This window comes from Leucopleurus acutus (genome assembly GCF_964270905.1).
Source record: "Leucopleurus acutus genome assembly, chromosome: 12".
Classification (NCBI taxonomy): Eukaryota; Metazoa; Chordata; class Mammalia; order Artiodactyla; family Delphinidae; genus Leucopleurus; species Leucopleurus acutus.
The window spans coordinates 34,512,253-34,796,118 of NC_139154.1; the positions used below are offsets into that span (position 1 = coordinate 34,512,253).

At 52.5% G+C, this 283,866-nt stretch overlaps 3 protein-coding genes across 6 annotated transcripts; 2 read left to right on the top strand and 1 right to left on the bottom strand.

Moving 5' to 3' along the window:
- Positions 1 to 49,608: 49,608 nt before the first annotated feature.
- LOC309969576 (uncharacterized protein) lies at positions 49,609 to 64,086 on the top strand (the record flags this gene model as incomplete). Its single annotated transcript, XM_082851422.1, has 5 exons — positions 49,609 to 49,768; positions 49,876 to 50,043; positions 50,620 to 50,671; positions 62,399 to 63,198; positions 63,884 to 64,086. The coding sequence occupies 5 exons, from the start codon at positions 49,609 to 49,611 to the stop codon at positions 64,084 to 64,086; spliced, it is 1,383 nt and encodes a 460-aa protein (XP_082707548.1).
- Positions 64,087 to 64,423: 337 nt separating this feature from the next.
- On the top strand, positions 64,424 to 176,235 carry HPCAL1 (hippocalcin like 1). 3 transcript variants are annotated; one of them, XM_082851594.1, is made up of 5 exons: positions 64,604 to 64,685; positions 143,950 to 144,036; positions 169,990 to 170,385; positions 172,957 to 173,062; positions 175,419 to 176,235. In XM_082851594.1, the coding sequence occupies exons 3-5, from the start codon at positions 170,008 to 170,010 to the stop codon at positions 175,514 to 175,516; spliced, it is 582 nt and encodes a 193-aa protein (XP_082707720.1). In that variant the 5' UTR covers positions 64,604 to 64,685; positions 143,950 to 144,036; positions 169,990 to 170,007; the 3' UTR covers positions 175,517 to 176,235. The 3 variants fall into 3 exon arrangements, with proteins under 3 accessions (XP_082707722.1, XP_082707720.1, XP_082707721.1); XM_082851596.1 differs by lacking the exon at positions 143,950 to 144,036 and having other exon boundaries at positions 64,424 to 64,685; XM_082851595.1 differs by lacking the exons at positions 64,604 to 64,685; positions 143,950 to 144,036 and adding an exon at positions 169,715 to 169,789.
- Positions 176,236 to 183,397: 7,162 nt separating this feature from the next.
- Positions 183,398 to 191,891, bottom strand: ODC1 (ornithine decarboxylase 1). 2 transcript variants are annotated; one of them, XM_082851482.1, is made up of 12 exons: positions 191,727 to 191,891; positions 188,992 to 189,138; positions 188,770 to 188,901; positions 188,325 to 188,498; positions 187,969 to 188,141; positions 187,559 to 187,693; positions 187,348 to 187,429; positions 187,061 to 187,144; positions 186,239 to 186,401; positions 186,045 to 186,157; positions 185,742 to 185,956; positions 183,398 to 185,022 (listed from the first exon to the last, which is right to left on the bottom strand). In XM_082851482.1, the coding sequence occupies exons 3-12, from the start codon at positions 188,869 to 188,871 to the stop codon at positions 184,878 to 184,880; spliced, it is 1,386 nt and encodes a 461-aa protein (XP_082707608.1). In that variant the 5' UTR covers positions 188,872 to 188,901; positions 188,992 to 189,138; positions 191,727 to 191,891; the 3' UTR covers positions 183,398 to 184,877. The 2 variants fall into 2 exon arrangements, with proteins under 2 accessions (XP_082707608.1, XP_082707609.1); XM_082851483.1 differs by lacking the exon at positions 188,992 to 189,138.
- Between the last annotated feature and the right edge of the window lie 91,975 nt (positions 191,892 to 283,866).

A 283,866-nucleotide genomic window follows, 5' to 3' on the forward strand; every position in this document is an offset into this window, starting at 1 on the left:
AGAGCCCAGCTGCAGCCACGCATCTGGCCTGTGACCGCCCAGTTCCACCCCGGGGCCCAGAGCCGTGATGCGACTCTCCGGGAAGGTTTGACCTTCACACAACTCAACCCCAGTCCCCTCAGCTTTTGGCCCCACAGTGCTGGGGCAGCTTCCCCAGGAATCCTAGGTTCCTTACACGTCCACAGCCTCCATCTGGCGACCTGGAGAGTCCACGAGGCAGGCCGAGGGCCCAGCAGTCTCTGAGTCTCTCTGGGCCTTGGCTGGAGACTGACTGGGTCTGAGAAAAGCTCATCAAATGCCTGACCATCCCATGAAATGCCCCTCGCGCTCTGGCCCTTCTTCTTTTTTTTTTTTTTTTTTTTTTGCGGTGCGCGGGCCTCTCACTGTTGTGGCCTCTCCCGTTGCGGAGCACAGGCTCCGGACGCGCAGGCTCAGCGGCCATGGCTCACGGGCCCAGCCGCTCCGCGGCATGTGGGATCCTCCCGGACCGGGGCACGAACCCGTGTCCCCTGCATCAGCAGGTGGACCCTCAACCACTGCGCCACCAGGGAAGCCCTGGCCCTTCTTTTAATTTGCTTTAGTTCCTTCCACATCCTCCCCCAGGAAGCCCCTCGGAGCGCTAGGCTGGGGCAAGGCTCTCCCTGTCCCCTCTGCTCCCCTGTCCCATCAGACCCCAAATTATCCTTTCCTGTCATCATCAGTCTGGGTTTGCCTCCCCGGCTAGACTGGGAGCTTGCTAGGGGGACCGTCTCTTACTTTCACCCGCCCTGTGCCTCAGGCCCTAACAAGTCAGCCCCGTGCCTTCCAGGTCTGAAGCCGGGCACCCACGTCAGCATGGTTCTTCCAGATCCGGCTTCTCTCCCCTGAGAGTGCCACCCCCTGCCAGGGTGAGGCGACAGGACCCTGCAGTGCAGGAGGAGGCCGTCCTGATGGGAAGGGTGGCTCTGGCTGTGTGGCCTGGAGCCGGCTGTACCTGCCGTGCTGGCCCCTCTGTGCGGGATCCCAGCCCTGCCTGCTGGCCCCAGGCAGCCTCTCTTTCAGCAACGCTTCTCCGAGGACCCGGGCCTCACGGCAACTTGCAGGACGGTCACACTGAGGAGCGCTGGCACTGGGCGCGGCCTTGGACATCCGCCTGCCATCACTCCAGGGGCTCCTACTTAGGAGGTGAGCCTTGCTGAGCACTGGTCCTCTTCCGTAAGGGTGTTGGGGGCTGAGGCATCTCTCAGAACGACCCCTCAGGGGTGCTGCACAGCCACCATGTACTTGGCCTTCGTGACCAGCAACTCATGTAATCCTTGCACAAATGCGGTGAAATGGGTGTTGTCTTCCTGTTTCCAGAAGAGGAAATTGAGGCACAGAGACGTTTAGGACCCAGCATCCCAGAGCCAGTGGGTGGCAAAGCTGGGGTTCAAACCCACCTCCATCTGTCTCCTGCTTGACGCACGTGTCCGCTCCAGCAGAAGCTATTTGTGGATAATCTCTCTGATGAGATCTCACGAAAGCCTAGGAGAGGGGTACACTTACTGTCTCTGTTTCATAGGTGAGGAAATTGAAACTCTGAGAGGCCAAGTGACTCGTTTAAGGTCACGCAGCTGAGAAGCAATGTGGATAGGACCCCATCCCAGTCCGTCTGGCTGGGACTCTGGCCATGCTCCCTGCGCTTCCAGCCAGCCGAGGGGCCTATAGGCATTGTCGTCAGGGCACCAGCCTTTAGAAGGCCTGAGCTCCAGCCTTTGGAAGGGCTCAGTACCACGTGATGAGCTGCATTTTCCTTCAGAGCGAGCCCCTGTCTTCACCGCAAGGAGCCAAGCCTCTCCTCGATGAACCTTGAGCACAGCCTCCTGCTTCCCTGTGGCAGGGCTGGGGCCACGCTGGGTCAGGTGTGGGCTTCAGCGGAGGACAGTTATTGGGCCTCTGAGCTGTTTGTGCTGATTTTCCTATTAAGCCATTGTTCACATCAGGGTGAGGCAGCCGGGCTTGGGATAATTACTGGTTTTGCAGATCAGCAGAGTACAAAGGAAGGTCTGCTGTTGGTAAACAGTTCGGCAATTTGAAGAGCAAATTGTGGCTTGTATGAGCCGGGGGAATGCCAGGCTGCTCCTCTGGAAACGCCGGGGAAGGAAGCCAGTGTCTGGAGTCAGAGGTGGGGGCCGGTGGGGAAGAGGCGGTGGCGGCAGAGCTGGACTCAGCATGGACCCTCACTGCCGCAAACGGCCACCCCCGTGGCAGGCGCCCCACTGGCTGTGGAGGGGTCTTGCCCCAGGATTTTGGTCCAACAGAAGAAAGGCATGTAGGCAGGTCTTAAAACAGTGAAATACCATCTCACACCCTCTAGGATGGCTATCATCAAACAGGGGAAAATAATGAGCGTTGGCCAGGATGTGGAGAAACCAGAACCTTTGTGCTGATGGGAATGTAAACGGGTGCAGCTGCTGTGGAAGAGAGTAGGGTGGGTCCTCAGAAAGTTAAATATAGAGCTAGCATAGGATCCAACCATTCCACTTCTGAATATGTACCTCGAAGAAATGAAAGCAGAGACTGGGATGGATATTCGTACACCTGTGTTCATAGCAGCATCATTCACAATAGCCAAAAGGTAGAAGCAACCCCAACGTCCACCAGTGGATGAAGGGGTAAACAGTAAACATGGACTATTATTTAGTCATAAAAAGGAAGAAAATCCTGATGCTTGCTACAACTTGGATGAACCTCGAGGACATCATGCTAAGTGAAATAAGCCAGTTACGAAAACACAAATACTGTATGATTCTACTTCTGTGGGGAACCTAGAGTAGTCGTCTTCAATAGAGACAGAAAGTAGAAAGGAGGTTGCCAGGGGCCAGAGTGAGGGGAAGATGGGGAGTTGTTTAATGCGCAGAATTTCTGTTTGGGAAGATAAAATCCTGGAAATAGGGGTTTCCCTGGTGGCACAGTGGTTAAGAACCTGCCTGCCAGTGCAGGGGACGTGGGTTTGATCCCTGGTCCGGGAGGATCCCACGTGCCACGGAGCAACTAAGCCCGTGCGCCACAACTACTGAGCCTGTGCTCTAGAGCCCGCGAGCCACAACTACTGAGCTGGCGAACCATAACTACTGAGCTCGCGAGCCTAGAGCCCGTGCTCCGCAACAAGAGAAGCCACTGCAATGAGAAGCCCGTGCACCGCAACAAGAGTAGCCCCCACTCGCCGTAACTAGAGAAAGCCCGTGCGCAGCAACGAACACCCGATGCGGCTAAAAATAAATAAAATAAATTTATTTTAAAAAAATTCTGGAAATAGATGGTGGTGATGGTACCACAATGTGAATGCACTTAATGCCACTGAAATGGGCACTTAAAAATTCTGAAAATAGTCAGTTTTATGTTAGATATATTTTAGCACACACGCACAAATACAGCAGTGCTCGGGTGGGGATCTGAGAGCACAGACCTGCTGGGGAAACACAGCAGCTAGGCGGTAGCCCATTTCCCCCGAAGCCACATGGGGGGTGGGAGCAGGGGACCACGGGTCCTAGTAACAAATTTGGTAGTGAGGACGGATTAATTCATTAATAATCCAGCAAGCATTGACGGCACCTGATCTCGCATTTGCTGCCTGTGAGACCCAGGACACGGCCCTCTCTGGGCGACCCCAGACACCAGGAGACGGCGCAGGCAAGGAGGCACCAGGCCGTGCGGTCCGGCGGGCTCTGCCTGCCGTTGGGGCCACAGTGGGGCTCTCTGCGGGGTATTTGTGCCCATTAGGCCCCCATTAACAGCGCAGTAATTTCAGGTTTGGCTGAGAAGAATGCACTCCATCAGCCGGCGTCTGTCATTTCCAGTAATGACTGTGTTCTGCTCTTGCTGCGAGGTGCCCTGAAGCACTTATTTTCGTGAACTCAGGAACAGCTGCCGGCCGGCTGTGTTGGTTTTGTTCCGGGGGTCGCGGCTCAGGCCTTTTCCCACAGGAATTTAACAGTCAGCTCGGGGTGAATCGGGGCCCGTCGTGCGTTCTGTCTCCGGAGACACTGGCTTCGCTGGCAGGTCAGAGGCTGGCTGGCTGTCACCTGTGGCCTCCCTCTGAGGGGGGGGCCCGTTAATCAGGACGATGACATCGAAGATGGTGATGACCGCTTTCAGGGGCACAGCTCTTTACAGTTTATGCCACACGTTCCCAGTCAATAACTCAATTTCATCTTCATAGCCACACAGGAATGTCCTGATTTTCCACGTGAGGCTCAGAGAGGGTCAAGAAACCCATCACCCAGTTGGTCACCAGTACAGACCACACCCCTACCCCGATGAGACTGGTTCCGGGGCGGAGATCACCCCGCCCACGGCTGTGGGGTTTAGAGACTTTGCGCCTCAATGATGCGCCTTTCACCCTCCATGAAACGGCGGGACACAGACAGGCATGACGAGGGGAACTAGAGATACGGTGGATGGGACGGGACGGGGGCTGCAAACCGTGAAGGGCCCTGAGTATGGGAGAAAGGTCAGGGTGGCGTGGGTCGCTCCCTCCACCTCTGCCTCAGGACAGATCCGCGTGCTGGGAATCATCTCACTCAGGGAACTGCGGCTCGGGGCCCAGGAGTACAAAGTGGTGGGTCAATTCTCATCGGCTCTAAAGGGATGAAAACGAATGACTCTTCCTGAGACACAGTCAAGCAAGTTTCCAGTAGGAGCTGGTGTCACAGGTGGGGCTGAGCGGAGCCAGCGCTGGTGACACAGATTGAGGCTCTTGGGGAAGAGGCCGGATGGGGAGCGTTGACAAGCTGGCCGAGGGTCGACTGGCCGCCAGCCCGGCCTGCGCCATCCTCCAGGGCTGGGGTCAGCAGAGCTGGTGACCTTGTCTTCACAAACCAGGGAGACCTGGAGAGGTTTCACACATTCCCTCGGCTTCCAGGAATTGGGTTGAGTACAGGCAAAGCCACTGCATTGACTCGTACCCAACACAGATCCCGTGCTGGGGCGAGCTGCTAAAAGCGTCCTGGCTCGACCGTACCAGAACCCGCTCTTCTTCAGGGACCGGTCCCTCACCCACTCGAAGTCCTTATGTCCTGTTCCTGCTCCGAGCGGACCCCATTCCCCCTGGCCCTGAGGTGTTCCAGAAGTGGGCACGGAAGCAGGTCTGGCCACCGAGAGCCTCTGCTTCCTGGGTCAGGATGGCAGGGACCCAATGTGGGGCTGGCGGGACCGAGGCCCGTCTCTCCCTTGGGGTGGCTGAGGTGCTGAGTGAAGGGCTGGCAATACCTTTGCCATCACAAAGAACGGAAGCAGCTGCCAGGAGAGCAGTTGACAGAGGAAGACCAACCCAAACATGCCACTCATCTGAGCCCCTGATCCAGCTGAGTCTGAATCGCAAGGCCCCCCTGCCCCCCGCACTTCCCGAGCCGATAAATTCCCTTTTCTGCTGTAACCAGATGCCGCTGGGCTCCTGTTGTTAGCAACCAAAAGTGCTCCAACTAAAAATACACTAGGTATTTTAACTTCTTTAAACCTTGTTCTAAATTATGTATTGCCCTTTTAAATATAATCATTAGTGGTTGGTAATAATTTACCTTCAGGTCTTTTAATAAAATGTTCTGCTCCATAGAAAACCCTAATTGAGTGGAGAAGCATTTAATAAAGGTGGCCTTGCTGTGGCATGCCCCGGGGAGGCCTAGCTGGTGGAGAAGAAGGCTTTGCCAGCCCCTCTTATAGTCATCACAATGCCCACGGGGAAATAAAGCACCCTTGGGTGGCCAACCTCACAAGGCTGGTGATGGCAAAGTACCAAGGATGATGGAAGCCCGTGCAGGGGGCTGTAGGGTAGGTGGTCCTGGTCCAGCAGGGAGGAAGGAATGGGCTCAGCTCTGTGTCTCAAGCTTCCCCCTGGGTCAGGTACCATGCTGGGCCCCTTAGATTCACTGGGTATTTTCATGCTCAACAGCTAGGCTGCAAGTAGATGTTATTGTCCTTGTCTAGCTACCGAGAACCAGAAGGTCGGACCCCATTGATGTCTTCAGCTAGTCAGTGGCCAAGTAGGAACTTGAGCCCCAACTGTCTACCCCCTTTCATGGACACCGTCATCTCCTCTGATCTTCGTGAAGTCCTTCAGCTGCTGAGTGGAGGTGACCTCAGTCCATTGAGGAAGACGTGGTCACCAGCTGCCCGCTGCCTGTTCCTGCTGTGACCAGCCCAGAGCCCTGGTGGCACCTGTCTCAGCTGGCCCTTGAATTGGGAAATGATGTGTCCCAGCTGCAGTGCTGGGGAGCCGGAAGCTCAGGCATCCTTTCAGAGGTTGGAGGTTGTCACCCCAAGAAATACTCAAGTGTTCATTAATCAGAGGTGGGAGGTTGTGATCCCAAGAGATACCCAAGTGTTCATTAAGCAGACGCCCATGCACCTGGCTGCCAGGGGCGTGGTCGGGCTGTAAGGACTGAATTTAAGGCTAGTTTGCACCCCAAGCAAACGCGCCAAGGGGCACAGGGCACGTGTCGGGGAGACGGAGGCCCCTCCCCGGGGAAATGGGGCCAGGACGACCTCTCTCTACAGCTTTGCGGTCAAAGAGCTCTCGCGGCATCACCGGGTGCTGTGAGAAATGCAGCAGCTCAGGCCCCACCCCAGACCTGCTGAACCAGAATCTGCATTTTAACCAGTTCTGCACATTTGAGAGGCCACGCACTGGAGACGAGGTGAGAATCAGTGCAGTTCCCCGTTTACAGCTGTGCCGTAAACTTTGGACGTCCTGGGTAATGGGGAGGGGCAACTATTGATAGTGATCTTTGAGGCCCCTCCGAGGTGGGTACAGGCAGGGAATGTTATCCTCACTTTACAGATGAGCCCACTGAGGCCCAGAGAGGACAGGTGACAGTCTGAGGTCCCAGGCCGGGCTCTGGGCACCACACACCCGGAGGCAGGTGTGGCAGCTGGTAAATGGCCGAGTGAGATGCTCACCCAGGCCTGTCTGTTGTTCCAAGACGCCTTCTCGGTGGGTTCCTTCCCCAGACCCTGTTTGAGGGATTCTGAAGGCCTTGAGAGTAGGTCAAGAGTGGGTGAAGGGTCAGAGCAAGGAGGGGTAGCTGGGTCTGAGAGGGGCTGTGCTGGGCTTTGAAAACATCTGGGACCAGGGACTTCCCTGGCGGTCCAGTGGTTAGGACCCTGCACTTCTACTGCCAGGGACGCGGGTTTGATCGCTTGTCGGGGGACTGCAATCCTGCACTCCTTGCGGCGGTGGCCAAAAAAATAAAGAAGAAAAGAGAAAACCAGGCACAGCCTCTCAGGGCTCTGGATGCCGGCTGACAGCATCCTGGGGTGGGGCTGGGGGGCAGCCAGGCTGATGCCGTGTTGCCGGAAGCCAGCAGGGGAATGAAGAAGCCATAACTGAGGCCCCCTCAGCTCCCTCCTTCCTCCTTCCTTTCTCTTCCCCTCCTTCCTTCTACGAACACTTTCTCTGCATTCCCTGTGCTAAGCTCCGTGCCCACGTCTGACCTCAGACCCTTCTGGATGCCGCCGGGGAGACAGACAGTGTGTCACCGTCGCAGGTTCCAGGCTGGGGCAGGGAGCAGGGGCTCCGGCCCGGGGGGGCTCTGGGCCCGGGCCAGGTGAGGCACAGGCTCTGGCCACACGAGCCACACGGTAAGTCGGACCCCAGCTTTGTCTGACTCAGCAAAGAGGGAAGCACACGCATGATGACTGGACAAGTGGTGTCGAAAACCCAGAATGTGGTCTGAATTAAAAGATAATTTCCCTTAGGGGCCTCCCTGGTGGTGCAGTGGTCGAGAATCCGTCTGCCCATGCAGGGAACACGGGTTCGAGCCCTGGTCCGGGAAGATCCCACATGCCGCGGAGCAACTAAGCCCGTGTGCCACAACTCCTGAGCCTGCGCTCTAGAGCCCGCGAGCCACAACTACTGAGTCTGCGTGCTGCAACTACTGGAGCCCGCCCGCCTAGAGCCTGTGCTCCGCAACAAGAGAAGCCACCACAGTGAGAAGCCCGAGCACCGCAACAAAGAGCAGCCCCCGCGCGCAGCAACGAGGACCCAATGCAGCCAAAAAGAAATAAAGAAAGACGAAAAAACATAATTTCCCTTAGCTTTGAATTTCCAAAGTGGATGCCCACCGAGCTGTGAGTCTTTCCCCGTGTCGGGGCTGTGGCCACACCCACCCCATCAGGGCCACTCAGTTTTCAGAACTCTGGGGGAGGGTTCACCACCCGCCTCCCTACGCTGCACCCAGAGAGGTTAAGTAACTTGGGCAAAGCTTAAAGGACGGCGTCCAGATTGGTCAGATTCATGCGCAGCCTGCCTGAGCCCAAAGCTTGGCCCCCGGCCCCCGGGTGGTGTTAGGGGCCCGCGGCGTCTCAGTTCTCTCACTGTGAGCGCCTTCCCTCAAAGGAGTGGGAGTGAAGGAGGACGCCTGGAATCTTCCATGGCTCCTCCTGAGATGCCCTGGGGGCCTGTCCGACTTCATTGCATTGTGTCTTCTTCTCTCTCTGTACTACATTAAGAGGTTGTTTTTTGCTTTTAAGTCAATTTTCTGTTTGAAGCCTAAGTGTCTGAACATGGCATAACGTGGCAGGCCTGGTCCCCAGGACCTTGATCCACCTCTCCTGTGCCCCTCGCCTCTCCCTGCGGTTGCCGGCCGCTGTTTTGTTCCAAGACCAAACCCCCCTTGTCCGCAGCCCAGCCGTCTTGCCGGGAGGCCCCGGGCTGAGGCCGCAGCCCCCCACTCCCATCGCCACTGCTCCACTCCAGGTGAGGATGGCCGGTACCCAATCAGGTTTGCCAGACCCTGGGTCACCCCCTAGGCATCCCCCCCATGAAGGTCAGGGGGCTGCTGCTGAGTCCGGCCCCACGGTCTCATCTGTGCCTCTGGAATATATAGCTGGGTGATGTTCAGTATGGCCCTGCATTTTGCAGGCCTCCGGTACAACATTTTAGCTGTGACCCAGAAACTTCTGAAATATTAAAATCTCATCTGCTCCTGAGCTTCTCCAGGGCTGCAGAGTCCACTGACTTCCTGCGGTTTCACGGGTCGATTTTGGACCACGGCTGTTCACCTCCCTTTACAGAGTGAGTGGGGCTGTGTGCAGGTGCCCCTCTCGGACTCCATCACCTGCCCTCAGCCCTTGGCTACTGCCCCGTCCCCTCTGCCCAGTGAGGACTCGCGGGGCCCTCCCCTGAGGCAGCTCACTGCTCACTGGGCCACCTTGCCTGGCAGACAGTTCTGGAGCAGCAGTGACCCCCACGGCAGCACAGCTCTGACCCCTGACCTTCATCAGTGGGATCTGGCCCCTAGAGGGCTCACACCCCAGTGTTCTCTTTTGCCCAAAGCCCTCTGACTTGGGGTTTCTGCCAGCATTCTACAAGTCACTCAACAAGGTATTCCAGTTATTTACTGCTCCGTAAGAAATCACCCCAAAACGTAGTGGCCCAAAGCACCACCAATCATTTTATTATCTCTCGTGGTTTCTATGTGTTAGGAATTTGGGAAAAGTCCAGCTTTTCAGTCAGACATGCCGAGGGGCTGAAGGCCTTCGGGGCTGACCAGGCATCTCTCTCTTTTCTTGAATCCCCAGGGTCCCTCCACACAGGTGAGTTTGGGCTTCCTTACAACATGGCGGCCTCATGGTAGACCAGCAGCTTATTGGTGGCTAAGCCTTCCAGAGCACATGTTCCAACGAGCAAAGTGGAAACTGGTGAAAGAGATGCTTGGAGGGATTTGGGACGAGACAGGCATACCCTGAGGAAGGTGAGCTTGCGCAAAAGATGACTCTCCAGGACAGCCTCTGGCCTCTCATCCCCCTCCTGCGATAGCCATCATTGGTGCCTCTGCTGGGGAAATAATGGTGTGTGTCTTGTCCTGGCCCTCTGCCTCTCTCTCTCTTTCCTTAATCCCAGGCCTCTGGATCGCTCTTCAATTCTTTCACCATGGACTCTTTCTTTTCTTTTTTCTTTTTCAGATGGGCAGGAGTAGCCACTATCCTTACTTCTATCCTTACTTCTTACTTTACTTCTAGCGAATCACATGGTGTGTATTCTTTCTATGTGTTCATCTCCTCTGTCTGGACTCTCACCAGCATGCGTTTGCGGGATTCCTCTATTTCGTTGCACGTGGCTGCAGTTTGCTCTGTCTCATCTCTGTAGCGTATTTCGTTGTATGCTTGATTGTACTGCTGTTTGTTCATCCATTCTTCTGTTCTATTTCTGATGGGCATTTGGGTCATTTCACTTCTTCAATACAAATAGTGCTGCTAAGAACATCCTAGTGCATATTTTTGGTACACAAATGTACATATGTCTGTTGTACATAGGAGCTAACTGGGGCATAGGTAGGCATATATTTCAGAAGGCTCTTGCAGGATCCGTAAAGATGAATCACCTGGTTCTGGGGCCACGCTGGAAGCCCCAGCAGGTGTGAGAGCAGGCAGTGCACCACTGGGCCACACCCCAAGACCACCCTTCACCTCGACCCCAAGACCCTTCGGAGAAACCCCAGCTATTCTACACCTGGCTTGGACGGCCTCTGGGTAAACAGGGCTGTCTGCCGCCCAGGACCCTGGTCACTACTGTTTCAGTGGGTGAACTAGCCCACCAAGGTGATGGGGGAATTGAGATTTTGATTACAGATTAATAACAAAAGTTGTTACAATGAAAACAGAAGCCACAGGAGAGCAGGCCCGGGATGCCTGAGGCTTTGTCCTCTGAGTCTGCCCAGTGAACCCAACCTTGTGAACTTTCAGTAAGGGGAAGGGTTCTCCCTTCCTGGGCCCAATCTGAGCTCCCAGAAGGCTCTGGGGCTGTAGCCTGGGGTCTCTGTAGATTAGCCAGTGGTTTCTACATACTGGAATCATCTGTGGGGCTTCAAGGATACTGATGTCTGGGTCTCACCTCAGAGGTTGGGGTTTAATTGGTCTGGGGTGATACCTGGGCTTGGAATTTTAAAACTATCCCCAGGTGTGTCAGTCAGGGTCAATGGGAGAAGCAGAACCACCTATGCATGTGGTATGCATGCGTGCATATAGGTAGGGGCAGTAGATATGCAGTATGTATGCCTGTGTGTAAGAAGCATGTGGTGGGCTATGTAGGTAGTATGTGTGCATGTGGTGGGCGTGCATGTGTGTGTATGTATACGAAGAGATTCATCGTAAGGATTTGACCTTGTGCAACCCTGGAAGATGGTTAAGCAGTCTCTGTAAGGCTCTTATCTTCACCTGATGATGCTGGAGTCCCCAGGACAAAAAGGTGGGAGGGAAGTGGGATGTCAGACAGAGAGAACACGAATAAGCTGGAACCCTGGAACACAAGCTGGAGTCCATGAGGATGGACTGAAACACACTTCAGTCCCTGTTGCCTCTGACCTCAGGGTGTGGGTGTCCCCCAGAAGCTGGGCCCTTGTCACAGAGTTAAGCACACACACCTGTTTTCTTAATTTCCTCTTTGGACTGTACACTGTTAGTGTATAGAAACACAACTGTTTTATGTGTTGATTTTGTGTCCTGCTACTTTGCTGAATTTGTTTAAATCGTTCTAACAGTTTTTTGTGAAATATCTAGAGTTTTATACATATAAGATCATATCATCAAACAGAGATAATTGTACTTCTTCCTTTCCATTTTAGAGGCCTTTTCTTTCTTTTTTTTTTGCCTAGTCTCTCTGGATAGAACTTCTGGTACTATATTTAATAGAAGTGGTAAAATTCCTTGCTCTGTTCCTGACCTTACAGGAAAAGCTTTCCATCTTCCACTATTGAGCATGGTGTTTGCTGTGGATTTTCCATATATGGCTTTTATTATGCTGAAGTAGTTTTCTTCTATTCCTAGTTTATTAAACATTTTTATCATGAAACTTCTATTCCTGGTTTACTGAGCATTTACTGAGTGTTGAATTTTGTGAAATGTTTTTTCTGCATCCGTTGAGATGGTCACACGTCTTTTTTCCCTTCATTCTGTTAATGTGAGATGTCACATCAATGGATTTTTGTACGTTGAACAATCCTTGCATTCTAGGATAAATCCCACTTGTGGTCCTTTTAATATACTGCTCAATTCTGTTTTCTGGTATTTTGTGGAGGATTTTTGCATCAGTGTTCATAAGGGATATCTTTTCTTGTATTGTTTTTGTCTGGCTTTGGTATCAGGGCAATGCTGGCCACAGTGTTCCCTCCTCTTCAATTTTTGAGGAAAGTTCGAGAAAGATTGGTGTTCTCTAAGTATTTGATAGAATTCACCAGGGAAGCCATCAGGTCCAGGGCTTTTTTGGTTGGATTTTAAACTTTTAATTACTGATTCAATCTCCTTGCTACTTATAGATCTATTCATATTTTCTTTGCTACTCAGACTTAGTAGGTTTTGTGTTTCTAGAAATTTGTACATTTTGTGCAGGCTATCCAATTTGTATACCTTTGTTCATAGTATTCTCTCATAATCGTTTTTATTTCTGTAGAATTTAGTAGTAATATTCCACTTTTATTTCTGATTTTAGTAATTTGAGACTTCTCTTTCTCACTCTTTTTTTTAAAAATCAATCTACCTAAAGGTTTGTCAATTGTATTGATATTTCGAAGAATCACCTTTGGATTTCATTGTTTTTCCCTATTTTTTTCTATTATCTGCTTATCTCTGCTCTAATCTTTATTATTTCTTCCTTTTGCTAGCTTTGGGTTCAGTTTGTTCTTCTTTTTTCTAGTTCCTTAAGTTGTAAATTCAGGTTGTTGATTTGAGATCTTTCTTCTTCTTTACAGTAAGTGTTTATAGCTACAAATATCTCCCTTAGCACTGTTTTCACTGTGTTCTGTAAGTTTTGATATGTTGTGTTTTTGTTTTCATTTGTCTCTAAGTATTTTCTAATCGCCTTTATGATTTCTTGTTTGACTCATTAGTTGTTTAAGACTGTGTTATTTAATTTCCACAAATTCGTGAATTTTCCAGTTTTCTTTGTGTTTTTGACTTCTAACTTCATCCTCTTGTGGTCAGAGAAGATACTTTGTACAATATTTATCTTTTAAAATCTACTGAGACTTAATATGTGGCCTGGCCTATGGTCTATCCTGGAGAATGTCCCGTATGCCCTTGAGAAGAATGTGTGTTCTACTGTTGTTGGGTACAGTGCTTTATATATGTCTGTTAGACCTATCTGGTTTATTTGATTGTTCAAGTCCCCTGTTTCCTTACTTATCTTCTGTATGGTTTTTCTATTCTTTATCGAGAGTAGGATATTGAAGTCTCCAACTATCACTGTAGGATGAATGTATCTTTGGGGGAGACATAATTCAACCCATAACACCCCCCCCCAAATATATCCACATCAACATCCTTAAAACCTGCAAGTGTTACCTGACATGGTGAAAGGGACTTTGCAGGTGTGATTAAATTAAGGAGGGGAGGACTATCTTGGATTATCCAGGTGGGTCCAAAGTAATAACGAGGATCTTACAGAAAAGAGAGGGCAGGAGGGTCAGAGCCAGAGACAGAGATGTGAGGACAGAAGCAGAGGTCAGAGTGATGCAGGGGTGTGAGCCAAGATCAGGACAAACACTGGAAGCTGGAGGCCAGGAAGTGGATTTTTCCTTGGAGCCCCCAGGAGGGGCACAGCCTGCCAGCCGACTTCAGATTCCCACCTTCCAGAGCCCTCACGGAATAAACGTGTGCTGTCTTCAGCCACTCTGTCGGTGGTCATTGGTCACAGCAGCCTGTGGAATCTGATACAGTGCCCAGGCACCAGGGAGGTCTCAGGGCTGGAGGAGCCAGAGCCTGGGGTCGCCCTATGTTCTTGACCCCGAATTCCAGACTGCGAGGACTTCTCTGTGTGACCTTGAGCAAGCCACCCCCTCTCCTCTACCCCTCAGTCATCCTGCCGGTAAATGAGGGAGTTGACCCACATCCAGCGTTTTGAGGTTCTGGAATTCCCACCCATGATATCCCCCTCCCAGCCAGGTAGGACCCACAGAGAGGCACCCATTTCTCATTACATCAAGGGAAGACATTTAAAAAATAAGCAACAGCAATCCAGTCTCCCATCGTTTCGTGAAAGAAAGGACACATTTATACATCTCAGCACAAAGGCCAGAACTTTACATGGGACACACTTGGCTTTAGGAGAGTCACCCCACAAACACTGTTGTCACTTTGTCACAGACAGGCCACCAAAGCTCTTCTTCCAGAGGGTTGGAGCAGGACTCTGAGATCAAGCTTCCTGGTGGCATCGCCCAACCAGCCCCAGCTCCTGCCTCGTCCTCTCCTGCCTCTCCCGTCCCCTCAACCGCAGGTTCAGTTGCTCCCTCCCAGCAAAAATCCAGTCAAGATGCCAATTTTAACAGCCAGAAACCCATCAGGAACTGTTAACCTGACTATGGGGAGGAACAGGACCTGAAGACACAGCATGCGTGTGCTGGGCGTCGGCCCCCGTGACCTCCGCTGGCCTGGGAGCCTGCAGGCATCGTGAGTGCCTTCCAGAAGGTAGCTGTTTTGTCTCCTGAGACTCTTTCCTTAAACCCATCATCTTAGAACCGGTTTGCAGGGCAGAAATAGAGACACAGATGTAGAGAACAAACGTATGGACACCAAGGGGGGAGAGTGGTGGTGGTGGTGGGATGAACTGGGAGATTGGGATTGACACGTAGACACTAATATGTATAAAATGGATAACTAATAAGAACCTGCTGTATAAATAATAAATTAAATAAAATTCAAAAATTCCAATAAAAACCCCAAAACCCATCATCTTAACTTGCCCCCCTCCTCCCGCGACCCCAGGCACCACCGGGTCGTCACTGGCTGTGCTGAGCCGTCCACCTGCTTTCCAGCTGAGCCGTTTTGCCCCAGCACTAGATGACCCCGACGCGTCCCCTGCTTTGTCCTCTTGTCTTCCATTGTCAGGAAACTTTTTACTTTCTGTCTCCCTTTTTGTAAAAATCGGATCTCACTTTAGGACACAGGCTTTCTGCCTTTCTGTTTTGACAGCCTGGAAGTTTCCCTTCTTGTTGTGCCGCGTGCCGGCCAGGAGAGGTCGTTGTACAAGTGCCCTGGGGTGATGAGACCGTGCGGCAGAGCCCAGTTTGATTGGAGGGGTTTTGCGAGCTGGTTGTTCAAATGTGGTACCTGGGTGGGAGCGTCGACACCGCGGATATCGGGAGCACTGCACGTGGGGTGTCTGGCCCGCTTACAGCGACGGGGCTCCGGCAGCCTGGGGCCTTCCTCATCTAGCTCAGGGGGGCTCGGCCCGGGCTCACATGTGGAGTTGCCTGGGGTCTTTTAAGTCAGTTGCCTGGGCAGCACTACAAACCAACTAAATCAAAATCTCTGGGACCAGGGCCTGTGCATGGACACCTCCTCGTCTTCCCCGGAGATTTTGATGCACAGCCAAGGCTGAGAGCCAAGACTGGAACCTTCTTTTGAGAGCCGCTCACTCCCAGGGGACCAGGTGGATGGACCAACTCCGTCCAGTCCAGGCCCGGCTCGCTGCCCAGAGCAGCGCTGGGGTCTGTCTGGGGAGCAGAACAGGCTGCTCCTTCGCTGAAGAAAGTGTGTTCATGCCACAGACCAGCCCTGACTCCAAGCCCGGTGTTTACCAAGACTTAACTGGCTCTTATCTCACCGCGGAAACTCCGGCAGGCAGCTGGGGGGCACACCTTTGGGAAGCACAAACACACTTGTTTGTTAACCTCCCTGCTGACCTTGGGCGAGCCCTGCCCCTCCCTGGGCCTCTGCCCTTCGTGGCGGGGGTGGGGTGGGGGGGAAGGGCTGCGGTTCCAACTTTGCCCCTGCTGACAGCTCAGGCTGGAATCACACGTTTTCCTTTCCAGCAGATGCACTCAGAGAGGGGAGGAGATCGCTAGCATCCCAAACAGTGGGTCTGGACACCACGCTGCCTCTGAAGTGTGGGCTCCAGGGTCCCTGTCTCAGGCTTCCTGCAAGGAAGCCCCAAGGCTGTGACTGTAGGCTCGGAGGGGCAATATGCACAGGAAGGATGGGGGGCTCTGAGGGTGGGAGGATTCGGGGAGCAATTCAGGAGCCCACCATTTAGGATGCTTTTGCCCCTTCTCATTGGCAGAACCTCAAAGGTCTGGGTGGGACCAGCTCCATCTCCCTCTTTGCAGTGACCTGATCGAGGTGGGAGACTTTGCTGGGGAAATGGAGTCCCAACCATTAACAGGCAGTCGCTCCCAGGAAAGAGCTGCACCCCCATTAATATCAAGGCCAATCCTCCTTCCTCCTTCCTACCTCTGGAATTATTCAAAGATGTAAGACGGAGGTTATCCCTTAAGAGCCCAGCTCAGGCACCTGCTGGGCGCTTATTTCATGCCCCGCATGAGCTCGAGGCCGCCATCCCTCCTCCACGCAGCACTGGCCAACCAGCCCAGCATGGCCTCACCCTCTGACCTCTCATTGTTTGACCCGTCCCACTCTGTTATATTCCATTGGGAATCGTCCTCCCAGTGTTTCGGGTTTCCCCATGGGACTGTAAGCCCCACAAGAAGGCCACCGCTGCTCTCCCAATCACCGATTCGGGCAGCAGGGGAAGGGCGAGTGAGTGACCCATAGGGTCAGACAGACTCGAGTCCAGATCCTGACTCCGTCCCTCACCAGCCAAGTCTCTCATTGTTCATGTTGGAGCAGGTGACACTGTTGTAGGAGACACTGCAGGCTGTTCCCAGGCCCCTGTCCTCGTCTTCCTGGATACACTTCCCAGCCTCTTTGCAGACCTCTGTGGTTATCGAGCCATCATTCATTTGCGGTCTATTTGTTACAGCAGCTGGAGTTATCCCAAGTAACACACTGCCTCACAGCTGTTGGGGAGATGAAATAAAGCATGTGAAAGGGCCTGGCCCAGTGCCTGGAACACAGAAAGTGGGGGTCCTTACTAGATATCAGTTTATTTCTCTCCTAATTAATATTAATTGTTCCCAAGCATGTGGATAAACATGGCCTCAGACCTTTTCTATGACTCTGGATTGGTGGCTTAGCTTGTTTTAAATTTATATTATTAATTAATATGAATTATAATATACACGATTATAATTATTTTATAAGTACCATAAGCTTAGGCGTTGTCAGGACCCCAGTTTTTAAGGTGCCACCATAGGATACTTTGTGCTCACAAAGCCGTCCCAGTCAAGGAGCTTTGGGTTGCAAGTGACAGAAAACCCTTTCACCGGCTGAAGCAAAATCAGTGGTTGACCAATCAGTGAATACACCAATAGTGACTGATGGGCTCACAATGTGTCATGCAGGTATGGCTGTATCCAGCACTCAGAAGATGCCTCAGAGAACTCGTCCCTCAGTTGCGGGTTACTCTGCACAAGAGTTCTCACGTGAGGGGGGGTCGAGACGGTCCCCAGCAGCCCCCCCGCCACACCCCACCCCAGCTCAGAAGAAACCGTCTCTCTCCAAATATTGCAGTTTGGAGGTAGGTGTCTGAATCTTGAGTATCATACATTTGGCTCGCGGATTGAGACTGTCCCTCTTGTCGTGAGGCAGTTTTACTGGAGTCTCTGGGCCCTTCCTAAAAGACCAGAAATACCCGCTTATTCGCGTCCTGCAGGCAAGCCAAACGGAAAACCAGATCACAGGGAACAAGCTAAAGGAACTGAGAAAATTGCAGGCTGGAGAAGGGATGCTTGAGGAGGTCACGAGAGCCGTCTTCAGGCTCTGCCGAAGGGGGCCCTGTCCGTGTGCCACGCGATTCTGGAAGGGAGAGGCAGGACGGGCACAGGGGGCGGCTTTCGCGCTAACTGAGGAGCTCCTGTGGCACGCCAGGGCCTGGTGCTGGAAGGGCTCCTCGGGGGTGAGCGGTGCTGGGGCTCTGAGGATGCGCAGCTTGCAGGGACCCTGCGGTGGGAGCCAGGAACCTGGGGTGGGACCCGCATCGTGGCTCTGCCCGGACCAGGCCGGCCAGCGGGTCTCCCAGGCCCAGCATTCTCGTCTGTCCAGAAGGGGTGCTGAGGCCTTCCTTGCAGGAGATCAAATGAGGGCAATTGGGGTGGAGCTCTCTTTGCAAAGAGCAGCACATTAAACAGATGTGACCACGCTCAGCCCAGGAAGCTGCAAGGGCTGTGGGCGAAGGGAGCGTCATGACTAAAGTGGGGTGCCAGGGAGGGAAAGTGTGCCCCTGGCCGAGAAGGGGTGTGCCCGCCTGTGTGCAGATGGTGGGGTGCCCTTGACTGGAGCTCTACACAGGCCTCTGACGAGCGTCTTCAGATCCCTACAAAATGCCAGCGATGGGCTCCCCAACCCCAGGGGCTCACAGCGCCATGGAGAGCGGGACAGAGACTGAACAAGGGGAGTGATAAACACATAAGGTGATCAGTGTTATGGAAAAAGGTGGGACACGATAAAGGCAACTGAGCGAGTGTGCGTGGGGGGCTGGACACTCACCCCAAGGAAGAGGAGTTGCAGCAAGAACACGACGGTGTGAAAGGCAGAGTCGGAACCCAAGCTTCTGACTGAGCTGGGGTCGCCGCCCTGGGGAGCCCAAAGCCGCTGCCCCCAGTCATGGGGCCCCTTCCCCCATGTGGGTGAGCTCAGGAGCCACCTGGACGAGCAGAGATGGGGGTGGGAAGGGGCTCTTACCACAGGAGGGGCAAGGCCAGCTGTGCCAGGATGAGAGACACCTTTCCCTGATGGATCCAACAGAGCCCCACCCTTGCAGGTAGGAGCCAGGCCCCCAGGTCTCCCCAGGGAAGGGGAGGGCCTGCAGACTTCATTTTATCAAACTCCGATCCACGTAGGCGTCCCTCTGGCTGCTTCCTGTCAGCTGGGCTCCAGGCCAGGCCCAGTTAACTTTCCTGGAAATGTCCTAGCGGGAGGCTATGGGCTGTGGAGTCTGGTGGAAGAGGGTTCTAATTCCACTGGACCCTGGAGCTGGGAGTCAACTCTGGGGGAGCCTTTGATTCCCCTTCTGAAAATGGAGAATGTGCTGCCTCCTCTTAGGGTCAAACGGGCCAGTCGCTGAGACATTTAGCCAGTGGCTGGCTTGCAGGAATTGCTCGGTAATTCCCAGTGTCTGGGGTCGTGGGTGGAGTTTGTAGGCCTTGAAGCGCCTCTGAAGGTCTGCATTCCAGCTGTGGGGCTGCAGGCCAGCCTTGTGATCTCTTGGGGGCTGAGTTTCCTTGTCTGCAGTGGGGAGGTACCAGCTCCACCCAGCAGGACTGTTGGGGGTGTCCTGAGAGCTGTGATGGGATGGGGTTCCTCAGGGGAAGGCGAACATTTTCCAAAGGGCTCCTCACGGCCCCCCTGTCCTCAGAAATGTCCTCCCCTTTCATCCCAGGACCGTTCCTGAAAGGGTAGGAAAATCGTCCCATAATCACCTTCCAGTCCTTACCACCTGGGAGCACCTGCTCATAAGGACATGGCAGTGCCTTGGGACTTCTGATTAGAGCTGTAATGTTTCCAGATTAAAGCCACATCTGTTCTCTCATTTTGCCCTCAGACACCCATGAATGACGTCCTACTGTACCTATTTCACACACGAGAAGATTGAGGTCTGGAGCGATCAGGTGCTGTGCTCAGGGACACACAGCCGGCCATTGCCATGTCGGTGTTAGACCAGGTCTTCTAGAACAGGGCAGGCACATACCTGCTGTCTTGGACATTCTGGTGTATGTCTGTCACCCGGGACAACAATTAAGAGCACTCTCTTTGGGTCTTCCCTGGTGGCACAGTGGTTAAGAATCTGCCTGCCAATGCAGGAGACTCGGGTTCGAGCCCTGATCAGGGAAGATCCCACATGCCACGGAGCAACTAAACCTGTGCACCACAACTACTGAGCCTGCGCTCTAGAGCTCGCGAGCCACAACTACTGAAGCCCGTGCCCCTAGAGCCCGTGCTCCGCAACAAAAGAAGCCACCGCAAGGAGAGGCCCACGCACCGCAGCGAGGAGTGATCCCTGCTCACCGCAACTAGAGAAAGCCCGTGTGCAGCAACGAAGACCCAACGCAGCCAAAAATAAATAAATTAAATAAATTAAAAAAAAAAAAAAGAGCATGCTCATTTGCTCTCAAACATACCCCGTTGGATTCTAAATTTCATGGTCTGAAACGAGGGTCATGACAGTTTCTACTACATCCCAGCTGATTTGAAAGGGTTCAGCCTAAACGGGGCATCACAGCCACCCTGTAGAATTGGGGGGTGGGAAAGGGGAAGAGGGGTTCTCTTCCCAGGTGGTCAGCTGCCCCTGGCTCTCCTTCAGCTGGGTTGCTCTCAGTCTGGCCTTTTCCAGTACTGGATGTGCACGGCTCTTACCACCGCCCTCCCCTCTACCCCTTCCTCTTCTCCTCCCCCCTCCCCCCACCAGGCTTCCTGCAGCTCTGGCCACCTGCTTCCCACAGCTACCCCAGAGTCCATAGGCAGGCATCTCAGCAAATGCCCCCCACTGGGCATTCTCCAGGGACAGCTCTGTCTAAAGATATCAATGTGGTCCATCTGGTCCTGACCTGCCCTCATCCCTCACCACTGGGGACCCATCTGCACCACCCCCATCCCTCACCGTTGGAGGGATATGTCCTCACCCCCCCTTCCAATCCCTCACCCCTGGGGACGCATCTCCATCCATCCCCAACCCTTACCAGTAAGGGGAATCCGTCTTCACCCTCCATGCCTCACCACTGGGGACCCGTCTTCATCCAGATGCCAAGCTCTAGGACCCCCAGCCAAGTCAGCCAGACATCACCAGGTACCACTCTCCTCCCTCCTTTGCAGTCACGTCCAACTCACTCATGGTCCCATAGCACTGATGGACCACCAGACAGATGTTCTAGGTCCAGGGGGTGCTGGGGAAAGGAGGGGGGAGCCCCTCAGGTTGCAGCCCAAGCCTGTTGGGGGTGTAATGGAACCCAAGACTCTGTCTGTTGTGGAAAGTGGTTGGTCCCAAGTCCACAGAGAACAAGGTTCACAAACAGGAAGAGTCCTGTGGATGGCTTGGCCCCTGGCTGAGCTCAGATGATGGGCTGACGTGGGTGCGGGTGAGTCACACATGGCTCTGGGACAGATCCCCAGGAGTGTCCTGGAAAAGTACAAGCCATTATTTACAAGGCAGCAGGACGCCGGCTTTCTCCAACATCGTTTGTGGTTGGAAAACTGCTGCGGCTGCATGCATTTCTGAAAATGCCTCCGGCGGGTGACATTTATCAAATCAAGTGCTTTTTAGTTCTATTCCCCAAATACGCAGACAATTCTCTTCGTAGATAATGTTGCCAGCCCGCCAGGGCCTGTGCAGCTGACTGATCTGATTGCAGAAGATGTCATATCTCCTGCCTCCAGAAGGAAAGGAACGGCGAGGGCGCTGGAGACCTTGTGTGGTGTAGAAGTAGGTCCAGCCCGTCCTCTTGCGCCTTTCTCTGTTTCTGTGGGCTGCAGCATCAGGTGATGGGCGTGGGCGTTGCACACAGATCTCTGAAAACACCCAGGCCTCCGCGTGCCTTCCTGCAGCCATCCCTGCGCGCTGGACACCAGGCTGGGAGGTGCTGGGACGTGTGGGCTGCAGCTTCCCCGGCATAAAGTGCTGCTAGGCGCCCACAGCAGCACGAGGAGCGGTCAGCCCTGTGACCCTACCCAGAACTCACCCTCCCTCGCCACCTTTTGGAGGAAGAGCTGACTACAGTGAATGTTCGGGAACCGGCTGGCTGCCCTCTTAGGCCCCGGGCACAGTCCCTGATTGACACAACAGAAGTGTTTACTGCACTCTGTCTGTGTGCCAGGCCCTGTGCCAGGCTTTATACGGTTGTACTGTTTAAAGATTTTGGTCTCCTCCCATGTTACAGGCAAGAGTGTTTCCTTGCCCAAGGTCACCCATCTGGTGCTGGGCAGAGCTGGGGCTGCATCCCTCCTCCATCAGCCTGTGCCGAGCACTTGACCCTGATTTTTTTTTTTTTTTTCGATACATGGGCCTCTCACTGTTGTGGCCTCTCCCCTTGCGGAGCACAGGCTCCGGATGCGCAGGCTCAGCGGCCATGGCTCACGGGCCCAGCCGCTCCGTGGCATGTGGAATCTTCCCAGACCGGGGCACGAACCCACGTCCCCTGCATCAGCAGGCGGACTCTCAACCACTGCGCCACCAGGGAAGCCCTGATTTTTTTTTAATATAAATTTATTTATTTTTGGCTACGTTGGGTCTTTGTTGCTGCGTGCGGGCTTTCTCTAGTTGTGGCCAGCGGGGGCTACTCTTCGTTGCGGTGCTCGGGCTTCTCACTGCGGTGGCTTGTCTTGTGTGAAGCACGGGCTCTAGGCACGTGGGCTTCAGTAGTTGTGGCTCGTGGGCTCAGTAGTTGTGGCTCACGGGCTCTAGAGCTCAGGCTCAGTAGTTGTGGCGCACGGGCTTAGTTGCTCCGTGGCATGTGGGATCTTCCCGGACCAAGGCTCGAACCCGTGTCCCCTGCATTGGCAGGCGGATTCTTAATCACTGCGCCACCAGGGAAGTCCCGACCTTGTTGTTTTTAATGCCTGCTCTTCCTCTGTGTACACAGGGGCTGCTCTGCTGCCCGCCCCCTTGGCTGGGCTCCTCTCAAGGCTGCCCCTGGTTCTCAGAACAAGTTCAAGGGCCCTTGGCAGGATATCGGGATGGAGGAAACCATCCTGTCTGAGACTTGGCTCTCACATACCTTGCCCCTGACCTTCGGGAAGGTATCTCCTTCTCTGGGCCCCTCTATGGGAAGGGCACAGAGAGGTCAAGGTGGTCTCTAGATCCTAATGGCTCCGGTTCCTGCAGCTGTAGCTTCTCTCAATGTTCTGGGAGAGGCAGGAGGCCAGTCCTTAGAAGGAGGACTGTAAACAGCAGCAGTGGCAAAGCTCTCTATCCCCCTGGACAGCACGGCAGGTGGACAAAGCCTGGCCACGCGCTGCCTCATTCATCGGCTCTTCTTCACCTGTGCTGCCGGGAGGTAGAGCTGTACCTGAACACCGGGTGAAGCAATGAGAGCAGACGTGGGAGCCAAGCCCACTGCCCCTCCCTGGAAATGAGAGCTCCTCTCTCCCATCTCCGTGTGAACACAGAGTGGGTGAGAACTGTGGCATCTCAGATGTTTGAGGTCATCTAATTCCGCCCCCCTCTCTGCTGGTGAGAGAACTGAGGCTCAGGTCGGTGATTACTTGCCCGGGGTCTCCCAGACTTGGTGGCAGGGCCATCGAGAAGTTCTGCCGTCTTGGACGTGTATGTCTGTGGCTGGGTCAGTAATGGAGATGGGCTCTGGTGGGTGTTGAGTTAATGGCCGTGTCCGCCCTGGCATCCTCCCAGCCTGGACTGCATTGTTGGCCTTGGTTTTCCCAAGGCTCCCTCATCGGCCCTGAGCCCGAGAGAGGCCTGAGTGTCCGGATTTCCTCGGGGCTGCTGTGCCGGCCTCTTCCATCACCTGCCTTGCAGAGGAAGGTCAAACGGCCTGGTGCTCTGGACCAGTGGGAGGCAAGACGGAGCCCCAGCTCCTGTGGCAGCCCCACCCAGGCCTTGGGACCAGGGCTTTCTACAGCCCTCCACTGGGGCACAGTTTTCTGGACAGTGCAGCTGCCTGATGAGACATCTCTGGTCTGTTCCCATAAAGCCCCATAGAGCCCCCTTCCTCCTTGGCCTCGCCCTGTGCAGGGTGTCCAGTCAACCCCGGGAAGCAGGGTGTGGCCTCCTGGGCCACGCTGGGGGGCGGGGCGGGGGGGGAAGGGAGAGGCAGTGCCTCCAGGGCTTCCCCACCACCACCCCAAGGTGCTCAGGCTGCATTTTCCACACCAACCCAATTCTCCTTCAGATGGAAGGGAAGCAGTAGCAAAGGGGAGGTCCCAGAAGATCTAAGAGGCTTTCACAGGCCCTGAGCAATCAGGCGGCTGAGCTGTGAGAAATGGCCAGAGCTCCGGGAGGAGGTGATGGGGAGGAAAAGCCACAGGCAGAATTCTCCATTGCGCTCTCCTCCCGCCATGTGTGTGAGTCCATGTGAGGGGTCCCCTGGGAGGGGGGCTCTCGACCCTTTCTGCAGGTGCCCGGGCATGATGGCCCCGGGCCCGGCTGGCGGGGGGAGCCCTTCGGAGCCTCCTTCTGTTTCCTTTCATGGGAATCCCTGACCACCTACTGGGTGCCCTGCCCCTGCTGGGGAGGCAAGGGGACCCTGACACGGAGGGCGAATCAGAGGTGGGCCGGGCTCGATGCTGGGGACCGGGCAGGCACCCACATGCCTAGACTCACCCCCAAGCTGTTGGGGGCCTGCAGGAAGGAGGGGTCAGAGGTGGCAGTGTGCCCTGCCCTGAGGATGGCCTTTCTGGGGGGAAGTAGCTAACAGAGACAGAAAGCCCACCCTTGAGGAATAGTCCCCTTGGGTGCCCTCGACTCACACACAGGCAGGTTCCACAGCCCTGTAGGGACCCGGGCAGCGCTGGGCCTGCCTGAGAACAGCGCACACGCACACCCACCCTCACCCACATGCCCCTAACCTCCACCTCGCGGCCAGGCGAGGCTGGGGGCCTGCAGCACGTTCCCCTAAGTTCCCTGAGCCTTGGGGTCGTCGCAGCAAACAAGGTGGTCGTGTCGTCATCCTGGGAAGCCCAGGCCCACGTGTGCAGCCGGAATCACACACGTCTACACACGTGCGCACACCTACACACGTGCGCACCCCTACACACATGCGCACACCTATGCATACAGGCACACATGCACACACACGCGTACCCAGCTGGAGAGGGCAACTATTGCTGTCACACACGTCTACACACGTGCGCACACCTATGCATACAGGCACACATGCACACACGCGTACCCATGGGCACCACGTTCGTCCGTGTACTCACACCTACACACGTGTCCACGTATCCACACACATCTCCTCACATGCACACACATTAAAAACATCTGTGTCTGCTCAGAGGGCTGAGCGGAGGTTTGGCAGGAACAAGGAATTGAGCGAGCACCTGGGGACCCAGGAGGGTGGGGCTGGAGCCTGGAAAGAGAGCAGGGGGGCTCCGGCCTCCCCGGCGAGGACCTGCCCTGGCCTCCCTCCGAGCCCGCCGGCTGCTGTGTGTCCCTGGCCCCTTAGCTACCCGGGATCAGCCGCCCTCCCGCCCTGGTCCAGGTGTGGAGGGAGCAGTACACGAGCTGTCCTCAGCGCCAGGTCCTCCCCACGTCCCAGGAGGCAGCGTCCAAGGACAGCCGGCTGGGGCGGCGCACGGCGGCGCCTGTGGAGGCCAGTCCCTTCGGGGGCATCTGGGCCCCTCCACCCTGCCCTCTGGTCCCCTAGGGCTCTGAGCGCTCTCTTCAAGGCCATGCCTGGGAATGTCCTGCCCTTACAGACCCCGGGGAGACCCCTACACACCCAGCACGGGGAGAGGGGGCGACAGGCCTCAGGGACGGGGTCCTGAGCTCAGGGTGTCTCCTGGGAATGGCTGTTTCCTCCCTCTTTAATGTCCCCGGTAATTACAAGCCCCAGTCAGAGGCCTGCAGTTTTTACTTTCCAGAGCCCTGGGCCTTGGAGATCAATCATTACCTGCAAACACTGCCTACTCGTGCTCATGTCGGGTATGAGCCACGCAGCTGGCAAAGCGGAGGGAAGGCGGCAGAGGCGCGAGGGCAGAAGGAAGGGGCTCTGGCCCGCAGCCACTAAAGATGCTGGAACAGGGCTGGGAGGAGGGTGGGGAAAGCCCAGGGACCCGTGAGCCTGGAGCTGGGGAGCTTTGGAGCCAGGGGCGGGGCTCACAGGGGCACCGGGGGGAGCGTAGACGGTGGGTGAGCAAATCCACGTTCAAGTCCAACTGGCCACTTGATGCAACCAGTGCCCTCAGAACCCTCCCGCGCGGGCAGCCACTTAACCCTCCACCCCTGCAAGCGTCTCCGCGTCCACTCAGGTGGCCTCTTCTTGGGGCACAGGGATCTTGTCAGCCACAAGGCAACCAAGGGCACCTCTGACTCGACCTTGGGTATCTGAGAGACTCAGAAGTGCAGCATTACCAGCGGCAGATCTGACGCGTTGCCATTGATCGCTGTCATATGCGTACAGGGAGTGACCCCACGAGCCCTTCTCTCTCCTTGGTGCTGAACTGTGGGATGGATTTTAGCCGAATCCTCGCCTGGTTATACAAGCCGCTGCCTGAGCCTTGGGTCCCCCGCCGCAGGGGAGAAGGTTGAAGCAGAGACCACTCGGGCCTTGCGCAGCTCTGAGCCCTTTAGAAGGACGCTGAGGCCAGCGTTTGCCAGCCAGGCCTCTGCGTGGCAGTGAGCTGAGCGACTCCTTCCCAGACAGAGAGCATCCAGCCGCCGCCCGGCCAAGCCCGGATGCCCCTGCCGCAGAGCCAGGCAGCAGGAAGGCCTGCTTTGCAGAGATGGGTGTCCAGAGGGGCAGCCTGAGAAACTGCATTTGGCCTTCACTAAAATTAGGTCCCAAGTCCCAGGGGGCAATAGAAATGAGGATGAAAATGAGAAAGCAAATTGAGGGCATTGGAGGATGTTAAAAATATGTGCATGTCTTAATGGAAGTGGTGAAAACGAGGCTCCAATAGGCAAGGGAAGCACTTGTGCGACTGTCATTATTTTAGTCGCAGAATCAGATGGTGTGGGCCTGGAGGGGCCCCAAGGAGCACCTGCTCCACCACATCCCTCATCCTACAGACAGGAAAACTGCCCACAGTGGGCAGTGACGTGTCCAAGGCCACGCACAGGGCAGTACCCGAGCCGCGCCAACAGTGTGGGCCCAACCGACCCTCCAAGAAGCCCACCAGTAGGAAGGACCCCCGGGGCCGGGCCACCCCTCACTACCCCCTGAAGGAAAGGGGCTGCGTGGGGCATGGAGGGGTCGCCCCTCGGCCCCTCGTGGTTACAGAGTGCTTATCACATAGCCTGGCATCTGAGGTGCCTCACGAACCTCGGTGGTTACTTTCCTTATTAATATTGACCAGTGCGTGGAGTGACGTGAGAGCCACGTTTCCAGAGGAGGAGAGAGAAAAACCGGGCTGGACCCTCCAGGGGAGGCCCGAGCGTGTGGGAAGGGTGGGAGAGCGTGGAGTGGGCAATGGGGGGGCGTGGGGGAGGCCGAGGGATGCGTGGGGCTCTCAGACACACGGCCACCGTGGCCGTGAGAGTGCCTCTCATTAAGCACTTACTACATGCTGTACCAGGCTGGGCTTTGGCTTGAGTATCCTACAGTCCTCACAACAGCCCAGTTAGCAGCCCCATTTCACAGACAGCATCCCGACTGGGGGTCAGGCCAGCGCTGGGCTCAGCGGTCCTCCTTCTTCCCGAGCTTCGAGCTGTGCCCTGGGGCTCCCTCCCTGCCCTCCGCACACGACTGCTGCCTCTGGATCTGAGCCCAGATGGTCTCGCCCCTCCAGCTGAAGCCCCAGCCTCAGTCTTTCACCTCCTGCTTTGTCCGCAAAACCTCCCCTGAGTCGGCCCCTCTTCGGGAGCCCACGTGGGCCCGGCCTTGGTGAGCAGTTCACCTGGCGGGGGAGAGGGCTGGGCGTCAGGCCTCGGGGCTGGGCCTCGGCTTCCTTATCTGGGACACGAGCCCACCAAACACTCCCTAAATGCTGCCGCTGGGGAACAAGCCCAGGAGTCTCCAGGCAGACTCCCCAGGTCTGGTGCAGGCTCTGAGCCCTGTGTGATGTCCTCCTGCTGCGGCTGGGGCCCTGCCCCTGGGAACTACACATGGGAGATACCAGGAGACGAGTGGAGAGGACTCCTGTGGGCCCCGAGCACCCGCCTAGGACCCCAGACCCCGTGGGCTCAGACCCACCAGAAAGCCCAGCTCCGGGGCTCCGGGGGAGGGGCAGGGAGGTGGAGGAGAGAAGAGAAAAGGGGGGGAAGATGGAGGGGAGCTCTCTTTCCCCCTCTGGGCTGTACGATCTGGAGCTGTATTGGGGTGATTTTCACTGAAAGTAACAAAACAATGCTGAGTTTCATGACAAAGTTAGTTCACTGTACTGGTCTCTATTTGAAATATTTCCTAATACAAATTCAAATACAAAAATGAATGCTAAAGGGGAGAGCCATTTCATAGGACAAACAAGGAGACGTAATAGAAGCCTAGATGTAGCCATTTCAGGACTGGTTGGAGGGGTTCCGGCTATTTCTCTGCAGGTCTCTGGGGCGTTGCCCTCCCTATGTGCTGTCACAAGAGGGCTGCTCTCAGCTGCTGGAGAGAACACGTCCTCACCCGCCCTCTGGGGACAGAAGGGCTTTCCCAACCCTGATTTGGGGCAGAGCCCTGGTGAGAGGTGTCCCATGGGCCTAGGACAGCCCCGCCGGGCTTGGACAGGCTGATGGAAGCTGGGCTGAGCTCCAAGGCCGGGCTTTGCCCGCTTGGCTCCGAGAAGATACGGGAAGTACTGGTCCTGCTCTTCCCGTAGTGGTGAATACACTCGAGCTTGGCCACTCCTGGGTGCCCAAAGCTGCTCTCCCACCTGGGACCTGGGGAGAGTGACCGACAGGCTGCTGAGATGCTTGACCCATTTGTTGATCCCACAAGCCAACTATCTGACCCCACGCTGGTGCCAAGGAGAGGCAGAAGCCAGACAGACCCCGGCCAGGGATCACAGTCTAGTGGAGAAAGACAGACTCAGCAATGAGCCAGACCCAAGGCAGAGTCATGGAAGGAGAGGCCCCGAGGGCGCTGGTAACCAGGAGGGAGTTCTGTCCAGGGAGGGCCCTGGAGGGCTTCTCAGAGGAATGGCCTTGGCCTTGGGCACCTTATCCACGTGTTACCTTTGGCTACTATTCCCGTGCTTGGAGGTTCCCCGACTCTAGTGTGCGTGACCGTCCCTGGGGCATTCTGGGCCCCAGTCCCAGGGATTCAGATCCAGGAAGTCTGCGTGGGCCCAGGACTCTGCAGGCTTAACTGGCTTAAAGGTGAGTCCGGTGCAAGTGGGCTTTGAGTCAGGTCTTCTGAGTCTTTCTGCGCAGTCCCGGCTGCTGCAGAAGCCTGGGGGAGGGTGTCAGAGCCCTGAGGCCCGCGGGGTGGTCCCGGTCACAGAGAAACAGCCGGGGGGGGGGGGCGGGGTACTCGTGGAGGGAGAAGAGGTCTGGTGTCCATCCTTAGTGGAGAAGCACATCACCCTTGATGACGTGGAGACCTCAGCCCCTGGTGATGGCGAGGGCAGGGAGGGAGTGTGATGTGGGGACAGTCCCCTCAAAGGCCTTGCGAGGTTTCCAGGGTGGCCACCACATTCTGCTCCCCAGGGAGGAGGGCTGAGGGGTCCCTTCCAGGTCAACTTCCAGGATTTTCCTACCAGTGGCTTCATCACACTCTGATCTCGAAGGCTCTAACCGAGCATCTGGCATCCCACATTCCAAGCAGAGTGACAATGCTGGCGACAGCTGCAGGGCTGGGTGCAGGACATAAGCCCACGGGGCGTGAGGCCCCAGAGAGCAGGCCCGACACCACGATTCCCAGCACCTACTCTGCGGACGCTGCTCTTCATGTGCGGTTGTCCCGGTGGGGAAATTCAGAGCCTCTCAGCGCTGGGTCACGGGCACCGCGGGTCACTGTCCACAGGGAGAGAAAGGCAAGGAGACAGAGTCAGAGCAGGGGGCTATGCAGGTTAGGTGGCCAGATAAAATAGAGGACATCCAGTTCAATCTGAATTTCAGATAAACACCAAATAATTTTTTTGTATGTGTCCCAAGTGATGCTGGATTCTGTGTTTTTATTTGCTATATCTGGCAACCGTATGTGCAGGTCCCAGCCAGAGCATCTATTGATCACCTTTGATATGCCAAGTACTCTGCTGAGTAGACAGTTTCTGCTCTTTGTTCTATTAATAGATATTGGTTGGGCACCTGTTACGCGGCAGGACAGTTCTAGTGGGAGACAGGGATTCCGCAATGAGGAAAACAGACACAAACCCTGCCCCCTTAGCACTCGCATTCGAGGGAGGGGACAGAAAGTACATAAACAAATAACAATATAATGCCAGGTGATAAAAGGGCTAAGTATAAAATAAAGCAGGCTAAGGGGGGTGGGGTGGGCTTTGTTGCTAACCTGTGTGGGGTGGAAGGAGGTCCTCTGAGTAGAGACAGGCCAGAGGTGAGCACATCTGGGAGAGGCACTGCCGCAGAAGGAACAGCACGTGCAAAGGCCCTGAGGAGGCCGTGCTGGGAGAGTTCGAGGCACAGAGAGCCTGGAGCCGCGCGAGCAGGGGGCGGGTGTTAGGGGTGAAGTCCAAGCAGAGGCCGAGCCTGGCAGGCCGTGTTGGCCACGGCAGGGAGTTTGGTCTGAGCAAGATGAGAGCCGCCAGAGGGTTTCAAGCAAAGGAGCGACAGGACCTGCCTTGCCTGTTCAGCCTGTGCACCCTTTACAGGTGGCCAGATGAGGGTTCAGCGCTGCCAGGGAGCTGCCTGCCCTCCCTCCTCGCTGAGCTCCAGAAGCCAGTAAAGGTCAGGGACTTGGGGGCAGTGCCTGTTGGCAGTGGGAAGAAAGGGTTGTCAGAAAGCGGCTTGCTCTGAGTGAGAGGTGTCACTGTCCCCGTGCCGAGGAAAGGGGGCGGGGCACCTCCGTTACCGCTCCAAGGACTGGGCCCTGTCCCCACCGACAGCAGCCTCGGGCTCCAGAAGGCCTAGCGCCGTTTCTCCCACACTTGTGGCCAGATGCTGGCTGCGGAGCCCCAGCAGCTTCCAGACGCAGGAGGGGCTGGACAGGTGGTTTTCTTCTTCCTTTGTTTTCTCACCCACTTTTTCCCCATCCCTCCCCCGCTCCCACAGATGTTCACTGAGGGCCTGGCAGGGTCTAAGCGCTCTGCCTGATGGCGCACAAGTGATGACATGCTGTGACTGTAGCTACGAGGCGATGGACAGGGTGGGGTGAGGGAGCAGTTGGGTGTGTCAGGTGGGGTCGGTCGGGGAAGCCCTCCTGAGAAGGTGGCGTCTAGAACAAGGAAAGAGAGGGCTGCGGGGAGCGCCCGGCATCTGTACCGCAAGTCCCGGGAAGAGGCGGTCCTGACACCCCCACCTGCCCTCCGGTGGCCACCCCGGCCTGAAGGGAGCCTGCTTCCTCCCTCCCTGGTGCCAGCCGGCGTTTTGAACCCCTTGGAAAACCTCTGCCTTCTGGGCCCCTTCCCGGTTCAGCCGGGCCTTAGCAGAGCCCCTGAGGCCTGATGAGCACTTGGCTGGAGCCTCCCCGGGCAGGGGGCCGCTGTCCCGGCAGGGTGGGGCGTGGGCTCAGAGTGGCCTCTGGACACCCCGCACCCCCTGTCCCGGCCATGCCGACTCTGCAGCCGGCCTCCAGGATGGCTTTCCTCTCTCTTAACGGGCAGGCCCGCTGCCAACTGCAATGGATGAGTTACAGCCGTGCTGCGGGGAGCCGGGCATCCACCAGCCACCTGCCAACGGCCCTAACACCAGCTGGGCTGCGGCGCTGATCAGACCTGGGAGGAGAGTGGGGAACTGTCCAGTTTTTCTTGAAAAATTCTCCAGCAGGGAGCTGTTTGCTGGGCTGTGTGTGCATGTGTGGTACGTGTGTGTGTGCGCGGTGTGTGATGTGTGTGTGTGCACGATGCGGTGTGTTGTGTGATGTGTGTGTGGCGTGTACGTGTATGGTGTGTGTGCGTGCGGTGTGTGCTGTGTGTGTGCTGTGTGTGTGGTGTGCACCTGCGGGTGGGAGTTTTGCCTGTGTGCCCATGTAGTCCTGCGGCGCCCGGGGTGGGGAATGAGGTTCTGTGCTGGTGGGACAAGCCAGGGACTCCCCCTGGGTGCTGCAGGTTCTGTGCCCTTGCTCCCGACCTCTGTCCTTGACACCCTCATGTTCATCACGGCCACCCCAGCAGGAGACAGCCAGGTCATACCTGCCCTGTGCCCCCGTCCCTGAGGCCGATCCTGCAGCCACTTCTCCTCTCTCGGATGTCTCCCCACCCTGGGCGGCAGGAGAAATGGAGGTGGCAGCACGGAGGCCACTGCCTGGAAGGGCTCCCAGGTCAGGGGTTCGGGGGCTCTTTGGAGCGGCCCCCCTGAGTCTCCTCTCCCCTGAAGCCTGAGCGGATGTGGGCTGGGAACGTTAGCTGAGTTCTGAGAGATATATGACGGGGCTGCTTGGGCAGAGAATGCCGTTCTCTGACACATGGCAGCCCCTCCCGAGTGCTGGCTGGCTCAGGGCTCTGCGAATCGTCTCTTGTGGTCCCCTGGTCACCCTGGACACAGACGCTGGCATGTAACCTTCGTCTGCTGACAGGGAAACAGAGGCTCAGGGAAGGTAGGTGGAGGTGGGGTGGCTGACGGAACTGGCCCTTCCCTCTTGTCACGGCTTCAGAACCGAGATTCCTGCTCAGCGGACCATCACCCACGGTGCACCTGGCACCAAGGCCTCGTTACTGTTAGCCCACTTCATGGATGAGAAAACTGAGGCTGAGGAAACTAAGGAATCTCTTCCGGTGACCACGCTAGGAAGCAGGATGTAGCCCGGGGTTGTCTGACTCTCAGTCTGGCCCCCTTCAAGGTCCTCTGGACCAGGTGCTTGTGGGAGGATGGCTTGTGTCGGGATGGGTGGAGGCTGATGGGGTGGGAGAGGCCCACAGCTGTCTGGGCTCTGCCAGGTAAGTGCCGGGAGGAGCGGGGGTTCCAGGGCACCCAGGCCCTGTTGGGGTGTGCAGGGGACGGGGGGATGAGTCAGAGATGTCACTAGAAAGGATAAATTCTTCGGCATACGGTGCTACCTTGTTTTGCTTCTAAGGAAAAAGAAGTAACCTTCACCCTAGCCAGGTGCACGTTTCTTGGGAATTAGTGACAGAGCTGGCCACAGCCCCCCAGCAGGAGGCCACACCATAGTTACACACAGGAGTTCAGAAGCACCTGTCAGCACCTCCATCACAGGACCAGAGCCCACATTCCCTCTGTAAAGCTGGCCCTACCCTGGTACAGCAGACTCCCCCATCAGCCTCTGGGTTCCAGGAGAGGCACATGGTTCTCAAGGCAGCTGGGCTGGAGCCGGGGCGTGGTGAAGACGCAGAGGTGGCCCTTCCCGCTCCTCAGACGGGTCCTTGCCCCTGTACCCCATCCTAGGGGATCTGCTGTGCTCGCCCCTGCAGGGTTTGCCCCATCACTCCATGCCATGGCTGGGACCACAGGGCAGCTCCCAGGTGTGGGGCAAGGTTGCCATGGCGACCCGCGTCATGGGCCAGCACTCAGCTCTGCCGACAGCGTGCCGGGCAGCGCCTCCGGAGCACGATCACAGAGATGTGCTTTGTGGCAGCTCGACGTTCAGCCCGTTCTCCCCAAACGTGGCTCTCCAAGGGGTGAGCACACGGTGGGTTCCAAGGCGAGGAGGCCTTGGGGACCCGCCAGCCTTGGGCCATTACCAGGAAATGAACGGCAGGAAGGTGGTCTGATCTGCGGTGTCTCCCGGCGTGGGCTCTGCACGCCCGGCGCTCACTCTCCTCCGCGCCCACACCCCTAACCGCCAAGGCAACCAGCTCCCAGGCTCTGAAGCTAGGCTCCCCTCACGCTGTCGTTCCAAAGGCCCCAAGTGGAAACATGTTCTTCCTAGAAGATGTTTTATGATCACGTGTAGCATTTGACAAGGGATGGACTGAGCCAGGCTGTGGGTTGGGCAGTGACTGATTCTGTAGCTGGGGTACATAAATGTGCTGGAGTCTGCAATGGACACGTCATCACAGGCCCAGATCCGCAAAGCCAAGGGCAGACCTGTTTGACTCCATCTGCTGGCTGAGCTAGAACTCCCTGAGCCCTGAGCGTTAGCGTCACCACCCGCATCATCTCCTCCATCCCTCCCCGCGCTCCCCACCCCATGGTCCTCGCCAACACTTCTGCCACCTTCCACTTCTTATTCCTTATTTGCTGGGTCCTGCCTTGCACCCTCCCATCAGCAAACACATCTTATCAGGTGTGGCCGAAGCAAAAAAAAAAAAAAAAAAAGCACAACAGTGAAAATATATGGCCAGTGACACACAATACAACTGTAGCCTTACCGGATGCAGACCGCATGGGGACATCATGGAGTGACAACAGAGAGGGAAGGACGGTGAAATGAGCCTGGCTACCCAAGGCCTGAAGGAGGCAGTGGGGGAGGGGCACAGAAGGGAGGGCAGAATTCTGCTGCAGACCCTTTCAGTGGCCACCCTGTTCTCACCCCCTCTGGGTCTTCCCACTGCTTCCCAGAGTCCCTCACGATGTTTCTGTGCTGAGCCAGGGCCCCCAGACACCCAGCCAACAATAGCTTCTTAGAAGCTTGTGTCCAGTGTGCGCTGGCGTAATGGACTCACAGAACGTCACAGCCTGCGGGGGATATCCGGAATATTCCCCCCAGAGTACAAAGATGGATCTTACTTTCCTCTGTGTCTAGGAAGACGGCGACCCTCTTGCTACCTGGGGCTGATTCTCTGCAAACCAGGAAGGACTGATACGTGGCCAGGGAGGTTTTGTCTGCTCTTCTGGAAACGAGGGAGGCTCCGTCCAACGGGATGACTACAGTTGCTGCCCCTGTGGTTTCGTCATCACAGTGAGTGAGTTCATAGTTTGCAGGGAGGGGAAGCAGTTTAGTCTCTGCTGAAAGCGGAATTGGCCGGGCTGTACTCGGAGCTCTCTTGGCATCAAAACCAGAACTTACGAAAAACCAAACCAAAACAAAACAGAACTTACATTCCTGGCGCACGAGCACACGCGGCTGGGAACAAGTCATGTTCACACTTGTGAGATGCGTGTTCCCGCCACCTCCCTCGGCACTTTGAACTCCCCCCTGGCTCCCCTCCAGCGTGCAGGGCTGCCGTTTCCTCTGGCACCCACTCCCACCTCACGCTCTGTCAAAATGCTTTCAAGAAACGTGAGGACGAAATGTAACTAACATGTACCTTCGTGTGAAAAAGGACAGCAGAGGTCTGAGCAGGCCCTGGGAGAGGCAACTGCACAGGAAGAGAGGAAGAGCCTGGACTGGGAGAGTCACACTTCCGTCGAGTCCTCACCCTCCTCCTGGGGCCGCCACCACCATGCTGGCCTGGGGGAACCGCTTTGACTTTTAGCTTCTCTGAGCTGGGAAGTAGGCATCAGTGGCCTTGGTTTCCTTATGAGGGATACCTACCTCTCCATTCCCGAGACCGCCTTCCAGGAACAGGAGGAGATCAGGTCACAACCGTTAACAGAAAGGAGTTTTGCAGACTGCAACTCAGGCCACATTGTTATGTATCTGTGTGAGTCTGTTAGATCAGATGGTATTAAATTTAACTGAATGGCATTTATGTGTTCATGCAATGAATATTTGTTGAGTGTCTACTATATCGATATATGTATGTGTCACGGGCTGACCAAAGCAACCACCATCCTGGTTTGCCCGGGACTGAGGGATTCAGCAGGACTCAAGACTTTTAATGCTCAAACTGGGACAGTCCCACGCAAACTGGGACCGTGGGTCCCTCTGGACAAGGTAGAGGCCTCTGTCCTAATGGAGGGGAAAGGTGAGCAGGAAGAAAGTAACCCTGGCCACCACCACCAGTTCTAACCTTCAGGGTGATGGTACTAGGAGGTGGGGTCTTTGGGAGGTGCTTAGGTCATGAAGGTGGAGTCCTCACGAATGGGGTTAGTGCCCAGAGAGATCCCTTCCTCCACATGAGGTTACAGAGCTGTGAGAAATACATTTTGTTGTCTATAAGCCACTGGTCTGCAGTATCTCTGTTATAGCAGCACGAACAGACTAAGACACACGGCCAAACCCAAAGGATTCATGTGATGGGAGAAACCACGAAGCCACGTGGCAGAAGCATGAATGTAGCGGGGTGGGGGGGGCTCACGCACTGACCTTGTGGACACAGCCACCCCACGGTGATGGGCCAGGCCTAGGCGACAAACCCATCCCAGGGCCAGGGAGAGGCTCAGACACTCTGCCAGACACACCCCAGAGCTAATTGGAATATCAGGAAAACGGGCACCTCCCCAGCTGGAGAGGGGTGCTGGGCAGACAAATCCCCACAGACATCCTCTACAGACAGGAAGGCAACTAACGGCTCCCGTGGCCAAAGGCCACCAAGGGGCGTGAGCACGGGCTGCGGAGCTCAGAGGAGACAGTGCAGCCCGGAGTGGCCAGGAAAGGCCCTTCTGGAGCGCGGCACACACACTGAGCCTCGAGTGTGCGCGGAGGGGCATTTCAGGCAGAGGGAACCACTGTCCGCAAGCGTGAGGCAGACCTCTGCTCAGGGAGGTGAGCGGCTGCAGCCCAGGGTTGGGGGTGTGGTGAGGCAATGAGGCAGGAGACAGACAGGAGAGGCAGGCAGCCCGCAGACCACAGAGCGGCCTCAGGCCAGGGGGAGGGGTCTGGAGTTTGTCCCAAAGGCAATGGAAATCCCTCATGGGCTTTAAGGAGGGGCGTGACGTGATCCCCCCAGCAGATGGGCAGGTGGCACTGATAGCAACATGGGGAAAAGTGGGAGTGGGGGCTCTCGTGTCAAAACCGGAGACCATTGGGAATGGAGTACTGAGGCTGGAACTAGTAAAAAGAGGACACACAGAGAGTAAATCAGGAGACATCTAGCACTTTGAAAGAGTAAGGATTGGTTTCTCTCTGATCGGAGATGAGGCAGAGGGAGTGTTCAGAAGGAAGCCAGGTGCCCAGATAAGGAAAGTCAGCTCACACATCTCAGCAGCTCAACACAGCAGAGCTTACATCCCGCTCAAGCAGGGCTTCAATCTGGGTGTCCTAGGGAGCTAGCTGCAAGCAGAGACTTAGGGATCCAGGCTTCTTCCCTCTTGTAGAGCCACCCTGTATGACACGTGGCTCCCCAAGGTCACCCTGGGGGTTGCCCTGCCCTCTACCAACTAGAAGAAAAAGGAGGGAGAGGAGGGGGAGGGTTTTATGGGCCAGGACTAGAAGATCCATAGATCACTTCCACCCAAGTTCCCTGGGCTCCGTCTCCATCGCATGTCCACACCTAGCTGCAAGGGAGCCTGGGAAACACAGTCCAAACTGTGTGTCCAGGAAGAAGAGGCAACAGACTTGGTTTTTGGCCTGTCCCAGACCAGGTTTGGGGCTTGGGGGAACCCAGGCAGGGAAGACTGGGGGGGCAGGAAATGTGTGAAGGGATGGTCTGGGTGGCCTTAGGGACATCTCAGCTTGTGTCTACGTGGATGCATTGGCGAGAGTTGAGGCCATTAGTGGTACAAGGAGCAGAGGTGACAAACCTGGGGAAGACCTCTCAGGAGGCTCTGAACAGAGGAGGGACTTTGTACAGTAGTCTGAGATTTCAAGTCCAGAGAATGTGACTTTTATTCTAGGGACAGTGGGGAACCATGGCAGATCTTTAAGCGGAGGGGTGACCTACGCAGAACCGTTTCTTCATAGAAGATAACGTTTGTAGGTTTCAGGGATTAAGACACGGATGCTTGTGGGGTCCTGGGCCACACAAAAGCCTGACAGGCTCAGAAGAGCCGGGGTTGCCCCTAATCCCCCCACCCCCTAGACATACACACACTAGAGGTGCCGGCCTTGCCCAGGACTCGGCCCTCTGGGCTTTCAGGGCCTTCCTCACTCGGTCACCTCCTCTGGAGGAAGAATTCAGCTCACATTTGCCGAGAATCCCTGAACATTCTAGCTGCCTCGGCTGCAAGTACCCAGTGGGCTCCATTTGAAGAAAACCCAGGATAGAAAACCCCACGTGTGTCAGCGCCCTTGCCGCTATTCCTGGTCCAGATGAAACAGTCGCAGGGCAGCGAAGTCACCTTGCAGATCCTTTCAATACATGTCTCCTGGTGCATTTGGAATATTCAGTTCCACAAACCCTTATTAGGTGCCAAGCGCTGTGTTGGGCACCGAGCTGGGGCCCCGGAGACCGCACGCATGAGAAGAACTCCCCAGTGACTCTGAGAAGGCGGGGCTGCATCCAGGGCAGGGAGGGGCCCGTTCAGCGCGACTGGAGGGCACTCGCCCGGCGGAGGACACCCCTGCACGTCCCTGGAGCCATCAGCTTCCTGACTTGCCTAAACTCAGCAGGATTTCCAAACAACACCTCTGTGTGGAGCGAGGCTCCCTGCCTGCTGGCACCATCAGCTTATCTCTAGAGGCTGGAGGAGCTGCCAGAGAGAGCTCCCCTCTGTGTTGGGTTACACCCTGGCTTTGCCCTTTAACAGCTGCCCTGCGTGAACCAATCCCTCTGCTGCCTCTGCCCTCCATCTGCTCCCGGGAATGGGTCTGTGGGAACTAAAGTTTCCCTAGCTGTCGGGGCGGAACCTGGCAGCCTCCTTTCTCCTACGTCTGAGAGGAGGCTCGGTGCCAGGACCTGAGCTCTAAGGATGGAAAAGATACTCCGCCTCCCTCCAGATGCCCCCAGCCAGGTGGGAAGGCAGGCTCCTAGACACTTAGTGCAGCAGCTTGGTCCCCGGACAGAACACACACCCTGGAGGGGCGGTGAGGGCAGAGGTGTCCTGGGGAGGCGGTGAAGCCAGGCTGGGGCTGGACGGCTCCTGCTGCCGGTGTGCGTGCTGACCGGGTCAGGACTCCACCTCCACCTCTGCCCCAGTGCCCACCTCAGCCTGGGCTCCGTTTACGTGCCAGCTAAGTGTGCCAGCCCTTGTGCTGAGAGCAGTCTGCAGAGTCTCCTGCCAATGATTATTATAATACATGCCCCTGATTCAAAGAGGCCACCTGTTAAAAGATGTACCTGCAATTGCAAAAGAGCATGAGGGGAGGGGATAGACCAGATGCAATGACAAGATTCATTAGAATTTCACACATATTATCGTGTGTGTGTGGCTGGGGGTTGGGGGGCATCTTAGAATCAAGGAGATGTAGTGAATGAAGATGATGCATGAGGCAAACCGTACCTGAGAGTGTGCAGTGCAGCGGTTCTCCAAGTGTGATCCAAGGGCACCCCAGGGGTTCCCCAAGACCTTTTCAAAGGATCTGCAGATCAAAACTATTTCCGTAATAATAGTAAGACATTATTTGCTTTCATTGTTCTAGTTCACTTCTGAAGGTACAGCGGAGTTTTCCAGATGTGGGCACTATTATAATAAATGCAGAAGCAGGTATGTAAATCCTCGATCAAGCCAGACGTTAAAGATATTTGCAAACAATGTAAAAGAATGCCTGCCACTCTTCTCACTAAATTTGCTTTATTTTAGAAAATATAGGGGGTTTTTTCATGTAAAATGTTATGATATAAAGGACTTATTATTTTTTTTTAGGACTTATTATTTTTAAGTTAATTAATAAAAATATCTCTGAAATTCGGAAGTTTTAATTTCGATTACAATATATTGATAAATATAACCCCATACACAGAGTATCTCTGGCGTCCTCTACAATTTTTAAGAGTGGAAGGGGTCCTGAGACCACAAAGTTTGAGAATGCTGGTCTAGAGCCAGCCCTGCAGAGCATGGAAGCTCCTGAGGTGTCAGGTGGGGACGCTGCAGACAGCTCTGAACTTGGAGGAGGAGACAGGGCTCGTGGCAGGCTCTGCAGCGCCAGGCCCACGTGGCTCTGGGCAAATCACATTGTTCCTCTGGACTCCCATCTCCCCTCCCTGCCGAGGGGAAAGGGAAATCCAGCCCGCTCCAGAGGCAGCAGGACCCAAGAGGAGGCCAAACGTGGGGAGGGGAGCGTGGCTTCGAAGCTGTAAGCACTGCAAATACCGGCTTCATCACCGTTCACGTTGCTCCCTGGGCATCAGGGGCGTGTCACCAACAAGAAGCCAAAACTACAGAAGCTGTGTCCCTGGCAGGCAGGGAGTGGTTTCTTATGCACACGCACACGCACACCTATTGCGGGAAGCACCCAGGTGCCGGCCTCTTTCTGGCCCCCAGCTCCAGCATAAGTCAGATGAGCCAGGTTTTCTGACTTTGAAAGGTGGAGAGGGAGTGAGGGCGGAAGGCAGGCCAGAGGCGTTCCTCTCTGCTGGTCCTCAGTCCTGTTCCCAAGCAGGTGGAGCTGGGTCAGGTCTGGCAGCGAGAAGGATCCCGCCCTGTCAGCTCCTGGGGTGGTTGAGCCCAGCCCGTGCCAGCCACTCTGTACCCCCAGGGTCCTTGGGCACGCAGGGCTGGACACACGGGCACGGAGGGCCGAGGATGGAAGGTGCTGTGGCTGACCGGCTGGGTGACCTTGGGCACGTCCTTTCTTCTTCCAGGGCCTCAGTCCACCAGCTGTGAAATGAGAGGGCTGGAGTCTGCTGGGGGTCTGAAGCCTCCCACGGGGGGACCTCACCCAGGTTTCTAAGGGCTTCTGCCTGAGGAAGGTGCCCAGGGACCAAGCCCTCAAGGCTGCCTGGCGCCACCTGGTACCACTCCGCTTCCTCAGGCCAGCCAGGAGCCTTATCGGGCCAGCCTTGCCCCAAACACCCCAAACCAGATATTGCAAACCTGGTATCCCGCTGAGTGGGAAGCGTGTGTGTGTGTGTGTGTGTGTGTGTGTGTGTGTGTGTGTGTGTCCCTACACTCCCTCTGCTTCCTGGGAGCACTTCCTTCCATTGTGAGACTTAGGTCAGAACGATCATGTATGACCTGCCTTCTCCTTCCCAGGAACAGGAGTCAAACGCCCAACTGCAGCAAAGCTGGCCTGAGGAGACCACAGCCGGATGGGGAAGGTTCCTTCCAAGGAGGACAGCGTCCCGCAGGGCCAGACCACACACGCCCCCTGGGCTGCACACACAGGCAGGGGAGGGACTCGCCTGGCCCTGCTTTTCTTTTTCCTTCAGACTGTCGGGCAGATTCATATTTTCCAAAAGCCTTAGTGACCTCACCATCTCTTTATCATGCCTGTGGTTGAGTTAACATTTTTTTTTCCAACTTCCTTTTACTCTTTCCAACTGAGTTAACTTTCCACGCTCAAGGCCACATTACACACCAGAGACTCCCTCCAGGCAACAGTGGCAGCGCTGGTTCAGGCTGGGCTCTGAGTGGGGGACCCTCAGCCCTCTTTCCCCAGAGCTGAGCCCCAAGAAGGAGAAGGTAGGGCTGGGGGGAGGGGGCCCAGGGACCCAGTCTAAAATAAGGAGGGCTTAAAACCAACAACAACAACAACAAAAAACGGACTTCCCTGGCGGTCCAGTGGTTAAGACTCCACAGGGGCTGTGGGTTCGATCCCTGGTCAGGGAAGTTCCGTGTGCCACGGGGTGCGGCCCAAAAAAATAATATAAAAAAAATAAAATAAAATAAAGAGGGCTTCTCCTGCTCAACCCCACACTCCCCACTGAGTGGCTGTGGCCCCCCCTCCCCTCCTACTGTCCACGCAGAGCTCATGTCCCCAGCCCGCCCCCTCTTTGCCGGGAAAACCCCTACGCATCTGTCAGGACACAGCTGAGGCAGTGTCCGCTCTCAAAGCCCATTTGAGGCTCCCAGTTTGGAGTGGATGCCCTTCCCTCCCTGGTAGGGTTGAATCGTGTCCCTTCCAAATTCATACTGTCAAGTCCTAACCCCCAGTAACTCAGAACGTGACTGTATTTGGAGAAAGGGCCTGAAAGAGTGAAATGAGGTTGTGTGAATGGGCCCCAATCCAACATGATTGGTGTCCTTATAAGAAGAGAAGATGAGGTCACAGAGAACTCAGACAGAGGGACGACCCCATGAGGACACGGGGAGAAGACGGCCAACTACAAGCTAAAGGGGGACACTCGGGAGAATGCACCCTCACCGACACCTTCATCTCAGACCTCTGGCCTCCATTTCTGTTGATTAGGCTCCCCCCCATTTGCCCTGGCAGCCCCAGGAGACTAATATACCCCCCATGCTCTCCCGCCTCCCCGATTCCCTCCGTGTCAGCGAGCACTGTGTTGAAGTGCTTTCTTTACCTTGACATCTCCTGCTGTGGATGGTGACGTCCCTGCAGAGGAATTCATCTCACCATCAGCGCCTGGATGTCTAGGTATTCAGGGAATGCTTATTGGAGGGAACTAAACTTTTCTTAAACCAAATACACACTTTCTACAGCTCCTAGGTTCATGGAAGAAATGAAGAGTGGGCCTGGGCACACAGACTCTTCAACGCTCTCGAAGGTTCCGGGGGCACCTGACAGTACATTAGGCTCCATTTAACTGATGCTCTGCAGCTCCAGGTGATGCCCACTGGCAGCATCTCCAGTGGGCAGCACCTCCCTGGTGTGCCTGCGTCATCGGGCTGCTACGGCCGTTTGTACCTGTCCCCCCGTCAGTCTGTTACATCCCCAAATCCGCTTATGTCAGTTATGCTTGTTATTAAGCATACATAAAATGATAAAATGTGGATTTAAAGAGTTGTTTCTCTGAATGCTAAATTAAATGCTTTGAGAATGATTAATTCTAGGTGAGCTGCCTTAAATAGATTGCTGTTGAATTAAGCTTGGTGCCGTAGCCAGTCTCCAGGAGGCCCCTTGGTGTTCACACCTTGTGTAAGCCTCCCCCACGCTGAATCAAGACTGCTGCGTGAGGCCGAGAGACTGCGGTGTGACACTCAGTGCCTTCTGAGGTGAGGTCACAGAAGGGATTGCAGCTTCTGCCTGGTTCCCTTGGGTCAGTTGCTCTGGAGGAAGCCGTCACACCACGAGGACACGCAAGCCTCTTGGAGAGGCCCACATGGAGAGGGGTGAGGCCTCCTACCGCCAGCCGGCACCAGCCCCGCGAGGGAGCAGATGCGGACGTGGACCCTGCAGCACCCCGACCTTCTCGCGAGGGCAGCCCTGGCCGCCGTCTGGCAGCAGCCTCATGAGAAAACTTGAGCAGACCTGTGTGGATGAAAAACATGTTGCCTGCCATTTCAGTTAACAAAGAGCGTTACCTTGGGACTTCCCTGGTGGCTCAGTGGTTAAGAATCTGCCTGCCAATGCAGGGGACACAGGTTCGAGCCCTGGTCTGGGAAGATCCCACATGCCGTGGAGCAACTAAGCCCGTGTGCCACAACTACTGAGCCTGTGTGCCACAACTACCGAAGCCCACGCGCCTAGAGCCCATGCTCCGCAACAATAGAAGCCATGACAATGAGAAGCCCACACACCGCAACGAAGAGTAGCCCCCGTTCGCCGCAACCAGAGAAAGCCTGCGCGCAGAAACGAAGACCCAACGCAGCCAAAAATAAATTAATTAATTAATTAAAAATAAAAAGAACATTACCTTCCATCAAGCCGTCAGCCGACGGTGCACCCTGGTGGGAATTCGGGATGGAGAAAAATAGGATACTGGCCCTAGATAGTTAAGATGCATATGAAAGGGATAATTTCAATGAGCCCTGGCTCTGGCCCCTGCCCATACATAGAAAAGCATTACAATCATTAACTCGAGATGTTGGTTCTTTGCAATTAACAGCAATCTGTTGATTACTTTTTTCTTTTCTTTTTTTTTTTTTTTAACAATAAAAATCTCTTATATATCCTGGCTCTTTCCTTACCTCTTTGGCACCATCCTTCAGAATTCTCTGAGAGGCTGTCTCCCGGGCTGTGGTCCTTAGTAAGTTCCCCAAATAAAACATAAGTCGAAACTTTCAGGTTTTTTTTTTTTCCAGTCAACACGTGAATAATCCAGTTGCTCCTGAATTGCTGGTCGCAGACACTGAGACAGAATGAACGATTCTCATTGCTTCCGAGCACTAAGTACTGAAGGGATTTTTTACATAGCAGTAGATAACCAGCACACACAGGGAAAAGAACCACAGAAAAAAGAAGAACAATCTAAACGGAGCCTGCACTCAGGTTGTTTCACAAATGCTTTTCAGTGTTTTTCAGATTTTAAAGAAACAGGAAGTAGGAGTCATGAGTAGTGCGGTGTGGGGGCCGCCTGTGTGAGAAGAGCCACTCGTGCTCCAACCACGTGACCCAGGCTCAGAGGAGGCTTTGCCCCGTCATCACAGTTGACTGATGAATGTACTTCTATATGATTTAAGTTAAAAATGTTAAGATATGTTTGAATTTTTTTTTTAGGCTGAAGAACAACTTTTATTTATTAAGACTTAATAAGACATAACATATATAATAATGAAAATAATCAAGAACTAATAATGTATCTAGAAAAAGGATTAGTACTGACTGATACACATAACTGAAAAGCCCAAGCATGGCTAGATTCCAAGACTCAGATGATGCTGTCAGGATTCCGACTCCCTCCATCCCTCGGTCTAGCTCCCTTCCCTCTAGGGTTCACTTTCATACAGACGCTCCACACGTGGTAATAAAAGTGCCATTCAGCAGCTCTAAGTTTAAATCCTACCAGCCGTAACTCTGAGACAAATAGCTTCTCTTTCTGAAGGGTTCCAGTACATTGACTAATTGGCCTGATCCGGTTCAGGCACCAACCTCGGAACCAGTATCTCTGGGCGGGGAAAGTGTGATGCATCGAACCTGGGCAGGGTCACGTCCCACAGTAACCACGCTGCCGATTTATAAAGGATTCATTTTCCCCAGGAAAATTTCAGATACTGTTGCCAGTTGAATAGGGTAGATTCTAGGAAGAAAAAAATGGCAGATATTTATTACTATTATCTTTTTTTTTTTTTTTTTTTTTTTTGTGGTACGCGGGCCTCTCACTGTTGTGGCCTCTCCCGTTGCGGAGCACACGCTCTGGACGCGCAGGCTCAGCGGCCGTGGCTCATGGGCCCAGCCGCTCCGCGGCATGTGGGATCTTCCCGGACCGGGACACGAACCCGCGTCCCCTGCATCGGCAGGCGGACTCTCAACCACTGCGCCACCAGGGAAGCCCCTGAGCCCACTTTTTGATTAACTAAAACAACACTGCTCCAGAAAGCTTGGAGAGAGAGTGTTTCTATGGAGAAGAAGCTCTTCCTGAAGGCCAAGTGGGAGATGCTGGCAGTGGTCATGGGGATGGAGAGAGGCAGACAGATGCAAGGAATATTCTGGAAGCTGGACCATGGGGACTTGGTGGTGGACTGGATAGAGGAGGTAAGAGAGAGGGATGGATCACAGATGACGGCCACGTTTGGGCAGGAGGCCTCAGGTGGAGGTCAATGCCACCTTGAACCTGGAGCAAAAGGAAATGGAGATGCATGAGTGCATGGGTGGAGACCATGAGTCCTTTCAAATTACAACACAGTTGAAACAGAAATGAAAGAGAAGGAGGGCAGTACATGGAGAGGAGCATGGAATTCTAGAAGGGATTTGTTGTTATCGTTTTATTTTCAGATCGGGGGTAGTAGAGGGTGCTTATCCATTACAATTGGGTTTGCTGTGAGCTTGTTGTGGACAGAATGCCTGGTCCCCTGAACTTCGTATGTTGAAGCCTCAGTCTCCACTGTGATGGTATCTGGCGGGGGTGGGGCTGGGGGGTGGGGTTGGGAGTTGATTAGGTCATGAGGGTGGAGCCCTCAAGAAGGGAATTAGTGCTTTATAAGAAGAGGAAGAGAGACCCAAGTCCTCTTCCTCTCCCTTCTCCTCTCCCACCCTCTCTCCCTCCACCATGTGAGGACACAGGGAGAAGGGGGCCATCTGCAAGCCAGGAAGAGGGCTCTCACCTAGAGCCAAACCTGCTGACATAACGACCTTGGACTTCCCAGCCTCCAGAAGTGTGAGAAACAGATGTGTGTGGGGTAAGCCACCCATGCCATGGTGTTTTGTGACAGCAGCCCGAGCTGACTCCTTCTGACACCGACCACAGGGTGTGGTTGTTCTGTCAGGGAAGTTTAGAGGTCGGCCATCCAGGGTGGGAGTGACAGCGACCCCCTCACGTCTGCCCTCCTGCCGGGAAAGTCTCCTGGGCACTTTCTGTGCCTCACACACACGGCTCAGAATCACCACCACCTCCCGATTCCCTCCTGCCTTTGGATGCAGGAACAGGGGCAGCGCGTGCCTTAGCCGCAGGCTCTAGGAGTCGGGGCACAGGGCAAAGATTGAAGAGCTGCCTCTTTATTTGGGAAGTGAAAGCCGAGGGCTGTGAGGGTGAGGAAACACCAGAAATGAGAGGACCGTTCTTCCCCAAGGGGCAGTAAGGAGGCAGCAGTGGCTCCCCAGGTGCCGGGCAGAGCCCAGAGACAAAGGAAGGCGATGCATCTGCAAACCCCCTCCCCTCCCATTGGTGCAGATCAGTCAACAGGGAGCTCCCCTGACCCAGGGTGCATGCTCTGGTCCCTTGGGGAGCTTTAGGGAGAACCACCTCACTGAAACCAAATCTCCCAGCACCCTGATCTCAGACTTCGAGCCCCCAGAACTGTGAGAAATTAATGTCTGTCGTTTAAGTCACCCAGTCTGTGGTATCTTGTTATGGCAACTTGTGATTTTGAATAAGAAAAGTATATTTCATCTTCAGCCCTGCCTCCCACTTCCTGCCACAGAGCTCCTAAAACCTTTGGAATTTCCTAAACGTGGGAGAGAGAAAGGTATCTTTTGTTATTCATAACAAGCCCCTTTCAACCGCTGAGTTTATGTTAATGAAGTGACTTTGGAAAGCCCCCAGGGAGACCTGAGGGGGGCGGGGCTGGAGAGTGAGTTCCATCACCAATGGCCAATGATTTAATCAATCATGAAGTCCATAAAAATCCTCAAAGTACAGGGTTTGGAGAACTTCGTAGTGGAGCTTCCAGAGGGTGGCACCTCTGGAAGGGGCAGGGAAGCTCCTGCCCGATGCCCAGGTTGCCCTGGCTGCTCCGGAGTTATATCCTTTGCTCATGAGCTGGTAATCTAGTAAGGAAACGGTTTTCCTGAGCTCTGTGAGCCACTCTAGCAAATTAATCAAAGCTGAGGAGGGGTCATGGGAACCTCCAATCTACAGCCAGTTGGCCCAGAAGCACAGATGACAAACTGGACTTGCGACTGGCATCTGAAGAGGGTGGGGAGTAGTCTCGTCAGGCTGGGCCCTCACCCTGTGGGATCTGTCCCTCTCTTCAGAGGATAGTGTCAGAATTGAGCTGGAGGGCACCCAGCTGGGGTTGTAGAGTTACTTGATGGGGAAACCAACATATGTGCACTTCAGAATAGTCTGTGAGTAGAAAGAACACAGGCGCTTTTCCTAGACGCAGTTAGAGCAGACTAACAGGCCAGCTTTGTGCCCAAAACTATGAGCAGCAAGTCGAATTCACCTTTGCTTCCCGCACAGCCGCTGACTGGGTGCCTGGCCCCAGAGCCCACAGTGTAAGCATCCCCAGGAGGGGCCGAGTGAGCCCGGGGCCGCAGCCTCCCGCAGGGAGGGAGCAGCAGGGGAGGAGGGAGCTATCCATGTACAGTGAGGGCAGCGAGGGCTCACGGCCCCCTCTCTCTGTGGGTTCTCAACCTCACACCCGGTGGGGGAGGTCCTCGGGCCCAGATGGTCTGGCAGAGGAGCTGGGAAAGGTAGGGGAAGACGGGGTGTCATGGCCATGACCTTGAAGCGAACAGAGCCTTGGGCTGCCTCCCAAGGGCTTGCACGTCCAACTCTCTGCACCACCCTTTCCCCACTATTCTTTTTTTTTTTTTGGCCACGCTGTGTTGCTTACAGCATCTTAGTTCCCCAACCAGGGATTGAACAGGGGCCACGGCAGTGAAAGCTCAGAGTCCTAACCTCTGGACTGCCAGGGAATCCACCCTTTCCCCATTGATTCAGTTATTAAAGGGTGTCACCAAGTACCACCCAGCTCAGAGGCTTCCCATCATCGGCCCAGCCCTGCGGGCCCCCAGGCCCCCTCTTTGGCTGCTGGTATCCTGGGCATCACGAGGAGGCTTCTGTAAGTGCCAGCCTGTGGGGAGGGGTTTGTTCAATGAGGGTTCACTCCATGGCCAGCTGCTGGAACCCCCGCCCCGAGTTTTGCCCCCCAAGTAGCCTTTCTCAAGGCCCACTCACAGCCCCTCCCAAGCAGCTGTTCATCCCTTCTCACCGCTCCAAAATGGAACCTCCCTGGTAGGACCAGCTCCCAGCCTGAGAAGCTGGGGGCACGGCACCCCTTCTCTCCTCTTTCACCCTCACCTTCTTTATTCTTCCGCCCCCAAAGTGCTCTCTCTTTTTCTTTCGGTTAGATCCTTTCTGCAAAGGCCAGGCTAACTTAACTTCCATGTACTTCCTGGGTGTAAAGGAAAATATTTGCGTTTTTCTCCTGGGAGGTGCGTTTAATGCTGGATACTTTTTAAGCAACAAAGAAAACTAAGAGGAAAAAAAAAATGTAGTTTCCATTTCAAGCCAATCTGTACGTTTATTTCCTGTCTCACGTCACGCAGACATTTGTTGTCTGGGCCCCCCAAATGAGCCTGGGATGCAGTGGGGAATAAGATGGTTCCCGCCCTCAGCACTCCTTGTCGGGGAGTCTGAGCAAAAGACCCAAGTCACAGAGCAGAGGTAGTGCTGGCTAGAAGGGTGCTCAGGGCCCCAGTGACTCCAGGGCAAGGGTGGCAGCTGGCCCTGCAGAGAAGGGGGGAAGGGTCCCCAGGCACCTCTCCATCACCCAGGTGTTCAGGCACAGAAGCGGGCTGGCAGGAGGGGGCGTGGTTCAGCACCCCAGGGAAAAGGGAGAGCTTGGAGATAGAAGATGCCCCGAGGCAGCTCTTCAGGAAGCCCCAGGGCTCCCATACCTCTGGAGCTCTGAGACACAGGGGGCTGAGTGGAGACTCCCCACACAATTCTCCAGGCCCTCTGCCATTAGAGTGTGGGGACCTGAGGCCTGTGACGTTTCTCTGTCAGAGGCAGGTGCAGGTGCCAGGTTGAGCACAAGGACACACCGTGTCCTCTGGCGTATGTTAACTGACCCTAGGCAGCCAGCTGAAAACAGGCGCAGCTCTGAGGATGATGCCTCCCCAGGCTCCATGGGGGGCTGTGCAGCCTCCCTCCCAACCTGCACTCCTGGCTGACACACCCGCGGCAGCCCCGGGACCCAGGTCCTCCTGGATGAGCATCCTTCCCCACCGTCAGTCTGGGTGTCCTGATTTTTGGAAAATATGACCACCATCCACAGCAGACTGTACCCCAAGATGTCTGCAGGGAAGCAGATCACGTGTGACCTTCATGACCTGTCCCATCCCAGCTGCGCTAACATCTGGAAGCTTCCGTCATACGGAGCACTTCCCACAGGCGGACTCATTCACTCCGCTTGACAGCCTGCGGTGAAGCCCAGACAGACAACCTGCCTTCTGAGGCTGGAGACTGGCGTCCCGAGGGGTGAGGGAGCTACCTTGGGGCACGCAGCATGGGCAGAAATGTGTGTTTGTGTCTGAGCTTCAAGCGGGGACCTGTGGTCCGTTGCTTTTCCGTCGTCACTACTGCGCTTCTCTTGCAAGAAGGAAAACTTGCCGAGCACCTCTCTGGGCTGTCCCCGGGGAACCCTGCAAGGACTTCACAGGGCAGAGAGTGGGGAGCACACAGAGAGCCACCATGTGTGCCTCGACTGCCAACACGGAGAGGGGAGCTGCAGGGCCAGACCTCCTGCGGGGACATTGAGCTGGGAGGAGGTGTCTGCACAGCCTCGAGCAGGAACAGCCCAGAGAGGTAAGAAAGGGCGGGGCCTGCAGACAAGGGGCGGGACTTTCAGGGTCACTTTATTTTTAAAAAATTTTATTTATTTATTTATTTTGACAAGTGATATTGCTTTATCTTTTTTTTCCTTTTTATCATTAATCATGAATACTACATTTTTTAAACATCTTTATTGGAGTATAATTGCTTTACAATGGTGTGTTAGTTTCTGCTTTATAACAAAGTGAATCAGCTATACATATACATATACATATATCCCCATATCTCCTCCCTCTTGCGCCTCCCTCCCACCCTCCTTATCCCACCCCTCTAGGTGGTCGCAAAGCACAGGGTCACATTTAATTCTTGAATCAGCTTCGGAGGGAGGAACGCTGAGTTCCAATCCCTGCTTCTCAGAGATGAAGAAACCCAGGTTCAGAGAGGTTGTGCGACATGCCCAAGGCTACACAGCTGCAAATGGATTATCAGAAGCCCAAGTCCCAAGGTCTGACCTCTGGTCCGGGGAGGGCACCTCAGAAACACCAGCCCCAGGCGCTGGCAGGCACCGAGCTCCCTGCCGGCTGCCCAGCCGGCAGAAGCGGTGGCGCTCTCGGTAGGAAGCCTGCCTCCAGTGCTGAGTCACTCTGGGCCCTGGCTGGTGTGGGCAGGAGGAAGGTGGCTGCCCGGGCTGTGGTGACCGCTTGGCCCTTTGCTCCCCAGGGTTCCCAGCAGCCTGGGTTCACGTGGCCTGGCCAGCTGTGGACAAGCCAACCCACCGACCCCTGCAGGGCCTGGCGAGGCCCCAACCCTCACTTGTCACTGCATGTTTACTGGGCTGGGGCTGCTCCATGCCCCTCAGCGTGCTCACAGGTTGGGCCGTGCCGGCAGGTAACCCATCATCGTGAAGCCCCGCCACAGTGCTGTGAGGGAGCAGTGCAGGGCCGGAGGGGCTCAGGGAGGCCACAGTTGAGCTTTGAGATGAGCCTGAAGGGTGAGAAGTGCGTAAGATAAGTGGAGAAGGTGAGAAGGGCCTTCCCAGCGGGGGTGGCGTGGGCAAGGTTGCCTGTGGGGATGCTGGAGGGATCCCAGGGTGGCCCGTGCAGCCTGGCTGATCGGGGGAGGCCAGGGAGAGGGGAGGCCGGCTTCTGCTGTTAGGGGCCTGCCGACTTGCGGTGGGCCCCGATTCCTCAGCCGTCTCCACTTTGATCAGGCGCTGGGTGGACTCGTGGGCAGGGAAGGCTGGCCGGGCTGGCCGAGGGGTCCTGCCTCAGGAGCAGCCGGTGGTGAGGACGGCTTGCAGGGCTCAGTGTCTCCTGTCTTCACTGAGATCAGAAGATGGGGGTCTTGGGCGCAAACCCTGTGGGGAAGGTCCCCACCCTGTATATTCTCACCCAAATGCACATCTCTGACGGGGAGTCCCTTCCGAGAGCAGGCCTGTCAGGGCCTCACCTGACTTCCGCACAGGCAGGCCCGGCCCTCGCTTGCCTCTGCCCTCGGCCGGGGCTGCAGAGAGTCGGTGAGCTCAGTGCTCTGCTCCCTCTGAGCTGACGGTCTTTTCTGGCAAATCTGGACAGCCTCCCGGCAAGGTGGAGGAGGTGGGAAGAGCCCCTGAAGCGATCCAGCAGATCCCCCCCGTCCCAGAGCAATGGCCAGCACCACTGCAGCCTCAACCCCGAAAGAGAAACAACAAAGCCAGGTGCTTTACTGTCCGCAAAGCGCTTTCAGCTTCCTTTTCTCGCTGACGTCCTGGCCCCCCTCCACCTGAAGACAGTGATGCTGAGAGCTCCTGCTCTGGGAGGGGGAGGCGCAGTGCGTGTCGGACCAATGGAGGGCTGGGTGGGTCCGGAGACCCAGGTTCTGGAGCTGCCCGAGGCTCAGGGCATGGCCCAGGCCTGCCTCCACCTCCCCACACCTGTAACTGACACATGGGGGCGTTGGTGGGGGGATTATTTCAGACCCTGTACCCCTGGAGCCTCCCAGGAGCCTCTAGACCATGCGCCTGAGAGGCTGGGGGTAATGCTGGGGGTTCTGTTGGCAGCTGGTCTGAACTCCAGAGACAGCGGACAGAGAAGGAACCATGTTCTCCCCAAGTCAGGACAGGACGCTGCCCAGTCAGCCTGGGTTAGCCCATCGCCAGGACCAATTTTAGAACATTTTTATCACCCCAAAAAGAAACCCTTTAGCAGACACCTGCCCATTTCACTCCAACACAGCCTCCAGCCCTAGGAGACCACGAATCTACCAAGAAAATAAGATGCTTATACATTGGAGGTTAGATCTTTGCAGATCCTAAACCTGTCTTAACAGTGTAGATACGAATGTATGCTGACTTTTTCTTTCTTTTTTGCCTTTTTTTCTGCCATGCCGCACGGCTTGTGGGATCTTAGTTCCCTGACCAGGGGTTGAACCTGGGCCATTGGCAGTGAGAGTGCAGAGTCCTAACCACTGGACCACCAGGGAGTTCCCTGTGCTGACATTGACATTTCTTTTCTTTCTTTCTTTCTTTTTTTTTCTTTGACATTTCCTTTCACTGGAAAAGCCCTAAGACCCCCCCACCCCCTGCCCCCAGTCAATATTCCATCTTGACGCTCTCCCTTTAAAGTATACAAAGTATTTTTTATTTCAACTGCTTTTTCATGGAAATCTTTCTAAGATATTGTGAGAATTGCCCCAACAGTCATCCTCTTCCTGTTCCTTAACTACAGGATCTCAAATTTATTTGGAGCTGCAAAGATCTCATTGAAGGACTACACATTTTCCAGCTTCCTTATTGGAAGGTGTAGCTACACATTTTCCAGCTTCCTTATTGGAAGGTGTAGCTATAACAAAGTTCTGGCCAGTGAGATGTGAGCAGAAGTGTTGCGTGCCACTTAATTTCTCTTTAGAAAGGAGGGAGCTGCCTCTTTTCCCTTTTTCCATCCTTCTGCCTAGAAAAAGTATGTAAGTGTTGGAGCTTTTGCAGCCATTCTGGGCCATGAGGGGACTTTGAAACTAAAGATGATGCAAGGAGGAAAAACACAAAAATAGAAGACCAAGTCCCAGTCACCTGGACAATTTTAATCCCAGACTTCCTGTCTTTGGGCTATTTCCTGTCTCTGGGTTTCTCAACTTTATTGAGTTATAATTTACATAAAATAAATTGCACCCATTTTAAGTGTACAGTTCAATGAGGTTTGATGTATGTATATACCCATGCAACCACCATCCCAATCAAGATACATATATATATCCCCGTTACCCCCAAACGTTTCCTTGTACCTTTTTGTAGTCAATCCCCACCCCCTTCCTCCATATACCTACTCTACCTCCTTTCTGTCCTATAGATTAGTTTTGCCCTGGTCTACTTTTATAAGAGAAAAAAACTAAATGTTTACTTTGCTGAAGCCAGTATTTCTTGGGCCTTTATTATTTGCAGCTGATTCTAATGCAGAATTGAATATAGATATATTACACAGTCTCAAATAGAGGCTCCTAAACACATTGTATGTGACATGTTTTTGATAACTTCAGACCATTGTTAGATATCCTGTATCTTTGATTGTTCCCTGGGAAACAGATTTGGAGGTGAGATTTTCAGGCAGGAGGTTTATGAGGGAGTGCCCTTGGGGACACACCTCTGCAGGAAGCAAGAGACACAGAACGAGGCAGCTACAGCAGAGCCTCAGCCATCCTCACAGGGAGCTCTGAGGCTGGGGAGACCTTCAGAGACGTCCTGAGCTGTGTCCCCAAGCTAACAGTTACTGGATGTGGGCTGTCCCTGGGGAGCGGTGAACCTCAGGCCAAGCAGCTCTTTTCACTCAAGGCAGTTCCCAGGGAAGGATGAGCCGAGAGCCATTAGTAGCCAACACTCCCAGCAGCTGAGGTGTGCGTGTCTTGGGTCTGATGGGGAGTCTGGGAGGTGCATCACAGCAGCCACCATACCGCGAGTTCTGGGTGGTATCCTCAGGGCAACTCAGGGGCGTGCGAGCGGCTTGCACTTGCCTGGCAAGATCTTACGTCCCTCTTGGGGCAGATGCCTGGCTCTGTGGGCCCTGAAGCTCTCAGAACAGCAGAGGCCTGATCTTGGGGGCAGGGCCATGAGTTGTCGAGGAAGCTGTCTGCTCTGCTTCTGCTGGACCTTCCGTGCGCTTCTCCTCCTGGATCCCTCTGGACAGCCCCTCCTACACCCCCTCCCCGGGGAGGCTGTGGCATCAGATGCCTTCCCTCACTGTCTCTTAAGCTTCCCCTCATAGGGGCTGTCTTTGCACACCCTGACTTTGGCAGTGCCTCCTCCTGTCCTGGCCCTTCCTTAATTTTGAGCTTTACGGTGACTTTGACCCTGCTCGAAAGACATGAAATTTTAACATCCTTCTGAGCTACTCACATTCCTCTGTTGTGAGAATTGTTTCTAATAGCCTGCTTTATTTTACCAACTAAGGCTGAAGCTTCTATAGAATTTGGCACCTGGGCTTCATAACAACTGTCTCCACCACGCCAAGGGCCCTTCCCTTGGTTTGAGGGTTGCATTCCAAAAAGCTGAGGTTCCTGGCACTTTGACTTTTAGATTAGCTGGACTTTACCATAGATCAGAACTGGAGACTTAGCATCAAATAAAATGTGGGTCAAGGGATACTATTCATGTTACTTTTTAATGAGAACTATTTAAAATACAGGTAAGTACTGGGACTTCCCTGGCGCTCCAGTGGTTAAGACTCCATGCTTCCACTGCAGGGGGCACAGGTTCAACTAAGATCCCGCATGCCACGTGGCGTTGCAAAAAAAAGTAAACAAATAAATAAAATAAAATAAAATACAGGTAAGTACAGAGAATATCAGATACCTATGCATCCACAACAGAGTGGCTGTCAGGACATAGTGGCTTCTTTTTTTTTTTTTTGGCCATGCTGCAAAGCCTGAGGGAGCTTAGTTCCTCGACTAAGATCAAACCCGTGCCCTCTGCAGTGGAAGTGCAGAGCCCTAACACTGGACCGCCAGAGGATTCCCTTCTTATTTTTAGAAATAATGTACGTCAGGTATCAGTGAGGCCCCCTTCCACCACTCCAGTCTTCTTCCCACCCTGCCCTGTTCCAGAAACAATGCTTAACATGAATTAGTGACATTCTTTTTCAGTCCATTTCAATACTTTTGCTATATTTGTATATATTTACACAGATATACATTGTATCGTATGTTTTAAATAAACCTAGACAGTAACATACCATAGAGTTTCCATTCCTTGCCTTTTTAAAAAATTCAGTGCTGTGTTTTAGATCTGTCTACGTTAATTCAGATACATCTAGTTAGCTGATTTTAACTGCAGTTTATAGGAGCCCATCGTGTGACTCTAACGTGACTTTATTTACTCATTCGCTGACTGCTGGACATTGAGGCTGCTTTCAATTTTCACTCCTCCTTTGTTGCGGTGATGTTCTTGCACATGGACTTCTGGCTTCTGCACAGAGGTTTTCTTGGGGTGGATAACCGGAGGGGGCGACAATTGCTGGACGGAACGGTATTTGCCTCTCTGCTTTACTAGATGTTGCCAAATTGCCCTCCAAAGCGATTGTCGCAGTTTCCCCTCCGTGTACTCGCGTCCCTCACTCACATCCTCTTTGCTACTTGGTACTGGTAAGGAGTAACCCTGTCTCTCTCGTGGTTGCTTTATTTTGTCTCAGCTGCTGAGGAGGCTGGACATCTTTCATGCTTATTGGCCACTCGGATTATGTCTTCTGTGCAATTCCTTTTTCACTTTATAAAAGGATTTTGCCCTTCAAGTTTCTTTTAATGTCATGTTCTTGCAATACTAAAAAATGTAGCCCCACAGGTCACGTGAAGCTGCAGGGGAAAACTCTTATGTAGGAGTCCAGGGCAGAGTCTAGCTCCCACCTCGATGTTATTATTTATATAATTTGGGGCAAATATCTTCCTCTCTGATTTTTAAAAGTTTATTTTTCAAGTGTACAGTTCAGTGGTTGTAAGTATATTCACAAGGCTGCACAGCCATCTTCCCTGTCTAATTCCAGAAAGAAACCCCGCGCCCACTGGCAGTCAGGCTTCCTCCATTTTCCTCAAGTCTCAGACCCTGGCAACCACTAATCTGCTGTCAGTCTCTACGGATTCGCTTGTTCTGGACACTTTGTGTAGCTCCTTTCACTCAGCACGTTGTTCTCAAGGTTCAATACGCTGTAGCATGTATCAGTACTTCATCTCTCTGTAGGGCGGAATAATATTCCACTATTATGGTTAGACCACATTTTCCTTTTTTCCTTTTTTTGGCCGTGCTGCACTGCACGGCTTGTGGGATCTTAGTTCCCTGACCAGGGATTGAACCCGGGACCTCAGCAGTGAGACCGAAGAATCCTAACCACTGGACCACGAGGGAATTCCCAAGACCACATTTTGTTTATCCATTCCTCAGTAGGTGGACTTTGGGTTATTTCTACTTTGTAGATGTTATGAATAGTGTTGCTACGAACATTCATGCACAAGTTTTGGGGTAGACATATGTTTTCAAGTCTCTTGTGTATATACCCAGGGGTAGAACTGCTGGGTCATATGGTCACTCTGTGTTTAACTTTTTGAAGACGTGCCAGACGCCACAGCCATCACACCATTTTGTATCTGCTCCCCACCAACCGGCAGTGGACGGAGATTCCAGGTTGTCCCCATCCCACCAACACTTGCTATTGTCCATCTTTTTGACAATAGCAACCCTACTGGGTGTGGAGTAATCTCACCGAGGTGTTGATTTGTATTTCCCTGATGACTAATGATGTTGATCATCTTTTTCTTTTTTTTAATATTTATTTATTTGGCTGTGCTGTGTCTTAGTTGCGGCATGTGGGACCTTTAGTTGCAGCATGTGGGATCTAGTTCCCTGACCAGGGATCGAACCCGGTCCCCCTGCATTGGGATCGTGGAGTCTTAGCCACTGGACCACCAGGGAAATCCCTTGATCATCTTTTCCTGGTGTATGCTTATTGGCCCTGCATATCTCTTCCTTGGAGAAATGTCCATTCAAGTCCTTTTCCATTTTTAAATTGGGTTGTCTTTTTATTGTTGAGTTGTAAGTGTTCTTTATATATCCTAAATAAAAGTTCCTTAGATATTTAAGTTGCAAATATCTTGTTCCATTTTGTGGGTTGTCTCTTCACGTTATTGAGAGTGTCCTTTGAAGCACAAAAGTTCTATTTATTTATTTGTCTGTTTGGTTGCGCCGGGTCTTAGTTGCGGCAGGTGGGCTCCTTAGTTGCGGCTCGCCAGTGAAGCACACAAGTTTTTAATTTTGATGTCTAACTTGTCAGTTTTTTCTTTGGTTGCCTGTGTTTTGGGGTCATAGCTAAGAAACCATTGCCTGATCCACAGTCAAAAAGAGTTATGCTTAGTTTCCTTCTAAGAGTTTTATAGTTTTAGCTCTTACATTTAGGTCTTTGATCCATTCTGAGTTAAATTTTTGTAAATGGTGTGAGGTAGGGGCCCAACTTCATTCTTTTTCAAGTGACTATCTAGTTGTTCCAGTACCATTTGTCGAAAAGACTATTAGGCCCTTGAATCGCATCTAATCCGAACTGAGATGTGCTGTAAGTACAGAACACACGCTGAATTTCAAAGACTTAGTATGAAATAAAAAGAATGCAAAATATCTCATTCATAATTTTTAGATTGATTACATGTTGAAGTAATAGTTTTTATAGATTGGATTAAATAAAATGTATCAATAAAATTAATTTCATCTGTGTGGTTTTACTTTTAAAATTGTGCCTGCGTCTGTGGGTTGTGCTGTCTTTCTGTTGGGATTTGGACACTGTTGGCTGCAAGAAGGTACAGGACTGCAGGCTGTTCCTTGCACCCCACAGTAGCTGTGGAACTGCTGCAGGCACACACCTATTGTCCTGCTCAGGGCATGTACCAATTTCTCAGGCACCAGGAGCTCTATTTCCCAGAAAAGAAGCCATCAGGAGCAGAGCTGGAAAGGAAAGCAGCCTTTTCCAGTATGAACTGGTTTGAAACAGTGGTCAAGCCACTGTTTGTGTTTGGCTTTGGGTTTTGTCCTTTCGAGGGAGCCTTATGCAGCCAGACAGACTCTGGGCTGCTCGCCACTTCATTCACTGACATGGAAAAGATGTCAGGCCTGGCGGGCAGAGCCCTGGGCTGGGGGCTTCGGCTTGCGGGGGCTGGCAGGCTGCTGCCCCGATGCCTCCTCCTGCACTGGGTAACCATGTTATCCACAGCCGTGTTGTGCATGGACACACGCCCTGGCCCATCTTGCTCTGCAAATCAACAACATGCATCTGCCCTGGGGGCTCTAGAGCAACCCACCCGCCTATCCTTGCGAGCTACCGCTTTAAGATCAACACCCTCGGTCCTTGGTCTGCACTGCAACAGAGGACAAAGGCATTTCCCATTCCGAGGTGCATCTGAATGCAGCTCTCCCTGTAGCCACCTGAAGGCAGAGCACTCGTGAGGAAACAGCTCAGAGAGGGTAGCTGTTCTTGTCCAAGCAGCACAGCTAAAACCTGTCGGAGCTGGGACCGGAACCCAGGTCTCTTGACAGACTCACTGCGATGATTTTCTTTATACCTTTGTTCTGAGTCAGCTCGCCTTTGATGTGATGATGATGTTGGTGCTGATGAAGGTATCGTACTGATCATTTATTGAGTTTCTCTCATACCATAGGCCCTTGTACACACATTTGCCTCTCTTAGTGCAGGGGAGACATTAATATCCACATTTTACAAATTAGGAAATCAGAAACCTGGTCTATCTTGACCCCCCCGGAGCTTGCAAGGATGATGGGGAAAGGGGGATCCATCAGAACGTGCCCCTGAGTCACATTCCCTGGGTGACCCATGGACCACAGCATCATCTTTGGGGGCCGCCACAAACACTGGTGGACCTCAGGGCTAAGCAAGATGGGCTAAATGGTTCAATTTCCCCACCTCTGAGCATCCACTGACCAGAGGCAGGTCCAGTGATTCTTACTGTCGGTGCTGCCAGCCAGTTCTCTGCCTGTTTCCTTTGCCAGAGCTTCTGGGGTCAGGAGAAGGGCGGGCAGCCAGAGGGGCCACCGTCGCCCGCTCTATTCCTGGCTGTCACACTGTAATTACCAACGAAACAGTGACAGAATAAAAAGAGGACCCGGAAACAAGCGGGCCTCCACCTTCTCAAACATTCCGGAGCAGGGGTTTGTGAGCTAGAACTTCACCTATTTGAAAGGACCTCCCTAGTAAGATGCACATTCAAGTTCAGCAAAGTAGTACAGATAGTTTTTTTAAATAGTATTTTTTCTGATGCCTGTGTGGACCCAGCACAGTGACACCGAGTCTGGCTTTAAACCTGGCTGTCACTGATTCTAATATACAACCTTACACACCTCATTTCTCCAAGCAGAAGTGTCCTCACCTGTAAAATGGGGGGGAAATAATCTCAAGAATGTTAGATGTGGTCTATGTAAAAGTGCTTCCAAAACAACATCATACCCCAGACATAGAAAACAAACTTACGGTTACCAAAGGGGAAAGGGGGTGGGGAGGGATAGATTAGGAGTTTGGGATTAACATATGCACACTACTATACATAAAATAGATAACCAACAAGGACCAAAGGGACAAAGTACCCGTTGTCGTACCCTAACCTGTACCCTAAACAGTACCCGTTCCCTAACCCTAACCCTAACCCTTACCTATAGCACAGGGAACTATACTCAATATTTTGTAATAACCTATAAGGGAAAAGAATCTGAAAAAGGATATATATATATATATATATAGATATATATAAAACAATCACTTTGCTGTTCACCTGAAACATTGTAAATCAACTATACTCCAATAAATTAAATAAATAAAAAGAAGACAGACTAAAAACAAAATTTGTACATAAAAAATCAAATAGATGAAAATATTTAATATCTGTCTCATGCAGAACATGAATGGTAATCTTCATCTCCAAGGAGATTTTAGAAAGGATAACAAAAAGGGAAGTATTTTGTAATAACCTATAAGGGAAAAGAATCTGAAAAAGAATACGTATATATATCTGAATCACTATCCTGTGTACCTGAAACACAGCATTGTAAATCAACTACCCTTCAATTAAAAAAAATCATAAAAGTCAGATATTATTAAGAATAATCAGAGTCATTCCTGTTTTCACAGCTATCATATGGAAAACAAGTCGTATGACACCCGTTATGCGTTGAATTGTTCCCCTGTAAAGATGTTGATGTCCTCACCCCTGGTACCTGTGAACGTGACCTTATTTGGAAATAGGGTCTTTGCAGTTGATTAAAGTGGGGTCATGAAGATGGGCTCTAATTCGATGACTGGTGTCGTTATGAAAAGGGGGAATTTGGACACAGAGACAGACACACACAGAGGAAAGCTGACATGAAGATACAAGGAGAAGACAGCCACCTGTGAGCCAAGAAATACCCGAGGCTACAGAAGCTCGGGGAGGGGCCTGAAAAGACTCTCCCTCACAGCCCTCAGAAGGAATCCACCCAGCCGACACCTTGATCTTGGACACTCAGCCTCCAGACTATGAGACAATGAATATCTGTAGTTTAAGCCACCCAGTTTGTGGTACTTGGTTACCGAAGCCCCAGGAAACTAACGTAACACGCTACTCTGAATTTCTTGCTCTATTGATTAAATCCACATGTGCTTATTTATTATTTTTTTAAATTTATTTATTAAATTTATTTATTTTTGACTGCGTTGGGTCTTTGTTGCTGCGCGCGGGCTTTCTCTAGTTGCGGTGAGCGGGGGCTACTCTTCATTGTGGTACGCAGGCTTCTCATTGCGGTGGCTTCTCTTGTTGTAGAGCACCACGGGCTCTAGGCGCGTGGGCTTCAGTAGTCGTGGCTCGCGGGTTCTAGAGCACAGGCTCAGTAGTTGTGGCTCCCGGGCTTAGTTGCTCTGCGGCATGTGGGACCAGGGCACGAACCCGTGTCCCCTGCACTGGCAGGCGGATTCTTAACCACAGCACCACCAGGGAAGCCCCACATGTGCTTATTGAGTGACCACTGCATGCTCTCCACGAAGCTTCATAAGGGGTATTGAAGGAGCTGCAGACACAGAAAGGAAGATTCTTCGTTTTATCTCACCTGAGGGAGAACATGCATTCCTTAGACGTTCAGGGAAGGGAGAAGTACATCTGAGCTGAGGGATGGAGGGCCAGGTGGGAGCTGAACTGAGCCTCAAGGGACGGGTAGGTGCCAGATTGGTGGGGAGAAAAGGGGAAGCCATGCTGTGGGAGAGAAGAGCCTGGGCAAAGGCGGGGGAGTCCAGGAACGCGCCCCGTCTGCTTCTGTGCCTTCCCAGGGCTTTTTCATCCTCCAGCCTCTGCTTCTCCCCTGGCTCTATTCTCCCCTCCTCATCTTTCCAGACCCAGCAAGAATGTCACCTGCTCTGTGAGCCTCTTCTGAGCGGGTTTTGTGTGTCGTCATAGGTGGTCACAGCTCAGACCTTGACGACAGTGATTACCGTGCTCTGGTGGACATCTGTGGCCCTGTAACTGAGCTTCAAATTGTGTTCCGATTTTGTAGCAGAGACTTTGCAATGAGCTCACCAAAGTGACTGTTTTTCTTCTGGGCACACAGGAGACTGTAATTCTCAGACCCCGTGCATTCAGGTGGGACCAGGTGGTTAATTCCGATCAGTGAATGAGGCGGATGTGCTGTGTGCCTCCTCCAGGGCTGGCTCCTGAGGACCCCCGAGACCCCCGGCTGGCGCTCTCTCTTCTCTCATTGCTGGCTGGTAGCCGAGGGGCCAGTGGAGGCCTCAGAAGCCCTGAAGGAGGGTGGTGGACTCTCTAGATGGAAGAGCTAGGGTTCCTGAGTGCCTGTATGGACTCTTCTCCATGCCCCCCGACCTGCACTGAACTGCACCCTGAGTGAGAAGTAGGGTCCTAAGTGTGACCACAGCAGAACATAACCTGCCCCCACTACCCCAGGCTGATAGGCCTGGGCTGGGCATCTGAGTCAGGGCAGCTCAGCTGTAACCCTACCCTCTGCGTGGATATGCTACCAGAAGCCTAGGCAATGACCTTGGCCACTGGTCTCTGCTGAGAAGGAAAGACGGAGCCCTTGGGTGCCAGAGCTGGATCCCGATGACGTCACCACAGCCCAGCACTGCCCCTGCTAACGGTCATCACCGCATTTAATGCTTGAAGCAGGGCCCTAGGAGACGAACTCCCTGCAGGTTTAGTTGCATCATTTGTCTGCAGAGAGAGGGGTCTGGGATCAGACCACCTTCTCTGCCAGCTCCCAGCCAATTCCCCCCAAAGCTGCCCATCACCATTTCTCTGTGCAGCCTCCTGTGTAGTGGGAAGTCACTTACTGTGCTTTTGTGGGGGAGGATTTGAGGGAGGATTTGAGTTCTCCCCTGGAGACGCTAGAAAGACAGTTTGTCTCAGCCTAACACTAACTCCCAGCTCCACATTTATGGCTGTTTCTGTGGTTACATTTCTTTGGGGATGTTTGGGGTGGGTGGTGATGGTAGTGGAGGGGGTGGTGGTGATGGTAGTGGAGGGGGTCGTAGTGATAGTAGTGGTGGTGGTGATGGTAGCGGTGGTGGTGATGGTAGTGGAGGGAGTGGTGGTAATGGTAGTGGAGGGGGTGGTGGTGATGGTAGTGGTGGTGGTGGTGGTGGTGATGGTAGTGGAGGGGGTCGTAGTGATAGTAGTGGTGGTGGTGATGGTAGCGGTGGTGGTGATGGTAGTGGAGGGAGTGGTGGTAATGGTAGTGGAGGGGGTGGTGGTGATGGTAGTGGTGGTGGTGATGGTGGTGGTGGTGGTGATGGTAGTGGAGGTATGGTGGTGATGGTAGTGGAGGGGGTGGTGGTGATGGTAGTGGTGGTGGTGATGGTAGTGGTGGTGGTGGTGGTGATGGTAGTGGTGGTGGTGGTGGTGATGGTAGTGGTGGGGGTGGTGGTGATGGTAGTGGTGGGGGTGGGGGTGGTAGTGGTGGTGGTGGTGGTGATGGTAGTGGAGGGGGTGGTGGTGATGGTAGTGGTGGTGGTGATGGTAGTGGAGGGGGTGGTGGTGATGGTAGTGGGGGTGGTGGTGGTGATGGTAGTGGGGGTGGTGGTGGTGATGGTAGTGGAGGGGGTGGTGGTGGTGGTAGTGGTGGTGGTGGTGGTGATGGTAGTGGAGGGGGTGGTGGTGATGGTAGTGGTGGTGGTGATGGTAGTGGAGGGGGTGGTGGTGATGGTAGTGGGGGTGGTGGTGGTGATGGTAGTGGGGGTGGTGGTGGTGATGGTAGTGGAGGGGGTGGTGGTGGTGGTAGTGGTGGTGGTGGTGGTGATGGTAGTGGAGGGGGTGGTGGTGATGGTAGTGGAGGGGGTGGTGGTGATGGTAGTGGTGGTGGTGGTGGTGGTGATGGTAGTGGAGGGGGTGGTAGTGATGGTAGTGGTGGTGGTGATGGTAGTAGTGGTGGTGGTGGTGGTGGTGATGGTAGTGGGGGTGGTGATGGTAGTGGTGGTGGTGGTGGTGATGGTAGTGGTGGTGGTGGTGGTGGTGGTGGTGGTGGTGGTGGTGGTGGTGGTGGTGGTGGTGGTAGTGGAGGGGGTGGTGGTGGTGATGGTAGTGGTGGTGGTGGTGGTAGTGGTGGTGGTGGTGGTGATGGTAGTGGAGGGGGTGGTGGTGGTGATGGTAGTGGTGGTGGTGGTGGTAGTGGTGGTGGTGGTGGTGATGGTAGTGGAGGGGGTGGTGGTGGTGATGGTAATGGGGGTGGTGATGGTAGTGGTGGTGGTGATGGTAGTGGTGGTGGTGATGGTAGTGGAGGGTATGGTGGTGATGGTAGTGGTGGTGGTGGTGGTGATGGTAGTGGTGGTGGTGATGGTAGTGGTAGTGGTGATGGTAGTGGTGGTGGTGGTGGTGATGGTAGTAGTGGTGGTGGTGGTGATGGTAGTGGTGGGGGTGGTGGTGGTAGTGGTGGTGGTGGTGGTGGTGGTAGTGGTGGTGGTGGTGATGGTAGTGGTGGTGGTGGTGGTGATGGTAGTGGTGGTGGTGGTGGTGGTAGTGGTGGTGGTGGTGGTGGTGGTAGTGGTGGTGGTGGTGATGGTAGTGGTGGTGGTGGTGGTGATGGTAGTGGAGGGGGTGGTGGTGATGGTAGTGGTGGTGGTGATGGTAGTGGTGGTGGTGATGGTAGTGGTGGTGGTGGTGGTGATGGTAGTGGTGGTGGTGGTGGTGGTGGTAGTGGTGGTGGTGGTGATGGTAGTGGTGGTGGTGGTGGTGATGGTAGTGGTGGGGGTGGTGGTGGTAGTGGTGGTGGTGATGGTAGTAGTGGTGGTGGTGGTGGTGGTAGTGGTGGTGGTGGTGGTGGTAGTGGTGGGGGTGTGGACATATTTGCTCTTCTACGACCCAGATTTTCTGGGGCTGCTGGTAAGGGGTCTTGGGAAGCACAGACCCTGATGTTTGTCTGCTAGCTGCTCACGCGTGCCATGGCAGGCAGACGGGAAAGTCTGCAGGAGACACCAGTCCACCTCCCCGAGGGCCAGGGATTCTCAGTTCCTGGGACTAACGTGGCAACCAAGCCCTTTCCTGAGCAGAGACTGACCCCCCACAGCATGTCAAGGAGGGAAGGGCCCGAGGAAGCCCGCTCCTCGTCCTGTCCATTTTATGCGTGGGGAGACCGAGGCCGAGGGAGTCCAAGGGATTTGTCAAAATGGCCTAGAGTCAGCAAAGGCAACCAGAACTGGAACCCAGGCCTCCGTTCTCCCGGCCCCGGGCTCCTTCCCTGAACCAGGCGCGGGAGTGCTTGTGGCATCTGCTCACGGGACGGGTGGTGAAAGGGACCAGAGGGACCAGGCAGGCAGCCTGCGGCGACTGAAGCCTTTTTCCCTTCTGGGCCACCCGGGCCGCACTTCCGGAAGAGGGCTCGGGGTCGGCCCCTCCCGCGTGCCGCCTCCAGGCCTCTCCCACACCCTCAGGCCAGAGGCCAAAGGTTAGGGAGGCGGAGCCGGTGCTTGGCTCCGCCCCTGCCCCGAGATCCGAGCGGGGCTAAGACCGGGTCAAGGCCTCAGCCGGGCAGAGCGTGCGCTAGAGAGTAGCGAGGGGCCGGCGTTGGAAGAGCGGAGGCCGGGCGCTGCAGGGCCATAAGGGGGGCGTGGTTAGGGACGGGGGCGTGACCTGAGTGGGTTGACGGGCGGGGCTAAATTGGGGCGTGGTCGAGGCGGGGGCGGGTCCGCAGGAAACTTGAGCTCCCACCCCGGCCGGGCGCCCCGCCTCCGGGCCCCGCCTTCGCGTCCCTTCCTTTCCCGGTCTGGCAGGCGGGCCGCGGCGACTGCAGACGGCGGACTGGCGGATCGGCGGACTGGCGGGCACCTCCACTTCGCTCTCTCCCTCACTGCCGGCTTCCTTTTGTCTTTCTGCGAGGAGATGAGCGCAGGGCCGGCGCGGCGGCTGCGGGCGCACGGAGGCCCGCGTTCCTAGGCACCCTTTCCGGCCTCGGCGCACTCGCCCCTCGTAGCGGCCCGCGCCCGCCCCTGCGCCGGTGGCTCGGAACTTGGGCTCGGGGAGCCGGCGGATCGCGTCCTGCGACGGAGCAGGTAGGAAAGGGGCGGGCTGCGGGGCTGCGGGGAGTACGGGCGTGTGCACCGGCGTGCGCTGCGATCGGGCTCTCAGCGTGTGTGTGTGTGCGTGTGTGTGTTGAGGGGTGATTGTGTTTCTTTGCGCAGTGGAGTTGTGGGTGACTGAGTACGGTGGTGTGTCCCTGGAATGGCGTGTCCTCGTGCGGATCCGTGTGTGCAGTTGGATGTGCACATTTGGGGCTGCGTTTGTGGAATTGTGTGTCGGGGCGCAGTTGCTGGTGGGGACCGGGGCGGGGAGCGTGTCGTGTGTGAGCGGCTGTGCGTGAGGCGCGTGTGGCAGGGTGGGCGTGGGCGGTCCACCCCGAGCGCGGAGCCCGGGGTCCCAGCCGGCCGGCCCAGTGCGGATGGAGTACAGAGCCCCGGAGGATAGCTGGGATCCGAGGGGGCTAGCCCGGGCTTAGGGGGCAGCCCTGGCTAGCCCTGCCCGGGGACAGGTCCGCGCGGCCCACGTGAGTCGCCTGTGTGCTCTGGCCAGGGGAGGGGGCCCTCGCGGCGGCCATCTGCTCCCTCTTCCCCAGGCGGAGGGGCGACGTACAGAGCCCTGATGCGGAGTTAGGAGCCCTGGCATCGCCGTGACTCGCACTGCGACCTGGGCCCGACACGCCACCTTCCCGGGTCGCGGTTTTCTTATCAAGTGGGGACAGTTCCTCCCTCGGGGTCTGTCGTGACGGTTAAAATGAGAACCACTAAAGATGGCTCTCGGCCCAGTGCCTGGCACATAGTAGGTGTTAATGTTACTTGCATTAGCGTCTCTCTTTTAAAAAATCCTTTTGTTTTCTTTATCGTGGGTGGGACTCTTACACCCCCCCGCCACCCCGCGCGTGTTTTGTGCCTCACTCGCCGTCCTAACTTAACCGTGAAGCTCCGAGATTCGAGAAAGTTTAGGCTGCCTGCTGCGCCGCCTCCCCGCCGCAGCTCCCGGGCGGCGCCGCCTCGAAGGTGCAGTAGCGCGCCTCGCGGGGCGCCGGCCCTTCTCCAGCTGCGAAGGCTCTGGCGCCCGAGCGGGGGGTCCCTCTCCTGGCCGAAGGCAGAGGCTGAGTAAGTCAGGAGCCCTTTCGTTCAACAAGTGCCTAGTCCCCGGGGCGTGCACATCTGCAATCTGAGAGCCCCGGTGTGAAGTGGCGCTCCCCGCAGAGACGGATCTCGGGCTCCCAGGGCACCCTGGCCAGGCCTGGTCGCGCCGAAGGCTGCCCCCTTTTCCTCCCCGCCAACACTGATTCCCCCTAGAGGAGCATGATTGCCGGAGAATGAGTCCTGCCTTAGGCCCTGGCATTGAACACCCTCTGGGTACCGGCCCCCATCAACGGCAATCCCCTCTCCCTTTGATCAGCCTTACGCAGGAGTCTGAGGGTCTGCATCCTAGTCCCACGCCTTAATTTTTAAATTGCTTAGTTTCAAACCTACTACTCATTGAACTGCAGTGAATGTGCACGCAGCTCTAACCATGATTCTCCCTCTGGCGGGGTCCTGCCAGCAGCGCCACAGCGCTTGCTCAGGCCCAGCAGGGTGAGCTGGCCAGGGCTGCCCTGCCGCGTCCTGCCACAGCCAGTGATTCCTTCCCTCCATCTCTGGTTTCTTCGTCTCAGGACCCTTCCCGGTAGGGAAAAAAAAAAGCCCTTCGCCAAGGGAGCAGCTGACCTCATGGTACATGAGGTTGTTAAAATGAAGCGCTGGCAGGGAGTGGGCAGGGCCTGCGTCTGCGTCTGGGTGCCTTTCCAAGTATCAGATGCTCCCGGTTGGTGTTCTCAAGGGAGCTTGTTCAGGCTTTTATGACACAGTAGCAGAAACCTCTGGTTTGTCTTCCACCCGGACCGAAGCCCTGAGATCTCAACAGTGATTGCATGCCAGGGGAACGAATAAGCTAATTTGTTATCCTGATTTGGTGTCAGGAGCATACTTAGAATGGAACCTGCTTTTCGTGTTTCATAAAATGATTTTATATCCTAGAGGAGACAAGACTCTTGATCTGAATCCTATTCTCTTCCCCATAATCCAATTCAATAATAATATTAAAAAAAATCAGTCTGACTTTCTCTGCTCAGAAGACAGACCAAAAGCTGGGATTTTTTCCCCCTTAGTTAAAACCAGCCCTTTGCCTTAAGGAAACCAGTGTTTTGGCCCTAGATCTATTTCTGTTTCACTTTTGAAAGGCCTGTAATTACCGAGCTCTTGAGGTTCTATTGGATAGTGTGCCAGAGGGAAGGGCCAGGGGCTCTGCCTCCTGCTTGCCGGGGGTCGTGGTGCCTTGTTCTCGCCTTGCCTGCTCCATTTGCATTCCGATTTTTGTAAGTTGGAAAATAGATGTCAACGTGCGATAATAATTTGGGAGACCTGGCTTTGGGAATCAGATGTCCGGAAGGTCATCTCTTTTGTGGAGAAACAAGAATAAGTCAAAACCCCAGAAGAACAAAGATTTGCCCCAACTCTAGCCAATGACCCATTCATTTCCAATAAGCCCTTCTAGAGAGAGACTCTAGAGAAATAAAAAGCTTGGACGAATTCCTTCAGAATTTGTCCTAATGTCCCTTTCTGACCTCAGGGCTGTGCAGAATTAGAAATACAAGCGACAGAAGGGCAAGGAGTGGGCCCCCGTTGGCCCACACTCCCCAGCCTGGGCCTTGCACTCACCAAGCCCCATTTCTACTTGGAGCTGCTGTGCAGTTGCATCTGGTAAAGAGGTAGTGCTATCATCTGGGGCTGGCGCCCCCCTCTTTTCAGGGCTCTGTGTGCACAATTCCCAGGTCACCATTCACATAAAACAGCATGGTGAGGGACTTCCCCGGTGGTCCAGTGGTTAAGGCCTCGCCTTTCAACGCAGGGGGTGCGGGTTTGATCCCTGGTCGGGGAGCTAAGATCCCACGGTTTTCTCGTGGCCAGAAAACCAAAACATAAAACAGAAGCAGTATTGCCACAAATTCAATGAAGACTTTAAAAATGGTCCACATCAAAAAAGTCTTTAAAAACAAAAAAATCCCATAGTGAGTGTTCGTCCCTCAAGGTACTCTATATTCCCCTTATTCCCACAGGCCTCCCCGAGACTTACTCTAAGACCTTGCACTGCCACTTGGAAGTGGTAGAGTGCCAAGGTCTGATAATCCAGGGTCATAGTAAGGAGCCCCAGACTTTATTTGGCATCAGACAGCAAGCTTCTTGGCGGCCAACATTCTATCTAGGTTGGGGATTGGGTTGGTATTAGAATTTAGCATTCCACCAAGCCCTAAACCGTGCTCGTTTGTTGCAGGATAATGCTTCCAATTTACGAGCTGCCAGCCCAGACTTGATGGCGGATTCTGTGTGTTTTGCTAGTTTGTCAGCCCTTGGTGTCGTTGTGCTTGGGGAAGGAGGGCACTTGGACACTTAATCATGCTCTCCTTTAGGACTCACCATTATCCCACAGTCTCGCTGGGTTCCTTTCGTGTTTTCACGCCCACACGCCAGTCTGCGCATCTGTGCACCTCGTGTGGCCCCTGTCCTCTTCCCTTTGGGTTGAGTTTCTAACCAGGGGATGACAGAGGGTAATTGTATATGGAGATAGCAGAGCGAGCTTAGGGCCTCTCGGTGCCACGTGCCCCATGGAAAAAACTCTTTCAAATCACTTTCCACCAAAAAGAAAAAAAAAATTCATTGGAATCTACTGGTGTGGGTTTAATGTAACTTCAGGGAATCAATACAGTTTGACGGGTGGAACATTCTTAGGCACTGAGCAACGGGCAAGTCTAAAGAATTAAAAAGAAAAAATCATCTGAGAAGCTCAGTGAATCCTTTAAGAGAGCCTGGCCTCGGCCGTGTCGTTTCAAGTCGAATTGAATTTCAGAGGCAGTGCTTCATATCTTTGCGTTCATGACACGTGATTAACTAAAGACACTTAATAAGAGGCCTCAGGCTCCCTCCCCTGCCTGCATCAGGGCAGCAAAATGGCTTCTTTGACCTTTTCGTTTTCCTTTATGAGCCTAGTGTACCCTCTACCCCTAGACCCCTGCTCGCTGATCCAGTAGCTGTGTTTTCTGGATATTGGTTTCTCTTTAGAGTCTTAGTACAACACAGGCTGGCAGGAAGGCAGAAGACTGGAGTAGGGGTGCTGGCATCAGCCTCACCGGCCTCATTAGGCGAGAAGTCTTCTTTGAGGAGCTAGTGATGGGTTTCTGACCTTTGGTTAAGAAATACTCAGGATTGTTACATTCTGACTCTTTGGATAAAGCAGCCATGGTCCTGGACACAGGAAAAAAGCTTTTGGAGGTACGCAGTTCCCCTCCTGAAAGTCTTCCCTGATTGCCTGAATACGCTGTTGCCCAACCGAAGTCTCCCCTTGCTGTGTGTCCCTTTCAGCAAGGGAGGTGTCCCCTTGGTCAGGCACCTGCCGTCACGTCTGTGCACTGACAGGGAGCTCTCCCACCGCCCTGACCCCGTGCTGTGTGTGTGCTCCGTGCTACTACATGTCACAGCAGAGCCCAGAGCCCACCGCGCCTGCCCTTCCCCCATTTCCCCACCCATCTAGCAGGTCAGACCTCTGCTGCCCCGCCCTCCTCCCCATACCCATGCCTCTTCTGCCCAACGCCCAGCAAAGCCTCATCCCTTAGCCTGGAGCTCGGCTTCCATTTCATCCTGTCCCTTTCCATCCCCCCAACCCCCCGGTTCAGTTTCTTCTTCACTAACTTCTTCTGAACACCTACTGTGGTCTTGCTTCAAGCTGGGCTCCGAAAGCTGGCCACGGGCTTCATCCCTGCCCCTGAGAGCTTGGTCTTGGGGAGAACATCTAGTGAGCTGGTGGAATTGACAGGTGCTGGGAGGGCAGCTCCCGCCCCGGGCCCGGGCCTGGGGAAAAGCCTCGGGAGGAGGTGTCTGGAGGGAGGTGGGACAGTGAGGGTGAGGCCAGGCAGGTGGGCACAGCGTCTTTCTTCTCTCTCAGCCACACTTGATCCACTAAACTCCTACTCGAACTTAAAAATTTTTGTTTTCAATTAACAGCTTTATTGAGGTATAATTTATATACCACAGAGTGTACCCATTTAAAGTGTATTAGTAGGACTTCCCTGATGGCGCAGTGGTTGAGAATCCGCCTGCCAATGCAGGGGACACGGCTTCGAGCCCTGGTCCGGGAAGATCCCACATGCCGCGGAGCAACTAGGCCCGTGCGCCACAACTACTGAGCCTGCGCTCTAGAGTCTGTGAGCCACAACTACTGAGTCCGTGTGCCACAACTACTGAAGGCTGTGTGCCTAGAGCCCGTGCTCCGCAACAAGAGAAGCCACTGCAGTGAGAAGCCCGCGCACTGCAACGAAGAGTAGCCCCAGCTTGCCGCAACTAGAGAAAACCCCCGCGCAGCAATGAAGACCCGCCGCAGCCAAAAAAAAAAAAAGTGTATCGTTAGATGGGAATTCCCTGGTGGTCCAGTGGTTAGGACTCTGAGCTTTCACTGCCGCGGGTGAAGGTTCTATCTCTGATGGGGAACTAAGATCCCGCATGCTGCACGGCGTGGCCAAAAAAAAAAAGTATTATTCGATATTTTTCAGTAAACTTACAGAGTTGTGCAACTGTCACCACAATCCAGTTTTAGAGCATTTCCCTCGCGCCGGAAGGCTCCCTCGTGCCCATTAGCTGTCACTCCCTGTTCCCACTCCTGGCCCCGGGCAACTACCCTCCGGCTTTCTGTCTCTAGATTTGCCTTTTCTTCCTATGGTTCCTTTTATAGATTTGGCTCAAGGGTCCCCTCTGGGAGGCCTTCCTGGAGTCTTCCAGTTAGAATTGGCTTCTCCCTCAGGCTGCTGAAGTAGCCAGTGCTGTCTCCCTGTGGGTCGGGGAGCTCTCTGAAGGAGCCTCAGGTCTTACTGGCCCCTCATCTGTCACCTAGCACAGCGCCGGGCACCTGGGATGCCCAGAGCATGTTGGCTGGACTAACTGAAGTGGCCTCCCTCACGTTTCTTTTGTGAACTCCTGAGTATCCAGCAAAGTGTTGGCATTTAAAGTACAGAGAGTGTACTTGTGTTGTGAGGCCCTGCTACATTATCTTGTTTCAGCAGGAACATGTGAGGCAAATGGGATGAAACCCATTTTTTAAAATGAAAACGTGGAGGATGCCCAGGGCAAAATAAGTAGCCCAAAGCCGCTGGTAGATAAGAAGCAGCAAGAATTAAACCTTCTCTTCCAGGCCTATTAGGCAGTAAGGAGATGGCCTTCTGTGGCTTTTCCTGCCATCACCTCCCAGACAATGTAAATTCCTTCAAGGGCATGAGTGGTACAGGGCGCAGCTTCCTTTGCCCCAGTACTTGGCCGGGTAGGAGTGACTCAGTTTAAGTGTGTGGACGTGCAGCGAAGTTTCTTGGTCAACAGATGTGGAGGAAGGCCCTGGGGGAGGGAGGGGGCGCATGCGCCTCCATACCTTGTGTGTTCAGAAGTCTCTTCCTGTGTCAGTTTTTAAAAATTAATTAATTTTATTTATTTTTGGCTGTGTTGGGTCTTCGTTGCTGCGCGCAGGTTTTCTCTAGTTGTGGCGAGCGGGGGCTGCTCTTCGTCGCGGTGTGCGGGCTTGTCATAGCAGTGGCTTCTCTTGTTTCGGAGCACGGGCACTAGGCCACGCAGGCTCAGTAGTTGTGGCGCACGGGCTCAGTAGTTGTGGCTCATGGGCTCTAGAGCGCAGGCTCAGTAGTTGTGGCGCACAGGCTTAGTTGCTCCGCGGCATGTGGGATCTTCCCAGACCAGGGCTCGAACCCGTGTCCCCTGCCCTGGCAGACGGATTCCTAACCCCTGCGCCACCAGGGAAGTCCCCTCTTGTGTCAGTTTTGTTCTTTGAGGAAAGTAGCAGGGGAGGAGATCCCATTTTACAAATGTGCAGCCTGAGACACAGAAATTGTATACCCAGTGTATATAGATCGATCTGGGTCTGGTGTGTAGACCACCAGGTCACAAATGGTCTCTACCACTCACTGATGCAGAGAACTTTCACCGTGGACACTGAGAGTGTCTTGTTTCTTCCTGAAGGATTGGGGTTGTTAGACCCTATTTTTCAGAATATCCCAGGGGAAAGACCAGGGATGGGGTCAGGCAGACCGGGGTTCCAGTCAGTCTCTGCTCTGTTGTTTATTGGCTGAGTGACCCTTTCTGAGTTTGCTCATGTGAGCAAAGGGGTGCCGGGCCCCCACCAGACAATCTCATGAAACCTGGATTCTACATCCAGGTTGAGTCTGGCTGGTCACGTGTCTGCGGAAATGGAGAACGCTGCAGGGCTTCCCCAGCAATCAATGTTTCTTTTCAAATTCAGGATTATTAGCATATTTTGACCCAGACTGTAGCAGCAAGACACATGACATGAGAGCCTGTGAATGTGTGTGTGCCAAGGGTCCTGGAAGGGAGCCGGGAGTGTTGTGATTTGGAGTTCGGGGAGCTGCCGTGTTGGATTGCCCTAGCTCGCATCTCCTGCAAAGCGTCGCACAGGGTCCCTGATGCAGCCACAGTGACCCTGAACTTGGGACGGGGGGTGGCACATAGAGAGAGACCTGTGGGTTATTTCTCAGACATTAGGAGGCCCAGACCCCCTAATCCCCTCCCCCCTTGGGCACTTGGAAAGCGTTTATTAGTTTGGGTGCGTGGGTGCCAATGGGCTGAAGGGGGACTCCTGGCAACACCGGCAGAGTTATGGTTCTGAGCAGCCGTATGTGTGGATCACAGCGCTGTTTTCCCTCCAGCAGCAAAATGCTCAGGTCCCTGCTTCCTTCCTGTGCATTTAACAGACGTTTCCAGAAAACAGAATTGACGACAGCTCCCCACCCTTCGCTGTCACTCCCATCCTCTCTCTCTGCTGCGCTGTAATCCACTTTTGGAGGGAAGTGAGAGCCTCTCCAAATCAATCACCTGGGTTTAAAGACAGCCGTTTCCATGTCGTGCCGTTTTCTGTATTTACGGGCGTGGCTGAGTGGAGCCGGTGGGGGGTCCCCTGAGGGGCAGGATTGGTGGCGGGCTCGCCCCCTCTCTCGCTCTCAGCCCTCCCCGGAGCGTGGGGCGGCGGCGGCAGGGATGAGGCTTTACTAAACATCCCTCAGTCGTGCGGTGCCAGTGCCACGCTTTGTGACGCAGCCTGGACGGCCTGGCTCAGCCTCCAGGGGTGGGAGCCCGGCCGTGCCGGCGGCTGCGGCTCGTTCGGGTGTGTTTCTCCTTCCTGGTGAGTAAAGGCAGAAGCAGGCCTTGGGCAGACGCTAAGCCCCGGCTTTCCTCATGCCAGAACTTCGGCATTCCTGTTCTCTGGGGATGGCTTTTTCTGTCCTTTCTCTCTAAAGACAGGACCAAGGATTACTGCCTTAGTAGCCTACGTTCCTGGTGATGTGCTTTCACCTAAAGACAACATGGCCTGCCTCATTGTTCCCAGAGCTAGCTGTAAAGTGAGAGCTTGTGCATTTGGGAATTAGTTTCAACATTGTTGGTGGGGGGGGGGCAGGGGAGGTGTAGCGCAGGTAAGGGACTCTAGGTCCTCAGGACCAGGGACCCTCAAGCAGTGTAAAGGTCTCACCGTGTTCCTTCCACTGTAACTCCTTCCCCCTGGGTGTTGTCCTGGGCCAGTTGCTGTCTTTGCAGTAGAGCCACATCATCGCCCATCACTGGTACCACCATCGCCACTATCATCACCATCGCCATCAGTAGCATCGCTATAACCATCATCACGACCACGTCATCATCATTCAGTCTCAGCATTGCTTCCCAAACTTTGGCTACTGCATCACATAGCCCATTTCTGCTGAATTAGCTGTTCCTTGGGGGGATGCCCCCTAGTGTCAGGGGGGTAATGAGGGGGGTTACGACAGGATAGTGGTAGGCACAGAGGACCCGAATGGGTGGATGATGGAATGTCACTCTGCAAGTGGCCTCATGAGAATAACTAATCTGTAAGATTCTTGGAAAAATCTCACCTGTGATGATTAATTTTATGTGTCAGATTAAATTTTATTTTTTAATTTTATGTGACAGGGCTAAGGGATGCCCAGGTAGCTGGTAAACCATTAGGTATGGGATGTATAGGTATGTCTGTGAGGGTGTCTCTGAAAGAAATTAGCATTTGGTTCAGTAGACAGAGTAAAGAAGATTGCCCTCACCATTGTGGATGGGTGTCATCTAATCCACTGAGGGCCTGAGTAGAACAGAAAGGCAGAGGAAGGAGAAATTGGCTCTTTCTCTTGAGCTCGGACAGGCATCTTCTCCTGTCCTTGGACTTCAGTGTTCCTGGTTCTTGGGCCTTTGGGTGTGAACTGGGACTTACACCGCTGGCTATCTTGGTTCTCCAGCTTGTACTTGGCAGATTGTAGGACTTCCTGGCCTCAAATTGAGCCAATTTCTGTAATGAGTCTATCTGTATATGCATATACAGTAGTTCCCCCTTATCAAGGTGGTTTCACTTTCCAAGGTTTCAATGACCTGTGCTCAACTGTGGTCCAAAAGTGTTAAATGGAAAATTCTAGAAATAATTCCTAAGTTTAAAATTTTGTGATGGGAGAACAGTATGGAGGTTCCTCAAAAAACTGAAAATAGAACTACCATACGACCCAGCAATCCCACTACTGGGCATATGCCCTGAGAAAACCATAATTCAAAAAGAGTCATGTAGCACAATGTTCATTGCAACACTATTTAAAATAGCCAGGACATGGAAGCAACCCAAGTGTCCATCAACAGATGAATGGATAAAGAAGATGTGGCACATATATACAATGGGGTATTACTCAGCCATAAAAAGAAACGGAATTGAGTTATTTGTAGTGACGTGGATGGACCTAGAGACTGTCATACAGAGTGAAGTAAGTCAGCAAGAGAAAAACAAATACCATGTGCTAACCCATATATATGGAATCTTAAAAAAAAAAAAAAAGATTCTGAAAAACCTAGGGCAGGACAGGAATAAAGGCGCAGACGTAGAGAATGGACTTGAGGGCATGGGGAGAGGGAAGGGTAAGCTGGGACGAAGTGAGAGAGTGGCATGGACATATGTACACTACCAAATGTAAAATGGATGGCTAGTGGGAAGCTGTCACATAGCAAAGGGAGATCAGCTCGGTGCTCTGGGACCACCTAGAGGGGTGGGATAGGGAGGGTGGGAGGGAGATGCAAGATGGCGGGGATATGGGGACATATGTATATGTATAGCTGATTCGCTTTGTTATACAGCAGCAACTGACACACCATTGTAAAGCAATTATACTCCAATAAAGATGTTAAAAAAATAAAAAAATAAAATAAAATAAAATCTTGTGATGTTCTGAGTAGCATAACGAAATATCACACTGTCCCACCTCATCCCTCTGGGATCCCCAACCATCAAAATCATCTGCTGCTGACATCCAACCATGAACATCATCTGCTCCTGACATCCAACCAGCAACATCATCTGCTGCTGACATCCAACCATCAACATCATCTGCTCCTGACATCCAACCATCAACATCATCTGCTGCTGACATCCAACCGTCAACATCTTGGTGGCTCAAGTGATCCAGGATCCCCAAAGCAGATGATCCTCCTTCTGACGTATCATCAGAAGGTCAGTAGAGGCCTAACATAACATCGCAATGCGTACGTCATTCACCTCACTTTATCTCATCATGTAGGCATTTTATCATCTCATGTCATCACAAGAAGGATGAGAATGGTACAGTATGCTATTTTGAGAGAGAGCCCATATTCACATAACTTTTATTATAGTAAATTGTTATAATTGTTCTATTTTATTGTCATTGTTGTTAATCTCTTACTGTGCCTAATTTATAGTTTAAACTTTATCATAGGTATGTATGTACAGGAAAAAAAAATAGCAATATAGGGTTCAGTACTGTCTGTGGTTTTAGGCATCCACTGGGGGTCTTGGAATATATCCGCCTCAGATAAGGGGGGACTATCGTATGTGTGTATGTGTGTATGTATATATATATATGTGTGTGTGTACATACACACACACAAGATATAAGATATATGCATATCCCGTATTTGCATATGTCTGTTTATCTGGGGAACCCTGGCTAATTCACCACCCATTCTTTCAGGCCCAGGGGGGAGCCACTGTCACCTTTGTCCCCCCAGGGAGGACAGATTGGGCTCCTGGCCGTATTCTCCAGGCCCTTTGCTGATGCGCCTCTCTAGGGCTTGACCTAGCAGGTTGGGGACTGAGCTTCTCTGCCTCTCCCAGGGCAGTGGGCCTCTTTGCATACGGGGCCCCTGTGGATTTCTCCTCCATGGCCCCGCATTCCTGGCACTGAGCCTGGGACTCAGTGGATGTCCAGATGTGTGGCCAAACCACCATCCTCTTCTCTCAACTGTAGGATGGTGAGTGAATTGAATTATTTAAAACTTAGCACCTCAGCTAAGGGGCTTGCTTTGCAGGCCTGAATGTGCGACTGTGCGGTTCAGTGCACTAATGCTGTTTCCTGTGCTGTCGCTGGTGGTGAGTGTTTTAGGCGCTCATGAAAACTGCAGGACGGCGGCCTGGAAAGCATCACGACCTTATGGGCTGGTGGAGTGACTGCCCCCCTGTTATGAATGTCTGGTTTCACTTGGCATGGGCGGCTTTTCCTCCCCAGATCTCAGTTTCCTCATTTGTCAAATGCAGCTCGGGGCTCGATAACCTGTAAATTCTCTGTCAGCTCTACAAGCCAGGACAATGCTTAACATTGAAAACTTGAGGGGCTTCCCTGGCGGCCCAGTGGTTAAGACTCTTCGCCTCCACTGCAGGGGGTGCAGGTTTGATCCCTGCTTGGGGAACTGAGATCCCACATGCCGCGCGGAGTGGCCAAAAAAAAAAGTAAATTTGAGTTGTAGGGCACATCCAACATAAAGCATGGAGAGAATTTTCATAGCTAAACTGACTGCAGCAAAAAAATGAACCTCTTACGAAACACAGATGCAACCGCCATCTGAAGAGCTGGCATCACAATTCAGAAGAGAGTGACAATATTGAGGAACAGATCTGTGGAGCACAGACTAGAAGGAAGGGGTAGGGCAGAGGGTACTGAACTTAGGGAGACGACCTTTGTGTGTTTCATCCACCCATCCGTCCATTCAGTGCCTTCTTATAACTTCCTGTGCCAGGGACGGTGCTATGTCTTAAGGAAGCTGAGATTAAGAAGACAGGGACTCCTGGTACCAAGGAAGAGTGTGATTTCATTGGGGTATTCGCTGTGGGAGCACGGAAGCAGGTTGGCAGTTGAGCTGAGGTCTTATGCTCTAGATCCGAGAGCCTTACTTAGAAGCTGTTTACGATTCCTTTTTTTTAAAAAAAATTGTTTATTTATTTATTTATTTGGTTGCACTGGGTCTTAGTTGCGGCAGGCGAGATCCTTAGTTGCGGCTCGCCGGCTCATTAGTTACAGCACGTGGGCTCCTTAGTTGCGGCTCACCAGCTCCTTAGTTGCGGCATGTGAACACTTAGTTGCGGCATGTGAACGCTTAGTTGCGGCATGCATGTGGGATCTAGTTCCCTGACCAGGGATCGAACCCGGGCCCCCTGTTTTGGAATCACGGAGTCTTAGCCACTGTGCCACCAGGGAAGTCCCATGTTTACAATTCCTTTAAGAGGACAATATGGCAAGAAAAGCCAGTGTAGAGGATGTAGATGTTGCCCTCGTCAGTGTAATGGGGCACTTCTGTTTTTTCTGGGAGGCCATGCTGCTCACGATCTAAGAAACTGGTGGACTGAACTTCTTGTTTTGACTAATTGTGAACCAGAGAAAAGTCAGAATTAGGGAGTATTGTAGAAGATAAATAATTGTATTATTTTCAGACAAAAGTATATGTATTGATGCAAACTCCTGACCAGCTTTCACCTCAAATTGGTCTTTTTAATGAGTTACTAAGAATTCTTTGAAATGAACATATTTCTGGTAGTAAGCTAGTAAGTATTTGCTAAAGGGGTTGAAAATAAGCAATTTAAACGTGTCTCTTAAATATGGGGCTGAAAAGCAAGATGTAGAACTAGATAGGGAGGGAAAAAAAGCTCAGAGAAAATAGATGGGAAGGACATATACCGAACTGTTAGCAGCTGAGTCTGATGGGATCATGAGTGGTTTCTCTTTTCTGCTTTTTCATTTTGCTCTACATTCTAAATTTTCACCCACGGGAATGTGTTAGTTTTGCAATTAGGAAAAAAAAGAAGGTTTTAGAAAGGAACCTGAAGAACGCATTCCTCTGATAACCTTGTTTATCCTCTTAATTTGCTTAGCAAACTTTCTTTTTATAGTCAGACTGGCTGGAACTCATAAATTCCATACTTGTGATGATTTGAATTAATGGAAATTTATCATGCTACATTGTTAGAATTTGTTAATCTCATCTAAATTCAATACTGAGTAACTCTATTAACTTGGATATAAAAAAAAATGTTCCAAGTCTTCCAAGAAATTCGCCATTTCAACATGGCAGGGGTAGAGTTTGTTTATGATCTGGGATGAGCTTGTTCCGTTTTGTTTGCTTCAGTCTGGGCGTTCACTTTGTTTCTTGCCCTGTAAGGAGGCTTCACGGCTCCTGCTGTGTTGACATTGGGTCTTTTAATGAGGTGGTTTGATGTCCTCGGACCACCTACCCCAGCTTTTCCTTCTGCATTCTCCTCACTGAGTGATCGCGCAGTGGCCCTCTTCCAGGAATAATCTCCTTACTGTTTGTCTCTCAGGATGATGTTTTTTAGCTCCCTTTTTGAAAATAACTTTTTGGGTTTCCCATCCCATCCCAGCCCTTCCTTCCTGACTCCCCCAGAGTGGAACTGCTGGTCTTCAGCTCCTGCAAATTGAAGGGCTTCTGAGGGTCATCCTTCCCCCCTGCCTGTGCTGCTCCTGCCTTGAACTTGGGTTGATGTTGGGTTGACTTGGGTTGACCTTGCGTTGATCTTGGGCTTACGTCGGGTTGACCGTCTTTATTTACCGGCTGGTGAGCAGGGCCATCTCAGCCCTTGTCAGGGCCCTGCCTGACTTTCGGTGGCATCCCTCCAAAGGCTTCTTAGGCTGTTATTCCTGTCGTTTTGCAGAGGTTTAATCTGTCTGAGTCCAGGATATTGAGTCAGCAGTGGAAAGTTATGAAGGCAGAGCCAGCCATAAGAGAAATTGGCTAATAGGAAAGATTAATTTCAGAGTGAATGAAGGAGAGGGATGCTTGGGGGCTGGGCTGTCTCTCCAGGCAAATAATATTGCTATAAAATGTGATAAATCAGAGGTTGCCTTTGCTACTAGCTCAGTGCCTGCTTATAGTTTCTTGAATTAGAAATTTAAAAAAATCATATCTTTATAGTCTAGTGTCTGTATTTATGATCTTGTGAAAGAAAATATAATTGTCAGCAAAATTACATACACATCTGGTTAATTATTTCAGGATCTTCACTATGAGGAAACCATATTTTAAAAAAATTAGTATGGCCCCTGTGTTCAGAAATTGTTATTTTTGAAAGCTGGGTCCTTAGCTTATTGCGGGATTCCACATGGAGGTGGGAAGGAAGCTCTCCTGTCACTGGAAACAGGTAGGTTACCATGGAGACCGGGTGTGTCCCACTGGTTTCCTGGGTATCCCAGTTGTCCTGGAGAAGGAATAAACCTCACTTTCTGTGATATTTCTGAAACTGTGTATGTGAATTAAATTTTTCTAAACAAAGGTCCTCTGTTTTATTGACTTACACAGGGATTTCTGACAGAATTTTGCCCTTCGTTCTGTTTGCTTAATTTTTAACATGCATAACCCTACCTTTCCTGCCAAAATGCTTAAAAGGAATCGAAGGAACGCCTACCCCAAGACAACAACTGGAACAAAATCTTTGAATAAAGCCAGGAATGCTCTCTTTAGTGTGAACGATGATTACCCTGTACAGTTCAACAAATTAGTTCAATAATTCTATATTGTATGCCAAGTCCAGCTCTGGGCCTGGGGATACAACGATGAACAAGTTGTTGGGGGACCTGCCCTTGGGGAGCTCATATTATGACTGTGACCCAAGACAGCGGGAAGCCAAGGAGGGACCCTGGGCTGACCTCCCCTGGCTTACGCTGCTGGCCACTGCCACACAACGGGGCCTTGAACCCCTCTCACTCTCCCGTGGGGTGACGGCCCCCGGGCCTTGTTGGAGGGATGACACAGCAACTGATTCGTTTGAGCTGTTCTTATTCACAGGCATTTTCCAGAGTGTAGAACCTTGCTTTATCAGTCTGCTTATGATTTTATACACGGAAAAAATCCTACTCGTGCCTATGCTTGGGTCCCTCTCCATCTAATCGTTTCTAAAGGCAATCCCTTGACGGTTAGCTGTGTAGAAAGCTCTCTGTGCTTCCTGCGTCTTGTTGAACGCCTGGCAGCTTCCTATCTCCCTTCATCCAGTTCGGCTTCAGCATCCTCCAGCCCCGTGGAAACAGACCGCCTCCCCCGCCCACAACATTAGCAGCTGGAGGCCTGCGGTGGGCATCCCTGCCTCGCTCTCCCGCCCTCTGCTTCTTTGCAGTCACTTCATCAGCAAAGGCACATCCACTCTTTTCCTTCCCTTCTACAGGTTGGTGGTCACGAGCAAAGGCCTACTTCGGCCCCTCCGTTGGACGGCCCATTTGCACAAACTCATTAATTGGTGGGGACCTCGAGTGGGCTCTCACAGCCTGCAGAGGCTGTACGTGGGCGTGGAACAGAGCTGCTGGCTGTGTTGGCTTTCAGCGACGTTGAGAGAGTGGCAGACCCCGGCCTCTGTGTGCTCTGTGATTTGACCGGAGAGCTTGGTCTCGCAGCTGCAGAGGATGCTGCGCTCTGAACAAGAAAACGACCTTCAGACCCCAAGTGGCCTGGGCTTAGGGACATCCTGCCTGGTTGGGTTCCAGTTTGGAGGTAACTGCACACTGGAGATGTCTCTTCCTGATGCTGTCCTGACTTCCTTACCGTCTAATGGATAGGGAACAGACCATTCTTTTTTTTTTTTTTTTTTGAAATAATTTTTCTTGGAGTATAGCTGCTTTACAGTGTTGTGTTAGTTTCTGTTGTAAAGCAAAGTGAATCAGCTACATGTATACATATATCCCCTCCTTTTTGGATTTCCTTCCCATTTAGGTCACCACAGAGCACTGAGTAAGTTCTCATTCGTTATCTGTTTTATACATGGTAGTATATATATGTCAATCCCAGTCTCCCAATTCATTCCCCCACCCCAAGACCATTCTTTTTAAAGGAAAAAAGTCACCTCTATCACTTTGTCCCGATCCTCCTTTCCTCCCCGAGGCTCAAACACCTCCCGCCTTCACCTTCTCCGCGCAAGTCCCTTGGGTCTGCAAAGCACTGCCCTGGAGCATCTGTTTCCTCATCTGTGAAATGGGAGTTATAGAAGCTCCCAGGGCTGTTGTACAAATGGCCATTAGACCTCCTGTAAACTCTAAAGTGCTGTATGAATGTAGGGACCGTCACCGTCACCATCGTTATCACCATCCTCATCCTCATCACCAGTCTTCTTATTCACATCCTGCTGCCCCTGACACATGATTGCCTGAAACAGCAGGGTCTTTCTGGTTTCCTTTGTGGAATTGGAGTTCCCAGTCTTCTGCCTTTTTCCCTTCTCTGGTCTGGAGTCAACCTGCGGTTTTCATTTTCCTCCTGCAAGATGTTAGCCCACAGAAGAGGTCCGGGGTGTGTACTGGCTGAGCCTTACAAAGGACGTGGACATTTGTATCTGCTTCTCCATCTTCCTGGAACGTCGGACCTGCTCCGTCTTTCTATCTCTGCCCCGCAGGGAATGGCTGTTTGCGTGCTGGGCAGCCTGGGGATTTACTGCTCAGATTAAAGACATCTGTTGAAATGAGGGCAGTCAGCTTGGCTCAGATCAGATCATAGATTGAACAAGGAGCCCCCTTAAACCTGCTTCTGGATTACAGCCAGCTGTGTGGCCACCTTTGTCGGGGACAGAGGGCCGGGATGGGGTGGGGACTTGCCATGAAACTCTCAGAGACTTTTTTCTTTATTTTTTCTTTTTCTTTTTTTAAGGGACTTCTTTCACGTCTGACCTTCTCCTTGCTCAGGAAGCTGGTCCTGGGGACTCCCCATCACGGCCTTGGGCTTGGGCTATGATTCTCAGCGCCATCATTTGAGGACAGGAACATTTGCTACACCCTTCTGCTTGCCCCTTGCACCCTCCCAAATCCCTCTCACAACTCCCAGCCTTCTCAGGGCTTGCCTCTTCCAAGAAGCCTTCTGGGCCTGCTCAGGTGCCCTGCTTAGGTTCCCTGCTCTTCCTGGGGCACTGCTGCTCCGGCTCCCACGGCCCTGCCATCTGCAAGGCTCTGGTCCTGGCCAGTCACCTCCAAACGTGGGTCTCATCTTACCTCCAGGCCAGGGGCTCCTAAGGGCAGGGACCATGTACTGAGTAGTCTCCCTTTAAGTAGAGACCGGGCTTGGGAAGAATCCCTAGGTAGGGAAAGGTGCTCTCTCATGAACCGGCCCTGCATTCATTCATTCATTCATTCATTCATTCACATAGCTCCCACTGTGTGCCAGACTCGCTCTAGGAGAATATCCGGCAGAAATCCTGCCCTCTCAGAGCTGATGTTTCTAGCTGGGAGCAACAATCAGTAAACTAGATTAGTCAATTTGTAGTATAATACAGTAATACTTAGAAGATGCGGGGGAGAAAAAAGGGAATTCCCTGGTGGTCCAGTGGCTAGGACTCCAGGCTTTCACTGCTGAGGACCTGGGTTCGATCCCTGGTTGGGGAACTAAGATTCCAAGCTGCAAGGCACAGACATAAAAAAGAAGCTGTGGAAAAAATGTTAGTGAAGGTCCAGAGGTATTGGATAGGGGGGGTGGGTGAGAAATGAAATTTTAAATAGAGTGGTCAGAGAAGGCCTCATTAGAAGGTGATATTCGAGCAAAGACTGGAAAAAATGAGGGAGCTGGTCACGTGGAAGCTGGGCAGGACGGCAGGCACAGGGAACAGCAAGTGCGGGGGCCCCTCTGCTCAGAGGCTGGACAACTAAAGGCGCAACCTTCCAGCCTGGAGAACCCAGTGAGTTTTGGCCAGTGAGATGTCAGTTCAAGGCTGCTGGCATGCTCTCCTGTCCCTGCTCCCTTCCTGAATAAAAAACCAGTCCTAAGACAGAAAGATTTTGACCCATCCATCTTCTCCTGCCTGGAAAGCAGACGCAATTTGTGGAAATAGGGTAGCCATCCTGTGATCACGAGGCTGAGATCCATGTGCTAAGGATGGTAGAACAGAAAGAGACTCTAGGTCATTGATGGCATTCTTGAACCGCTGCCCAAGCCCTGGACACAAAGAAAACCCTTTCTTGTCAAAGCCATGGTTTGCTGGGTTTTAGGTTGTTTGATGGAGTGTCCGAAACAGGACCTGCTATTCCAAAGTCCCCCAGATAGACCACTGCCTGCTCAGATATGGAGGCAGGCCCAGGAGACATTCTAGCCCCTTCTCAGCTTTTCTTTCCCTCCATCCTATCAAGCTGGTCTTTAAGTTAGTCATCAAGATCTAGATCCCCCAGATCCATCCCAGTCTCTCCAACTTCACCGCTCCTGTGCTGCAGTGACACCACCTTTCTGCGTGATTGTGTTTCTAGCCGGTTTCCTGACCCCGCCTCTCCCCACACCCACCAGACCGGTCGCCCACACACAGCCCCAGCCCCAGCCCTGCATGAGCCTTCTCTAAAGCAGAGCAAAGTCCCAATGCTAAGCGTGGCCTGAAAAGTCCTCCTTGTGACCCTCGACCCTGCCTGACCTCTCGACCGACCCTCCATCCCCTACATGATGTCTTGAATTCCACTGACTGGCAGTTCCTCATCACCCATTCACTCCTCTGGGCCTTTGCACGTGCTGTTTCTTCTGGGAATCCCTGACTGCACCCCCTCCCCCAACAAGCACCCACACATCCTTCAAGAATCGAGCAGGGCTTTCCATACCAGTTGATCCCTTTTCCTGTGCACGCGACTGTATTGTCCGTGTCAGAGCACCTCTTGGAGGGGGGGAAATGGCATTTAAAAAAATACATCTTTCTTCCCAGTAGACAGAATTCCCCGGAGAACAGAGATCAAACACGTGTGGTCTAGAGACTCCAGCCTGTGTTGGGGAATTGCTGGGGGTGGTGGGTGACTGAGGCAGTTACAGGTGTTGGCCCCCAGGTGAGGTCCCTTCCCTCTCACCTGCACCCATATCCTTACAGCCCAGAAGTGCCTTCTCCAGGCAGGAGCCTCACCTCACTTATAATGATAATGAAAATAGCAAAAGCTCAAGTAACTGACACCATGCTAAGTGTTGTACATGCTTTATCGCAGGTAATAAGAAGTGGCCCACCTTTACTCATTCAACAAGTGGTTATCGAGGGCCTACCGGGGATTCTTCTAGGCACAAGGGACACATCAATGGAAAAAAAAAAAAAGACCCCCCCCCCAAAAAAAGAAAAAACCTCCCCTGTGTCCTCATGGAACTCACATACACTTCCACTGTTGCTACTTCGCACGCCTTGCACTAAAGCACCAAAAGCATTCTAATTATTAATTTTTAAGTGTGATGCAGGAAGTCTATGAATTTCAACATGCAAAAGGTCCTGCTGTCTTCTCAGAAAAAAAAAGGAGAATTAAGCAAAAATGTGCTTCCAGCAGGTCAGTGAAGAATTTTTCCAAACACGAAAATTTTAAATTATGAACTTTCATCTTGCTGTTTTAAGGGTCCCACCATTAAGAACTCATTCACCCTGTTGTCATTAAGGGTGAAACCGAGACGTTTAGTTATGTAAAAGCCAATTAAAATAAATGCAAATACTGTTTCATTGTAATGTTAATTTTGAGAGCTGGATCAATCAAAGGTTGTGGAAATGCCAAAGTTGTTAAGACTTTGGTTGCCATGACGACAGCACTCCGTCTCTCCAGGTCTGGTATTCAGGTTCGGGCTCTGGCAGAGACTGCGTGTCTCCGGGCAGGGTTGGAGCTTCCAGCAGTCAGGTCTGGGTTCAGCCAGGCTACCTGTTTCGTGACCTTGGGAAGAAAGTCACCATCTCTCTGCTTCAGTTTCCTCGCTGTAGGGACGGCCCCTCCACAGCTTTGAGTGTAACACAGCCATTCAGAGCTTCTCAGAAACCACCGCATTAAGTTTTGGGATTTCTCGTTGGCCCTGCTGCTTTTCAGCCTCCCTTTTGGGGAAACGTGAATAACAGAGGCGAGGGAAGGTGAAAACACCGCTCTGCTCCCGCCTCACCTGTCTGACCTTTGGTGAAAATGGAGTTCTTTATCATCGTGGCCAGTGGCCAGTGAATAGCTGGCCTCTTGTTGTTTGTTCTTGTGTGTGTGTGTGTGTGTGTGTGTGTGTGTGTGGAGGGTGAGGGCAGTTGTTGGGTTGAACTCAGTGCTTTTAACCCATCGCCTGCGATAATCACGTTTTCTCAGGGGGTTTTCTCTGGGGCCACCATTGTTTTCTAGATGAGGACGTCGGGACTTGGTGGGTGGCTTGTCCGAGCTCTCAGGCTCCCAGGTGCTGGGATGGGCTGTCCCCATGGAGACCCGGAGGCCCAGGCTACTCGGCCTTTCCCTGCGCCCGTTTCTGCAGAGAGTGGTTCCCAAGGAGCCTCCCTCGTCAGCATCAGGCTGACCAGGCCTCAGTCCCCAGCTCCAGGCCCAGAGCTGCCATGATGTTTCTTTTGGGGTGTCCTGCAGAGAAGCTTCCTCCTGCTGCATGGTTTTAGGACGTCACGAGTCAGAAAAGTGCGCATTAAACATCTGCTCTCCTGGCTGGAGGAGGGCCCAGGAGCCATTGCTCAGGTGCCGCTGGCCTGACTCACTGTCCCTGCCCTGCGGTCCTGCTCTCTGGCTAAATCAGGGCTAATTAGTGCCTTCTTGGGGCTGCATTCTGGGTCCTTGTTGAATGAGATCCGACTGGCCTTTTCCCACTCTTGGGGGGCGGTTGTTGGGAAATGATGAAGCAGTTGTGTTTGTTTTTCTTCTTCTTTTTTTTTGTGGTATGCGGGCCTGTCACTGCTGTGGCCTCTCCCATTGCAGAGCACAGGCTCCGGACGCGCAGGCTCAGCGGCCATGGCTCACGGGCCCAGCCGCTCAGCGGCATGTGGGATCTTCCCGGACCGGGGCACGAACCCGCGTCCCCTGCATCAGCAGGCGGACTCTCAACCGCTGCGCCACCAGGGAAGCCCCTTGGGTTTGGTTTTTTATTGGAATGTAGTTGCTTTACAATGTTGTGTTAGTTTCTACTGTACAGCAAAGTGAATCAGCTGTACGTATACATATATCCTCTCTTTTTTGGATTTCCTTCTCGTTTAGGTCACCACAGAGCATTGGGTAGAGTTCCCTGTGCTATACAGTACGTTCTCATAGTTATCTATTTATACATAGTATCAATAGTATATATGAGTCCATCCCAATTTCCCAGTTCAACCCCCCTCCCCCTTGGTATCCATACGTTTGTTCTCTACGTCTGCAGTTGGGGGTTTTTAAAACTCTGTGCAGGAGATAGGTTGTTGCACTAACGTTTAACCTGCTGCAGAGCCGCCTGAAAGTGAGGTGAGGACCCAGAGAACTCAGAGGGGGTGAGATTGGACTTTTGCCATGGGCCTGCGGTGGCCCGACTCCACCTCGGTGCCCGCACCCATGGCCTGCTGGGAGCTCCCCAAATGCATCCTGGACAGAATAAGCGCAGAGGCAGCAGGGGCACTGGACAGCCTGCTCCCAGGCCTGTTGGGGGGTGTATGGGTGAATTAACGTAGCCATGTAATCTTGGGGCTGCTTCGGAGGTCTCAAAGTGCAGCGGGGGTCTCCCTGCCTCCCAGGCTGCTGGCCATGGGGCCTGAGCGAATGCTGCCCAGTCGGCCCCAGCACGTCACTGGGAAGGGAGGGTGCTGGTTTCAATGTGGGTTGAAGGAGGCTGGCACGTCATCCCCGTCTGGCATCCTTGGTCTCTTAAAGCAGATGGTGGGAGCCCTGTGGTTCGTCCTGCTTTCAAAACCTTGTCTGGGGACTTCCCTGGTGGTGCAGTGGTTAAGAATCCTCCTGGGGCTTCCCTGGTGGCGCAGTGGTTGAGAATCTGCCTGCCAATGCAGGGGACCCGGGTTCGAGCCCTGGTCTGGGAAGATCCCACATACCGTGGAGCAACTAGCCCCGTGAGCCATAATTACTGAGCCTGCGCGTCTGGAGCCTGTGCTCCGCAACAAGAGAGGCCGCGATAGTGAGAGGCCCGCGCACCGCGATGAGGAGTGGCCCCCGCTTGCCGCAACTGGAGAAAGCCTCGCACAGAAACGAAGACCCAACACAGCCATAAATAAATAAATAAAATTTTTTTTTTTTTTAAAAAAAGAATCCTCCTGTGCAGGGAACGCGGGTTCGAGCCCTGGTCTGGGAAGATCCCACATGCTGCGGAGCAACTAAGCCCGGGCACCACAACTACTGAGCCTGCGCGCTAGAGCCCGTGAGCCACAACTACTGAGCCCATGTGCCACAACTACTGAAGCCCGCGCGCCTAGAGCCCGTGCTCTGCAACAGGAGAAGCCACCGCAATGAGAAGCCCGCGCACCGCGACTAAGAGTAGCCCCCACTCGCCGCAACTGGAGAAAAGCCCATGCGCAGCAACGAAGACCCAACGCAGACAAAAATAAATAAATAAATAAATTTAAACAAACAAACAAACAAGACCTTGACCGGCTACTCTTTGGGGGTGGAGGTGGAGGTCAGGTCGTGCTGGCGGGACGCTTGGCCCGGGAGTTAGCGGCCTGGTGTGCGTGGCCTCCCTGCCTCCGGAGCCTCAGTGTCGCCACCTGTGAGGTTAGGTAAGGCCTGGCCAGCTTGCTGTCAGGGTGAGAATGAGAGGGGAGAGTGTGAGAGAGGCTGGCTTGAAGCCTGTGGAGCCCTGCGTGAGGTACTTACTTTCCTTCTCAGCGGCAGTGCTGGTAAATTTATGAGACGTGGTTTTTCCCTTTGGAGGACTTGGGGTGGTGTCACTAGACATCTTCTGTCTTTTATAGAGCCCTTGGCCCCCGTTCCCCTCTCCCCATGCACCTTGAGGTTGGCCGGGGCTTTCTGACAGATGCTCCCGGCTTCCAGCCTAGGCTGCTGGCTACCGAGGCCTCTCGCCCCAGATCCGCCCTGGGGTCCAGCTGCATTGGACCGTCACCATCCCCCAAACGCATCCCCTTCCGCCCTCCAGCTGTTTGTCTTTGCTGTCCCTTTGGCTCAACGGCAGGTGTCAGCTCCTCTGGGAAGCCCTCCTTCCCCAAGCTGGAGCCAGCTCTCTGTCTGGGTGGCCAGAGCACACGGGGCTGGCCCCTGCTTCGACCTGTGGACCCCACATCTTAGAGGCAGAGAGAGCGAGAGCCTCTCCACCGCAGCCTCCTCCAAGGAGATGAGCGCATCTGGGATGTGAGCCGGGGCCCTTCTTCCCTGTGGTCCAGAGCCCCTTGCAGCTTGTGGAATGGCTCCTGTCGCTCGCGTCCACCTGGAATCTGGCTTCGCCTTCCGCACTACTCCTGGGATTGGCAACTACGGCTAAGAGTTGGGGAAATACTTTGGTATTCTTCTAGGTCATGTGAGACAGAATTTCCAAAAGTGCGTTTCTTGCACAGCCGTTCTGTTACCCCAGAATGTGTAAAGCAGCTCACCGGTGGCGAGGGGACTGGGTCAGTTGCTTCTCTCGAGCCCATGCAACGGCCAGTGATGGGTTAGATGCCGGCTCTTTGCTTCTTGGCGCCGTGAGCCCCAAGCAAGTCCCTTAACTGCTCTGAGCCTCCGTTTCCTCACGTGTAAATTATCCTGACCGGGGAAGGCTGTCACGAGGATTCTATGAGCTAGTGTTCATTAAAGTGCTATTGTATTCTTGTTCGTTATTTTGGTAATGTTGGGGCTCAAGTAGGTTTTTTCTGATTTGTTTTTTTGTTTTGGAACCAATTTACCAGAGTCATCTGGGTGTGAGTACTCTCAACCTTCAGCCAGGACTTAATTTTGGCCCCGAGCTCTGTCTTATTCCGGGAGAGAATGATATTATTCAGAGCCGAACTGCGCGGGGCTTGGTTCTCTAGGTAGCGTTCTCTGCAGATGGCATTAACACTAACGACTTACTATATATGTATTCACAAGTGGGTGATTTATGGTTACACCAGACCCGTAACTTTTCATTTCCTGACTGATGCAGCAGAAGCTTCATTTGTAATGGCCTGTTGCATTTAGTGAGTGTAAAAAGACTTCAGTTGAGGCCATTTCTGTCCTCAAGCCGTTTGTTCGTGTGGTTCTGAGGCAGCCTGGCCCGGTGTGATGGGTGGGACAGCCCAGGGGCGCCCGCACTTGCCTCCCCCAGCCTCCTTTGTCTCCTCAGGCACCCTCTGCAGTAGGCGGGTGCTGGGGAGGCTCCCATTTCACAGAAGGGGACACTGAGAGGCCCAGAGAGGTTAAGTAACTTCTCCGAGGGGGCCACAGCTCTGCATGGGAACTCAGGGGTGTCTGAGTCCGGCCTGCAGCAGGGCCTGGCACGGAGCATCTGGGTGACTCCCCCACCTGAATACTGTCTGCTACAGATGTTCTGGCCTGCGAGGGGCTGTCAGGGAAGATTATTAAATGCAGCTTCCTGGCCTCATCCCACCTCTCCTGCATCAGGGGCCCCAGGGGTGAGCCTCAGAATGCCTGTGAGCTGCCCGGAGGGGTTCACGCACCCAGAAGGTAGAAACCCTTGGCTCCAGCTTTGTGGAATCCAGCTCCTTGGCAGTCCTGTGGTCAGCAGGATAATGGCCCTGAAAGGAGTCCACATTTTAATCCCTGGGTTACAATGTGTTACCTTACATGCTAAAGGGCTTTGCCATGTGCTTACGATGGAGGATCTTGCCACGGGGAGAGTGTCCTGGATGACCAGGGTGGACCCGGTACCACCAGGGCCGAGCCCTTAAAAGGGAGGAGCCTTTCCCAGCTGTAGTCAGTCCCATGGCTGTGTGACTTAAGACTGGGCCGCGATGCAGCGCAGCGCCGCTGCTGGCTATGCAGATGGGGGAAGGGGCCAGGAGCCAAGAGGTGTGGATGGCTGGTAGAAGCTGGAAAAAGCAGGGAAACAGATTCTCCCTTAGAGCCTCCAGCACGGACGTGGCCCTGCGACACCTGCCTCGCAGTGAGACCCGTCTCTCCTGCGTCACTTCACACTTTCCCCCCAGGCACAGCCCCCGTCCCACCATCCTGGCCCACTGCTTCCACCCCCCTACCCACCCCCCACCCCCCCCCCCCCACCCAGGCCCAGATTCCTGGCCTCCAGGTAGGTGCTGGGCTGGCGTGGTTCCCAGCTGCAGGAACCATGAAATTCCTCCGAGATGAAGATTCCTCTAACAAAGTGTGTTTGAGGTGACGCTGGCCCCATCAGCTGGGCCTCAGATTTGCCACGCTTTTTCTGATAAAGCAGCGGCAATAGGCCCTGCCCCCCTGGTGTGCACGGGGGCGCAGGCTGTGGCTGCACGGATCGGTGGACGGTTCCGAGAGTCTGGCTCCAGGATTAGCCGAGCCGTGCAGGGTCTCCACCCACCCTCAGAACATTTCCTCTTATTTCAATCTTGGTTCTTTTGCTTTTTAAACTAAAGACTTTGTGCAGTTTCTGTGGAGAGCCAGAGGTGTTTTCCTGTTCAAAGTGGTCCCGTGATATTTGAGTGTGTGATGAGGGCCTTGTAATGGGACTCGGTGAGGCCTGGATGGTCCCAGCGTAGATCCTTTTGCTGAGGAGGAAAGGTGATAAATGTTCCCCGACCAGGGATCGAACCCATGCCCGCCTGCGGTGGAAGCGCAGAGTCTTAACCACTGGACCGCCAGGGAAGTCCTGGGTAAGTTTCTTAACCACGCCACTCTCAGTGTTTCCTCTGAGTGATGGCCTCACACTTCTGGAAGTCTGAGATCAGGGTGTCAGCAGGGCTGGTTCCATCTGAGGGCTCTCTGCTTGGCTTGTGGACGAGCACCTCCATACTGTGTCCTCATGTGGTCACCCCTCTGCGTCCTGATCACCTCTTCTTCTAAGGACACTAGTCAGATTGGATTACGTCCACCCGTATGACCTCTTTCTAACTTCATCACCTCTTTAAAGAGGCTGTCTCTGGATACAGTCACATTCTGAGGTCCTGGGGGTGAGGTTGTCAGCGTATGAATTTGGGGGACATAACTCAGCCTATAGCACATGGGAATGATGGTGTTCACCTAATACCGTTGGTAAGGGATTAATCTCAAGGATGGTGCACTTAAGGGCTTAGCATACTCAGCAGGTGGTGGCTAGCGCTAACTATGGAAAAGGAAAAGGACTCTTTCTTTAGTGCCTCTTATATGCCAGGCCTAGGTTCTTGCTGGACCCTCTTCTCTTACTGATGTGCAGAGCAGCCGCTTTCCACACCTGTTCCTCAAAGCATGGACCCTGACCCTCTACCTGAGGATGCAGATTCGTGGGCCACACGCCAGCCTTTCGGAGTCCGAAGCTGCTCTGTCGGGCCTGCGAATTTGCGTTTTCAATACAGGAACTGCAGTTTGAGAGCCACTGCTGGAAGCCCTGTGGATTCTGCCTCACTAGCACGTTCCCGTCCACGCCCTCTAGTCCGCTGTCTTGGCCTGTCCCTCGTCCCTCCCGTGGACCAGGCGGTCCCACTTCCCCGGTCGCCTCCAGGTCCATCCATGCCTCTTGCCTAGTCTCCCAGCTGCAGTAGTGACAGAAAAGAAGCCACACGCGACTGCTCTGCCTTCTTGATTCGCACTTTGGGGACGGGCCAGTCATCTGCAGAGAGCAACTCCAGCTCTGGGGACTGCCTGGCGTCCAGGTTTGTCCTTCCTGGGCGCCTGCCCACCCCTCCGCCACTCCCCAGGTGCCCCTGGCCCCAGCCTTCAGGAGCGGCTGCCGTCTGTGGAACTGGCAGCCTCTCCTGCTTCCTAGGCTTTGCACGTGCCCTTCCTGTGGTCCGGGGATCCTTCCCTTCCCCCTCCTCCTGCGTTTCCTCCTGTCCAAGTCCTCAAGCACTGGGCTAGGCCTCCTTCATGTCCTTTGGGGCACGGAGCAGTGTCCCAAACCCAGGGACACTCAGGAAATCTTTGTTGGCCAAATGGATGCAGGAAGTGATTTTCCGGGGTAGGAAGTGAACTCCCAGGAACTTTTCAAGGCGGGCTTGGATATCCTTCCTTGTTAGGCGTGTCCTCGGGGAGCGGAAGACCGTTCACCTTGTGAGTTTGCGTGTTTTGTGCCTTGTCTGTCTCCTCGCTTGTTCCAGGCTCTGTGTCCTCTCCGGCTACTCCTTCCTCCCCATCTGGCGTGGTGTTTCTGATCTTCTTGGACTTGGAAATAAATAAGCCGCCGTCACTTGCTCGGCCACGTTGGCCATGCCGTGGTGGCCCCCGGCTGAGCTACTGCCTGTGCTGGTGACGTGCCCTCGGCAGGGCTTGTGTCACCTGCTGTCATCTCACTGGGAGCTGTGTGTACCTGTCATCATCTCACTAGGAGCCCCATGTCACCTGTCATCATTTCACTAGGAGTCCTGTGTCATCTGCCATTGTTTCCCTGGGAGCCCTGTGCCACCTGTTGTCCTTTCACTTGGAAGGCTCTTGTCACCCGTTGTCATTTCCCTTGGGGGGGCTCGTGTCACCTGCGGTCATTTCACTTGGGAGGCCGTGTCACCTGTTGTCATCTTGGGGGGAGCCCCGTGTTGCCTGTTGTCATGTCGTGCCCTGCGATTGCTGGCTGAGCTGTAACCTGGTGCACACCTGCGCTCGCGGCACCAGGTGGGGGGTTGGGCTGAGCTGTCACAGTTACCTGCTCTGAAGCTGGGGGTGCAGGAGGGTGGACGGGAGGGCCTGAGCCCTGGTGAGCGCCCCGCCTGCCCTGCCACCCCCCCTCACCCTGCACCTGCATTTTATCAAGGTTCTGGTAAGATTTCATTTTTAAATCCGTAGCCAGAATGTTTGCAAACACTAACCGAGGCAATCTCCGAGGCCTCCCCAGTGCGCACCTTCTTTGGCTCGTAACGCATATCCCATCAAAAGCTGCAGGTACATTCACTGGAGGTCACTAAGGTGAGGGCGCCTGTCCCTACTGTTCCTATGAACTGTCGTGGCTGCCTAGACCGGGTGGGTGAGGGTGGCTGAGAGGAAAGGCAGCTTGGGGCGTGGCCGGTGGGGCCCCTGCGTGTGAGTATCTGTCCTGGCCCTCAGCGTATCCCCGCCGGTCACAGCGTGGCCGTGCTCCTGGCTGCATAACCGGCCCGTGAGCCGCAGCTGCCCCCTCCCTGCTGCCTGGCAGATGTGGCCTGCACTTTAGGGGGCTGAACACAGCTTTGGGGCGCAGGGTTCCCAGCTAACCGGGTGGGAGCCAAGGACACCACTGTCATCCCGTCACAAGACCTGAGGGATGGCAGCCTGCGATGAGCGGTAACGGGCTTTCTGAAGAAGGGCCTTGAGGCTTTTAGCCTTGTGGAACCCCGCGTAGCTCTGAGTGTTGATTTGCATGGTGGTGTGTGGAGACAGGCTGCAGTCGGAGGATTTGCCTCGTCCTGCCGCTGGCATCCAACGGGAGTGGGTCCCACGCCCCCGGGGCTGCTGAAGGCCCCTCCTCCCTGACGTGAGAGCAGAATCACTTGTTTTGCGGACTCCCAGAGACATGGTTCCTAAACGCTCGTTTGCTCACCTCATCCGCCTCCCTTCTTGCTTCTGTGGAAGCTGACAGAGGGTGGTTCCAGGGGAAGTGACTTGCCCAAGGTCACCCGTTTGGAGGCAGCGCTGGGCCAGAGCCCGCGTCCTCCCGCTGCGTCCGCAGCCCGCCCCCCTTCCCTTCGCATGTTCTCTGGCCTCCGAAGCACCTACCATCTCACTCTAGTAGAGACTCTGTTACAGGACCAGGAAGTTCATCATGTTCTCTGACTTTTTTTTAAATGTGTGTTTAAGTCCCTGTACCCAACAGATTTCTTTTTTCTCTGGAATTGCCCTCCTTCCCTCCAGCCACTGTCCCATCCCCACCATCCGGTGGTTCTCTGCAAGTCCCCCCCTTTTTTTTTTTTTTTTTTTTGTGGTACACGGGCCTCTCACTGTTGTGGCCTCTCCCGTTGTGGAGCACAGGCTCCGGACGCGCAGGCTCAGCGGCCATGGCTCACGGGCCCAGCCGCTCCGCGGCATGTGGGATCTTCCCGGACCGGGGCACGAACCCGTGTCCCCTGCATCGGCAGGCGGACTCTCAACCACTGCGCCACCAGGGAAGCCCTGCAAGTCCCTCTTTGATCCTACCACCCCTTCTTTCGGCAGCTTCTGCCCAGGGTGGCCCCTGTACTCCCTGCCAGGCCTAGGGCTGTTACAAATTATCCTGACATTTGCTAAATGGTAGGGAGAGTTTATCCAGGACCATTGAAAAAGGGTTGACCCTGTTAAACGGGGGGAGAATACAGCGATGACAAGTGGGAGTTCATAGCCAAGGAGCAGGGCCGAGGGGTCAGTGGATGGGAAGTTACGAAGAGGACAGTCAAGTGTTGGGGGAATCTTGCTAAGCTGGCCTAACGGGCTTGCTGCCTCAGGCAGGTTGAGGACTTGGACCTCAAAGGTGGGGGATGAGGAATGTGATCAGGGATTGGGGGTATCAGATATCAAGGGTGGGGGGATTCTCCTTAAGACGACTGGGCCAGGCAGGGGAAGCCAGGAGGGGCCGGGTGGGGTGTGAATTGGGGGTGGAGAGGTGGGGTGCAGAGGTCCAGGCATGAGCTGGCTCCTGGTGGACTTGGTCTTTAATCAGCCTCTTGGGCAGATGCAGACAAAGCTACTTCTCTTTTTATTTTATTTTATTTTATTTTTTTTGCGGTACGCGGGCGTCTCACTGTTGTGGGCTCTCCCGTTGTGGAGCACACGCTCTGGACGCACAGGCTCAGCGGCCATGGCTCACGGGCCCAGCCACTCCGCGGCATGTGGGATCTTCCCGGACCGGGGCACGAACCCGTGTGCCCTGCATCGGCAGGCGGACTCTCAACACCGCGCCACCAGGGAAGCCCGCTACTCCTCTTTGTAAAGATGATTTTCTCCCCTCTGGTGCAAGCAATGTGTTTTTACTGTTGAGGCTCGGGCAGCAGAGCAGAGTGTAAATCAGGTGGTCGTAATTACTTGTAGACACTTGTGCCTGTGCTTGGGGCTTTGGCGTTTCTCCTTCTGACTCTCCTTCACTCTCTGTGAACCCTCTGGGGGAAGGGTTCTGCCTTGGAGATCAGGGGAGCCAGCACGATGGTCTCAGTAGCCTCCTGGCCTCAGCACAGGCAAAGAGAAGCCTTCCCTCCGGGGCTAGGAGCCACTGCAGCCTCCCAGGCAGCTCCCCAGGGTCCTGACGTCAGGTGCGCCTTCACCTGGCCATGCCCAGGGGCGGGGCACCACCTAGGACGAGCTTCTAGAGTCTGTGTTCTCCAGGAGGCAGGTGTATTCCTTCCTCTGCCCCAGACCTTCCTCTGCCCCTGGAATTCCTTTGTGCTCCCGAAGCTGACACGTCCAGGGTTCACCTGTGACTGTTTTGCTTTTGAGCGTGACTTGATTTTTGAAGAAATTGTTTTTTTCACACAAAAATGGCTGGGTAAGATTGGGAAACACAGAAAAGCAAAGAAGAAAGAAAAAAATCTCCCACAACTCTTGCTAGCATGCTGTCGTGTACCCCTCAAGAGTTATTCCTGTCTACATAGAGGAGTCCGTGAGGTCTGGAAACATTGCCAGGTAGACACAGCATCGTCAAGAACATCTTCAACCTGTGAGGGAACAAAAGAATGTCTTCTGTGTCCAGACTTTATAGATACCCTGTATATACTTGTAATAGAAATGTATATCTTTAGCAAAAATAAGATCATATTTTCACTTATTTTGATTGATGGTTCTGTAAAGACCTGTAAACATAACAGATGGGCGTAAAACAGTATCACACGGTTGTTTTAAATTGTACGTTCTTGAGTTCTAGCGAGGCTGAACACTTCAGTATGTTTATTTTCCTTTTTGGTTTCCTCTGCTGTGAATTGTGTGTTCATTTCCTTTGCTCAATTTCCTTTTGGGTAATTATCTTTTTCGTATTGATTTATAGATATTTTTGTATTTCAGAGACTAATCCTTTGTCAGTACTGCTATTTTATATTCTGCTTTTTTTTTTAATTTTGCTTTTTTAAAGTTAACATATTGAGAACGTTTTTCCATGCCAATGTCTACATCATTTTATTGGCCTTCGATGTGGAGATAGATAGATAGATAGATAGATAGATAGAATTTGTTTAGCTGGCCATTTAGGTTGATTGCAGTTCTGTATTAATAGGAACAGGGCTGTGTGTCAGTCAGCTAAGTTATGTTCTGGTAACAAATGACCCCCCCGAGTCTCCATGGTTTACAGCATCGTAGGTTTCTTTCTTGCTCAAGTTACATGACTATCCCTGTTGGCTCTGGCTCTGCTGGATGCCCTCGTCCCTCTGGGACCCAGGCGGACAGGGCAGCCTCATGTGAGACATTGCTGGTCTCATGGCAAAGAAGAAAAGATGGTGGCACATGATGGTTCTTTAAGCTTCTGCTCAGAATCGAGAATTGACATGTACCACGTGTCAGTTCCCCTCACACTTCATTGGCTAAAGCAAACCATATGGCCAGGCCTGATGTCAGTGGGGTGGTCCACCTTACCGTACCCACTCCTCTCGCTGTGGGGGAGGGGCAGTGAGCATTTTGAACATTACAATTTACCACATGGTATAACGAACATTCCTGTACCTCCCTCCCCCAATTTGTGTGTTTATGCCTGAGGATAGAGTCTTAGAAGTAGAGTTGCTAGGTTAGAAATATGCACATTTGTAAAGATTTTGCTATTTATTATGTTTACTAGGTTTCATCTGTTGCTGCATGTCTGCTGTGAAATTATAAATAATTATCAGTTCTGATGACCATTTTTATTTTTATTTTTTTGGCGATATGCGGGCCTCTCAGTGTTGTGGCCTCTCCCGTTGCGGAGCACAGGTTCTGGACGCGCAGGCTCAGCGGCCATGGCTCACGGGCCCAGCCGCTCCGCGGCATGTGGGATCTTCTCAGACCAGGGCACGAACCCGTGTCCCCTGCATCGGCAGGAGGACTCTCAACCACTGCGCCACCAGGGAAGCCCTCATTTTTATTTTTTAAAATTTATTTATTAAAAAAATATACCATATTTATTTATTTAGGCTGCACTGGGTCTTAGTTGCAGCACATGGGATCTTCGTTGCAGCACGCAAACTCTTAGTTGCAGTGTGTGGGATCTAGTTCCCCGACCAGGGATCGAACCCAGGCCCCCTGCATTGGGAGCGCAGAGTCTTACCCACTGGACCACCAGGGAAGTCCCCTGATGACCATTTTTAGAAGAAAACAATACATGGAAATACGTCACTGCACCCCTCCCCCCTCATGACTATAACAACTCATCTAGCTTGATAGTTGTCAAATTGCTTTCATATTTTATTTACTTCTCACAGCCGCCTTGGGAGGTTTGGTGTTACAGGTGTTTCATCGCTATTTACAGATGAGGTGCCTGAGGCTCAGAGAGGTTGAGAAATGTGCTCAGGGCTGCACAGCTGGTGATAAGGAGAGGCCCTGATTCCAGCCCCGTCCTGGGCTCTTTCTCTGCCATTATGGCCTTTGGAAGCTGTGAGTAGCATCTTGCCACACATCCCCTTGCTCCCTTCCTCCCACAGCCTGCCTTTTCCTCCCCTCCTCCCTTTCCAAGCGCTCTCAGTGGCTGGGTGTGCAGTCCCCTGGGAAGGAAGCACCTGGGCCAGACCCGGGCTTAGGAAGGCCCTGGTGGTGTCCCCGGTGCCGCTGTAGAGCCTGCCCTCTGAGGACGAGCCGCCCCTGCGGCACTGGCTTAATCTGTGTCACTGACCATCTTTGGATTTGGGGAGGGGATTTACTATTTTTAGAAAAAGTTAAAGGAGCATTATAAATCCTTTTAGTGGGCAGAACTGAAGAGACATGATTCTTTACTGGGGAGGGTGGCTTTTTCTTAGGAGTGGTGCATTTTAGAGCAAGGGGACTGGTTTGAGTGATGTTGAGGTGCTGACATCTATGTAAACCTCACAGTGCGGTCACAATAAACGGCGGGAGTCCTTCTTCCTCGTGGAGTTGCCAGCGTCTGGCCGGTCTCTAGAGCAGAGGAGAAACTGAGCTCAGAATCATACTTCTTATTTCTTTGAGATGGAGGTGACCTTCTATCGTCTTTCAGTCAGGTTATTCATTTCCTCTGAGCCTACAGTTTACTCATCTGTAAGATGCAAAAGTCTTCTCTGCCTACCTTGTGTGGTTGCCTTGAGGAGCCCGTGAGATTTCACAGAAGTTTAGGACGAACTATAAATGCATATATATATAAACGGATGCCTCCGCCGCGATGGCTAGAATCAAAAAGCTGGACAATAACAAGTGTTGGTGAAGATGTGGAGAAATAGAAGCATTGCCGGTAGGGGTATAAAATGGTGCAGCACTTCGGAAAACCAAATTGGCTTTCCTCAAACAATTAGACATAGAGTTACCATATGACATAGCAGTTCCATTCCCAGAGGATCGAAAACACATGTTCACACAAAAACGTCTACGCAAATGTTTATAGCAGCGTTATTCATAATAGCCCGAATGTGGAAACAACTCAAAGGTCCCTCAACTGACGAATGGATAAACAGAACATGATATATCCACGCAGTGGAATATTATTCAGTCATAAAAAGGAATGAAGTATTGACACATGCTTCAACGTGGGTGAACCTTGAAAACATTATGCTCAGTGAAGGACGCCGGACACAAAAAGCCAATTATTGTACGGCTCTATTTATATGAAATGGCCAGAATAGGCGAATCTAAAGAGACAGAAAGTAGATTAGTGGTTGCCGGGGCTAGGAGTGAGGAGGCTTAGGAGGTGACTGCCAGAGTGTGGGGCTGCTTTGAAGGGACGATGGAAATGTGCTGAGCTAGACGGTGGTGGTGGCTGTACAACCTTATGAATATGCTAGAAACCACTGAATTGTATACTTTAAAAACAAAACCAAGCAGATATTAACGGACAGTATTTTGACGGATTACCGGGAGGCAACATAAGGGAACAGAGTGTGAACTTTTGAACCAGACAGGCCTGGATGTTAGTTGTGTGATTTAAACAAATAGATGGCTTAATCTTTTTGCGCCTCAGTCTCCCCAGCTGTAAAGTGGGGATAATCCCCCCTTGGTAGGGTTGAAGGGCAGACTCCGCAAGGTGGCGTCGTGTCGCCTGGCACTGGCAGGTGCTCACAGAGTGGCGGCCGAGATTGTTTGGTTACCTTCTCCGTGCCCGGCTCGTGGTGCCAGCCGTGGCAGCGCGGTCACGTGGGCTCATTGACGTAATGACGCGGAGAAGTGCAAGCTAACGTTTATTGAGTTCTAAGTGTGTGCCCCCTCCTGGTGTCTAAAGGTCAGGGCCCCTGCCCCAGTGGCCTACTGAGATAGCTAGCGATGGACAGGGATGTTTCCCAGGAAGCACCGGAGGGGGGGCGGTGGTGGTGGCACAGAGGGGACAAGATGTGCCGCGAGTTGGGCATCTGAAGCTGGGTGATGGGTACCCACCATTCATTACACTAGTCTCTCTGTCTTTGTACATATTGGAATTCTTTTTTTAACAATAAAACGTTTACAGACCAATAACACCGTGAGGTAGGCGCTGTTATCTGTGTGCTACAGATAGGGAAATCGTGGTACAGAGCGTACAAGGTTACACGGCCAGACTCCGAGACAGCTCGCTACAGTCTTCTGGATACTGGGGCTTAGCAACCAGACTGGCGAACGGGTCCCCTGGGCCAGTGGGCCTCCTGGGGTTACTTGACACCAGTTCTTCCTACTGCCAGAGCTGTCGAGGGCCTGGGGCTCCTGCGTCGCCCGACCCTGGCTGATACCCTCCCCTTTCCTTCTCCCGAGAGATCCAGACTTGACAGGTGGGAGATTAAAGGCTGGGGATTAAAGAAGGAAGACATTTTCCTTCTGCCCCTAAATGCAGGGGATTCTTGGATAATCTGGGCTTCGTGACATTGGGATGAAGTTGTTTCACTTGATTATGTTGATCTGGTAAAGTCTGTGGGCACAGACATCTCTTTATTTCTCATACTGTGACCTCTCAGAAATTTGGGAATCAAATGGTAGGGGCGGGGCATGTGCGCCTGCCCTGCTTTCTCGCCGCATCCCCACCTCGCCACCCCCAGAGCAGAAATAAGACACAGACCTGAGTGTGAAATGGAGCCCTCCAACCAGCTGTGTGGCCTTAGAGAAGTGGCTTAACCTCTCTGAGCCCAGTTGCTTCACCTGAACACGAAGGCTGTTAATGCTTCCTTTACTGATTCCTGGAGCTCCTCCTGTGGGTCTCCAGGCTGCTCTGACCACGTAAGGCATAGCGATTATGTTATAGGGGCGATTATGTTATAGGGCCTGTTGCTAAAAACTGCACCACAATCCTGCTAAGGGTTGTCAGAGAAATGTTCTAGTTATTAATGTTTCTTTAATGTTGGATAACTCAGAATGTCACTTACAACAGTAGAGGTGGTGACTTTGCGAGGCCACCTGTAAGTGGGTGTGGCAATGCCCCCGGAGGGGTGACATCATTTGTCCCACGGGGATGCAGGCTCACAGGGGGCTGAACTGGCTGGGCCACCAGGTCTGTAAGTTCCAGACCCAAGCTTGTCACTCCCAGAGCTTTGCTTTTCTACTGTCACTTTGGATACCAGGGGAGTTTCCTTTGGGACTTAGTCTGATCTCTGAAGAGCCTCTGAGAAGAAACTCTGCAGCCTACAGGCCCTGCAGGTTTCTGTCTCTGGCTGGCTTCAGTGCCCAGAGCTCCCCTCCCCTGTCCCTGCATCCCTGTCCTGTTGACTTTCCTCTGGGTAAGAAAGAGCTCTTATAATCAAGATGATTTCATTCAATTAACCCTCAGACTTCTCTTCTCTGGGCTAAATCATCCCATCCCTCCCCCTCCCCTCGGAACATCTGTCATAAATTCCACATACTGTATTGGATGTGCAGTGAATTCCAAATAAATTACGTGACGGCCCACTAACCTATGCCCCATATAACGCACCTAGAGGGAGGTTTTCAGCGGAGCTGTGCTCTAAATTGGCTGTTCGGCAAAGTTTCTCAAAGCCTAGGCTGAGCCCAAGGGTCTAGATGTAAAATGGAAGTTGTGGCAGAAACTGAACTACAGGGGTGCTTCTCTATCAGGTTCAGCTGTGACCGCAGGGTGTGGGCTGGGTCTTTAAGCAAAACTCTCCCCTAGAGTCCTGGAAGCTGCCCACAGACTTCGGAAACCTAATGGGGAACTGTTGGCCCTTACAAAATCAGGAAGTGATTCCAGGGCTGCTCAGGCTGTGTTGTAAGACCGCCTGGGAGACGTGGGAGAAGCGCAGATAGAGCAGAAGCTGGTATGGCCCAGTGCTTCCGCAAGGATGTGACTGTGTTAAAGCAACGCCTTTTTGATGACCCTGGGGAAAATTCAAATATTTTGAAAAGATCCAGGAGTTTGGAGTTTCAGGGGCCCTTCCTTGTAGAGTTGCGCTGTTTCATTTAGATAGGGATTTTATAGGATTTAAGGCAGATGTTTTATCGCTGGTGAGTAATCAGTGGCTCGTCATTGAATGAGCTTGGGGGTGGGGACGCTGCACTGCTCGGCTGCAAGGGGCACCCCGCCTTCTCTGCGCAGGCGCCTGGAGTGCAAGGCCGGGCAGCTCTGGCTCCTGGGATACCGTGATAAAGCGCCTCAGTCCCTGGCCTCCAGCCTGATAGGGAGGATGAACGTAAATAATGTAGCCCAAGGGGACGAGTGCCCAGAGAGCTCCAGGAGGGACTGATTGACCCTGCAGGGCCTAGTGGTTGAGAGGCGGGAGGCGGGGCGTGATTTGCTAGCCTGGGCTTTTAGGGTTGCTAGACTTTGGCTTGGGAAGAATTTGGGGCGAGTGCTTTCCAGGCATCAGGAACAGCATGTGCTAAGGCATCTGGGCCGTAAAGAGCCAGATGTGTTTAAGCTCTTTCTGTGCCTCCAGTTCTCTCTCTGGTTGAGTTTGGTTCTGTCTCAGGGCAAGGAGAGGCACAATCTGTTCCTGGGGTGGGCTGGCTGCCCTCCAAGCTGGCCAGAATGTTCCAGCCTGGCCTTTGAGGATTCTCTCCTTCTGTCTGTCCTGTGGCCTGAATCCAAGGCTGTGGCGTGTAAGTGGCCGTTGGCATCTCTCCCCGCAGTGTCCCCTGTCCCCGTCACGGGGAGGCCGACGCACCAGCCAAGGGCGCGGCTGAGCCACGCGGTGGAAACACGGGCTTTGGAGGCTGCCAGCTCCTGATCAGGGCCTTGCGTGGGACGCCAGGGAGGAGGACTGTTTCCTTCAAACTAAAGTCAAGTTGAGGTTGGCAGAGTTTTAAGACAAGGGAAACATTCGGTCCTTTCCATTCCTCTTTGCACCCGCTTCCCCTCCTGCGCCCATCCTGCCCCTGTTCTCCCCTAAGGCAACCCCCTTAAAACACACCTCACTCATTACTTATCCCCTCTTCCCCTACCCCTCTGCTAGGAGGGTCCGTGCTCTGAGTAGTGGCTCCCTTCTGGGGCAGGATGAATGCAACCTGGTGGTAATTCACACTAGGGTGTGAAGGACTGATGGCACCATATCTCCCCCAGGACTCGTGTGTGTGTGTGTGTGTGTGTGTGTGTGTGTGTGTGTGTGTGTGTGTGTAGGGGGTGTTTGGATGGTGGGCCATGCTGGGGGGGCGGGCAGGTGAGCCAGCCTAGCATCTGCCCACAGACTTTCACGTAAGCGCTTCCCGTTCTCAGGGTCATCCTTCCTTTCGTTTCTGAATTTGGAGGCTCCTTGAAGTCTGCAGCACTTTCATGGTGAGGAAGGGCTTAGGGTGGGGCCTCTGGTACGGCACAGCTGCCTTTGACTGCAGACCTTGGATTGCGCGTGGCCAGTGGCGGCTCAGAGTGACCCCACCGGAACCGACTAAAACTGAGTTTGTGGGGCAGACGCAAAGCACGTCCTTGCAGAGGGGTGTTTAGATGGGCCACCGGTGGCGTATAAAGTCCTTCTGCCATCCTCTTGTTCGGGGTGGGGCTGCGGGGTAAAGAGTGACCAGAGAAGAAGGACAGAGGGCTCAGCCTGGAGGCTGGACAGACGGCCGAGCTCTTCCTAGGCAAGCAATTACGGAGCGAGCCTTGGGCAGGCCCGCGCCCCAGGAGGATCTCGCTTTTCCTGGGTTATTGAGAACCTTAGCGCACCAGCTCTTTGAAGTGCAGACCGAGCGGCGCGGAGCAGAGGGCTGTGTAGCCCGTCTGCATGGGGCCCTGACCTGTTGCTTTTAAACTAGGTTCTTGAGCTATTGAAGGACCAGAGGTGCAGGGTCCCTTATTAAAACTAGACGAGAAAAGCAGAACAAGCCACTGGGAAGACTGAGTGCGTGCTACGGTGACCTCATCAACCCTGCTTTGATCTTGGAGGAGAGGAAGACATGGCCTTTGATGCGCGCTCTTCCCGGGGCTATCACCGCTGAGTCGGGCTGTCTGTGGAGGCTGTGCTGCTCTTCTGAGCCAAGGATTAATTATGTAACAGAGCCCAGATCCCTGGGCGGTCGGCCATGCCACGAAGGGGCCACCCCTGCCCGAGGGCCCCCAGTTGCCTGAGGGGTAGCCAAAGGCCCATTTATCTGGGAAGCAGGAATGAAGGCACATCTGTTACTCGGAGGCATTGAGCAGTGTTTCTTAAATTGTACAGTTATTGTCTTTATGGCGTCCACAATAACTTCTTGGATATCACTCTGCAGGGCCCTGAAATGGAGCCTGGTGCAGAGAAATGAAGAAAAGCTATCGGGCATCTGCAGCCTCTATTATACCATCTGGTGGCTCAGAAATATTTTATAATCAAATGAGTAAGACGGGTTTCTTGCACGCCACAGTCCCCTCCACCCTCCACCCTCCCCTCTCAATGCGCTGTCTCTCCCTGTCTCTCTCTCTCTTTCCCTTTGTCTGTCTCTGTCTCTCTGTCTCGCTCGCTCACTCTGCTGTCTTTGGGAAACACCAGAGAAGCCTGTTCCCAGCAGTAAGATACCATCGACTAGCTGGGTGACCTTGTGCAGCTCTGTGCATTTTCCCATCCTCGGTTTGTTCCTTTGTACGTGGAGACGCTCAGTGCTGTTATATGTGAATCAAGATGAGATACCTGAGTGTGTCCTACTTGGACGCTACTTACTACTTGCCTTAGAAAGACTTTTAAAAATTGTATACTTGAACTTTTTCTGAATGTAAATGTGATACGTGCGTGTTCACTGTAGAATATTCAGAAAATATAAAGAAACTAGAAAACAGATTAATAATGTGTAATACCCCTCCCTGCCAAGGGGCAACCACGGAGAACATTTGGCCATTTGGGGGAAGGTTTTCTAAGTAGCTTGAGCACACAGATGGTCCATGTACGCAAACCAGGGGGAGTTATTGAGTTTATAAATGCAGCGTGAGTCTCTGGGCACGTCTGAGTGTGCTCCCGCGGGGGCACGTATGTGTGCGTGTATGTGTGAGTGTGTGCTCACGTGTGCACGATGCTTTGGGGTCTCTGGGCCTGCCTTGGTCCGAGCAGGGGCCCACAGGTCCCCTGGTGGGGCACCAGCTCTGTTCCATGGGTGCCTTTCTCTGAGAGGAGGCAGGGTGCTGGTGGCACGGGGGTGTGAAGGTGCACTGCTGGCCTCCTCTGTCTTTTTTTCCAGCAGTGCTGCCGAGGAGCTGGTCCGGTCCTGCAGAGGCCAGGCCGGGAAGCTCTGGGATGTGGCAGAGGAATCCTGGTCCTGGGATGCCCCACCTGACCGGTCCTCGACCCCATCCCAGCCCTCGTGCCTCATTTAGGACCGGCCTTTGGAGCCCCTGGTGCACACTTTGTCTGACTGGTTCACCACCCTGCTCCACGAAGAGGCTTTTTTCCTCTTTGGGTAGGGAAGCAGTTCTGTCTTCTAGAGACCGTTAACCAAAACACATCTCCAGATACTCTTGAGGGTGTTCGTGTCTTACGTCGCAAGCCAGGTGGTGTAAACGATCAGTTGAGTGTCCCCCCCCACCATTGACTGGGCAACTTAACTGAGGACCCCAGACCCAAGACAGGTGTTTAGTTACATTGATTAGGTGCCGGGAGAGCGTTCAGCATGGTCACCGTCAAGCGAACTAAAAGTTCTGTATCTGCAGGACGACGGTATAAAAATGAGAACGTGACCCAGTCTGTCACTCTCTCTCTCCCTCCCCTTTTGTTTTCCATGTCTAGTAAAGCCCCCGTATCCCCCTACGCAGATGCTGGCCCTCCCCCTCCCTCCCCTTCTCTCTCCCTCTCGACACCCTGTCTACTGCCCACACTAGTTTCTGGGGGATTTGTATTTACTTGCTTGGGGCGAGGGGGGCGGGGGGAAGGGGGTGGTGCGAACCATTCTCATCCTCAAAGGGACACGGAGCTCACAGGCAAGCCCGAGTGTTGTACGACTGGAATTCACTTTCAGAAGGCGTCTCTGGAACACCTGCCCCAGGTGCTGGCTGGTGGTGGAAGCTGGTCACATGAGCTCAGCCTGCCATGCGGGCCAAGCTCACGAGAGGGAGTGTGTCTGACACGTGGCCTCTGGGGTCCGAGCGGTGGGCCCTGATCTTTGGGAGGACGCGCTCACACGGTCACTGGTTTGGTCTTTGACCCACTAGCCTTCCCCTCTGAGCACCTCCTCGGTGCCAGGCCTGGCTGTGGCCGAACCTTACGGGGTCCGGGATCCAGAGCGTCCAGGGGAAGCTTCCTCCTGAGCTGGTGGCCGACTTGGATCACGGTGGTTTCATGTTCGGTAAGAACTGTGCCTCCCAGTGCCTGATAATGGTCGTTCCGGCTGAGCTCCAGTCACGGGTGTAGTGACCTGTGGGGGGGCAGTGGGGACGGGGCGGGGGGCAGAGGTGGGGGGAGGAAAACAGTTTTCAAATGGCCACACTTTCCACTCCTCATTCGGAAGTGCCTCTTGGTACCCTGGGGTTCCAGGATCTGATTTGGGGGTGTCAGTCCCTTCCTTCAAGTCCAGCTCAGAGACTCTGGGTCCTTCTGCCAGCCCCTGGTCCCCTACGGATTTAAACACCCGCGGGTTATCGCCTCTCTCCGGGTGAGGGTGGGGATTCCCGGAGGCCTCCCTCACATCCCTGGGAGGCACTGTGTTCCTGGCACAGAGCACGGACCGATCGGCTTGCTTTCAGTTCCCCAGTCCCTTCATTTCCATGTCTTTGTGGATTCAGTCGGGGTCCTGGCTTAGCAGACTGTCTTTCAAACATAAGAAAGCCAGGTTATGAGAATGTGAGGAGTGGCTGTGCAGCTGAAGGATGGAAGGCACGTTTCTATGGCGCCTGCCATTGCAGAAGCCCTGGTCTGCAGCAGAAGGATCAGTGTCCCGATAAGCCACTCTGCACCGCATCACGCATTCTTTCATCCCATGGTTAGATGCCTGCTGTAAACCCAGCCCATTGTTAGAACCCAGCATGGAGCTGGCGACGCAGAAGCTGATCAGCAGTGGAGAAGTTTAGGTACAGTGAGATGGGCCTCTTAACTGCCTTATTTTGCACGTATCAAAGCAGAAGCCTTGTGTTTCTTTAGAAATACTCTGGATTCTGGCCTTCTCCCAGGAAATCCAGATTTGCGTGGCATGATGTTACTCAAACCTGTTTGATCTGGCAGCCTTGTCTCTTTTCCAAAAGCTAGGCTGCCTCTCCAACTGCTGGCCCAAAATGCTTAGTGGAGGGGCCTGTTTTAGTTTCCACCAAAGTAAGGACTCTGTTTCAGTGTTTATTACCTCTCAGTGAAAGCAGCAGCACACTCCTGGGAGTCCTGGTTGGTTCTATGCTGTTCCCTTTCTGTTTCTGCTCCTTATTTACCTGTGTAGCCCCAGGGTACTTGGTTGGCACCACCGGGGACAGTGCTGGCCCGGACAGTGTGGCAGTCCTGAATTTCTCCCCGTTGCTAGCTGGAAGTAATAGAATCTGAATCTTAAAAAGGAACATTTATTACACATTTTTCTCTACTATAAAAGCAATACATACTCATTAGAACATCTTGAAAATACTAGATGATAAAAAGGAGAGAGGAAAAAATGACATCTTGTCACACGTGCCCAGGTAACCATTGTATATTTGTGTCCAGAAAAAGCCCTCTTCTGCTACCATCAGCCCTGGCAACAAGTTGCTTAATGAAAAAGAGTATTAAAGAGGGGATCATAAAAATGAAAAAAAAAAAAGAATACAGGCATACCTTGAGCATTTGATTTTAATGTAAAACATTTCATTTGAACATAAAACGTGTGTTCGTTCTGCCATCATCTGATTTAAGGCCCAGGCCTTTCTCGGATTACCACTGCATGGTGTCCACGTTATCTTTTTTGTTGTATCCTTTTTTTAAAAAATTAATTAATTAATTAATTAATTAATTTTGACTAGGGTCTTCGTTTGGGGTCTTCGTTTCTGTGCGAGGGCTTTCTCCAGTTGCGGCAAGCGGGGGCCACTCTTCATCGCGGTGCGCGGGCCTCTCACTATCGCGGCCTCTCTTGTTGCGGAGCACAGGCTCCAGACGTGCAGGCTCAGTAGTTGTGGCTCACGGGCCTGGTTGCTCCATGGCACGTGGAATCCTCCCAGACCAGGGCTCGAACCCGTGTCCCCTGCATTGGCAGGCAGACTCTCAACCACTGCGCCACCAGGGAAGCCCTGTAGTATCCTTTAATACATTTTCTGTGATTCTTGGTTTCTATCAAGTGAAGCAGGAACTAAGTGTCCAATACTTGCAGATTTTTATAGATCCCTAATATTATACAGCTATTTTGTCTGTGCCTGAGTTAACAGCAATCTTCCCCAAATATTCAACTCTTATTTCATAAAAGCAATTCCTTTTTAACACCTATTCCAATGGTTTATGTAAAATTTAATTAAGTAATGTAATAAGTACAACTGGAATAAGCAGGTTTGAGGACAGACACAGCTGAGTCTTGGCGAGCTCAGAGTGCAGCCCGCCTGAGAGGGTCCCACAGGCCCTGTGCCTCACAGAGGGAGGTGAGCACCTCCCACAACCCAGGGGCAGCTCAAGGGATGAAGTTAACGAAGCTCTGTTTTTTTTTCTTTCTGGTCTTTTTTTCTATCTATGCTCTTTTTTTTAAAAAAATAAATTTGTTTTTTTTTGGCTGCGTTGGGTCTTCGTTGCTGTGCGCGGGCTTTCTCTAGTTGTGGCGAGCGGGGGCTACTCTTCATTGCGGTGCGCGGGCTTCTCATTACAGTGGCTTCTCTTGTTGTGGAGCACGGGCTCAGTAGTTGTGGCTTGCGGGCTCAGTAGTTGTGGCTCGCGGGCTCAGTAGTTGTGGCTTGCGGGCTCAGTAGTTGTGGCTTGCGGGCCCAGTAGTTGTGGCTCGCGGGCTCAGTAGTTGTGGCTCGCGGGCTCCAGAGCGCAGGCTCAGTAGCTGTGGCACACGGGCTTAGTTGCTCTGCTGCATGTGGGAACTTCCCGGTCCAGGGAGTGAAGTACTACTCATGCTACAACACAGGCGGAGTTTGAAAACAGTCTGCTGAGTGAATGAAGTGAGTCACGAAAGACCACATATTGTGTGATTTCATTTATGTGAACTATCCAGAATGGCAAATATATGGAGACAGAAAGTAGATTCCTGGTTGCCTAGGGCGGGGGTTGGGAGGTTGGGGGGAAACGGGGCGTGACTGCTAACAGGTAAGGGATTTCTTATAACGTTCTGAAGCTGACCACAGTGGTGGCCGCACAACTCTGTGCCGCTGCTCAATTGTGTGCTTGAAATGTGTGAGTTTCATGGTGTGTAGATTATATCTCAACAAGCTGTTATTTTAAAAACAAAACAGAACACCAGGAGCACTGCCGCCTATCCCACTCACCCCTGCCTGACCCCTCCCTCTTTTCCCATCTCAGATTTCTAGCAGAGGGAGGTTCTTCTGCATCCTGTTCCTTTTGAGATATTGGGACCCTCCTCTTTCCCCTCCGTAATCCCTTTAAGCCCCTTCTTAGAAGGTAGACTATACCTTTATCCCCACCCACATATTAGCTAAAACTTTTCCATTCTAGTCTTGAATCTCTTTTTCTCTTAATGGGCTGTCTGGACCTAAATTAATTATCCGGGAAGCAGTTGAATCCATCCCCCATCACTCGGTTCCACTGGCACAGGTCATGTGTGCTGGGGCAAGACCCAGGCTTGTCTCTTCCTCTGTAGCCCTCTGGGGACGTCTGGGATCTGGTCTGGTCTCCCGCCAAGGGGTCAGGAGAGTTCACAGCAGCCAGCACAGGCCTCCAGGGAGAGGTGGGGAAGGAGACGTGGGGATTTTTTTAATGTCAAGAATGGAACCCGCCTTTACAGAGCTTACTAGCTGGTCAGGGAGACTGCAAGGCTCTTTCTTGTAGGCAGGTGGCGGGTTCCATTCTTGACATTAAACAATTCTGAGCAGGTTAGACACGTCATGCTTTTTGATTTGAATTGGTCACTGAAAACCAAGACTTTTCGTGAAAATTGTTTTGTTAGTTCTGCAGAGACAGGGCGGTTGGAGGCTGTTTGCTTGACCAGGTTAAGATGAGGGCAGAGAGAATCCCCACTGCCCTGGGCTGGTGGTCAGTCAGTGAGGACTTGCCGTTCATTTGCTGGGGCACCATGGAGAGGTCACTTGGCCTTTCTGCACCTCAGTTTCCTCATCTGTCAAATGGGAAGTATGTCTGCCCTGTTGGCCTCGAAGATTGATTTGAGAAGCAGCAAGGGCCTATGCAGGCGTGTGGGACCTGGGACGATGAGGTCAGGGTGACATCCACGGTGAGGCAGGTCCCCTGTACCTGCAGTGCCACTCTCCGCCTGAGGCTGCGGCCACCTCAGCTTTGCCCTCAGCGCTGGCAGGGGGTCAGGGCGTCACACAGGTGCTTCACGTGGGTCTTGGAGAGGCGAGGCTCTGAGGGTCAAGAGAAGCCTGAGGGAAAGTCAGTGTTTAGGACCCAAGGAAGGGGCAGTGGCTCCCAGACTTTAGGATTCTATGAACTGGTTAAAAAAAAATTTTTTTTAAGTTAGGGCCACGATAGGGTTTCTAACTTTAAATTTTGTCAAATAAGAACATAAAACATTCTCAACTACTGTTATTATTCTTTGATAATAGAAGGGGCATTTTATTTTATTTTATTCTTTATTTCCTTATTTATTTTTATTGAAGTGTTGTTGATTTACAATACTGTGTTAGTTTTGGGTGTACAGCAAAGTGATTCAGTTTTATATATACATATACATAATATATATATTTTTTTCAGATTGTTTTCCATTATAGGTTATTCCAAGATAAATTGAATATGGTTCCCTGTGCTGTACAGTAGGACCTTGTTGTTTATTTTATATATAGCAGCGTGTGTCTGTTAATCCCAGATTCCTACTTTGTCCCTCCCCCACTTTCCCCTTTGGTAACCCTAAGTTTGTTTTCTATGTCTGTGAGTCTGTTTCTGTTTTGTAAATAAGTTTATGTGTATTCGTTTTTAGATTAGTTTTTAGATATCATAAGTGATATCATATAATATTTGTCCTTGTCTGACTCACAGATCTTCCTTTTCAGCCCCTCCAGGCCCAGCAGAGGTTGGCTCCCTCTTCCCTGTGCACAGCCCTTCAGCCCCGCACTTCCACTCCTTTTTTTTTTGCTTAATTGTTACTGGAGTATGGTTGCTTTACGATGTTGTGTCAGCCTCCACTGCACAACAAAATGAATCAGCCATACCCATACAGATGCCCCTCCCTTTGGGACTTCCCTCCCGTTTAAGTTACTGAAGTGCACTAGGTGAGTTCCCTATGTCCACTCCCTCTTTCCTTCATTCCACAAATGTTTCTGAGGACCTCCTACCTGTCAGGCGGCTAAAAGGCCTTTGGGAGACACTCCCCAATCCTCCCAGCCCCGTGCCTTCGTTTTCCCCCGTCAGGGTAAGAGGCCACTTTGCTCCGCAGCTCACTTAAACAGAACCTCCCATCTCTTCTCAGAAATTCTGGGCTGAAATCAGGGCCCGCCTGGCCAGGGTCAGGGTCAGGGCCAGCCACCCTACACGTTCACTTCCCAGGCGTCCCGCGAGCGCCCTTGTCCTTGTACGGAGGCGTGAGCCAGGCTCCCAGGCTCCCAGGCTCACTGCTCAGCCCAAGGCCGAGGCGTGAACTCAAGGCCAGGTCTCTTGGCTTTGAATCTCACGTTCTTTCCATCGTGCCACACTGTCAAGGCAGGGACCAGGGTTCTGACTACTTAAGGCTCCTTTTTGCTTCTTTCTGGGTTCTTCCAGAAGCTCCAGGGGTGGAAGATATGGATGGGGGCTTATTGTACAAGTGCCCCAGCTTTTCCAAAAGCATCTGATCCTAAACATGCAGCCCCATGGGAGGGTCTACTGTGAAAACTTGTGGAGCAACCTTTGTTTTGCAAACTACGGTCACCTCCACATAGGTCCTTTGATGAACAGGTCCACTGAGCTTCCTCCAGGTGCCAGGCCCTGTGTTAGCTGCTGGGAGACGATGAGGGAGATGGTGACCTTGTGCCCTGGGAGCTCACAGATTAGCAGAAGGTCAGGAGGCAAAGGGGGCACATGCACCCAACCTTCTGAAGGCTCCCTGGGAACAATGGGTGGGACGTTCCTGGGCTGAGCAGTGGCAGCAAAGAGAGAGGACTTTTGAATTGGGCTTTGAAGGGTGCATAAGAGTTTTCCAGGACAGCCACGCAATCAACTGATTGCTAAACAGTAAGTGAGGAGCAATAATGGTGTTCAGTCCTGACAACCTTTCCTGGAGACTGTCTGTGTTGGTTTTTACGGTGACACCCTAGAAATGGCTGGGAAGATCAATAACTGTTTGACCTCCTTTATCTGCTTACTGCCCAGGGGTCAAGCAGAGTGAGAAGGTAGTTTTACAAAGGCATTGCAAGAAAAAACTCCACGTAGACATACACGCTTTTTTCTAGATAGATAAAGAAAGAACTTATTAAGGTTTCTTTTGGCTCTGTGTAGGGGGCCCACAAAGCCTTGCTATGAGAGTCTCAGAAATCAGTACCTATTTTCTCTTATCTGGACGTGGGGGTCCCTTGCTGAGGCAATGGGCTCTGTCTTGGAAAGTGTGTTCTTGTCCCAGGGAACATTAGTCATGTAACAGTAATTCACCCCAGGACTTGTACAGAGTGGGATGGTACTGATTTGTGAGCCTTTTGGCAAAACATACTTGTTCATATCTGGCAAGAGACCAGCCTGAAGACATGCCGTGCAAAGCCTGAGTCCATGGTCACAGGTGAGGTCCTGCCCTGCTCTCCACACGTCGGGAGAGACAGGTGGAGAGAGAGAGATGATGGGGGTGGGGTGCAGAGAGACAGACAGACAGACAGACACAGACACACATACACACACACGCACACATACAGATCTGCAGAGAGAAGGAGGCAAGGGGACCAAGAGGAGGGGAGAGATGGAGGGAGACACACACACGGACACGCGGAATGAAAGAAAGAAGGAGAGGTGCACAGTGGGAGAGAGACACGGGGGAGGGAGACAGGGAGATGGAGAAAGACACAGGAAGGGCGAACAGACTGGGAGAGAGATGCAGGGACACTGTGGGCAGAGACGGAGAGATAGGGAGAGAGAGATATGCACAGAGGAAGACATGCAGAGACAAGGTCGGGGGCGAGACACGTGGAGATGCAGGTCCAGAGAAGGGCCAGGGGGAGAGGCCGGTGTCGTTGGGTTCACTCATGCCCTGGCCTTTCGCCTCCTTGGGAAGCATGGTTTCTGAGCTGCCTGGTGCCCCCCTCATCGCCTCGTGCCTGTGAAGGGACAGAGCCCCCCGTGGGAGGAGCCTGGTGGGGATACGTCCCCGCCCCGCCCCCCGTGCTTATTCACTCACTCATTCAAATCATTTGTTTTCTGATTCCAGCAATAACCCTGTGAGCCAGGTATTTTTATTGTCTCTGTTTTACCCGTAAATGGATACCCAGCAAGGTTAGGTAACCTGCTTAAGGACACACAGCTCCCAAGTCCAGGCCGGAGACCCGTTCTAGCCTGAGGGTCTGGGAGGTGGCTTTGAATTAGACCTCAAGGACAGGCTGAGGGGGAAGCTCGAGGTGGGACAGGTGGTGCAGACACTGGGGGAGGGGGTGGAGACAGGCTGCTCGGTGCTGGGCGCCCCAGTGCGGGTGTCACACACACTGTCCCCTTCGTCCTGCAGCCACTCAGAAAGGCTAAGTAACTGGGTAGGATGGGGACCCAGGTCAGTCTGGCCTCACAGCAAGCCCGTGCCCCCGTCACCCCACCACCCGGGGCTTGGCTGGCAGGAAAGAGCACCCCAGTTAGCATTCCAGCGTTGGTGGCACTAAGTGACCGGCCGATGTACTGAGAAGCCCTCAGCTTAATTCTCCAGGTATCTCCCATGGGGTCCTGGGCCCTGGCCCCGGCCTCCCCCAGGTCCAGCTCCTGCCCTGGGCTCCTGTGAGCTCCTCAGGCCTGACCGTGTTTGGGGGCTCACACCTTCACTGGCTACCCATCCCCCAAATCCTAGCTGTAAATCCTCATCTATGAAGCCGTTTAAGGAAATTCCCCGGCGGTCCAGAGGTTCGGACTTGGTGCTTTCACTGCCGTGGCCTGGGTTCAGTCCCTGGCTGGGGAACTAAGATCCTACAAACCGCGTGACATGGCCAGACAGAAAAGCAGTTTGAGATGACCGTGCTCTCCACCTGTGGGCCAGGTGTTCCTCCCATGAGCCCACACTGTCCATTCAGGCAGCTGCATCCTTTTATAAAAGGTCTGGATGGCCGAGTGGGATAGAGGAGGAGTGCTGGGTCCACGCAGCTGGGGGGTGGCTGGGGCTGGGGAGGAGGGAGAGCCGCGCAGGTGACCAAGTTCCCACACCCTGGCCTAGCCCAGAGTCCTGCGTACCCCAGCTCAGGTTTCCTTCTTTCCCATGTGAGCATTTTCCTTATTAATTCGCAGCGCTTCCTTATCTTACTCCTTCATCCATGGTGTGAGCTGTGTGATGCAAGGCCCAAGTCTCATACCTTCTGTGGTGCTGATGTGGGCAGAGAGGCGGCAGCAGGTCACGGTAAACGCCAGATGAAATGCGGGAGGGAGTGGGCCCTTGTGGGGCTTGGCACCGGCAGAATTCTATCCTGATTGGTTTCCCACCATCGCTGGTGATGCGTTTCCCCCAAGGAGTGTATTAGAAAGAGCAGAAATGCCACTTGCATCAATGATTAGATTACCCTAAATTGAGCATCGAACCAGAATGTTCTTTTAAACATCACGACCGTCCCTCCCCACGAGGTGTTTTCAGAACAATGTTATTTACTCTTGTTGTTTTCCCCATTTGCAGTTTAGAGAAGAAAATCAAGAAATCATGTTTCTCTCCCCCGAGCAATCCCATCCCCGACAGCAACAGTAAGGAGACTGTCATCCTGTTCCGGAATCGCAGCAACTTCTTTGGGCAGAAAGGATCTTTTCTTTTCTTTTCTTTCTTTCTTTCTTTTTTTTTTAATAACCAGTGTGATTTTTTTTAACCACATAGTCTTTATTTATTTATTTTTTAATTATTTTATTTTATTTTATTTATTTTTGGCTGTATTAGATCTTGGTCTCCGTGCGCGGGCTTCCTCTAGTTGCGGCAAGCGGGGGCTACTCTTTGTTGAGGTGCGCAGGCTTCTCATTGGGATGGCTTCTCTTGTTGCGGAGCACGGGCTCTAGGCGCACGGGCTTCAGTAGTTGTGGCGCGCGGGCTCAGTAGTTGTGGCTTGCGGGCTCTAGAGCGCAGGCTCAGTAGTTGTGGAACATGGTCTTAGCTGCTCCACGGCACATGGGATCTTCCCGGATCAGGTCTCGAACCTGTGTCCCCTGCATTGGCAGGCAGATTCTTAACCATTTCACTACCAGGGAAGCCCAGAAAGGACGTTTTCTTACCAGGGATGAGAAATCATAAGGAGCAGTGGGGGCTGAGCGGGGAGTGGCCACACCTCCCCAGGTGTAGCCACCCCCCCAGGGCTGCTGCCCCTGCGGGCTGCTAGCTCTGACCACCGGCCCATCATCTTTCTCCCAACCTGCTTCCTTTCACGTGGTCCAGGAGCCTTTGTGAATTGCCGGCAGAAGGAAGAGCGTTTCTGGCTAGACATGGCCCTGCTTGCGATGACTCTGGTCCCCCTTGATAAACGGACAGGTGTAATGTCGGGTTGTCAGGATAGCTGGGTCAAGCCCTACCTTTTTAATAGACAGTCTGAGGAGGGAAACAAGAATAAATCAGTAGCGTAACTGTCTGAAGAGCCTCCTTCTACTTCAGAAATTCCTGGCGACCACAGCAGTGGCCATACGGTGGGCAGAGGGGCAGCCTGCCCAGCGAGGGTGCCCCCAGCCCCAGCCCTCCGGCTGGAGTCGAGCCTCACAGGTGATGTGGGCACCCCCGGCCTGGTGCTTTTGCAGGCGTCCATGGGCCTGCATTTTACCTGGTTTCTCCACATCTGTTTTCCTTTGTAGTCCCCGCGGGCATGGGACTGCCAGCCAGCAGCTAAGGAGCTGAAACGAGGCGCCTTTGTTCCCAGACGTCCCCACTGCTGCCCCATCCTCGTGGCCTGCGTGGCAGCACCGAGGTCAGAGAGTTGGCCCGGAGGCCCTTCTCCCACCCTCTGCCCCGAAGGGAGCCCTGAGCCACGGCGAGTGGGGCCTCATCCCTCTGGCTCTCTCCGCAGGTGGAGCCTCCCAGCTAGACCTGGGCCTCGGAGGCAAGAAAGCCACGTCTCTGAACCACGAACACGCTGGGCTTCCAGGTCTGCTGGGTGGTGGGTGGTTGGTGGCCTCACTCTCCAAACCCAGCCAACCACAGCGCCCGGTTCCCTTCCTCCCGGGACCCTGACTTTAGTGACAGCTTGACGTGGCTTGACGTCGGGCCAGCTCCTCTCCACCCGGAGTGAGGTGCCCCCCCGCCCCCGCCCCCCAGCAGAGTCCAGTGCTCCCAGCAGTGGTGGGCGATTTTATTTCCGTATGCACGCGGAAAACCCCTTTCAGAGGAGGCCGGGGTCCTCTTTCTTCCCCCAGCTGAGAGACCCTGAGTTTGCTTCTCACTGGTTTGGCGTCAGGGCTGAACGGCACCTTCACTCACTTGCTCTTTGTTTGTCATTCGTTCCTCCGCTGGCATCCTGTCTGACCTTGCGCTGGGGCTGCTGGTCACCAGCAAAGGCTCCCAGTCTCGCGAGGGCAGTCAGATCCCACAAGCACATGGATGGAGGGGGCACGGGTTAAAGGGGGGGAGGCCCGACTCCCCTAGGGTACAGGGTGTCGGGGAGGCGTCCCTGGAAGGGGCTGCCAAGGGAGAGCGCGCTGAGCGGGGAGGGGATTCCAGGCACGTGACGCCTTGTCCAGGAAATTGAGAAGATCCTTAGGCTTCCAGGAAGGGTAGCTGAGGCTTTATCTGATGGCCCTGTTTGATGAAAGACTGAAAAATGGAAAGCAAAAACAAAATAAAACTGAATCTCATCAAAATTTCCTTTGGACGATGAATCCCCTGTGATAGGAAAACAGCCATCTTCCTAGTATGAGGGCTGAGCCTTGCGCGCGGTCCAGAGTGGAGCTCGCCTCTCCCTCCATTCCCTCTTCTCTCTCTCTCTCTCTCTCTCTCTCTCTTTCTCTCTCTCTCTCTTCCTTCCATCACACTTTTCATTACGTAGCCGACAGCCTGTCTCCTGCATGTGCTGTGCAGCTGCAAGGTGCTGGGACCGTGTGAGAACAAGACGGGCAGACGTGGGCCGTGCTCTCAAGGAGCTCATTGTCTGGCCTGTTGGCCGGGTCCTCTATTTCTATAAATATTAGCTCGGGATGGGCGAGAGTACCCTGGAAACCCTGGTGTGAGTGGCCACCCAGGGCATCTGATGGTCACAGGCTCCCAGGTGATGGGGGAGTTCAGTCAGTGGTGGATGGGTGGGGGGATCAGAGAGAGAAGCTGGTTTCACTTTCCATCCATTATCTCGTGAGGAAAGTGTACAAAATAACTCGCATTTTGTTCTGTCTCTGAAATTTGAATCAGTTACCCTACTTGAAGGGAGAAGGATCTTGGCCAGCCCCAGCTGTCTGGATCTTACTTCTGTCTCCTCATTTGGTTTTGGGAAACCAGTCACATTTAGGGACTTGAGATGGTCGATTCGTCAATTACTTTGTAGGTGATTGCCTAAGCTGTGAACAGTAATGCTTAACATTATGCTTCCAGCCCTTCTTATGCTGTAAATGTTACTCTCTTCATCAGAAGGTTGGGCTCTGTTATGGTGACTGTGTCTTTTGATAATAACATTAATAACATTTCCATGGCTCTTGAGAGCTTGCTGAGTGCGTTCATATACATCAGCTAATTTGATTCTCACAGTAGCACTAGGAACTGGAGTTCTATCATCTCTCTTTCATAATGAGGAAACTGAGACTCAGAGAGGTTAAGTGACGCGCCCAAGGTCACGCAGCTAATACGTGGTCGAGCAGGGCCTCAGTGCTGGTTCGACTTGACTCTGCTGTCGTTGAATATGGGTTTCTCAACCAGCCAATCTATATTGAGCACTTGCTGTATGCAACATTATGGGGGAGAGTGGAGCGCAGGCACGAGCAGGCAGTAGCAGTCAGAGCTTGAGTGGTGGCATTGGGGGAGGATGGCAGTCTCAGGCTAGCGCGGCCTCGGGCGGGGGGGAAGAGCCCGGGGCAGGTGTATGGGTGGCACCTGGACCTCAGGTGGGGACAGTACCTGTGGGAGGCTAGAACTTCGAATGCCTCTGGGTCCTGCTCCCCTGACAGGTCAGGCAGGCATTCTTGGGGGTTTATTTCTGCAGAGAGACATCCGGGGAGTGTGGCGAGAACAGGGAAGGAACATTTCTGCTCGTCCCTCTACTTCCTTATTTAGATGAGCCTTCATTCCTTCTGGAAAGAAAGGTGAGCCGCCAGACGGAAGGAGGCCCAGGCCTTCACAATGTGCTATTGTAGGCTTCTGCTGATTGACAGCCTGTGGGGGGGACATAGCAGTCCCTGTGCTTATCTGCAGACACATCCCATTCTGCTGCTGCAGGCCCCGAGGCTGTGCAAAATGCACGCTTGTTTATGCCCGGGGGTGGGGGTGGGACCCACATGGCACCTGCCCCGGCCTTTCCCCAGCGCCCAGGCTGAAGGGGGACGCAGCCTGCACTTGTCCTCTGTCAGATAGAAGCACCCCATAAAGGGGCTCCTTTGAACGGTGGCTTTAGGACAACCCTGGCCTGTATTATAGAAAGGATGAGGTCAGGTGATTCCTGAGCAGAGACGGATCTTAGGGATTCCCGTATGGCTGGGAATCTCCAGCCCAGAGAGGGAAAGTGGTTTTCCCAGAGTCACACAGCCTTGCAGCACTGTTCTCTCTAGCCCATGCTGTCTGTTTTTTTTTTTTTGAAGTGGACTTGAAGATGAGGGGGTTTTGGGGTTTTTTTGGTTTTTGTTTTTAAACAAATGCAGTAAAGAGCAGAGCAGCAGGATAGCCATTTTTCTGAGGTCACCGTGACACCATGGCAAGGAGGGAGAGCATTTGACTCAGAGAGCTCGGCAATGTGAAGCGAGCAGATGCACCCTCCAGTGTGGGTGGGTGGAGGTTTCCCCCGCATCACCTCCATTTCTGCTGCCCCCAAACTTAGCCGTGTCAATACGTACTCACTCCCATAAGTTTTATGTGTGGCATTTCAGTTCTGTGAGAGGTTCTGGGCCATCGCTGTGTTTCTGGAAGGTGTGACCCACTTTACCTCAGAACCACCGGGGAGCTGGCAGGGGAAGGTGAGACTCCTGGGTCCTCCCAGAGCTACTGATCAGAATCTCCAGGGCAGGGCCAGGAATCCACATGTTAAACCAGCTCCTTAGGTGGTTCCTAGGTCAGCCAAGGTGTGAGCGCCCCTGGCCCGGAGCCAGGATGTGGTTCAGATGTGGCTGTGCCCTTGGGTCAGCAATTCCCCATTCCTGAGCCTTGGGATTTATTCTGTAAGGCGGAGATACCGCACCGCCGTTCTAGGTCACGATTGCCTGCCGTGTAGAAGGCGTTCAGCGCCCAGGGAGTGGTGGCCTTCAGTGGGCCTGCTAAGTGGTAAGCAGGGCAGGGTGACTTGGGGTGCAGAGGGGGTGCAGGCACTGGGCGGTGGGACATCCCCGCAGGGAAGGTACCTGGTCGTGATGGGCCTCCTGGAGGAGAGTGGCCTTTGGGACTAGAGCTCAGATCCTCTGACCCTGCTTTTGCTCCTCTGGAATGATGTTCTAGGACAGTAAGATCTTGGTTATTTCAGTGGGCACCCTCACCGAGCACCTGCTCCAGGCCCTCGTGTGTGCGTGCGTGCGTGCGTGCGTGTGTGTGTGTTGAGGGTACTTTCCAGAGCCGGAGCCCCACCTCTAGACATGTTCTTGGAAACAAGTGCACCTTCCAGCAGCGAGGCGGGTGGGTAGTGTGTCTGCCGTGTGGACCGCCAGCCCGGAGGTGGAAGGGGGTGGAGTGGAGCTGGACTCCGGCCTGGGAGGGACAGCAGGTCTTCCCCAGGGATGGCTGTTTCTGGAGGCGGCAGCCAGGAGCCATCGCTTGCCTTCCCGCCTGGTCAGGGATGGCTCCCCCTCACCCCTCCTGCATCGTGATGTGCCCGTCGCAACCCCACAGTCGCCTCTGCCTGCCTTAGCTGCTGAGGTGGGACAGTCATGACAGCCACTAACAGATGGCAGGCCTGCAGCTCACACACGCTCGTCCGAGTGAGGGGCTGTCTGTCCTGACCTCACGCGGCTCCGAGAAGGTGCAGGGTGAGCAGCACACCGAGCCGTCGGTCTGGACCAGCCCCGGCTCTTCTGCTTTCTGGAACCCACTCCTCTCACCGTCTTCCGGAGGAAGTGCCTCGCCTGCCACGGAGACATGCTTTGTGCACCAGAGGCGCTCACTGCTGCATTCCTATAAATAGCAAAATCTCGAATTCAGTTAAAGATCTGGTTTTCCCAGAGCACATCTGTCTGGCGCCGGGGGAACCAGCATCCCTAGCTCATGGCACCTGGTCCCTCCTGGTCTGACGCCTCCCGCCTCCCCGGCCCATCTGTAGCCTCAGCCTCCCACCTCAGTGGCTCCACCATTACCTCTGGAAGCCTCTGATGCCCGCCCCGCCCGTCCACCGAACTGTGTGCTGTCCTGGTTTCTACCCCCTGGTGTAGACACTCTGCCTGTGCATCTCTGAGCCTCTAGCCATGGGCACAGGGAGCACTCGGCACTCGGTGAAAGCACCAGTGGTTTGGCCGTTAGATCAAGGATGCTAGAGCTGCAGGGGCCCCAGTGGATCTCACGCAGGGGACGGAGTCAGGACTTTCGGGGGGACAGTGCTGCAGGGCAGACGCTGGACCCTCAGTGTGAGCATGGGGGCTTCTACCAGGCGAGAGGGGCCTGGAGCCGCACGCAGTCGTTCTGGACCTGCCTCTGCGGGAGGAGCCCGTCAGGAGCACGGCCCCCGAGTCGCGTTGCGTGGAAGGAGATGTTTCTGACTTTCTATTTCCAGTTGTTTCTCCAGTTTCTTGTCACCCGCCTGGTCCTTGAGGAGAACTCTGTCCCTGCACACGCTGGTACTTACATGAGATTTAATCTGAGGAGGTGGGCAGATAGTGGCGCTGTATCTGGGGGCACTTTGTTGGCATTTTTTAAACTAAAATTTTATTTATTTATTTTTTTTGCGGTACGCAGGCCTCTCACTGTTGTGGCCTCTCCCGCTGCGGAGCACAGGCCCTGGACGCGCAGGCTCAGTGGCCATGGCTCACGGGCCCAGCCGCTCCGCGGCATGTGGGATCTTCCTGGACCGGGGCACGAACCCGTGTCCCCTGCATCGGCAGGCGGACTCTCAACCACTGCGCCACCAGGGAAGCCCCTAAACCAAAATTTTCATACACTCTTGTGGAAAATTCATAAACTTTCGAAGGAAACCAGTAGATATGTGAAATAATAATCACTATAGTCCCACACGTTGGTTTAGATATATATATTTTAGGCTTCTCAGCGTAAGTTTGTCAAAGCGCCAGAAAAACTGTCGTCCCATTTCACAGTCCACAGCCCCCATGGGAACCTTGGAATTGTCACAGTGGGCCTGGTGCTGGGGGTAGGTCTGCCCTGGACCCCCGCGCTGCCTGGGGTCCTCATTTTGTCATGTGGTCCTTACTGCCTGCCCTGGGACTTTGCGAGTGCATGTGTGTGCGTGGGTGTCAGCGTGTGTGTGCCCACAGTCACTGGACTGGAGGCCCCTGAGGGCAGGGCGGGTCCCTCTCCTCTCTGTCCCCAGTGCTGGCCTAGCCTTTAATCCTGCGGTCAGTGGAGCTTTGCTGACCGCCAGGGACCTCCCTCGGGAGCCTTCCGACTCCCCCGGTGCGGTGGGCGCATCTGTCCTCAAGCTCAGTGTGTCACGTCCTCGTTGCTCTGCAGCACACCTCCCAGACTCTCAGTCGCTGCCACCTGCCCCCCGCCCCTGTGGCATCCTTGGCCGGCCCCCAGCACAGGCGCCGGGCACCAGAGCTCCGGGTCACGGAGGTGTGTTTGGGCCTGAATGATGCGTGATTCCCGAGCTTCCCTGTCACCTGCACCAGCAGCTCCAAATGACACTTCAGGAATTGAATTACGACGTTTCAGTACTTGCAGAGTCCAGGAATAGATAATTTGATTACATCTGTTGGAAGTCATTGCCACAACTGGCTTCGTTTTCTTGGCCATCGTCTATCCCAAGTGGGGAGAGACAGCAGAGGAATGCCACAAGGGCTGCATTTTCCCCAAAGCGCGTCTCCCAAGCTGGTGGTGGCCTGTGGCCTTTTCTGGAGGTTGGGGAAAGCGTGAGGCCGCCTCCAGGTAGGACCCAGACCCGCCCAGCGTGCCGCCCGGCGCCTGGCTGCCCCACCTGGCCCACGTGGCCGAACTTGCCTAGCACCCAGCCAGCTACAGATGCCGCTTCAGGGTGGCGGCTACAGCAGAGGGATGTCCCTCCAGCTCTGTGGGATCAGGGAGAGGGAGACGTCCCCCTGTGCCCTGGAGAGTCACAGAATACCTGCGGCCTGATTTCTGTGCCCCATCTTGCCTCTTTGGGGCTGTTTCCTCGGGGTCACACGTCCCACGGGCCCCGGCAGCCCTCGTGGCTGGCTGTCCTTTCCTTCACCCCTTGGGAAATTCTCTCTGGGGTTTTCCGGCCTCACGGTATCGGGAGACCCTGTAGAGGTCTCGGAGTGCCTTCTTGGCCCTGCGTAGGCATCTGCCTTCTTGCCTCCTGGCCGGGAGTCTGGGGGCCGGGCAAGTGTAGACCCTTGCCCCGTGCGCCTGTCTGGGTTCTGCGTGGAGCTGAGCTGGGCCCCTGGCCGGCCCCCATCCAGGGTGTGAGTCTAGAGGTGTCTGCTGCTGCAGAGAGGTGGGAGCCGTGGAGGCCCTCCCAGCAGTGAGACAGGAGGCAGATTTAGACCCTGGTGTGTCCAGGAAGACGTGAGTTTTCCTAAGGAACTTCAGAGGAGAGAGTCTCCGATCCAGAAAGGACAGCCCTCGGCCTGCTGCCAGCTCCCGTCCCCTCCTTCCCCTCTGCTCTGACCTGGTCCTTCTCTCCGTGCTGTTGATGTGTGGACGTCCTCTGGGTGATCTTGGGTGTAGGGTCAGCCTGCACGGGATCCAGGCCCATAGCTGGGCCTCCGTTTTCATCTCCCACGTAGGGCCCCGGGCCCAGGGCCGGGAGTAGGCCCGAGGGAATGTAACCGAGCCCTGCCTAAGAAATGAGAATGGGGCCAGCTGCAAGGCAGGGAGCTGGTTGATAAAACATGTTTTGTTGCGGTCATTTTAACCAGCAGCGCCTGTGGGCCTCCTGGTGCTTTCTGGTTCAGTTCCTTTTGATGAGGTGCAAGTCCAAGTACTGCAGGACTGCTCCTGCCCCCAGGGGCTCTCTGGACAGAGGGAGGTGTTCTCACGGTGGCCCTGATACAGCTCCCATGACGGTGGGTGCAGTGGGAGCGCTGGGGCGGGCTCCCTGGAGGAGGTGGCAGTTAAGCCAGCCAGCGTTGTTGGCAGCTGTCCCCTATTTGATTCCCTCATTTGTTTTTTTGGTTTTTGTTTTGGCTGCGCTGTGTGGCTTGCGGGATCTTTGTTCCCCGACCAGGAAGCCCCTGCAGTGGGAGCGTGTGGAATCTTAACCACTGGACTGCCAGGGAAGTCCCTTTATTCCCTCTTATTCAAATACTATACGTTGTGTTTGGATCCAACAGGGAAAGCTTCACTGAGCTAAAAAGCAGCGTGAGTCCAACCAGACCGGAATTAGTTAGACTTTAAGAAGTTCAACTTAGGATTCTGAACAAGGGAAAGGCTCTGGCCTCACTAGGCCACTCCCAGTGTGTCCTTTGAGCCCTTTCCACCGCTTGAAATATGCTTCTTAACATTCAGGAAAAACCAACTTTCTCCTTCTGTATACAGCCCTTATCTCTACGTGCAGGCCGTACCTGGTCCACTTATCTTCAAGAAACGTCGGGGTTAGGCCCCAGGGCTGGTGGGGACTCAGGTATTGTGTTTGGCATCCTGCCCAGGGCCGCCCAAGCTTGTCCTTGGCGGGGCCCCAGTGGAGGTAGCTAAATAAATCTGGGAGCCCTCTTCTTCTTTGTCTCTTGAATCTCCCCTTCCCCTTAGTAGCCACTACTTCCCCATCCCAACGCCTCTAGCTTAATTTTCTTCCAACCCAGTTCCCAGCAGTCCTAGAGGGGGTGGGCCATGGGGTGGAGGACCGAGAAGCAGCACGTGTGCACCCGTTGTGTCCATGGCTGCGTGCACGGAATTTGGTCTGCGTGTGTGTGCACGCGCGTACGCACAGGGGACTTTGGGGTTAGGATTTTGGCCTGTTTTGTGAGTTTGTCCCCAGCTGGGGAAGCTCTAGCTAGGCCTTTGTGTGCAGAACCGGACTGTCTCTCCAAGGAACAGTTAGATGGATGCTGGCAGGAAGAGGAAGTGCTAGCCTCGGGGCGGGTTGGATCACGTCTGAGCCGAGCGGGGTCCGCACACTTGGCTGTCCCGGGGCTCCGGGCCAGGTTGGCTCCGGTCCTGTTCAGGAAGCCAATGTGGGTGGTGGGGAGACTACGGTCCGTGGGCCTGGCCGCCCTCTCCTCGGGCCGTGACTGGGTCTGCTGCACTTTGGATGGCTCTCTCGTCCTCAAAAGGCGGCTTCACATCCCTCGTTTCCTCTGCCTGGTGAGTTTGAAGATGACAGAATAGACCTCGAGGGCCTTCTTTCTCTAACATAAAAGCCCAAGAACTGCGTTGCTTAACTGTTGGGTGTTGGGTGAACGGAGATCGGTCTAGTTTCACCAGCTGTTTCTGCTCTCACTTTGGCTTCATCTCTGTTTCTGATCATTCTTCAGCTGGGGCTAAAGATCTGAAAGGTTGCCTTTCTGTGGCATGAGCCGCGTAAGGGAGCCGGGTGGCGCTGTGGGTTGCGCGGCTCAGGTGAGGGAGCGGAATCTCCCAAGAGGTGCTTCTTTGGGGCACAGTTTGGTTCTGCCTGAGTGTGTCGAGCGCCCACTTCCCACCCTCCTTCAATTATTAAGCCCCTATTGTGTTCCAGACACTGTGTTCCATGCGGGGGATACCCGCTGGGTGAGGCTTGATGCCCGGGAGCCCCCGGTTGGGTGGGGAGATGGGCAGGGGAGCATAGATGTGACACAGTGTCACGGGCACTGCCACTGGGGCAGCGGGGCCCCACACTCCCTGGCCCGGAAGCTGAGGCTGATCCTGGAGAAGGCGGCCAGCCCCCTGTGGCCTCTGGAAGCTTCCTGGACCCCTCTTCCCACCTCTCATCCTTCAGCGCCCTCCCGAGTGAGCAGATCAGCGCTCAGGGCCCCCCTGCCTCACTGTCCCCACGCTGGCCTTACCCCACAGGTGGGACGGTCTTGAACAGGTGTGACATCGGGGGCTCAGAGCCACAGGCATGTTCCAGGCCGGTGGGGCGAGCAGGTCTGAGCACCGACGATGCTCCAGGAAAGAGAGTGGCCTGTGGGCCGGGGGAGGCGGCTGGCCAGGATTCCCGGACTGGATGGGAGGCAGGTGGGAAACTGAGGCCCAGAGCAGCGGGGCTTGTCCTGGGAGGGGCGGAACCGGGCCTCCCGCACGTTCTCCCTGAAGACACTGCTGCTTCTCCGTGAATAAGGCATGAGGTGGGCGGAGGCCTCGACGTGGCATCGTTACCATTTGACTTGATAATAGAAAAATTAAAATTTAAAGTGATCTAAAGCGACAAGTGACAGGAATGTTCCTAGAAACCGGAGATTGGGTGGCAGAGCAGATCTCAGGACAGATGATATCAGACACAAAAGCCCCTGGATTTGGCGGGTTTTTAATGTTTCAGAATCCTAACGCAAGGGTGAAAGGTCCCTTGATCCTGGGGCGGCTGGAGGGTGTCCGCCGTCTTCAGCGCTCTGAGTCCCGGGCTCAGGCTGAGTCACATATCACAGCTTTGTTTCCGGGTGCAGCCTCTGCGGTCCTGGGGTGGCTCCTTCCCGCAGGGGACCAGAGCTGACCCCCTCGGGTCTGAGACCTCCTTCTCATTCAGATCTCCCACCAGCCTTGGGAAGCAGACTCTCCTCCCACCCGGCCCCCAGCCTCTGGAACCAGGAAGGCCCCCGGGCCGGGCAGGCACAGGCCCTTGGGAAGCTGGGCGCCCTGGCGTGGCCCAGTGGCGCCCCGACCCCGGTAGATTTGGATGTTTCCATTCCTAACCAGAGGGCCCTGGGGCTCCTAATCTAGACCGCCCACCTGCCTCACCTGGGCTCCGGCATGGCTGCCTTTCTGATGCATTTTAGTCTGTTTTCCCCCGGGCCTCAAGGAAAATCCAGCTGGCTGCATCCTTGCTTCCCTGCCCGGGGCTTGTGGTGACCCGGCTGGCTTAGCTAGCAGCCCCCCACCCCGTCCCCGTCCGTGCCCGTCCCCATGGTCCTGCGCCTCCTTTCCTTCCTTCTGGGTGTCCTAGATCTTCCCCTGAGCCACTGGGCCACGACCTTCAGGTCACTGGGGCAGAACGCCGGAGCCCAGGGGACAGCGGACCGCGTAACACACTTACTTTAATTAGAAGAGTTATGTAACAACCTATCAGCTAGTTGGCAGAGTAAAGGCCAAAAAAAAAAAGAAATCACGGATGGTGGCTTCCCAAAGCAGGCTCCCTCTCCTCTGTGTATCCCCTTCTGGTCTTTGTTTTCATTGCAGTATCGGCACCTACCTTCCAGGGTTGCCTGTTGTCCCCCATCTGATGGTTCTTGAGGTCTTTACAGGTTGCCCTGGGGAGCTGTTTCTCTTCATGTTTTTGTTTTGAGATTTTTTTTTTTTTTTTACAATGTTGTGTTTCAGGTGTACAGCAAAGTGAATCAGTTATACATATACATATATCCACTTTTTTTTTTAAGATTTTTTTCCCATATAGGCCACTACAGAGTGTTGAGTAGAGTTCCCTGTGCTATACAGCAGGTTATTAGTTATCTATTTTATATATAGTAGTGTGTATATGTCAGTCCCAATCTCCCAATTTATCCCTCCCCCGCTTATCCCTTGGTAACCATAAGTTTGTTTTCTGCATCTGTGGCCCTACTTCTGTTTTGTAAATAAGTTCGTTTGTACCCTTGCTCTTCATGTACTGCTGTCTCTTCAAGGTCTTATAGAGCACAGGATGCAGAGATGGGGCCCTGTCCTGCCCTCGGAGGGGCTGACGCTCTAGACCGGAGGCACGGTTTGAACTGAGCTGGCCTTCCCAGGGCCCCGTGACTGCCAGACCCATGCTGGGTGCGGGTGAGGCCTGGCTCCTAGGAGCGTGCAGGGAGACAGACATGGGTGCATCTAGTTCAGAGATGAAACATGTGACGGGATCCAAGTGAGGCAGGAGCGGGGTCTGGAGATGGGGGTGTTGGGTGGAAAGGAGAGAGTGCTTTTGACTGAGAGGTTCCGTGACGGCCTCTTGGAAAGGCCTGGGAGCTGAGCTGGGACAGAGAGGAGGCAGGCAGACGTTCCCCCCGACCAAGTGGCGTAGAGATGGTGTCCTAACCCCGTCATCCCCGGTGAGGACCAGTCTGCTGTTACCTTGTCTGGCGGGATGGGTTGGGGGGAACGCCCAAGGGACAGGGCTTCGTTGGCCTACTCGCCACACAGAATAGACACCTTAAAGTACGGACTGGAGGGATGGGAGGGGGAGGGGTCGTAGGCTGATGTCTGTGCAATGGAAGAATCCATGGGCTGGCCGCAGAAGGGTGGTCTTTGCAGGGGGATCTGAGCCCAGAGGGGGTCTGGGGTATCTTCCCTAATTAGCTGTCTTTGGAGAAGAAAAATGAGAAAATCATAGACGAACAAAGCAATGTGGGGAGTGGAGAGAATTCCTACCCTTAATCCCAGCACAGAGGCAACACTTTGGTGTACATCCTACCCCGGGATGCTCTTGCACAGATCCGTAATCCTACAGATATGATTTCATACGTGGGATCATCCCGCATCTACTGTTTGAAAGCCTGTTTTTGTTCACTTAGCGACGTTTCGTTCTCTGTAGAATTCACCAGGCAGCACCGTATTGACAAGAAACCTCTCCTGGGCTTCCCTGGTGGCGCAGTGGTTGAGAGTCTGCCTGCCGATGCAGGGGACACGGGTTCGTGCCCCGGTCCGGGAGGATCCCACGTGCCGCGGAGTGGCTGGGCCCGTGAGCCATGGCCGCTGAGCCTGCGCGTCCGGAGCCTGTGCTCCGCAACGGCAGAGGCCACAACAGTGAGAGGCCCGCGTACCGCAAAAACAAAACAACAACAAAAAAAGAGAAACCTCTCCTGCCCGGACACCCTGTAACTCATCTTGGGGCTGGTCTTAGGGGGTCTTGGGGGCTTTTCTTAGGCCCAGAGTTGTGTGTCACAGCCGTCCGGGTAAAGCACAGCGGCAGAGAGACTGGGAGTGACCCCCACTCCTGTTTCATATCATTTAGGAAACTCAAGATAAAGCTGTCAGACAAGACGCAGAAATAAGAACACAAATTACAGCTACATCCTTGGTGGTGGTGATCACATTAACTGTACCGTTATTTGTTGGGACGAACGTGAATTCTGAAATCAGAATTGACCTGGATTTAAGCCCCAGATCGTCTTCTTAGCAACCGGGTGACCTTGGATGAGTTAGCTGCCCCATGTACGGTGGGGACAGTGCCTCCCTCTGAGAGTTGGAGGAGAAAATGAAACCCCAAAAAAGTCTCTACAACAACCCCTTATGCACACGGGGCACTGAGCGTGTGCTGGCTGCCCTTCTGCCCTTCTTCTGTATCTGGTAAAATATGAAGGAATCAACTGGAAACCTATCAGTTAGTAAAATAATCAGAAGAGTACTTGGAGAGATGATATTCATATCAGCCATGACCACTTATTATCATAACATTCAAAGATCCCATACTTGTGCTGAAAATATTACGTCGGTGGTTATACAGCCATACACATTTGTAAAACCCGCTGAACCATATACCTAAAATGAGTGAATTTTACAGTATGTGAGTTATACCTTAAAGGGCTTGACTTAAAAAAAAAAAAAGACCCCATTCTTAATGCCGACAAAGCATATGAAAATACCCAGGTCTAGCATTAAGGAGAAATATGACTGACCTAGATGAAGAAGAAAAAGGATTTAAATGTTCTATTATTTTTTCCTTGTTACAAAAGTTATACGTGTTCGTTCCTCATTCAACGGGTGTTTATTGAGTGCCTGCTATGTGCCAGGTACTGTTTTAGGCTCTGGGGATCCACCTGAAAAATAAAACGACAAGCTTCCTGCCTCAAGAGGTGCGCATTTCTCGGGGGAGACCAATAATGAATGTGGTGGGTAAATCGTATCACGTGTCGGGCGCTACACGCCGCGGGAAGGCATTGATCGAGCAGGGTGATGGAGAGGGAGACAAGCTGGCGGGGGTCTCGCAGTTTTAGGTAAGTCGCGATGGCAGACCTCATTAAGAAGGTGATAGGTGAGCAAAGTATGGGGACCACTGCCGAGGAGGGTGGTACAGGCCGAGCCAGTGCCAGAGCCCGTGGGGGAGAGTGGAGAGCAATTTGGGGCAACCTTAAAAGTCTGAGTGGGGAAATAAACCCTCCTCAGCGGGCAGGGCCGCCCCGGATCACACTGTCTTAGAGTTCCTACTCTCGTGAATGTCACAAAATGCATGTTTCATTCAAGTTTACCATAACGGGACTCTATGTTTTACATACTGTGCTGTGACCTGACGTCATAACTTATTGAAAAATGTTGCTCTGTTTATTAAAATCACCCCGCGTGGCCGGACCCTGCAGGCTTTGTACTGTTTCACTCCTCGGCGTGCACGACGATTGGTTAAACCAACACCCTGCTGTTCAGAGCTTGGTCCTTCTAGAAGGCGCCGCCGGGAGGCGTGAGGTAAGCTGGGCAGCGGGGGCCGAGTCCACCCTGAATGGCCGAGTGGGCGGTGGCTGAACTGAGCCCCCGCTACAGCCCTTGGTTATATACGTTAAATGCTCATTGTAAAAAAGGCGGGTAATGATCAAAAGAAGAAAGCAAATATGATCTGCAGGCCGACAGTTCAGAGGTAATCACAGCTAACCTTTGGGGCCATCTCTTCCGGTCAGTATTTATTTACAGAGAGGTGAAGAGACATAGCGGTATGTTTTCCTTGACGTCATGTAACATTCGTGTCACGTCCCACCTTTTCCATTTACTCTCATTTCAGCCCATTTTCCTGTGTCATTAAAAAGTTTTTGTAGGGACTTCCCTGGCGGTCCAGTGGTTGAGACTCCACGCTTCCAATGCAGGGGGCGCAGGTTCGATCTCTGGTCGGGGAACTAAGATCCCGCGTGCCGTGCCGCGTGGCCACAGACAAAACAAAATGAAACAACAACAACTACAGCAAAAGTTTTTGTAAACTTTTAATGGAGAGTCACGAAGTTTTGGACTTGGACATGGCTCAGCCCAGCCTTCTCATTCCATGGAAGGTGGTCCTCGTGCCCCTGGCACCCTCCAGGTGGCATCAGGACGGAGTGGGGAGTTGGCACTGGATGCGACCCTGTGACCTGCCCCCCGTACCACTCTGCTCCCTCCACTGGAAGCGTGTTTGGGTCTCCAGCCCACAGCCCTGTGATTGTCCACCTGAGCAAACGAGCGATTCTAGAGATGAGACCTGAAGTCCCAGCTTCCCAGCGGGAGTTAATTTGAAGGCGAGGTGTCGATGGCTCTGGGAGGCGGGTCTGAGGGTGGCCATACGTGAGGACACGCAATTCCGCCTGCTTATTGATGGGCTGGGCTATCAGAGGACAGCTGTGGGCCCAGCCCTTCAAGCATGGTGCAGCTGGGCCTCTGGTGACGGGCGCTGAAGATCAATGGTTAGGTGGCCTCACAGGCAGCCGAATGACCCGACCCCCAGACGCCTTGAGTGATGGGATGGTGGTTGCCGACCGCATCTGCGTTTTCAGCCACCGCTTTATAAGATGTGGCATGTGTATCAGATTGGCTGAGGGTACAAAACTGGAGAGCTATGAAATTCCAGACGCTCTGGTAGGTTGAAAGGACGAGCGGAACATAAGACGAATTTAACAGGGTTAAAGGCAAGCTGTGCACTTTGGTTTAGTGCAGATTCATTCATTCATGAGCGTGCAGGTTTGAGAAAAAATGGAAAGACGTGGGAGGCTTCTGCGCACATGCGGATCCTGACTCTTCCCGGTTGGTCCACGCAGGCTGCACTGCAGCCTCCGAGCTGGAGTCCGGAGCAGGCCCGGCTGTGCGTCCTCTGGGCAAAGCTTCCGGGAGCCAGGGGGCCCTCTTGTAAGGGAGGGTGGGCTCCCTGCGCCGGGTCTACCTGGAGGTCCAGACAGGAATTGTCATCACTGCAGAAAACCTTGGCACAATTTTAACTGCACAAATGTCTACAGCACCGAAGAGGTGTAGGCAGAGCTGGTTGTGAAACTGTGGGCTGCGTTTCCCTTTGCCAAAGTAAATTTATAATTAAAAAAAAAAATCCAGCTCTCAGTCAGGAAGTGCACGAGGCTGGCTTGGTCTAGGGACACCAGGGTCCTGCGCCCTGGGGATGGTGAGAAGGTGGTGGGCAGGCCGGCAGAGGTCAGCCTGCCTCCTCGGGGGGCCAGAGGGTATTTACGCAGGGCCACTGCTGTGGTCTGGGCGGGGGTGGATGTGTGTCTGCTGTTTGTGTCTTCAATATGACTGGCCCCTGGGCTTCTTCCACCCAGGCCAGCCCTGCTGGACACAAGCCTGTGGGCTCCTGGCAAAGGCTTCCCCACCTGATCCTCTCAGGTCCCTTTAACCTGGGAGCTGGGGGTCCTGACTGCAGCCGCCCACCACGCTGTGGTGTGTCAACTGCCCCTGCCTGGGTGAGGGAGCGTCTTGGGAATCCTTGGAAAAGCTTCTCCCTAGACCCCACCCCTCTGCATTTCCTCTTTCTCTGCATGGCTAACTCTTAGTCATCCTTCAGGTTGCCATTTAGATGTCACCTCCTCCAAGAAGCCTTCCCAGATCCTTAGGTAGGGCTGTACATCTCACCACGGCCCCCCTCGAATTTTATACTCACTATCCTTATGGCACTTGTCACTTTGCCCCATAATCTCCTGGGACACTTAAGTGAGCTCCTTGAAAGCAAGAATTGCGCATGTTCCCTGTTGCATCGGTAACACCTGGGAAAGTGCCTGGCACATAGTAGGTGTTCAATTAAATGTGTTTTGAATGAGTGAAAGGATGCATAAATGAGACTTCTGTTCCATCTCAGAGACCAGCCCATCACTCCTGTGAGAAGGGTCAAATGTGGGAACCCCTGGGCATCTTGGTTGGCCTGGGTCACCGCTGGTGCAGGACAGAGGCAGCCCCCAGGTCTTCATGGGGGCTCATACTACCCCGAGGGCTGGGCTTCCTAAAACATTGCCCGCTGCCCTCGAGTAGGGTGAGTGTAAAACGTGGCTGTGGTCGCCATGATTGCAGAGCAGTGGGTGCGGGCAGAGCAGTGGCTCTGCGCCCTGCAGGACCTTTGACCTGGCATTTGGAGATGAGGGTGTGGTTCCATCCGCACACCCCAGGCCACTAGATTCTGAAACCAGTGGAGAGGTGGACCCAAGTGGTGAGCAACAGGGGACAGCGTTTATGTCAGGATCTCACCCTCGGCACTGTGGACGGCTTGGGCTGCATGACTGTGGTGGGGCGACCTGTGCACTGGGGTGTTACGAGCATCCTTGCCTTTACCCATCAGGTGCCAGTAGATGACTCCCCCACTGCCGATCCCTCCCCCGCCCCAGTTATAATGACCAGACATGTCTCCAGACACACACACACACACACACGCACACACACACGCACACGCGCACACACACACACGCACGCACACGCACACACACGCACACGCACACACGCAACGCACACACACGCACACACACGCGCACACAGCGCACACACGCACCGCACACACACACACGCACACACACGCGCACACAGCGCACACACGCACACGCACACACGCACACACACACGCACACACGCAACGCACACACACCCACGCACGCACACGCACGCACACACGCACACGCGCACGCACACGCACGCGCACACGCACACGCACGCACACACGCACACGCGCACGCACACACACACCCACGCACGCACACGCGCACACGCGCACACGCACACGCACCCTATTGTTGCCGGTAGTTCTGGATTGGCAAGCTTGCTCTGTGGCCAGAATCAGCTTCCTGCTACTTGCTCTCACCCTTAAAAATGTCTCCCAGTCGTAGGCAGACAGCAGACCCGCTGCCAGCGTCCGCTGTCGGGACAGAGTAGGGGAGACGGGAGCGGGGCTGGGGGAATGAGGTTGGAAGGTCGTTTCTTTAGCCAGGTCAGATAAGCCCTCTCCTTACTCCCCGCCAAGGAGAGAGGTGAGAAGTGTGGCTCTTGCAGAAGACCCCTCGTTGCAAGGACGGGGATGGGGGGACAGAGCCCGCGCGCTCACATCACGTGCAACAAGTCGGCAGAGAGACAGCTTTCAGCTGAACGAGCGCTGTGGGCCGCGGGCGCCCCTCTCACGCTGTCACCGCTTCACCGCCACGCTGACCCGCGGCTCTGTGCCCGCCTGTGGGCCCCGCGGTCGGGCCGCGTCCCGTCCACAGCCCCTCCCCTGTGCTACAGACGCCGAGCGGCACCCCGGCAAAGTGCGTTCAAAGCGAGGGGGGCGTTGCGGGGAGGTGGGAGTCCTCCCCGAGGAAGGGGCCGCGGGGACGGAGGGCGTGTTCCAGGCGGAGGAAATAGTGGCGCGGAGCCCCGCCTTGGCAGTCAAAACCCCTGAGGCTTTTCTTCCCAGTTGTGAAGTGAGCTGAGAGGCTGGAATCAAAGATACAGACACGGAGAGGGCAGAGACCCATGTGTGACAGTTGCTTTGCAAAGGTTCTTTCTTGTCATCCTCCCAAGAGCCCCCCCAGAGCACCTGGGGCCCTGAGAGGCCCAGAACCTGACCTAGGGCTGTCCAGGGCTGCGAGGCCGGCTGAGCTGCCGTCGATCCGGGGGTGACTCGGGGACCCCAGCACTTTCTCCTGGTGACCTCAGCTCCAGCGTGTGTGGGAAATGCGGTGCTGTGGACTGAGCCCCAGAGGGTGTCTGGGGCAGGGCCTGGGACTCTGCATTCGAGCAAGCGGGCCGACCCCAGGCTTGGGTCCTGATGGGTGGTGGTAGGGCGGTGCAGACCCCGGAGTGGGGGCCTGGGGAGGCTCTGTGTGGAAGGCAGCTCCTTGGGACCCGGTCCTCCGGTGTAAATGCTCTGCCCAGGGGCCCCGTGCCGCCCGGGTCAGGCCGGCAGGGCTGTGATTCTCCACGTGGCGCCGGGCTTCTTTCACCCGCGGACGCGGAATGGGTCGCAGCGTGGGCAGCTCCCGGCTAGAGCCGCCCACAGCGGGCGGCGGCGGGATCCAGCTTCTGCTCGGCTGAGCGCTGTCGCTAATAGGATTCGCAGAGCCTTTCAGCTGCCGCAGGAGCCCAGAGGCTGCTCGTTTGCGGGGAGTGAATAATTTATTTGTGTTTTCAGATGACTCTCCCTTCATCGCGGATACGGCACATCGGCTGCGCGAGCTCTGTGCTGAATAAGTGGCTGGATAAGTGGCTTCGCAGGAGAACTTGCTTCAACGCTCCACGGCCCTGGCTGCCCGTTGGCGGGCTGCTTTGCAGGCTGCTGCGTTTCAGGGGAGCCCAGATGCTCTCTAGGCGCTTTCCTTTCTTTGTGAGGAAGTTATGCTTTTCCTCCCCGTTACCTGCTTTGGGAAGCACAGCCCGGAGCACAAGCTGGCCTGGGGGTTTCAGGGTGGACCGGCAACTAGGACATTAATGCCAACAATGCACTAGAGTTCTGTCTTGGGGGGCGGGGTTGTTTCCCATTTCTGTGTGTGACCAGCTGAAAGCCACACGTGATCGCAGTCACCCTTAAAAATCCCCGATATTCACGAGTGTCAGTGCCCGCGTCGCTCACCCCCACTCCTCCGATGGTCTCCCTGACACCAGCCTCAGCACTGCTGTCCTTCCTTCCTGCCCAGGCTGCCACGCAGGTCTTCCTCCTAATCCCTTGCTTAAGAGCCCACCGTGGCTCCGTATTGCCAAGAGCGACCTGGACCCCAGTGCTCAAAGCCCTCCATGGTCTGGCCGTGTCGTTCTCAGCAGCCTCATCTCGAATCTCCTCTTCCTCGGAGCCGCCTGGTTGACGATTCATTCGTTAAACGCTCGGGGTCCGCTCCGCCGCCCTCCAGGCGCCGTGCATGACAGATGTAGGAACAAGACCCAGCCCTCCCAGCGCTCAGTCTCAAGGGCCAGGAGCCCCAGCAGGCAGCTTCCAGGCAGGCCTCACAGACTCCCAGCGCCCCGGGAATGGGGGGAGGCTGTGTGGGAAGGAGTCTCGGAATTTTCCACGTCCTCAACCTGAGGCCCCAGGGGTACCTGGACTGGGGCTGGATTGTCAGAGTCCCCAAACGCTCAGTGCTGGGGCCTGGGGGACCACCAGGGCTTCAGTCAGGGTACGGGGCAGGCATCTGGAGGCTGGCCTGAGGAGACTGCTCTGCGGGCAGCCTGGCCAGGGGCCCCTCTGCACAGACCCCACCTCACTACCCTCTGCGCTGTCTTGCGCGTCTCGCTTAATTACACTTCAATGCTTAATTAGCGCCGCTTTCCTCGCTCCTTTATCTGTCGCTCCTCGAAGGCAAGGTGTAGTCTCTGGCAGCCCCCACTGCGCAGGTCATATGGCCTGCAGGGCCCGGCAGGCTCAGCTGGCATAGCACCGTCCGGCTGTGTGACCTCGGGAAAGTGGCTTAATGTCTCTGAGCCTCCATTTCCCCACCTACAGGTGGGTGATGATCCCGAGACTGGGGCGGTGTGTGAGTGTGCCCGGTGGTCCTGGAGCTTCAAGGGCCTCCACGTGAATGTGTCGCCTCCTCTGGTCCTTGCAGTCCCCTGCGGGAGCTCACGGGGTGGAAGCAGTCACAAAGGACAGGTGACTTGCCCAGAGCCACATGGTGACATGTCAGAGTCCAAATCTGATGCGCTTCGGGCCGTTTCCATGTGAAGGGGGTGCTTGGTACCCACCCCTATTCCTGATGCTCTAGTACCTGTTGTCCGGGGCATGCAGGGTGGGCCCAGGGACACCTTGTCGAGAAGCGGCCTTCCTGTCCTTTGTTGCCCAGCTGTGGCCGCACTGGCTGTGAAGGGAGGGGACTTTGGGATGGCAGGTGCGGTAAGGGCGCCCCCGTGCTCTCTTTCCTCGTCGTTACTTACTCCAGACGTCCATGGTGAGGGACCCCGCCTGGGCCTGCAGCCGGAGAACAGAGGCCACGGGCTGCCTGTCTACAAGGCATGGCCACTGTCACCTGGTGACCCCTTCCTTGGCTCCTGTGTAGAATTGCAAACCTCTCCCCCTCCCCCCTCAGGACTTATAATGTGTGGCATGAACCATATGTAACCAGAACTTAAGCCCCAAGAGGGCAGGGCTCTGGGTCTGTGTGCCCTCTGTGTCTGGACGGTCGGCTGACTCATGGGCCGTCGGGTCAGTGGATAGGGGCACACAGGGCAGAGAAGCAGGTGGGCTGGCCGGAGCTAGCTCCCACCTCAAGCCTGCGACCAGACCGGGCACGTCCCGGGCCGGCAGAGAGCCTCCTTCCTCGAAGGGACAGCTGTTCTGAGGGGGAAGAACTGGTTGGACATCAAGTAGCCCCTTTGGGAGTGCTGACACCTCCCCTGAGTGACCTGAGTGGGAGTCAGAAGCCCACAGTCTCTTCCTTTCTCTGGCCCTGTGGCTCCAGGAGAGACCCTGAACTTCTGGGCCTCAGTGTTCTCATCCATGAAGTGGGGGTGAGACTGAATCCAGTGTGTCACCCCGCTGTCATGAAGTCAGCTGGGGTCGCGGGTGTGGCCCTTGCTGCCGTTCATGGGGCACATCATTCCTGTCCTCTCCTGCCCACGGGCTTTCAAGGAAAAGAGCAATGTTGACAGCTCGTTCGAAACCCTTCCCCTCTCTTCTCCAACATCGTTACTCGTAAAATTCTCAGAACATTTAAGAGAGAGACCTGTGGCCCAGCTGACGGGACAAGTGACCAGCGGGGACAGGTGACATGCAGTCTGAGCACCTGGAAGGGGCCTGAATCTTCGCATCTCTGCGCAGCAGATTGAAAGCGCCTGCACCCCTCCAGGACCGTGTCGGGCTTGGGCCTGGCTCTGTGATCCTGAGTGAGAGGTCGGGCTTGGACCTGGCTCTGTGATCCTGGGTGAGAGGTCGGGCTTGGACCTGGCTCTGTGATCCTGGGTGAGAGGTCGGGCTTGGACCTGGCTCTGTGATCCTGGGTGAGAGGTCGGGCTTGGACCTGGCTCTGTGATCCTGGGTGAGACCCTTCTCTCGGGGATGTTTGTCTGCTCAACTGCAAGGTGAGAGAAAGGGTGGGACAACGTGGGTGGTTTTTCTTTGTTATTATTCTTTGCAGCGGAAGCTTTTCCTCCCAGGTGAATTCATGGTGGAGGTCCATGTACACGGCAGGTGAGGTGGCCTCACCGGGGGTGGGGGAGGCCTGGCCACTTCCCGGCACCAGCCTGGGGTCTCTAGGGTCCCCTCAACTGCAAAAGCGTGAGGCTCGTTCTCTGGCCGAGACTGACCGCTGACGGTGGGCGTATCTGTGGGCAGAATGTGCCCCCAAATAGAAATTGCCGGCTCGGGTTTGGATTTCTTGCTCCCCCTTCCCCGGGCCTACCGGTGTTGCCCCTGTGGCTGCCTCATTGTTCTCTGTTGGCAAAGGTTTGCTTTTTCCTCCTCTGTCGGGAACAGGAGGTGCCTCAGACGCCGCCTGAGAAGAACGCTAGGCAGGGTTTTTATGGCCCCTGGTCTTTGGCATCAGGAGCCTGTCGAGTGGGAGCAGTGGCTGGGCCTCCGGAGGCTCATTAGTGGGCAATGAGCCATTTTATGTTCTTTATGTCCATTTTATGTTCTTTCCTGCCCACGGAGGATCAAGAGTGAACAAACTCGAATGTTACGTCTCAAGGAAGTGCAGGACCTTTAGAAGTAACCTGCCCCTACCCCCAACCCCCCACCACTGGGGGAGGCCTGGAGGGTCGCCAGAAGGTCCCACTTTTTGCTGCCCTCAGTTCCAGGGAATCTTATAATCCCATTCCCCAATGCCTGGTATTTTTGTAGCACTCTCTGGTTTCCCAGAGCTCTTCTACAACAATTGTGCTTAAAATAAAAATGTGAGCTGAGCTGCTGAGCGCATCTCTTACCCCCACCTCGGCCTTGTTTGCTGTGCTTTGGCCACACTCACCTTCTTGCTGCTGCTTGACAATGCCAAGCACACTCCTGCCTCAGGGCCTTTGCACTTGCTGCTGCTTGACAATGCCAAGCACACTCCTGCCTCAGGGCCTTTGCACTTGCTGCTCACTCTGCTCTGAGCTGTCTTCCTAAGTCTGCCCCTTCCTCCTCATGTGTGTCCCTGACTCAGGATTTCCCTGAGCATCCAAGCTAGAGTATTGCCCTGACCCCTAGCCGCCTGGTAATCTTTGTCAAATCACTTCATTTTATTTTTTTCCTAGCAGTTTGTGATCTGCGCGTACTTTCTCTTTTGGTGTCTTGTTACTGGAAAGCCAGCCCTCCGAGAAGTGGGGTGCTGGTCAGTACTCAGTACCCCTGATGCCTGGCATATACAGTAGTTCATCAGTAAATTTCTGTCCAATAAATGGGTGGCTGACATTTCAGGAAGTGCAGGCTAGGCGCTGGGTCCACAGGGGTCTCACTTTGTGAAAACTCACATCTCTAGCAGCTTCCCTGGACAGATGTGGGGAAACTGGGGCCCCTGGAGGAGGTCAGGGCCTGAACCCAGCCTGCCCGACTTCAGAGCTCTCTCTTCTCACCATTTCATAAGTGGACCTGTCTTGGGAGATGTCCATGGGCTATGAGAACAGTTACCACCAGTCCTCAGCCTGGGTGGGCCGCCCGGGAAGCCCCCAGATCTGCTGGGTGGGCTGGGATGGATGCAGGAATGACAGCGGGTGCCTCGCTTCCTTCCTTTAACTTTTTACTGAAATTTAACTTGCGTGCATTAAGTGGACAGCTTGGTCAGTTTTCACAAAATGAACAAATCGGTGTCCCAGCACCCAGAAGCCCCCTCGTGACCATTTCTGGTCATTGCCCCCCACCAGATACAGCCGCTAGCTTGATGCCAATCACCACGCGTCCGTTTTGTAAATGGACTCGCACAGCATGTCCTCTTCTGTGTCTTCCCGTCTCACTCAGCGTCGTGCTTAGAGCTTCATCTATGTGTCATGTGTCACTGAGGTTCGTTTTGATGGCTCTGTGGTCCTCTGCTGTACCAACGCATTACAGTTTCTTATTCATTGATGGTGGATAGACACAGGGACAGTTTCCACCAGGGACTTTTACAAGTCGTGCAGCTGTGAGCCTTCTCGGTGGACATAGGTCCAACTTTCTGTCGGGAATACATCAAGAAGTTGAATTTCTGGTTCATGGAGTGTGTGTAGCCATCTTTAGTAAATATGACAGTTTTTCAAAATGGTTGGAGATTGTAGGTTCCTTTTGTTTAGTGACAGGAGCTCAAATACCCAAGTAATGGGAGTGGACACAGGAGCTACAATAAGACGTTGTGAGCGCCCACTGGAAGTGGGAATGCAGCTGGCCAGCCGCCAGGGCCCCAGGTGACCGGAGGGCTAGTGCTGGGTACTGGTCATGGCCACGCAGGGCTCAGGGTTTAGCTCGCTATCGCGTTGATGTCCTTTCCAGTCCTGCGCCCCTTTGTGAAGCTTGCATCCTGTGTGGTCTCACCAGCACGTCTTGGCTTCCATGGTATGTTCTGTGGTCTTTCCCGCCCCCAGGGACATCTGCAGGACATGCAGCCCCTCTAACTCGGTTCTTGAATTGAGCAGTAGAAGAAAATGCCTCTGTCTTGTGCCAAACGTCTGTGTGAAAGTATTCTGCAAGCCACTGCCCTGATTACCTGGGGACCATGGGGGGATTAGTCATCCTAAAACCACAGTCACCTCAGAAATAGTCATAATCCATAATCCATCCGTCTTTGACTCCAGACCCACTATATTTTTCTCCCACCGGGACTTTGCTGCTGAATTAAGTTGGACTTCAGGATATATTAAAATAATTCGTCATCTCTTGAGCACACATCCACCCTGGTGTGAGCGGGCAGATCAGAGGCAGCCCAGGAGGCCTGTGGCTGGGCAAGAGGAGGCGTCGAGCCCTGGCAGGAAGAAGCTTGTGTAGCTGCCTTTCCCAAGGGCTGGCCAGCAAGGACGATGGGCACTGGGCCTTCCAGGCCTGGGCAACTAGAGGAGGAACTGGCCCCAGAAATAGCCCCAGAACTGTTGCTTCTTAGGTGGCGATTCACAGTGAGCTCCCTGCGGGGCAGCACGTGTGGTTTCGGGAACTGAGCTCTTTCAGCCTGGACCGAGGGTGTATCCTGAGGGACACCTCCCTCCCTGCCCCGCCAGTGGACCAGATCACCCCCTTGAATGCAGAGCCATCCTTAGAGCTTGTGTTTGGCTGCCCACCCCTGACATCTGGCACAGGCCTGCGGGTACCCCACTGGGCTGTGGGCTCCTCAAAAGTTGGACCAGTGTCCCTGCACCTAATACACATTGCAGGCACTCAGCATGTTTCTGGAGTGCATGCTGTGGGGAGAGGGGGTGTTTCAAGGCAGTTTTGCAGCTCAGCCTGGACTTGAGTCTACCAGGTTCTCAAGGTCGGCCACATTGACGAGCTCTGAGCCCCGTTGGGTCCCCGGGCTGTAGCACTGGGAAGCCCTGTGGCTTGTCTCCCTGCGCCTTTGCCGTTCTGTCCTCTGAGGTAGAGAAGTACAAGAGCGCTGGCTTGGATTCTGTTTTCTTAAAAACAGCTTTATTGAGGTAGAATCCACGTTCCATACGATTCACGCTTAGAAAGTATACAGCGCAATGGTTTTTAGTACATTTACAACTATATGTGATGCTATTGCTAATGGAATTGTTTTCTTAATTTCGTGTTCAGATTTTTCATCGCAAGTGTACAGAAATACAATTAATTTTTGTATGTTGATCTTGTATCCAGCAACCTTGCTTAACTTATGTTATTAATTCTATTTAGGTGGGTTTTTTTTTGTGGATTCCTTAGGATTTTCTATATATAAGATCATGTCATCTGCAAGTAGAAATAATTTCATTTCTTCTTCCCAATTCAGATGGCTTGTATTCTTTTTCTTGCCTAGTTGTCCTGGTTAGAACCTCTAGTATAATGTTGAATAGAAGTGGCAAGAGTGGGCATCCTTGTCTCATTCCTGATCTTAGGGAAAAAGCATCTGGTCTTTTCACCATTAAGTATGATGTTGGCTGTGAGTTTTTCACAACTACCCTTTGTCAGACCGAAGAAGTTTCCTTCTATGCCAGTTTGAGTGTTTTTATCATGAAGGGATGTTGGATTTGTCAGATGCTTTTTCTGCATCAATTGAGACGAGCATGTGATTTTGCTTTTTATTTTATTGTATGATATACTACATTAATTGATTTTCAGATGGTAAACCAACCTTGCATTCCTGAGATAAATCCCACTTGGTGTGATGCATGATTCTTTTTATCCTTTATGTTGCTGGATTTGGTCTGCTAGTATTTTGTTGAGGGTTGGTTTGTTTCTCTTTTCATCCACGCCCATTAGGACATTGGTCTGTAGCTTTCTTCGCTTGTGAAGACTTTATCTGGTTTTGGTATCAGCGTAGTACTACCCTCATAGAACCAGTTGGGAAGTGTTCCCTCCTCTTCTACTTTTTGGAAGAGTTTGTGAAGAATTGTTATTAATTCTTTAAGTGTTTACAGAACTCAGCAGTGAGACCATCTGGGCTTTTCTTTGTGAGTAATTTTTTGATTATTAATTCAATCTCTTGCCTTGTTATAGGTGTTTCAGACATATTTCTTCTTGAGTCAGTTTCGATAGTTTGTGTCTTTCTAGTTGGCTTAGAGTCTTACAAGAATGTTTTCGAGACCTCTCTGCTCTTTTAGTCAGTGTTGACATGTAGTGTGTTCTTCCTATGAACAAGTCTTTTGTGTGGGCGTGCATTAGCTCATTTAATCTTTATAAGAGCTTGAGAACTAGGTCGGATTATTATCGTCTCCATTTTACAGCCTGGAAAACTGAGGCAGAGAGAAGTTAAATAATGGGCCAGGGTCACACAGCTAGGGAATAGGAGAGCTAGGATTGGAGCCCAAGCAGTCCAGCCACACAGCCCTCTCTGTTCTCCCGAGGCCTTGCTCTGTGCTAGGAGCTGGGAGTATAAGAATGAATCAATCCTAGTCACTGCCTGAGTCACTCCTCAGAGACCCCAGACCTAAGAGAGGGAGGTGCCTTAGGCCTAACGTGAACAAAGGGCTGAGAGGTCAGGCAGGGCCCCAGGAGAAAGTGATGGGTGAAGAGGGCCTCCTAGGAGGGTTCAATGCAGTGGGGCATGTGGGTGAGTCAGTGAGTGTGCCCCCTCCCCAGGGCTTTTGTCTTCTACCCCTCCTCTGTCCCAAGTGCCCAGAGAAAGGAAAGGGTGTCACAGAACCTTGCCCTACGATGCTGATGCCCCACCCAGCAGGAGGAGTTTGGAGCAGTACAACTGGGCCCAGGAGGTCTGTCTGAATCACCCAGGCCTCCGCAGTTTGCTGTCCCGGAGAGGAAGAGGCAGGACCATTTGTAAGACAATTGTGAGGCAGAAATCAGGAGCAACCAGACATAACTCAACATAATTATTTCTGCATAATGACTTCTGCTCCTCGATTCCATCTCGAGCAATGACTGTAATCTTTATCTGTCACAGGAAAGCTGGTGGCAGGGGGAGCCCCTGTGGCTCAGCGATAGAGCCAGGAGGAAATTTGCAATTTGAGTTAATGGAGTGTTCCCAAGCAGCCTGGGAGCCAGAAGCCTCTGGAATGATGGCCCCTCCTGCTAGGAAGCCCGGTGTCAGAGCTGGCCCAGCCTCCCAGGGATCCAGCCCCTCCGCCTTGTCACAGATGGGGAAACTAAGGATGGCAGAGATCATAGGGCCGCTCTGCACAGGCGCACCTCTCTGCTCTCCCCACTGCACAGAGCTTGCCCCGTGAGAGCTGGGGTGTGTCTGGTGAGACAGGACGGTGTCCATGTGGACTAGGGATGCTTTCATCCATCCCTGAGCTGATCCCTGAGCTCGATGTTCCTGCAGGGCTGCCCCCACGAGGCTGGGAATGGTGGGGCCTCTGTGGCCGGATGTCGGACTGACCTGCAGCCAGGCGAGGCCCCTAGGTATTAATTGTGCAGTATGGCTGGAGGGCGGGGTCCCCCCAGGAGGGCTGCAGCCCTGGGACCCACCTGCTCCAGCTCCGGGAAAGCAAAAGCCCCCCTAACCGGAGGCGGTGCCTTCCCCCTGCATTCTCGTGCCTCCTATAAGCCCCTGTAACTAACAAGTGCATCTGGAAAGAGCAGAAGTGGGTTTAGGGATTTGCATTTTGAGCGTCCCACTTAGCTGCGTGTGACCTTGGCAAGTGTCCCCAAGTCTGTTTGCTCCTCTGTAAACCGGGGGTTAGAATGGACCTTCCCCGCCAGGGCTGTTAGGAGGGTGGGATGATAAAATGACCACCAGACACAGTGCTTCTAGCACATTCTGCCACCGACTCTTGTTACTGGTTTTCACGAGGGTGACCTTGTGGAGGGCCCTTGACCCTGTCTGGACCTTGATTTCCCTGAGTGTCAAAGCAGAGATCACAGAGTCGTGAGATGGATTCGCTGAGATCATTGACGTGAAAGCACCTTTTCAAAATATGAGACGAGGCGAGCACAGAGGAATTTTAGGGCAGTGAAACTGCTCTGTATGATACTATAATGGTGGATACAGGACATTAAACATTTGTCCAAACCCACAGAATGTAAAACACCAAGAATGAACTCTCATGTGAACTATGGATTTGGGGTGATAGTATGTACCATTGTAGGTCCACCGATCGTAACACGTACACCCCAGTGTGTGGAGGGGATGCTGAACGTGGGGAAAGTTGTGTCTGGGGGACGGGGGGTCTGCGGGATCTCTGTGCTTTCTGCTCTGTTTTGCCGTGAACATAAAACTGCTCTAAAAAATAAAGTCTATTAAAAATGTTACATATAGATATATATGTGTGTGTATGTATATGTATAAAATCTGTAAGTGACCTCCAGTGAGAATTTCTGGTGGAAAGATGTGTGCCTTTTCTGCTCCACGTCTGGAATCCTAGCAGTGAGTTTAAATAATGTAACTGGCATATGAAGCTCTGTATTGGTGAAGCAGGGTCGAATTTCAACTCTGAGCAAAGTGCACTCTGCCTGCAGTAATGTCCGTGTGATGCATTTTGGGGCACTCGTTTGTCAAACACGGATTATTTATTGAGCACCTGCTGCATACAGGCTCTGGGCCGGGAGCCTGCTGCACAGAAACAAAGACGCCGCCTCCCTGCCCTTGTAGAGCTCACAGTCAGTTCGGGGGAGCTGCAGCCCCTCAGTCTGCAGCAGCAAGGGGAGCCCCGGGGCCCCTCACACTGTGGGGGCCTGGGCTTTCCGGGTGGGTGAGCTACTCCGTTCCTGTCCTCAGGACCGCTCCAGTGAGTGCATATAAACCATGATCATTGCTGTGGAGGGAGAGAACCTAGTATTACGAGAAGATAACGGGGAAATGTGCGTAGATTGCACGGAACCGACTGGGGAGAAAGTCAGTTGCTCTGAGCCGGGGTGTCCCCACCCCACATGACTGGTCTGTACTCTCTTGCAGGGCATGGTCTAGCAGCCCGGGCCAGGACGTGGAATCGGCCTCCGAGGTTCTGATCCCTGCTCCCTCTCCGCCTCCACTTGGCCTTGGGTAAGTGTTCCTGGAGACCAGACGGGCCTGGGGGCAGGTGAGGATGGAGAGCTGAGGGGCCTCTACCACTCTATGGGGTCCTGACCACGTGCCGGTGTGCACGGACTTGACCCAGCTCAGCGGAATGAACAGGGAAGAACGAGCTTTGGGGGGACAGCCTGCCCAGCACTCCCATGAGATGGGTCAGGAAACTGAGGCCTGGAGACAAAAAGAACCACCCAGGTCCTACAGTAATCTAGGTTTCTTGTCCTAAATTGGCCGGGTTTTTGTGGGTAAGTCATTTGGCCTGGGTGCTTTGGTTGTGGGATGCGCCCATTGAGGAGAATTAGCGAATCAGAATATAAGAGGCAGGGAATTCCCTGGCGGTCCAGTGGTTAGGACTCGGCACTTTCACTGCTGAGGGCCCGGGTTTGATCCCTGGTCAGGGAACTAAGATCCTGCAAGCCATGCAGCAAGGCCAAAAAAAAAAAAAAAAAAAAGGAATATAAGGGGCAGACTTTTTCTTTAAACTATTTTAAAAATTTATTTATTTTATTATTTTTTTGTGGTATGTGGGCCTCTCACTGCTGTGGCCCCTCCTGTTGCGGAGCACAGGCTCCGGACGCGCAGGCTCAGCGGCCATGGCTCACGGGCCTAGCCGCTCCGCGGCATGTGGGATCTTCCCGGACCGGGGCACGAACCCACGTCCCCTGCATCGGCAGGCGGACTCTCAACCACTGCACCACCAGGGAAGCCCTATTTATTTAGTTTTAATAGATCTTTACTGGAGTATAATTGCTTCACAATACCGTGTTAGTTTCTGTTGCACAACAAAGCAAATCAGCCATATGCCCACACATGCCCCTGTATCCCCTCCCTCTTGAGCCTCCCTCCCACCCTCCCTGTCCCACCCCTCTAGGTCATCACAAAGCACCAAGCTGATCTCCCTGTGCTATGCTGCTGCTTCCCACCAGCCAACTATTTTACATTCGGCAGTGTGTATATGTCGATGCTACTCTCATTTCGCCTCAGCTTTGCCCTCCCACCCCATGTCACCAAGTCCGTTCTCTATGTCCACCTCTTTATTTCTGCCCTGCAACTAGGTTCATCAGTAACATTTTTTTTTTTAAGATTCCATATATATGCGTTAGCATATGGTATTTGTTTTTCTTTCTCACTAACTTCACTCTAGGTCCATCCACCTCACTACAAATAACTCAATTTTGTTTCTTTTTATGGCTGAGTAATATTCCATTGTATATATGTGCCACATCTTCTTCATCCATTCATCTGTTGATGGACATCTAGGTTGGTTCCACGTCTTGGCTATTGTAAATAGAGCTGCGATGAACATTGTGGTGCATGTCTCTTTTTGCATTATGGTTTTCTCAGTGTGCCCAGCAGTGGGATTGCTGGGTCATATGGTAGTTCTATTTTTAGTTTTTTAAGGAACCTCCATACTGTTTTCCATAGTGGTTGTATCAATTTACATTCCTACCAACAGTGCAAGAGGGTTCCCTTTTCACCACACCCTTTCCAGCATTTATTGTTTCTAGTTTGTTTGATAATGGCCATTCTGACCAGTGTGAGGTGATACCTCATTATAGTTTTGATTTGCATTTCTCTAATAATTAGTGATGTTGAGCATCTTTTCATGTGCCTCTTGGCCATCTGTATGTCTTCCTTGGTGAAATGTCTATTTAGGTCTTCCGCCCATTTTTTAACTGGATTGTTTGTTTTTTTGATATTGAGCTCCATGAGCTATTTGTATATTTTGGAGATTAATCCTTTGTCTGTTGATTCATTTGAAATATTTTCTCCCATTCTGAGGGTTGTCTTTTTGTCTTGTTTATGGTTTCCTTTGCTGTGCAGAAGCTTTTAAGTTTAATTAAGTTCCATTTGGTTATTTTTGTTTTTATTTCTGTTACTCTAGGAGGGGGGGTCAAAAAAGATCTTGCTGTGGTTTATGTCAAAGAGTGTTTTTCCTATGTTTTCTTCTAAAGGTTTTATAGTGTCTGGTCTTACATTTAAGTCTTTAATCCATTTGGAGTTTATTTTTGTGTATGGTGTTAGGTAGTGTTCTAATTGCATTCTATTACATGTAGCTGTCCAGTTTTCCCAGCACCACTTATTGATGAGGCTGTCTTTTCTCCATTGTACGTTCTTACATCCTTTGTCGTAAATTAGGTGACCATATGTGCGTGGGTTTATCTCTGGGCATTCTATCCTGTACCACTGATCTATATTTCTGTTTTTGTGCCAGTACCATACTGTCTTGATTACTGAAGCTTTGTGGTATAGTTTGAAGTCGGGGAGCCTGATTCCTCCAGCTCCGTTTTTCTTTCTCGAGATTGCTTTGGCCATTTGGGGTCTTTTGTGTTTCCATATGAATTGTAAGATTTTTTGTTCTAATTCTGTGAAGAATGCCATTGGTAGTTTGATAGGGATTGCATTGAATCTGTAGATTGCTTTGGGTAGTATAGTCATTTTCACAATATTGATTCTTCCAATCCAAGAACATGGCATATCTCTCCATCTGTTGGTATCATCTTTAATTTCTTTCATCAGTGTCTTATAGTTTTCTGCATACAGGTCTTTTGTCTCCCTAGGTAGGTTTATTCCTAGGTATTTTATTCTTTTTGTTGCAGTGGTAAATGGGAGTGTTTCCTTAATTTCTCTTTCTGATTTTTCGTTATTGGTGTATAGGAATGCCAGAGATTTCTGTGCATTAATTTGGTATCCTGCAGCCTTACCAAATTCATTGATCAGTTCTAGTAGTTTTCTGGTGACATCTTTAGGATTTTCTATGTATAGTATCATGTCATCGGCAAATAGTGACAGTTTTACTTCTTTTCCAATTTGTATTCCTTTTATTTCTTTTTCTTCTTTGATTGCCGTGGCTAGGACTTCCAAAACTATGTTGAATAAGAGTGGTGAGAGTGGACATCCTTGTCTTGTTCCTGATCCTAGTGGAAATGCTTTCAGTTTTTCACCATTGAGTATGATGCTTGCTGTGGGTTTGTCATATATAGCCTTTATTATGTTGAGATAGGTTCCCTCTATGCCCATTTTCTTGACAGTTTTTATGATAAATGGGTGTTGAATTTTGTCAAAAGCTTTTTCTGCATCTATTGAGATGATCATATGGTTTTTATTCCTTAATTTGTTAATGTGGTGTATCACATTGATTGGTTTGCATATATTGAAGAATCTTGGCATCCCTGGGGTAAATCCCACTTGATCATAGTGTATGATCCTTTTAATATGCTGTTTGATTCTGTTCAGGATTTTTGCATCTATGTTCATCAATGATACTGGTCTATAATTTTCCTTTTTTGTGATATCTTTTTCTGGTTTTGGTATCAGGGTGATGGTGGCTTCGTAGAATGAATACGGGAGTGTTTCTCCCTCTGCAATTTTTTGGAAGCGTTTGAGAAGGATAGGTGTTAGCTCTTCTCTAAATGATTGATAGAATTCACCTGTGAAGCCATCTGGTCCTGGACTTTTGTTCGTTGGAAGATTTTTAATTATGATTTCAATTTCATTACTTGTGATAGGTCTGTTTATATTTTCTAATTCTTCCTGGTTCAGTCTTGGAATATTGTACCTTTCCAAGAATTTGTCCACTTCTTCATGGTTGTCCATTTTATTGGCATAGAGTTGTTTGTAGTAGTCTCTTATAATCCTTTGTATTCCTGCCGTGTCAGTTGTGATTTCTCCTTTTTCATTTCTAATTTTATTGATTTGCATCCTCTCCCTTTTTTTCTTGATGAGTCTGGCTAAGGATTTATCAGTTTTGTTTATCTTCTCAAAGAACCAGCTTTCAGTTTTATTGATCTTTGCTATTGTTTTCTTCATTTCTATTTCATTTATTTCTGCTCTGATCTTTATGATTTCTTTCCTTCTACTGACTTTGGGTTTTCTCTGTTCTTCTTTCTCTGGTTGTTTTCAGTGTAGGGTTAGATTGTTTATTTGAGATTTTTCTTGTTTCTTGAGGTGAGGTTGAATTGCTGTAAACTTCCCTCTTAGAACTGCTTTTTCTGTGTCCCATAGGTTTTGGGTCGTCGTGATTTCATTGTCATTTGTTTCTATGTATTTTTTTATTTCTTCTTTGATTTCTTCAGTGATCTCTTGGTTATTTAGTAGCACACTGTTTAGCCTCCATGTATTTGTGTTTTTTAGTTTTTTTCCTGTAATTGATTTCCAATCTCATAGCATTGTGGTCAGAAAAGATGTTTGATATGATTTCAGTTTTCTTAAATTTTCAGAGGCTTGGTTTGTGGCCCAAGATGTGATGTATCCTGGAGAATGTTCCATGTGCACTTGAGAAGAAAGTGTATTCTGCCACTTTGGGGTGGAATGTTCTATAAATATCAATTAGATCTATCTGGTCTATTGTGTCATTTAAAGCTTGGGTTTCCTTATTTATTTTCTGTTTGGATGATCTGTCCGTTGGTGTTAAGTGCAGTGTCGATTTCTCCTTTCATGGTTGTTAACATTTGCCTTATGTATTGGGGTGCTCCTATGTTGGGTGCATAAACATTTATAATTGTTATATCTTCTTCTTGGATTGATCCTTTGATCATTATGTAGTGTCCCTCCTTATCTCTTGTAACAGTCTATTTTAAAGTCTATTTTATCTGATACAAGTAATGCTACTCTAGCTTTCTTTTGATTTCCATTTGCATGGAATATCTTTTTCCATCCCTTCACTTTCAGGCTGTTTGTGTCCCTAGGTCTGAAGTGTGTCTCTTGTAGACAGCATATATATGGGTCTTGTTTTTGTATCCATTCAGCCAGTCTGTGTCTTTTGGTTGGAACATTTAATCCATTTACATTCAAGGTTATTATCAATATGTATGTTCCTATTACCATTTTCTTAATTGCTTTGGGTTTGTTTCTGTGGGTCTTTTTCTTCTGTGTGTTTCCCACTTAGAGAAGTTTCTTTAGCATTTGTTGTAAAGCTGGTTTGGTGATGTGAATTCTCTTAGCTTTTGTTTGTCTGAAAAGCTTTTGACTTTTCCATTGAATCTGAATGAGATCCTTGCTGGGTAGAGTAATCTTGGTTGTAGGTTTTTCTCTTTCATTACTTTAAGTATATCCTGCCACTCCCTTCTGGCCTGCAGTGTTTCCACTGAAAAATCAGCTGATAACTGTACAGGGATTCCTTTGTATGTTATTCTTTGTTTTTCCCTTGCTGTTTTAATATTTTTCTTTGAATTTAATTTTTCTTAGTTTGATTAATATGTGTCTTGGTATGTTTTTCCTAGGGTTTATCCTGTATGGAACTCTCTGTGCTTCCTGGACTTGGGTGACTACTTCCTTTCCCATGTTAGGGAATTTTTGCACTATAATCTCTTCAAATATTTTCTCAGACCTTTTCTTTTTCTCTTCTTCCTCTGGGACCCCTATAATTCGAATGTTGGTGTGTTTTGTGTTGTCCCAGAGGTCTCTGAGATTGTCTTCAATTCTTTTCATTCTTTTTTCTTTATTCTGCTCCTCAGCAGTTATTTCCACCATTTTGTCTTCCAGCTCTATTCCTTCTTCTGCCTCAGTTATTCTGTTATTGATTCCTTCTAGTGTATTTTTCATTTCAGTTATTGTGTTGTTCATCTCCGTTTGTTTGTTCTTTAGTTATTCTAGATCTTTGTTAAACATTTCTTGTAGTTTATCAATCTGTGCTTCCATTCTGTTTCCGAGATTCTGGATCATCTTTACTGTCGTTACTCTGAATTCTTTTTCAGGTAGATTGCCTATTTCCTCTTCATTTATTTGGTCTTGTAGGTTTTTACCTTGCTCCTTCATCTGTGACATATCTTCTTTGCTGTCTCATTTTTTTTTCTTTTTATGAGTGGGATTGTGTTCCTGTTTTACTGGTTGTTTGACCTGAGGCTTCCAACACTGGAGTTTGTAGGCTGTTGGGTAGAGCTGGGTCTTGGTGCTGAGATGAGGAACTCTGTAAGAGCTCAGTCCAATGAATATACCCTGGGGTCTGAGGTTCTCTGTTAGTCCAGTGGTTTGGACTTGGAGCTCCCACGTCAGGAGCTTCCCCCCAACCCTGGGCTTGCAAATCAAGATTCCCTCAAGCTGCGTGGGGTGGCAAAAAAAAAAAAAAAAGAGAGAGAAAAATAACAAAGTAAAAAATAAAATTAGACTCGGAAACTAACAGATACGTTAGAAAGAATGTAAAAATAAAATATAGATGAATCAACAACCAGAAGGTACATCAGTACCACAGTAGTAAAATAGAGGAGGGGGAAAGGAAAAAAAAGGCGGGGGATGGAAAGGCCTTGGCTGTGGAGGGCGGGGCCTAAGCAAGGGTGAGGTTTGGGGGGGTGGGCGGGGCCAATGCTTAGGACCCCCAGGGCTGGAAAAGGCCCTGGGGGCTGTGCGGGGTGGGGCTTAGGCTCAAGGAACAGAAGGAGCCCAGGCGAGCCCCCAACCCCGGTCTCAGAGGGCAGGGACCTCACCTGGGGGCTCAGCAGGCTGCCTGGGCTCGAGTGGGCCGGGCAAACTCCCTCCTCTCCTCTCCTGCTCCTCCGGTCTGGGGTCCTGGAGGCCCCCTCCCGCCTGCCTCTCCTGATCTCCCCGGCCTCCCTCCTGTGCCCCCGAGGGCCTATGTGGCCTGGAGGGGGGTTTGGAGGGCGGGGGATCGCCCTGGGAGCTCGGCAGCCTCCCAGTGCCTGAGTGGGTGGCGCGATCGCCCTCCACTCCTCTCCCGCGCCTCCCTGAGGGCAAGGGGCAGACTTTGAAGAGGACACTCCTGAGCAGGGCAGGGTGAGTGTGGTCGGGGCCCTCGGTGCTCCCAGCCCACGTCCCACAGGACGCTTGGTGCCCCTCTCCCAGGTGAATTGGCTTTGCTCCGCCCCCAAACCATGGTGTGCAAGGACGCAGCACCCTGCAGCTGGCTCCAGCTGTCACCCCTGATGACAAAGTGGGAAATAGGTATAGAGTCCTCCCTCCTCTAGCTAAGAAGGGGCCCCTGGTCGCTGAGGTTCTTGCCACTGAGCTCTTTCCTCTCCCCCCACATCTCCTGTCATCCTCTACGCAGACCCCATCCTCCCAGAGGCACGGGGTCCCAGTGCTGAGCCTACCCTCCCTGCTCGCCCTGTCAACGCAGCCCCTCCCATGGCCACACCGGGACCTCAGCCGCATCGTTACCTCTGGCAGCTTGGGTTCAGACGCCCCCTTTTCCCACCCACCTCCCTCTTCCCAGTTGTCTCTCTCCAGCCCCCTGCTTTGCTGCCCTTCCCGTCTCCCCAGACTGATCACAGGAATCTCTGCCTCGCCCAGAGGCTCCCCAGCCTCCTGTCCTCCTGCATGGCGAGGCCCTAACTGGGTCTGAACCCCAAACCTGGAGCGCTGAACCCCGCCTGCTCTCCTGTCAGACAAGGGACAAAGTGCAAGGTAATTAGCATGACCTGTGAGCCCTTCATCTGTTTGAATCCGCTGCCCTCCCGGCCTCACATCAAGCTTTGGGTGTGAGGGAGGCTCTGTGAACGCAGGGCACCTGCACCGTCCGAAGGTGGCATCCAGCCCCCGGGCCTTTGCTCGGCCTTGCCCTCTGCCTGCACCACCTTTCCCCTTGTATCCGTTTCACACATCCCATCCCATCCCTTCCCAGGCCTTCCTGACCCCGGGCAGAGCCGGTGCCTGTCACCTGTGCCCAGAGGCACTCTGTACTGCTCCCTGGTGATCCCTATTGCCCTGCGGGCTGCACTGAGCCAGCTGGCTGCGGCGCTGAGAAGCCAGCCGCTCGGCTGTGTTGCTCTTCTCGAGCTGAGTGTTCAGTCCTGTCCCGAAGGAAGGAACCAGTCGGTGGGTGGGACAAAGGCCTTTGACTTGGATCTGTGCACTCGGATCCCTCTAGGCCACTTAGCCTCCCCCCAGTCTCACCCATAAGCTGGTTAATCACACCTCCCTCCCTAGGGTGGTTACGAGATTAGAGCTAAGAATAGTGTCCGGTGCGGTGCTGGGGCCGGTGCCGGTGCCGCTGGGGTGAGAAGGAGGCTCGGGGGCCCCTTAGCTCCTCCGCCTTCCCGCCCAGGTGCCCAGTAGTTACTGCAGTGACTGCTCTAAGTCCTCAGCCCTGCCCTGCCCGCCCCCAGTGCTGTGAGCGCCCACGGAGGCCAGGGATGTGGGCTCTGTTCCCCAAGTCGGGGGAGGGCTTGGGGCAGCGGCTGTTGGAGGCTCAGCCCTGCCTGGCCATGCCCAGCCCAGGAGAGCCAGCCTCAGAGCCCTCCCGGGACGCTTGGAATTTGCTCGCCCTCGGAAGCAGAGGATGCCGCTTTGTAATTCTCATCTTCCCACCCAGAAGCCATCACCTTTAGCGCTCGGCTATGAGGTGAAGATCTGGACCCCAAGCCTGCTGAAGTGTCAGCACCTTAATTTCCGAGGTTGCTGGGTGCCTGGCATGACGACCGGTGTGTCTGAGGGCAGATGCCAGGTTGCCGGTTCCTTCTGGGGGCTCCCACCAGATGTGAGCTGGCAGCTCAGACCCACAGGCCCCCGCACACCCCGGGTGCGGCTGGTTTCACGCCGGCACAGATGCCGCGGCACCAGCCGAGCACTCTCTCCTCCCGGCATCCCGTGGGTGGGGCTTTCCTGCCTCTCTTGTTTGGACACTGAGGTGTGGACTTCCTGACGGAGGGGTGTTACTCCCACTGCCCCATCCTTCCTTCTCTCATCTTCCCTGTTCACCCAGTGAAAGCATTCACTGGGGTGGAACAGGAGACCCAGGCGGGGCCCCTGCCTCAGGAGACAGATTAGTGAGTGGGTCTCTGGGCTTTTCTCCCCAAAGAAAACAGACGAAGGTGCTGCTTTCATTAGTCCAGTCTCCTTTCACCGGCCCTGTGGGAGCTGGGTCTGGGTCTCCTTGCCTGGACATCACCTGCATATAGATGCCCAGCTGGAGGCTGGTGGGTGGGCACCGGTGAACGGGGTGAGGGTGGTGCCTGGCCAGGTTGAGTCCTGCTGAGGCCAGTAGCGAGGCGTCAGGAGCTGAAGCAGACGCAGGGGTCCAAAGGGGGCAGAGGAGCTGATCTGTGGTGTCTCTTCCCATCCCGGGACGCCGGGTATTTCAGTGCACACACGGCAAATATTCAGTAAACCCTCCACCCCTACCACCAAGAGATCAGAAGTTCTGGGGGGCAGATGGCGCCTCTGGCACAGGAACGTCCTTGGTCAGGATGTGCTGGGTCAGTGATGGGAAATGGGAGGACCCTTTCTCTCTTCCCTCTCTCTGCCTTTGGTGATGGACAAGCCAGTGTGTCCCCTGCATCCTCCATCTCGGCCCACCTGCTCCAGGCACTGGAGAAGAGGCACCTGTGTGCTATGGCTGCGGGTCCCAGCCTCCACCCCCAGCAATCATGCATTCATTCCCTCGACAAACATGTACCGATCACACACACTAGAGCTTCCAGGTTCTGGACTTCCCATGGAGAACCAACTAGAATAAAACCTGGCCCCAGGGACTCTGTATTCTAGTTGGGGGGAGAGAGACAATTCAGTAAAATAAAGAGAAAGATAAAGTAGGCAAGGGGATAAGAATGTTTGTTGGGGCTTCAGTTTTGGACAGAGGACTTACAGAAGGCTTCACTGAGAAGTGCCCTGAGCCAAGACCTGATGGAGGTGAGGGAGCAATTGGATATCAGAGGAAGAACCAGTGCAAAGGGCCTGTGGCAGTAGCATGTCTGAGGTGTTCAGGAGCGGCAAGGAGATCAGTGTCACTGGAGGGGATGAACAAGTGGGGGGCTAGGAGATGAGCCGGACAGGTGGGAGGGTGTAGATCATGCCTGAGGAGTGGGACACTCGCAACCATAATCCAACAAGGAGAAGCATCTCAGTGCAGCCGAAATCGCACTGCATGGTGGACCTCTGCACACAGTTCAAAGATAATTGTTGCTCCTAGAGATTTAACCATGGCTGTGTAAGATGGTAGATGAACAGGGACATGGAGACCAGGGGTTCTGCAGGGGCCAGGAGAAACATGACCCTGGGCTAACCTCTCCCCTGGGTGCTGTCCACCTGCCCGTCCGGAAGTGGCCGGCAGAATGGAAACTGCTGTGGTTTTGAGGCGGGGCACCGGGAAAGGGAAATCCTTCCTAGCTTGTACGTTGAGGGTTATTTTTAGAGTAACTAGCGATGACTTGGTAATATCACTTCCTATGGGCGTCTCCTTCAACCCTCAACCGCAGGGGCAGGTCCTGCACGATGAGCGTCGTGGGCAAACGTGTGCTCACACGTGCGCACACACACGCACACACGTGGTACGTCCCACTCGGCTCAGCGTTTTCATCCACTGCGCACAATGGAGGGTGGGGGCTGTTGTCCTGGCCTGTCTGCAGGACGGCCAGCCCCAGGCAAGGGAATCGCTGTCTGCGGCATCCCTGAGCTTCTGCTCTGGGTAGGTTTCTGCATGAGAAGAAAGGAAGGGCACCTGCCAGTCAGTCTTTGCTCAGCGCCCAAGGGGCGGGACAGAGAGGGAGGCTTCATAATGAACAGACGAAGGATCAAGCAATGTCCCCGAGGTCTCGCTGCCTGCTGGCCGCTGGCGGGGCCCCTGAGCCAGGTCTGAGCCCCCTCGGCTCTTCCCCCTCTGTCGCCCACCTGTCCCGTCGAGCCCACGCTGCTTCCTCTGGCTTCGCCTCCCAAGGCACCCGGCACGGCCCCAGGCCCGTGGCCGTGATTTCTGAGACAGCCCAGATTTCACATTTTCTCTCCTGTGGACCCCTCATATTTTCTTGGGTTTGTCAGACCCCAGGTGCACATTTTTAGATTAGAAATACCCCTGGGGCATGCTTACCAAATGGTAGCTCTGGTGGCTGTTCCTAGGACCTCAGAGGGTCTCCAGGAAACTGGCTCTTCCACTGATGTCGCAGAACATCTGGGTCAGACGGCCTCTGATGGACAATTCCGATACCTGGAGGGCCAGGAAGGCGGGCTCTCGGGCACGCTGGACAGCGCTCCACGGCTACAGATGCGCTGAACTGCTGGGCCCGCGGAGGAGCTGGGGCTGCTGCCAGGGGCACCCCCGTTGCCGGCCTTTTCTTCTTCCTTGCTTCCTCTCACCAATTACGCGTCCATCGTGTGTGTGTGTGTGTGTGTGTGTGTGTGTGTGTGTGTGTGTGTGTGAGGTGCTGTGCTAATTGGCTGTGGACTATTCCTAGCCGCGCCCTGAGTAACTGGAACTCAGCTCTATGTCTTTGGGGAAAAGGGTCAAGGAAGGACCCTTGGGCCCTGGGCTGGAATGCCACCTTCCTTCCCTCCCCCTTCTGCACCCCTTCCGCTGCCTCCCTCCCTCCCCACACACCTCCAGCACCGTGCTGTCTCAGAGTTAGGCTAGAGTAGGAACTACCTCGGAGTAGAAAAGGAAGGAGGAATTCACGCCTTCCATGTCTTCCTTCCTTCCCAGCTAGACTGGAGGAGCTTTGGGGGCACCTTGTACTTTTGTGTATCCCAGTGGTTCCCACTCAGTAGGTGCTCAGTTAATCTGTGTTGATCGACACTTTCTGTGTGAGTTTGTGCTTTGGCCCCAGCTCTCCCTGCAGAATCTCTGGCTTCTGGTGCTGTGATTTAAAGAATAAAAATGGCAAAGGGCAACATTCATGAGCTGTCTTCACTCTGATTATAAATACCGTCTCTGATGACAGCTCAAGACCGTAGCCCTGCGCCCACCAAGGGGCAGCTGGTACCTCAACATGTGTGTGTCCTGGCCAGGCTGATGCCACTTTTAGGAAGAATGACTGACTGTTTTTATTTCTCTCCAAAGACATTAAACATGAATCAAATAGCAGAAGAGATGATTCACTGGAAGTTTTCTTCCAAGTTTCGAAAAACACACACAAAAGATGGGGATTCGTGTGCTGAAGTGCACTTGAGTGAAGCCAGGCAGCGTTCGGCGGAAGCCATCCCTCCAGGGGCTCTGCCGTGGGCAGCACCTCGCAGAGTGGACCTTGCCCTGAGGTTGGAGCCCTGTGTCAACCGGCACAAAACCCCAGGGGGGCCACGAGGTTCTTGAAAACACCTCAAGTCTAATGTTTATAATGACATTTCTTCTGTTTCTACCCAAGACATCATAGAATGTGACCAAACCTCATTCATTTGGGGCACAGGAATTCAAAATTTGGAAAGGATTCCCTTAGGGCCCATGGATTGAGAATTGAGTCATCACTCAGGCAGGAACCTGGCAGAAATTAGCTTTCTACCACCTGCTGGGAAAAAAGGGAACGGGTCTTTTCCCAGGGATCCCGGGGAGAGGGACACACACTCCAGCCATGTGGGCCAACTTCTCCGGTGCGGTGGAGGCCTCCACTGGGGATAGACTCCAAGACGTTTTTTAGAGTGGGTCGTGCCTGGGGGCCACATTGTCCAAACTCATATGTTTTAGATGAGGAAAGTAAAGCCGTGAGACCTGTGACTTACCGAAGCTCGCCCAGGCCTCCCGAGTCTGCCCTGCGGGCGGAACGTCGGTGGCTGTGCTAATAACACCTGATTCCTTCTGCTCACTGCAAACGCCCGTCATCTACCTCACAGCTCTCTGCCATTCCAATCCTTACCCTTTGCCTGAAAAAGGGTATTTTTTCAGGTATTTTTTGACTCAGACTTTACCCAAAGCGCAGTTCAGATTTGTAACTCGTCAGAATTCCTAGCACTTGATGGCGCCTTTGCCTCCCCTCCCCAGCTGCCTCCCCTCCCCAGCCTGCATTTGTCCTTTTGTTCCTCAGTGTCGTCTCCAGCTCTGTGTTGCTCCACGCTGTTCTACGCCGCTCACTACTGTTGAGTTGCTAGGCCAGTCATTGCCCAGGAAGGTGCCTGGGGAGGTAGCAGGCCCAGCTGTGCGGCCTGGACGGGTACTTGCTGGCGGTGGTCTCCCCAGAAGCTCGGGCCTGTGAGTGTTTGAAGTGCAGATGCGGCCTGGGCTCCCCGCCCATCTCCCCGGCATTGTTCTTCCAGCCACACCGCACATGTTCACACCCTCACGCCGCATAGAACGCTGACTTCTCCTGGAATGCTGTTCTGACCCTTCTCCACTGGGTGGACGTTCCCCGGATGGCAGCTTGGAGGCCCACTCGCCCCTCTGCCCCCTCAGAGCCCGGCTCCGGCATGGCTCACGTGTCCCGTCTTCAGGTCCTGCTGGTGCATAAAGTATCTGCGAGTTCAGTAGGTGTATAAAATAGAGGTGGCACGAGGGCAGGAATGGTAAGCACGGCCCATACTGTTTTCTCTGAGATAATTGAATTCCCAGGAGTGAAATCCCACTCATCCCATACGCTGTCGTGTAGGAAAGGCCTTCACCCCGAGAGCACCGCCAGCCCCACCACCAGACCCGAGTCTGATTTCCGTCCCAGTACCAGGAGCCAGAGAACAGACCGAGGCTTTCAGACAGTCAGTGGTGGGGAGCACCCCAGTGTGGAGGAAAGGGGCGCGCTGCATGTGGGATGGGCATGGTGTGTGTGTGATGTGCGTAGGGCGTGATACGTGGTATGTTGTGGTGTATATCGATGGTGTGTCTATGGGTATTGTGTGTGTGTGTGAGGTGTATGTGGTGTGTGCAGTATGGTGTGTGTGTGCACAGGTGTGTCACAGGCCCACCGAGGGCTGCTCTGTCCAGCACAGATCTGAGCGGCCGGCCTCCCGGGAGCGCAGGGGTTGCTCTGGGCTTATTCTCCTTCGGTATCTGCGCAGTTCCCTGTCCTTCAGGGAGCCTGTCCCGTGGTAAACAGGATCCTCGTGCCCGTTCAAGTGGACCTGAACCAGTTAGAAGCCCCAGGAGACACCTTGCTGTTGGAGAGAGCCCTTCACCTCCTCGGGATGGGGGTTCGTGGTGTCCGCGTCGCGCTGATCCCCGGGGCCTCAGGCTGGAGCCGGACTTGCCTTGGGCAGTGTGAGCCCAAGGCTCTGCCGCTGTTGAGGGACTGGGTTCCTCCCATCCTTTTCCCTCATTTTCTCTTTGAAGAGCAGGAGTTGGATTTTCACTGGCTCTGCCCCCGCTGGATGTACTGAGCCGCCGGGATCCCAGGCCCTCTGCCCACCCGAGTGTGTGGCCCAGGGTTTCATACCACCGTGTCGGGCATGCAAGGGAGAGGGTCGGCCGGAGAGTGCGGGACCGCCTGCAGCCTGCGGCCTCCCAGCCTGGCTCTGCCTGATGCTGTGATTGAGCTCATCTAGCCCATCACGCATGTCTTTTATCATAAAAGCTGTGACATAACCTCCGTATATTTGTCTGATGCTTAAATTTGTCAAAGCCCTTTCACAGCCTTCATTTCCCTTTATCCTCACAACTACACTGTGAAACCAACGGGTTGGGACCATTATTCCCATTTACTGCCAAAGAAACTGAGGCCCAGAGAAGCCCAGTGGGGGTCCCTCCTGTACACAGTCCCCATCCCGACTGCAGCCCCCGAGGCTGGCATTTGGTCCCCTTTACAGAGGAGCATCACAGGCTTAGCCTGGAGCCTTGAGACGGGGGACTGCCTGCCTGACTGAAGCCTGGAGAGTAGCCCCACCCCCGCCACCCATGCCTCCCGAGGGCTGCCTGTCCAGCCACTGCGTGCTGGGTGCTGGCCCACCGGCTGGGCCTCTCCTTCTCCGTTCCTCTCCTGTTGGGAGGACGTTGCCTCGGGGAAAGACAGCAGCTCACATCCCTGCCGGGAGCATCAGAGTGGAATTGTAGGCTCACTCTGCCGCCTGCCTGCGGGTCTTTCCCACGCGGGCTTGGTCTGCGTGAGTCACTCCGCAGCCAGCCGGGCCCAAGCAGCCAGGAGGAATTTACTCCAAGAAGTGCAGGGGCCGGCGTCCCAAACCTCCATGCGCAATAAGCCAGCTGAGGTGGTGGCCCCTCTGCCAGCTCTGTGCCCCCCAGGGCTGACCGAAGGGGGAGCAGATCTATGGTGGGGCTGGGAGTGGAGGAAGTGGCTTCTGAAATCTCACACCGGTTCCTGTCTTCAGCCCACGGTGTCCAGCCTGCCGTGGCCTCTTAGGTTTCCTTCCAAAGAGCAGTCAGCCTGCGGCCGGCTCTGCGTCCCTGAGGTGATGCTGTGTGACTCATATGTTCGTTAGTTTCAACCTCGGAGCTTTTATCGTTCCATAGAACAGTGATAGAGTCCCGAGTCCTGGACTAGATTCATTCTGAGCGTTTTCCTGGGGCATGGGCTCTTTCTGGGGAGGGTTGGGGGGCGTCAGCCCCTCCTGTTGCTCCCCTTGACCATCTCCTCTGCAATCGGCGTTGCGTTTTTGGCGTCCTTCTGCAGTCATGCTCAGTGCTCACGTCCCAGCCTCTGTGGCCCTGGCTGGGTTCTCTCTGGGCCTCCTTGCCCTGGCACACGCCTTTGTCCGCCCACCTGGAGAACTCCTGAGCCCTTAAGCCTGGCTCAGACCTGCGCTGTCAGACCTCCCAGCCGTCTCACGGGGGACAGGCCAGCTCGGCTCCGGCACTCCGGGACCCTCGTAAGTCAACCTCGTTCTACACGTTACCCGTATCGTGGCTGTGCTGGGGGCACCTGGGAAGGGGCTCTGCGTCTTGTTCATCCAGGTGTTTCCATGCCCGGCACAGAGTGGGCCTCGGGAACATTTGTGGGCAAAAGGGAACAAATTTCCCTCCCCGCTCCAGCCTGGCATTTGGGACTGTGCCACCGTAAGCGTCAAACTTGCCTTCAAAGCGAGGCACTAAGGCGCCGGGTGGGGCAGAGGAAGACCCAGGCTCTGGGGCCAGGACCGCACACCTGGACGCCCACCTGGCTCGCTCAGGCCCACCTCTCGCCAGGTGCTGCTGGCCCCGCTCCTGGCCTGGCATCCAGCACCCTCTGTAGAAACATGGGACTCACCTATGGCTGGACATGCATGGAAATTTCAGCATTAGGAAAAATCACGTGGTCTTGGTTTCGGTCCTGCCTCGAGTCCTTTTCCTATTGCATCGTCAGAGTCCGTCAAGAGAGGCTCATCCTCTTGGGCATTTCCCCTTCCTTTCCCTGTCTTGTTCTTCCCCCAGAGGCTCCTTTACATCTGACCCACTAACCTGCCTTCCTCCACTGGGGAAGCAGTTCAGAGCGCTCGTCCCCTGAAGATTCCAGTAGCAGTGACCTTGGCTCTAGGGTGAGACTGCACCACTCAATTGAGAGATCCCAGCTGGAGGGCAGAGTGAGCCCCCGTGGCGGAGGACCACAGAGCTGGGGGTGTGTTCACTGCAGGAGGGAGGAGATGGTACCTGTTTGGTGAACGGACCTCTACTCTGCTGCAGCTGGTCCTGTGCCGATAAATGGAACTTTCCAGAACACCAAGTCTGAATTACAGAATGTCCCTTCCTGGAGCTTCGAACCCGAGCAAGAGAGCACTTTGTCATCCTAATCCTTGATGTTGCTTCCCGTTTTCCTGTTACTGGAAGAGTCCCAAACTGTTAGAACAAGAGGGTCCTAGAAGAAACCCATTCACTTGTTCATCTGTTCGTTCATTCGGACACTGCACTAAGCCCTTGGACACGCGACCGTTATTCAGATATTTTTACTGAGCCTAGTTGTGTGCCAAGCCCTGTTCTGGGCAGTGTGGGGATGTAATGGTGAGCAAAAGCAGGGAGTCAACCATGTATCAGTACAGGAACGGCCACGGAAAGGGGGCAGGGTAAGGGCGGGTAAGCAGCATCCACTGCTTGAGATGGGCTCTTTGGAGGAGGTACCGCCAAGAAGACTCGAGCAAAGATGTGAACATTGAGGGAGTGCACTTTGCAGGTACTGAGGGGGAGGGCAGACAAGTGGAGGGAACTGCAAATGCAAAGGCCTTGGGGCTAGAACAGGCTAGCAGGTTCTCCTACTAGCATGAGTGAGGTATCCTCTTTCCTAAAGGATCTCACAGTCTAATGAGCGAAAAACATTAGTAAACGATGTACTAAAAGTTGAGGTCATAATAGAAATAGGTTGAAAAATGGTATTGGAATGCAAAAGGAAGAGCAACTGTAGAGGGGTTAGGAAATGCATCCGTGAGTAGGTGACATTTGACCTGGGCTTTGGTGGATGAGTAGGAGTTTGCTGGGTGGCTGAGAGGAGCAGCCACATGGTTGACCTGGTGATTTCAGGCACAAAGTATTCAGGGAAAGCTACCTACAGTTCCTATTCCTGTTGTGTTAGCGGTTTCTGCAAGGGAAAGAACATCCTCTCCTCTCGGGGACTTTCCTTTCCTTTTCTCCACCTCTTCCTTTTCCCCTGCCTCATTTAGGACATGTCAACCTCAGGAAAGTGGAAGGAGAGGATGGCTCAAGATAAGGAGGAGATTTCTCTGCCTTGCTTGGCCAGCCTGCCTCTTTCCTTCCTTCTCCCTTCCTCTCTCTTTTCCTCTCCTCCCTCCCTCCCTCCTTCCATCCTTTTATATATTTTTAAAGCTTTGGGGAGTCGTGGGGTTTTAAACTGCTGGGGTGGATACAGAAGTCAGGAGGACTTTCAGTTGCATTTTCTCAGCCATGGTCATTGCCTGGAGCCCATCCAGCATGTGGCTCCCCGAGGTACGTGGGCTGAATTTGGATCCAGGTACACCCAGTAGCCACCGGCTCCAGAGGTGTTACTAACCCCCTCTTGCCCTAGATCTCACCTGGGGCTTTTGTGTTCTCCCTCAGAAGAGGAGGAGGGACACCCCCTTTCTGCAGCCCCTCCCCCTGGCCTTACACCTTAGCCAGGACCAGACCTGGGTCTTCCTTGCAGCTGGCCTCCGGCAAAGTTCTTGAAGCTGCTGAAAATAGAAACCTGTGGGACTCGCATGTAATTATGAAACGCAAACACCCTTATCTTTCACTCAAGGGCACCAAGGAGTGAAATAAACACAGGCCGCCTCTCCCAGCTGGCTCGCAGTTAGCAGTGGGTCTGTAAACAGGACGCTAAGGAGCTTGGTAGCTCCCTAAACCGCGCCCCAAGGATCTACCCAGTGCTGAGCAACCACTAGATAGACAACGCAAGTCATTTACATATGTAATTTTAACTTTTCTGGTAACCACCTTAAAAAGGTAAAAAGAAACAGATGAGATTAATGTTACCAAAATGATTAATCTACTGTATCTCAAATGTTATCATTCATCATTTCACATGTAATCAGGATAGAAAAATTATTTTTAATTAATTAATTGATTTTTGGCTGCGTTGGGTCTTTGTTGCTGCGCGCGGGCTTTCTCTAGTTGCGGCGAGCGGGGGCTACTCTTTGTTGTGGTGTGTGGTCTTCTCATTGCCGTGGCTTCTCTTGTTGTGGAGCGCGGGCTCTAGGCCTGCGGGCTTGCTCAGTAGTTGTGGCTCGTGGGCTCTAGAGCGCAGGCTCAGTAGTTGTGCATGGGCTTAGTTGCTCTGTGGCATGTGGGATCTTCCCGGACCTGGGCTCAAACCCATGTCCCCTGCCTTGGCAGGCGGATTCTTAACCACTGCGCCACCAGAGAAGTCCCGAAAAATTATTAATGAGATATTTTTTCCCTGTATTAAGTCTTCAAAATCCAGTGAGAATTTTACACTTAGGGCACTTATATGAATTCAGATCAGCCACATTTTTTTTTTTTTTTTTGCGGTACGCGGGCCTCTCCCGTTGCGGAGCACAGGCTCCGGACGCGCAGGCTCAGCGGCCATGGCTCACGGGCCCAGCCGCTCCGCGGAATGTGGGATCTTCCTGGACCGGGACACGAACCCGCGTCCCCTGCATCGGCAGGCGGACCTTCAACCACTGCGCCACCAGGGAAGCCCCAGATCGGCCACATTTTAAGTGCTCAATAGCCACTGTGGTTACTGTATTGGACAAATACAGCTTATAGATGGAAAAACTGAGGCACCAGCGAGGTGGAGGGGGCGTGGTAGGGGCGGGGTCAGAAAGCTGGGAGGCGGGGTCTCCAGTTCAAGTCCTGGGGAGCCTGCCCGACTGCGCCCTCTAGCGTCCACCCAACCGCACTGCAGCCGGAGCCACCCCTGCACCGGGTCCTGGCAGTTGTCGCAGACCTCTCGGGCCAGGACTGGCCCCTCCTCAGAGCAGCTGCACTAGAAGCCCAGGCAGCAGGCGGCTTGCTTCCCACCTGCATACTGGGAGGAAAGAAGGACACAAATGCAGTGAGCCTCTTTTCCCTCTAAGACCCGGGCTCAGCCACAGGAGGAGCGTTTGTCCATGAGTCATCAGGAGAAAGACCCAGGGCTGCTGCTGCATGAGAAACAACACATACCGCCAGTTTTTCTCCTGCCCCTCCCGCCCCCCGTACCCCACCCCGCCCACCGTATCCTGTTCTGCCGGACAGAACAAGCACTGTCTCAAATGAGCCCTCCAGTCCCTTGAAGTGCAAATTCACTGCAGCCGCCCCTCCAGCCTTTGGCCTTTTATGAGGAGTTGGTTCCTCCCACCTCTCCCATCATCTTCCCCCCAAGTGTTTCTAAGTCTGGTTGGCCCAGCAAGCTTTGGAGATCTGAGGTGATGAAAGCGTCTTAGAGCAATGGGATGAAATGTCTACCCACGCCGGCAGCAGGCGTTGAGCTGTGATTAATGGGACATGAGTGCCCTCGGTTCCAGGAGGCGGGCAGCTGATAGGAACGACGCCATTAAAAAGGCTTTAATTTGCAGGCAGTACTGACTTTGGGTTAAATATTTTCATAGGGCTCCCCAGTTACATGTTTACTTTTTTTTTTCTTTACAATTTAACACATTAAGAACAGTAACAGAGTAACTGAGGACCACAGAGATGGCTGTTAGCGCTACATTAACTCCCTCCCCCATTTTTCCATTACTGTGAATTAAAACATCGTCTTCGATGCCCTCAGAAGGGTGTTGTTTGTCTGATCCAACCCCTGCTTGGTCGTGAAGCTTTTTAAGCCCAGTAAGAGATGGCTCTGACCCTGAATCAGTTGTCCTCCCCTGGCACATCCGTTCTTCACCCCATCTTTCACTGTAGATGAAAGTAAGATTTTCCGGTAAATGAAAGCTGGGGTGTTTGCCTGATGACAGGGCCAGGGGGCCACTTCTGCTGGGAAGTGGGAGTGGTGGCTTTGTCTTTGCAGAAAGGCTTGCATTTTGTGAGCCATCTTTCCAGCCAGCTGGTCGTCAGTAAGGTTGGTTCATTGGCTTAATTAGTGACAGAGGGGTCACTGGGGTGCAGCGTTCCTCCATCCACCATGTTCCCTTGAGGCTGCCTGCTTCAGGCCAAGAGCCTCTGGGACAGAGTGCTGAAATGAGGTTCTTTAGAAATATTTCACCCGAGCCTTTGGAAAGCACACGCAGGCTGATCCAGGAGGTGATGGGGAGTGCCGGGTGGGGGGCTTTATGTGACATTCACGGGCCCCACTACACAGTGGGAAGGCCGTCTTGTGAAACTGTCTGGTGAGAAGTTTAATGGCGAGGAGACAGAGGAGGTGGTCGCCAGCTGGAAGCCCCGCCTGTCACAGACAATCTCATGCCTTGTAGAAGCCTCAGTTCTTCGTCTCTAAGTCAGAGATGATGGAGATGCCCTTGCTCCCAGTCCGGTCAAGCGTGACCCTCGCCTGCAGGGCCTGGAACCTGCCGTGTGCGCCCTAGAGGTGGCCGGTGGGAGTCGAGCCTCCAGTGGCTCTTAAAGTCCTTGTCATTCAGTTTGGATTCCGCGTGCCACCTTCCTAGGCAGACTGCCTCCGCTCCACGTGGGAATGAAGGATTCCTCCTCGGAGCTTGGACCTTCCCCCTCCTTCGTGTCACTTATTATGCCCCATCCGTATGCCATAAGCAGCCTGCTGTGAGAGCCAGGACCTTCGTGCCCAGGCATTCAGAGGACCCAGTGGACTGGAGTATAGTGCGCACAGCCTGTGCACCCAGCCTGGAGCCGGAGCCAGACCCAGAGGACGCGCCGAGGGCGAGGGTGGCCTGCACTCCTGGGCTGAGGTTTTCAGGGGCAGAGCAGCGGCTAGTGGGCACATGTGCACCACAAGCATGTGCACAAGTACTCAGGTGCAGGATGTGATGAGCCACACGGGATTGGTAGACAACCAGTTTCCGGATTCTCTCAGGGGATGCGGTACCGCCTTCCCTGACTCCATTGCCTTTCTTGGGGGGGGGGGGGTCAGCCCTTGTGATGAGAGGCTTCTGCATCTCAATAGGGACACAGGATTCTTCGACCTGGGACCTCCAGGCCCAGGGGTCCTAGACCATCAGACCGCAGAGGGGCCCAAAGAACACTGTGGTCCTTGTACCGCTTGCCACCCACCCCCACCCCCGGTTTTACAATTTGTGGTAAAATATACATGACATGAAATTGACCATCTTAGCCATTTGTACGTGTACAGTTCGGTTGTGTTAAGCACATTCACACTGTTGTGCAGCCAGCACTCTCCAGAACTCTCTTCCTCTAAATTCAGCTTGGGCTCTTAGGGAATTTCTACAAACAGAAGCCCTGTCCCCAGCTCTGGATTCTTCCCTGGTACCCCAGGACGGCTTCGACATCCTTGGAGTTGTCTTGAACTTTCTGTAGCAGAATTAATGTTACCGACTTTTAAAACGGTAATGCTATAAGTCAGCCCTTTAATTCAGCTGACTGGGTGTGGTCAAGAAATCAAAGCAGAGGTGGGTGCCCTACTTGAAAGCCGTGGGGTCTCCCTAGAGGACACTGGAAAATCAGTGGTGGGCTCCTGCAACACCATCCTCAAACATGCGGTCTCCCGCCAGCCCTGATCCTCACGGCCCCAGATTTTACCAGCTCAACCTTCAAGACGGTGGCAGGAAACATGTTTTTCCACCCACGATTTCTTGACAGTTTTCCCCCAAAGTAAAACTTATCTTTTTTGCTTCCTGGACCCATCCCTCAATTTCTCCCACACTTGCTTTTCCTCTCTGTACAGCTGGGAATGCCAGGCCGGCCCTGCCCATCTCGCAGGGTTCAGGGTTGATCGTAGAGCTCTGTGGTCAAGCTCAAATGGACTCCTGGTCACATCCCAGCTCCAGCAGCTGTGGGACCCTGGGAAAGTTACTTGACACCCCCGGGCCCCAGTTTCACCACTTGTGAAATGGTCTGCACAGTGCCTGGCACAGCTTGGTGAATTGTGGCTGCAGTGGGGGGCTTTGATGCTAAAATGGACCAGTGTGAGTGACTCGCCTGCATCCTACATGCTCTGGCCTTGATGAGCTCTCAAAGGCAGGACCCAGGCCTGATATTGTCCCAGAGTCCTACCTTCTCCCCTCTCCCCATCCCGTGAGCCCCCAGAACTCTCAGGAAGGACCCCTTGCATTGCATCCCCCAAAGGGGAGCACACCCAGGCTCTGCTGGAAGGTCAGCTTTGCCAGAAACCACCCTGCCTCAGAGTTAGCAGGTGTCTGTGTGTGTGTGCACACAACCAGTACCAGCACTGCAGCGGGAAGGCCCACTCAACCAACACTGATGTCTGTTGTGCGCCGGGCCCAGGGCGCCGCTGGGGTTCTGCAGCCCCACACACCTGCCTGCGGGGACACGCGAGAAGGGCTGGGAAAGCGGAAGCCTCCCGGGCGGACCTCGGAGCCCTCGGCTGTCACCTTCCAGTGGTTGTGTTGACCGTATTTGTCATGCTCCCTGGTATGGTCCCTTCCTTCCCATAAACATTCGTTACATTGGGTGGAGGAGGTGTTAGGAGTCAGAAACAACACAAATCACAGACGCATTCTGAGGCCAGTTGATACCATTGTTCTGAGCGGTGGTTTGGTCTTCACTGAGGTGAATGGATTCTAAAAGGACCGACCGTGCGAATTCCCTGGTGGTCCAGTGGTTAGGACTCAGCACTTTCACTACCCGGGCCTGGGCTCAGTCCCTGCTCAGGGAAGTAACATCCTGCAAGCCATGCGGTGCAGCAAAAAAAAAAAGAAGATGTAGAAGGACCAACCCGGGGCTCTCAGAGCCCAGAGCTTCACAGAAGGTGGGTTGTTTCCACGATGAAAAGTGCAGGAATGCTAATCGGGAAAAGGCTGTACCATTAACTATTGAAGGCGGCCGGGAAGGCCATGTTCATGACCAGGGTGCCCTTCCCTGGACCAGCCTCCCCTGGCTGCCCCCGGCAAGATGTGGGAGGGGGCCAGACGACCTGGTCCGAGGGCTGGCTTTGCCTCCAGAGCCTCCAGGTCTGTTTCCTTCCTGGTGAAGTGGGACTAATACAGGCAAGGTGTCTGTTAAAAACAAAAGTGTCCCACAGTCCGTGGACCTTCTGATTGTCCCCGATGCTGGCAGATCAGGAGTTAAAGCTTTGGGAACCTCATGGTGCCTGGCACGGGGCTCTGCCTCACAGATGCTGATGCCACACGGTACCAGGTCAGTTCTCGGGGCAGCTGTCTTAGGGCCCCAGTACTGCTGCATCAAAGCACCACAGACTGGACAGCTTCAAAAACAGAAATTTATTCTCTCTCGCTTCTGGAGACAGCAAGTCCAAGGTCAAGGTGTCAGCTGGTTTGGCTCCTTCCGAGGCCTCTCTCCTTGGCCTGAAGACGGCCACCTTCTCCCCGTGTCCGCACATGGTCTTCCCTCTGTGTGTCTGTGTCCCAAGCTTCTCTTTCAAGGCTACCAGTCAGATTGGATTAGGCCTCACCCATATGACCTCATTTATCTTAATTACCTCTTTAAGGGCACCAAATACAGCCACATTCTGAGGTCCCAGGGTTAGGACTTCAGCGTGTGAATTTGGGGGGGACAGTTCAGTCCACGACAGCAGCTGGCCCGCTCTGCCCACCCCTACGGACACGTGGGCACACGCTGCTGGAAAAAGGGCCTCAGGTCTCAGCTGAAGGAGTGAGGAGCGAGGAGGGGCAGATGTGGTGAAACCCTCCACGTTGCAGCCCCTTCTGCTCGTGGATGCTGTCTTTGAAGCATGAGATGGGAAGTTGGAGGAGAGACACCTAAGACAAACCACTCCTCTCCACGCCCTCCAGACACTGGCTGGGAGACTTTCACAATTAAGAGGAGTGTGGAAAATACAAAGCCTTGAGAGGAGCAGAACTGAGTAAAGGACTGAAGATTAGCCTTTTTAGTGCAGGAAATGCGGAGGTGGAAGTGTGCGGTCTGCGGGGTGTCTTAAGTCAAGTCTGGGGGCCCTGGGGTGGGGGAGTGGGGCTGCTGGGGGCCATTGGAAACTGACAACCAAGTTACTTAGAGATTCACTGGTTTCCACTTATTAGGATCAACCTATAGGTAAAGCAGAAAGTAGAGACTGTAAACCTTGACGATGTACAAATAGTGGTTCCCACGCAAGACAGGAGCTGATGTGGAAGGAAGGTGGAGAGGTTAGGGAAGGAGAAGGGAATCAGTAGCTTGATCATACACAGAGAGAGAGGTCCGGGTCAAGTTGCTAAAGCAAGAAATAGAGGATTCTTGTGTGTTTATTTTTTTGAATTAAAAAAATACACAGAATTCAACATTTGAAATTACAGAAAGATTTACACTAAAAAGTCTACGTTTGTATAAAAAATAAAATAAAAATATATATATATAATAAAAACTGAAAGCAATGGTAGAGGGATATTTATTCAAAGAAAATATGTTTGTTGTAAAAGAATAAATGATCCAAAGAACATTAAAAAAAATCAACTATACTTCAATGAAAACTAAACTAAAAAAAAAAGTCTCGGTTTGACCCTTGTCTATCAGCCGTCTCTCTTTCTGTAGCCAGTGTTATCATTTCCCAAGAAGTCATTCCAAACATACAAGCACACACATATATTTTCTTTTTTTTTTCTTCCACAAACAGTAGCAAACTCTATGTGCTGTTCTACACCTTTTCTTTTCACTTAAAAACAGATCTTGATGATTATTTCACATCAGTTAGTAATACAGACGCCTGGGTTGTTTATTATTACAGACAACGTGCAGGAATTGGCCGTGTACACAGGCTATTTGCACGGGTGGGAGCATCTTTAGATTTGTTCCTAGAAGTGGGGTTGCTGCGTCGAAGGGAACGTGTTTGTAAATCCCCCTACCTGGGGGTTAGAAAAGGAACTTTTCTATAATTTAAATGTGTTTCAATTTAAATTTCATATAATTTCAAGTCATAAAGATAACAAGTAAAAACAATGATATATATGTATGAAACTAATAAAACCTGGGAGGAGACAAAGAAGTAAAAGGAGGTGCCAGGGAAGATATGTGAACTACACGGATTATATTTAGTAATGGGGATTCGGTTTTTAATGTTTAGCATTTATAAATGTTAAGAAGCAGTTCAGGGTGGTTACCTCTGGGACGAGGGTGGAAAACCTTTTGTTTTTATTTTCTATTCTATATGCTTCAAAAATGAGTAAGCCATGTACTAGTGTTACTGTGAAAAATCAGAAAATAAAGAGGTGGCGAGGTGAAAGCTGTATTAATGTCTAGTACGAGTATCACCCCAGGGTCAGTCTTATGGATGGGTCTTATGGAAAAACCTCGTTGGGGAGCACGCTTCTGCACGCCCGCAGGTGCCTGAGACTTTACTATGAACCTTAGAGACATTCATGTACTCTTGGTGCTAATTCTAGATCCACCCCTGCCCCCCACTCCCAACCAGAGGGCTTCTCAGAGGCAAAAACAAACAACAGGGACTCCTTAAAAGCTTCTGGACGCCTGTTCTAAGGATAAAATCAGAACATGGTGCCCGAACAAGAAAAGAACTGCTCAGAACACAGGGTGTGGGGTGCAGTCAGCGTGACAGTTTTGCCGGAAGCTGATGAGGGTGGTGAGAGTAAGGGTTTCATCCTCCAATCTTGTACAGCTCCTGCTGGGCACCTGATTTCAAGTTTTTTCCACATTCTGGAAGTCAGAATGTGCCTTGCAGCGCGAGGTGGCCTGTCCTGACGCCACCGGCGCCTCCTGGCCTTCCTGGTGGTACATAGACCGAGGGCCCGCCTCCCCGCAGGGGTCCTAGGAGGGCTGGGGCACTGCATCGCGGGGAGGGCCGGAGGCGGGCCTCTCCAGCCCTTGGTGCGGGACACGCGGGGGACGTTTCTCCGCGCCGCTCGGTGGCTGTAGGCTGTGGGGCGCCCTCCCCCGCCCTGATGGCGCCAGCCCGGGCCCCTGTCTTGCAGGTGTCGCCGCCGGCCGCCATGGGCAAGCAGAACAGCAAGCTGCGGCCCGAGGTGCTGCAGGACCTGCGGGAGAACACGGAGTTCACGGACCACGAGCTGCAGGAGTGGTACAAGGGCTTCCTCAAGGACTGCCCCACCGGCCACCTGACCGTGGACGAGTTCAAGAAGATCTACGCCAACTTCTTCCCCTACGGCGACGCTTCCAAGTTCGCAGAGCACGTCTTCCGCACCTTCGACACCAACGGCGACGGCACCATCGACTTCCGGGAGTTCATCATCGCGCTGAGCGTGACCTCGCGGGGCAAGCTGGAGCAGAAGCTCAAGTGGGCCTTCAGCATGTACGACCTGGACGGCAACGGCTACATCAGCCGCAGCGAGATGCTGGAGATCGTGCAGGTGCGCCCCGGAGAGGGAGGGGCTGGCGGAGCGCGCCCGCGGGGTGGGGGGTGGGGTGGGGGCGGGGTCCCCCGAGGCCCCACCCACTCCGGACAGCGCTCCTGTCCTCCCCGCGCCTTCAGCCCTTCGCAGCTAGATGGCTGCCAGCCCCTCCCTCGTGCACTTTTGAAAGTGACGAGTTGTTTCCGGACTGGCGGGTCCTTGCAGATAGTGATGAGAAGAGCCATAGTTTACTGATCACTGGCCACCCATCAGGCCTGGCCTAAGCCCTTTGATGAGTTGTGGCCTTCCCGACCCTGGCGGGGCGGGGGTGGGGTGGGCGGAGCCGGGGATGGAGGTGTCATTCTCTGCATTTCACAAAATCTGAGGCTGGGTGGGGGGACTGTGATTTCCAGAGAGTTAACAGAGCTGAGCTATAGTAATTCAGAGAGAATTACAGTAATTGAGAGGACCCTTGACACTTACAGAAGCCACCTGCCAAGACCTGTTCGAGTCCCCGTGTCTGAGAATAAAAGAACAAACAGTTTGTCATGTCCCCAGGAAGGTGCAGTTGTAAAGCAAAACTGAAACATTAGCGGCCACAGAATAAGCTCTGGTACAGAAAGCACTTCAGAGACCTCTTTGCCTCGACTCCAGTCAGCAGCTCTGGCAGGGGAAGCTGTTTTCCAGAAAGAAACCGTGTTTTGTTCACTTCCCCAGCTTCCTAGGTGTGTGGTAGAGAGGCACAGAGCTGCCGCTGCCTGGGTGCCTCCCTGCACTCCCACTCCTGGAGCCTGGGAGGTTCAGTTCTAGAATTCCTCAGAGGAGATGTCCTCTACATGGAAGGAACTTCCGGGCTAAGCCACAAACAGAGGGTATCAAACTCATGAACTCCTAGACCAGCAGCAAGTGGCCTGAGGAGTGACCAACCTATTTCCCAAACAGGTGGTTTTCTCACAGTGAGAATAAATCAGCACAGGTTCAGGGCACTCTGCTTCAGCTGTCGCTCCTGGCTCTTGGTGACAAGCGGTGGTAGAAGGAAGAGATCTCCTTCTCAGGAATCACCTGTCCCGGCCCACAAGCTGGCCCGTTCGCTTCCCTGGCCCTGTCCAAGCAGACTGGCCCGGCCCAGACTTAGAGACACAGCAGGACAGCGAGGGGCCCCATGCCTGTCCGAACGGGGTCTGGCTGCTAGGCCCCCAGACCAAGTGCCCCAACCCTGAGGCCCTTCGCGTGGCTCCCGCAGGCGGCTTGGCCTGCTGAGCGGCACACCGGGCCGCTTCTCCATCGTCAGAACGGACTGGGTTCTACGTGCTTCAGAGCCCACCAGAGGCCGGGGAGGGTCTTTGCTCTGCCTCCTCTGCACTTGAACAAGTGCCTGCCCCTCTTAGGAGGGGGTTCTGTCTCAAGAGGCCCTGAAAGACACACTGGCCGTGCTGTGAGGTCTGGCCACCTCCACCCTCCTCGGCAAATGGAGAGGGGCCAAGGAGGAGAGAGTGTAACAGATACCAGAAGCCTCACTTGGGATCATTCCTGTTTGGTTTTGTTTTGTAAACCTACTTTTTTTTTTTTTTTTTGTGGTATGCGGGCCTCTCACTGTTGTGGCCTCTCCCGCTGCGGAGCACAGGCTCCGGACGCGCAGGCTCAGTGGCCATGGCTCACGGGCCCAGCCGCTCCGCGGCACGTGGGATCCTCCCGGACCGGGGCACGAACCCGTGTCCCCTGCGTCGGCAGGCGGACTCTCAACCGCTGCGCCACCAGGGAAGCCCATAAACCTGCTTTTTAACATGCTACAACTCTCAGACTTCTGCTGTCCTTGGTGTGTTGTTTCAGGAATGAGCCTCTCAGTCAAGCCATCTCCGCACAGAAACCCACAGTGGCACAGCCCCTCCCCCTCGCGAGTTACTCTGATGAGCTGCTGGTCACTGGGCTCATCGTGCCCCCTGGACACACACACACACACACACACACACAACACAACACTGGGCCGGGCCACTTGGACAGAGACACACAGAAACGGCTGGCAATGGTGCTGAGCCCTTGGATGGCGGTGTCCTGGGGTTCTCGGTCCTGCTGGAGAGACCCATCTGCCCTGGCGCTGGCCCTTCTGGGGCTAGTTATGTGGCTTTGCCTGTGGGCTGTCTTTTTTGCTTCTAACTCAGGTACAGCAATCCCATAGTCAAATGTTTGTGGCTACGTGTGCTGAGTGATGGGCTGTGCACGTATGCGCCTGTGTCACCACCACCCTCTGTGAGTTAGAGAGCATTCCCAGCGCCCCAGAGGGCCTGGGAACTGTCCCGCCTCCCGCCCCCGCAGACACCCCAGGCTCATAGCTGTCAAAGTGGGTTGTTTGGCCTGTTCTTGAACGTCACGTAAGTGAGTCGGCCTTCCTTCTGCTCACATGCTGTCTGTGACATGCATCCACAGTATTGGGAGTAGCAGGGAACTTTCCAGCTGGGGAAGGGTCCTGAGGCTGTGAGCATCCTGACCTCTTGTCCTGCTGTGGGCTGGGCCGAAGCTCATGCCTGTGCCCCATCCACCCAGGGACACCCTGGCACCTCTGAGCACATGTGTCTGTGTCCCCCTCTGCAGGCTATATACAAAATGGTGTCCTCCGTGATGAAGATGCCCGAGGATGAGTCCACGCCGGAGAAACGGACGGACAAGATCTTCAGGCAGATGGACACCAACAATGATGGTAGGATCCCTGTGTGTCTGTGCCCCACTGCTGGGAGCAGAGATGTGTTTGGCACCCTTTCCTCCTCCTCTATAGCTTCTCAGGCCTCACCTGCCCACCCCTGGCCCTGCCCGGCCAGTGCAGCTGCGCTGAGGGGAGAGCCAGAGTTCGGAGTCGGGGCACCGGGTCAGCATCCTGCCCCACGAGCCATAGTCTGCTTGCTTCTAGAATGGGGAGACTGTAGGCCCGTGGGCGTGTCCCGGGGAGAAGAGGCAGCTGTGCCCTTGGCACCTGGGCCCTGGAGGGGCTGGGATCAAGCCTTCCAGGTGGTGGGGGTCCCTTTGCCCCCCGTCATCCCTCCCCCAAACCTCAGTGGCCCCAGGGACTCTGTCGGGGTGTGCTGGCCTGCAGCAGCTCTGCCAGGATCTCTGGGCCTACACCGCAGCAGAAGTGGCGTGTCCAGGAGGGGCGGTGGTGACCATACAGTGAGGACGTGCCCCGTGTTTTCTTTTCTGCATTGGCCGTGAGCTTCTGCAGGGTCCCTGCCGGGGAAGGTAGCTATGAAACTGGATGGATCCGCACCTCTTGCCAGTGTTAAGTGCAGTCCCAGAGTCAGGTCTGATTTGCTTTTGAAGGATAAAGAAACGCAGCATTTAGAAAAGAAAAAGAGAAAATACCCCCGGGCTGTGCTGGAGATTAAAAATAAGCTAATGTACAGAAAAGTGCTCCTAAACCCTGAAGTGTGGTTTGCAGATGATGCCAAGGACTGAGCCGGCAGGGGGAGGGGGGCAACATGGCTGCAGGCACATCTCCGCAAGGAAACGGTTTCCAAAACACGATCCATCAGACGTAAAACAAGACAGCCTCGTGCCTGGCGTTGCCTTTGGGCCAATTTAAAACATGTCTTCTGCCTTCCAGAGTAGCAGCACAGGCTTTGGGTTTGACAGATCTGCTCCAACCAATCTTGGCTTTTCTGAGCCTCGGTTTACTCCTCTGTGAAATGGGGATAATAATTCAGTCGCTTGTGGTTTTGAGGATTCAGTGAGATAGAGCCAGTAGAGCTCTTAGCACAGCGCCTGGCTCTCCCTCCACCCACCTCTGCCCCGACCCCTCAGGGCCCGCTCTGGGCACCTTCCCAGGGTGTTTGTGAACTTGGGCCTGTGCCCACCGGGACAGAGCTTCTCCTGTGAACACGGGGATCCGTGCATCCCTGGAGCTCGGAGAGGTGTGGAAGAGGCGATGTTGGAAGAGAGAAGAGTGAAGCTGGGGTGGTCCAGGGCTAGGCCCTCGTCCTCCGGGGACTGCCCCACACCTTCCCTGCCCCCCTAGGAAAGCACAGGTGTCACTGAAGCCCTCTCCTGTGACCTGAGCCTGGCCAATACCAGGAACACCCTGATGGCTGCAGGACAGACTGTGCTCAGGGACCCCCAGCGCCTTGCCAGCCTCGCTTTCTGCCCGGAGAAGAGGCTGGTGCTTTCAGAAGCTCCTCGCCCTGGGCGGTCGGAGCCAAGTCCCCACCGACCATATGAATAGTAACAAAGCCCAGTAACCCCTGTCCATCGTCAGAGGGCCCCAGAGGTCTTGTCTTCTGCCGAGGGGGTGGCTGCCCCCTCCCTTCCCAATCCGTCCCTTAGCCTGGGGTTGTTTAGTCTCCCTCGGGGCCAGCCTGTCTGCCCCCGCTGCTGGGGACCCACAGGAGGACGTGTCCCTCTCGGCAGTGGGCAAGCAGGAGGTCCCTGCCTGGCTTCCCGGCGGCAGCTCACAACTGAGTGCATCCTGCAGGCCAGGCGTGGGCTGACCCCTCAAACACATCCTCCCAATTAACCCTCCCGGTGGCCCTTTGAGATGGGCGTTCCCACGATCCCACCACACAGATGAAGACCCTGGGACGTGGAGAGGTTGGCATTCGCTCTACTGCTGTCCTCTGGGGTAAATGGCTCTATTTCATTGTACAGCTGCAGAGCCTCAGACGCAGAGGCAAGCAGTAGGTCCCCACCCAGGCCTGGCCCTCTCGACCCTGGGTTAGTTCTGGTTTAGAGGCAGGTGTCATGTTCTTTCTGGACAAGGCGCATCTTTCTTAAATAAGGCGTGGGGCTATTTCTAAAAGGGTTCGAATTGCCCCACCAGGCACGGTCTGCTGCCATACTGGGTGCGTCCTTTGAGGTGCCCAGTGCTTTGCAATGAGCACTGAAGGCAAAAAAGGTTTTTCCAGAAATGCTCTGAAGTGTGTGGAGCCTGGACGCGTCTAGCTTCAGGAGGGCTCAAGACTTGGACCAGAGGAGACGTCCCTGACACCGGAGCTGTCCCCATGCTCTCCTAAGGGTGATGAACTGTGCGTACTGGCTAACTCCCGTTTCTCCCGTCCTCCATCCCACAGGCAAATTGTCCCTGGAAGAATTCATTAAAGGTGCCAAGAGCGACCCATCCATCGTCCGGTTGTTACAGTGTGACCCCAGCAGCGCCAGTCAGTTCTAAGGGGTCGGCGTCTGGACAGTGCAGAGAAACACAGGCTTGTCTTGCCGTTTAAGCTTAGCTTGCAAAAGTGGATGCCTCTTCAATCATTCCTGCTCTCCCGGGGCGGCCAGGCAACACGCATCTGCCGGCTTGGTGGCCACGCCTCCCTCCTCACCTGGCCTCCTCCCGCCCCCTCCCCAGTCCCTCCAGGGCGAACTCCCTGGCATGTGGTTATTCCCAGGGCTCACGGTGTCCTGGCTTCTGGGGCACCTCCCTGCCCGCAGGGAGCCCAGGGGATACCCCGAGGATCCCCGTGGGACTTTCTAAGATCGCGCCAAGGCCAGCTGATTGATTTTGTGATCGCAGGGAAAATGGGGACAAGAACAGAGGGAGAGTAGACAGGCAAGCCCTCCCCGTGCATGGCTTCACCCAGCTCGGTTCGTTTTCTCTGACCAAAGCCGCTTGCACGTATATATACTGTGGTCTCCCTTTAATGTATAAGTTATACGTATGGTGAAGTGAAATGTAATGTGTAGGTCCTGTATTTAATGCCTCGATTGCCTTTGAAGCGTGGTTCCCTCGTGGCCTGTGATCCCTCCGAGCCTGGTTATTTTGTGGTATTTATGCCCTCAACCTGCCCTTTTCAAAAGGACGTGCATGCGTGCCCAGGGCCGTGGAGACCCTCCCATCCGCGCAGTGAACGCAGCCTCTCTGTAAGGTTTGTCCTCCCTGTTGATTGGTCTGGCATTTCCTGTATTAAAATGATCAAATAAACGGCACTGTCTGAGTTTTGTGTGGGATCGGGAGGCCCCGTTGTGCTGCCCCGGCCTCCGCGCTCTCCGTGCTCGGCCTCCACGCTCTCCGCGCTCTCCGTGCTGCCGCGGCCTCCGCGCTCTCCAGAACAGGTGCGCTCGGCAGGTCCTGCTGCTCTTTGTAAACTTGGCCCCTTCTGTATCCACGTAGCCGTTACTGTGTCTATAAATCTTGTGCAGACTGTTCTTCAATATCTGCCTCATGCCAAGAAATATTTGTGGAAATGAAAGATGACAGTTCTTGGCAGGTTTGACTGTCAGGCTTCTGCCTGTATCCAACCCCCTCCCCCGGCTCCCCCGCCAACCCCATGGTTTAATCAGCAAGGTAGCAGCACCTGCTGATTAAAGAGCGGGGATCAGGGGTACCAGCACGGGGCCATGAGGGCAGGCCTGGTTTCTCAGCCTGTGGCCATCAGGCTGCTTCTGGTCTCAGAAGCAGAAAACCCAGCAGGGGGGGCTTCAACCATAAGGATGTTTCCACCACGTGCCGAGACTAATGCGGCAGCTGGGCGCGTCGCTAAGGATGCCCAGCTTCCTTCCGCCTCCCCCACCGCCCTGCCCCCGGCCTCACGGGCAGCTTCTGTCCTCGCACTTGAATCCTTGGGGTCCCCGCAGGGCTGTCACCGTGCAGGGCAGGGCAGCTGACACGGGAGCCTTCCACAGGCAGGACGAGAAGCAGCCTGTCCTCTGTTCTTCCTTAAAGGGGAGGAGAACTTTCCAAAATTCTCCTGTGCTCCCTGCCCACCGCTTCTCAGTGCCTTGGCCGGGAGTGTGAGGTGACCATGACTGGCCGGTCAGGATGCACCCAGCTGATGAGGCCCCTCCCCACAGGGGGCGTGGCGCCGGGAAGCGTGAGCAGGGCCCCTCCCCACAGAGGGCGTGGCGCCGGGAAGCGTGGCAGGGCCCCTCCCCACAGGGGGCGTGGCGCCGGGAAGCGTGAGCAGGATTGGGGTTCCGGTTCCAGCGCCTGGCACACCCACCCATGGGCCACGCGACCTCGCTGAGTCTCACCTGTGGAAGCAGTGCAGCCGGGAGACAGGTGATCAAGGCAAGTGGGCCGAGCGTGTAGCTCGGAGCCGGACCCACAGCAGGCTGTCAGGGACCCTGGCTGTTTTGCTGATTTTAGTAATCTTAATACCTTTTACCACTGCAGGCCTCTGAATGGAAACGGTGAGCCCTTCTGCAAGTGACTTTCCAGCCAGGGGCACTGCCGAGGCTGGGCCTTCGTGGGTGGTGGGAGGGGGAGGGGTGGTGGGAGGGGGAGGCCAGGTGACCCGGGGGTGGACCCAGCTTGCTACAGAGAAGCAGGATGGTGCCTTGCCAACTCCGCCTGGCCTGGAGGAACCTCCCCTCCCTGAGAGGGGCTTGTATTTTACAAAAGGTAAGGAGAACTGGCCAAGGCTAAATCAATAGTGCTTGTTGCCTGCTGAGGAGAGGCGGGGAGTGCTGCAGTACTACTAACAGGGACATTGGCCAGGAATCAGGCATGGATGGGAATGACCGCTGTAGCAGGGTTCGCCCCAGAAACAGAGCCAAGGGGGTGTCTCCCTCTGTATGCACACATGTATACTGGGGTGGGGCGGGGGGAGAAAAAGATTCATTGCAAGGAATTGGCTCATAAGATTATGGAGGCGGAATGAACACAAGATCTACCAGCTGGAGACCCAGGAGAGCCGACGGCATTAGTTCCAGTCTGGATCTGAAGGCAGGAGACCGACATCCCAGCCCAAGCCCGGCAGGCAGAGGACGAAATCTCCCTGCTCAGTTCAGCCTTTTGTCTAGTCAGCCCTCTGGACGAGGCTGCCCACATTGCCGGGGGCGGGAGGGGGGCATTCTGCGTTACTCAGTCTGCTAAGCCGAATGTTCATCTCCCCCAGAAACGCCCTCACAGACACACCCAGAATGATGTTTAACCAACTGTCAGGACACCCACGACCCAGGCGCGTTGACCTAAAATAACCATCCCAAGTGCTTCCACCCGAATGTGGAAGTTGTGGATCTGGGGGTCAGGGTGGTGCCTTAGGGAGTCTTAGGCGATGAGGAAACCGGCCCAGGGAAGGGCAGGGATGACCCACAGGCCCGTCACTCACTCCGGGGATTCGGCTAGCAACCGGCCATGTCCCTCAGGTCCCAGCAACTCGGTGGCAGAATCAGAACTAGTCAGATGATCCTACCCCCCAGACAGTGCCCCTTTCAGCGTGTGTGTGTGTGTGTGTGTGTGTGTGTGTGTGTGTGTGTGTGTGTGTAGAGGAGCAGGTGGTGTGGTCTCTGCAGACAGGGCTTGGTGGGACTCAGGCGTCTAGTTTGGGGTGTGTGTCTGCCCTACAAGGCAGTGTCATAGACGCACACCCAGGCACCACCGTGCAGAGACTCGGCACCAGACTCCCGGCGCGTCTGGCCTGGGCCTGTATCAGCAGGTGAGTGGCTTCTGGGGACGTGTGCGAGGCTGTGTTGGGTGGCAGCCCTGCAGCTCCTTCCAGGTGGGTGGGAGCGGGACCCGAGCCCCTGGCCCTGGCTCTAAGCTGGCCCAGTCGGCTTTCACAGCAGGGCACCCACCCTACTCCTGTCCCCAGCTTGGGCTGAAACGGCCTCCATGAACTTCATGCACGCCCACACACCTGCTTTTCCCAAGACGCCATGCAAACGCCCCTTCCTCCAGAAAGCCGTCCCCACCCTCCCCAGATACTCCCCACGGCCCCCGTGCTCCCCTCGCCCACAGCGTTGCTTCCCTTGTACTGACCTCATAATTCACTTCCTTCTGGTCGCCTTCCCCCTTCCCCTACCCAGAGACGGTACAGGCCAGGCTTAGAATTAGGGAGTTCCCTGGTGGCCTAGTGGTTAGGATTCCAGGCTTTCACCGCCACGGCCCGGGTTCGATCCCTGGTCGGGGAACTGAGAATCCCGCAAGCCACGTGGCATGGCCAAAAACAAGAGGGGGAAAAAAAATTAGAGGCTCAGAATGAGTGAGTGAACAAACGAAGCGTGGGGTCCACCCCACAGCCTGGAACTGCACCCAGTGGGCCTCAGACACAGAGGCAGGGGTACAAGTCTCAGCCTGGCCACTGACAAGCCACGTGACCCTGGGCACATAAGGCAGGGGCCCAGAGAACCAAGGGTGCTGACCTTGATCTCGCAATCTAAAATGCAATTTTAGATTTCAATCTAAAATTGAAAATATTGAATTCTTAATATGATGTATGCTTAGCTTTTGGCATGATACTGTTGTGATAGGGGTTTTTTAAGGCCTCATTTTTCTGATAGCTTTTATGTTGCTTTTAAACTTTCTCTAAGAGTTACATATATTCTTTACAGAAAATACAGAGTAACAAGAGAACAATTACCTATAAATTTAACACCCAGACATAATCACTGTTCATTTTGGTGTATATATTCTCAGTGTTTTTATTTTTTTCTATAAATGTAGTTGTACACTTAGGGATTACAAAAATAGAATTGTAGTATACTTGCTATTTCATATTCCTGCTTTTTTCACTTAATGAGGTATCATGTAGTGTTCCATCATATTGATGTCCCATAGTTTAATCAATTCTTTGCAATTAGATTTAGACAGTTTGCTTTTCCCTGTCACAATGTGAATACGTTTTATATACATCTCTGTGTCCATCGGGATTACTTCTGTAGAATAAGGTACTACAAGTGCAATGACTAAGTGTGACATAAAGAGGGACAGGCTGCAGAGCCTTGGGGGAGGGCAAGGATGCCCGTGGGCCAGGATCTGCCCCCTGCCCCTCCAGCTCAGAGCGAGGGCTGCAGATGGTTCCTGGCTCCTCCAGAAGGGGGCGCCAGAGCCGGGGCTGGCACCAGGCGCCCAGGGTGGGGAGGCCCCGCTGTGGGAAGAGTATGGCCCCGGGCCAGGCGAAGATGGGGAGGGGTAACACCAGCAGCCTTGGGCGCCCGGGGACCGATGTGTGGGGATAAGCAGGACCTGGACTTGGGCCTCAAGGGCTGGTCAGCGGGTGGACTGTGAGGGCAGTGCCCCCTGCTTCCCACGCCACCCACGCTTCAGCGGGGGATGGGGGGCGGGTGAGCCTGGCCGCAGGGCCCGGGCGGGGCACGGGCACGAGCGGTGTGTCCAGGGGGCGCCTGAGGGGTGGCCGGGCAGGTCACCAAGTGTGGTGTGGGTACTTCAGGAGCCCAGGCTGGGGCATCACCCACTCCGGACAGGCAGGGGGCAGAGAATGCAGGCCGTGGGGACCCCCAGCTGTTCCCTGCGTGTGAGGGCTGGGCTGGGGGAGTCTTCGTCTGTGGGGCTCCGCAAGATTTTCGGGGGGAGCAGCCTGGTCCAGGGCGAGCTGTCTGGAGCCTCAGAGCCTAGCTGCCCAGGTGTGGCTGCCCTTGGACTCCCCCTGAGCCAGGCCACGCTCCAGTCCCCACAGCCCTCCTGTCAGGCCTCTGCCATCGTTTGCTGAGGGACTGAAGGACCTGCCCACTTGGTCGCAGCTCCAGATGGGCCGAGAAGTCTCAAGCACGAGGTGCTGCTGCCCCCTGGTGGCCGTAGCCGGGAGGGCCGTCCGGGCCTGGGAGCGCGGATCCCCCAGCCTGGTTTCGGAGCCTCTCCGGCCAGCTTCATATAGGAGCTTTCTGCCTCTGTCCCATTTGACAGCCTAAAGCCCGCGGGAGCACTAATTTCCCGTGGGCCACACAGCACACAGAAGCCGAGGCCGGGCTCCTGGTACCCGGGACTCGGAAGCCTGGTTGATAGGGTTGCCACATAAAATACAGCCTGACCAGCTGGCAGGTAGAGTAACCTGACAAACAAGGATGGAGTCTGCACAGATGCAAGGTGACCATCACAGGGGTCACCGTGGGCCGTGGGGAGCACAGGGCTACAGAAGACAGACCGAGTGAGGCCTGCGTGGGCCAGTGGGCCGCCTGCGAGGCAGCACGAAGGCTGGTCAGCCGGGAGGCTAGAGAGGGCTGTGGAAGGCGTGGACAGTGGCGCCCTGGGCGCGGACGGGTCCAGGTGCAGGCTCAGGCTCTGACCCCGTCCCCGGGGGGACTGCGCCCTGTCAGGGCAGACGGCCCCGCCCGGGCGGGGACGGGGCTGCGGGGCAGAGGTGTGTGTGTGTGTGGGGGCGGGTGAGTACTCGGCCCCGAAGACTCGGCCGCTGCTTCCGGCAGCCTCAGGAGCTGGGTGGGTGCGAGCCAGCCCTGCAGGGCGGCCCAGCCCGCGGGCCTGGTTCAGCCGCTCGTGCGCGTAGGAGTTACACGACTGAGGACCTTTTCTCTGGGCCTCTCCTTCCTCACCCAGGAGGCATATTCATTGATTCCTTTAAGATCAGCAATAGACGTGTAAAAGTGCGTATGAAGTCAGTCTCCACTCCCCTCCTCAGGCCTCCATCCTCCTGCTGCGTTTCTCGTCAGTCCTTTCAGAAGTTTCCACACGTGTGCAGGTACAGGCGTGCACACCAAGCCTGGCTTGCCTTTTACACACGGGATAGCTCACTGCACGGTGCTCCTCTGCCCCTCTTTCTCCAGCTTGGAGATCGTCCCCCACCAGCTCCTGCAGGGCTCTGCGTCTTGAAGCAGCCGTGTGTCCCAGTGATCTTCTCAGCAGCAAACACCCTCTTCGCGAGCATACGGTTGTTTCTAATACATGCTGTACAGACAGTCACAATGTCTGTACAGCATGCATGTATGAAAAGCCTTAAGCCGACTTATCAGAAAATTCTTACAAGTAGACTTGTCAGGGCAAAGATAACGTGGATTATTTCTGATATTGCCAAATTCCCTCCAGAGATTCTTCTTATTCTCAGTTTCCCATCTGCCTTGGGCGAGCCAGCCTGCTTACCCAGCAAGCCAGTGCACTCTTCTACCTTCGTCAAACTGACAGGTGATAGATTCTCATAGTTTTAATATGCACTTGCGTTTTAAAGTTTGTTCAAAGTTTTTTCTTTTCTGTGAACCTAAGTGGCTTGCCCACTTTCTATTGAATTCTTTTTTTACAGATTTATTGGAGCTCTTTGAACAGGAAAGAAATTGGCCCCTTCCACGTGGCCTCTCCCGTCGTGGAGCACAGGCTCCAGACATGCAGGCTCAGTGGCCATGGCTCACGGGCCCAGCCGCTCCGCAGCATGTGGGATCTTCCTGGACCCGGGCACGAGCCCGTGTCCCCTGCATCGGCAGGCGGACTCTCACCACTGTGCCACCAGGGAAGCCCCTGCCCCTTGCATTTTTGACTTCAAATGTTTTCTTCTAATACATTTGTGGCCTAACCTGTCACAATGAAAACTTCCATCTGGGATTTACTGTGGTGTAAGGAGCATCAGTGACATCTTACTTTGCCCAGGTGGTTACCCACTGCCCCACACTCCGTCCCCAGTCCTGGGGTGGACCCGGCAATCTGCATTTTCACACGTTCCCCAAGTGATTCAAATGCAGGGGCTTGGAAACCACTTCCTTTACCTTGAACCAGTAGCCCCTCCCATGGGGGCCTGCGTGGAGACTCCAACACCCTCAGGAGGAAGAGTCACCCACAGCCTTGGTGGAGGCCAGAGCTATATTCACTTCAAATCAAGGTCTAGAAATGTCATTTCTATGAATGACCGGACAGTACCATCTGTAATGGACATAGTAAGTGCACACTGCAAGCTAGAACTTGAGGGTCCTGGAGGACAGTGTTGACCGACACGCACCCAGCCGTCTGAGATCTCCATCCTTTTGCCAAACTCGCCCACACCCAGGTGTAGGGGCCACGGGAGGTCATTTGGCCCAGCCCAGGCCGTGTCACCATACAGGCTCCAGGGCTCACAAGTTGCTTCACCAAGCTGCCATGAGCCAGGTTCAGAGGCTGTTGTATGGGCGCCATGGGACTACCTGGGGCTACTTCTGTCTCCACCAGCACTGGCCAGTTGGCTGGACTGCACTTTTACCTAACAGGCTGCGAGAAGAGCAGTTCCCAAGCCCTCAGTACTGCATACTTTTTGAGTGGAAAACCTCTCCTCTTTTCAATCCAAGCTCAGTGCTGTCACTAGGGCATCTTGTTACTCCTCACTTCTGAAGGTAGAAAATCTAATTTCTCAAAGTCTTAGGCATGGCATCTAGCTTGCATTTCTTGGCACTTAATCCATACAGAACACCAATTCCTTTATTTTGAACATTAGCAGCGGGCAGACTGAGGACCCAGAAAAGGATGTGCTCACAGGAAGTCGGACAGACAGTCCACTTGTGTTCTTTCCTCTATTCTGCCCAGACTCTAGTCAGACCTATTTTCTCTGTGGCTCCTAAGAAGTCTTATTCAGGGGTCTGGCTAACCAGCCGAGATGTGACGTCAGTGATCACAGCAATGTGCTGTGTCCAGGTGGAACTCAGGTCTCGGGGGAAGGTGGCTTTTTAGAAACGCAAGTCACTCCCCCAACTCCTTGGTAAAGGTACCAACAGCATCAGCAGAAGCGCTTAATGTAGTCCCTGAGATGCAAGAAGCTGCAGCATTCCCATCTGTACCACATGCTGTCTCCCCGTGTCCCTCTAACGAAGCTGGTGAGACACTCAGTGCCGTCTGCAGTGTCTGATACAGACCAGTGGCAGTTACTAAGGTGACACCTGGCTTTTACATGGCCTTCCTTTCCTCCCTCCTCCCTGTGCTACAGCAGGAATTCACAATTCCCATTTTGGAAATTTAGTATGGGAGCCTGCCAACCTCTTCTGAGGACTGGGGGTACAAGTTGAGTAAGAGAATATAAAAGGCCAAGGTCGGAAGGTAAAGCTCTACAACACGTGTAACAACTACCAAAAGCTGTGCTACATTCCCAACTAGTTGTAACTATGCAACTAGTGAAGTCAAGATGGGGAGGGCCTGTGTCTAGCCTCTGGAGGCAGGGTGCAGGGGGCCTGGGCACTGGCCCTGCTCGCCGCAGGCCGGCTAGTTAACAAGGGGCCCTGGGCACTCCAGGCTCACAGTTGCATCCAGGGTGGACCGAGCCGTTAACAGCACAGACTGCCCACTGTCTCGCCCCTCCTTTTCCTTCCACCGCACATGGGGCTAGACCCACTCACTATTCTGAGAATCCAAAGCAAACTTCCTACAGGACTTGTGGACTTGAAATAAAAATGTCAGGCAGGAAAAAGGCATCCCGTGGATCTTCAAAATATTGAAAACCTGTCAACTCCTTAGTCCTCTGGGGCAATTTTCTCAGCCTATGGGAGAAGCATCCATTTCCCACCTGTAAACCACACGCAAGGTGAGCCATCTGCAATGGACACGCCGTAGACATTTCCCAGTGCCTATACTTTACTTCAAACAGGCCACAGCACTGAGCTTCTGGCCCGTTCTGCCAGTGCACAAGCTACAAACGCTTGCTCAGCAGCTGAGGGCCACGCTTTAGTAGCATGTTTGAAAAGTGAATAAAAATCCATATAAAACAAATATTCAAATGGTTTCCATAGGAACACAGATAAGTGTGACCCCATCGCCTAGTCTTCCACGTTGCTGCATCTGTGCCAACCCTATTCACATAGACATCTCAAAACTAGCAGTAATTAAGTTAAGTGGTCCCCCCCAAACCCTTAAATCAAGCTAAACTCGCAGTTAACAGCTACAAGAATGGTATCTACACATTAATACGAGCTGAAGCGCAGGCTGCTGGGTGCCGTTTCATTCCACTCTCCCAAGCACAGGACACAGGCAGGGTGCCGATGTCCTGCTCCTCTACGCCGGGGGGGAAGTCGTGGTTCTGGATTTGCTGCATCAGTTGCCTGAAAGAGACAGAGTGGCACGCTCAGAAACCCTGAGTCACCCCTCACTGAGCAATTCCACACCGAGAAACTGAGAATAACTTATTCATGAGCCTATTTATGTCCTTGGTTACTATGTCATCAGGAAGCAATTCAACGTAGCTCTACAGCAAGCATTTCTTCAGAACCATCTTTATGGTAACGAGGAAAGCACAAGTCACAGACACTAATTAAAATATTCTAGCTGCATAGAAATATCCTGATCAATCTTTTCTAAAATGATTATGCCTTAAAAATCTGAAAATACAGATCACTATTATTGAAGGGATTTTCCTTCCATTGTATTTTCCAAAATTTCTAAAGCATACATTAATATGGAGAGAAAAACAATTTAAAAAAATGTTACTGGGGCTTCCCTGGTGGCTTAGTGGTTGAGAGTCCACCTGCCGATGCAGGGGACACGGGTTCGTGCCCCGGTCCGGGAAGATCCCACATGCCGCGGAGCAGCTGGGCCCGTGAGCCATGGCCGCTGAGCCTGCGCGTCCGGAGCCTGTGCTCCGCAACGGGAGAGGCCGCAACAGTGAGAGGCCCGTGTACCGCAAACAAACAAACAAACAAAAAAAAGTTACTATTTAACCCTAAGTAAAGCAATTTCTTATTCGACAAGAGCAAGCATAACAAATCCTGGAAGGTTTTATTTTCTTACAGGAAACATAAACACACACACTGTTGTCACTAACCATGTTGGCCCTGACATCACATAGTAGATGGTTGGTCTCTGGAATCCATTGAAAGTAGAAGCAGCAGCGACAGTGTAAGCACCCATGTTTTCAAAGAGCATCCAATCGCCCACATGCATCTCGGGCAAGTTACAGCGCTCAACGATGCGATCCAGGCCATCACAGGTCGGTCCCCAGATGCTGGATGAATAATACTTCTCATCTGGTTTGGGTCTCTACATTTGAGAGAGAGAAAAGCACGCCTGCTTACACTTGTTCTGACCAATCCTCTTAACTGCTGTCTACAGCGTGTTCACAAGGTACCTTCTGCAGAAGAGGCTTCACGTGCGCGTGATCGTAGAGGATGCAGTTGAAAGATCCATACACTCCATCGTTCACGTAATACATAAACGTCTGTTCACTTGACTCATCTTCATCTAGAAAAGCACAATTAGTCTCAATTACCACTTCATGTACCAACTTTGCTGTACACGCGATGAATCATCCTTTGTACGTACCATCAGAGCCTGTCTGTTCCTTTAATACGCGTTTTTTGGCAATGATATTAACTGCTAGCGTGAAAGCTGATGCAACATAGTATCTGCCTGGCTCAGCTATGATCCTAACTCCAGAGTCCGATGGAAAATACTTGTCCAACGCCGGGTTGATTACACTGGTAATCTACCAGAGTGAGATAGAAAAGAGCAGTTAGTCATCAAGGGGAACTCACACGGACCAGTACCTTGTGACATGACACATCAAAAGCACTGAGAGCAGTCATCAGCAGAGAGGTTTACCCTCAAACAACAGCAAAAGATAAACATCTCCCTGAAAACCAGCCTGTACATCCCTGTGGTTTCATTTTGATTCCCCTCCAGACACCCTTTCTACCCTCTTTAAGATGTTATGGATATGATTTTATTAAACAATGATACAAATTTATTACCACTTACAAAGTGCCTAAATGTTTTAATCTAGCAAATACATGCCAACAGAACAAAACTTTCTATTCTGCCTATGCACATAATTTTAACAAAAAAGAATACGGATTTATTTTATAAATGAGTAGCATATAATGGCCTAACTTCTTCTAGTTCCGTGACCAGGGATTGAACCTGGGCCCCCTGCATTGGGAGCTCGGAGTCTTAGCCACTGCGCCACCAGGGAAGTCCCTTAAGTACCATTTTAAATAGCACAGAAGTCATTCAAATTACCACACCAAGACATTTATGTTCACGTTTGTATAGTCCCTTTACTATCTGTTAAAACTAGTTAAGTTTTGAAATATTCCAAAAAAGAACTTGCTAAGAGCTACAGATTATAGTTTTGTTATAAATTACCTCTTCAAATTTAAGCTTTACATCCTCAGATCCGGGAAAGCCACCACCGATATCAAGCAGATACATGTTGAAACCAACCTCAGCCTGGAGTCAAGAAAGTGAATTCAATCAAATTGGGTCAACCAAGTAGCCAGATTCCTAACACGGCATGACAAATGCACGCAGCAGATGGGGTTAAATGTCTGTAATATGAGATGACCTCTACAAAAGGTCAGTTCTGGAATTGGGACTAGTTATTACTGTCATCCTTGCCCCCCTCCTCCCACTTGGGGTTCACATATACTCACTCCCATGTCAAAGACACAGCGGGCATCAGAGATGGCCTGCACGAAGGTCTCCGGATCAGTACAACCACTTCCCACATGGAAGCTGGGGCAAAAAAAGTAGAATATGCTATTTCTTACTATTTCTGGAAATAACTATTCACAGTGGGAGAAAACCTATAAAACTTGCATTGTCTAATCTTAATCTCTACCTCTGCCATCACCAAGATCTCACCTGACACCAATGACATCAATATCCAGCTCTTTCGCCCGTTCCAAAAGAAGCCTGCTGGTTTTGAGTGTGGCACCAAATTTGACACTGAGGCGACAGACTGCTTTGGAATCATCAGTGGCAATCCGCAAAACCAACCTAGAGGCAAGAAAAGTGTATCAAGTTTCCCATAACAGACGATCACCTACAGCCATGGTTAAGACAGAGACTCCTGGGCTCTGATACCCTGTGGTTTACGTCTAATTTGGTTTTATTAATCAAGAGGCTTTAAGTTTTTTTCTACTTTGTCTCTGACCCAGTACACAGATAATTTACTAAAGTATGGAAATCTAACAACTGGAAATTTGAGTTTGTCTGCCATTATTATACAGATGCCACATCTGACCCTGCCCTCAAATGGAGGAGTAACTTACTTGGCCTTTGGATGTGCCCTGGCAACTTTCATCAACTCAACTTCACTATCAAAAGTCATCATCTGGACTCCATTATTGGCAGCGTATTTAATCTGAGACACTTGTTTACAAGGATTTGCATAGATAATCCTCTCTGGAGGCACCCCGAGACTCTGCACCAACTGGATTTCAGTCTGAAAAAGAAGAGGTGTTACAATACATGGAGCTAATACATGGAAGAAACAGGAAAACATGGGAAGCTGTCACCACCCCCACTCAATTCATTAGCATCTCCTGCCCAAGCAACGCAGTTTTGATCTGCCCTGCGGGAACACCGAGGCCATGACAATGATGTGAGTTCTGCGGCTTTTGCTCACCTTGCTGGCACAGTCAAATCCTGTCCCTATGGCAGCTAGGGTCTTCACTATGGTTCTGCTATCATTGCATTTGACTGCATAAAAGGGGGTGACCCGAGGAAGAGCTTTAAACCATCTCAGATGTTTCTTCAGGATGTCTCCCAGGTCCGCAACATAGAAGGCATCCTTATCGTCCTGCAGTGACAGTGGTTACAGGAAACCCATCAGCGGCCTAACAATGTGTCCAACACACAGGCTTCCCTTCCCCTGCCCGTCATTCTCATGAATCCTACTCTATTTAGTCAATTCCTGGCATGAATATCATTGTTATTGCACGATCCGTAGCCAATTAAATTCTAAATTCCCTAATAAGACATTTCCATTTCCGCAAGACCCCACTGAAGCTTCCCATCCAACCCAACATTCTCAAAGCTGCACTCCCAGCAAGGACTTAACATACACTTACAGAAGAAGAAACTTCATTAATTTTTTGGTCCAGAATGTCCTTGGCAGTAAAGCCTTCATCCAGGAAATGGCAGTCAAACTCTTCATTACTAAAGTTGTTCATGGTTCCTTGATATCTTTCTGAAACAACAAACTGCAGACAGGGCAGACGATTTACTCAGAAGTCTTAGCAATACTTAGTAACTCCTAATAAGATAAGCCTGCAACAACCATGAATACTTACAAGGGAAACTAAGAGATGAAATTTAAAGAAATTATGCCAGCTTTTCACAAAGGCAATTCTCTAGGAATTCCAAGTCCCACTGAAAGATGTGCGTGCCCTTGCTGCAGCAGTGAAAATGTCCTGACAAACGCACACTCTGCTGTCCACCTTCGGAACACATTAAATGGGAAGATCAGTTACTGGCAGCACACACAAGACGCAGGACTACTCAAGCACCCTCCGCAGACACCTCACTCACTGGGTTTGGGAATCCCATTATTCCTAGGTTTAGGTCACGTGACTCCATAAACCTCAAAGGAATGAGGACTCCACAGATTCAACGCTGGATTTTTTCACACTGAACTTCCATATATAGTACTGTCCACCTCAAAGAACGCATTTCAAATATCCCTGCTAAAAACTGCTGAATGCAGGTTTCAGAAGCTTTCCTGCACTTAGTTCACTGATAGGGAAAAAGTTTCATGACAGTTAGCTTACTTTATTTCGGATCTGTTTCTCTTTAGAAGCTTAAAATAGCATGACAGCAATTTTTCAAAGTTGCTGTATAAACACCTTGCTATTTCCTAAGTCTTATACAGAACAACTTTTAGTGACTAACAGGCATCATTGCTCTCAACTTACTGAGTGCTCTTAAGTTTCCTGAGAATTTTATGAGCTAATTTTCATGCTAGGCATGTGTTTGTTAAAACTGCAATCTTCAAATCAACATAATGTATTACAGTTGCTGTAGCTGATCAGAAATCAGTATTCTTAAGCCAGCACTGCCTACTAAATTAGCAGCTCTGGGAACCTCAACTGTCCTTACAGGCGCTCTAATACCTGCTTAGCTATGAATGACCATCACCTGGGAATAAGTTTTGACTAACTATGAATAACAAAAATAAGCCAACAATAATTTATGAATAAGCAAAAATAAAGCTCATTTAACAATCAGAGCCACTGTCCTTGGCCTTCATGAAATGCGACACTGGTCAATGACAGTTGTCTTAAAATTACTGATTTTAACTTATTTAATTTCTGCCAGGGAGGGCTTCTTTTCCACTGTGCAACCCGCTTCAGTGCCTGCAGCCTACGGGCAGAGGCCAGGCAATGGTTCTGGGCCAGTTTGCTCTGGCATGGGACACTATGAGAGGCCCAGGGGGACGGGCCTGCCATAAATCCAAACCCATGCACGGCACAACTTGCAAGGCTTGATCTAATGTGACTTGCTGGCACTGTCAACCACCTACGTTGCCTAAATCGCGCGTAGGGGAAGGGAAGAGACTAACTGCCGGCAAACCCATTCTGTCTATATAACAACATTTAAATACGCTCACCGGTGACAGATTGGGCTATTTAGAGTCTTGTTAAACATTTTTAAGGCAATGTTCAGGCTTAAGCTTAGGACGTTTTTGTTTCTCTGAAATACACCCCTACTAAGTATTTTGCTTTCTTGTATCTTTCAAAGCTTTATCTCAATAACTTTTTTTTTTTTTTTTCTTCGCGGCACGCGGGCCTCTCACTGTTGTGGCCTCTCCCGTTGCGGAGCACAGGCTCCGGACGCGCAGGCTCAGCGGCCATGGCTCACGGGCCCAACCGCTCCGCGGCACGTGGGATCTTCCCGGACCGGGGCACGAACCCGTGTCCCCTGCATCGGCAGGCGGACTCCCAACCACTGCGCCACCAGGGAAGCCCTATCTCAATAACTTTTGATATAGAAACATTTCACCCAAGAACACCTTTCGGTGTTCTTTCTGTATAGCTAAGTTACTTAAAATGACTCGGACTAGCGCAAGACAGCGCCTCTCTGCTATGAAATGCTTTACTGCAAACTGGGTAACGTTAGAAAAGACAGGTACTAATTCAAACAGCAACTGAAAAATTTACAAGTAAACGAAATTACGCCCTTTTTTAGGTTTGAATGAAGTCAACACATTCTTTGTTCTCCCTAGACATTTCTAAGAGGTTTACTCCCCACTTTCCCCCATTATTTCGCATTTTCAAACACAGGTGGCCTTTTTGGGAAGGTCTTGGGACTGGCTCCTATGCCGAAGCCTAAACTGGGATCTTAATAACGTAGGTTTTTTTTGACTCACCGAGTCATTCAAAGATCCCGTAAAAACTCTAAGCCACGGCCAGCTGACTATTATCAGTTGTTACTACGAGGTTATCTCATCTCAGCTCTAGCGACCCGAGTGGGTTTCTATATTGGTCATTCGCTCTGTACCCACAGCACAAATAAAAGCTAAAATGAAAAAGAAAAAAGTAAATTCCAGGGCAATACGGCGGAATGGCACGTCTCTTCCTTCTAGAAATGAGTGCGAGCGATGGGAGCCCGGAGACCTGCGCCGGCTCGCCTCCTACCTCTCCTGCACCTGCTACCGGACTGCCACATGGGTTTAAAAAAAAACACAGCAGTTGAAGGAACGACCGACCCTTTTCAACAGCTTCCGGCTCAGAAACCCTCACTGACGTGGTTCGGAGGAGGTGAACCCCGGGCCGTTCCAGCCCAGGCTGCCCTGAGCCGGGAGGGCGGCCGCCGTGCGCGCCGGGGGCCGGCTTCACCGGGGACGCCAGGGCCGGGGGCGCAGCGGCTCCCCGAGGTCAGGGGCCGGCGGCCGGCTCTGCGACCACGTGTCCTCGCAGCTCCACCGCGCGGGAGCTGCTCCGGCCTCAGGCCGGGCCCGGGCGCAGGGACACGTGGCCGTCACCCCCACTCCCCCGGCCTTCCAACCGCCCGGACGCGCCCCTCTCACCTTAGAGCGCACGAGCGCCGCGGGCAGACCCCATGGAGACCAGACGCCGCCGCCGAGCGCGCAGGGCCGCCGGCCGCCCCGCCGCTGTCCCCGCCGCCCCCGTCAGCCGCCCGCCCGGCCGCCCGCCACCTCACTCCCTCCTGCGGAGAACCGCCGGCCCGAGGTGGTGCCGGAGCGCTGGCAGAGGGACAGCGGCGGCGGCGGAGGCTGAGAAAGACTGACGGGACTGACAAAGCCCGACTCGCCGCCGCTCCGCTACTTATAGCGCCGCGCGTGTCGTCATGGAAACGCACCAGCTCAAACCAGCCGCGATCGGTTCCGTCCGGGCGTCCTCCCAGGGAGGGGGCGGGGCGCGGTGGCGGCCAACCCTGAGCCGGGCGGAGGGGCGGGGGGCGCGGGCGGTTCGACGTCAGCGCATCCGAGCGGCTCCCGCCCCTCCCGGGCCAGCTGCAGGCCCGCGCAGGCGCACACGCCGCGGGCCCTGGGCTCCAATAGCGCACCCTCAGGCGCCTGCGCCTGGCGCTCCGCCTGGGGCCGAGAGCCGCAGCCGAAGAATTGCGAAACCAGCCTCCGACCGCCGCCGAATTTCAACTCCTGCGCCAAACAGCACTGTTCTTCCACCTGGCATTAAATGCCTCGTGCCCTCGGGCGGAGAAAGGAAATCGCGGGCGCGAGCGGGCCACGTGGACCCCACCTGGCACACTCTGGCTCCTTCTGCCCGGCGTCTCCATTCCTATGGGAGGGACCTGGAAGCGATTCTGGCGCAGTCCCATCCCACGAAGAAGGGAGCAGAGACGCAGAAGGGAGAAATGTCACCCGGCAAGTTAGCGGCACAGCTGGGGGCAGCTCCCGAGCCACTGCGGCTGTAAACCGTGTCTAACATATCCAGGTGTCTTCCAACTAGGTGGCAGACAGCAGTGGACAAGCGAAGATACACGTTACGCTTACTAAGCCAAAGACTCGTCTCAGGGCATTAGAGGAAGGGGTAGGAAGTAACAGGTCTGCAAGCCACCGAGCGATCCACTGCCCTTAGTTGTATTGCGTGGCACTCATCAAAGACTTCTTTAAGGGCAGCAGCGATTGGCACACTTTGGGAGAGTTGAGTCCCAACACCACCAGTGTCTACTCAAGAAATACATATGGCAAAACCTGTCATCAATTGGGAGTCCCCAGGAGTGCAGCCAAGGCTCTGATGGAGAACTGGCCTTTCCAGGGTGCAGGCCACCCCCGCCCCCCACTGCCGGCCCCAGGGAGGGATTTGGGGCACTTTTTGCCCCTTGCATTTTTACCATTCCTTCCCTTGTAGACAAAATCCAACAGGTGATTATGTCCCAACCTAGGGTGTGACCGACTTGAGGGCTGCGGGTGGGAGTAAAAAAGTTTGAAACTAGCCCCAGGCAGGGACCCTGGAAGAGCTCAAGACTGTAGCCCACCTTGGCCCCAACTTGCTGTGTGATCTTGGGTAAGGTACCTCCCTTCTCTGGGCCTCAGAAGAAGGCTGGACTAGAAGACCCAAGGATCTTTACAGCTACAAAAACCTTCTTTGTGAGGAGTGAGTACTTGTTTGATGAATGCAGGAATGAATGAGTATCTAACTCTCCCTGGACCATGCATGGCTTCCACAGAATCAAGAAAAGGGAAGACAGCAGTAAACAGTAACGAGTCTTCCTATGTGAAGGGATACGACAGGCAGAGCTCCCTTTTCTCTTGGCCACCCTGATCAACCTTATTTTTACATAGTCCTTGAGTAACCACGGGGTACCAGTGAGAGAGAGGGAGAGGGGAGTTATCCCCATCTCAGCAATTTTAATTCCTAGGAGGGAATGAGATTAATAATGAAATTAACAATCCCATCAGAGACCATTACAATCCCAGGCACTAAGTGGGACAGCTTTGGTTCCGTGGTGAACACTGGTATTTATCCCCGCTCTGAGAAGAAACATTTTGTCCAGTGACACGCAGATTTTTCCTCAAACTCCGGAAGTATCCCGTGTCCAGAGCTGGGGCCAAGAGGGGAGCATTGTCTGCACTGCCCAGCTCTCCGAGGCACATCAATCAACCAGTCCTTGCGTGGCAAACACTGTCCCCACTATTCGGCTTCCTCCCAGCAGAGGGAACCGGATGTCTCAGCGTGTGGGATCCTAGTAGGAGCCCGGTGTGGAGGGAAGGATAGCCAGCCCCCCGTCCCGCCGGCAGCTTGCCTTGTGTGACCTTGACCATCTCCTTGACCCCCTGTGAGCCTCTCTCCAGCCATCAAGGGAAGAGTTCGGGCCTGATCTAGAGTCCCTTTCAGCTCAGTTCTGTGACCGAATTTTAGAATTAGAAGTATTAGCTGGAACCCAGAGGCAAGTTCTTGATTCAGGAAGCCAGGTGATCTGTCCCTCTGCTGCTCACATGTGCTACTCACATGTGGTCACCTCTACACACTGCCTCTCCTGCTAGCCCACCCCAAACTGCCCATGTGCTGCACTTTCCCCTGGGGAGGCCTGGCCTTGCCCAGATGACCCATCTTGACCCAGATGGGGAAACAGAAGCAAGGGAAGGAGGAAGTGCGGCTTCCCTGAGAACTGGCCCTCCTGGCTGCAGACAGACTCTTAGAGTTTGGCCTTGGGTCTGGGAGTCAGCAGGCCTGAGTCATTAAACCCAGTTACCAATCTGGATCTGAAAAGATAAACCTACAGTGACTAAACCTGGCTTTGTTCAGATGAATGGCATTCATGTCTTTCTGTATATTTTCAGTAGAGTTTATCTTCTCCCTTACTTTTTCTTTTTTCCTTAGAGAAAAGCAGCAGATCCTTGAAAACTATGTGAAGTCCAACATCTAGAAGTTACCCTTACATGGAGATGAGGTTTTTGTGTTTGGTGCAGAAGCAGTAACTTAGGGAAGTGAACAAAAACATCTAAAACCACGTTGGACATGCCAATAAGTTCTATACCCTTAGTCATCCCACCTAAGTTCTGGGACCACCTCTAATTTTTTTAGCTACCCTCAGCACCTAGCTCATCCCTGGGTATCACTTCTGCTCTCTGGATCTCAAGCTCTTTCTGTAAAATGCACTCTGGCTGGACTGGACTGAATGAAAACTCAGGCTCTTGCACTCTGGTGTTCTAAGAATCTCTGACTTCTTTTACAAAGAGCTCTGTATGAATCTGCAAATCACATTTTCTGAACCAAAAGTGAGGACATGTCTGGCACAGAAGGTATCTTTTCTTAACTTACTTACCCGAAAGGCCTTATAAAGGTATATGATAATTAAAACTTTAAGGAGTCACCTTTACTGAGAAGAAGTAACATAAGAGACAATGGTCAGCAAGGATTTATGTATCCATGTCCTCAGTAAAGGAAGAGTCAACATTCCAGTAAAAATTGAGAACTTTCTGGAAAATGGGTTTGTGTTCTGTCCACACGTTGTGGTCATATATATTCTGCATCAAATTTCTTCCCAGAAGTGTAGTAAGAGTTGACTTTGGAGTGAGGCTCATGACATCCAGCCACAGAAGGACTTTGGGGGGTTAGGACCTGTCCTGCAAGGGTGCCACAACTTAGGGAAATAGGAATCAGTCACGGGACACTGCTAGTCACATGTGGATGCTGGACCAAAAATAATGTTTGGAAGCTCAGTTACTCACTGATACTCCAGGCTTGCTCTTAAATTGTTTTAGGTGTTTCCCAAAATCCAATCCACCCTATGAGGCAGAAAGTGTACCATCTTTGCCAATATCCAAGGGATGTGCCCTGGGCACAGGGAACTTCCGTGGAGGCCCTCCTTGCTCTGAGCAACACCGGTGTCATCAGAGAAGTAGAGCATCTCCAAAAGTACCTGTTGGAAGAGCCAAAGACACCAGTGTCGGTGGCAGTCCCGGGACGTTTGTATTATGAAGTGCTTGCATCACCGCCCCACCCGGCCTCCGCCCTGCTGTGGCTCCCTGGGAGTTGTTGGGGCAAAGGCCATCTGGCAGGAAGTGGGCCCGGCCTCTGGGAGCCCAGCAAGGCCCTGCGGCACGTCAGTGGCCACACAATACATTGCAGAGAAGAGGTGGCCTCTGTCCAGAGGTTGAGAAGCAGTAGCTCACTTGCCTGGCGCATTGATTTTAGCGATGCTTTGCTTCCCACAGCCTGCCTTTTCAGTGGACTGAAGACAGAGTCCCAGGAAGTGTGTGCCCAGGCCAGCTTCAGACATGCCACCTTCCTAGCACGTGGGCTGACCGCAGGACAGAAGGTTTCAGATCTGACCACTTGTTTAGTTAAAGCCCTTTGCTGGTGGCCCTTGGTCCACAGGGTAAAGTCCAAATGCCTCAGCCTAGCACCCGGGAGCCTCCGAGGTCTGCTCTGCTCACCTTCCCAGCCTCACCCATCTCCTGCCACTCTAGCCACCTGAAACCACTCCACTTTGCAGGCCCCACAAGCCTGACATCACAGCATGGATCACACCGTGCAGGCACCTTGGGCCTCCCCCACTCCCACTCCCTTGGAAGTTAGGACTATGATTTACGGGTCTTCATAAGTGTCTAGCCGAGTACCTGGTACACAGAAGTCGCTCAATCTTGTTAAATTGAAACTGGGGCTGTCCTGAGAAATCTGTGATTTGTATTTGCTACATGACTGATTAACTTGTGGGAATTTCTCCCCATGTGCTATCAAAAATTTGGGGGATAAAAGATTTGGAATATTTTCCTTTGGTCGTTTATTCATTCATTCGTGCAATACATGTTTATATTGAGTGTCTGCTACATGCAAGTGATGTGCTGGGCAAGGGAGGAACCCCCGCTTTGTATGCAGCTGGGGGCTGGGTTGTTGGGGACCAGTGAGGAGCTGACGGGACCCCAGTGAAACCTGACCTTCTCCCCAGCGCTAAAAGAGAACTGTTTCTTAAACTCCTGGTGACTACCTCTGACCCGACATGCTGCAGCACCTCTGCTAGGTTTTGCCACGGCCCCATTCTTGCCGGGGGCCCACCCTAGTGGGGCCCCGCCTCTGGGAATCCCCAGAGCCTGCAAGACTTCTCTCCTTGGCGGGGAACAGCATGTGGAGGGCCCTTGCACAACCCAGACCTTCTGGAACGTGCTCTTCCCAGGAGTGGTGTTAGCATCACTTTCCTGCCAAGTCAGAGCTGAGTTCCAAACGGCCTGCGGCATCATGGCGGACTGAGCCGCAGGGGCCCCTGGACACAAGGCAGCCGTGGGTCTGGGCTCCCGAGGACAGGCTGCAGGAGCATCTGAAGGGGCTGCTCGTTGCTTCCCTTCGCACAGCCTGTGAGCCCTCGGCCTAGCCCAGGGCCGCTCCAGCCACCAGGGAGAAGGCGAGCGAAGGAGGCCCCTGCTCTCAAGGAGCTCACAGTCCGAAGGGGCCGCTGATCCCCGGGCTTGCGCTCCGGTGTCCTGGTCCCTGGGACGGTGGTCACGCGGTACCACCATGGGGCCCGAGGGCAAAGGTGTGAGCTCTGCTATGAGTCTTCGGAGAGCTGGAGGAGAGCTCTGGGCTTGGAAAGGCTTGTCCAGGGCTGGGCTGAGTCAGCGAGGGGCCCGTGGCACGCAGGGCAAGAACCAGACCGGGGCACACACAGAGGCAGCCCTCCACAGGCCCAGCCTCATTTGGCGAGAGGACCGAGGTCTGTGGGTGGGGTCGTTCTGGGGGCAGCATCCGACCCCCGGGGTCTTTTCCTTCATGGAGCAGACAACTCAGCTCTGGCCTCAACCTGCATTTCCCATCAGTCCCACCAAATCCTCGCTGACAACAGGACCTGGTGGCCTTAGAAGGCGGGGAGGCCACCACACACAGGTACAAAACCTTCCCCTTGGGCAGGTTGTGCCCTGTATCGCTCAGGCCAGAGCAGGCAAGGCAGTTCAGCAAAGGGGATTTAACTAGGACAGGAACTAGCTACAGAGATAACAGAATATCTAACCACTGCAGGAAGCACCACCACCCACAGGGCTGGGCGTAAACGGGAGCGAGGCCCACCTGCAGAGGACCCGGGGGCTGTCCAGTGGGGCCGGAACCACAGGGAGAGGTGCCGACCAGATGTGCTGGAACTGAGGGGAAGCGGCCACTGCTGTGGACGCTGCCCGCAGTAGAGAGGTGGGAGGGGAAAGGTCCACTTCTACCTTCCTCAGGCTCCTGCCAGGGCCTCCCACTTGGAACCTATTGGCCAGAGAGCTGGCAAGCGTGATTTCCAGGGGCCAGCGCCCATCTCCACTCCTCCCAAGAGACAGAGCAGGGCCTGGTGGGGTGGGGAATGGGCCTGAGATCCAACAAGCCAGCGACGGGCACAGCTCCCTTTCCAAAGGCTTGCCAGCCTCTTCCTGCCCACTCAGAGGACACTTCCCAAGGAGAGTCTGGTAAGCACACTGTTACGTTACACGCTGGCTTAAGCAACAGCGGAAATTAATCATCTCCTATGACAAGAAGTCTCAAGGAAGGGAGGCTCCAGTATCATCCACCTAGAACCTCGAGAACAGCACCGAGACCCAGGCCTTTCCACTTTTGTCATTCCCAGGCCCAGAAGGTGAGCCCAACTCCCCTTGTGGTTCCAAGATGGCCCCAGTTCTAGGCATCAGGTACAGATAAGACAAAGGAAAGGGCACCTCTTCCTCTATGTCTCTCTGTATCTAAGAGATGATTTTCTTCAGCAGACTTCCCTTCCTGTCTCAATGGGTGGAACATACCATATCCTCTTACTTCTTCATACCTGGAAGGGAGAGTAGGGCCTCTGTGGTTGACATAAGCTGACTACGATTCACTCCCCAGCACTGGGTGTGGGCTTGGGCCTCCCATGAAGAGCATGGCTCCCTGGAAGATGCTGTCTGTTAGGGCTTAAATTGTGCCCCCGGCTGCCCCGCAAATTCATACATTAAAATCCTAAGCCCCAGTACCTCAGAATGGGATCTTATGTGGAGGTAGGGTTTTTGCAGACGTAATCAAGTTAAAGGAGATTGTTTGGATGGACCCGAATCCAACATGTCTGGTGTCCTTGTAAAAAGGGGAAATTTAGACACAGAGACAGACAAGCACAGGCGGAAGACACAGGGAGAAGTCCAGGAGAAGAAAAAGACAGAGATCAAGGTGATGTTTTACATGTCAGGAAACACCAAGGATTGCCAGGAAGTCCCTGGAAGCTGGGGGAGAGGCCTGGAAGAGATTCTCGCTCACAGCCCTCAGAAGGAATGAACTCTGCTGACACCTTGATCTCGGACTTCCAGCCTCCAGAGATCTTGGACTTCCAGCCTCCAGAGCTGTGTGAGAACACATTTCTGTTGTCTAAGCCCCTGAGTCTGTGGTACTTTGTTACACCAGCCCTAACAAACAAATCCACTATCTGTCAAAACGAGGGTTCCACTGCCAGAAGAAAGCAGGGGACAACAGTGTAGGATAAGCCACTTGGGAGAACCTCAGATTTCTCCAGGACTCCTGAGCTTGCTGTGAAGAATAGAGATCGTGTGTGTGTGTGTGTGTGTGTGTGTGTGTGTGTGTGTGTGTGTGTGTGTGTGCGCGTGCAGGGGCTCGTCGTCAAAGCTCAAGATGAGTTAACAGAAAGCTTACAAGGCTGTGATCCCCAGAGCTCAGCCCCTGTGGGGTGTTGGGTTGCAAGACAGTCCAAACAGAAATTCCTATCTTCCCTTGCTTCTTCTCCAACATTGAGGGAGGGCCCAGTGCCTCAGGAAACTGTCTCTATCACTCTGTCTCTGGCAAGGGAAACCCCTGGGACCTGCTTACTCCCCTCCCTGGAAGAACCTTCCCTCCCTTCCTTGGCAGACTGCCCCACCTGTGCTCCTATGATGGCCTTGCCCTGCTGGGGCACTACCCTGACAACCGTGCTTCCCACAGCCCTCCTGCCCTCCTGACACAGTCCCTGGTCTCCATTCTGCCCTCTTTTCTCATGCCAGAGCTCGGGAGGGCAGAGGAGCAAAGAAGACACCGCCTTCCTGGAGGGAGGGAAAGGGTGGGTATTGGGATGAGACAAAAGTGTTCAAAAAGTATTCAGTGAATCGGTTAGAGAGGGGCTACTTTAAAAAATGTAAGGGTCTGGAATTTCAGAGTCTGAATAAATGTTTTCACCAACAGTCCAGGGAGGTAGCTACTGCCTGGTGATTGGTAAATGCCTTCAAAACTCAGCAGATACCATATACATCAAAGGTCTCCTCTTATCTGCTGCTTCTCCTAGAGCCCCACACCAAAATGCTTTCTGGGTTGGGACCACCTGACAGATCTGTGATAGACCAGGGACTGGAGGAGGCTGCAAGTCCCAGGAAGGGCCCAGCTGAGCACTGACGGAGCTAGAAGATTCAGGAGCAGCTGGGCAGAAAACAAGAGGAGAGAGGCGAATCGGAGCTTGCAAAGACAGCTGCCGACCCCACCGAGAAGCGAAGTGGAATCTGGGCAGGCCTGTGACTTGTCTAAACCTAGAGGATGTGACAAAGGCGATGCAGCTTCTGCCTTGCTAACTGGGATGCTCAGCTTTGGAACTGTCACCTTGTAAGAGTGAGGCTACCCTGAGGCCACCAGGCGGGGAGAAACTGCAGGCCACGTGAAGAGCCTGTGTGCAGGAGCTCCGCTCCCAGCAAGCTGAGCTGCCAGCTGATAGCCAGTACCGACCGAGGCATGTGAGCTAGGACACCAACAGATAACACCCAGCCCCAAGCCGGGGAGTCTCTCGGCCACCACATCCTCCCAGCTGAGGCCCCAGATGTCACAGAGCAGAGATAAACCCGGCACCACCGTCCCTGACGCACACAATTTGTGCACGTAATAGATAGATGTTTTACCCACTAAAGTTTGGGGTGTTTGTCATGCAGCCACGTAAAACTGAAAGAAGCAGCTGTAATATTCTCACCAAAAAATTTGTAGGCAGGCCTTCCCACTCCAGCCAGAATTGGTCTCTGGAAGAGCCCAGCGTTCGGGTTAAATATGTCCCAGTAGAGTAGTCAAGAGAGCAGGCTCTGGGGACAGAGGGCCCGGGTGTGAACCCCAGCCCTCCCTGGCAAGTTAATTCATTTCCCTGAGTCTCAGTTTCCTCATCTCTAAAAGGGGAAAATAAAGAGGCCACCTCGTAAGGTTGCCACGGGGATTAAATGAGATAATTTATACACAGCACCAATGTTGTACCTACTGGACTTGACCCCGAAACAGAAAAGCTTTCATACCCCCTCCTTGGTACAACATTGTCTCCTTCAGTAACTTATGTAAAAAACCAGCAGTAATCATTATTTTCTTGACTTGTTCTTTGGGTTTAAAAGAAGAGACTTCAGGGCTTCCCTGGTGGCGCAGTGGTTGGGAGTCCGCCTGCCGATGCGGGGGACACGGGTTCGTGCCCCGGTCCAGGAAGATCCCACATGCCGCGGAGCGGCTGGGCCCGTGAGCCAGGGCCGCTGAGCCTGCGCGTCTGGAGCCTGTGCTCCGCAACGGGAGAGACCACAGCAGTGAGCGGCCCGCGTACCGCAAAAAAATAAAATAAAAACATGCTGCAGCCATAGGATGAAATAGTATTCAATCTGTAAAATCATATTTATGAATGCTTTCTAACGATATGGAGAAATATTGTGCTATATTGTAAAAAGAAAACATTTATAAAGTTGTGTGTCTGGTGAGAGTTTTTTCCTTCATTTTTATTGTGGTAAAATATACAGATCCTAGAATCTAGCATTGTAACCATTGCTTTTTTTTAAAAAATAGATTTATTTATTTATTTTTGGCTGCACTGGGTCTTCTTTGCTGCGTACGGGCTTTCTCTAGTTGCGGCGAGCGGAGGCTACTCTTCATTGCGGTGCGTGGGCTTCTCATTGCGGTGACTTCTCTTGTTGCAGAGCACGGGCTCTAGGGAGCACGGGCTTCAGTAGTTGCGGTGCACAGGCTCAGTAGTTGTGGCTCGTGGGCTCTAGAGCACAGGCTCAGTAGTTACGGCGCACGGGTTTAGCTGCTCCGCGGCATGTGGGAACTTCCCGGACCAGGGCTCGAACCCGTGTCTCCTGCATTGGCAGGTGGATTCTTAACCACTGCTGCCACCAGGGAAGTCCCTAACCATTTCTTAAGTATACAATCCAGTGGCATTAAGTGCATTCACGAGGTTATGCAGCCATCACTATTATCCATTTCCAGAACTTGTTCATCACCCCAAACAAAACAGTGGGACTTTATATACTGTAAATGTATATGAATGGACAAAATTTTTACTCTCTTTTTTTATGCTGTCCTGTATTATCTAACTTTTAATTGACAAGCAAATTTCTTTGTTGATTTAAGTCATATTTAAAATGCTGTCTCATGGGAGAAACACCAGCTTTGTCTTCAAAATAACATTTTTAATTGCCACCTCCAATACTTTGGAATGATTTTGGATACTTGTTTTTGCTACAGTGAAATTTATCAAGAGAGTCAGGAAGTGTAAGTTCAGTTTTCCTTCATCATTAGAATATGTGTACATACAAACTTATTTAACTTGTGTCTTCCCCATGAGACGGAGCTCAGAGATGGAGCTCTGAGAGCTGGTTCCATGTCTCTTTCATTGCTAAGGGTTCTCATTGTGCTGTGCAGGGTAAATTTTCAGTAAATGTCTGCTGAAAGAAAGATATTAAAAACTTTGTGTCTATTTAGGCACAAAAGGATTTTTCTTCCCTTTTAAAAACAAATATTTGGGGATTTCCCTGATGGCGCAGTGGTTAAGAATCTGCCTGCCAATGCAGGGGACACGGGTTCGAACCCTGGTCTGGGAAGATCCCACATGCCGCGGAACAACTAAGCCCGTGTGCCACAACTACTGAGCCTGCGCTCTAGAGCCCACGAGCCACAACTACTGAAGCCCGTGTGCCTAGAGCCCGTGCTCCATAACAAGAGAAGGCACTGCAATGAGAAGCCCACGCACCGCAACGAAGAGTAGCCCCCGCTCGCCGCAACTAGAGAAAGCCCGCGCGCAGCAATGAAGACCCAATGCAGCCATAAATAAATTAATTTAAAAAAATCAAATATATGAAATAAAATTCCTGTACTCTGTGGATCTCTTATAGTTCAATGAGGCTGTTCATTCGTTCTTTGTACAAATATTCATTGAGCAGGCTGTGTTCTAAACACTCGGACACTGAAAATCTAGGTTCACATTCTTGAATTTCCAGTCGAATTCCAGTCATTGTAAGTGACCATAGAGATTTTCATTGTTTTGTTTTCTCTTTTCTGACCACACTATTGAGGATGTTCTGATTGATCTCACACCAATTTGTACCAGAGAGGCAGCCATTCTTTCCTCTTTCTCCACCTGTCCTAGAGCACATGTGCCTTCCACAGTCTTGGAACAAATGTACCCTCAGTCTCAAGCGGTTGGATATCAGAGAGATATCTGATCCGGACTTGCGGGGCTGAATTCCAGCGGGCCAGATATGCTTGGCCTGAACTGCTGACGTGAGTGCTGGCACCCTGGAGCCAAAATGCTTGGGGGTCGGTCAGCCAGGATCAGCTGAGAGCAGGCATCAGAGGGAATCACGTAAGGCACGTGCACAGAGGAGAATGACCCCATGGCCTGTGGCCAAGGGAACAGGAAAAGGGAATGCAGAGGGGCAGGTGGCGTGGCCACCCAGGGCCTGCGAGGGGCCACTTCCAGCCCTGCCAGGGGACAGCTGCCTTCCTCAGGTGTCATGAGATTTCCTAACTCCTTAGAAGAAATCTCCCTTTCCTTAATCTAGGTCACTTTGGCTCCTTGAAAACGAACATGCCCTTGGAATAAATAGGAACATTTTTCTGGAAGAATATGATTCGATTTATAATAATTGCTTCACGATTGGATATCCAGGACTAAAAATACATGCGAAGTGAAAAATCAGAGACTGTCTATGGTCCCTCCACTAAGTGGGGTTCATTCTGGAACTTGTTCTGGGCAGAACCGATTTGACACCATGGTGCAGCCAGCAAATTCCTCCCTGTGGAATGATGTGCACTGCCCCCAGGTCTAGATTTTCTCACTGCATCTAGACGTGCAGACTCGCTCACGTGCTCTGCGGCTCAGGCCTTTCAGGGTGGTTCCCTGGATCTGTACTAAATACTCTTTTCACCCACTCCTGCCAGCGGTCCTCACTTTCCAGGCCAATGCCATCCAATTCTGCAACCTTGGAGTGTTCTCTATTTTTGCTGTACAGAATGGAAGCTACTAATATGGCTTCTGGACACTTGAAATGCGGCTAGAGGGACCGAGAAACCGAATTTGTAATTGTACTTAATTTCAATTCGTTTAAATAGCCATGCCTGGCTGGTAGATGCCATGTTAGATACTGCAGTTCTAGGCCAAAGCTATAAACATTGATATTAGACATACAAATAGTGACACACCCAACAGCATTTGCATTTTTTTTGGCCGCGCAGCGCAGCATGGGGGATCATAGTTCCCCAACCAGGGATCGAACCCATGCCCACTGCATTGAAGTGTGGAGTCTTAACCACTGGACCACAAGGGAAGTCCCAGCATTTGCATTTTGAAGACCATCTGAATTTGCTGGAACCATGTTCCCCTTTCAACTTGGCCCTTCAAGAGCTGTGCCCTTGAGGGAGGACTCTGGCCTGGGACAGAAAGTCTGTTAACTCAGCACTTCAGAAGCAAGTGGGAACGGCTCCCTAAGCCACAGGCTGTGCCCCCTCAACTCTGACCTCCCCTTGGAAGAAAGCACCCCTGTGAGGTGTCATACATTGCCAGAGTCTGAGAGCCGCCCCACGACATAATTTTAACTTTAAAACCATGTTTTCATGCTGCTGGACAAAGGAAGTTCTTCCAGTCATAAAACCAAACCCATTATTACACAAAATAGACTCACAGCTAAGCATTACTTTTGTGAAACACACACTTCACAAAAGTGAAAGAAGGATCCGGAAGATGCTGAGCTGCAGATTTGAAACACAGGGGAGGTGGATGCTACACCGTCGCACCTTCGTGAAGTCACATGTGGACAACTCCCAGTGACACCACTGAGTGCAGCTCACAGAGCGGCCTTGTGGCCGTGCCTGCTGACCGCAGGGGGAAACGGCTCCTTGTGGCTTAATTGCACGTGTGCACTGGGACCTGGGGAGTGAGAATGACTATGCCCTGACCTGCACCCTTCCAAGAGAGCAGGCAGCGTGCTGGGTATCCGAAGGCCTGGTTTCTAGCCCTGGCCTTGCCACGTTCTGGTTGTTTCTTTAGACAAGTCGTTTCCCTGTTCTGAACCTCACTTTTCCCATCTATAAAATGGGAGGGTGGGATGACTGATCCAGTGAGATCTCAGTGTCTTCACAATGCTGACTTTCTCCAGATTTAAAGTGAAGCAAAGGGAAGGAAACGATTTGCCCGTTGAGGGGGCAGCCAGTCGGGCAGAAGCTCTACTCCTGTGCGCGAGCGCAGCTGTCCTTTGGGCTCTTTGCAAATGCCAGCAGCTTGGTGACCCACCTTCACCAAGAAGTAAACCAGTGACTGGTTGGCTAATCACCAGCAGTGTTAGCCAGAAGAGCCCTCTCTCCTCTGAGAAGAGCTGGGTTTTGAGCTAGAAAATCTTGGGTTCAGATCCCAAGATCTGGACCGTTCTCTGTTGAACAATCTCAACTTCTCTGGACCTCGGTTTTCTCATGTGTAAAACGGGGTAACAATATCTAGCTTACAGGGCTGTCACATCTTTGCTTGCTTCATTTTTGCCTTTAACTTATATAAAATAACAAGGTAATCTTAGTACTAGTCAGAGTTGATATTCAGATGCTAGGGCCACACCAGTTATTTACATATTGAAATCATTCCTCAGCCCTGAGCCCTGTGACTGCTGCCCCCCACTCCCACGCTGGGACCGTTCCTCCCTCCCAGCCTCCCTGCATGATTCAGCAAAGAAAAAGCTGCTGCCCGTCCCTCAGGGGGCCTGTGGGACTCTTTTTACATCTGGTTGGCCAGGGTCCGTGTGGTATCATTTTTTTTAATTAATAAACTTTATTTTTTCAGAGCAGTTCTTGCATTATAGAAACATCGAGCAGAAAATACACAGTTTTCCTATCCCCACTCCCCCACCCACCCCATTTCCCTATTATTACTATTTTTTAAAATTCTTTATTTATTTATTTTGGCTGCGCCAGGTCTTACTTGTGGTACATGGGATCTTCATTGCGGCATGTGAGATCTTTAGCTGCGGCATGCAACTTTCTGTGACGGTCTAAGCCTTCCTCCTGTTCTGCGCCTGGTTAGAATGAGGTCACCAGGGAAGCAAACCTGGTCCTGTCACAAAGTGATGGGTCCAGTTTGACAGTTTTTGTAAAAAACTGTGGTAAAATCCACATAACATAACATATCCCGTTTTGAAGTGGACAATTCAGCAGCATTCAGTCCATTCACAGGATGGTGTGACCAGCACCCCCATCTACTCCCAGAGCTTTTTCATGTCCCCAAAGGAAACCTCAGAGCCACCAAGCAAGCTGGCAGTCTCAATGAGGAGAACCCTCTTTGACAAAAAGGAGTAGGGGAGCCCTGGACCCCTGACCAGTCACCCCTCCCTGCCCATCGCAGCCCCAGCTCGGGGGCCCCGGGAAGGGGTGGCCTGCGGGGTCAGTTTTTCAAGAGGGGCAGCGTCCTCTCCCACTTACGTGGCTGCCCCTAAAGGCTAATAAACGGGACAATGAAATAAATCGTGGGTAGGTTTTCATAGGCTGGAAACTTACACAGGGACCGAAATGGTGTTCTCAAAGAATGCTTCAAAACCAGGGAAGATGTTTACAATACAGGGTTTAAACACAGAAAGCAGAATACAGATGAATGCAATTTGAGCCCAGTTTTGTTGAAAGCGGGGGAGGGAGGTAGTTTACATCGGAAGAAAAAGCCTAAAATATAAATCGTTTTGGTGGGGTTGGAGTCCAGGCTGGATGGCCACCCCTGATGGTCTGACCGAAGCCCTCCACTGAACCTCCGCGTGTGCCAGTCCCTCAGCCCAGCTGGGTGCCCGCTCACGGGACCGTGTGTCTGCCACCCCCTGAGAGCTCAGGAGATATGACTTCTCCCAGAGATAGCGGGATTTCAGATGATCTTAATTTTTCTCTGTATTTTCCAAATTTTCTATAATAAGCAAGTTTTGGCTTTTATGATCATAAATAATAAATGTGATTTTTTAAAATGAGAGAAAACAGCGTTGCTTTGGGGGGTCTGCCCTTCTAAGCCAGATCAAGGATGAGCCCACCTCTCTGCTCACTCCCTTCATTGGAGAGCAGAGGCCCCGCAGCTGGCTGAGCTCGGGTGTCTCGGGTCATTTTTGTACTCTGGTTTGAATTCAATACTTCCCATTGGACCCAGGGGCTGCCCACAGGTGCACATGTACACACACACACACACAGACGTACGTGCATGCACACACACCATCCTTGTTCTTTTACAGTTGGATTCTTTGTGATAGCCCAGAAACTTCTAGAAGGACCCACTGCAGTGAAGAAATCTACTTTCCTTTAGCGGGAGGATTACATGACCCGAGTGTGGGAGTTCTTGAGGCTGTCTAGGCACATGAACTTAGCAAACATTTGTTTAATTCTGCAACTCTTTAAGTAAGAAAGGCAGACAGCTCAGAGAGCAGGAGTGCACAGGTCCCTCAGGGGGCTGGACTTGGGTGGGGTTGGCCATGGCCAGGTCATTGCCTTTGCAGGCCCAGATACCCTTCACTGGTCAAGGCTTGAGGGACTGGCCCAGGTAGGGAGACCGAGGAGACAGCAGACCCATCGGGGAGCCAAAGACCCCAGGTGGCTGTGGGCACGCTGGGGTGCCAATCAGGTGGCCAGCTCCAGCTCTCCTAGGCTGCGGGCATCGCGGGTCAGAGGCTGCCTGGGGCCAGCACGGTAGCTGTGTGTCCTTTTCCTCTGAGGGCTGGTCATCTGGAGCCCCCATGCTTGTCGCTGGGCCATCCCTGGGCAAGGTTGGGTGCACAGGACGTGCCCTTCTAGTCCCTGACCTTGTCGTGCCCACCGTCTAGTCAGGGGGAGGAAAGGGGCCTCAGGGTCTGTCCTGCAGGCAGTGGCCCAGGACGCATGGTCTAAGAGGCCCGGTGGCCCGGCTGCCCGAGGCTCCAACGCCCCTGCCTCAGTGGCCCTCTTGAGGGCCATTCTTAGGGCGCCTCTGGCAATGCTGGCCCAGAACGGGGGCAGGCTGGGCCCCAGGACCCCCCTCTCCTCAAGGGCTCCCTGCTTCTGCTGCCAGACCCTCATCTCCCACCCACCGGCCCTCCACTTCCTTGAGGCACCTCACAGGCTCTCGGCCGCCTGGCCTTGCCGGCTCCTGTGGGGTAGGCCGGCTCCTGAGGGGTTAGACCGGCTCCCGTGGGGTTAGGCAGGCTGTGCTCCCCGTGGGGGAAGGCAGGCCAGGCCACCCAGCCTGCTTGTGGCTGGAGCAGAGAAAAGGCAGGTCCAAGAGGAACCTTTAATACCAAGCTGACCAAGACCTTGAGTGTGTCTGGGGAAGGGATTCTCACAATAAACTAAGATTCACCAGTTGAGGCAGAAAGGAGGTACGGCCTGAGGAGCAGAAAAGAGCAAAGGGAAGCCCACAGGAGAAGAGAGAGAAAGGTTGGGGCTGACATTTTAGAACTTGTTTAAAGCTTAAATGCTGTTGTGTAACCATTCTTTTTTTTATAAATTTATTTATTTATTTTTGGCTGCGTTGGGTCTTTGTTGCGCGCGGGCTTTCTCTAGTTGCGGCGAGCGGGGGCTACTCTTCGTTGAGGTGCATGGGCTTCTCATTGCGGTGGCTTCTCTTGTTGCAGAGCACGGGCTCTAGGCACGCGGGCTTCAGTAGTTGTGGCACACGGGCTTAGTTGCTCCGCGGCATGTGGGATCTTCCCGGACCAGGGCTTGAACCTGTGTCCCCTGCATTGGCAGGCAGATTCTCAACCACTGCGCCACCAGGGAAGTCCCACGATTCTTATTTTTTAAAGCTATAATCCAATAGAAAACTAGTTCTTTTCTCTCAGATTTGCCCTACCTGAGAGAAGCTTGATCCTTCAGGCGCTATGACCACCCCTCACCTAGTGGCCCCGGGGAGGGGCCGCCTCATTTCCTGAGGCTGAGGTTGCAGTTCTAAAGTGGTCAGGGCAGAGTGGAATCCTGGGGCACCAGGGCTGGAAGGCTGAGGACCTGAAGCCCCTTAAGTCCAACACATCACTTTAGTGAGAAGGGGTTCAAAAGAGACGAGAGTGACATCCAGGATTGGTGAGAGGCATAGCTGGGTGGCCCCCAGCGGGCTGCCACGTAGGACTGCGGAGAGCAGCTCTTGTGACCTCTCTTGGTGTTGCAATGACCTGGGTGAGGTACGGCAGGGCCTCGAGGGTCCAAGCCAGGATGTTGGCAAAGGCAACAAAGAAAAGAATTGGTCAGCACTGGTCTGAGTCAGCCAGATAGGATGTGGGCAATGATCAGGCAAGAAGAAGAATGTAGAACATTGGCATTTACTAAGCACTTACTGTACGCCAGACCCTGTGCTGTGAGCCATGGTGTTTGTTACCTCATTGAATCCTTGCAACAATGGCTCTACAGGTGGGGAAACTGAGGCTCAGAGAGGTTGAGACTTGCCTGAGATTAACCATGAGTGAGTACAGAACTGCAATTCAAATCCAGGCTTGTCTGACTTCAACAGTCACTCTGGAGGAAAGCAAGTGAAGCTTCTTGAGTCTCTCCCAGGTCTCAAGCCTGTGGGAAGGAGTTTTGCTGCCCGTGGTGAGAAGCCATTGAGTAAGGAGAGATAAGGTGGGGTGGGCAGACAATGGGAGCCTTCTGCCCTATACCCTTTGGAAAGGGTCTCTGGAGGAACCAGGCTCCTTTCTGAAATCTTGCGTACAATCAGACCTTGCCAGGAGAGTTCCTTATTAATTCGTGCATCCACGAATTAGCTTGATCACCTACCATTGCCCCTTGGAAATCCATTGTAGAGTCAATAACCCTTCCTGCCACACAACTGGACACCAGGTGTCAGCTGGTGCGTGACAAGATCACCCATCTTTGAGCCAGAACTCGGTTGTAATCCCAGTTCTACTGTGTCACCTTGGATAGGTCACTTCATTTTCTGAGCCTCAACTGTCCTCATCTGTATAATGGGGATAACAGTAGTCACTCATAGTTTTGCCATAAGACTAAATTTAGAGGAGAGGGCACAGGCAAAAAAAAAAGAAGCCGCTGGCACAGTGCCTGGCACAGAGCAGATGCTTGCTTAAGTCCAGATCTGGGGGAAATGGGAGTTTTGAAGCACGAGCATCCTGATCTGAGAAGTGGGTTTGCAGGTTTTGCTCAGCTCACCTGAAGATAGGCCAGTACCCAGGGGCAAAGCATATGAGTCGCCTGCATATTCCCCATAACACCTGTAAGGCATCCAACATGTATTCAACATGGGCACTGCAATTGATTGAGGCCTCCCCATCAATCATGCCCTGGGGCCCGGGGAGACCAGCAGGGCAGCCCCAGTGGGCCAAGCGAGGCCTGAGATAGGCGTTTTGCGGTCTTGTTCAGACTTAGCTACTACCTGCTTTGGGGCCTTTGGCAAATTACTTAACTTCTCAATGTCTCGCTCTCCTTATCTATAAAATAGGGATAATAATACTTACCTACCTCACGGGGCTTGTTGCAAGAATTAATTAAAGTTTATGAAGTGCTTTGAGATTCCCGGATAAAAGGTTCTGTGAAAGTACAAAGTATTATTATCATAATCCAGTAGGCTATAAAAGATAATTTTGCAGGGAAAGGCAAAACTTAATTTCTATACAAGCAGAAACAAAGGCAGATATAGTCATAGAAAGTGGGAGGAAAAAGGTCTAGAAGATAATTTATATAATTTAAAAAAATTATAACATTTTCTCCCTACCAATAGTCAATGCAGCATGATAATTACAGATTTCAGCAAATAATAATGTCTCTAATAGTGTCTCTAATAAGTGTGCCAGGCCCTGGTTAGGGACTGTCCATGAGTTATCTCCTGGGATCCCATGACCACCCGATGAGGTGATTGTCATCACCCCAGTTTGACACACGAGGCAAGGACTCCAGGACGAGCTCTAGAATCCCCTCCTGACTTTAGCCACTATTCTTCACGCTTAAGCTTTGAGGAGGGCCTGGGTGACATTCTATCGATAACTCCCCTTGGCAGCTTTGAGAGGTAATCACAGAGGAAGCTGAGGAATAGGCCGGTACCAGGTTGTTTGAAGGAAGAATGAGCTCTTGCCACCCTGCGTCATGGTCCCTGTTCAAACACCCATCCCCCAAGAAAGCTGCCCAGCTCACATCTCTAGGCTCCTTTCTTCGTAAGAAAAAAAGCAAAGACCATCTCCACCTGTCTCTGAGCTGTGTTGGGAGAGTCAATTCCCTTCTTTAAAAAAAAATTAATAGATGATAAATAGATAGATAGAGCTTTCAGACGAGAGGCCCACGTGGAAAATTCCGTAGCGCTGATCCCTTTCATCTCTGCTTGAAGCCTTTCCACACATGTAATTAAGTCCCAGGCTGGGGAGCCTGGGGTGAGGGGGCAGGGAGACAAACCCAGGCCTTTAGGAGGGTTTTCTGCTGGGGAAAGCAGAGTCAGAGTGGGGTAACCACGAGCTTGGGGTCCCAGAAGACCTGGGTTGACTCTAGCATTGCCCCTTAGGGGTGAGATTTGGGGTCAACCCTACAACACCTGGGCCCCTTTAGTCAATTCATGTAAAGCACCTGATACTGACAAAAAGTGATTTTTATTATTCTTTTTTGTGTACTAGATACACAGAAAAATGGGAGGATGCAGGGTAGGATGAATAGTCATATAATTTCACAACTATCTGGCATGTTTAAAAAATACATTTAGACTTGAGAATTATAACATGAAATGAACGGGCACCCAGAAGAAAGAAGAGGTGTATCTGCTTTGCTCACTCCAGGATTCTGTGGTCTGGGGAGGGGTCTCCTCTGGGGAGGCGGTGCTGGCTGATGGAGAGGAAGGCAAGCCTAAAGATGGGGTCCCAGGAGCGCGGACCCCTGAAGTGGGCACTGGCGTGCAGCCTACCCAAGCCGCTGCCTCTGGGCGACAGACGGTGAAGGGGCAACAATTTCTAGTCCCTTTTTTCAGATCTCAGCTTTGCCACTCACTGTCTGTGACTTCAACAGGATTTGAATTTCTCTGGGTGTTTCCTTATCTGGAAAACTGGGACCCCCTCCCCCAGAGTGTGGTGAGCACCCCACGGGTCAGCGCTCGGCTAAGTGCCCACGGAGAGGTCCGTGGTCCTGTGAGGACCGCCCATGCCCTGATCTGGGCCAGCTCCTCGCTGAATGTGTTCTCTCCATCTTATTTCATTGGTTCCCCACAAGGAATCTACCAGGCCAAATGTTAGGATCTTAATTTTACCTTCAGGATATCACTTCTCACAACAACAAGGTGGTATTGTATAGCACAGGGAACGACATTCAATATCCTGGGAGAAACCAAAATGGAAAAGAATATGAGAAAGAATGTATATGTATATGTATAACTGAATCACTTTGCTGTACTGTAGAAATTAACACAATATTGTAAATCAGCTTTACTTCAATAAAGTAAATTTAAAAAAATCATTTCCCACAAAATTCCCTGTTCCATGAAGAAAGAGAGAAAGATAAAATCTGTGACATAATGGAACACAGAGGTGAAATCCCTCACTCCACATCCAAAGCACAGGGAGCAGCCCCCTGGCAAGGGTCTGAGTGGGAAGCAGAAGCCGGGGAGCACCTGGCAATCAGGAGGGGCCGCGGTGCTCCGTCATCTCTCCTGCATGCTGGCCTTCCTGGGCAGGTGACTGAGAGCTGCAGAGGGACGAACACCTGCAGACCCTGCCGCGGGGGCCGCCCTCTCACCAGATATGGGCCCCCAGAGTCGGCCTGTGGTTCTCTGCAGGGACAGACCCCCAAGGAGGGGTTGACACAGATGGGGGAGAGGAAGGAAATCCATGTTCCTTGATTCTTGGAATTTGAGGAGTTGAGTGTTGGAAGGGACTTCTGAAATCATCAGATTTGATAGATAAGAGAAGCTGAGACTCAGAGAAGCCTGGGGGCTTCCCGAATGTGTTACCAAAGCAGGGCAACACACTGTCCCTGGAGAGGGAAGGTCAAGCTTCCCTTCCTGCATTTCCCACCAACTCTCTGATCTTGGTGGCCTCTGAGCCTTGGTTTTCCCATCTGCAAAGCCCCATGCCTGTTCCCCAGGATTACTGAGAGGCCAAAGTGACCATAAGAATAGAAAGTCTGGCAGGAAGCCCCTTGGGAGCCTGGAGGGCCACCGGGAATTACCGACCAAGAGGGCAGGGCCTCGGGGCTCCGGCACTGCTGGGCCTGCTCTTGGAGAAATGGCCACAGAAGGGCAGCCGGGGCCTTGGCAGGGACTTGGCATGGTCTCTCAGACCCAGGCAGCTCCCCGGAGCTTCTGTCACCTTTCTGTCACCTCCTCTACCGCAGGCTCTCGGTTCATTCCCGGGACTGATCAGGGTGAGGCCCCAGCCCCGGTCAGGGAGGGGGAAGCAGGGCGGGGATGTGACCACTGCTCCCAGGCCCGCCCCGCACCCACTCTCCCCCCTACGCTGGCTTTCGGTTGGCTGGCGTTGCTGCTTCTTGTGGCTCCGTCCTAAGTGGGCCGTGGCGGAAGACACCGTGGCTGCGGTTTACAGCGCGCCCGTCGTGTGCGGGAAACTCTCATCTCCAATTCTCACACACCTGGCTCGACCAGCAATGAAATCTGCAGCGTGGGAACCCCGTTTGACAGATGAGGGCACAGGGGCTCAGTGCTGTTAGGCGGCTCGCCCAAGGCCACACAGCATGGGAGGGCAGAGCCGCGATTCTAGCCAGGTCTCCTGGACTCCACTCGCATGGTCTGCGGTCCCTCTAGGAAGAGTCCTTGCATCCTGCAGAGCCTGAGACGTGATCGGTGACTGTGTGAGGAGCCTGGGGCCTCTTCCAGCCTTGGGCTGCTCATCTGTGCAGGGAACTGTTGGACTTAGGGGTTGCCTAAGCCATTTCTAGCCCCCATTCTGGGGCCTGGGGCTGGATGCCCTGGACTGTGGTCTGGATAAGGTCCCCAGGGTGCTCTGACCCTCTGCCTGGGGGCGGGGGACAGAGCTGCGCAGACATGACCCCGGCCTGCAGCCTTGGAAAGACGTCTTGCCTCAGGGGGCCCTGGACTAGTGTGTGATTAGTAGAAAGAGGCCTGGGCTCGTCCTGTGGCCTCTCCGACCCCACACATCCTGGGCACGGAGCACAGATGAGATTCTCTGGGCCAGTGTCCTTACCTGTCAGAATGAAAAGGGTGTAGGTGCTGATTTTAGGAATAAGAAAAAAATCTCCATATTCTGCTACGGAAGACATCTCCAAGATATATCGAGAGAAAGAAGCATGGTGCGTAGGCAGTGTGCTAACGTAAAAATTCCATATGTATTCCATGTATATACTGTAATATATATGTATCTATTCAATAATATACTTTATATACATGAGATATATATATATACATATTCAGCATATATATGGACTCAAAAGATATATTTGCTTATTTTTCACAAAGAAACAATGCTAGAGTAAACCAAACATTTATTTTTCTCTTTTTTTTTTTTTTTTTTGCGGTACGTGGGCCTCTCACTGCTGTGGCCTCTCCCGTTGCAGAGCACAGGCTCCAGACGCTCAGGCTCAGCGGCCATGGCTCACGGGCCCAGCCGCTCCGCAGCATGTGGGATCCTCCCGGACCATGGCACGAACCTGCGTCCCCTGCATCAGCGGGCGGACTCTCAACCACTGCACCGCCAGGGAAGCCCTTCTTTCTTTTTTTTATTTTATTGAAGTATAGTCGATTTACAACGTTGTATTAATTTCTTCTGTACAGCAAAAATATATATACATATATATTCTTTTTCATATTCTTTTCCATTATGGTTTATCACAAGAGATTGAGTATAGTTCCCTGTGCTATATAGTAGGACCTTGGTGTTTATCCATTCTACATATAATAGCCAAACATTCATTTTTAAACGGTTGCCCGTGGGAGAAGGGAGAGCAGGGCTAGTGAGGGGACACAGGCGTGGAAGCTGGACCTCTCTGAATGTGCCTTGCTTCACGGTGCTAATTTTGGAACTGTGCATCTATTTCATGTAACTTTAAAAAAAAGTGAAAAAGAACTGCAAAGCAATCCATAAAAAAACAAAACACTGCTTAAATAAATGTTTGCATATCAGTGTGAAGACACAAATGCCCGGAGAAGACTCTTTCCACTGACAGTGCTTAGATGTTACCGCTCAGTGACACCAAGCCTCTTAAGAACCCACCAAGACGGCGCTCAGTGGCTGTCCTCGTGGTGCTAATGTGGATACTGTGACTCTGAAATGATCACATATGTGAATGTATATAGCAGGATAAGTGTCCATGCTGCTAAGAACCAAGGTTCTCAGAGTAAGAGAATGGAGAAGCAAACTGGATGCCAAAGCTAGACTGTGAAGTAAATGCTTCTGGACTTGTGTGTCTCTGAGCCCAAAGGCCCCCTGGGAAGACCCTAGAGGATCGCACCCAACGCTGCTCCCCACCTGCCCCTAGCTCTCTGCCACAGTCTTTGCTAGTTTTATAGTCTCTGGGGAACAAATGGCTTGGTTTGGAAGAACGTTTTCTTGCTTAAAGAAAACCAAGAGTCCGGAACCGCTGACGGATTTGACCATTAACTGTCCCTTCAGAGCTGACATTTCATGGTTCTAGAAACCGAGGTGCTCAGCTAGCCGACTTACACCGAGCTCATGCCTAGTTTAACGCTGCACAGAAGCCACATCTGAGGTGGAGCTGTCCCCACACATTCCAGCAAAGCGCCGCCCACTCGACTCCCCCTGGGTCAAGGGCGGGGCTTGCTCTGGTCCTTGCCTTCCGGGGCTTGGGCTTGTCACTCTGACTGACCCAGACGTGGTCATTTACAATGTCCCAGAAACTGCTGTGTGTTGGGAACTGTTACAGGTGTCGCCCACTTCGTCCCTTCCAAGACCTTGTGAAGAGGGGACTCAACCCCGTTTTCTCAGGGGAGGAGAGGCAAGTGTGAGGATGCGAAGTGACCCAGCCCTGGACCCAGCTGGGCAACGGTGGGGCCAGAGGTTGAGTGTGGCCTGACTGACGTCAAAGCCCTGCTCCTTCCCTGAGCCCTGTGCACCTGTCATGGAGAGAATGGTCTCCTGGCTCTTTCTAAAGGTGGGAGACAGGCTGTGAACGAGTTAAGCCAACAGCAAAGCGCTTAGTAGCAGGTCGGATCCTCTGGCCTGGGAATGGCCCCATCCTCTTCTGGCTAAAGAGAGAAGTGTACACACAGCAAGATTAGCTACCAAGTATTAATCCCTGCTGTGTGCTGGGCACCACCTACGTCAGCTGATGGAATATCCACCCTGCCAATGAAGTGGGCATCCTCTGTACTTCACAGGTGGGGAAACTGAGGCTCTGAGAGATGAATGGCCTGCTAATGTCACAGGAAGGAGGAGACACAACTCTGGACTAGCCTGCAATACTGCAAATCAGTCATTGAGAATTGTAATTTAAATCTCCATCTTTACTCTACAGTCTAGGAAGAGGACAGCAACCAGCTAGAGGGGGAAACATTCCCTGACAAAGGAAGTTTATGGATTGAAGCTCCAGGTACCTAATTCTGTTCAGAGCCAAAGAATAGATTTTATTGGTCTAGACCAGTGGTTCTCAGCTGGGGGCGATTCTGGCCTCCTAGGGGACATTCAGCCGTGTCCAGAGACAGTTTTGGTTGTCACGACAAGGAAGGGGTATGTACTCCTGGCATCTTGTGGGTAGAGGCCAGGGATGCTGTCACATGTCTCACAATGCGCAGAGCAGCCCAGATGACAAAGAATGGTCTGGCCCCAAAAGTCAGCAGTGCCAAGGTTAAGAAACCCTGCTGTGGCCTAGACCTTGGAGAAGGCCTCCGCCTCCAAACCTGTTTCTCTTCCCACTTGCTAGTACTCTTCAAACACTCAGTTTTCAAGAGAAAGTCATAAGCCACCTGTTCTTTTTATTTTAGAAGGTTTATTTGTTTATTTATTATTTTTGGCTGCATTGGGTCTTCATTGCCGCACACGGGCTTTCTCTAGTTGCGGTGAGCGGTGGCTTCTCTTGTTGCAGAGCATGGGCCTTAGAGCACATGGGCTTTAGTAGTTGCGCAGCGTGGGCTCAGTACTTGTGGTGCACGGGCTTAGTTGCTGCACGGCATGTGGGATCTTCCTGGACCAGGGCTTGAACCCGTGTCCCCTGCAATGGCAGGTGGATTCTTAACCACTGCGCCAACAGGGAAGTCCAAGCCACCTGTTCTTAAAAGTTTCCAGAACGTCTCCATTTTCAGCAAAGCCAGCTCAGTTATGTCTCTTTCATCTTTCCAGGAGTGTTTCATGTTGGGAGACAGTGTTTGGGAACCCACGTGATGACAATTATTCAAATGGGCTTCTCCTCTGAGAATCCGTTCTCCTCTGAACTTCAAACATCTTGAACAGGGACTTCCCTGGTGGCACAGTGGTTAAGAATCCACCTGCCAATGCAGGGGACACGGGTTCAAGCCCTGGTCTGGGAAGATCCCACATGCCGTGGAGCAGCTAAGCCTGTGCGCCACAACTACTGAGCCTGAGTTCTAGAGCCCGCGAGTCACAACTACTGAGCCTGTGTGCCACAACTACTGAAGCCTGCACGCCTAGAGCCTGTGCTCTACAACAAGAGAAGCCACCACAGTGAGAAGCCCGTGCACCACAGTGAAGAGTGGCCCCCGCTCGCCGCAACTAGAAAAAGCCCATGTGCAGCAACAAAGACCCAATGCAGCCAAAAATAAATAAATAAATAAATTTAAAAACAAAACAAAACATCTTGACCAATACTAATCTAGCAGCAGAACATCTCAGGGAGATTCTATCTGCTCCCAAACCAATTAATTGAACTCTGGGCAAGTTTGCCAAACAATCTTCTTTGATCAAATTATTTTTTTCCAAGGACGTGATGTTCTAACCATATGTCTTCCTTTGACATTAACTTATAGACCAGAAAGGAGAAGCACCTCCCACTTTTGGAGATTCATTGGCATTTCAGAGTCAGGTTTAAAATATTGCATTTTTCACTGCTGTTTCTATAACTTGGTACAGAGAGAAGAATCTTGGGGTTCTGAGGCACCCAGCAAGCACTCAGAGATCAGAATCCCAAGTGCAAGGCTCCACGGAAGGAGAAAGGACTCCAAGTCCCCTCTGGGCCAGGACGAGTGGAGTGCACTGCAGGGCCAGCTGTGCGAGGGCCTTTGTTTGATTCACTCTCCATTCCCTGAGTGTCTCACCAGCATCGAGCCCATTGTGAGGTGCTGGGGCTGCCACAGAGGAAGGGAATGCCATCTGTGCCCTAAAGTTGACAGTCCAGTGGGCAAGAGACACAACTGAACAAATAATTATGGTGTTTTTGTGTGCCTGTGTGCTACCGCCCCACGGCTGGAGGGATCGGAACTGCCACCCTCTCCCCTCTTCTGAACATTTGCATCTGCTGATTCTTTTCCTGGTGAGGTCTACTCATCCTTCCAGACCCAACGGCAGTGTCAACTCACCCTGGCAGCCTCCCCTGTCCCAAGCTGAGCTGGTGACCCGTCTGTCCGCTGAGCTGCCCGGGCTCCCTTAGCTTCCCTCTACCAGGACATGGGCCACTGGCCCTTTGTTTGTTGTTCTCCCCCTACTGCCCACCCCCTAAGTGTGAGCTCCTTAAGGTGGAACCCTGGGTTCTTTGTCTGTGTATCCCCAGCACAGGGAAGGTACTGGATAAGTACTGAATGAATGAATGAATGAATGAATGAAATGTGTGGATGTAGGCCCAAGGGCAACAGGAAGTAAGAGTGAAGAGGTGGATAAAGGAGGGATTTTCAGCTGATGCTTTGTTAAGCCTGTTTTCTGGCGCCATTTTGGCATTTTTCCCACAGAGCAATGCTGACAGGCATCCAATCAAATAAATGAATATCCCCTTCCCACCATGAAAGACTCACTCTGTGGAAAGAGCCAGTCCACACGGTCGTGTGTGGGTGTGTGCCCCATACATCAACCCCAGCAGAAACCACCATGCGTTTGCCTGTGTCTTCCTGCTACAAGAGATGAGAAGTGCTCAGCTTTCCTTTCTCATGGGAGCCACTGACGCTCATCTGACCTTTGTGGTGGCAGAAAATTGGAGAAGGGGTGGGAGCACAGAGAGGGGAGCGGAGAGGGAAAACGTTTATCAAATGTGAATCCAGGCACCCCTCTTGTAAGAAAAAACAACATAGTTGCCACTATTTTTTTAAAAAATTAATTAATTAATTTAGTTTTGGCTGTGTTGGGTCTTCGTTTCTGCGCGAGGGCTTTCTCTAGTTGCAGCGAGCGGGGGCCACTCTTCATCGCGGTACGCGGGCCTCTCACTGTCGCGGCCTCTCTTGTTGCGGAGCACAGGCTCCAGACGTGCAGGCTCAGCAGTTGTGGCTCATGGGCCTAGTTGCTCCGCGGCACGTGGGATCCTCCCAGACCAGGGCTCGAACCCGTGTCCCCTGCATTGGCAGGCAGATTCTCAACCACTGCGCCACCAGGGAAGCCCAGTTGCCACTATTTAAAGGTCATAAACTTTGTGCCTGTGGAATATTCTCCTGGAAGTTTCAGTTTTAAAAAATCACTAAAACTTCTCATGAACAGAAAAATGGAGACTCTCTTCTTCTCAAGATAGTAGAAATAAATTTCTCTGGTTACAGGCCAGATGGATTTAGAGCTAATAGCAATTGTAACGTAAAAGTCTTCATATAGATAAGAAGCCACTTCTTAATTTAAAGGTGATGCCTGACTTTTTGAATAAGAACAATCATAACTTAGCAGTTCGGGGGGCCTCTAACCCCACTCAATTTAGCCTCAATAGATACGCTAATTTAAGAACATTTACCAGCTGCCATTTTGTTTCAAGATGGCCAAAACCCACACACTCACCCAGTGGCGTATCATGATACCCTTTAGTAGCATAAAGGGATCTAAAGTCTGCCAACTTCCATGCAGGTTAGCTGGGGAGCCAGGAAAGAGAGGTAAACACAAATACGCAATGTCACTGAAACCAGTTCATCGTCTTGTTTGGTCAATGAACGAGCAATGACTTGGTCGTCAGTAACTATAATGTTTACCAGGTGCTTCCCAAGTGCCAGACACTGGGCTAAGTACTGAGACGCCTCCCTGGGCAGAGAACCGGGAGGGGTATGGTGCTGTCATCAGCTAACAAGTGAGGAAGCGAAATGAAGCACTGCCTGGTGTCCAGACGTGGTAAGGGGGGGACCTAGCGCCTGAGTCCGTGCGTGTCGCGCTCCAGGGAAAGCAGGTGGACCAGTGCCTGGCACACGGCGAGCTCCATGGAGGCAACTACGTCATCCCGGCGGTTCAGCACCAAGAGGAATCTGCTCCTTCCTCTCTGAGGAAGGAGATGTCAGAGGCACATGGCCCTTGCTCTTCCAGAACCCACAGGGGGCTGGAGGCAGGTTCTCCCTCATTAGCCTGAACAGGACGGGGGCCAGGAGGTCTTGGGGCACACAGCCCTCCTCACACAGCATCCTCCCCAGTGCCTCCCTTGCCTTCTCACTGGCCCCTGCTGGCCCCTCACCTCAGTTGGGAGGACGCCTGCCTTTCCTTCCAGGCCCGGGCCAACTGCTGCAAAGCCTCCTCAGAGTCCACTCGCTGTAACTGCCTGCTCCCTCCTATGACCAACAAACAGGAACTATTATTATTTTTTAGGGTTCAGGATACAGAGAGAGGTAGGATTTGATCCCTTTTAAGGGCTCTGTGTCTCTATCCACGTTGTAGCCAAAGCTCTCTGGCTTCAGGGGTCAGAAATATTTTCACATAATGGAATGAATGTAGTTACCAAAATGATACAGGGTGTGCAAACACGGCCACAGCTCTTCGAAGCTCCTTCCATGAAGAGGTAGAGCCTCCTCCTCACCCCTTGAATCTGGCTTTGGCAGAAGCAACATTAGAGTTCCGTGCCTAGACCTGAAGAGGTTTTGCAGTTTCTGCTCTTGGGCTGGGAATCCCCTGCCACCAAGTCCAAGCTAGCCTGCTGGAGGATGAGAGACACGTGGACGGATGCCCAGACAAGTGAGTGACCCCAAGCCTAGCACAGCCAAGCTCAGCTCAGCCCAGAGGAAAAACCTCACAGACTCCAGCTCGTATCACTGACACACAGAATCATGAGCTAAATAAAATCATTGTTTTAAGCCACTGCACCCTGGGGATGTTTGTTACACAGCAGTAGATAACTGGTGCACAGGGCAAGCTCATGGAAACAAAGTCCAGTTCATGGGAATGGAAACTGGGGCTGGGAAGCCATTGAAGGCTTGGCGACTATTCTCTCGATTTCTCTCTGGGGATGTGTGGTGGTTCTTACTGCAGTCTGTGTTTTCTCCCCCATCACTCTCGCAATCCTGCTTACTCAGCCCCAAATGGTCACCCCAGCCCCAACTCAACACGACCTTTCTGTGCAAGAGCTCACCATCGCCAAATGACTGGTCCTGGCCTCTTCTCCACTCACGTGTACCCTGAGTGCAGTGGAACCTGAGTCCAGTGGTCCCTGTGGGCAGCAGGCATTTCGGGGAGGGAGGCTGTCCGAGAAAGTGCTCATGGTGGGACAGGCAATAAAAGACTGCATTTCATCACCCATATGGGGACAGGGCAAGGTGAGACTTTTCACTACCATCTTGTTGCTGAAGAAGATGCAATAAGAATGATTTTACTGAATAGTACTGGGTCATAGTAGGCTAAGCTGATAAGCTTGTGTCTCTCATTCCTACTTGCTAAATATTAGAGAAAAACCTCCATGCTGTGTCTTTGTTGGCAGATATGGCAGATCTCACTGGACTTCCCCTGGGCCCAGGCCAAGGAAGAAGGTTCAGAATGCACAATTTCCACCATCCCCTTTGGTTTATTTTTCTTTTGGGGGTAGTAATTCTTTCCTTTGCCTTTTTTCTGGCAGCCCTTCATGCCCCTTCTAGCTCCACTTACCACAACTCCTCTGGACATCTATGCTAACAACCTAAAATATATTCTCCTTGTATATAATAATATACAAGCATATACAAAGTTCTAATAATATTATTTACAAAAACAAGGTCATACTTTATACAGGTTTTTGCATCCTACTTTTCTCAAAGAAGTTAACCACCTGAATTTAACTTTAAAGAACTTAAATTAGTTGTAGCCCTAATTTATTCTAATTAATGGTTATATAATATTCTAAGGTGAGAATCACTATGCTCTATTCAACCCTATCCTATTGATAGGTATTCACTTTGTTCCCACATTTTTCCAGAGCTGCAATTCTTGAATATAAAGTCTTATGTACTGATGCATTTATTTCTATGCATTAGATACCCAGACATGGGGTTATTGCTAGGCTGAAGGATATATATGTATTATTTTAATGGATGTTGCCAGATTGCCTCTCAATTAAGCTGTAACCAGTAATTGAGTACCCATTTCACCATATCCCCAAGAGCAAAAGGTACTATTTCTGTTTCTAAATTTTGCTAGTTTGATAGCTGTGAAGAATTATCTCACTGTTAATATAAACTGCTTTTCCTATACTCAAGAGTTTTGAGAATCTTACAAAAAATTTTGTTAGTCATTTGGATTTTCTCTTCTGTAAATTGCTTCTCTATATCCTTGTCCATTTTTTATTAGGTAATTGTCTCTCATCAATTTCTAAGAACTCTTAGTAAATAATGGATACTAAGCTACTATCTGTTCTCTGAATTGCAAATAATTGGCACCTTCTTTAAGATATCTTTTGCCATAAACAATTTTAAATGGTTTAATATTGACAAACATGTCTGTCTGGTTTTCCTATGGTTGTTTAGTTCTCTTTTTGTGGGGTTTTTTCTTTAGTGTTTTGGCTGCATCGGGTCCTAGGTGTGACACGCAGGACCTTCGTTGAGCCATGCAGGATCTTTTGCTGCATCGTGAGCTCTTTGTTTCGACGCACAGGTTTCTCTCTAGTTGTGGCATGCGGGTCTTCTCTTTCTTGTTGAGGCGGGCGAGGTCAGTAGTTGCGGCATGAGGGCTTAGTTGCCCTGCGGCATTTGGGATCTTAGTTCCCCGACCAGGGATCAAACTCAGGCCCCCTGCATTGGAAGGTGGACTCTTTACCACTGGATGACCGGGGAAGTCACTGATTTTTTAATAGCTTAGAAATTTTCATTGTTGATAAAAGGGTTTTCCTACTGCTAAATTATTGTGTAGCCCCCTAAAAAAATCTTTTTTGTGAGATTTTTAAAAAAATATTTATTTATTTGGCTGCATTGGATCCTAGCTGTGGCACTCGGGACCTTAGCTGCGGCATGCAGGACCTTTCTTTGTAGTGCAAGGGCTCTCTGGTTGTGGTGCTCGGGCTCTAGAGCACACAGGCTCTAGGGCACTCGGGCTTAGTTGCCCTGCGGCACGTGGGATCTCAGTTCCCCGACCAGGGGTTGATACCGTGTCCCCTGCATTGGAAGGTGGATTCTTAACCACCGGACCACCAGAGAAATCCCTATTGTCTTGCTTTTTATATTTGAGTTTTTATTTGGAATTGATCCCTGTGTAAGTTGTAAGACTGAGAACAAATTAATCCGTCTTTTCATGTATTAGACCATCTCTTCATGTATTAGACCATCTTTTCATGTATTAGACCATCTTTTCATGTATTAGACCATCTTCTCATGTATTAGACCATCTTTTCATGTATTAGACCATCTTTTCATGTATTAGACCATCTTCTCATGTATTAGACCATCTTTTCATGTATTAGGTTCTTAAACATACTGGATCTATTTCCGCTTTCTCAGTTGGTTCTAGAGCTAGTTTTTCTCCCTATGCCAATACCATATTTATTTGAGTAGAGTAGCTTTCTGGTATGTCCTGATCTGATCACGCAAATTCCTCTAACTATTCTTTTTCAAAAAGTTGGTATTCTTAGGAATTTAGTTTTCCAAATAAGCTTTATAATTTATTTTAATCCAATTATCTGTCCCTTAAAAAAACTCTGTTAGGATTCTATTTGGAATTGCATTAAATATATATATATATATATATATATATATATATATATTAATTCTAGGAGGGATGACTTTAAATAAATACTATGCCTTCCCATCCAAGAATAGGGTATGGCTTTCCCGTTATTCAGAATTTTGTTTATGTCATTTGATAAGATTTTATTGTTTTTATGTAAGACTTTTTTCTTGTTATATTGTGTTCCTAAATATTCAATAGTTTTGGTTGCTACTGTGAATATTTTTTTCCCATTTCTACTTACTTAAGGCTAGACTAGAGAGAAGATGTCAATATTTGTACATTTATCTTGTATCTAGCTATGTCACCAAATACTCATTAATTCTGATCACTTTTACTAATTTCTTGGCTAAGTATATCATCAACAAAAATAGACAAAGTTCTCTCTTATTTTCCAAGATTCAAACCAGTTTTATAGTTTTTAAAAATTTTTTTATTGCATTTGCTGTAACCACCAAGATCATGTTCAATAATAGTGATTATATCATCTTTATTTGTTCCTGATTTAAATGAACATTATTCTAGAGGTTCACCATTTAGAAAAATATTCTCTGTTGGTTCTTGGTAAATGATCTTTATTTCTAAAGTTTCCATAATATAGTGTTTAGAACTTTTAAGGAAAGGATGCTAAGTTTTTTTCAAATGTCTTTTAAACTCAATTGTGTGTGTGTGTGTGTGTGTGTGTGTGTGTGTGTGTGTGTGTGATTTTTATTTTTTAATTGCTCTAACTTTGTTTTTAAAGAAGACACTTTTGTGCTTGGAAATTTACACAGGCATATAGTCTGTCTCTCTTTCTTATTTTAATTCATCTCTATGGTTTTCCAAAGACAAAAATCAAGCAAAAAGTTATTTGCATATGATGGAATACAATATCATTTCAAATAACATATTCCCAAAGACTATTGTCATAAGAAGAGAATGGTGAAGTAAGTTAAAGTGGAGAAAAAAATAGACTGCAAAACCATAGACAGCATGAGCCTAATTCTTTAAAAAATAAATACCTATCTATACATGAAAGACCTCAGAAAGGAAATATAGTGTTAAGAGAGATATGGGTGATTTCTAATTGTTCCTCATAGTCTTATGTATTTTCAAGATTTTCTGTAATAAACTTGTCATGCTGTTATAATAAGGAGGAAAACCACATTTTAATTTTGAAATGTCAGTAACAAGAATCTTATGTCTCCTTCAGATGCAAACAACACCCAGAGTTTTCACAGCACAGCCTGGTTGGGGCTTAGTGGAGGATTGAGGCTTACAGATTCCGGAAGGCTCGGGGTCCCACTGCCACCCAGTGGGTCCCATCATCAGGACCTATATTACAGTTGTTTGTTTAACCCCAAATCCCTGCTCCTTCCAGCACTTGCTGGCCCTCCACCCCAGGACAGTAGTGGAGCAAATCTGAAATGGGGGCCAGAAGAACAGACCAGCCCTGGCTCTGCCTTTTTCCTGCTGTGTGACCTTGGCAAGTCACTTGGCCTCTCTGAAGCATAAAATAACTCCTTGCTCATAAAATAAGGCAATAATGTCTGGTCTTCTTGGTTGTGTGGATCAAAATCTAAAGGAGACCCTACAGGTAGAGCTGCTTTATAAACCACCCAGAGTAGTATAAACCCAAGGGATCGTCCTTGCCTCCAAAGAGAGAGCTCTTTGTCATACTCTGAATATCCTGATTGCAAAACAATTCTTATTTAATTGGAGCCATCTGAGTAGGTCAAATAATAATAATAATTACTGAGAGTGGTAGTCATATCAAGAACAGCTCACTATGCTTCTATTACTAACCTGAGCTTCCCTCCAACGCCCCAGTTTGAAAGCCTCTCCCATTCACCTGCTCGTGACTCAGGGATCACAGATCAATCCTGTGCTTGGAGAAAGGCCCTCGGCTCCTTCTCCCTTGATTTAAACGAGCGGCCAGGGCTGTCATCCCTGCTCCGGTCTCTTCACACTCAACCACAGAGTAAGCATGAATGGATTGCTCATCCAGCCTCGAAACGCTGCTCCGTGGACAGGTGTGCCGTCGGATGAGGGATTTAAAAAAGGCCAAGCAGGGGATGATGCTATGGCATCACCCGTTCCTTCAGCCAAAATCCTCCCCCACCCAACACAGGTGCACCCTGTGGCGGCTGTCAGAGGTCCCTTCCTGCCACAGCTTCTGATGCCTTTGTTCCTAAAACGGTATCTTTTCCCCAGCTCCCCAGGGACAGTCAGCAGGGCGCCTGGACCCTCCTGCCACAGTCCAGTTCCTGCACCCAGGCTGAGCCTCATTCCCCTTTAGTAAACCTCTCCACTGATTAGACACCCCCTTCAATTCAATGTTTCAGCCCATGAAATCTCCTTCAAAGAAAAATCTCAGGAGACCCCAAGGTGGTAAGGAGGGAGTGTTGGGGGCCCAGAGTGTACGCCCTGGTGCTGAGGTGGGGTAGCGGGTAGGGCATGCTAAACCTCCCTTTAGTTCCTGCTACAAAGCCTTCTCACCTACCAGAACTAGCAACAACTCCCAGAGGCCTCTTTCCTCCCACATTTCAGGGGGAAAGTGACTGCTTACAAGTTTTCAGGGAAATAAAAGCAAGCCACTTTCCCAGGAAAGCCTTGGTCACTGGTCACATTTCCTCCATTGTGCTGGAACTCAGGGGCCTTGTCATTCTGGACACTCAGACCCTTTAGCCTGGGAAAATTTTCTTGAATTATGTTATCCATTATTTCCTCTCCTGTTTTCTCAGTTCCTCTTTCTAGACTGCTTTTTTGGGGGTTTGTTTCTAACTGGGCTCCTTACCTTAGGCCATTAGTTTGCTTGTCTTTCTTCTCCTACACCTTCACTTCTCCTAGACTGCCCAGTGTCGTCTGTTCTGACTGATCCTGTTTCTGCCCTACCAGGAAACTTCTGTTCCCTGAGATGCTGTATCTCAGTAACAGCACTCCTGATGGTCTCCCGAGGCTCTCCTGTGTTTTTTTCTTAAAGATTTTATTTTTATTTATTTATTTAGGCTGTGCTGGGTCTTAGCTGTGGCATGCAGGATCTTTTAGTTGCAGCATGTGGACTTCTTAGTTGCAGCATGCATGCAGGGTCTAGTTCCCTGACCAGGGATTGAACCTGGGCTCCCTGCATTGGGAGCACAGAGTCTTACCCACTGGATCGCTTGGGAAGTCCTAGACCTTCACTTTGCCTTTACTTCCTAGGAGAGGTCTTCAACTTCTTTTTCCTGTCCTTTGATTATTTCATTACTTCTATCAAATTTTTAATTCTCCAGAACTGTTAGTTGTCTTCTGAGCCTTCTTTTGGTCTACCATCTGCTTCTTGTGTCATGGATGGAGTTAGCGTTCCTTTCAGGGGTTCCATAAGAATGATTTTTCCTCCTCCTTTATAGACTGTTTCTTCAGGCTTATTTCTTTGTTTGAGTCTCTGTATTTCAAGGTCCTGGATCCCTGGTTGTCCGTCCCTATTGCAGAGTGAGGTGCTAAGACGTTGATTTTAGAAATCCTGGGCACATGGGTAGGGCTATAGGGTCATTTTCTTAGACTCCCCCCTATTTTTTGGGGGGGGTCCCTAAACATGTCTGTATCTTTAGGTCTTTATTTTGGTGCTGGTGGGAACTCCAAAAGGCAGTCTGGTGAAAAGACACATTAGGGTTTTCTTCACTAGCTTCTTCCATTTTAGAGCCTGGCTGCTGACCCAAATACTATGAAAAACTTTTGAGAACAGATTCATACAGAACATGATTAGTTTGTAAAAATCAGATTTCTGTAGTGCCCTCTCCAAGAAAGAAAGATGCCCCAGAGTGCAGGACCAGACCAAGTGGTGTTCATTGCATCTACTTTGGAATTTCTGGTGGACAAGTAAAATCTCCCCAGCAACGTTGGGCGGGGATCCAGCCTCGCTTCCTTCAAAAGGAGTGCTGTACCCACCTGGTGTCCGGACACCAGTGGGATGTCGGACACCAGTGGGATGTCGGCGTCTCGGCCAACAGGGTTTCCCTAGATAAGCCTAACTTGGGGGGAACCTCCTAGGTCATTCAGCCTGTGGATCTAGTTTACAATATGCCCAGTGTCTTCTGCTCTGACTGATCCTCTTTCTGCCCTACCAGGAAACGTCTGTTCCCTGAGATGCTGTATCTCTGAAACAGCACTCCTGGCGGTCCCCCGAGGCTCTCCTGCAACTGAGTCACATGGTTCTCACTGTTTGCAATTCCTATCTGAAAGTGCTGCAAGTCGCCTGTGGGCATTGGAAGGCACCGGCCACATGAAACATTCAATTTAAAGGCTTAGCGCCCAGGAGAAGAGAGTATTATTAATATTATTATTATTTATCACCTCTGGGTACTCATAAAGCAAACTGTGCTCCCATGTAAGCACCTAAGTTAGAGCTAAATGCCCTGAGTCTTGTCAGCTGGAAGCAGGCTGTGGAATGAGAGGATGAATGGCAATCTCCAGCCGTACTTAGAATGCTTGGTTTCCAAAGAGAGAGGGACTTTCATTCACAGGACAGGCCACAGGATCAGTCCTGTCCTGGAGCGTCCCCAGATGTACTCTTCAGTGGAATTAATAGTTGTTTAGATCCAGGGAGCTGCCTTACTGCATAAACATTAACAGAAAAAGTAGAGTCAGACCCTAGAGACACAGAGCTGGCCAAGCCTGGGTCTCTGCTTCGAACGGGTTCATAGCGTCCTGGGGCAGGCAGACAGCAATGCAGGACCAGCATGCTGGGGCCTAGGAGCATGTGGGTTACTGGAGGTCAGTGTGGTGTCCTGGGGTGCTGTGGAGCCCCAGAGGCACAGTTCTTCCCCCCTGCCGTGCTTGCCGGAGTGAGACCTCTGTGCTCAGGGGTTCTTGGTCCCCACAAAGGGACCCGGACAAACAGGAACACATCTCAGAGGACCATCCAGGAGGCTGAGGGGCTCATAACCGCGTCTGATGTGTTACCTCGAAGAGATTGCTGTTATTTTGGCTGGAAGGAAAAGGCTGGGGTTGGGGGTGAGAGGGAGAGGGAGAACACTGTCGAAAGACATTAAAGACCTAAATAAATAGAAAGACATCTCCAGTATATGGATCGGAAGACATAATATTGTTAAGATGGTAATACTCCCAAATTGACCTACAGAGTCTATGCGATCCCTATCAAAAACCCAGGTGGCTACTTTGCAGAAATTGACAAGCTGATCCACAAATTTACATGGAGATTCGAGGGACCCAGAATAGCCAGAACAACCCTGATGAAGAAGAACAAAGCCGGAGGACGCCCACTTCTCAGTATCAAAACTGACTATAAAGCTACTGCAGTCAAGACGGTATGGTAGTAATATAGGGACCGACGTGTAGATCAGTGGAACAGAATTGAGAATACAGAAATAAATCACGTAGGAGCAATTGATTTCCCACAACGGCACCAAGACAATTCAGTGGGGGAAAGAACAGTGTTTTCAATGGTGCTGGGACTGATGGACAGCTACATGCGAAATGATGAAGCTGGACGCGTCCCACAAACGTACCATATCAAAAAAAAAAAATCTCAAAATGGATCAAAGATTTTTTTAAATGTAACAGCTAACACTGTGAAACCCTTAGATATAAATCTTCGTGACCTTGGATCAGGCAATGGATTCTTAAACGTAACACCAAAAGCATGAGGGACAAACGTAAAAAAATAAACTTCATTGGGCTTCCCTGGTGGCGCAGTGGTTGAGAGTCCGCCTTCCGATGCAGGGGACGCGGGCTCGTGCCCCGGTCTGGGAAGATCCCACATGCCATGGAGTGGCTGGGCCCGTGAGCCGTGGCTGCTGAGCCTGCGCGTCCGGAGCCTGTGCTCCGCAGTGGGAGAGGCCACAACAGTGAGAGGCCCGCGTACCGCAAAAAAAAAAAAAAGAAAAAGAAAAAGAAAAAAATAAATAAACTTCATCAAAATTTAATTTTTTAAAAATCGTTATGTTGCATACTTTAAATATATTACAATTTTATTTGTCACCTGTACCTCAGTAGACTTAGCCATGAATTTTACCCTCCTAGACCCTAAGTCTTGTGCTGCCTTCAAGGTACAGAATCCCTTAACCACAAGGAAGCCAGTGTTTCATTCTGGAAATGACTCCACCTCATAGGTTTGGAGACAATGTCTGTCTTTCCCCAGAGCCAGCAGTTTGATAGTCAAATAGAAATCAAATAAAGAGAACTGGCCCTTGGAGAACGCGGGCCCAAGGTGAGAACTGCCAGGGCCGTTTCAGGAGCCTGGATTTTACCTGCACCGGGCCCTGCGCTCCTTTCCCTGGAAGCAGCCACCTCGGCAGCCCGGCCTTTGTTTGCACTGCTCACCGGCTTGACCATTTGCGCAATCTGGGCAGTGACTGGGCTGGGGCAGCACATCCCAAGACAGCAGACTTTCTACAGGCCACTTCCTGGAAAGAGGGGAACCCCCGGGAGAGAGGATGATTACTTAACAAGCTGTGTAAGCTGTCCGGCTGATTCACCCAGAACCCATTCAGGGAACCAGCAAGGCTGAGCGGTGTTTACTTTTGCAGAATGTGGGATGGTGCCTTGGACTCGGGCGAGCTCTGGGAACACCCACACGGCAGATGAGGCCCCCAGAGATGGAGACAGAGACAAGGGAAAACAGACCATGGCAGGCTGTGCCGGTGGAATCATGGAGACTGACCCTTGACACACTAAGGTTTACCTGAGGGGGGAAGCACCACAGAACGCCCCATGCACTGGGGCCAGCGTTGCCCAGTAGGACTCACCCTCCTCTTGTGCACATGCGTGTTTCACATACGCCGAGGTCTTCCACGTGCGTGACCTCGCCTGAGCGTTTGCGTTTGGCCATTTGACCCACAGTAAAGGGAAGGAAGAGTCAAGCGTCATTACGGCAATTGATGGAAGCCATTTACGATCACGTCCTGGTTCTGCATCAAGCATCGTCTCCCTTAACTTAAAGCAGGGTGCAGAGTAGGTGCTGCTACCATCCCCGCTTCACAGCTGATGAAACTGAGGCTTGAGCTTCTAGAAATGCGAGTCACGGCAGGCGAGCGGCAGAGCCGACTCCCACTGACACCCCAGCCCCGCCCGACCATTTGCATAATTCAAACCAACGATCCTCTGCGGCTGTCCCCTGGGTCTCTGGTGGCTGGTCACAGGGGCCAGTTGGGAGGGAGCCCCGGGTGCCACGGAGCCCTGCGCAAGCGCTCTGGTCCGCCTCACCTCGGGAGGCAGAGAGGCTACTCACGCCACTCTCACCGCAGTGATCTCGGTGAGAAAAGGAGCTGATGGTACCCGGGCAAGGCCGGGCCCGCAGCTGTTTGGGGAGGCGGTAGGGAGCTACAGTCATGACGGATCACTGGCCCGGGCCGGGCCGGGGCGTCCTCCAGCGCGTTTGAGTGGGTGACAGGCAGCCGGGTGTGTGGGCTGTGATATAACAGAGCTGCTATGGCTGCTGGATGGCAGGGAGACTGACTAACTTTCCTCCTCTGTCAACAGCCTCTAATGGCCTCCACGGCTGGAGAGGGCGGGTGTGGCAGTGCCCACAGCCAGGGCCACCAGCCAGGTACCGAACATCAGGGCCACGGATCAGCCCACACTCCCAGCTGCCGCCCCTGCAGCCTCGGACCAGACGGACGGCTAGGTCGGTCCTGGCGCAGAGCACGTGTGGGAAGAGAGAGCAATGCAGGCAAGACCCGGAAAGCAGGCTGTCAGTGCGTGAAGAAGGGTTTTCTTCTTTGGACCTAGAGAAGGAGGTGAAGGGAGGGGGCATCATGTTTTGATTTCCTACTGGGAGCCAAGTGCGGTGTAAGCACCTGCGTGATCTCACTGAGTCTTCACAGCCGCTCAGTGAGATGGGTATCGTTCATTCATCCATCCATTTATTCATCCATTCATTCATTCACTTAAATATTTCTGGCCACCTGCCAGGTGCCATCACTCATAGCGTCGTTTTACGGATAAGAGGCTCAGAGGTGACCTGACTTCCCCAGGCGAGGCCGGAGCTGGGGCTCACAGCCGCCTTTGTGTGAATTAGAAGAGGCCGCACCTCTGGAAAGATGCAGCCTCCCACCAGGAGACACGACCTGGTGAGAAGCGTTTTCTTGGCAGGGGCCCCTGTTCCGCCTCTGAGATCTCACGGCCAGTGGGCGGTACAGCCGGGCCCTGGGGAGCCAGCCACGTGCTCCTTCCCACGCGACACCAACTTTCTCTACCAGCAAAGGTCTCACAGCGGGAGGTCAGCTTAATGGACCTGTTGGCAAACTCTACCAACCAAAATCAGTGTTTCTAGTCATAAAAGGGAGACTGGAAGTGTTCTTATGGAACAGTGGGCAAGCCAAGAACCCAGCAGGGCTGGGGGGCTGGAGCAAAGGGCCTGATCACGCCTGATGGAAGGGACAGAGGTGGATGCTGGTCCTGCACGCGTGGGGATTGGGGCACGTGAGGAGCATGTGGAAGTGATGTCAGTTTGGGTTGGCCCATGTGAGTCCTGTTTTTCTAGCACTTGAAATGTTCCAAGGAAAAGGATAAATGTTGGTCGGAGCTACCCTAAGGATGTATGGGTATAAAATAATAAGGGGAACATTCAAGAAAAAGTTTCTAATAAGATCCATTGAGAAGTGGAAGGGGCTGCCTTAAATGTAGTGATGTCCCTGTTGCAGGCTGGCCACCGGTTTAAGTCACATTAGTGTGGATTGCATAAGGTTAGGGGACTTCCCAGTGGTGAAACTCAAGGATTATGATTTAACAAACCCATTTAGGCTATTGCACTGAGCCACTGCCTCAAAATTCCTTTCCATGCAAATGAGAATCACCTCACTGAACGGGGCCAGGCCCCTGAAGAAGGAAGTGAAGGGTGACTGGAGGGAGGTGTGTCCCCAGGCGCATCTGGGGAAGCCAGCTGTCATCCCAAGCTGATTGCGTGTTGCTCTGGGAACGTGGGCAGGTCCTTGGCCTGGCCGGCTCTTCTCCCAGCTGTTTCCCAATCACCTTGGACCCTGGGGAACGTGGGGAGCAGAGCCTGGAGCAGAAGAGGAAGAGCGGCGGGGGCGGGGTGTGTGTGTGCACCCCAAGCGCCCCAGCTCGTCTGTACTGTTACAATAGGGACACACTTCTGCACCAGCTGGCACAGCTGCTCCCGCCCTGGCCCCCAAATTGTGATTGTCCAACACAGGCTGTGCCCAGCGTACGTAGGTTGAATTTATAGGCATAAATATCACGGATGAATGAAAACTACGCACAGCACAGCTATGCCCTTGGGTTCCTTGGGGCTCCTCCATCCTGAAGCCACTCAAAACTGCCAGGCCACCCTTGAAGCCTCCTGCAGCAGTGAGGGTGGGAGCTGGGCCCTGGGGCCTTCATGGAGAGAATCGCTGGGTTAATATTTGTCAAATATGCTGGTACTGGTTTTTTCTATAAAGTGGCTTTGGTTTCAATTTACATTTCAGGGAGAGGCTGCAAAATGATAAGTAACACAATCACTATCTCATGATTAATTTGCGCGTCTTTATACTGAAAATAAAGTTAACTCTTTGTGCTGGGGCTGTTCCTACCTAGTTTGTGTGGCTGTGAATCGCTCACATACAGCTCTATACTGTGGCTCTTTTTTTTTTTTTTTTCTTTTTTTTGCGGTATGCGGGCCTCTCACTGTTGTGGCCTCTCCCGTTGCGGAGCACAGGTTCCGGTCGCGCAGGCTCAGCGGCCATGGCTCACGGGCCCAGCCGCTCCGCGGCATGTGGGATCTTCCCAGACCGGGGCACGAACCCGTGTCCCCTGCATCGGCAGGCGGACTCTCAACCTCTGCGCCACCAGGGAAGCCCACGCGTGATGTTTGAAACGTCCTTCTGCCCTTTCCTCCACTGGCTCTCCCGCCCAACCACCTCTTCCCCTGCACACCCATCGCACGTGTCAGCTGGCCCTCCCTTGCCCATGCGCTCTGCCCTCTGACACCATTCTCACTGGTCTTTGGCCTCCCGGTGACCAAATGCAATTGGCCCTTCCAGGCCTCCTTTCCTGGCCTGGCCGCCCTGCTCCTGCCCTGAAAGCCTCCTCCTTCTGCTTCGGTGGAAACTTCTGTTGAGCTGACTTTGGCCCGACCTTGCCCCACTCTATCCTCCTCGCCTCAGCCCCCTTCCTCAACCGCTCCTTAAATGCGGATGTTGCCAGAGAGCCCAGACACTTCCAGGTCTCCATGCCACCTGGAGCCCAAGCCTTGCTCTTTCTAGACCTTCTTTCCAAATCTCCTCCAAGCCCTAGACCCGCAGATCCATTCGCAGTAGTTTAGTAGACATCTCCCTGCAGCCTTGCTGGCAGGAAGTGTGCAGGCGCCGTCCTCCCGGGCCTTCCCTCAATGACTGGGCACCTCAGCTGCCCTCTGCCACGTGCCCCTCCACTCCCACCTAACTGGCCGCCAAGTCCTGTTCACCTCCTGCCAGATGACCCTGGGGTCTGTCCTTCTGTCCCTCTGCCCCAGTTCCTCTCCACTCCACAGTCCTCTGCTGGCCTTTCAGCCTGCTGCCGCCTGGCGCTGGCCTCCGGCCCCTCCTGCTTCTCCCTCCTTTGTCGAAACACTGAACACCCGCTTCTCAATGCCGCCTCTTTGCACTGGCTGTTCCCTCTGCCTAGGATGCCCTCCCTGCCTCACCCGCCTGGGGAGCCCCTCTCCACTCCTCAAATCCTCCTCTTCCCAGGAGCTCTGCTCCAGGAGGCCCATCCGGTCCCACGTCTTATGTGCCTGTTCCCATCCAACGCCCCCTCTGGCCTCCCGACTTCTCTCCCCGATGGCGTCCACTCCAGCACAAGGGTCGTGTGCGCACGATCTGTTCCGCTCACCGCTCGGATGGCTCCCAGCGCGGGCAGCCTGTCTGACCCAGCTCCCTGACCCCAGCCGTGGGCACGGCCCAGCACACAGGGGCCAGGCCGTGACCGATGGCCCAGGATCTCTGCTGCGGATGGAAATGGCGGTCCAGAGAGGGAATGGGGGTTGGGCCACAGGAAGAATCCCATCCCCACAACTAGGAACCTGAGAACTTGGTCCGACCTGCCCAAGGCGGCAGTTAGTATTCCAGTTAATTAGTGAACTCTGTAAAGTACTTCGAACATGAAACACACTATATAAATGCCAAGTATTATTATGAAAAAGTAAGAAGTTCTCTAATATGCCTGAGAGCCCCAGGCTAGTCCAAATAAAATGAACGAATGCAGAAAATTAAGCAATTAAAAGGCGCTATTTCAGGATTTGCAAAAAGATGAAAGTAACCGAATGGCTGCATCTGAGGGGTGATCGTAGCCCTCCTCCCTCTGCCCTCTCTGCATAGCCGGCCCCCTGAGCCAACCTTGCATCCATCTGGAAGGGCTGCACGGAGGTTTAGAGTGGGGTTGGGAGGGGGCGAGGTCTAGGAAAAGACGCTGAGCCTGGACCGACCGGCTGGTGGGAGCCTCTGTGCCAGTGGTGTGGGCTTTGGCAAGTCAGGCCTCCCCTCCGAGCCCCCGTTTCCCTGAGCGTAGGACAGGAGGCACCTGCAGCACCAGCCCTGGCGTCGCCCTTGACCCCGCTCCCTGGCCAGAGGGCTCTGAGCGGGGGCAGGAAGGGGTGGCCAGCGGCATCGGGCTCCAACACTTACCGCCTCCGTCCTTATAGCCAGGTGACCCCATGCGGCACCTGTGCTTCCTTGTCAGCACTTGGGGACGGCAACATCCCCTTCACAGAACTGTCGTGGTTAAGAAATGAAACTTAGGTACAGACGCATGGAAAACTGTTGGCCACAGCCTGCGACCTGGGGTTTGCCTGCTGGCTCATCCTTCACCTTGACATATTGAAACATTGTGGATTTCTCTCTTCGTTTTCTGGAGCTCTGTCCTGACGTCCAAGGGCCAAGGTTCAAATCCCAGGCCTTCACTGAGGGGCTGTGTGACTTTGGGCTCTTCCCATCCTTGTGGAAAGGAGATGAAGATTTCCACCTCTGAGCCTTGCTGTCCCCGAGTAGAAGCCTTCAGTCCAAGGTCAGCCTCACGGTAGATAAATGCAGGTAAATAAATGTTTGTTTTCCTTCCCTCCAGGCTGGCAGAGGTCAGCGGCGTGACACGCACAGTTTCATCCAGGCTACGAGAGACAAGAGAAACCCCGTTCACAGCCCCTTTCCCCAGAACCTCCGTCAGAAACTCCTTATTCGCGCGTGCCTTGAAATAAACACCCAGGCGGATCCAGTCACAGGCCAGCCTAAGAAGGGGCTGAAAAACCAGCACAAAGCCAAAACTCCTCGGCCTCAGACAGCAGCTGAGCAGAAATGGTCCCCTGATTCGGGACCATGGGGTTCCACATTCAGCTGGTTGGCCTCAGCTTGCTTATCTGTAAAATGGGCTCTTTGGACTAGGCAATGCTCAGGATCACCGGCGCTCTGACCTCGCTTGTGGTTTGCATAAATCTCAAGCTCGGACAAAGGTGGCGGGAGTCCTGGGTTGGCCTGGCCTCTTTTGACCTCCTGCTCTGGCCAGTGTAGGTCTTCTGAGGTGTGGTGCTCCCGGGTTGGTCTCTGGGGTCTCCATCACTGCGGAAAGGGGGAGAAATCGGTCCTTGGGGAGCCCTTGCTCTGGGTGGGCCCTGGGCCCCCAGCAGTCATGGGGGGCCCCAGGGCCGGGTGTCAGTGAGGGGCACGAAGGGCGCTGCTCCCAGCTCTGGCCTCTGCCTGATGGCCGCCTGGGAGGCCATCCTCTGCTTGGCCCCCACCTGAGTCGTATCCCTGCTTCTCTGGCTTTCCCCTGAAGGCTCAGCACCAGGGCTGATGTAGGGCCTGGGCCTTGACCCCCCGGGGTGTGGCTCAGCCCCTCACGTTAGCACCACCTGTGAGGCAGGCCCGTGAGCCATGGCCGCTGAGCCTGCGCGTCCGGAGCCTGTGCTCTGCAACGGAAGAGGCCACAACAGTGAGAGGCCCGCGTACCGCAAAAAACAAAAAAGAAGCACAAGTCTTATATACCAAAAGCTATAAAACTTCCCTGAGAGAAACTGAAGATTTAAATAAATGGAAACACATTTCACATTCATGGATTGGGAGACTCAATATTGGATAGATGTCAAGTCTCTTCAAAGTGAATTACAGATACAGCGCCATCCCTATCAAAATCCCAGCAGGCATTTTTTGCAGATATTAACAAGCTAATCCTAAAATTTATATGGAAATGCAAAGAACCCAAACTAGTCAAAACAACTCTGAAGAAGAAGAACAAAGTTGGAGAACTCATGCTCCCTGGTTTCAAAACTCATTATAAAGTTACAATAATTAAGACAGTATAGTACTGGCATAAGGATATGTATATGTGTATGGTAGTAAAGAATGGTGTATCAGCAAATGTGCTGAAATAATTATATATCCATGTGCCAAAAGATGAATTTAGACCCTTAACTCACACCTTACACAAAAATTAACTCAAAATAGATCCTAGACATATGTATAAGAGCTTAATATTTTTAGGAAAAAACATAGGATAAAATCTTTGTGAACTTGGGCTAAGCAAACCGTTCTTAGATACAACTGTGAAAGAAAAAGAACTGATAAATTGGACTTCATCTAAAAGTTAAAATCTTTGGTACTTTAAGAGACACCATTAGGAAAATGAAATGACAAGCCACAGACTGGAAGAAAACTCTTTGTCAATGAATATATCTGATAAAGTACTTGTCCCCACAACATATAGCTCAATAAGAAGACAGACAGCCAATTAAAAGACAGGCGAAATATCTGAATAGACATTTCATCAAAAAAAGATGCACGAATCGCTCATTAGTCATTAGAGAAATGTTAATTAAAACCGTTTCACATCGAGATACCACTTTACACTGGCTATAATTTTTAAAACTTGCAATACTAAGTGTCAACATGGCTGGTGGGAAAATACGTTGAAACTTCAAAAAAACCACAGTTTTTCAGTTTCCTAAAAAGTTAAACATAATTTTACCATATAACCCAGGAATTTTCTCTACCCGAGTAATGAAAAATATGGCCATACAAAAAGTTGTACATACATTTTCATAGAAGCATGATTCATAACAGACAAAAATGGAGGAAATCCAACTGATCATCAGCTGATAAATGGATAAACAAAATGTGGTCTGTTCATGCACTGGAATAATATTCAACAAAAAAAAAGAACAAACTACTGATACAACATAGATGAACCCCAAAATATTATGGTAAGATAAGATAGATACAGAAGACTTCATACTGTATAATTCCATTTATATGAAATATCCAGAAAGGACAAATTTATAGAGACGGTGAGCAGATAGGTGGTTGCCTGGGGCTGGGGGTGGGGATGGAGACAGATGTCATACATTCTCGAGGGGTCCTTTGAGGGCGATGGATGCTTTAAAAGTCAACTGTGAGCCACTGTGGAGAACAGTATGGAGGTTCCTTAAAAAACTAAAAATAGAACAACCATACTACCCAGCAATCCCACTACTGGGCATATACCCTGAGAAAACCACAATTCAAAAAGAGTCATGTACCACAATGTTCATTGCAGCTCTATTTACAATAGCCAGGACATGGAAGCAACCTAAGTGTCCATTGACAGATGAATGGATAAAGAAGATGTGGCACATATATACAATAGAATAGAATAGAATATTCCTCAGCCGTAAAAAGAAACAAAATTAAGTTATTTGTAGTGAGGTGGATGGACCTAGAGTCTGTCCTACAGAGTGAAGTAAGTCAGAAAGAGAAAAACAAATACCGTATGCTAACACATATATATGGAATCTAAAAAAAAAAAAATTGTTCTGAAGAACCTAGGGGCAGGAATAAAGACGCAGATGTAGAGAATGGACTTGAGGACACGGGGAGGGGAACAGTAAGCTGGGACAAAGTGAGAGAGTGGCATGGACATATATACACTACCAAATGTAAGGTAGATAGCTAGTGGGAAGCAGCTGCATAGCACAGGGAGATCAGCTTGGTGCTTTGTGACCACCTAGAGGGGTGGGATAGGGAGGGTGGGAGGGAGACACAAGAGGGAGGAGATATGGGGATATATGTATATGTATAGCTGATTCACTTTGTTATAAAGCAGAAATTAACACATCATTGTAAAGCAATTAATACTCCAACAAAGATGTTAAAAAAATAAATTAATTAAATAAAATAAAAAATAAAAGTCAACTGTGGTGATTGATGGCTGCACATCAATTTACAAATGTAAATCTACTGAAAGTCATTGAATTTTACACTTAAAACAGGTGACTTTCAATGCACGTAAAATTATACCTCAATAAAGCAGTTAAAATATATATTCATAAAATATATGTGTAGAAAAGACTGGAAGAAAACATGCCAAAACAGTAAGTTCTTCTACCTTTGGGTAATAGGATTATGGACGCTGTTATTTTCTCCTATATTCTTTTCTACATTTTCTAAATGTTCTCAATGGGTCTGCAATTCTTAGATATTCAAAACACAGTGTTTTGTGTGTGTGTGTATGTGTGTGTGTGTGTGTGTGTGTGTGTGTGTGTGTGTGTGCAGGATATGAGGCAAAACTTGTTTGTTGTTTGCTTTGGTGAAAGAAGCTGTTGTCTTAAAGCTGCCAGATGCTTCTTGAGCAGGAAAAGCAAAGACATGCCTCTATTCTGGGCAGAGGCCTCAGGGGCAGCCTCCACAGCAATGCACACGGAAGAGTCACAGGTGTTCATCGTCTGGACAAAGGCCATTCCAGAAAATAATCCTTGAAACACAGAGTTCAAGGTCACAGCAGGGTGAGGAGGTGGGCAAATTCATAAACAGTGAGAAACCTCCTGGAAGAAAGGAGTTGGAGACCTTGACTCCTTCCCTTTCATATTTGTTAAGAAAAATTTTGTTGACTATAAACTACATCAGGAAGTGCATAAATTCTGAGCAAACAAGTCCATGAACTTTCCAAAGGTACAACTACCATTCAGAGCAAGATACAGAATGTTCCTGCAGCTACCTCATGCCCCCTCCCAGTCACTAACTCTCCCAAGGGAAACCACCCTTCTTATACCAAAGACTGTTTCACCATTTTTGAACATTATGTGTATAAAAGCATGCAGCACATTCTCTTCTGCATCTGCTTCTTTTTTTTTTTTTTGCACAGGCCCCTCACTGTTGTGGCCTTTCCTGTTGCAGAGCACAGGCTCCGGACGCGCAGGCCCAGCGGCCCTGGCTCACGGGCCCAGCCGCTCCGCAGCATGTGGGATCTTCCCGGACCGGGGCACGAACCCGTGTCCTCTGCATCGGCAGGCGGACTCTCAACCACTGCGCCACCAGGGAAGCCCTGCATCTGCTTCTTTTATTCAGCCTTACGTTGGTGTCTTGTACATGCTGTTCATTCTCGTTGCTGTGTCCTGTTCCATTGTATGAATATACCTCAATTTATTTATTTTTTTAATTGAAGTATGGTTGATTTAAGATGTTGTGTTAGTTTCAGGCGTACAGCAAAGTGATTCAGATATGTGTGTGTGTGTGTGTGTGTGTGTGTGTGTGTATTGACAAGGGTCCTTGTCAACTCATGGTTTTGTCTGTCTTCATTTTAGCCCCTTTGGTGGGTATAGTAGAACCACATTGTGGTTTTACTTGCGTGTCCCCGAAGGCTGATAAAGCACATTTTCTTTTGCTCACTCGCCATTGGCTTTGTTCTTTGGTGGAGAGCCTGTTCAAGTCCTTTGCTTATTTTTCTATTGGCTTGCCTGATTGTTATTGGTTTGTGGGAATTAAAATATATATATTCTGAGGACATGTCCTTTGTCAGAAATATGTGTGGCAGGGGGCTTCCCTGGTGGCGCAGTGGTTGAGAATCTGCCTGCCAATGCAGGGGACACGGATTTGAGCCCTGGTCTGGGAAGATCCCACATGCCACGGAGCAACTGGGCCCGTGAGCCACAATTACTGAGCCTGCACGTCTGGAGCCTGTGCTCCACAACAAGAGAGGTCGCGATAGTGAGAGGCCCGCGCACCGCGATGAAGAGTGGCCCCCGCTTGCCACAACTGGGGAAAGCCCTCACACAGAAGCGAAGACCCAACACAGCCAAAATAAATAAATGAATTAATTTTAAAAAAAAGAAGTATGTATGGCAGGTAACTTCTACTCTGTGGCTGACCTTTTCATTCTCTTAATGGTGCCGTTTGATGAAGAGCAGTTTTTCCTTTTAGTAAAGTCCAGTTTATTGGTTTCTTCCCTTATGGTGAGTGCTTTTTATGTTTTGTTTAAGAAATCCTTGCTAATCCCAAGACCGTGAGGGTGTTTTCCTATTTTTTTCTTCTGAAGACTTTACTGTTTCACCTTTCACATCTAGATCTGCTGTGTATTTGGAATTGATCTCTGTGAATGTATGGAGTGAGGCAGGTGGAGTTCAACATCACTGGAGCCTCTGAGGGTGGGAGAGACAAGGCCCCACCAGAAGGGAGCGGACTTGGCCTGGTGTGGCTGGGCAGCATGAGCTCTTTCAGCTCTGCGTGGGTCTCCGACTAGACTATGCTGTTGACCTGACCACTACCCAATGTGACGGAGGCTATGAAGAGGGGGGAGGGGCTGGGAGCCAGATACTCAGGTGAGCATTGGCACAGGTGGCCTTGGTCTGGCACACTGCTGAGGGAGGCCGGGGTGCCCATGGCAGCAGAGAGGCGAGGGGCGGTCACAGTTGAATGGATGCAGGCAAAGACCCCTCCTCCTCTCCTGTACCCTATGGAACTGCCTTCAGGCCAGCTGAGGGAAAACCATTGGACTGCGTGAGACCTGTGCTTGGCAATGATCCTTCAAGGCCACGATGAAACCACTGCAGAGGGAAACTGGGTCAGCTCCTCACTTCTCTACAGCTGGAAGCAGAGTGTCCAGCCCTTTCAGACTGAGTTCTCTGAGGCTCTTGGGAAATTGGTTAGATGCGTGCTCAGTTGACTAATTTGAATATTAAAAAGAGATGTGCCTGAGAAAGTGGGTCACGCCAGTAATGTATATAAATAAGTGAATCACCCTTCAAGCCACCAAAATAGCTGGGTTTTGACGTGGCCCAGCTGGCAATTCCTGAGGAAGAGGCAATTCTCCACACCAGGCCTGCCAATGGAGCAGCTGCTTTGGAAAATGTTATTCTGGGTGAGTTTCCACTACGTGGCATAGGCCAGAGCAGGGGATTGCCAGGAGACCTCCCTCTAAGTGCTGCTTAGCATTCCACATGGTCTCGGATGGCTAAGTTCAAACAGGGTCTACCGAAGGACTGACAGATCAGTTTAAGCCTTGCTCTCCACTGAACAAAAAGTCCTCTTCCAAGAGACGTGTCTGGTTTTCTTCCCCCACCTCAACTCTTCCAAGCTACCAAAGGGGAAGCCCATCCCTCCTGCATAGCCTTTGGGAGTACGGGGTGGGGGGGAGGCAGGGCCCTCTCCACTTGCTCTCTCTTTTTTCCTATGACACCCTGGGGGTCTGCCTTTCTCTACATCACAAAGGCAGTCATAAGACTGGAGGAGTCCTTCTGTTCTGGTAGAAAAAGCGTAGGCCTTAGGATAGATTTGGCTGGGATGAATCCCACCTCCATCAGTTCCTACTAACTGTGAGATTCTGGGCAGGTTCTTAATCCTTCTTAGCCTCAGTTGTCTCACCTGTGAAATGGGGACAATGCCTATCTCATAGAGTTGTTATGAGGACTGATCAGGATGATGAATCTCGAGTCCATGTATCTTTTTGGAACACAGTAGGCACCCAATAACATGAGCTATTATTATTCCATTTTAAACTACCATCTCCCTTGGGTGTAGGTACAGAGCCCACCCAGAGACACATTGTAGAGCTTTGGCCCAACCTTCTTTGGAAATTTACTTCACTTGTGAAGTTCCATTGTGAAATATCGAAACATCGATGTGGAAGAAAGGAAGACAAAACCCAGACTCTGAATCAACCAGTAGGTGTAGTGTTTCAGAGACTCCACAGGAGGGTGAGCCCAGTGACTCACCCATAGTGATCCTTTTACTTTTCCTAGTGACCAATCTGATTTTTCCTTTACACGGCAATGATTCACCGGTTCAATGGTTATAACAAACCATTGTTGAAATGCCATCCCTGAGAATGAAATCACCTGCCTCCTGGTTCTCTGAGAAGGGAGCAGCTGAATGGTGGATCGCACCCTGGACTGGGAGTCAGGAGACCCCGGCTCAGGCTGGCCTTGACACAGATTCCCCTGTGTTGCTTACCTTCTCTGGCCTCAGTTTCTCTACCTTAAAGTGTGATGTTGGACTACATCAAACCTAAGCTTTGACATTCAAAGAATTTACAATATTAAACTTTTCTCAGTGAGTCTTTTTGCTAGGCAAGAGTTCTCAGAGTGTTTGCTATCAAATCCTAAGTGCATGACACTACAGAGGTGGACATGGAAATTAAGTTAAAGGGCAGAGCAGGGGAAACAATGGATTCATGCTAGATGTCTTAATAATAAGTTAATCTAGCCTTGGAGGAATGGGGTCCCCACAATTTTTCCCATCTGTCCTGTGTTATAAATAATAAACGGGAGAGGATCTGCATGTATGGACACCTCAGCTGCCATGCTGATCATGGCCCTCGGCAGACATAGGCCAAGAAAGAAGGGAAGGGCTTTGCAGAGGCAATTATACTTGCTTTGCTCATTCCCTGGCAGGAGCTCCATGTCTTAGGACTGACCAAGTAATATAAGCCCATTGGACACATCATTGGGCTACCCTGCCAGTAAGAGACAGGGCGGTCCTGGGCTCTCAAAATCTAAATTTCCTTTTTCCTTTTTTTCTCATCTTTAGCATTTGTTGGGCTTCTTAAATCTATGGATTGGCATCTTTCAACAGTTCCAAAAAGTTCTCAGGCATGACCTCTTCAAACAATACCCTTGCCCCTTCTCTCTTACTTCTCCTTGAAGAACTTCAGTTAGATGTATTTGGGCATCCTTACACTATCTGTCTGGTCCCCGTGTCTCTTTTTCATGATTTTTATCTTTTTGTCTCTCTGTGCTGTCATTTGGATAATTTCTTCTGACCTACCCTCCAGTTCACTGATTCTCTCTTTGTCTGTATCTAATTTCCTAGTAAACCCATCTATCGCGTTTTAAATTTGAGTCATTGTATCTTTCATTTATATTTTTAAAATATCTATTTGATTCTTTAAAAAAAAATCTGCCGGATCATTTTTTTATAGTTCTCTATTTCCTGCCGATTTTAATCTTATATTTTATTTAACATAATAAGCAGTTTTATAATTTTTTTCTATCATTCTGTTATACGAAGTATTTGAGGGTCAGCTTAGCTGTGTTTTTTTTCTGCTTATTCTTGCTCTTATTGCCTCATTTCCTTGTGTGTTTCATTATATTTCACTAAGTGCTGCTTACTATTCCTGAAAAATTACTTAGTGGGAATTTTTTTGAGGACCGGGATGAATGTGACTTCTTCCAGAAAGGATTTGCACTTGCTTCTGCCATGTACCTCGGATCATGTCCGCTCCAAGATCACTTTATTCTAAACTTTCTTCTTGAAGTTTTTGGCCCCTTCAGATGACGTGAGTGTAGGCTACCAGTCTGCACAAGGGTTAGCATGTGGTTACAACTTCCCAGAGATGAACTTCTCACCTGACCTCCTCAGTGTCAAGAAACTGGTCCTTGTAGTCTCTAAAGTGGGAGAAGAAGGGAAGTTTGCTTCTGGTCACACTCATCCTGGGTGTGTAGCCCTTTGAAGATGAAGTCTGATGGGCATCAGTGGTTGTCTTCCCCTGCTGGGTAGATACAGTACCTGTCTTTTACAGGATTTATAGCTGGGCCTGTCCTTGGAGACCTCAATCTGGGAACCTACTGGCGATTGTGCAGCAATCCACCCCCCAACCCCGTTTCCACATCCCAACATGGACAAAACATCTCTGGTCTTCAGTCCTGGGGGCCTGGTGAGTGACAGTCAGGACCTCCCAAAGTTGGTGAGTTGGGATGGTGGGTGGCAAGGTGTGTGGATGAGCAGAAACCCATCCCTGTGAGGATGTTTTAGGGAGGAGGGGGCTGGCTTTCTCCATGCTGGCCACACGCTTTTCTTCTCAATCTTCCTGTATGCCACGCACTTCCCAGACCTTGAGCTACCTGCCTAAAGTGTTACCTCCCAGCCACACCCTGATTTAAATACTTCCCCACAGCCTTCAGATCTTAGTTTCAACACCAGTTCCTGACAGAATCTCCTGACCAGGTGGGCGCTCCTCTCGTTGTCACCCAGAGCAATCACACTTTTCCTTCATAATGCTTGTCACCCTTCAAATGACTATTTACCACTCAGCTTTCCCACCGGATGGGAACCTGCTCAGGGGCAGGAATCACATCTGTTTTATGGCTTCTGTGTTATCAGTGTCCGGCACATGCACAGCTGGCCCGGAATCTGCATTTGCTGAGTGAATGAAAGAATGAAAAATCAAAATCCACAAATGGAAAAATAGTTACTGACACGTTGAAGATACTCATGATACAATGTTAAGCTAAACAATCACACCAGGACTTCCCTGGTGGCGCAGTGGATAAGAATCTGCCTGCCAATGCAGGGGACATGGGTTCCAGCCCTGGTCCGGGAAGATCCCACATGTCGCGGAGCAGCTAAGCCCATGCACCACAACTACTGAGCCTGCGATTTGAGCCCGTGAGCCACAGCTACAGAGCCCATGTGTCACAACTACTGAAATCTACGAGCCTAGAGCCCATGCTCCACAAGAAGGAGAAGCCGCTGCAATGAGAAACCCATACACCGCAACAAAGACCCAACACAGCCATAAATAAATAAATAAATAACTTTATTTAAAAAAGTAATCACACCAGTGAATGAAGGGGCATGAAATTATATCTATAATGTGAAACAATTTGGGGGGAAATGCCCATAGGAAAATACTGGGAGCAAAATGGAAAGAAATACAGCAAAATGTTAACCTTAATTAATTCTGAATGGTGTGGCTACAAGTGATTCTAATATTTTTGTATCTTTCTGTAATTTCCAAATTCTCCGTAATGTACATTTTTCTTCTCAAAATACAAAAGATGAAAGTCCTTCAATAGACAGAATACGTGGAGACTTGAGTTAAACTTGGGATGTGTTTGCTCATGGTCAAAGCTGCATCAGGTCAACGAGGAGGGAGGAGGGAGCTGGGAGCCCGTGTGATGGCTTCGTCAAAGGGCGTGGAGCCTTGAAGGTCACTCTATGGTCCGAGGGCACGGATGTCTTTCTATATGGTAAGCCCTGGGGCCCTGAGCGTCCATCATGGGCACATTCCCAGGCATATCTGAGGGCACACTGTCCACCCAATGCAGGTGTGCTTCATGTAGGGCCATTGTCTGTTAGCAGGAGAATTCACTGCAGGTGTGATTGTGGTATTTCACCTGTGTATTCGTCTGCATGGGCTGTTATAACAAAATACACCAGACGGGTGGCTTGAGCAACACACACTTACTTCCCACAGTTCTGGAGGCTGGAATTCTTAAGATCACAGTGCTGGCCGATTCAGGCCCTGGTGAGGGGCCCACTTCCTGGCTTGTAGATGGCCAACTTCCTTCTGTCTTCACAGGGTAGAGGCAGAACGATGGTCCCTCTTCCCATCATGGGGGCTCCACCCTCATGACATCATCTAAACCTAATTATTCCCAAAGGCCCCACCTCCAAATACCGTCACATGGTGGGGGGGCGGAGGTGGTGGTGAGTAGAGCTTCAACATAGGAATGTGGGTGGGGAGGTGACACAACACTGAGTCCGTAGCAACCTGCCTTCACACCTTCCTTTGAGCAGAAATTACATTGTTGCCCCCCTCCCTATGGGAATGCCTCAAAGCACATTACTTATATACCCCTTAATGTCTTCCTACCTGTTCTCCCAGGACACTTCATTTGAATTCAGTCATCTGCTGACCTTATTAATTGATTCACTCATTTATTCATTGAATAAAGACAGACAATACAATGGACAGCATGTGGTCCTGGATTCTGAGTCCCCAGGGCAGGGCCATGCTTTGGTCATCATTTTATCCTCACCGCCTACCTCAGGGCCGGGGTGCCCAGTAGGAATGCCCAGTGGACAGAGGAGTGAGGCAGGGCACTCCTGGCATGAGAACCAGCCCACAGAGCCACGGCAGGGAGTGAGGAGGCAAGGCTGGGGCACAGGACGGCAGCCAGATGGCCCTGAAAGCTAAGCCTCGGGCTTTGCGCCTGGAGCGCAGTGGACCATTCGTTTGAGTTGGTCCGTTCAATGGATCAGGGAAGTCACACCATCTAAAGGACTTCGGAAAGAACCTGCCCAGGGAAGGAAGGACTGGAGAGGGAGGAGACCAGAGGCAAGGAGACCTGCTAGGAGTCCCAGGATTCCCGGGGTTACCGCAGCCTTTGGGGTCATTTTGGCGCGTCTGTCCCCCTGTAAGCTTTGGAACCCGATGCCACACAATGCTCGGCCCTGAATGGTGCCCAGTGGAACCGGGGGAGAGCAAGCCCTGCCAGCCCCTGCCGTGCAGAGCCACGAACACCTGGTTGAGGCTCCCCCACACTCTGTCCTGTTGAAAGGACACACCTGGAGGCACCTGGGAAGCAGGAGGGTCGGCGAGGCCCTGACAGAGGCACTCTTGGTCCAAGTCCTAAAGGCTGAGCAGGTGCCAGCCAAGTGGAAGCAGGAGGTGAAGGACGTGCTGCTGAGGGGTTGCTTGAACAAAGGAGCAGGTGTGAGAACTAAGTGACAGGGCAGGCGGCCAGGAGCAATTTTTTGTTGTTGGAGGGAGGCCAGGGCCGAGGCTGGGGAAGGGCAGTGGCCCTGTCAGGCAGCCGCGCTCACCCTGGAGGGATCGGGGGCCTTGTCTGGGTGGTGCTGGGAGCTGGGCGTGAGGGGGCCATTCCAGCAGGGTCTGATGCATGGGCGCTGCGGACGGGCCAGCTGGGCAGCGGCGTGGAGGCAGGATGGGGGCAGGGACCACAGTAGAGGCTGCTGTAATTACCTGCATAGGAGGAGCGGAAGAGATCCCCTAAATTTAGGAGGCAAAATTGGGAGGGGCAGGTGATGGCCTGCATGTTGCATGTGAGAGACGGGGGCAAGGAGACCCCCAGGTCCCTGGCGCAGGCGGTGCCAAGGCGGAGGGCGGGGGGGAAGTCAGGAGCCAGTCCTGGACGTGGCGAGCCTGTGGTGCGGATGGGACACCACGGTGGGCCGCCGAGGGGCAACTGGACGTGGGGCTTCAGGAGTCACGGGCAGGCAGGTGGGGCCTCCAGAGCCCGAGCAGAGTTCAGGGGGAGCTGTGGGCTAAAGACAGAGCCTCGGAGCCAGACCCTGAGGCAGCCAAGGAGCTGAGGAAGAAACAGCTGGAACCGCCCAAGGGGCAGGAGGAGGACAGGCAAGCTCTCCTTTCAGAAGAGTGCGGTCCACACAGTCAGACATGACACAGAGATCCAGAGTAAAAAACAACAACAACGGCCCAGCCCAGAGCACGAGAGCGCCATCCTGTGTCCTTGGCCTTGGGTCCCAGTTCTTCTACTTACCTGCTCTGTCATCCTGGGCAAGTCATCTTTTTTCCTCATTGACAGAGAGCATAGCCCCTCTCAAGGCGACGTGAGGGCTGCTGCATGGCGCGGGCCCCCTCTAAGCAGTGCCCCTCCAGCGTCAGCTGTTACTATTGCGGGCGTGGAAAGAGGCCAGCCGCTGAGTCAGGGCTTTATCCGTTGTCTCAGCTCCAAGCCCACTCTTCCACCCCCGGCTCTAAGGATGCTGGAGTGGGGACCCTGCCAACTGCCGTGCCCACACCCCTTGTGGCTGCCTCTGCCCCTGGGAGGCTGGAAGATGGGAGAAGGGGAGAAGGGACCTCCCGTCTGTTTTCCACATGGGTCAGCGTCACTTCAGCGGCAGCCGGGGACCACACAGCGGGCCTGTAACTTGCAGGTCTCCTGAGTGCCCAGATGGCTCCGCAGATCTGGCCTCACCTGCCCGCTTCTGTCCTTCACACACACGGGCAGACTTCGGACGTTTGCTTGGTGTTCCTCTGACACCACCATCCCCAGATACCCACTAGACTCGCTCCTCCAGCCCCCAGCCCGGCTCAGCCCGGACCCCTGTTTACTGGTGCTGCCCCCTCTCCCCAGCAGCCTCTAGCCCTCCCACCTGCTTTGGCCCCTCTCTCCTCCACAGCACTTACTTAGTATTTTTGTGGGTCCGCCCCCGCTGGAGTGGGACCCCCCCCAGGGAGAGATCTTTCGCTTTTTTTTTTCACAGATGTACCCCCAGCACCCAGACGCTGTCTGGCACCTATGGGCGCTCAGGTGATATTTGTTGAATGAAGAACCGGTGAACAATTGAATGAGCGGTTGGGAGTCAGTGCTCTGGAGGGGTTGAGGGTCCGGAAGAGATGAGGGCTAGGGATGTGGGAGGCAGGCATCTCCCCCAGAATGAAGCATGGCCCCTGGGGAGGCCAGATAAGCCAGGAAGGGGCTTCCGGCCACACCGGCGGGCAGGGGGAGAGCAGAGGGAGTTGGCAGGGGGAGGGGAGGCAACCATGCAGGGAGAGGTGGGGAGAGGAGAGGTGGGGGTCCAGGATGGCTCCACAGAGGATCCGACCGGCCTCGAGGCCAGTCAGAGGCAAGGAGGCCCAGGTGGCGCCGACTCCTGGGCGGAGAATCCAGGCCCCGGGTGAGGCAGCTGCAGAAGCTGGGGTCGTTGCTGAGGTCAAAGGCACCAAACTGGAAGGGGCAGACCCTCACGGGCATCGTTAGGCCCACATCACGCTGGCCCATCCTGCCAGGCTCAGGTAACCTCGCGTGCTGAGTCCAGCCCGCTGGGGGGGGGCCGCAACTCGTGGGCTCTGTGGTAGCTCCTTGGTCGTGGTGGCAGAGGGTGGGGCCCCAGAACAGGGGTCACAGTGACCCGGGGTCAGGTCCCCATCCCAGCAGACTGGCTGTGTGGTCCTAAGTGTGTCCCCTTCACCTCTGGATTAGTTTGCTGTTGCTGCCATAACAAATGACAACAGACTTAGTGGCTTATAACAGCCCAGGTTGTCCTCACAGTTCTGGAGGCCAGAGGTCCAAGGCAAGCTCTGGGGCTACGATCAAGGCACCAGAGGGCTGATTCCTTCTCTGCTCACCAGCTTTTCTGAATCCTGCAAGGTTACCCACTGGTAATAACTCTAGGTCTGCTGCAGGGAGAACAAGCCTGCGCCAGCCTGCATTCTAAACAAGTGGAAATTTTTATGTGCCTTTTCTACAAGTGAAAATGGGGGCTCGGAGAAGACGAGTGACTTGCCCAGAATAAATGGAGTGGCAGGATTCGAACTCAGGGCATTCCAAGAGGAGCATCCCGCCTCTCTGCCCTGCAGGAGCCCCTCGGCCGCCCGGGAGCCCGTACCCCTGAGGGGCAGGCTGCCTCTCTCAATGGCCTGACACCTGCCCTGGCAGAACTGACTTGAGTTTGTGTCTCTGTGGGCCCAGAAAGCTGGCCTGTCCCAGCTTCCCAGTTGAGAGAGAGAAAAACTGATGTCTTAGGGTCCACCATAGAGACTCACATTGATACAGCACTTTTCCTAAGTGCTTTGCATGTTTGATCTCATTTGAGCCTCACGACAACTATTTTCCACTTTGAAGATGGGGAAACTGAGGTATCCGAAAGGCCAAGCACTAGGTGCCCACGAGCAGGGCCGAGTGAGGACCGCAACCCAGGTTTTCTGATTCCCCGTCCCGCCTGCTTCCACCACACCGGGTGGGTCCCCAGGCAGGGGCTGTTTCATAGGGAGATGGGCTGTCAGAACCCCAGCGGGAGCCTGTCCAGGCCGTGGCCACACTGCCGTCTGACAAGCCCAGGGCCCTGTCCCAACGAGACTCAGATCCGTGTGGAGACAAGTGTGCAGAGTGACCGGCTGTCCGGGCAGACCTGCTGGCACCCTCCGAGGCACAGAGGGCCGGCTCGGAGGCGGGGCTTCCTTCCTTCTGTGGCAGCACCTCCGGCACCTGGGTTCCCAATCTGGCCGTCAAAGCCAAATTTCAGCTCTAAGTAAAAATGAGTCTGAGTTATAAACCTTTGAAGATGCGGGTTCTTAATGAAAACGGAGAGAAGCCAATTAGAGTGGCATGAACAGTAATCGCTATAATAAGGGTAACTGAGTTGGATTTACTATAGCTGATGATGGACTTTTTTTTTTTCGTTAAGTAGAGAAAAAGAATAATTTACCGATATTAAAACATGGTTTAAGTTTTCCTTCAAACCCCTGAGAAACAGATCGGTTTCTGGAACTTCATCTCAAATGGGTAAGCTGGGATGAAGTGAGAGGGTAGCATTGACATATATACCCTACCAAACGTAAAATAGCTAGTGGGAAGCAGGCGCATGGCACAGGGAGATCAGCTCGGTGCTTTGTGTCCATCTAGAGGGGTGGGACAGGGAGGGTGGGAGGGAGACGCAAGAGGGAGGGGATATGGGGATATATGTATGCATATGGCTGATTCACTTTGCTGTACAAGAGAAACTAACACAGTATTGTGAAGCAATTAGACTCCAGTAAAGATCTATTAAAAAAAATAGAAGGAAGGCATGGTGTTTAAAGGAAATTAATGCCGATTTGAACCCTGTACCAGGCCAAAATAGTCTTCAAGGATGAGGGCCCACTCAAGCCACTTGCAGATAAAAACTGAGAGCAGTTGTTACAAAGAAACACTGATTCACTTTGTTATGCAGCAGAAACTAACACAACGTTGTGAAGCAATTATACTCCAATAAAGATGTTAAAAAAAAAAAAAAGTGAGGCTGGAAGAAAACAAGGAGAAAAAGCCACCCTTAGTGAATTTGACTTTCTCAGGTAGGAGCTCTTCTTTTCAGAAGCAAAATCAAATGAATCCAGAAGAATCTGGGAGGCAGTAACGGAAAGTGAGAAGAACAGAAATTGGGAAATCGTACTCCATCATTGTCTGTGTGATTTAGACAAGTTCCTCAGCTTCTCTGAGCCTTAGTTTCTGTGTCTATAGAATGGTGATAATAATACTAACACTGCAGGTTTGTTGGGAAAATTAAATTAAGCTAAATTACATTAAATTTAATTAAAGAAGGTATATAATATGCCTGGCAAGTGGTACACTCAATAAATGTTAACAACATTCCCTAATAGTAGGGAGTTATCTATGGAGAGAGCCCAGGGCTCCAAAAGTCCAGCCACACTATTTTGTTTTTTTAACAAGATAGAAATTTATTTCTCTCTCATCTAAAATTCTACAGGTAGGTAGACCCAGGCTGACACGGCAATTTCATAATCTTCTGGGACCCAGGCCCCTTCTCTCTTAGTGTTCTGCCACCCGCAGAATGAAGCTTTTACCTCGGGGCCCAATATGGCTGCCAAGCTCCAGCCATCATGCCCTGTTTTCAGTTAGCAGGAAGGAGTAAGGAGCACAGTGGGGTTCTCTGACGTTCTTTAAAGAACACTTCCAAGAAGCCACACACAACACTTTAGCTTACGTACGTTTGGACAGAATTTGTCACATGCCCCACTTGGCAACAAGAAATTCTGAGGAATGTAGTATTTACTGCAGCAGCCACGTGTCCAGATAAAATTAGGATCCTTTTGCTGAGGAAGAAGCGGGAGGAGCACTGGGGTAAAATAGGCCATCTCTGACCCGTTGCCCCGTTTGACAGGTTGGCCACTTGAGCTGATGGGATAACGCACATGTACTTCTAACATCAGTGCCTGCAGCTCTCCTCGTTACACGGGTGCCTCCAAATCTCTCATGTCTGACTTCCTTGGCTCGAGTCAGAGCCTGAGACCAGCCAGCTCAGAGGTGGAGGTTGTGCAATGCAGGGACAAAGTGGCATTTTTATGTAGATATTTATTTGGCAGTGGGAATTTACCATGTGCCACGCACCACGGGTATCATAACCTCTCCAAAAGTTTAGGCTTAAAAAAAAGTGAATTTTGCTTTTAGATAATGTTTATTGATGTGGGAAAATCCACAGAATATTATATTCAGTTACAAAGCTCACCCCCAGCGTACAAAACAGCAGGCAGTGTGATTCCAGTTATGACTGTTTTTACAGTTATCCTTTTTTTTTTTTGCGGTACGCGGGCCTCTCACTGTTGTGGCCTCTCCCATTGCGGAGCACAGGCTCCGGATGCGCAGGCTCAGCGGCCATGGCTCACGGGCCCAGCCGCTCCGCGGCATGTGGGATCTTCCCGGACCAGGGCACAAACCCGCGTCCCCTGCATCGGCAGGTGGACTCTCAACCACTGCGCCACCAGGGAAGCCCTACAGTTATCTTTATACACTGAAAACGGCCCAGAAGAAAGACCACGAACACCTACTGTGACTGCTCAGATGCGCGATTATCAGTGATTTTTGTCTTCTTCATCCACTTTCTCTATTTTCCAAGCTTCTCACGAGCACGGGTTACTCTCATAATCATAGAAAGCAATTGAATTATGAACTTATATTGGTGCTCCGGGAATGGTACCCAGGAGACGGCCAAGCAGGGCAGGCAGAGGAGGGGGAGATTAGCACTTCTTGGCCCTGGACTGAATTTGGAGTTTGGGACAAACCCCTGGGGACCCAACTACACCTCCTGCCAGCTGGAAGATGAACACAGCGGCTCCGGGTCACGGGAGGCCGTGGCAGGGAGAACATCTTGCTGCCAGGTTCTCACGAGAGGGCCCTGCACTTCGGGCTGTGCTGTCTGTAAGCCAATTGAAGTCTCCAATCAGACGTTTAGCGAGTTCAACATTGCTGTGAGTGAATTCTCCATTTTTCGAGAGCTCCCTGCCAAGAGCTGTGCTCTGCTCTCTCCCTTGGGTGGGGGGCTTCTGATTTATTTTTTGCACAGGGCCCGGGGCAGATCTGCAGGGAAGGATACAGGCTCTGCTGGGTAGCCTGAAACCCCAGGGGGTGGGAGGTAGAACTGCCCGGGAAGTTGAACGAGGCCGAGAAGGTGGGCTGGGTTCAGGTCCCAGCTCCGGGCCTCAGGGTCCCCACCTGAGCAACGGGAGCGCGGGGCTATGCCTCCCAGGTTCTTCCAGCTGGGACACTGTGGACTCAGGCTAGAGGCTAGATTCAGAATCTCTGGACTCAGAAACAGATCCACTGGGCAGGTTTGCTCTGGGGTGACCACTGGCCTCCCTCTAATCAGAAGAACAGTTTCCCCGCCAGCTCCCTCTCCCACTGGGTCTCCTCACGTCCTGCCCCTGGTGTATGGGTGGGCCAGGCTCTCCCCTGGGCCCCCGGAGGCAGGGAAGCTGGAGAGGATGGGTTCGGTGGTCTGGCAGGAGTGGATCCGGGGAGGGAACAGGTCACAGAGCACCTCGAGTGCGGCTCAGGCAGCCACCCGGCCTGGAAATGAGGAGAAGCCGCTCCTGGGGCGGGGCCCCCTCTGATCGGCTCAGTGAGTGGAGGACACCTTCGCACCCAGTGAAGAAAGACGTCCTTCTCTGGGGGCACAGCTGGGTGGCCCCTCGCAGCCCTCCTCCCATGATGCCCGGCCCCAGGAACCGCTCCTGGTGCTTCTGCTATGGCCTCTGATGCAGGGATAAAATGGGGATGAAACGGGCAAAAGGCACTTTAGACAAATGAGCAGAAGGGCATGAGCCCCGCCGTGGGCTCAGAAAGCAGCATTTGTGGAGAGAGAGGTCACACGACGGCTCTGTTGTTTTTTTAATGTAGAAAGTTACATGGTATCTCTCTCTCTCTTTTTTTTTTTGCGGTACGCGGGCCTCTCACTGTTGTGGCCTCTCCCGTCGCGGAGCACAGGCTCCGGACGCGCAGGCTCAGCGGCCATGGCTCACGGGCCCAGCCACTCCACGGCATGCAGGATCCTCCCGGACCGGGGCACGAACCTGTGTCCTCTGCATCGGCAGGTGGACTCTCAACCACTGCGCCACCAGGGAAGCCCCCTGACGTACATGTTTTAGTGAAGGGCTCTTTGTAACACCTGCTCTCAGCTTTTATCTGCAAGTGGCTTGAGTGGGCCCTCATCCTTGGGGACTATTTTGGCCTGGTACAGGGTTCAAATTGGCCTTAATTTCCTTTAAACACCATGCCTTCTATTTTTTTTTATAGATCTTTATTGGAGTATAATTGCTTCACAATACTGTGTTAGTTTCTGCTGTACAACAAATGAATCAGCCATATGCATACATATGGCCCCGTGTCCCCTCCCTCTTGCGTCTCCCTCCCACCCTCCCTATCCCACCCCTCTAGGGGTGGACCACCCTCTAGGTGGTCACAGAGCACCGAGCTGATCTCCTGTGCTATGCAGCTGCTTCCCACTGGCTATCCATTTTACATTTGGTAGTGTATATATGTCCATGCCACTCTCTCACTTTGTCCCAGCTTACCCTTCACCCTCCCTGTGTCCTCGAGTCCATTCTCTATGTCTGCATCGTTATTCCTGTCCCTAGGTTCTTCAGAACAATTTTTTTTTTTTAGATTCCATATATATGTGTTAGCATACGGTATTTGTCTTTCTCTTTCTGACTTACTTCACTCTGTATGACAGACTCTAGGTCCATCCACCAACGAAGTAGCTCAATTTCGTTTCTTTTTATGGCTGAGTAATATTGCATTGTATATATGTGCCACATCTTCTTTATCCATTCATCCGATGATGGACACTTAGGTTGTTTCCATCTCCTGGCTGTTGTAAATAGAGCTGCAATGAACATTGTGGTACATGACTCTTTGAATTGTGGTTTTCTCAGGGTGTATGCCCAGTAGTGGGATTGCTGGGTCATATGGTAGTTCTGTTATTAGTTTTTAAGGAACCCACATACTGTTCTCCATAGTGGCTGTTTCAGTTTACTCTCCCACCAACAGTGCAAGAACTTCTATCCCTAAAAGTTTGGTCTGCAACCGTTCAGAGGGTGACACTTGTGACATCCCTCCTAGGGCTTTGGGTGTTGCCACCTATTGTGCCGTAAACTCACCTGATCTCTTTCCGGCCACAATGTGATGTCTCACTTTCTGCTCCTGATATATGGAACCAACACGCCCTAGGTTTCGGGGATACGATGAGGTCGTGGGTGTGAAAACGTCTTTCACAGGAAGGAATGGCAATGGGGAAGATGAGGTGGCCACCAGCTTCCTTTCTCCAAAGCCCTTCCCAACAAGGCAGACAAAGGCCAGAATTTGGGCCCAGCCCAGCCCTGGGGGCAAACACAAGACACCTCTATCTGCTCTGACTCTGGATTTTGGTCCAAGACCAATCGGTTCAACCCCTGGCTTTAAGCTCAGTCATTATGGGACTTTAGAAAGTCCCCCATCCCCTCTGAGCCTTCACCTCCTTGTCAGTAGAACTGGGACAATAATCTCTAGCTCAGAGGCTTACTGCAAAGAGCAGACAAGACAGTGGGTGTGCGACGCCTCGCAAACACTCAACGCAGAAAACGGCATCCCCAAGTGAGCAGCCCCAGAGTGGCGCTGGCTCCAAGGCTGCTGCCCTTCCTGATTGGCTTAGAGCTGCCTGTAGCGCCATCAGTCAGTTCTCCTGAGGAGCTACAGCCCCAGGAATCTCCGCTCTTTGCAGAAGGTGCCTCTAATGTGGAAATACCCACAACGGGTCTGGTGAGGTACACAGGCAGTTGCGCTGGGTAGTATCCAAACCTGGGGGCCCGACGGTATGAGGGCAATCCTCTGGAAGCGGCACGATGAGAAAATGATTCCCAGCAGTGCTTCCATCGGTGTGTGTGTGCAAGGTCCACGGAGCGTGTCCGTGCAAGGTCCACGGAGCGTGTTCATGCAAGAGACAGAGCTTTGCCCACGTGGCACAGCCAGGGCCTCTCCGGGCAGCCCCAGGCCCCCTTCTCCTGCTTCCGGGCCTCCTCCCCAGGCTGCCTGCTAATGAGCGAGCAAGGGAAGGACCCAGGAAACTCCACGGAGACTCCATTAGTAAACCGACTCCTTACATGTTAAACAAACAAACAAACAAACAAAAAAAACGTGTGGTCAGTTTTCATTGTGCATAAAGGCCCCGATGGGTGGAAGGACACCCATCTGCCCCCAGGAGGCAGATTTCATGCTCTGAGTTGTGTAGACCTGATGGGAAAAGTATGTTTGGGGATAGGGCTTCCCTGGTGGTGCAGTGATTAAGAATCTGCCTGCAAATGCAGGGGACATGGGTTCGAGCCCCAGTCCAGGAAGACTCCACAGGCTGCGGAACAACTAAGCCCGTCTGCCACAACTACTGAGCCTGCGCTCTACAGCCCACAAGCCACAACTACTGAGCCTGCGTGCCACAACTACTGAAGCCCATGTGCCTAGAGCCGGTGCTCTGCAACAAGAGAAGCCACCGCGATAAGAAGCCCGCGCGCAGCAACGAAGACCAAACGCAGCCAAAAAAATAAATAAATAAAAAATAAAATTAAAAAAAGGATGTTTGGGGACTAAGAAGTAAAACCAGGATAGGAGATTGGGGAAAGAGAAGGACCTGGCAGGAAGCCAGATGACAACATATTCAGAGGCCACAGTCCAGGTCCTCTGGGGGCCGAGCAAGGCTTCATGGCTGCGTCCCTGTAGTCCGTCCCTCCCTCCAGGCCAACCCAAGTGTTTCCCAACATCCACACCTCCTTCGCAAATGTCCCAGGCCCTGGTGGTCCTGCTGGTACGTCTGGTCTCCTGGGCACATGGCAGGACCTCTGAACAGACCCGAGTCGCCAGGTGTACTTCTGTCTGGGGCAACTGGGTGGCGTTTCTGCAGGCCACCTCTGCTTCTCTCCCGGGCAGGGGGTGAAAGTTCAGGCTGTGCTCTCCCAAGAAGGTCAGAAAGAACCTGTTCATGCCAAGGATGGATGACGAGGTGAGCAGCGGTCTCAGGAACAGAATGGGGGGTTTAGTGGACAGTCAACCTGCCCTGCAGGGCTTCCGAGGACAGAGGTCGGTTCCCTGACTACAGGCTGCAGCACCGGGCAAGGGAGTGAGGCCCGACCAGGTCCAGTGCCCACCCAGACCGGCCAAATGAGCCCAGCCTCACTCCCCAAGCAGGCCGTGGACACGCCAGGGGGCATCCAAGAGGGAGTGGCCAGGTCGGGAGCCGTGCGACCCTGCAGTCACACCGGACCCCGCTCTGGTTTAACGCCCCGTTCCGGGAATTTGTAATAATTTCTGAATAAGGGCCCTACCTCTTTTGCACTGGTGTGAGCTAGTCTGGTCTCTGCCCTGGTTCCTGGCACACAGCTCCCAAGACCTTTGTGATAAGAGCTCTAGAAGAGTCTTTTGCTCTAATATTTGGCCTTTGATCCCGGTTCCTGGCACGAGTTCTTAAATCCCTTGGAATTTCCTGGGTGATAGCAGGTGTGTTTTGTTCTAATGAGGTGACTCTGGACAGCTCCTGGGTGGCGGCTGGTCACCAGAAAGGCCAAGCCACAATGAGAAGCTTGGAATTTTCATCCCCGCCTCCCTCCACCCCTCACCGCCCCCCGTTTCCCAGAGAGGGGAGAGGGAAGATGGTGTTAACGATCAGTCATGTCTGCATGATAAAATCTGCATAAAGATCTCAAAAGTACAGGGTTCAGAGAGCGTCCAGTCTGGTGGACGTGCGTGGGTACTGGGGGGGCAGGGCAGCTCCACGCCCCTTCCCACACACGTCGCCCCACGCATGTCTTCCATGCTGGTTACTGATGTAAACCAGTAAACATCAAGGAAATTGTTTTCCTGAGTTCTGTGAGCCGCTCTCGCAAATTAATCAGAGGAGGAGGTCGTGGGAAACTCCCCTTTACAGCCGGTCGGTCAGAAGCACAAGTGACACCTGGACTCACAACTGGTGTCCAGAGGGGAGAATGAGTTTTTCCTAAATTATGAAATTATGACATTTTCCTGCAGACTCTGCAGCTGGGCCTGAGCACTGTGGCGAGGGGCCTGGTCAAAGGCGGACCCCTCGCAGGCCAGGCCTGTCAACTGGGAACACAGGGAGGACTCACGAGGGGAAGGCCGTGTTCATATACCTGCAGCGCCCGGCAGAGAAAAGAAGGACCGGCTTCCTCCGAGCAGCCCTGGAGGACGGAGCCGAGGCCGGTGGCCGGAGCCGGGCTGGGGCGCAAGGGGCTGCAGGGCTCAAAGCTGCAAGGGCTTCGCACCAGAGGTGGGGACGCCTGGCAGACATGCAGGGGATGCTGTGAGTGAGACCTGGGTCCTGGATCTGATACCTGGAACAGCCTTCCTGGACCTTGAACCTCAGTTGAAGGCTGTGAGCCACTTGGTGATGGAGAAACCACCATCCAGCACCCAGAGGGAAGTATGACGATGACGGGGTCTCCTGAGCACAGGCAGCGCCCCCGCCCCGGCCCAGATCACAGACAGGAGGCCTTGCCTTTCCCAGGTGCTCTTCCCCACGCAGGAAGCTGGCAAGCTTCCAGATCAGGCGCTGGCTGAGCCCAGCTGAGCTGCAGCGGCCAGGCCTCCCAGCATACCCTCCAGTCCCATCATCAACTTCTTGGGCTGCCGTTTCAGATTTGGCATCTCTCGGCCCTGGGGCTTGACACGTGCCTCCTGTCTGACTGCTCCTCAGCTATTAAAAATGCAGCCGGCTCTCCCCGGGCTGCCCCAGTCAGGCCCCAGGGGTGGTTCCTACCAAGACCTGTGAGATGCAAAATCAACTGAGCCCAGTTGTTTGGAAATTCCTTGCCTTGGAACCTAATATTCTTCTGGCTTTTCGCTTTGATCTTGTGTCTGGAAAACCTTTCTTTCTTGGCCTGGTGAAGGTTATTCTAGCTCGAGTAGCATGTTTGGAGCAGAGAGGCCGTGTGGGCAAACTGGAGCTGGGGATGGTGATGTCCAGAATGGGAGCGGCCTCCTTCCTTCATTTCTCAGGAGTGAGTTGCTGCTGATGCAGGGGCCAAGCTGTCCTGGTTTGCCCAGGACTCTTCTAGCACGGGAAGTCTCACAGTCACACCAGGCCTCTGGCCTGGAAGGAGGGGCTGGGGGCCCTCAGCGGAGGTGGCAAGGATGGGGGAGGTTACCTTGAGGACAGAGCTCAGAATTCTCTCCCACTCTCCCCCCCTCCCCACCCCCTCCCCGCAGCTCTGCAAGGTGGCGCTGGCTCGGAGACACCAGCCCACAGCCAGTGATAGGCTAAGAAAAACAGATTCTGCTTCCCAAGCCCTTCCCTGTCTCCCCCCATTGATGCCCCTCCGGCAGTCCATCCCACCACCATCACTCCGAAGCCCTCCCTTTCCAGCATTTCCTGTATGCCTCACGTTCCCACAGGGTCCTGTGCAATAGACACTCCGACTGGCCTGTGTCCGCTCCTTGGAAGAGCATCTAAATCCGTGGGATTTCCCACACGGTGAGGTGTCTTGTTATTCACAGTGGGCCCCCAGACCACACCTGACGGTTTATGCTAACCGATGGCTCAGGATAGGGGCTGGTCACACCAGGGAGACCAACCGTGTGACTAGGGGGTTGTGGCTCGAGCCACAAGATATCAGACCAGACCTGGGGGGCGGGGACGGAGCAGAGACTGAGGTCAACCACACCGGCTGTGAGTCAGTCAATCATGCCTACGTACTGGGGTGCCCCCCAAAAGTGCTGACACTGACTCTCAGGTGAGCGTCCTTGCTTGGCAAACACTCTGACAGTCGTACTTTGCTGCTGGAGGCACGCCATGACCCTGAAGATTATGGAAGCTCTAGAACGCTCCTGACCTCACCCTACACAGGGTGAGGTCCTCTGGGCGGTTCTAATTCATTATCTTGCTGTAATAAAAGTGTAACCACTGAGTCTAGCACTTTCCTGAGTTCTCCCAGTCACTTTAGGGAATTATCAGACCTGAGGGAGTCTACGGGAACCCCTGGATTTGTAGCCAGCTGGTCTGAGCATGCAGTTGGTCTAAAATGAGGTCTGTCTCGGGGAGGATGGGGCCCTTAACCTTGAGTTTGCTGACCCCCGGGAGCTTCCCTTCCTGAGGCCTCATCCCTCCACACCACCCCCCAATTACAACATCCCTCTCACTGGGGCCCTGACTCCTGTCTCTTCTTCTCTCTGCATCATCCTTCAACTTGCTGCCAGAAAGACCTTCCTAAAACTCGAATCTTACCTTGATCCCTTCTTCTGCTCTTCACTGGCCCCCGTTACTTTCTGGGTAAGATCTAAACTCCTTGGCCCAGGGCTCTTGCTGACCTCTTTTTTGCCCAACTCAACCTCAGGCAACTTCCCTCTGGCTTCACCGCCTTCCTTGGAGTTTCCTGAATCTTACTGTCATGACATAGGTCATAACTCTACTTTAATCTTCGAAACTCAGCCAGAACGTCACCTCCTCCTGGAAGTTTATCTTCGACTCTTTTCCTATGCCTCATGACTGACGTAGGTGCCCCCGTACTGGTCCCAGCCCTCGCCATCACCCCATGGTGCTTACACCCGGCAGCGCAACCGTCTGTCTTTCTGAATTGATGGCTACACTGTGCACTTCTCAAAAGCAAGGACCGTCCCATTCAACCTCATGGCTTCAGCCCCCTCACGGCATTTGAAACCCAGGAGGCTCCTAGCACATGTTTGTGGGATGAACGGGTGAAACTTGAGAATCTTCACTGACTCTGTCATCCGAAGAAAGCAAGATTTACAAATATTTATTATTCCATTTGACACTGGTCCCACGTAGCCTGTATGTCAGAAGGTTGTCCTGCACACAGTATACAGAGAGCTCCCAACCACATTTTGTCCCACATTTTGTCCCTTTTTAGATGTGTGTGACATTTGCAGATCACTTGTACCCAGGGGATTCCTATGGATAGTTGGATTACATCATCTGATATTAGCTAAAGTAACTGTGTTAAAATGGAGAAGTGGTTTTGAAATATTCAGCAAAAAACCAAAAAAATACCCCAAAAACCCTAGGAGTGGAAATAATCCTAATATGCAGGCCCAAGTGGATAATAGATACGGTATAAAAAAATAAAGATTTGGTCTCTATCCCAGTTCCTGGCATAGAGCTCCTAAAACCCTTGCAGCTCCCTGTGTGATGAGTGTCTTTCGTATGCCGATGGGATGACTCCTGGGGGGCCAGCTAGATAATTTCAGGATGGGGGTTGCTCACCAGAGAGACCAAGTCATGATTAGGGAGGTGGAACTTTCAGCGCCAACCCCTGACCTCCAGGGAGGGGGCGGGCTGGAGATTGCGTTCAGTCACCAATGGCCCATGATTTAATCAATCGTGCCTATGTAATGGGACCCCATTAAAAACCCCTAACCACTGGGTTTGGTGAACACATCCATGTGCCAGAGGGGGATGCACCCCAATTGCATGGGGATGAGGCGCCTATGCTTCAGGCCATTGCAGACTTGGTCCTATGCTTGCTGTTCATTTGTACCTTTTATAATAAACGGAGACAGTCCGTAAAGCGTTTCCCGAGTTCTGAGTCATTCTAGTGAATTAGCAAACCAGGATTGGGGGCAGGGGTGGGCGTGGGGATGGGGCTGGGGGCAGAGTGGTGGGAACGCCCGAATTTGTAGGCAATGGGGTCAAATCACGGGCCAGCTGGGGATCCCAAGTGTGGCTGGCATCTGAGATGGGGGCCATCTGGGAATCCCCTGGCGGCCCAGTGGTTAGGACTCTGGGCTTTCACTGCCAAGGACGTGGGTTCAATCCCTGGGGGCCATCATATAGGACTGAGCCTCTAACTTGTGGGGTCTGACATTAACTCCAGGTAGGTCATGTCAGAATTGGGTTGAATTCTTGGTCCCCCAGAGTACTGGAGAATTAGTTATTGGTGTGGAAAAACAACACGCGTTTAGTGCCACCAGCGATGGCAGAAAACACTGCACAACAGGTACCGAGCTCACAAACATCTAGTAAAAACCGTGCATATCTAGTGGTCTGGGACAAGAAGTCAGCCATTCTTTAAAAGCTACCAAGACCATTCGAAATGTGGATTTATACTGATTGCTCTTACTGACAGGAAGCCTCCCTCCAAGTTCGCGTTCATGCATTGCATTGTGCCACGCCGCTTCAGTCAGCAGCACATTTATTTATTTATTATTTATTGATGGCCGCGTTGGGTCTTCGTTGCGGTGCGCGGGCTTCTCTTTGCAGGGGCTTCTCTTGTTGCAGAGCATGGGCTCTAGGCGCATGGGCTCAGTAGTTGTGACGCACGGGCTCAGTAGTTGTGGCTCGTGGGCTCTAGAGCGCAGGCTCAGTAGTTGTGGTGCACAGGCTTAGTTGTTCCGCAGCACGTGGGATCTTCCCGGACCAGGGTTCAAACCCGTGTCCCCTGCATTGGCAGGTGGGTTCTTAACCACTGTGCCACCAGGGAAGTCCCTCAGCAGCACATTTAAAAACTAAGCCCCCAGAGCCCAAGACACACCTCAATACTTTTCTCTACAAACTTTAGTTAATCCAGTTCTTCACAAACTCTTGCAGATGAACTCTCTTCACTCTTGTAGTGAAAAGTGTCTAGAAGCTTCTTTTGAGTTTTATTTTAATAGAAAAAGCCTAAGAGGCATTACCAGTGTGCAAACACTTAAATGGATGAAACAGTGATATAGAAGAGGGTAACAAACCAAAACACATTCCTTTGTCAACAAATACTGTTGGAAAATGCCTAGAAAACACAAGTGAAAATCTGAACATTCATTAGAACAGATTATTCAGTGGGAAGTTTGCTATATACAGTTGGATAAAACTAGGGATATTGTTACTGTATCTGGAAAAGATTACATTTCAAGATCGAAGTGCACAAAGAACTACTATTATTTTCATGAGCCACCAAAAGAAGGTATTTTCTCAACTCTAAGTGACTCTTCAAAACAATGTGTTATTGAAAACCTCCGTGAGCAACTGGAGCTTCATTTTCCTTGGAATTAAAAAAAAAAAAAAAGGGATTCAGAATCAGGTTACAAAGCGGGAACTCATTGCCTCCATCGCTGAGTAAGGCAAAGAGCGTGACGCCAACGAGCAATGTGACCAGAAGTGGTTAATTTTATAAAAACAACACTTTTAAACGTAGTAGGATCTTTTCAATACTTTGCAATAAGATAGGAGTGAAGAAAATCTCTCATTCCATGGAGATCCAAAGGTGACCTTGTGACAGAACACTTAAAAGACCCACTGAGCTGAGAGCAAACAAAAGACAAGTGCTCCAAACGCAGGGAGCCTTTCTCTGATCACGTGACCATCACCTAGCAGTTACTTTAAACATAGACGCCCGCCCGCACATGATCTGTCCCTTCAGAAAAAAAAATGACATTCTGATAATTCTAAGACAGTAGTTGCTTTAGTTTGTGCAACTGAACGTTTGAAAAATATATTTGAAAATGTTCCCATTGTCGTGTGATTTTTTGAGGGGGACCACTGGTAATCAAGGTGTTAATAAAAAACTTCCATATCTGCGCACCCCCAAAACTCGGGAACAACAGCAAAGACACTTGGGAACACAATTCTCTGTTTCCAATTCATCCCAATAAAAAGTCTTGGTGGGTTTTGAATACCTTTATTAAAAATATAATAACAGCCTCTGATTAGTTTGCAAAAACAACAGGTAGACAACAGGGAAGATGGAGTTATTAGCCAGATTTTAATGACAGAAAGAAGATCTTTGTGTCATTGGTGGATTTATTTATTTATTTATTCATTCATTTATTTATTTTGGCTGCACGGCTTGTGGGACCTTAGTTCCCTGACCAGGGATTGAACCCGTGCAGTGAATAAGCAAAGTCCTAACCACTAGACCTCCAGGGAACTCCCTGTAACTGGTGGATCTAGAAGAGAAGCGTGATTTAGTCAGAGTAGACAGATGACAAGGCCCTCATTTGTTTGTTTGTCCTTTATTATCATTTACTTATTTCACTTAGCATAATACTTTCCAGGGTCATCCACGTTGTACCATGTGTCAGAACTGTACCTTCCAAACTCATCTCCCTCTAGACCCCGCCACGACCTCTGCTGCTCCAGCCAGGCTGATCTATTGTTCCCCAATACACCTTCCACATGTCTGTCTCTGATCCATAGCTCATCCTATTTCTCCCTTCTGGAATGTTCTTCCTTTGTTCTCACCAACTCAAGCCCTGCTCATGCTTGGAGCTCAGCTCCAACCTAACTGTCTTTACGAAGCATTCTGAATGACCCCTTTATCCTCAGAGGAGGCTTTCTCCTGGGGTCCCTCAGCACTTACAACTGCACCCAGCACGCTGGGCTGTCCCCTCTGTGTGCACCCTGCTTCCCAGACTCACAGGCGGTTCTTGAAGGAAGACTTGGCCTTGCGTGTCCCTGGTACCCCTATGAGCTCCACACCAGCCCACTTGCACAGCAGGTGCCTGATAAGTGCAAAAATGCATGGCCCGCGATACATTGTCCTCAGTGCCCTCTGCACCTGTAGGTCAATTCAGGAGCCACTTTCCGTGTCTGCCAGCCCAGTCGGCGGTCAGGACCGCCCCGGCTGGAGCAGGCGTGGCTCAGCTTTGAAGACCGACAGGCCCCAGCTCACACTCCAGCTGGGCCCCTCGGTGGCTGGGGGACCTTGGTTGGCCAGCTTCGATTTCTTCATCTACAAAATGGGCAGACACTGTGGGCTTTCTGGGGTCCGTGTGCGCAACAGTTGGATCCCACGTGTGAAGCGTATCGCCCACAGTATCCAGCTCTTAAAGGTGCGAGGTCCGCAGTGGCTGAGGGACCTGGACACCGTCCATGGTGGGGGCATGCCTTCCCCACCCACCTTAACCTGGGTGGGTAGGGAACACGACGCTCACCCCAAAGCTCTGCCGTCACTGGCCTTTTCTGACGGGAACCCCACTTAGTGGCTACAGGAATAAACTGAGGGTGGAGAGAAAGAGATTCCGTGGGGTCCTTCCACTGTGGACGGCCGCGTGACCGTCATGACCCCCTGGCTTCACCCCAACCCAAGCCATGTGCCCACCACTACCATCTGGCTCTTTATTTCACAGGAAGAAAAGAACTGGAAACAAAACTGAGTGTGAGGCTGGGTTCTGGGTCAAGGGACGACAGGGAGGTGTTGGGACCCGGGACCCCCCTGGTGCCCAGAGGACAGGGACGCCAGTGCCCCTCCAGTCTGCGCCTGCGGCTACTGGCTTCCATTCTGACATTTCCCCCCAAAGCCAAGTTCTCACAGCAAGTGGAATTCCCAAAGCTTTTCTCACCAGTGACCCCTTGTCTGGTTGACCCCAAGGTTGGAAACAAGTCTCATTGTCAGAGAAGGCTGCAAAAGACATTCCTGGGATTTTATCTTTAATTGTTAACGAGTTCATATTTATATATTTGTTTGTTTATATTGAAGTATAGTTGATTTACAAAGTTGTCTTAATTTCTGCTGTAGAGCAAAGTGACTCAGTTATACACATACATACATTCCTTTTTAATATTCTTTTCCATTATGATTTATCCCAGGATATTGAATATAGCTCCCCTGTGCTATACAGTAGGACCTTGTTGTTTATCCATTCTAAACATAATAGGTTTCTTTATCTTTCTTTCTTTCTTTCTTTCTTTCTTTCTTTCTTTCTTTCTTTCTTTCTATTGAAGTATAGTTGATATATAATATTGTGCTAACTTTTGCTGTACAGCAAAGTGACTCAGTTATACACATATACACATTCTTTTTTATATTCTTTTCCATTATGGTTTATCTCAGGATATTGAATATAACAGTTTCTTTCTTAAGAATCTGTTTAAAATGTTTCTTTTTCAATGACAGAAGTAGGTAAATAGGCTTTGAAGAACTAGAAATAATACAAACGTGTACAGAGGAGAATATAAAAGTTCCTCCCCTCTCCCCACCCCAAGCTGGGAGGAAACTGTCAGTGTCAGAAAAAGAGCCTCTGCTTTTCCACCCAAAGGAAGCTGGCCTCGTGGCCCCGACGCTTTGTCCTCTTTCAAGCCTACACAGACGTTTCCTCAACAAGGCTGGCGTCGGGCTGGCCCGGCTCCCCAGCTCCAGCGATTCTCCTATGTTTGCGGCGTGTGCTCACTTCTGCCGGGATGGCTCCCATTCCCAGGGCGCCTCAGGCCCTGCACCAGAAGGCCTGCTCCACCCACCAGGAGCTGCCCAGCCTTGAACAGCTGACCCCAGTACTTCCTTCCTGGAGGCCCTTCCTCTCTGGGACGCTGACCCGCACATGGCCTGGGCCAAAGGCTTCATCCAGCAGCCTCTGGAGGGAACTTCCCATCTGGAGAGATTGGTGCTAAGAAGTGATGTCATCCAGACCTGTCATCCACATAAATTAGGTCAAAAGTGAGCTTGGCATCCCTCAAAAGGGGCCTGTCTGGAACTTAAAATAGGTAGTTTTTAGAGTGAAAAAAGAGAAGTATTATTGGCACAGCAGGAAGTCACTGTATAGATTTTGTTACTCCTTAAGTAACACGATTTTAAAAGGTTGGATGAAATCAAATTAAAACACTTATTACGTGCTAGATGGTGAAAAGAATAAAGACACATAAACCCTGGTCTCTCCCTTCAGGGAGATTTAAAGTCATGGATATTGCTTCAGGGAGATTTAAAGTCATGGATATTGCTGTCATTTGGATATATTAGTCATTTGATTTTGCACTGTGAGGCAAAGATCTAAAGCTTCATCCTTTCATCTTCCAGAAGTTCAGCCCATAGCCTTGCTGGTGCTGGTACAGGAGCTCCACGAAATCACCAGGATCTGGGCTCTTCCCAACTCTCAGTGTCTCGCCCTGGGGTGTGTGCCTTGTCCTCATGGCCCAAGACGGCTGCTGGAACCTGGCCATTGTGCTGAAATTCCAGCCATTGTGGAGAAGGTTGGAGATTGGAAAGGATGCTCCCTCCATAAGAAACATTGGCTCCCAGAGTGGCACTTATCACTGCCATTTTCCCTTGTCTAGAAATTGGTGACATGGTCACACCTAGCTCCAGGGAGGCTGGGAAGTGCAGTCTTTATTCCAGAAGGGCATGTGCTAACATTTGGGATTTCTATTGGAAGATGGGGAGAGACGGTATTGGGGATGTTGTTACTACTATGCAGTAAACATAAAGGAAGTGCTGGGCTTTGGAGGGCTGTGGCCTCGGGGAGAAGCTGGGCGGACAGGCCTCTCGACACCACGCCTAGAGTATGCAGACCACTGGACCTGTTTGCTCTGGTTAGTTATATAGATTCTGAGACACTCAGGTTGAAAGTCCTGGAGGACACTTGCTCCCGCTTCAAACCCCGTCTGACTTTGGAGGCCCCTCCCAGGCTGCCCCCTTCTGTTTGAACAGACCCGTCGACACGCATCATTTCCTTCCAAGGCAGTTCTCATTTCCCCGACTTAGACGGTCTCTCTGTAGCTGGAACTTAAACCAGCTCACGACTTCTACCCAGGAATAATTGATTAAATTAAAACGCGAATGAGGTGTGGGTTCCTTGCCAGGCCAGGGGACGCGGAAGCCACTGAGAGGGGAACCCCTGATGTGCACACAGACCTCAGGGCACTCAGGACACGAGTATGTGCCCTGTGGGTGGGCAGGAAGGGACCTCCTACCCAGAAGTGAGAGCAGGCAAGGAGGGGGCTGCCCCAGATGAGGGGCCAGAGACAGGCTCAGGGCTGGGCTTGAACCTGGGGCCGCTGGTCTGCGAGCACCTTTAGCAATAGCATCCTTTCCCCAGCCCCTGCGTAAACCTGTGTGCAGACCCCAAGGGCAGCTCCACTGAGGGGGGCTAGACGGGCAGGGCACCCCCTGCTGGGATTCCCAGGCCCCCATATTGCTGCAGGCAGTGGGGAGCCCCCAAGCACCCCTGAAATGATGCTGCCCTTGTCCTGTCAGGCCCAACAGCCCTACAGGTCATCCTGACAAAAAGGCCCGGAGGAGTGAGACACCCCCAATATCATGGCCACGTTCCCAGGGGCCGGCCACACCTCAAGGGTCAGGCGGGTTGCCTGCCCACGCTGTTGGCTTTTTCCATATTTACCCCTGAGAGTTCCTCCAAACAATTGAGAGGAAATACTCTCAACCCCAGCTGTCCAGGATACACGTGTCTGCAGCCTTTTTCCAGGGAGGGATCTGCTGATCTCAGGAAGGAAGCCCAGCCCGCAGGAAGCAATACTGTGGCATCGCTGATTTCTCAGCCACTGCGTTCTCCAGGCCGTGAGAGACGCATTGCCTGCATCCTTCCCCAAATGTCGGGTTTGCTGTGGTCCCTGGGGCTGCCACCGCGCTCCACCAGCAGACAAGATGCCACGGAGGTCTGCACACCGGGCCACGCAAGGCTCCCCTCATACACACACGCAGCCTGGCTCGAGCCCCACTTTGAGAGGTTTGGGGTCCCTCTAGCCCAGGGACCCTACCTTCTGACATGTATTACAAGGCAAGCCTCAATCAGCCACTCATGATCTTTCTGTCTGCTATCCCTGAGGACCACGGGAAAGATGGAAAATACAACCGGAACATGCAGTCCATCCCTGTCGAGGACCCGGGCCCAGGTGGGAGAGGGAGATGGGCCCAACCACCCTCTCGGCCCCCAAGCTCTACTTTTTCAAACCAAGTGACTCTGTGTCAGCTGTTTGGTTCACCAGGGCTGCCATAACAAAGCACCACAAACTGAATGCCTTCAACAACAGAATTCATCAGCTCATAGTTCTAGGGCTGGGAGTCCAAGATCAAGGTGTTATCAGGGTTGGTTTCTTCTGAGGCCATGAGGGAGAATCTGTGCCAGGCCTTTCCCCCAGCTGCTGGTGGTCTGCTGGCGATGTCTGGCATTCCTTGGCTGGTGGAAGCATCAGCAGGATTCTGCTTTCATCTTCACATGGCCTCCTCCTCGTGTTTGCGTATGTGTCCGAACTTCCCTCTTTATAAGAACACAGTCACCTTGGATTAGGGTCCACCCTAATGACCTCATCTTAACTTGATCATCTGAACGACCCTATTTCCAAATAAGGTCACACTCATGGGTACAGGGGTTTAGGACTTCAACATGTAGATTTGCGGGGGACACAACTCAATCCATGGTAGAGATAAACTACAGGACCCCTGGTCATAGGTGAATATCAGTGTGTCCCATGCAGGAGATGGGACATACTTATACTAAAAAATTATTCGTTGTTTATCTGAAATTCAGATTTAACTAGGCATCCTGGACTTTTTTTTTCCTTTCTACTGGCAACGCTACTATGAGTAAACCCCACCTATGAAAACTGAGATATTCTCAACAGAAAAATGGGATGATTCGTTGTTTTATGAAAAGATTAATCATAGGACGCCTTTAAACAGCAAATTCCTCTGGAGGCTTTAAGGCAATCCGACTAAAGACCAGCATCTGCGCAGGCTAAGGCAGAACCCCCCCGTCTGTCCTACATCTAGGGCTGGGGTAGGGAGGGTCAGCCTGGGGAGATGTACACGATGGAGCCCTTCTGGATTTGGGCTCCCAGGTGTGTGAGGGTGTCAGGGGTGAGCCAGGTGGGTGACCCTCCCCTGGGCCTGGGGCCCAGGACCGTCTTGGCCTGGTCGTCCACCCTCTGAGCCTCGGTCTCTCCCGCACACCGGTCTCTTCCTCCCCGTCTTCACAACCCCTGTGGCAGCTCCCCGCACAGGCCCCCCAGGGCCACGCCTTCAGTCCTGGGCTTTGACAGTTCTCCAGGTAGAGCACGAGGGGGAACAAACATGCCAAACTCCAAGGCCAGGTGACAACGAGGACACCAAGGGACATGAGAGGCGGGTAAGTGAGGTAAGGGATGCTCAGGGCAGGGGCAGGTGCTGAAGTCCCCACGTCCAGGGGTCTGGGTCCCCTCGGGGACGTGAACTCCTCTGTCCTTAAGGCGAGAGGCTGAGAGCCTGAGCCCACCCATGGGAGGCTGGCAGGCTGGAGTCTCCCTTCAAGGGAAGCGCCCTTGGCCTGCACCCCCCGGCCCGCCAGGTCCTTCCCACACAGTCAGCTGCTCAGTCGAGAAGACGTGGCCGGCCTGGCCGCGGGCTGCCGGTGTTGGGAGCTTTCTCCACTGAGAGAAGGTCTGAGGGGAGCTGAAGCACATCACTCTCTCCAGGGTTCCAGAAACCCAGATTTTCCATTGTGGTGAGCAGCTCCCCAGAGATAATGGCAGGAAAAGTATTCAGACAGATGGGATCAGATGTGGTTAGAATTCACCTGGAGTTCTTCTGTGCCGAGGAGCTGAGCTCCACTGTAGCTGAGGTGACGGTAAATCACAGTGTCCATCTAAGCGGCACTGGGCAGCATGAGTCACCAGCAGCTAGACAAGGGGCAATTAGCAGTGCCAGGCAGAAGCTTCAGGGGAACAGGTGCTGGCACCTCTGCCTAGTGGCTCAGGGCTGCCGCAGCCCCATCTGGCTGGCACAGCAGAGCTGAGCCGAGGGACAGAGCCGGCATTCGCTCCTGGCAGCCGCGGAGGCCCCATCATCCCCTCGAGCGCCCCAGTCCAGTCCGGGACCTGAGGCCCCATCATCCCCTCGAGCGCCCCAGTCCAGTCCGGGGCCTGAGGCCCCATCATCCCCTCGAGCGCCCCAGTCCAGTCCGGGGCCTGAGGCCCCATCATCCCCTCGAGCGCCCCAGTCCAGTCCGGGGCCTGAGGCCCCATCATCCCCTCGAGCGCCCCAGTCCAGTCCGGGGCCTGAGGCCCCATCATCCCCTCGAGCGCCCCAGTCCAGTCCGGGGCCTGAGGCCCCATCATCCCCTCGAGCGCCCCAGTCCAGTCCGGGGCCTGAGGCCCCATCATCCCCTCGAGCGCCCCAGTCCAGTCCGGGGCCTGAGGCCCCATCATCCCCTCGAGCGCCCCAGTCCAGTCCGGGGCCTGAGGCCCCATCATCCCCTCGAGCGCCCCAGTCCAGTCCGGGGCCTGAGGCCCCATCATCCCCTCGAGCGCCCCAGTCCAGTCCGGGGCCTGAGGCCCCATCATCCCCTCGAGCGCCCCAGTCCAGTCCGGGGCCTGAGGCCCCATCATCCCCTCGAGCGCCCCAGTCCAGTCCGGGGCCTGAGGCCCCATCATCCCCTCGAGCGCCCCAGTCCAGTCCGGGGCCTGAGGCCCCATCATCCCCTCGAGCGCCCCAGTCCAGTCCGGGGCCTGAGGCCCCATCATTCCCTCGAGCGCCCCAGTCCAGTCCGGGGCCTGACCCGTCGCATTCGGCTTGCATCTTCCCTCAGACGCGCTGCTCACTACCTCCTCCCAGGTCCTACGGAGCCTCAGGTGTTCACTCCTGGAAAAGCGCAAATCCAAGTGGTGACAAGGAGGGCCTAATCCCTGGAGCCTGACTGTGGGTGGCAAACACCCATGAGAGGAGGAATGGGTCTGTCTGCACAATCTGAGGAATCTGACAGATTGGGTATGACTCAGATGGGTAAGTCTACCATCTCCGTCGAATGCATCATACCTCGTGTAATAATACTGGCGTGGGTTTTGTTCTCTTTTTCCATCACTATTATTTAATGTCCACACTCATCGTTTTCCCTGAATGATGAAACTGCATCCACAGACAGCCGTCAAGCATTGCAGACACAATCCCTCACCCAGAGCGGATGGGTGCTGATGGGCGCAGGGAGACGCACGAGGTACAGGAGGGGAAGCAGGCGCCGTGCGTCTGCAGGTGGTGTCTGGGGGTCACGAGGGGCAACCCTGATGCGCCCGGTGGGCAGTGGGAGGTAAGGACAGACCGTCCTGGGCAGGAGGGGCCGTGGCTGTCCTCCCTCACGTCACCTTGGCAACCACACGACAGCTCCACGGATCAGGGCTCAGTCACTTCAGTCAAGCCGCAGAGAAAAGACGGAGCATCCCAGCCCCTAGATGGGACGCCAAGAAGTGGGGTGTTGCTGTAACAAATACCTAAAAGATGTGGAAGTGGCCTTGGAACTGGGTGATGGGTAGAGGCTGCAGGCGTTGTGAGGGGCGGGCTGGGAGTACGGAAGCGAAGGGTGATTGCGGTGAGGACGCAGAAGGAAGCGGGGAGAGCTGGGAGGAAGGCCCAGTCTTCTTAGGGAACATCGAAGCGGCCACGAGCAGAACGTGAGCAGAAATGTGGACGGTGTCAGAAGGACCCACCGTGTGGCACAGGGAACTCTACTCGACACTCTGTAAGGACGTATACGGGAAAAGAATCTAAAAAAGCGCGGCTATATGTACAAGTACAACTGACACACTTCGCTGTGCACCCGGAACTAACACAACATCATAAACCAACTACACGCCAATAAAAATAAACAACAGGGCTCCCCTGGGGGCGCAGTGGTTGGGAGTCCGCCTGCCGATGCAGGGGACGTGGGTTCGTGCCCCGGTCCAGGAGGATCCCGTGTGCCGCAGAGCAGCTGGGCCCGTGAGCTGTGGCCGCTGAGCCTGCGCTTCCGGAGCCTGTGCTCCGCAAGGGGAGAGGCCACGACAGCGAGAGGCCCGCGCCGCAATACATAAATAAATAAATAAATAAAAATAAACAACAAAGAAACACACACACAGAAAACAAGAAACGTGGATGGTAAAGGCCATTCTGATAAGGCCGCAGATGGAAGCAAGGAACATGTTATTGGAATCCAGAGAAAAGGTGATCCTTGCTATGAAGTGGCAAAGAACTTGACGGAACTGTGTTCATGTTCTAGTGTTTTGTGGGGGGTAGAACGTGTGAGTGAGGGAATTGGATATTTAGGAGATCTCTAGGCGAAGTGTTGAAGGAGCTGCCTGGTTCCTCCCGACGGCTTCTGCTAAAATGCAAGAAGAGAGAAATGATTTGAACGCAGAACTGTTAAGCAAAAAGGAACCAGAACCTAAAGATTTGGAAAACTCTCAGCCTAGCCATATTGTGAAACATAAACCAGTGTGTTTGGGAGAGAACACTAAGGGTGTGGCCAGTGACCATCTGTTATGGAGTGAACTAAGACAGAAATGGAGACAGACGGGAGTCTTCTGGAATGTTTCTCGGGAATGGAAGGGACTCTTCAGGGTCTGGTTTTGTCATGTTTTCTTTTCAAGCTATTTATGTGGTGCTGCAAAGAAAGGCTTGTGTTATTCCAACAAAGCAAGGTCAACTTGTCAACTTCACGTCAACTTTAGGACTGAAGACATTGGCCCCAGGTACTCAGAACTTCCAGATAATAGGAATTTGGCTTCTGCACTCAGGTCTTAGGAGAAAATGGCCCAAGACAACTAGGAGAGCTTGTGTTCAAAGGGCAACATGCTGCAGTCAAAGCCGCGTCTTTGCAAGAGGTGCCCTAGCCCCTAATTCTTCCTACCTGCTCTCAAGTCAGTGCCAGGCCCTGGGCCTGGGGACCCACCAGGGGTTCACGGCTGGGTAAGATCCGGTCCTGGCCTTGAGGACTCAGTTCGCTCCTGTGGGGAATTATGACCCCCCACTGCAGCCCTCAGTGAACACGGGAGGGCGGTTCTGGGCACTGAGGGGGCCGCTGTCCTCAGTATCCCCTTGGAGTCCTGTCCAGTGGTACCTGAGTTTCAGAACGAGAGACCAGTCACATCCAGTCCATTTCTATTCCAAGACAGGACTTACCACGGCAGCAAAGGAAATCACAACTCTTTAGAAGGTTTTGCTAGAATGGGTAACTTTCCCCTTAGCTGGCTAGAGAATGGATTTAACTGCCCAGCCATGAGATTCTGCTACCCCGGACACCTGCTCTCACACGTCGAGATGGAGCCTGGAGCTGGCGTGACGTGGGCCTGGCTGGTCCTTACTGGCAATGCTGCAAGAATGTCACCTTAGCGTTTACACCCCTTAGTGAGGCTTTGGGCAAAACCACAATGGCCAGAAGACTGGAGATGATAGAGGCCTCAGGAAAGAGCCTCGTATTTCTCTCATGTCATGAAGGAAGTCGTCTGAGCTGATGGGGCAGCCCAGCTGCAAGAAGTCCCTGAGGGGCCCAGGTTCCCTCCCTCCTGTGGCTCCGCCACCTCCCCATGTGCGTGGTCAGAGCTGGCCAGCAGCTTATCTGACACATCCCCACCTCTCGGGAAGAGAAAAAGAGGAGGTGCAGGAGAAGACATTTCCCTTCGATCTGGTGACGTGGAAGTAACACATGTGACCTGCTCACATCCGCTCCCGGGGGCTTGAGGACGCAGCCTTGGGCTAGATTGTGCGCCCAGCTAAATGCGGGAGTGTCCCGTGACTAGAGGAGTGAGGGGGACGGTTAGCAAACACCTGCACAGCCGGCCGTAACGCGTGGGGTCAGACAGGGGCGGAACCCACCGCAGCCTGGGTCACTGTCCCAGCTCTGGTCCTAACTGACACCCGGACAAGCAGCCTCTGGGCTTCCACTTCTGCAAAACTGGGTGGAATCTGCCCCTGGGGTTTCCACAAGTGCAAAAGCACTGGCACAATGTCTGGAATATTCTAGGTGCCCCGCCAGTGGCAGACCTTGTTATCAAGCCTGTTATTTATGCTCACAACCTCCCAAATGGTCTGGGCGGTTACACTGAATTAAGATTTATTATGTGCAGGGACTTCCCTGGTGGTCCAGTGGCTAAGGCTCCGCGCTCCCAATGCTGGGGTCCCAGATTCTATCCCTGGTCAGGGAACTAGATCCTGCATGCCGCAACTAAGAGTCCGCATGCCACAACTAAAGATCCTGCACGCGGCAACAAAGATCCCGTGGGCCACAACTAAGACCCGACACAGCCAAATAAATAATAAGTACATAAATATTTTTAAAAAGATTTATTACGTGCGTATTAATGCATGGAAACCTAGGTGCTCGGAATCTGAAGATCATCTGCGAGCCTGAACCAGAGCTAGACAGACAACCCCGTGGCAGCAGTCAGATAGATCTGTGCTCACGTGGTTACAGTTCCTTTATACACATTATCATTCACCCCGCGTTGTCCTCTTTTGGGAGGGAGGAAACAGGCTCCCGAGCTTGTGTGACCTGCCCCGGGTCACAGAGCTGACACTGGATTCCAAGTCCAGGGCTCTTTCTCCACCACGGCTGCCTCCTCCTTCGAACCCAGATCCAGACATGCTTCCCACCCGAGGGGACTCTCTCCATCCTGAGAATTTTGGGTCCTCTAGACCAGGGGTCCCTGTTAGGAACTTGGCCGCACAGCAGGAGGTGAGCGGCGGGCAAGTGAGCAAAGCTTCCTCTGCCGCTCCCCACGGCTCCCCACGGCTCCCCACGGCTCCCCATTGCTCGCACTTACCGCCTGAACCATCCCTCCGTCCCCTGGTCTGTGGAAAAATTGTCTTCCACGAAACCGGTCCCTGGTGTCACAAAGACTGGGGACCACTGCCCGACTTAGTAGCCTTGGTCTTGCGGTATGTAAAGCTGCCGTAGCCTCGGCCAATGCATGTGGGTGTGGAAGAGAGGGCGGGTGACCTGCTTGGAACCAGCCAGAGGCCACAGTGGGAGAGGCGGGCTTCACATTTACTGGGGGTGCCGCTCCTTTTTACCATCAGTTCTTCTGAAATAACTGGGGTAACAAGAAAAGCCCTGTGAGCAGAGTTCCCTTGGCTGGAGTGAAGGAGGTGTGGACAAGACAGCCCAAGGGTGTACTGGTTTTACTGGACATGCAGTTACCTTCAGCAGGACGGGGGGGCTGGTCACTGTGCTGACTGGGGTCCGCTCCAGGTGAGGCCCTGTAGACTCATCTGTGTCTGAAGAGTCCTCCAGATACTGCTTTGCAGAGGTCAGCAGCTGGAGGCCAGAGCTGTAAGCCAGCCTGGATGGAGACCTCCCCACCTCGTCTCTGATTTTCTCTCCTTTCCATCCATTCCCAGTCTGGCACCTTGAGACACCAGGTTAACCCAGACATCCTTTCCTGGAGCATCAAATGCCTAAGAATAGCCCTTCCTAGACCACCCAGGTATGTGCACACCTTGAATTTCTGCTCCCAGGTATGTGTGCACAGACAGATACAAAAATCAAATAGAATAAGGGGTGGATATCCAGTATATATAAAGAGCTCCTACAACTTAACAACAAAAAAACCCCAAACAACCCAATTTAAAGACTGGGCAAAGGACTTAAATAGATATTTCTCCAAAGAAGATACACAAATGGCCAACAGGCACACGAAGAGATGGTCAACATTTGTCGTCAGCTGGGGAATGCAAATCGAAGCCACAGTGAGATACCACTTCACATCCACTAGGATGGCTATTGTAAAAGATAAATACATTTTTTAAAGTAAGGAATAAAAACAGAAAATAACAAGTATTGGCAAGAATACGGAGAAACTGGAACCCTGGTGCATTGCTGGTAAGAATGTAAAATGGTGCAGGCACTGTGGAAAATAGTTTGGCAACTCCTCAAAAAGTTAAACATAGACTTACCGTATGACTCAGTAATTACACTCCAAGGCCTATACCCAAAGGAATTGAAAGCAGGGACTCAGAAAAGATACTTGGGCACCAAGGTTCACAGCAGCCAAAAGGTGGAAGCAACCCAGTGTCCATCAACAGATCAATGGATAAGCCAAATGTGGTCTATACATACAACGGAATATTACGCAGCCATAGAAAAGAATAAAATGTGGATACATGCTACTGCCACACAGATGCATCTTGAAAACACATGGTTAGTGAAATAAGCCAGATGCGGAAGGACAGGTATTGTATGCTTTCAGTTAGATGAGGTACGTAGAATTGTAAATTCACAGAGATGGAAGGTAGAGTAGAGGTCACCAGGTCAGTGGGTGTAGCGTTTCTCTTTGGGACGATGACAGATTCTGGAGATGGACGGTGGTGATGGTTGCACAACAAGGTGGATGTGCCCAGTACCACTGAAGTGTTCTCTTACAAATGGTTAAAATAGCAGAATGATTCTCCCCCATGAATGGCACAGGCCACTGTTACTTGTATGAAGAATGGCATTTTCAGTGAGCAGATGCCGCAGTTAGCAGAGTGAGGCTCGCTGGGCACTGGGGCCTGAGCCGGGCCTGGGGAAGGGCTGGTGCTATGACAGAGCAGGAGCCTGGCCCGGGGCCCCCACTGTGCCGCTCGCTCCACGGTGCAGGCCCGGCGAGCATGGGGGACGGAGGGGGCGAGTCGAGTTGAGTCATCTGCAGGATGTGGAGATCCGGGGAGGGTCTCCAAACTTGGTGGCCGTGGAGGAAATAATTTTCATTTTTTCTGAACTCTCATATAACCTAGACATTCAGCTGGGACTCTGTTTCCTATTTCAAGACTTCTCCATACAGTTGTGTTTGCAGAGAGCTTCATAAACAGACATCCAGGGGAAGGAACCAGAAGGAGCCGGGCTTCTCTGGGGCCGCTGGTCAATCCCTCGGCCCCAGTGCGCCTCGAGGGTTTGAACAGGAACACGGTGGCGGAGCCAACCGAGGGGCAGGAAGACTCTCAGAGAAGCTTTCTGGATTTGACCTCCAACCATGAAACAACTGTAAACAGGAACGGGAGTCAGAAGACTTCCTGAGCATCTATTTACTGGCACCTACAGAGCCCTCCGCCTGGCTGGCAGAGGAGGCCTGAGCTGGTGCAGTAACGCCGGCCTCTGCCCCCCGATATGGGTTAATAGTCCCCTTTCTCTTGTGGCTTTTACAGGGCTCTCAGAGGGAGCACGAGGGCCGGTTTCTGGATGGGGCCTCGGATTGCTCTCTCCTGGAACATCCGTCTTGCTTCCTTCGCCCCCCATGTGGCTGGGAGGTGGTCCCCGGGTGAGAGCCCCTTGCGCGACCACCCCCGGAGCCGAAAGCCTTGAGCTTCTCCTACCTCCGCACACCGCTTACCATTTTGCCTGATCTGTGTTTCCGGTTTGTCTTTTTTTTTTTTTTTTAAATACACTTAATGGTTTTCAACAGCTTTAGGGTTACAGAAAAATTGAGAATATGGTACAGGCTGCTCCCAGGTACCCACACCGGTTCCCACTCTTGCGAGCATCTCAGATTCGAGTGGCACGTTTGTTACAGCTCATGAATCAATGCGGATATGTTATCCTTAACTTAAGTCCAGACTTTACTCAGATTTCCTTGGTTTTAACCTAACGTCCTCTCTCTGTCCCAGGACCCCAGCCAGGACACCGTGTTACATTTAGTATCATGTCTCTTTAGGTTCCTCTTGGCCTAAGTTTCTCATGGATTTTTGTCTCCCTCCTTAGACTGGAAGCTCCTTGAGGACAAAAAGCACCCCCAACCCCTCACTGTGCCCTGAACGTGCTTTGCCCACCGAGTGCCCCATAAATGAGGAAGCATCGGCCTGTAGCTGTTTTCTCCCAGCAAATATCCAGACACCAGTAAGATCAAGCGAGAAAAACCAGTGGTTGTTCCTGTAGAGACGGGGTTCTGGGGGAAATTCGCTTTCCTTGTTACATTTCTATAATGTTTAAATCATTTTAAATAATCAGCATGTATTTCTCTTCTAATTAGAAAGAATAAGGGAAAATCGAGTTGCGAGTTGGGGCCTGACGGTTTAAGAACACAGCCTGGGCGGGTTCGTTCAGCACTGGAGGTGTCCGGATGTCACCCCCTCAACACACGAAGAGGCTGGTGCCCTGAGCTATGGGGTGGCCGCCTGGGGTGACCATCGGGTACAAGATGTGCCCAGAGCACGGTGTACTGGTTCCTTCCAGCCCTCACCCACCCACCCAGGGTCCCAGAAGAGACGAGAGCTTCAAAGCCATTTGGTATAAATGAAACCCGACGCACGCCCATGACCCCCAGGCTCCTCCTAAGGCATTTTGGACACCCAGGTCCCACTTCTGAAAAGAACCATTGCTGGAATGAGCAAGGCGATGTGGTGATGGAGGAAACAGGGGCTCAAGGTGGCCAAGTCACCCTTGGGCGCAGGAAGATGCCGGGGTACCCTTGCTCTGGAATCGAGGACCCCCCCCGAGCCCTTTCACCTCCTGGCATATCTGCAGGCTGTCACTCATTCCCTGGGCCAGCCCTGTGCCTGGAGGTTCAGCCTCCACTCGCCCAGCTCCCACGTTTCCCCTGCACTCCCCATCCGCTACTCCCACCCTGCACTGCCTTGCCCTGTCACGCTTTTCCTTGGCTGAATTCTGTTCCCAGGCAAGGAGGGACCCGGTCTTATCTGCCTCTTATATGTCCCCGCCTCTCATCCACTGTCTGGGACAATGCCAGGCACACACTGGGGGCTCAGAACACACCTTGCTAAAGGGTTTGAAGAGCAAACTGACTGAACAAGTATTTTCAAGTATAATTGACATAAACCCTGAAGCCTCAAGCCGTGTCTAGAGACCACATCCTAATAAGGGAAGCTGGGAATCCAGGCAGACAAGCCAAGTCAGGTCTCCAGGGCCTGACTGCCCCCAGCTCTGGGACCTCCAACCCGTAACAGCCGTGCCCGCCTGGCTGCCTTCCCGCGTTTGCCCTGACCTGGTGACCGTCTTCCCAGCAAGGGCCCTCGGGGAGAAATGGGCAAACAGTGAGGTTTTTCCACCAGACACTCTGCAGCCTAAAATGATGGAAATATTTTCTAAAACTGCTGAGCTATAAGTCAGATTTATATATTGTGTGTTGTTACTTAAACTGCAGATTTGCTTTGGGCAGAAGTCAACTATTTGGTACCCAAGAAATTCGGATTCTGAAATCAAAGGCAGAAAGGACAGGGGTGAATGGGTGCAGGGGAATATTCAAAATTCACCCGAAGCTCAGGGTTTATTCTCATCCAGAAGACTGCCGGGAAAGGAGCAGCAGGGATTTTTCCATTAGGGGTGTTGGCAATGTCCCAAGCAAGGGAGGAGAGGCCATGGCGACCACCAGGCAGCGGGACGAAGGAGGGGGGAGAAGCAGGAGGTGAGTCCTCCGGTCTTCGTCCCCAGCATCCTCTGAGATGGCCCTTCAAAGATAGAAGCTGTCTGGCAGGTTGCATCGGGAAGCGGGAGTGACCATCTGGTGGAGATTTGGCTTCTACTGATGAAACTTGTGGCGCAAATGGGGTCAGGCAGTGGGGAGCGGAGAGTAGGACTGCATCAACTGTTTCCATGGTAACGGAGCCTGTGACCCAAGTGTGGAGCTCACTTCGCTGACACGGGGCCTGGGACCTCATTTGGGGCTGAGTCTCCACCGTGGTGCTACCTTGTCACACAGTCAGATGACTGTCCTGTGGGCAGAACCCACTGGAAGGGTGTTCCTGCAGTGCCACACTTATGTGCCAAGCTGGGTCCACACTGGACCGAACGTGTTGACAAGACTGGGCAGGGAAGGGGGGTCAGATGTTGAACAAGGAACCTACCATTTTCTAAGCACTGTCTGGTTCTTTACACACTTTATCTCATTAAATGGCCCTGCAGCCTCATGAGGTAGAATTATGCCCACTTGACAGAGAAAGAAATCCAGGGGCTTTTAATGTTTCCAAGTTTCTAGATGTGGTAACCGGCGAACCTGGCTGTTTCCTCTGAGCCTTTGGTACCCGGAGATCTGCAGGTGGGAGGCCAACAGTGGGTGTGGTCCCTGTCGAAGAAGTTGTTGCTATGGTTACCAGTAGCAGGGAGGAACTCTCAACCCACAAAGTTCACAGAGGTGCAGCCCAGTCTGATGGCCTTTTTTGTACGGGCACGCTCAGCCCCACGTCACCAGAGGGTACGACAGGAGCCAGAACAGGGTAGAGACGTGCAGTGTATTCTGTCCCAGCCCCTCACCCTTTATCAGCATCGGTTGAGACGGGGCTGCGTGGGGCTGACACAGCCCATCTCCTGGGGCCTGTGAGGGCTGGGAGAGTTAATTGGAGGGTTAAGGGTAGAGACGATGGATGGCCCTGTGACGGAAGAGCGAGCGGTTAGAAAGTAATAAGAGATGAGGATGAACAGAGAGTGAGGAGAGGTGGATAGAACGCTTAGATGGTGCGGCCCCTGGGGGCTCCCCAGGCTACGGGTGAGCTGGTGGGTCTTAGCCCCCAATCCTGATTTTTTCACGTAGTGCCTGCCACTCAGCTCTCCACAGTGAAGAACACGCTGGTTCTCCTTCACGTGCCGCTGCACTCAACTACACGAAAGGCAATGACCCATACTTGCTAGGCCAAAACCTGAGGGAAAGTAATTATTTTCCAGCAGACATTTCTTTTTTTTTTTTTTTTTTTGCGGTACGCGGGCCTCTCACTGTTGTGGCCTCTCCCGTTGCGGAGCACAGGCTCTGGACGCGCAGGCTCAGTGGCCATGGCTCACGGGCCCAGCCGCTCCGCGGCATGTGGGATCTTCCCAGACCAGGGCACGAATCCGCGTCCCCTGCAACTGCATCGGCAGGCGGACTCTCAACCACTGCACCACCAGGGAAGCCCACAGCCACGCCTTTTTACGTGTGTTTTTCAAACAAATCTGTTGTCATGGTAACCGTCTTAAAACAAGATGTGACCTGGTTTAAAGAACCAGAGCTAATTACAATACTGCTTTATATTCAGTTACACCTTTCTTCTGAGGAGTTTAATGGACCCCATTCATTAAGCTCCATCCTCTGAAGTCTTTAGGGGACAGATACTATTAAACCCATTTTATAGACGCAGACACCAAGGCACGGACGGGTTAAGTGACTTGGCCGCTGACTGGCAACTTAACCACGAGCAAGTCTGGGCCAGACCCAGGTCTCCTCTTGTTTCCGTCTGTTTTCTCTACTCATCAGGCTCCATTCTGGGTTTTGAAGCCCTTCATCACGAAAGGCTCAGAGTTTCCCACAGTGTGGCTGGGGCACCCCAGATTCTGCTGCCATCCTTGTGCAGAAAAGGCTGCCCAGCCAGGGGACTTAGGGGCGCGGGGAGGGGAGAGAGCAGGCCGGCCCTTCAGGGGTCTGGGGGCCAGAGGTGCTGTTCCTCCAGCATCGCACTGCCTGGGTCACAGCCTGCAGAGCCCGCATCATCCTGCACACCTGGCCAGATGTTCCCAGGGCTGGTGGGGCGGCAGGGGCTGCTCCTGCCTCCACGCCAGGAGTCTGACACTACACTGGCCAACGGGCTCCTCCCTCAACCTCCAGGCAAAAGCCTGCCCTGGGGCCTCTGCTTGGTGGCTCTCAAAGGGGACCCTGCTACGTTAGAAACCCGAAGTTTCTGGCCCCATCTCAGACCCGCTGAATCAGAAACTCTGTTTCTCAAGATTTCTGGGGGCTTTTCAGTATCTCTGCCTAAAATGTTCCTCCCCCAGCATCCCAGCCACCCTTCCTCCCCTCCTTCAAGCCTTTTCTCAGATCTCACCTTCTCAACAGGCCTATCCTGACCCAGCCTAGTTGGCTCACAGGTGGACTCTGTCCCGTCCCACCTGCCCCGACCCAGCCCTCAGGGCCCTCTTCACCCTCACGACGTTTGAGAGACAGTGTCTGTCCCCCCGTGAAAATGGAAGCCCCGTGAGAACACGGCCCTTTGCTTGGTCACTTGCACGGTGTAATCCATCGATACTGATACGCACCATGATCTTTGACTCAGGTGACTGGATGTGCAACGAGGAAGAGGAACAAGTACTTGGGCTGAGGGTTGGTGGGGGCAAGGGGTCGATGCCGTGTGTTTTGGGCGAGGTGACCCGAGGCACCAGAGGGCACACGGATGAACGGTGCAAGAGGTGGTCCTGTGAGAGGAGGAGGAAATCCCGGGGCACGTCCGCACCTGTGCAGGTACACGAGGATCGGCCAAGGACCAGACAGCGCCCGAAGCGCAAGGAGCCAAGCGGGGCGGGGGAAGCGGGTCTCAGATCCGGCAGACACAGGAAGTGAGCCTCCCCCTCTACAGGGCTTCAGTACCAGGAATGGGGGGAGGGCAGGAGGGTGGGTAGGGAACACCCGGAGACATTCAACTTGCCCTGCAGAGACCTAGGAGGCAGACCCAGCCGGGATGGGAGGAAGGCCATTTGTCAGCTGGGTATGTCAGCAGAAACTGGATGGTGAGTTCAAAGGGACAGGACAGGGGAAATCCAATCAGGCAGGTGTGTGGCCAGCTGAACTGGAAGGTCGGTCCCATCAAATCCCGGGAGTCCAGGATTCATGATGCTGTCCTGAGTCTGAAAGAACCCAAGGCTACTAGAAAAATACAGTTGGCCTCCCTCCCACCCAACAGGAAAGCTTGTGGCCCTATAACTTTGAAGTTCCATCTGGGTTTACAAAATAGTCTCAGAGTCTGGAACCCAGCACCGTCAGAGAATAACAACTTCCTCCTCAATTAAGATGTGTGTGTGTGTGTGTGTGTGTGTATGTGTGCGTGCGCGTAGACAGGAAAACTGGGAGTGTGTGGCTGATTTCCAGCCCCTGCAGGACAGCTGGGCAGCAGGACGCCCCACAAACACCCCGAGCTGTGTCCTTCCTGAAACCTGGCTCCAGGCCCATCATATCTTTAAGGGCAAGGACAGAACGTCTTCTAATACATTTCCATTCACCCAGGATGTGCTCATGATAAAGGTTCCATGTCTTGAGTAGAAGGCGGCACCCTAATTCCCAAGAGAATTCATTCAAATGTCACAGAC

Bases quoted from the DNA above. Each gene is read 5' to 3' on its own strand.
- ODC1 (XM_082851483.1), bottom strand. From the start codon at position 188,871: ATGAACAACTTTAGTAATGAAGAGTTTGACTGCCATTTCCTGGATGAA. The intron at 188,142-188,324 runs GTGAGCAAAAGC...CTTCTTTTTCAG, and splicing joins GATTTGACTGTGCCAGCAAG to ACTGAAATCCAGTTGGTGCA. The intron at 187,430-187,558 runs GTGAGATCTTGG...TTTTTGCCCCAG, and splicing joins ATTGATGTCATTGGTGTCAG to CTTCCATGTGGGAAGTGGTT.
- HPCAL1 (XM_082851596.1), top strand. From the start codon at position 170,008: ATGGGCAAGCAGAACAGCAAGCTGCGGCCCGAGGTGCTGCAGGACCTG. The intron at 170,386-172,956 runs GTGCGCCCCGGA...CCCCCTCTGCAG, and splicing joins AGATGCTGGAGATCGTGCAG to GCTATATACAAAATGGTGTC. The intron at 173,063-175,418 runs GTAGGATCCCTG...TCCATCCCACAG, and splicing joins GATGGACACCAACAATGATG to GCAAATTGTCCCTGGAAGAA.